Genomic DNA, 253,523 nt, shown 5'->3' with positions numbered 1-253,523 from the left:
CCGCGTGCGAAAACGGGAAATCGACGAAATCGGCAAAAAAACTACTTTTTTCACGAAGACTCATAAACTCGAAAATTTCAGTGATGACCTATAAATGTAAGGGTACCAACATTTTTGTAATTGAAATACGCAACTAACATGGCCACCCTAACGGCCAAACAAAAAAAAAACCGGTCTAATTATTTTGGCCAAGGAACCTCCAGACAAATTTTGAGCCACATCGAAGCACTTTTTTTTCCTTGAACTTTCAAATGGAACTGCTGTATAATAATAAACTTTCAAACTGTAAAAACAACGACAATAAAAAATACAGACGAAGACACATAAAATGATTTTGAAGTCCGATTTTTCTTAGGATCTATTGTGACCATGAAAAATTAATTGAAAAAGGATAGAAAACTTGCAAAAATATTTAAAAAGCAAGATTTTTTTAATTTTTTGAAACTGTTTTAATTTAAATTGAAATAATGTATTTATAAATAAAAACGTACACAATATTTTAGAAGTATTATATATATAAAAAGAACCAGTAATATTTTAAAGAATGGAAAAATTCTCAAAATCATTAGGACAGTCAGGAATAGGTTTTTAATAATAAAATAAAACCTTAGGAATTTTTTGGAAGTCGAGCTTTTTTTTGGAAGAACTACTCATATTTGTAAGAATGGAAAAACTCATAAAAACATTACGGCAGTCAAAATAGGTTGGTTAAAAATAAAAACTTGATAAATTTCAACTTATTTTTGAAACAACTCCCCATGTTTGAAAAAATTAAAATCTCTTTCAAATAATAGCTTGGTAGTTATTCTGTTCAATAAAAAAAAATTGTCTGTAAGAAAAATGTTTTTTTCAAGAATTTGTGAGAAGTTTATGCTTCTAATTATTTGTATTTTTTTTTCAAATTCGTCTTTTGTTCTTTTGTCCATTCGACGTTTTGTCCAATCGACCTTTTGTTCATTCGATCTTATGTCTTTCGACCTTTTGTCGCATACCTCATTTCAACTGGGCCAAATAACATGATCTGATTATTTTAAAAATAATTTTCGTGATTAAAAAAAAATCGGAAAATATTTTTTTTTTCAAGGAGTTGAAAAACAAACAAATTTCATTTTTAAACATTGAAAATCTGATGATCTCCTAGATATCATTGATTGAAAATTATGGATTAGTTGGATAGAATTCTGGGCATTTTTTGATAAGGTCCTGTAGAGCAATTCCAGCTCAAATCAGGAATTTTTGTGGTACTTTTTTACCCAACCCCCTCCGATTTCAATGAAACTTTGTAGACACGTTATCCTAGGCCTATATAAGCCATTTTTGAATGTATGGAGCCAATAGTACACGAAAATAACATTTGAGAAGGGCGTAAGGTATTTAAAAAAAATGTATTTTGCAATTTAAAAATTACTGTATCTCGAAGCCGTTGCATCGTATCAAAAGTGGTCGAAGACAAACTTGTTGGAAATTGGACGGGCCTTCTGAAAAAAAAAAATACACTGAAACAAAAATACGAGCCACTTCTATGAGATTTTTCAGTTTTTAAGTTTAAAAGTTAAATTTGATGGTGATGTCACGATTTTTATTCGCTCAAAGTTTTTGGGGAAAAAGCCTAAAATGTTACAAAAAGACTCACGAAAAATGCAGGATGGTATGTCTCTCCTAAAAAAATATGAAAATTATTTAATACAACTTTTTTTTTGAAACGTCAAAATTTTTCAGAATCGATAATGGGAATTGATTCCCCAGACAATTTTACATACAAGTCTCCATATTGACCATTGTTCTAAGTCCAATCCTTGGGAAGATACAGCGGTTTTAAAAATAAAAATGTTAAAAAATAGGTTTTTTGGTGGTTTTTGGCAATTCCTATATGACAGACTTGGTTTTTCTGTCTCGTAAATATTTTTACCGGAAAGCTCGTCCAGTTTCCCATAAGTTTGTCGTTTGACTGAGAAAGGCATTGATAATAAGCAAATGCAGTTGGTGCACTCCAACAGCATCCCACTGCGTGATCCCTTTGCAAAGGTCAACCCCTCAGGAGTTCTCCTTTCAAAGGACATCCAGCTATTCAAACCCTAAACCGACCTTGCCAACCATCGCAATCGCATCGACTCATTAGAATTAATTGGCTCCTCTAATCCAACTGATTTAGTTATCTCCGTCGTCGTCGTCGTCGTCCTGACGTGGCTCGGCTTATCCCTTCCATCACCGGTTAAATGAAGACAAAACCGACGATCCCTCATTAAAACCGCACCATCCGGGACATGTGGCGAAGGTGGCCATCTCATTAACCAAGGATTTCTCCTATCTAACCCACGTACCCACCCAGCTACAACGCAGACGCTTCCGGTAGATCCCATAAATTTAAATCGTGGGTTGTGCCAATTCACCCCACCTTCTCCGCGTCGGAGGCTGATGAGTGAGAACATAATTTCATTAAAACGAGTTTGCCTCCCACGCGACTTTTGCACCGTTTTTCAACCCCTCGCCACCACCCCCTCTGGAGGTGCTTTCATCTTCACGTACGGCTACAAACGTTGCTGCTCAGAGTGGTGTGAGAGGGTTATCATTGCACTAAATCATCCTTCTTGCTAGCGTTTTGCTGGTTGCTGGTTCGACTGACATTCAGAAGTCGTCGCCCGTTTGTCATGGATGATGTTTTTCTTTCCCACGACGGTGACGACGACGACGACGACGAAGGATGACACGTGGTGGTTTCGAAGGAAACCACCAGCCATAAAATGGTACCAGTTTCTGCAAGAGTTTCCGAGCAGTGGGATTTCTACGGAACGGCACGTGACATAAATTATGACTATTGATGGGGGGGGGGGGGTGAGGATGGCGTTATTTGTAGGAACTTTAAATAAATGAAATGAATGAAAAGTGCTTTACAAGATTGTTTGATTAAACTAATAAGAATTCGAATTTAAACAAGTCAGTTAACAATTCAAGAAAAAAATTCACTTCGGATAATCAAAACTTCGAATAATCGAACCGCGAAAAAAAAAATTTGCAGTTTCGTCGTAAAATTCTTTACTTTTCCTGTGACGAAACAGCCTACTTTTCTCTACCAAAAATAGCAGAATCGAAAAGTAACCCTTTACAAAATAAATGCTGAAAAGTTCTACTTTTCAACACTGAAATGGATGCTGAAACGTTGAACTTTTCAGCACTTGCAATAATTTTCAACATTTTTTGATTTATACGAATTATAGACTAAATAATGGACATTTGACCTATAATTCTGTTTAAAAGGCGTTTTCCGGAATTGCAAAAAAAGTTGTATGGAACTCGTTGCTTAACTTGATTTTTTCAACACTCGTCGTATTTATCCAACTCGGTGAACCTCGTTGGATCCACGACTAGTGCTGAATAAATTCTCCTTTAGCAACTTGTTGCATAAACTTTTATTTTTTTTTCTTTTTATTTTTTATGATTGTTGAGCTTTAGTATGACCTGATGACCTCATAACTACTCTAAGGTGATTTAGAATGTTTAAATCCAAGATGGTGGCCAAAATGGCGGTGATGAAATATTGGAGAAATGCATTTTTAAATTGAATACGCAACCAACCATTCAAATTTGACTAAAATGGGGTAACAGATCTTGAATTTAATGTTTAAAGTAAAATAATAAAAAATACGAAAAAACAATTTTTTTGCTCGTGATTAGATTACAAACATTCATAATCTTTAAAAATTAATTCTCATCCAAAAATTCCCACATTTTCTAATGTCAATATCTAAGCAACTTATAGTCCAATTTTCAATGTTAAAAAACGAATAATTCGTGAAATTTTATGATCTTAAAAAAATATTATGAAGATTTTGGAATTAAAACTAACAATTTAAAAGGGCCAAACATTCAATATTACAACCATTTAAAATTATAGTCCCGATTCCAAAATTCTCAAAAAAATATTTTGTTTCGTCATGGTCACTGTTTGTAAAAATCGAAAAACTGCAAATATTTCTCTAAAATTTATCTTTTGGTGACTATATCATGAAAACGGGACACTTGATCGAAAAAATGTAAAGTACTCGATTGCAAATTCAATTCTACATCAAAAATGGGGTCAATTAAATTTTTTGACGAAATTGCAAAATGGCTTATTTGGTCATGAGGAAGGCCCCAAAAACTTTGAGGAAAATAAAAAAATACAACATAAAAATGGTCGAAATTGACCGATTTCGCAGAGAATTGCTAATAAAAAAACAAAAGTTTATAAGACAAAAAATCAAATGAATCAAATGAATTACGTAATGATTCAGTCCAGGAAGTGTTTCATTTAAACCACAAAAGTTATATCTGATTGATAAAAAAAATTAAAAAAAAATAATCGAATAATTATTTAAAAGTTAAATGAACAAAGTATTTGAAGAAGGCATTAAAGTTACACAGAAGAAAAATCAAAAACAATGTTTTAAGTCATACTATTTTTGTACGACTTTTTTAACAAACGTTACATTTATTCAAACAAACAATTATTTTCTAAAAATCTTTTACAAGAATAATAATAACTGTGCAAATGAATAAAATAAGACATATACATATATCTTTGAAAATTAAATATATTGATTTGATATTCTATCAAAAAAATCATATAAAATGCAATAATTCTTCAAATTTTTGGTAATGTTTTTTGAAAGAACTACCAATATAAAAAAATAAACGCATAAAAATTAGATTAAAAGAATAAGTCTTATTTTAACTATTTATCAAAAAGTATTTAGAGAACTGTTCAATGCTTTGTTTTGAAAAAATGTAAAAAGTAGAAAAAAAATACCAGAAAAAATAATAATTTATTTAAAAGAATATGAAGAAAACATATTCTCAATCAACATAATGAAGAACCCAATTAAAATGAAATATATCTTGCAAAAAAAACCTCTTAAAAATTTAATTCAATTCAGTTCAAACAAAAACAAATATTTAAAAAAATGTTTGAGGTTAAACTCTATCTAGGGTACGTTATCCATTAGTAGACCCCTTTCTTATAGTGGACCTCCTGAAGGGTTTTTGATGAAAAATTCAATAAAATCACAATTTCAAGCGTGTTGTTGTCTACAAATATTTTATTTGACATGATCAGCATCATTTAAAACAATGTTTGCTGACATTTACGTTTCCTTTCAGCCAAAATAAGTGTTTTGAGTGCGACATCTGAAATTAGCAATGGCCACTAGCATTTTCACAACAAAACTGCATTTATATTTTATGATTGAATTAATTATCCAATCATTTTTTGACTGATTATTCAACTTCAGCAAGTCGAAATAATGTAATTTTAAGGAACTTTACTAAAATAAAGCGAAGAACTGCTAATTTTCGAGCAAAAATTAGGAGGTACAATATAGGACAACGAAAATCCAAACTTTTCCAAAAGTGGACCCCTGTTAATTTAACTTACAAAAATAAAGAAAACTGTGTAAAAGTTTCAAAAAAAAAGTTTCTCTAAAAAATACAATAAAATACAATAAAAAAAAAGTTTCTCTAAAAAATACAATAAATGCTTGTTGTAATCAACCTTAACGCATATTTTTTTCAATTATGAGTATAAATATAGCTGTTTTCATGTAAAAAGTACCAAATATGCTGAAGCCGAAAGAATTTATAATAAATCAAAACTATAGTTAATGGTACATAACTGAAGTATCATAGTTGCAGTTTGAAATGATATTTTATAATAATAAATCAATAACAAAACATTATTTTTAAATAAACATGCGTGTTTTTATCAGCAACTGTAAACAAATCTATTGTTTAGTTTCGGTCATCCATTTATGTAATTAATATGGAAAAAATTGCATCAAAATTACCTTTTTTAATTATTTTCATGTTTACAGTGGATTTTGAAACGTTTTCTCTGATCTTTTTGGGAAATAAATGTGTTTAAATGTCTGTTAGGTTTTTTTGTGGTTTAAAGCCAAATTTGTTAACAAAACATATTTGTTTATGATGAAAAGTGAGCAAAATCCATCTTTTATTCATTATATCTATCATTAGAACTACACCATGCATCAAAACATCAAATATCGGTTAAATTTGGTATAAAAATAACAGTTTGCCTATAGTGGACCCGGGTCCACAATCGGATTATGGACCCGGGTCCACTATAGGAAAAGGGGGTCCATAACAGGCAAAAAAACTTTTTTTTTCAAATGGCTATTTTTCTGTTAAAAAACAAATAACTGATGAAAAAAATACTCAAAATTGTTCTAAAGACTTCAGATTTCATTATTTTGTACAAAGGGTTATGAAAAAGTGCTTAAAATATTGAAAATTTGTGAAAAATGTGCTTCGGCTCTACTAGGGGGTCCACTAATGGTTAAAATACTCTAATTTAAATATTGTACATTCTACTTTTTGTTAATTATACCATTTATCGTTGAACGTTTTGTTGTTAAATTTTTTTTAATAAGATTATTAAATTCAATGTTTTCTATATCCAGTCTAAAATAATTGCAATAACAAGTTAAATTTCGAATAGTCCTGATTCGATTATCCAAAGATTCGATAACCAAAATTTGACTATCCGAAGGCTTGTAAGAGAATTGAATAAAGTTACGATCATGTTTTCTCTTTTTTTGCTATTATTTAACTTCAAATTCAATTTCATTTTTGAATGGTGGATAGTCCGATAAATAGCCAAATGCAATCTTAATACACATTTCATCATCGCCATTTTGGCCGCCATATTGGATATAAAAAAACACTTCAGTTATATTTCACAAAGGTCATTATTTAATTATTGAGAACTGCTCTACAAAATCGGTCTTTTTTAATTTTAATTTTTGTATTTTTTCAATCTGGCTGAAATTTTTTTGGTGCTTTCAGTATTCCCAAAAAAGCCATTCTGCATCATTAGTTTGTCCATAAAAGAATACCGATAACCGAAGTCTCAGAGAATTATTCTTTTATAATATCGAATTAAGCTTAAACAACAATGTTGTTTAAGTAATTGAACAATACCCATTCCTACTCATCTTCTTAAAAAAACACCTCGTTTTCCACGCAAAACTCCTCCACTCCTCTTCGCGCCCAAAACTTTCCACTAATTATTCCCGCTCCCATTCATCATCATGTCCTACGAGGGCGACGTTTCGCGACCAGCCAACCAAACCAGTCAGCCAGGTGCCGATGTCACTCACTTACTCTCCTCGTTTTGTCTTTTGCCCAAAAGCTAGCTCGCTCGCTGCCTACCTCAACGAACCTGGCCTGGCGACACCTCCATTACAATTTACATGTTGAACACCTTCCCACCACCACCCGGAGGCCAATGACGTCACATTTGCCCTCCAACTCCTCTCTCTCTCTCTCTCCCTTCAAAAAAACGCGGAACCTTTTGCAGATAATCCCGAAACCCCCCAAAAAAAGACCCTGCCTTTTCAAGGTTTTCCTTCCGGTCAAAATTTACAGCAGAATGTCTCGTCCTGGCCTCTCTTTCTCACACGCAGCTTCCCTCTCTCACTCTCTGTCACTGATGTCATCTCACAGCAGAGTGAGAACAACAACAACAACAAAAGAAGTCACGCACGCACGGACAGTTCTACAACATGTAACAGAACGTACACACTCACACACAACATCTTCCACACCGACGAAGCTTCAAATGAATAATAATGAAGTCATCCTCACGCTCTCTCACGCAAACATGTTTTCTCTCTCTCTCACGATGACGAAGCTCTCGTCGGAAAAGCTCCCCAGCAGCTGCTGCCAAGTTCCGGTCCGGTTCTTGGAGCGGACTGGTCCAAGCACGTGGGTGTCCTTGCCGCCATTGGCGGCGCGGCGACGACGACGACGACGTCATCGGCGGTCTCTCCCGCTCACAAAAGCTTCTCACACTCTCTAAAAGCTCTTTCGCCGAACTTTGCCGAAGCTCGCTCCCCCGAAGAGAACAATCGGCAGACTTCGTGTGGAAGCTTTCTCTCTCTCTCTTTCAGTTTCGCTCTCATTCTCCCACTTTCCGAACCACTTTCCCGAAAGCTCGCTTGCCTTGTTTTCCGTTCGGAGCTTTCTCGGCGCTGCTTACGTCAAACCTTCGCCCAAGTGCGTGCGTGGGTGGCTGGCTGCCGCGTTTTAGGCGCACCCATCATCATCATAAACAGCAGCAGCATCCGCCGTCCCTCCCTCGAATGATTTTCATCCCACTTTTTCTGGGAAATGTGGAAAACAACGCGGAGCCTCCAAAGAAGAGCCCAAATTTTCCTACCAAACACACACACACATACAAGCTCACAGAAAGAAGGGGAGGCTCACGCACTTGAATGAGGAGTTTTCTGAATGGTGGAACTGCTGCTTTTTGGCATTCTTTTTCGCAGGGTGGTATTATTCGAGCAGTTTGGTCTGGGAGGTCGAGTGGTTCTCCACCAGCTATGTTAGTTATGTTCTCGCGTCGTTCTGGGTTTTCCAGGAGGTTGGGCCATGGACCACCACCACCACCACTCGAGGAAGCTTTTGCGGGACGATTTTCCCTTCGCATTCTTCCCTGCTACAGGTACATGCACGTTTGCGGAAGCGGAAACGATTATGGTTACATAAAGTCATGGTTGTTGTGAAATCCGGAAGGTTATGAGGGAAGTATGGGAAACCAACCGGAACGGTTTTTAATGTTAAGAAATCTGAAGTTTCATCAGAATATCATCAGACAGTACGTTTTTTGTTATCGATAAATTACACGACTCGACATTTTTAAGTTGATGTCAGTAAACGCTGCAGCTCGATCGCCCCAGCAGCTGGACACCGAGTTGCGGCTGAGGACAAAAGCAAAGGCCAGCAGAGCCAACCAAGACCCCTACACAATCCCCCTTCCCTTCCCACGCCTTGTCTTTAACATCAATCCCTGCCCTACTAACCCCGAGTAGGCCACGGGTAATCGGCTCCCCTTCCACTAACATTTACACACAAGATCCTCTGTAATTATTAAGTCAACTGTAATTACAAAAGCCGACTCGGTCCTAACCAGGTCCCAGTACCGAAAAGGACCTAATAAATCGCTGCAGCTCCATCAAGGTATGATAGAGTTGGGCTCACTGAACACGCTATAATGGAGCTCCAATCACAAGAATGGATTTTTAGTGAATTCCCAGTCAATAAATAAAATTGTAAATTTTGGGTATTGATGTAATGGAATCATTTTAGCAACCATGGGTAAACCCACGTTAATCTTATGATAGGATTTATGCATTTTAATGATTTCGTTGAAAGCAAGATATTTTCCATGACATCCCGTGAAAGTTAAAAAAAATCTTAAATCTTTACCAACAAAACTAAACAAATATTTTATCCCACTTCCTTCTTATTGAAATTAATGTAAAAAAGCATGACAACAAGTTAACATAATTGTTGAAATTTTTTCCTATAAAAACTAAAAAAAAACAGTAAAAAACCGTGGTAAATAGTAGAAAAATTAGCAATTAGGATCTTCGAAAGTTTCATATCAGCTTTTTTCGGAAACTTAATCATATTTATATTCCCTAGGGACCATCAATAAATAAAGTGACAACATTTTTGGAAATCTCAAACCCCCCTCCCTCCCCCTCTCATCGTGGACAATTTCCATACAAATAAAATAAAATCTTTTTGTATGGAGCGTGGACAATCACCAACCCCTCCCCTCCCTTAGTTGTTTATGTGGTTTATGGATGGTCTCCTACCATAAAATGTTTATTTCTATGTTAATGTGATGGTAGAATTACAAAAGAAATTAGATCATTTAAACATGGTTGATTCATGATTTATTTGTTTTTATTATAAACAGTTAGACCTTTTAAGTATAATTTAGACATTTTACGAAATTCGATAATTTGATTAAATGGTCTCTTTTGACCTTTCATAAAAAAAATGTGAAAAATAAAAATAATTTGAAGTTTAAAAAATTAAGTCTAACATTTCAAAACGTCGTTTGAAAACTTAAAATGCGGTTCAGAAGTTCTCGGGATCGAAGAGTGGCGTTAAAAAGTTTAACGCATGAATCAATGAAGTTTAACTGAAATCATTCTGAAATAAGATTTTTTGGGTATAAAATGTGAGTTTTTCGTCACGCTTCGTGGTAATAATAACTTTTTTCACTAAATCTGAAATAACACAAAAATGTTAACGATGATCTAAACATTTTTGGGTACCAAAATTCTCGTAATTAAATAAGGCTTGTAATTTCAATTACCAGACCTCGGCCAGAGCCCTTGACAAATATTTGCATCGGCCTAATGCATTTTGGTACCACCAAAATGTTAAGGTTATCAGAGTTTCAGGGGAAAAAATTTGTTGTCATTGAAGAAAATAAGCGATTTTGGGCCTTTTCAAAAATTAAAGGATGATTTGAAAGTTTTGAAAATATTTGGTTTCACGATACCCGAGCAGATGGAAATAACTTGAGAATACAATTTTTTGATATTTGAAAATACTATGCAAATAACTTTTTATGTTATTAATAACAAGATTTGTTATTCGTCGTTATGATTTTTTTTGTTATTGAATTGTTATTGTAATAACAGACTTATAACATTTTTAATTATTCTTCGAAAAAATCTTTGTTATTGTTTTTTGTTATTTTAACAACTAATCCGATCATCTCAATAATAGTTTCAGGTATTCTTCCATAACAAAAAATGTTATTCCAATGTTGTTTTGGCTTTCAACCAATATCAGACCGATAACATATTTTGTTAAGATAACATAAACTGTTATCAAGATCTTATGCAAAAATTGATTTTTCAAGAAAATTCCATAACACTTTCTGTTATTTTAACAGTATTTGTTAATGAAATGGCATGAATTTTGCTATTACCGTCTGCCCGGGTGGTTTCACTTCAAAATCAAAAGAATAGCTGCTGAGTCATCGTCATTCGACGACTTACTTACTTTTCTTTAAAAAAAATCAAATGTGGTTAAGCTAGATCCTGACTTCTGCAGGCAAATAAGTCACTTGAAAATGGTAAGCGTTATCGTAATTTCTGTAAAGTTATTTTCGATTTCAAATTTTATTTAACATTTAAAAATGTAGTCATAAATATTCGACCCCTTTCCAGGGTTTCCCAGATCATTACTACTGTTTAAAGGTTGACAACTCTGCCATTTGAATATTGACTATATTGTGCCACAGCTCAAATGATGTCAGTTTTGTATTAAAATACGAATGTATTCATTTATATTTAACTATGCACATTTTGAATGTGAAAAGTCGAATTAAAAAACGTTACTTAATCCACCTTAAGGTGGTTGATGTCTTCCTCACATTCATGTTGTCTTTTGGGTTGTAGTTACAAATTAAGTTTTTATTTATTTTTTATATTTTTTTCACTAACATATAAAAAGGGCGTAATATTGAATTTTTGGTCTTTTTAAAATGTTAGCCTTGATTTAAAAATTTTGAAAAGATTTTTTTCGAAAAGATCGGAAAATTTTACGAATGTTTTATATTTTAACATTGTCAATCGGACCATTAGTTGCTGAGATATCGACATTAGAAACTGGTGGGTTGTTTGGGTGAGACTTAGAAAACATCAATGAGCAATTCTCTACGAAATCGGTCTATTTTCTTCAATTTTAATTTTTGTATTTTTTAATCCGACTGAAACTTTTTTGGTGCCTTCGGTATGCCCAAATAAGCCATTTTGCATCATTAGTTTGTCCATATAATTTTCCATACAAATTTGGCAGCTGTCCATACAAAAATGATGTATGAAAATTCAAAAATCTATATCTTTTGAAGAAATTTTTTGATCGATTTGGTGTCTTCCGCAAAGTTATAGGTATGGATATGGACTACACTGGAAAAAAATGATACACAGTGAAAAAAATTTGGTGATTTTTTTATTTAACTTTTTATCACTGAAACTTGATTTGCAAAAAACATTATTTTTATTTTTTTTTTTATATGTCTTAGAGGACATAAAATGCCAACTTTTCAGAAATTTCCAGATTGTGCAAAAAATCATTGACCGAGTTATGAATTTTTTAATCAATACTGATTTTTTCAAAAAATCGAAATTTTGGTCGCAAACATTTTTCAACTTCATTTTTTGATGTAAAATCAAATTTGCAATCAAAAAGTACTTTAGTGAAATTTTGATAGAGTGCACCGTTTTCAACTTAAATCCATATTTAGGTGACTTTTTTGAAAATAGTCGCAGTTTTTCATTTTTTTTAAAATAGTGCACATGTTTGCACACTTTTGGAAAAAAATATTTTTAAAAAGCTGAGAAAATTCTCTATATTATGCTTCTTCGGACTTTGTTGATACGACCTTTAGTTGCTGAGATATTGCAATGCAATGGTTTAAAAACAGGAAAATTGATGTTTTCTAAGTCTCATCCAAACAGCCCACCAATTTTTAATGTCGATATCTCAGCAACTAATGGTCCGATTTTAAATGTTAAAATTTGAAACATTTGTGAAATTTTCCGATCTTTTCGAAAACAATATTTTCAAAATTTTCAAATCAAGACTAATATTTCAAATGGGCCAAACATTCAATATTACGTCCTTTTAAAATGTTAGTCTTGGTTTATAATTTTTGAAAATATTGTTTTCGAAACGTTCGGAAAATTTCACAATGTTTCATATATTAACATTGGATATCGGACCATTAGTTGCTGAGATATCGACATTAAAAATGGTGGGCTGTTTGGGTGAGACTTAGAAAACATCAATTTTCCAGTTTTTAAACCTTTGCATGGAAATATCTCAGCAACTAAAGATCGTATAAGCAAAATCCGAAGAAGCAAAATATAGAGAATTTTCTCAGCTTTTCAAAGATATTTTTTTCAGAAATGTACAAACATGTGCACTAATTTAAAAAATGAAAAACTGCGACTATTTTCAAAAAAGCCACCTAAATATGTATTTAACTTGAAAACGGTGCACTTTATCAAAATTTCACTTCAGTACTTTTTGATTGCAAATTTGATTTTACATCGAAAAATGAAGTTGAAAAATGTTTGCGACCAAAATTTCGAATTTTTGAAAAAATCTGTATTGATTCAAAAAATCATAACTCGGTCAAAGATTTTTTGCCCATTCTGGAAATTTCTGAAAAGTTTGCATTTGATGTCCTCTAAAACAAAAACAACATGTCCAACATTGATGTCCTCTAAAACAAAAACAAAAAAAAATAGTGTTTTTTGCAAATCAAGTTTTAGTGACCAAAATTTTTTTTACCGTGTATCAGTGTAGTCCATATCCATACCTACAACTTTGCCGAAGACACCAAATCGATCAAAAAATTCCTTCAAAAGATACAGATTTTTGAATTTTCACATATCATTTTTGTATGGACAGCTGCCAAATTTGTATGGAAAATTATGTGGACAAACTAATGATGCAAAACGGCTTCTTTGGGCATACCGAAGGCACCAAAATAGTTTCAGCCGGATTAAAAAATACAAAAAATTAAATTAAAGAAAAAATACCGATTCCGTAGAGAACTGCTCAACTTGAAATTGCTATATCTCGGCAATGATGCATCCCAATATCTTCAAATTTGTTTTGTTAGTAGGTGAAAATATATATTGTAATGCCCTGAAAAAAGAATTAACAAAAAAGTTGAAGTGTGTGCTCATACTAGCCCTTGACTTTATTGCCGATTTACATGTATGCAACCCCTTAACCCAAAAATATCAGAAATTTGCTGACCTTCCACAAAAATATAATTCTTCAAATTTTATCACATTTTTATCTTTTCTAAAATTTTGTTGTTGTTTTATTATAGAGGCTTTACACTCTACGTGCATTCGCCTCTATTTTCTAAAATTTTAATAAAATGATACAACTGTGAAATTGCTTGAAATTGATTTGAATTAAAAATTTCAGTATTTTTCTCTAGGTCACAATAATCTTTGCATAATCTGGGAAAACAGTCGATTGTGAACAGCGTTAATTTTTCATGTTTTATCAAAAGAAGCTTTAAAATTTAAATGAGAAATGAAATCTAATCAAATGGAAATATTTTGAAATGCATTTCTATGGGTTGATAATTATATTTAGCATGTTTTGGATCGTTTTGAAATTTCGCGAAAAATGTAATTTTCGTCATTACTTTGATATTATGAAAACCAATGATTGCAAAACATCTGGACTGGCATTTTGAAACACTTTTTCCACCCAGATATTGATTTATTTTATTTTTATTATTTCCACTCCCCCTCGACTTTGGTCAAAGTCGAGGGATATAAACTTCAAGAAATATTTGCAACGGCCTTATTAATTGTCTCTTTAGAAGAGGTAACGAGAATTCAATTTTGCCTTATTTTTATTGCTGTTGCGGCTTGTTATAGACTAAGGCCGTTGCAAATATTTTTTAAAGTTTATTTCGCCCCCCCCCCCTTAAAATTAATTCGAAAAATTAGGAGGCAAAAAAATATTTTTTCAAAAAACATCAAAATTTTAAAGGAAATAGAAGTCTAACCAACTGAAAACAATTAGAAATGCATTTTCCTGCATTAAAAATCATATTTAGCATGTCTGGGATCGATCCAAAATATTTCCAATATTTGTGGAATTCCAATGTACAGCACCGCAAAAAGTGGATATTTTGAAAACTAATGATTGCAAAACAACTGGGCAGATGAAAAATGCACTTTAAACCACTTTTTTTCACTCGAATGTTGAGACCATGGCTTGTCATATTTTTTTTAACTGTCATTATGCGATGTCTCGGTTATATTCCATGGCTGATTTTGGAATCCTGCAGCTCTTCCTAGTCCAGCGAAAAAACTTCGCTTATTCTAGCGAACAGGAATGTGGTTATGAGTAGATTTGAGTGGATGATAACTACATAGCTCTTTTTTTATTTTATTTATTTTTATTAGGAAAAATATTTTAAAAAAAATAATATTTTTGACCAGAAAAGCGCTTGCACCAAGTTTCACAAAACTTTTGGCGCCTTCTTTAATTTTCTTAAAGGAATTTGCAATTTTTCTCGAAAGAAATCAAAAAATTAAAACAGCTTCTGGATGGTTTGACATTTTTGGAATAAGAAAACAACAACTTCCTTCGTTGGTGTGCAATCTTAATATTGCTATTTGAATTGTGACTCAAATATCCAAGAAAATCCAATTGGACAAAGTAAACCTCAACACAAACTTTCCATACAAGACCAATGCCCTGATAGTCAACCTTCTTTCCATGAAATTCCATTCCATCATCAACTGGAGCATTCCGATTTTGCTAGATGACATTTCATTCATCCGATTAGGAAATTCCTTCCAAATGAGCAATCACACCACAAACCATTTCGATGTACTTTCCCCTTGATCAACCTCAGAACTTGATCTATTTCACAATCCAAAGAGAGAGAGAGGGGTTACTAGAGAGAGAATGAAAAAGAAGGGGGATTTTCCCTTTCCTCTTCGTCACCTTAACCGGAATTTCCCACGCACAACGCACACACACACTCACACAAACAAAGAAAACTGGAGAAACACTTGTAAATCAACAAAAGCGCAACAGAGCGCAAAGAAAACGGCTGACCACCCAATAAATCCTTTCCAATTCCAGGCAGCTTCAGAGCTTCGTTTCGTTTCGTTCATGCTCCCGTTTTGTGGGAGCTTTGCAACTGCACACAAGAAAACTGTGTGATTCGCCAACAATAACAGCACACCTTATCATTTCCCCCTTCAATACCAACCATTCTACCGTCGAGCCCCACCATCGACAGTCCACCTGATTCGCCGCAAGCTCGTCTCAGAAAGCTTGCTTCTTTACACGGAAAGCTTTATATGTTTCTTGTTTTGCTTTTCTTACAAAAAAAAGGTTTAAGATTTGCTTTTGGAAAAACGCTTTTTTTCAGAAATCTTAAAAAAAATCATGCACAGCGGGGTATCGTCCCAGAAAAAAATCTTATTACTAATTTGAATGTTTTGATGCGCTCTGTCGATTGAATTTCGGCCCGAAACCCGGAACTCAAAGCCTGATTTTTTAGTGCTCTTGTTCTGAAATACTTGGGTGATGCCTGTATCAGCTCTTAAAAATGTGTGTCCATCATTGGAAAACCACTCGTAAAACCCACAATTTATATATTTCAGATTTGTTGCCGTGGGGTCGGAGACGAACATTTTATTTTTCGATTCACAATTTTCGATCATTAAATGTGGTCAAAGCCATTTTTAGAGGTATTTTTTGGACAATTTTACAGATAACACTATCAAATTAAAAGAATTCAGTTTCAAACAAAAAACCATTCGAAAACATGCGCCATAAACTGCTTGGGCCCAAAATTTGAAGCATTTCCAAAATGTATTTCCAGAGATATAGCCAAATTAGTGTTTTTCGTCTTATTTTTACCCTATTTTTCCCATTAAGGTTAAGCCGTTGATCATTTTCGAAGATAATTGATCATCACTCTAAAATATTCTGTACAAAATTCAATTTAACGAATTTCTGCACCAAAATGAATCAGCATGTGCCGGTTGTTGCCTTCTTGAAGCCACTGAAGGAATTTTTGATCTAAATTAAATGTGTCTCAAATTTTATATAATTTTGTGGAACAATCATTGACGTCCTAGTTGACAATCATTGATTAATGACGATTTCCATAACTTCGCAAGGAATGGGATAATCGTTACCAAAAAGAATCAGTATGTGTAGAGCACTATTCTAAAACTCTTGTAGAAGGAATTTTGTCAAAATATTCAAAGCGACGCGAAATTTATAAAATTGAACGAAAAATCATGGCAATGATGGAAGTCTTCACGTTAAATTTTTGGTTTTATACAGAATCATAAACTGAACATCAAATTCGAAGTCCCGGCTCGTTCTGGATCGAAAGATCGACAAGTCGTCAAGTCGAAGCATAAACGCCAGCATATTTACGCTTGCGCGTTTTATAATACAGTTTTTTCATGGCTTTTCATAATAAGTAGATCGACAAAGTGCAATATCGATACATATTCTTTTAGTTAATCATAGACCAACATCAAAGACTGAGAAATAGCGAATTATTATGTTTAAAATTATGGTTATCAATTATTGACTCTCAAAAATTATTTTTTGGCACAATTTCGAACCAAAAAAACATAAAAATCACTGAAACCGATCAAAATTATTAGAAGGTATGATATTTTTCCCTTTAAATATTTTTATCTTTTTTTCTTACTTAGCGTTTAATGGATAGAAAGAAGATTGAGGAAAAAATTATTGACAATTTTTTGTTCAACAAAAAAGTATAATAATTTACAAAAGGTGCAAAAAAAGTGGAAATTCAATGTAAAAACTAATTTGTCGTTTCACTTATTCAAACAAAATGATTTCAGATTTGAAAAGATGTTAGTATGATATAAATAAATTTAGTAAGCTAAAATTAAAGTACTAAAAACTTACACCAAATCTGCAATATCCGTATCAAACGACGCAACGTTTCGCAAAATTTTCACATAATTAGGGATTTAAAAAAAAAACAAAAAAAATAATTACACCATAACATAATTAATTTGAAGATTTTGTCTATCCCGATCTACAAATTTAAAAAAAAAATGGAGCGAAAAAAACTGACTAAAATATAAATATATTCGTTCTTTTGTTTTGTTAGTTACGTTGTTTCAGGAAGTTTCAATAAAATGAAGCCTGGTCAATATTTCAACAAATTTTACATGTTGAGACCACAGATGATTGAAAGACCAGTAAAGTGTCTCCATGAGCTGAAAGGGGCAAAAACTTTAAGTAAAATTTGTACAAGTCTAATAATAAAATAATAAAATTTTCCCAAATTCTTTATTTTTGCTGAGAAATACTAAAACTTTAATAAATTGTATAAATTGCAAACACTTGAATTCTTGACCTTATTAAATTTAGGTGGTAATTGAAAAGTTTTTCGCAGAATAAGGGGAAATTCTCGTATATTTGGCAGGTCAAGCACTCGCTCCAAACTTCATCCAACTCGCCGACTTTCACAATTTAAACAACTTTTTTTTAAACTGTTGATTCAAATTTCTGAGGCAAACTATCACTTGCGCCATCTACATTCGAGTTGTCGAAGTAGCATCGCGCGATTACGCACGATTTCTCAAAATGTCTTATGCAATAAATTATTAAAACATTTTGCATTAGTATGGTGCTAGAAACAGTTCTTTGGCGTTAAGTTCGTCTTTATGATTCTATGTAATTTATCATGGATACTAAAATTGCTGAAAATTTTATGGAAGTGGTTTTTTTAAAATAAATTCATACGACCATTTCAAAAAATGCCTATTAGAAGATTTTGACACAAGCAATCTCGCTTGCGCAGGCTTTCGTCAAGAAGAAATAAAAGAAAACCTGCTTCACTTTTTGAAACCCCATGTCATGTCCGTTCGTCCGTGGTATCACTTCAGATAACTGCTAGTTGATTTCAGAGCATAAAATTAAATTTATTCAAAAAACATAGCATCATCAAAATAAAGTTGGTGAGAATCAGAATACGGCTCCTTCGAAAACTGTGGTGCACTGCAGTCTACATTCAGGCTTATTTTTGCAAGTGGCAATAGACTATGAGATGGCGTTAGTGTATCACCCGCCATGGTTTTACTCAAGATTTTCAGAATATTTTGTTCTAGCTGCTACGTCAATAATCTCTCAAAGTAAAAAACAATCAATCAATCATGAAATTGCAGTTTTTCTCATACATTTTTTTTTAGTTTTTACAAATGTTGGCTTTTTCAATAAAAATTTCTTGAAATTGACTTAACGAGTAGATTGTGAGTAATTTTTGAGAGGTTACACAGATTTTTTTTAATTGATTTGATTTATTTTGAGAAATTCAAGTTTTTTCTGGGTCCTGTTTAATTTGCACGCTATTTGATTATTTGGGTAGATGGTTCCCCCGTGGAAGTTAAAAAAACCTTTTTTGATTGCTGTTCTGATTTTGAATATAATGTTGAAGATTATTGATTTCTATTAAGTTTTGGGGAACTGATATGAAAACTTTGAAAAATATTTTTAACTTGGCAAAATGTTGCAGAAAACACGCACACACACACTTTTTGTAAATTAGGAAAAGTTTTTTTTTTGTGAAGATTTTTTTAAGTTCATTGGAAAATAATATAAATATTTGACTCATCTGGCCGGAAAGATTTTAACTGCCTTGTAAAACTTGATTCGTCGTGCTAGTTCTACGGCTTGAAGTTCTTCATCGAATAAAATGATAGATTGAAATAAATCCTAATTTTTTTCTATTTTTTCCGTGCAAAGCCGACGCCAACACTTACGTCACAGTGCTTTTCCTCCTCCTCCCACCCTTCCCCACCTTCCCAGCAAAGAACACAATGGAAAGTCACCGGGCACCTGAGCTTTTGCGCCGACGACGACGACGACGACGTTTTGCCGACGTCCCCCGCGCTTGTGGAAAATTTTCCACGACCTCCGACCACCTCCACTCTCTCTCTGTTCCAAGTCCAAACTCAGCGGAGGAAGGTTTGGGAGGCCAACTGTTTCGTGACGTCGCCGCCACCGTCGGAGATTGTACATTCCACGACGACGACGACGGCAGAGGTCCTGAATGAAAAAGGTCGGCGCGTGCGCCCTAGCGACTCGCCCCGAGAGTAAAAGCTCCGCGGCGTGGGACGCGCTTTCGGCAGGACAACACCGAAGTGCTGTTGCGTTGTTACCCGAGAGCTTCGGCCCGGAACCAGCAGGCACACGATTCATTCGCGTTTCATCCCTTCGACGAGACAGTACCGGAACGAACGTGTTACGCTAAGGCCAGAGCGCTGAGACGGCCAAGGAAGACAGACAGACGCGAGACGCGCGACGTTGGTCTGTCCCCGTGAGTGAGTGTGTGTCCCCCGGCGTGTGTGTCCGCCGCCCGTCATGGCCCAAGCGGGTCCAGCTTGCCCGCGTGAAGACGGTACCAACTTCGGTGGCAACAACACTCTTTCGAAAAAGGTCGCTAGAGGCTAGCAAGTGAGTGTGCGAAAGTGTAACGGAGAAGAAGAAAAAGTTACGACGGAACCTAGCGCAAAACACTTCCGGGAACAACCCCCCCGTTCGCGAGGATACACAGCGCACACCTGTCGAACGTGTCACCCGTCAAGTTGTCGCAAGTTCTGGAGTTCTAAGGTCTTCTGGCTGAGCTGTCCCCCCACCAAACGTGAACGCGCGCGTGAGTGTGAGTGAGTGAAGAACGGAATCAACAAAGGCAAAACCACTACCACCAGTCGGGTCGACGGGTGCAGCAGTGTTCAGTGTGGTGTTCAGCGGAACCGGAGATAGTGAAGAACGCGTGAAGAAGTGAGTGCGAAGCGAGCGGAAGAGGTTCTATTTTTATACACTAACAAGTCCGGGCTTGTGCAAGAGGAAGAAACGCAAACACACTCACACACAGCGTTACGCCGTAACGCCAGGAAGGAAAAGAGCAAGAGTTGTGTTGTGTGAGGCCCCCCTCCCGGTTGAAGAAGCTCCGGTGCGAGAAAAGAGTGTGTGGTTCGGTGAAGAAGAATCAATATCTAGGCGCTTGCGGGAGTTGGTCGTGTTGTTGTCGTGGACAAAGAAGTCCAACCGCGCGGTTCAGGTGGTCGCACCAACACACAATCAGGATAACAACGCTGGCAATCGATATCGGAAGTGTGCGCCGTGCAGAGGGAGAGAGGATTCACTGCGAGGTTGCGCCTAAAAATAGACTGCCGCGAGGCGACCTCTGGTGCGAGAAAACGGGAGGCGCGCTCAGCCCCCTTTGAACCTGTTGATTAACTTATTACGCGAGTTTGTGCGTGCAAGTGCGTGTGTTTTCGTGTGAAAGGCGCAAGGTCACCCCACCCGGTTGACCAACTCTCTATTGTACATAGACCCCCAAACCCCCCCAAGCGCAATGTTCCGCGAGGTTCTGCCCATTCTGGCGTACATGAGCGTCCTGTCCAGCACGTACTCGCTGCACATGGCACGGGACGCGTACCTCAAGGCACCGCCCCCACCCCCGCCCGCCTCCGCCCAGCAGCTCCTCGAAGAGCTGGACGACATGTCCGAGCTGCTGGCGGCGGAGAACGCCATCCCGGCGGCACCCCCCGGCCCAAACAACAACCCCCACCAGCAGCTGCTCCAGCAGCAGCAACAGCTGGCCGTCGGTGCAGCGATGCAACAGGCTCACCTCGGAATCGCCACGTCCTCCGGGGCCGCCTCCGGTGGGCCCCACGGCGTCGTCATCAACCACCTCACCAGTAACGAACTGCCCGAGCTGAGTCCGCCGCCGGTACGTCACCCCGTAGGTCCCCTCATCCAGCCGCGCGGTCTCCAGGAGCTGTTTGGCGTGCAGAGCAACTACGTCGGCCACAACAACCCGCACAACCTGCAGCAGCAGCAGCAGCGACCCCAGCAGCAGAACCGGAACGCCGCCGAACTGGTCGGCGACGATGACGACGAGGACGGCGCGGATCAACCGCTGGAGCAGCGAACTCCCGCCAACAACAAGCGATCGTCCTCGTCGTCGGCGAGCTCGTCCGGATCGTCCGGGGACAGCAGTGGGCAGAACGGTGGAGGAGGTGCGGGAGGAAGTGCTGGTGGCATGCCGTCGATTCCGCACGGCATGGCCAGCCAGCTGATGCTGCGCAGTGCCCGCGGACAGCGGCAGTACGACGTGCCGCAGATCGGTGAGTAAAACCGTAGTTGTGGGAGGACACATGCGCGACCGATTCTCAAGGTCCTGAGCGGGGAAGAATTTTTGCTGGCGCTTTACCTGGAATCCTGGAGCACGACCGTGAACGTTCATTACGGTGCTAATTGATGGATGTGATAAGTCAAGTTGGAATACAGATACTTTTCCATATAAACTGCTTCAATCAGTCACAGTTCATTGAATCAAGTTAAACAATAACAAAACTCTAACAAGATTTTGTCGCTAATACCAAGAAGACAAATATGCGTCCAGATTACCACTCAAAAATCTCAAGATTTTGAGCAAACCCTATTTTAAAATATTGCTATTTACGAAATTGCGAAATGTTTGAGGGCTGACACTTTAATCGTGTCCTAAAATATCATATTTTTGTAAAAACAATGACAATTTGCTTAAAAAAAAGCTGTACAAAGCGGTGAAATGCAGTCGATGTACAAATGTGTCGACAAAAAGTCAGAGGTTGGTGTGAGCACACACTTAATTTTATTTTAAATCTGTTTTGTTTTCGGGAAGTCTGCTAGATAAACATCACAAAAATCAGTGTTTTGTTGATAATGTCTATATATTGAGAAAGTGTCATGTTTTGAAAGCTTCAGCAAGTTTAAAATTTGAGACAATCACAAATGTTGTAAAAGTTTTGGGTAAACATTGTTTAAATGTATCGATTTATCGAAATCATTCCTAATTTGGTAAGTTTTTTCTCAGAATTCAATAAGTTTTTAATGATTGATAAAAAATTTACTGATTAAATTGAAAATTTCAAAAATTTACCAAAAATTTGCACAAATGGATAAGATTTTGATTTCTTTGTAATTTTTTTTGCAAGTTTTGGAATAAGTATTTATTTTCAAACATAAAGGAAGTTGAATTATTGCGTTACGAAAAACTCACCCTGTTCTGTTTTGTGTGGTTCATATTTCCTTCATTGTAGTTACATTATTTACAAAATTACCGTAATATTTTTTAAATAACTGCATTTTAAATTTAAAATCAGTTTGTATAATTCTTGTACAGCACAATTTAACTATGAAAATAAAAGAATCAAAAATGTACATAAATTACTTAATTTATTGAATTTGCATCAAGTTTTATCATTCCTGTATTAGAAAGTAAATTAAAAAACTGTGTTATGCGGAAAATAAGCTCCCATAGAATTGTTTCCATCCAAATATTTCTCGAAATTTTACGTTTATGTAATTCCTTTGTAAAGTTATCGGGCTTGTCTGCATTCTTGAGTTATATTTTTCACTTATTTGTTAATGATTTTTGCGTTTTAAGATTTTTTTGATCAGTGAATTGAGCTTTTCTTCGTAATAAAGAACTCTTAAACCTTTTTTAATTGTTTTCTAAGTCTTAATTAATGGTCAATGCCAAGTTTGATAATGCCAAAATAAGCTTAATTTTTTGTTTTCAGAGGTAGTAATTCTTTATGTTTTCGTAAATCAATTTTTCATAGAATATTTTTAGTAATTATTGATATTTATTTGAATTTTTTTTTTTCAAGTATATTTTTCCAAACAGTTTTTTTAAGAACTGGTCATACAGAATGGACATGTGAATATTTTAAAATCTGTATTTTGAGAAGTGTTTTTCTTATCAGGAATCAAAATAAATATGATGGAATTCATTTTTTTCTACGCTATTTTTTTGATTTTTTAAGGGATTAAAAAGGAGTGCTTTGCGCAAAAGTTAAAGATTTTGGAAAAATCTAACAAATTATCGCACAAAAAATTGGATTTAACTTTATATGCAAAATCAAAAGTTGCAATAAAAAATCCAAGTAAAAGGCATTTTTAAGTTGAAATTTTCCAAAAATAATCAGTTTTTGCAATTTTGAAAAAAGTGTAGTCATATAAATAAAATAGTATTTTCGAAAAATTTAGAATATTTTCTGGAATTTTCCGTTCCGTTTCCGTTTTCCGGTATTTTCCGGAATTTTGACATACTAGCCTGAAAATTTGAAATTATTTGGTTAAGGTTTAGTTGCTCCAGTTTTGATTATTTTGATCATATTTTAAGTTTCTTAAAGGTTTTCCGGGGAACAACTTTGTAGAACATCGCACAGTGCTAGGAGTTGATCCTGACAAGATACATGATGTTTTTTGGAGTTTACTTTTTTCGGCAAAATTTCAAAATATGTTCAAAAAAATTACCTGCGCTTTGCGATCTTCTACAAAGTTGTTTCCCAAATCAAAAACTATAAAAAAAAACTCTTACATGATACAATGTTATCGGGTTGAGGAAAACTTTGTAAAACAAGAGTTAAAAAGTGAAAAATGAATCAATTGTATTTATTGAAATTCCATTCTAACTTCAGATCCAAACTGGAGCATCTTAACCTTAACCAAATAAGCTCAAATTTTCAGGCTAGCTTTTTGGGTCATAGAAATTGAACACTTTTGTCTTTTTCATATATCCGTGAACCACGCTCATGCTGAGGGTTGTTGAAGTTTTTAAAAAAAATATGAAGATTTAGTTTTTCTCAGAGTTGGTACTCAATTTGCCCTCATTTTCAACTAACGATATATCAGAAACTGTTGGTTCGAAAATCAATGTTAAACATTGAAACTTAAGTCAAATCTTCTTCTCTTTTCGAATAAAAATAATTTTGTTATTTTTGAACCTAATGTTAATTTAAATGGGCTGAAAATGCTTATTTCGGATATCGCAAAATCTTACGATATTATATGAACTACTCAAATGTTGGAACAACACTTTTGCATAACAAAATTGATTTTTGACGGATTTTAAATATTAAAGGATTAGGGTAACGTTGGATTCAAGGGATTTATATCTTCTTTGAAATTTATGATTAATGACAAATTTTGTCATGTTTTACCTTTGTCATTTCCTCATGATTCATCTTTTTTTTTTTTTTTTTGCTATTTTATATTCTTATCCTAAAAATGTTAAGTTGAATTTTAATGTTGTTTTTTTTTTGTCTTTGGGATTGCTCAAAGTTACAATATCCATTTAAACATTTTTGTAAACTTTGTAAACTCACATTCTCAAATCCAAGAAATGGATTGTTAAATGTAAAAATCGTAAATTCCTTAAAATCCAATAAATTCTTGAGTGAACATAAATTTCAACAAAGAAAGCAATTTACAATATAAATGAAAAACTTATAAAATATAATTCTTCTGCTGTCAAAGATTTTTTAAGCTACAATTTCATGTTAACCCTCTACAACCCAACCCCGCCTTTAGACGGGCTTCGATTTGAAAAATCGCCAAAAATTAATTTTTCAACCAATTTTTAATCTTTAAAATGCATTGTAAAGAAGAACTCTTAGAATTTCAGAAAATTTATGGGTTGGAAGTTTTACTTGTTTTATGTGACTTTGCCAATGTTTTTAAAAATGTCTTTTTTTTAGGGGTCAACTTTGGCTGTGTTTTTTACTAACATGTCCTATGTTTTAAGTAAAAAGAAGTATGCAGTAATTTTTCTAGTGTCCTAAGCGATGCTTCTACGCATTTTTTTACAATTTAAATGATAATGGTGCCATTCTATACCAGAAAATGTGAAAAACAAGCAAAAAATTGGAAAAGTGACTGTAAAAACATGAAAAAAAATAGATAGGCAAAATGTAATGATAGGAGGTGGAAGAATAGGCCAAATACTACCAAAAACAAACATAAACTAAACAAGATAAATGCAAATTAAAATACTAAAAATAAAACAAGAAAAACATAAAACAAGAGAAGTAAAGTTTTTCGTAGAACAAAAGTTGCTCAAAATGACCTCCTGAACACGAGAAAAATAAAAATTTTCGAAAAAAAAAATTGGGCATTAGAGGGTTTACTGGTACGGAAAATGAACATAAGAATAAGTAAAATAAGAATTTTGCTAATGAATTCGTCCCTGAAAACATTTCCTGCTTAATTGTTTTGTCGTAATTTCCCAATCCTTCAACACATCAACCATGATTGGCCCTCATGAATTCCAAATCTCAAACGAGCTCGCATTCCTCCAAACTCCACAAATGCCTTTCAATATTAATCAACATTCTCGTGCTCTCTGCAAAATACCACGCCATCAATCCCTGCGTTTTTTACCCCCCAAATGTAGACCTCATCCTTAACAACAGGCCGTCGGCATTTTGACCGCCGGGAGGCGAAACCGAAAGTAAAAGGCCAACGGAATCCTCCCGGTGTGTGTATGTGTGGGTTAATTTTTCATCTGTTTTCCGTCCGAAACAGCACAGAGCAGGTCCTCCTCCTTCCGGGAAGGTCAGCATCGGCAGTCTGTTTTATTTCTCATCAGGAAACAATTCCACACGGGGCACGGCGCTTTTCGCCTAATTGGGGTGTGCGGGGCTCATAAACATCTTCATCATCGGCCAGTTTGATTGCCCGGTTGATTAGTCGAGAGAAAGAAGGAGCATTGTTTTATGGTTTCTGGGAGAAGAATCTTCGAACACAACAGGTTGCTGCTGCCGCCGGACATGAGTCGGTGCAAAAATAATAATAAAAAAAAGGTTCTAAGGATGCAGATGTGCCTTGGCGAGGACATTTTCGCTGGCGTTTGCGCATGCTTGAGCTTCGTCAAGGCTGAATTCTTGCTGGCTGGCTGTGGCTGAACGGAAGGAACAGCAGTTCCGGCGGCATGGCGGGGAACGATGATGCCATTTTCATGATGTTTAATGATTTTTTTTATTAATATACTTATGATTTACCAAAACACTTGCCAAACTAATTTCGAATCTTTCAGAACTTACAGAAGTTATGCCTTCCAAATCCTTCAAGTTTTTTTTTAAACATTTAAGTCTTCCATATGTTTCAAAACTCCTCCTTTAAGATAAAAATTTATTTATGATCTCATAATTTCAAATGGGTCTTCTACTTTCAAGTCAACTTCCAAGTCTTCCCAATCTTCCAAGTCTTCTTAATTTTCCAAATCTGATAAGTCTTCGAATTCCTCCAAGTCTTCTATATCTTCAAAGTCTTCCGAATTTTCCAAGTTTTCCAAATCTTCCAAGTCTTCAACATCTTCAAAGTCTTCCAATCCTTCCATATCTTTCAAGTCTTCCAAGTCTTCCAAATCTTTCAAGTTTTCCAAATCTTTCAAGTTTTCCAAATCTTTCAAGTCTTCCAAATTTTCCAAGTCTTCCAAATTTTCCAAGTCTTCCAAGTCTTCCAAATTTTCCAAGTTTTCCAAATCTTTCAAGTCTTCCAAGTGTTCTAAATCTTCCAAGTCTTCCAAATCTTTCAAGTTTTCCAAATCATTCAAATTTTCCAAATCTTTCAAGTTTTCCAAATCTTCCAAGTCTTCCAAATCTTCCAAATATTTCAAATCTTTCAAGTCTTCCAAATCTTTCAAGTCTTCCAAATCTTCCAAGTCTTCGAATTCTTCCAAAACTTCCAAGTCTTTTTAATCTTCCAAGTCTTCTAAACCTTCCAAGTCTTCCAATTCTTCCAAGCCTTCAAATTCTTACAAGTCTTTCTCATGTTCCAAATCTTTCAAATCTTCCTCCAAAACCTAAACTCTAATCACTTTCTTCACATTATACATTACGCCATATTACACACTTAACACTAAATACTCACTTTCACCAACAGAACACATTTCAGCTAGTGATAGATTTCAGTGAAGCTTTAAATTTTACGTCCTGAATAGAGATGAAAATCCCATTTCCTTTGCAGTCTTCCTATTGTCACACGTTTTCCAAGCTATTTCTTCACAATCTTCAAAGTCATTTTTTCTTTGTTCAAGTGATCCATGTTAGAAAAATTCTACATTCTATTCTCACCAAACACTGCTTACACTTAACAATAATATTTTTTAAATTCACTTTCACTCACAAAACTCATCTCAACCGTGCAAATCTTTCAGTGAAGCCTCAAATCTGACGTCCCGATTAGAGATGAAAATCCCAAATTTTGTTAACCTTCCACGAACCACCTTCCCCCAGGATCATCACAATTGATGACCTTACTGGAAGCCAACTTCCCGAATCCCAGTTTTCCCACACATCCAATTAGGGCCGATAATCTTTTCGCGCTGTGCTTGCCAATAAGTTCTGCCCAGGCTTAGCAATCTTTTCCCCGCTCCGCGCTTGACAGCAAATAAATTGGCAGGTTCAGATAAGCTGTTCCGTTTCCGCCCGGCAGAAAACCGCACCGCCGGAATCTACACCGTCCAATAAACGTCACGGGCGTAATCCACGTGGGGCACGAAGAAGCTTTACAGCGAAGTTTCCGGACAATTTTGCTTGCTCGGTGAACTTTTAACCTTTTGGCTGGGTACTGTAGCGAGGGTGGCGTTGAAAACGCCGAAATGTATGCAATTTGCTTCTATGACCATTGAAAAAGAAGTGTTGCCTAACTTTAGGCTATTTCATTAAGGCAACGCCATCTATTGAGGAAAAATCCTCCTAAATGTAGACAATTCAACGCCACCTTCCGGCACGGTAGCCAATCTCCAGCAAACTCAGAAAATATGAATAGAACAACTTTCCCCCCGACTAGAAATTGCCAAGGAAAAGTACTTTCCGCAAAAGTTGACCCGGTCGTGACGACGCCGCCTTGTTGACACACTCGTCACTCGCAGCGTCGCCACCTGTGGCCACCTGTTTGTTGCACCGGCGGTGGTGCAATCCGGACGTGACGATATTAAACCACTTTTGCTGCAAGAGGAACAACACTGCGTGACATAAATTGCGGAACTCGCAAGCTTTACTTGTGCGATCACTAAAGTGATTTGCAAAATTGATTGCTTTTGCAACGTGCTGCGTACTTTCAGGCGTATTGGAGCGTGTTTTTTTTTTGTGGGAATGCGCCTGAAGGTAGGTTTCTAAAGTTTGTAAAATTATAAAAATTGAACCGCTTTTTGCGTGGTTTGGACACCAATTCCAGGAAACGAGCCCCGGAGGGCAATGTGTCGTGTCATGCCGTAAATTTCCGTTTGCCAGGTGCGTTCCCGAGGGGAATTCTGCAGGTGTGGCAGATGGCTGCCCGTCAATGGTGTGTGTGTGTGTGTGTGACAGGGAGCTGTTAGAGTGGTTCCGAGCAGGTGGAATGATCTGGCGGGTCGTTAAAATTGCAATCGATTAGAGTGTGATGTAAGGAAAGCATGTGAGCAATTTTTGCTCTACTTTTCCGACAGGGGGAAGTACTCGTTGAGTGATGTAATGAGGAGTAATTTTCTGGATAAATATTTATAAGTCTCTGTGGGAATAACATTCTTTCCATCAACAGATTAGGGTGGTTCGAACTAACGAAAATTGCAGAAAAACAACACAAGTTAAGCAATAAATTTTAAAAATTGTTCAAGAACCACCCTGGTCAGTGGAAATATTTCGTATCCACTTTACTCGATCCAACTTTTCTATGTGCGTGAGTGTTCCATGTGTGTGTGAGCCACACATGTAGGTGTAGTTGCTCTGCCAATTGTTAATGGATTCTCGGAAGCAAAAGCCAGCAGGTAGTCACACCTGAATTGTTTTGCCTGCCGTCTGTCAGAGTGGTAAGTTGAGAAAATTGAGTTGGCAGAACCAGGTGACTGGTCCTGAGCTGAAACAAATGCTCGCTCTATTGCGCACTATTTGCTTCAGACGATTAGTTTTGAGGGGACTGAAATGATGCAGCATTTAAACAGTCAGGAGATTTTCCATTCAAGTTTTTTGAATCTTCCAAGTCTTCTAAATCTTTCAAGTCTTCTAAATCTTCCAAGTTTTCTGAATATTTCAAGTTTTCTGAATCTTTCAAGTTTTCTGAATTTTTCAAGTCTTCTAAATCATCCAAGCCTTCTAAATCTTCCAAGTTTTCTGAATCTTCCAAGTCTTCTAAATCTTTCAAGTTTTCTGAGTCTTTCAAGTCTTCTGAATCTTCCAAGCCTTCTAAATCTTCCAAGTCTGGAGTTTTTTTTTAAAAAGGACCAATAAACCAAATTTTCAATTTTTGCTTTTTGGGTGTTTTTTAATACCCCTGACTCAAGGCGGTTCTAAAAACACCCAAAAAGCAAAAACTGGAAAATTGGTTTATTGGACCTTTTCAAAAAAAAACTCCAGAAGTCTTCTAAATCTTCCAAGTTTTCTGAATCTTCCAAGTCTTCTAAATCTTCCAAGTTTTCTGAATCTTTCAAGTTTTCTGAATCTGTCAAGTTTTCTGAATCTTCCAAGTCTTCTAAATCTTCCAAGTCTTCGAAATCTCCCAAGTCTTCTAAATCTTTCAAGTTTTCTGAATCTTTCAAGTCTTCTGAATCTTCCAAGTCTTCTGAACCTTCCAAGTCTTCTGTATCTTCCAAGTCTTATAAATCTTCCAAGTTTTCTGATTCTTTCAAGTTTTCTGAATCTTCCAAGTTTTCTGAATCTTCCAAGTTTTCTGAATCTTTCAAGTTTTCTGAATCTTTCAAGTTTTCTGAATCTTCCAAGTCTTCTAAATCTCCCAAGTCTTCTAAATCTTTCAAGCCTTCTAAATCTTTCAAGTTTTCTGAATCTTCCAAGTCTTCTAAATCTTCAAAGTTTTCTGAATCTTTCAAGTTTTCTGAATATTCCAAGTCTTCTGAATCTTTCAAGTCTTCTGAATCTTCCAAGTCTCTAAACTTTCCAAGTCTTCTGAATCTTCCATGTATTCTAAATCTTCCAAGTCTTCTAAGTCTTCCAAGTTTTCGGAATTTTTCAAGTCTTCTAAGTCTTCCAAGCCTTCCAAATCTTCTAAATCTTCCAAGTTTTCGAAATCTTCAAAATTTTCTTTATCTTTCAAGTCCTAAAATTTCCCAAGTCTTCTAAATTTTTCAAGTCTTCTTAATCTTCCAAGTCTTCTAAACCATCCATGTCTTTTAAATCTTCCAAGACTTTAAATTCCAAAATCTATCAGTATCAGTATCAGTATCACTGTCACTGTCACTATCACTATCACTATCACTATCACTATCACTATCACTATCACTATCACTATCACTATCACTATCACTATCACTATCACTATCACTATCACTATCACTATCACTATCACTATCACTATCACTATCACTATCACTATCACTATCACTATCACTATCACTATCACTATCACTATCACTATCACTATCACTATCACTATCACTATCACTATCACTATCACTATCACTATCACTATCACTATCACTATCACTATCACTATCACTATCACTATCACTATCACTATCACTATCACTATCACTATCACTATATCACACACTCAAATTTGTATGCACAATTTCACTTGAAAATAGGCATCAACTGTGGAAAACTTCCTGTTATGCCTTTAATTTGACGTCTGGTATAAAGATGAAAACTCTAATTTTACAACTTTAAAAGAATAAGCAATAGGTAATTTCAATAATGAAGTCCGTTTCTGAAATCAAATTTTCGCCGACCAGAAAAAAAACACTTTTGTTTAAATTTACGCTTGGGAGATTCATCAAGTAAGATTTACAAGGTACGACGATTATTTTATTGACTTTGAAATGACTTCAATGGATATTGTGTATCATTTTGAGGAAGTATCGATGGGTTGTTAAGTAACAGTAGCTAAACATTAGAGTCCGTTTTTACAGCAAATGTTCTTCCGATCAGCAAATGTCTTCCTACATAACATTGCTGCTTGAAATTGGCTTGAAAGATCAAGCAAGTTATAGGTATCTATGAGATAAAACTTTGTTTTTCCCTAGTTCCAAGAATGACTTCCGTCTTTGAACATCTCTTAGGCTGCCAAAACCCGCCCCGAGTGAACGCTCTCGTAACTGCTCTGCCCAAGCTCGTCTCCATCATTAGCTCTTCACTACTCAAACCCACTTTGATCCACCCACGCACCCGAAGAGTTGGCAGCGCTCCTCCGCCATTAGGCTGCTGGCCAGCCAAATTTATGACCCCGGGACGCCATCATTCATTACAGAGGGGCCCCCTCGGTTTTGGCACACGAACGGGCCTAGACTTTCGCTCGATCCCCCACGCGTGGCAGCCAACTTCCGGAAGTCGACGACTCCCACTGGACTGCAAGTGAAACTCCGATTAATCGCAGGCTTCTGGGAAGATGGCGCCGCGAGAGCAAAAGCTAGAACGTCGTCCCCGATCGATCAATAATAATTCAACCTTCTCCCGTGCGCGCACGGAGCCAACAGCCGATTAACTTTTTCTTCAGCGTGTCTACCTGTACTCCGACGCTCAAGTGTTTGTGTGTGACTAACGAGAAACGACCTGAGCAGCAACAACTTTTCCATCAAATTCAGTTGGAAAGTTTATCGCTCAACGGTGATGCGCACCAGAGGAGAGGGAAAAAAATTACGGACAAAACATCATCATCATCCATCTTTTGCGACGTCGTCTTGGGCAGCAGCAGAACTCGTGTTCAGGAAGCATGTCAAGAGAGAGAGGAGGACACCTTGACAAGATAGCGCTTGCCGGGATACCAATCAACGGGGTGAAACTTGTGCCCGGGAAGTTTGCAAGAGTCCTTGAGCGCGCTCCACGTGCCACATCCAATTGTGACAGTTGGCTGGCGCGAGGTCACACGCTAGGTCAAGCAAGCAGTTTTGAAGCTTCAAAGCTGCTTGACTTTACAACGCCTGAATGCATGCATTCAGGCGTTATCTGTTGAACAAGTGACAGATTGACAGTTGACAGAATACTTACTCAGATTGGCTCCAACTAACTTCACTAATTCTATAAGTACTTACCTGAAAATGTTCGAGCTTGCACTAAATTGAGCAAAGGGTGCCTTGACTTTGAAGTCCGTAATTGAAGTGAGCTTACAAGAAACTTTTCGGAATTCCTCGACCTTGAAGTCCTTACTTGAAATCAATATTCTCCAGAGCGAATAACTCATCTTCTTACTTACTATCCCTATCAGACGTAAGGTCAGCCGGATTACAAAGTTCGAACGACCAACCTGGGATTACCAGAGTCTGGCGAAAGTTAAACTTCAAGGTCAACACTTGGAACAATGTACCAAGAAAGCACACACCCCTCCTAACAAGCGCTTCCAATGTTACAAATTGCAATCAGCCTGGACAAACACCAGCCACTTGCTGCTGCTGCTGACGTCAATCAGCTGCGGCGGTGGAAATCACCGCCGCCGCACACACACAACATTTGTCGCGCTCACTTAATTATACATCGATAATGTAGCACGGCGTACATTCCATCATCCTCCGGCCGCTTCCACCACCCCCCATTAGCAATCAAATTAATTAAATTGCCATTCTGAACAGCGTCGAATTCCACCAGAGCAGTGTTGCCGTGGAATTCACACAACTCCACGTGCCGGAGTAATGAATAAGTTGAATTCCGGCCACGTGCCGAGCGCGCGGTTTCGTCCCGAAAAATTGACGAGGCAGTGTTGCCAGCCGTGGTGGAATTAGTACGTTGGTGCGGTTGTGTTAGTCTAAAACATTGTTGTGGGGGAAGATTGAGCAGTAGTAAGTTTCTAATTAAAAAGCAGACTTCTGGGAAGAGTCGTTCGGGGTGGTGCGAAATTGATTAAGGACTTTGAAGATGGGATCAATTTGAAAACTTTTGAATTGAATTAAAATGCGTGTTTGACAGAAAAAAAAATAATGGTAATATTCATCAGGAAATGGTGACAGATTTTGTGAATTATTAATATTACTCTAAAAAATGATTAATTTTCACCAGATTTTGAGAACAATTCATCAGGTTCACATTTTTACACATTTTTTTATGTAATATTACTCAAAAAATATGTAATATTCATGCAACCAAATTTTAAACTATCCAAAATTCCACTTTTTTCTGTGTTTGATAAATATTGAAATCAAGCGTTACAAACTCATAAAAAACATTCCATAATATTTTGGTCTGACAATTGCAGCCTGACGGTTTTAAAAATTTAATGTCAAAAGGATTTTTATGTACAATTGAACGCCCGATTTCATTGCGTTCAGCATTCCAAAACGTTTTTCGTAAAAATAATTACAAAAATATTTTCAAAAAATCTGGCATTTTTTGTTATTTGACTGTATTTTTTTGGCAAATTTCATTTTATTTGAAATTAAATGTACTTTCCGAATCTGCAATAAGTCAGTTTTTAATTTGGAACATTTTTTTTTACATTTCAAAACTTCTTGTTTTTAGCAAGATTATTTTTTAGAGCATAGCAATATTCTGCAAAATTGTAGAGTAGACAATTACAAAAAAAGTTGATTAATTAGTTCATTAAGTTACTTTTTTGTATCTCTTTTTTTCATTGTCCGTGTCTGTCGCGAGTGATTTTGAACAACCATAATCAACGACGACCAACCTTTCAAAACATTTTTTCGTAAAATTGTTAAAACTCGTGATAGTTACAAGCAAACCACTTATGTTTGCATATCAAAATTTATGTTATTGTCTGTAAAACCCTGCAAAGAAAGCAAAAACACGAAATTTCAAGATAAAATTTTTTGTTACATATGAAAATATGACCCTTCTGGGTTATTGCAGATTCTAAAAGTACATTAAATTTCACATAAAAGGTCTTTTTCTAAAATATAAAGTTTATCGAAAAAGTGTAGAGTTTTTAAAAATATTTTTTTTGTGTTTATCGATGTAAAATACGTTTTTTCGGAATTCTGAGTCAAATCGGACTTCCAAAATATCCAAACCAAGCCATCAATATTTCATGCTGAAAATTATTAAAAACACGAATTTTTCAATATTTTTCATGAATCTTTCATTCATTTGGTTTTAAGGATATCCTAACATCAATCTACAAAACTTCTTTTTTGAAGACAAAATAAATGTTTTTTTCACACATTTATTCTAGAATAATTTTGCTTGTAACAAGTATCTATATTACAATCTATATTACTTGTAACAAGTATCTAAACATGTTTTCATGAATTTAAGAACTTCTGCGAAGATTTTTTTTTAATTTCTTAGAAAATGAGCACAAAAAAAACATTTTGATTGATAGCAAAAATTAAAAAGCAAGAGGAAAAATGTTTTTTTTTTTTGAGTCCATCAGATACTACTGTTGTTTTAATTTCTGCTACGATCATTATTAAATACCACAATCTGAGGTTGCATTGTATTTCAAACTATATTCGACCAGAAAGACTTGTAAGTTTTTATTTTAAATTCCTTTGAAAAAATCCCAAAAAATGTTTGATTCTCTGAATTCATAAACTTTCTAATAAATTTGGTTCTAAGTTTTTGGTTACGTTAAATTAACAAAAAGTTCAAAATTTGTTCAAATTCATATTTTTATTTTTATTTATTGATGTCACCACATTTTTGTTGTAACATAATTCAACAAATTTAAACAATTTCTAACAAACTTATTCTACTGCAAAATCAAAGGATATTTTTAAATTTTGCTTCAGTTACACTTAAAAGCTGTAACCTAATAGAGCAATTCTCTACGAAATCGGTCTTTTTTCTTCAATTTTAATTTTTGTATTTTTTAATCCGGCTGAAACTTTTTTGGTGCCTTCGGTATGCCCAAAGAAGCCATTTTGCATCATTAGTTTGTCCATATAATTTTCCATACAAATTCGGCAGCTGTCCATACAAAAATGATGTATGAAAATTCAAAAATCTGTATCTTTTGAAGGAATTTTTTGATCGATTTGGTGTCTTCGGCAAAGTTGTAGGTATGGATACGGACTACACTGGAAAAAATACACGGTAAAAAATTTGGTGATTTTTTATTTAACTTTATCACTAAAACTTGATTTACAAAAACACTATTTTTAATTTTTTTATTTTTGATATGTTTTAGAAGACATAAAATGCCAACTTTTCAGAAATTTCAGGTTGTGCAAAAATCACTGACCGAGTTATGAATTTTTTAATCAATACTGATTTTTCAAAAATCGAAATTTTGGTCGTAAAATTTTTCAACTTCATTTTCGATGTAAAATCAAATTTGCAATCAAAAGTACTTTACTAAAATTTTGATAAAGTGCACCGTTTTCAAGTTATAGCCATATTTAAGTGACTTTTTGAAAATAGTCGCAGTTTTCATTTTTAAATTAGTGCACATGTTTGCCCAGTTTTGAAAAAATTTTTGAAAAGCTGAGAAAATTCTCTATATTTTGCTTATTTGGACTTTGTTGATACGACCTTTAGTTGCTGAGATATTGCAATGCAAAGGTTTAAAAACAGGAAAATTGATGTTTTCTAAGTTTCACCCAAACAACCAACCATTTTCTATCGTCAATATCTCAGCAACTAATGGTCCGATTTTCAATGTTAATATATGAAACAATTGTGAAATTTTCCGATCTTTTCGAAAAAAATATTTTTGGAATTTTCAAATCAAGACAAACATTTTAAAAGGGCGTAATATTGAATGTTTGGCCTTTGTGAAATGTTAGTCTTGATTTGAAAATTCCAAAAATATTTTTTTCGAAGAGATCGGAAAATTTCACAAATGTTTCATATATTAACATTGAAAATCGGACCATTAGTTGCTGAGATATTGACGATAGAAAATGGTGGGTTGTTTGGGTGAAACTTAGAAAACATCAATTTTCCTGTTTTTAAACCTTTGCATTGCAATATCTCAGCAACTAAAGGTCGTATCAACAAAGTCCAAATAAGCAAAATATAGAGAATTTTCTCAGCTTTTCAAAAATATTTTTTCAAAACTGGGCAAACATGTGCACTAATTTAAAAATGAAAACTGCGACTATTTTCAAAAAGTCACCTAAATATGGCTATAACTTGAAAACGGTGCACTTTATCAAAATTTCAGTAAAGTACTTTTGATTGCAAATTTGATTTTACATCGAAAATGAAGTTGAAAATTTTACGACCAAAATTTCGATTTTTGAAAAATCAGTATTGATTAAAAATTCATAACTCGGTCAGTGATTTTTTGCACAACCTGGAAATTTCTGAAAAGTTGGCATTTTATGCCTTCTAAAACATATCAAAAAATAAAAAAAATTAAAAATAGTGTTTTTTTGTAAATCAAGTTTTAGTGATAAAAAGTTAAATAAAAAAAACACCAAATTTTTTTTACCGTGTATTATTTTTTTCCAGTGTAGTCCGTATCCATACCTACAACTTTGCCGAAGACACCAAATCGATCAAAAAATTCCTTCAAAAGATACAGATTTTTGAATTTTCATACATCATTTTTGTATGGACAGCTGCAGAATTTGTATGGAAAATTATATGGACAAACTAATGATGCAAAATGGCTTCTTTGGGCATACCGAAGGCACCAAAAAAGTTTCAGTCGGATTAAAAAATACAAAAAAAAATCGAATGACCGAAATCCTAGAGAACTGCTCAATAACTAAATTTTACTGTTTCAATTGTAAAATTGTCCAGAGATTCCCACAAAGCAGTCAGTTTCTAATTCCAACTTATTTTCATTTAAAAATCATGACACTTTGAAAACATAAATAAAATGATTTTTATCAATGTTTTATAATTGTAAATAAATTTCTTTTCAAACATTTCAGAAATTTATGAAATCCTCATTATGATGTTATTATAGTAATTATCTACATATTAAGCTCAATTCCATTTATATGTTTCAATTATAAAAAATTTCAATATATTGTTGCAACCTTGGCAATAAATGTCATCGTGGTTTACGGGACATCAAATGTCATCAAAATAAATTTCAGGAAAAAAAGTCGGAGAAAAACATGAGAAGTCATTTTTTCATGAAGAAAATTGCTAAAAATGTCCTCCTAAACATGCCAAATTAAAAAAAAAAATGAGCAAAATCGGTCATCATTTACTCGAAGGTGAAGTTTGTATGGGAAAAATTGAAAAAAAATGTATGGAAAACTCAACTTTCTTACGGTTTAGTCTGCACGGTTCGCTACTTCAATCTAAATATTCCAAAAGTGAGATTCTTATTGAAAACTTAATGCTCTTTGTACAACATACCAAAGCTGTAAAACCTGATCCTGAAAAGTTATTAACGATTTTAAAAAGTCATTTTTGTATGGAAAAAAAATCACTAACTTCAGGCTCGGATATCAATGGATTAATCTAATACAACTTTACTCAAAATTTGCAAAGATGCTTAAAATAACCAAAAAAAAACATATTTCGCTTGTGGAGCAGGGAGTCATTTTTTCTGGGCACTCTAGTGGATAATTATCCATTAAAAAAAAACATGCGTTCTCGGAATTTTAGAATGGCCCTTTTATAGGAAACATCAATTACAATTTACAGGAATAAAAACATGAATGATCCGTGAATAATCTACAATTAGTAATTTACCTAGTTTTCAGAATTGCTTAGTACTGTTTAAAAATATATTCTCACAAAAAAATGAGCTTATTGTGAAAATCGACGAAAAATTCCATTTTTTTAACCATCCTATTTTGGATAGGAGCACCCTAATCGCAAAAAAGGGGTCTAATTATTTGTGAAGAAAAATTCCCACTCCAAATTTCAGCCAAATCAGAGCACTTTTGATTTGTGGACTTCCTGTTTGACGTGAAATGGCTCATACAACAACAAAAAAAAACATAATCAACATCATTTAATTTTATTTAAAAAAAATCTGTGGTCAAAAAGTTGTTTGTTTGTCTCAACGACAAAATCTGATAGATTTGGTTTTGAAAATTCACATATTTGCGTTATGAAAACCAAATCTTCCAGGCATGAAAAACACTTTGGCTTAAGAAAAGTTATGACAAATTTTTTTTTTTTGTTATTTATTGACAATTTATTCAAATCATTTAATTTTTATTAAAGTATTATTGTAATGTCGAAAAATAATATAAATAATATATTTTTTTTTTTCTTTTTTCTTCAACGAACCATAGATCGAATCAACAATTAAGTTCACTCATTTTGTTTTTTTTTTAAGTTTTTAAACAATTTTTTCGATTTTGAAGATCTTTTATCAAAGATTAGATTTTTTAGATGGAATTTTTCTGAAAATGTTTAAACTAAATTTGAAAGTCATTAAATATTGTAAGGTAATTAGGAAATATCTCTTTATAGTAATCAACTAATTTTGATAAAAATTTGAATTTTATTTTAAGCACATTGACATTGACTGACTTGAGCAAGAAATTAGATTAACATTCTTGCAAATAGTTAGTTCTTCATCGATTCCAAGCACACTCATTCCTCAACATCCTCAGACTCGAAAGCTACCAGCAATGATTTTAATTAAATATCATCACTTTGTTCTCCACGCTTGGAACGTGACCGGTTGCAAAACCATCTCCGGGACTTGGAACGCCAGAAGAGCAGTGTGTTGTGAGATGTTAACATATCGTTCTTCTTCTTTTTTATTGGGTTTATTTAGCCTCATCAGGCACTCCCACGCGTGGGCGAAAAAAGTCCTTCTTTTCGCTGGAAAGCGTTTGCCTTCATTGCCTCTGGGTACTTTTAGATGTGCTACAGTGAGCCTTCGATTATGTTTTTCGTAATTTGTGTTATCTCAAAAAATAAATAAGAAATTGTTGTTCGACGTGAGACTACTCTTTCGGTTTTACATTTTGCATTTGCTACTTTACAAACAAATCTTATTCCGAAGCCCACTGTAGTCCCAAATGTGTCAGAAAACGATAAAAGGATCCTCATTTCTGCAGTGGCCACCACCCCCTGTGTGGGAGTATGGGCAGCGTTTTCCCATGTCGGAGCTAATTTTCGGCTAATATAATTAATATATGAATGAAGATTAATGTCCCCACGACACACGACATTACACCAGCAATTTGAAACTACTACATCATGGTTTGGAAACCAAAAATAGGGAAAGACAGCCGAGGGCTCGTCAGCCGGGGACTGAAAGTGATTGAGCGATGGCCTTCCTCGTTTGGGGCTCCTGGTTTGGACTTTTACGGGTTGATGATTTGATTTAGGTGGTGAAAGTTTCTCCTTTTTGGTAATGGTCGTGAAACACGTCCGGGGAGAGTCCTGGGAAACACATGACATTCAAAAGATAATTACGTCATCCAAGTTGACCGTACGTGATGGGAATGTTGGTGTGATCAGGTTGAAAGCTTAGTGCGAACTATGAAACTTTTTTTTTTATTTTATTAAATTTAATTTTGCTATACTTTTTTACACAATGTAGAATGTCACCGAACTTTTCCTCCACTTTCTATTCAAAACAACCGCACAATGTTGCCCTGATCGATTCCATTTCAAAACAACTCATAACCCTTTTACAAACACCCCCCAAAAGAGAGATTTTCCTAGTGTAAAACCATTTATCCCAAAATCCATTCCCCAACCAATTTCGTCTCAGTTTGTGTGCCAGTCAGTCGTCGTCGTCGTCGCCGTCGTTGGCAAAATTAGATCAACCTGGGCAACACTACCCCCCACCGCGTCTCCCCACCAAATTTTCCACCTTCCTCAATTTGTCCCGATTTGCCCCCGGAAAAAAAGCGCGCGCAAACAATCCGGGAAAAGCGAGCTAAACCGCACCCACAGATCGCGCCGGCAGATTTATCCCCCACTTTGGGCTGCTGTTGCTCCGAAAGTTCTCTACCATCTCCCTCCCTCGTTCTTCGATTGGGGATTGGAAAGTCGCTTAGATAACGCACACACACTCGCAAAACTATGGGAAGAGCTTTTTGTGGCGATTTGGGATGAAGCGAAGCGACGAATCCCACAGGAGTCTGGAGAAAATTTGCTCGGAGATGGTCGGGCGAAAGTGGGGACTTTGAGTTTTTCAAGTTCTGGAAGCAATCATATTTAAGGGGAAAGATCTGGGTGAAGATTTGCGAGGAAGCTTATTGAAAAGTTTTATTTATATTGCTAGCGCGTTTTAGATTTTTTGAATTCTTGAACTTATTGAATAGAAATTTTCAGATTTTGTTTTTACATTTTTAAAACAAAAAAAAGTAGATTTGTGTATATTTTATGTAGGGTTAGTGAAATTTCACGATTTCGCGGACAGCGTGAAATCCGCGAAATTAGTTTTTTTCCGCGAAATCCCGTGAAATTTTATGTTTGTGTGAAACTGTAACGATTTATCTCAAAATATTTTATTATACTTAAATAGGAATAAACATAATTTTAAGAACTACTGTAGAATTGAGCGAGCGAATACCCTTGTTCAATTACTAATACAGGGTTAGTGAATTTCGATGAATTTATAAAAAATTTCAAATCATTTTCAATATTTCATCCATAAAGACTATTTCTGTAAATTTTATAAGTTTTCAATTGAAAAGCTTAATATGAACCATTTGAAGAATTGTTTAGATTTTTCAGTTTTTTAGAAACAAACAAAATATAGTAATATTTTTTCGCTTTAGTAAAATTTTACTACAATTTTATTTAAAATGTAAAATTTCATAAAAAAAATTTGAAGAAATAAGCTTTGTTTTATCCAAAATTATAGGAAGAGCATTTTTTATTTTTGAAAGCATTTCAGATTTTTTTTCGAAGCCCTGTTTAATTTTAACGATATTTGATTATTTTGGTGGATAATTCCCGTGAAAGTTCAATATGCCACCTGTTATTTGTTTTCTGTTCTCATTTACAAATTATATTTTTTTGCCTATTGATGTTAAATTTAGTTTTTGAACAGAGAGATGAAATCCTTAAAAATTATTTTGAATGGGCTGAATGTCGCAGAAAATTCAAACTATTTTACTCATTTTGGCTGGACAAGATTGTTGAATCTTGCTGTGATATGAAATTCAATAAACTGTAAACTGATAAAACAGAAGCAAATCAGCGAAAACGTTTTTGCTTTATTAGTCGAATATTAAAAAAGTAGTTCATTAAATGACATTTTGTTTGAAAATATAAATAAAGCTCATTTATTGACCAGGTGGAAATATTTTTGAAAATTACTAATTTGTTTTGTGTCAGGTTCAAATTTAGTGAAGATTTATTTAGTTTATTGAATGAAGTATAAATAGTAATTTCTGTGATTAAAACAAAAGATTTTCAGAGTTATTTTAGCATTTTTCACGTTCCGCGAAATTTGCGTGAAATTTAGTGCTCTAAAATTGAGGTCCCCGTGAAATTAGCTATTTTCGAGCGTGAAAAATCACTAAGCCTAATTTTATGCATCGAATTTCCATTTGTTTTTTCACTTACATTAAAAAATCTTAAATTTAAATTTACTATCACTAAAATGTTTTACCTAAATAATATCCTAAAGACATTATCAGCTCTGGATTCAATTGAATATATATTTGATTCTTTTATAATTTTTTACAGTAAGTATAATGCTAATTTTTACATTTGCATCACCATCTATTGCTATGTCTATTTTTATGTTTTTTTATATGTTTGCCAACTTTCCAGAAATTTCAAGACCGAGCAAAACATCTTTGACTGAGTTATGAATTTTTGAATCAATAATGATTTTTTCAAAAAAAAATAGAATTATTGGTCGCAAAAATTATTCAACTTCATTTTTCGATGTTAAATCGTATTAGCAATCAAAAAGTTCTTCAGTGAAAGTTAACAAGTTATAGCCATTTTTAGAGAAGGTTTTATTTGAAATAAGTCGCAGTTATTCATTTTGCTGTGCTGAGAAAATTCTCTTTATTTTGCTTTTTGACCCTTAGTTGCTGAGATATTGCTTTGCAAAGATTTAAAAACAAGAAGTTCACCCATACAACCTACTATTTTCTAATGTCGATATCTCAGCAACTAATGGTCCGATTTACAATATAAAAATATGAAACATTCATGAGATTTTCATAAAAAAATCTTTTTTTTTAATTAAGACTAATATTTCAAAAGGGCGTAGTATTGAATTTTTGCGTTCAATATTTCGATTTTTTATAAATTAGTTTTTATTTAAAAAATTACAACTCGGTTAAAGATTTTTCGCTCATTCTGGAAATTTCTAAAAAGTTGACATTTGATGTCCCCTAAAACATACAAAAACAATGAAAATAGTGTTTTTTGCAAATCAAGATTTAGTGACAACAAGTGAAATTAAAAAAAACTTTTTTTACCCTATATTATTTTCAGTGCAGTTCTTATCCATGCCTACAACTTTGCCGAAGACACCAAATCGATCAATTTTGAATTTTCTATATAATTTTTGTATGGACAGTAGGGTGCCCAGAATACGGGACTTTTTTTTCAAAACCTCGCTCCACAAGCTGAATATTGTTCCATGACCTATTTTAGGACTCTGGGCCAAATATGAGCAAAATCGGTCATCATTTACCCATTGATACTCAGAGGTGAAGTTTGTATGGGAAAATTCGAAAAAATGTATGAAAAACCCAAGTTTTTTGCAAATCGAGTTTAAGTGACAAAAAGTTAAATAAAAAATCACCAAATTTTTTTACCGTGTATCATGCTTTTTGAGTGTAGTCCTTATCCATACCTACAACTTTGCTCAAGACAACAAATCGATCAAAAAATCCTTCAAAAGATACAGATTTTTAAATTTTCATGCATCATTTTTGTATGGACAGCTGCCAAATTTGCATGGAAATTATAGAAGACACCACAAAAGTTTGAGCCGGATCAAAAAATACAAAAAAAAATTAAAAAAATAAATCAATTCCGAAGAGAATTGCTCAATTATAATTTTGCCACAAATCGAAACCTGTCAGAAAATTCAAGGATTTTTGCCTTCCTCACCTCAATGAGGAAAGGCAATAAAATCACTCGAAAAATGAACTTCTTTATTCGACCTCCTAGACCCACCTTCACGTATACCTATCGACTCAGAATCAAATTCTGAACAAATGTCTGTGCGTGTGTCTGGATGTGAGTCCGTGCACCCAAAAATATGCACTCGATTATCTCCGGACTGGCTGAACCAATTTAGACTGTTTTGGTCTCATTCGATCCGTATTGGCGTCCCACAAGACCCTAGTTAATAATAATAATGATGTTTAGAAAAGTACTTCAAAAGTTATTCTAAAAAAGACGGTTTTAGCTAAACTTTGAAAGATTTTAAAAAGGGTGGTTTTTGTAAGAAACCCCGTCATGCGATATATTGTTAGAAAGGTATTTGAAAGATCAACGCGTCCAAAAGATTGAAGATTTGACAACCCCATCAAGAGTTATGAGCACTTAAGTGCTATTTATACACTTTTTTGAGGCCGGATCTCAAATAGTTTGATGAAAAAGTTGTCCGGATCTAACATGCGACCCATCATTGGATAGGTAATCAAAAGACCTTTCCAACGAGCCCAAAAGATTAAAGATCTGACAACCTTATCAAAAGTTATAAGTACTTTAATGTTTCCTTTACACCTTTTTGAGGCCTAATCCCAGATATTTTGATAAAAAATAACTGTTATTTATACGCTGTGTAGTGTATTCACTTTATGAATGTAAGGAAGGCACCAACCACCTAAAGGTGGATTAAGTAACGTTTTTTCTCATAAAATTTAGCTGAATTTAGCTGAGTCTTGACGAAACGCTCCAATCGACAGAATTGAAGTTTAGTTACTTCTCTGCAATTAAATAAAATTGTAAATTTGAGTACAAAGGCTTTGGATTCATGTTAAGCAACCATGTGCATCCCATCAATTTGGTATTTCCAGAGATTAACGTGGGTGAGTTGTGTTATTTTGGCCTAGGAACTCCCAAGCCAAACTTAGAGCAAAATCAGAACCTTTTTGATTAGAATCCTGCTGTTTTGACGTGTGAAGAATGAACTAAATTTTCTTATTTAGTTCGAAAAAAAAAACAAATTGTCTATAATAATTAAAATTTCTAAATGACATTCTCAACGATTATGTAAAAAATTGCGCACCTCCTAATAGTTTGCCTGAAAGCATCAAATGAATCATTCAATGCACTTCCATAACTGACCCCTCCTCTGGCCTGGCCGAGCAGACCAATTTACCATTCCATGGCGGTGACTTCTGTGCAGATGAGCATCCTATAAAGTGCTCTACCAAAACACTCACAACGCCATCAAATTTCCCATTCATGGAATACATATCCATACGAAATTCAGTTTCCCGTTGATGGGCTCTCCTCTGATGGAAAGCTCGCCATCGCAGCCACCATTTTCGCCGGAATCCATAAACGCGCGTCTTAATTGAATAAAGATTATTCCGATTCCCCCGAAAAGAGAGAGAGAGAGAGAGAGACAGAGACTTGCAATCGCCACTGGAAATATTCATTTCGAGAATTTTGGATTTTAAATGGCAAAAAAAAAGGTGAAGTCGTCGACGGGTCACATTCCCACACATACACACACTTACAGAGAGCACTCGAAAATTTGCTACCTTCAGCTTTAGCAGCTGGTGGGGTGGGGGTGGCACTTTTCCACCCACACAAACACAGACACACACACAGTCACACAGCTTCTGGCAGAGAACGAGTCTGTGCTGAAATCTGTGTTCGAAGAGCTTTGCTTTTGGCGTTTGCTCGAGGAAAATAAAGCGCGAGAGAGAAGGAGAGATTGCATGTGAGTTCGTTTACGCACATCAAAGAGCCTCAAGGAGGAGGAAGAGGGGGTGGGAATGGTCCTATCCACCCCCCCCTGAGTCACCCACTTTGTGTGGGGGTGGTGGCTGGGCAAACTGCATACAGAGCTCTAGTACTGGCAAGCGTTCTTTTTTTCGATTCGGCTGCTGTTGCTGGGCAAAATCTGAGCATGGAGCTTGGTGACTAGTCGTCGCCAGAATCGTCGTCGTCGGTAGCATCGATCGACGAGACGCCAACGTCAGCTTCACGATATTGCTGCTGCTGCTGGGTTGCTTGGATGGCCAAACAGTACCTAGAAGTGGTAGGAGCTGGGTAAAAGGTACTTGGAACAATCTACGTGAGGAGTTGAATGATTTGAAAAAAGAAACATAAAAATTAACAGAATTAAATTACGATCAACCGTCTCTCAGTAGTACAGTCCAGACTCGATTATCCGAAGGCTTTGGGAAAATTTCACTTCGGGTAATCAAAACTTCGGATAATCGAATCACGAAAAAAAAATTTTTTGTGTCTTATATTTGATTGTTGAGCTTTAGAATAACCCCTAAGAAACTCTATAGATATTTAGAATTTTTAAATCCAAAATGGCGGTATTGAAAAGTTGGATTTTTTCATGTTATAGGCAGTCAAGCATAAAAATTTGACTAAAATGGGGTCACAGAACTTGAAATTGATGTTTAAAGTAAGAAAATAAAAAAAAAAACAATTTTGTTCGTGCTTCGATTATCCGAAGCCCCATACAACTTTTCGTATTATCAAATTCCGGATAATCGAAACTTCGGATAATCGAGGCTTCGGTTAATCGAGTCTGGGCTGTGGATGGGTCATTCCAGGTCAACTGTGTACACTTTTGAACTCTATCTTCACTGATTTGGACCAAACATTGAGGGAACGTTCATCTATCGATAGTTAACAGAAATCCCAAGTATTTGAGTAAAAGAGTAAAAGTACTGGTTGCATTTTATAGAAAATTGTCCAAGGTATTCGATAAAAATATAAGTTTAACCCTTAAATGCCCCTTTATATTATTTTTTTACGTTTTAAGCATTAAAATTAAATTATATTTTTATATTATTTTTTTTATCACCACCATGTTTCCCGGGCAATTTCACCTAAAAATCAATGTAAACTTCAAACTAATATTAATTACACAGCGTAACAAAATATTTTTTTTATTTTTTGGCAGCACGAAAAAAAATGCTCCTCTAGGGATCGGCTTCCCGAACAAAATGCAACCTGGCGCATATTTTTATTGTTATCCTAACTCGAGATATTCAATGCAGAAGTTTTGCATATGAATCACCCCCCGTCGGAAAATATTTTTTATTTTGTTTTCTCTGTAACTTTTGATCAATTAGGTCTTTTTGGACGCTTCCGGTGTCATTCGACGGTAAATTGTTAGAAAAACTCAAGATTTGATCCCATTGGCCGGTTCCCGTAACCGGTTCCGGAGGAAATCTGGAATATTGGCCAAAACTGTGCAAAAACTTCAAAATTTTGAAGTTTTTTGCTCTTAATGCGAAGTGAACGCACTATAGCATGAAACAATCCATACAAACTAAAAAAATGTTGGTCCCAGCATGTTTGAAGGTGTTTAATTGAAAAGGTGGCCATTGAGAACCGGTTCCGGTGAATCCGGATCCGGAAACTCCGGAAAAAATTAAGCAATATTTTCACAATTCCAATGTGTCAGACAGATATAAATAAAAGTGTTGTTGAAGCATTCTTTGCTACTTCATATTCATATTACCACAAAAACATGGCCAAGTGGCCAACGGGAACCTGCTCTGAATGTTCCGGATCAGGAAACCTGTGGAAATTATATATTTTTATTAATGTTATGAAGCAGTTTTTATTAAGACATTTTCAATGTATCTGGAAAAAATCTGAATTGATTCAAAATCAAAATCAGAAATGTGGCCAAGTGGCCAACGGTAACCTGTTCTGAATGTTCCGGATCATGGAACCAGTGGACACTTGACATTTTTTTAATTTTAAAGGCAGTTTTTTATTAAGAAATTTTCAAGGTTTCTGGAAAAAATATGAATTAATCCGAAATCAGAATCAGAAATGTAGCCAAGTGGCCAACGGGAACCCGTTCTGAATATTCCGGATCAGGGAACCAGTGGTCACTTGAAATGTGTATTAATTTAAAATAGCATAATTTAATTAGGAAATTTTCTAGTTTTCTAGAAAAATCAGAATTAATTAAAATCAGAATCAGAAATATGCCCAGGTAACCAACAGGAACCCGTTTTAAATGTTCTGGATTAGGGAACCAGTGAACATTTGAAGTTTTTATCAAGTTTTCAAAAAACATATTTAGATTAATGAAATTTAAAAATTCCTGTAAAAATTAGGAACATATTCGATATCAGAATTAGAAATATTGCCAAGTGGCCTACGGGAACTCGTTCTGAATGTTTCGGATCATGTTACCAGAGGAAATTTGAATTTTTAATTAATTTTAAAAATGCATATTTTAATTAATGAAATTTTTAAATCCCTGTAAAATCTGAATTTATTTAGAATAAGAAATAAAAATGTTGCCAAGTGGCCGACTGTTCCGGATCAGCGAGCCAGTGGTCACTTGGCATATTTTAATTTAGAAATTTTCTAGATTTCTAGAAAAATCTGAATTTATTTGAAATCAGAATTGAAAATGTTGTCAAGTGGCCAACGAGAATCTGTTCTGACTGATCCGGATCAGGGAACCAGAAATCACATAAAAAGTTTATTAATTAAATAAAAAACATTTTTTAATTAAGAATATTTCTAGATTTCTAGAAAAATCTAAATTTATTTTAAATCATACTTAAAAATTTTGCCAAGTGGCCAACGTGAACCTGTTCTGACTGGTCACAATTTTTATTAATTTAAAAATATATATTTATTTTACTGATTTGTTTTAAAGTTTTGGAAAAAAAAACACAGTTTATTTAAAATCAGATTTAGTAATATTGCCAAGTGGCCAACGGAAACCCATTCTGAATGTTCCGGTTCAGGGAACCAGTGGTTACTTGAAATGTTTATTAATTAAAAAAGCATATTTTAATAAGGAAATTTTCTAGTTTTCTAGAAAAATCTGAATTTATTCAAAATCAGAGTCAGAAATGTGGCCAGGTGACCAACAGGAACCCGCTTTAAATAATCCGGATTAGAGAACCAGTGAGCATTTGAAATTTTTATCATGTTTTCAAAAACATATTTTGATTAATGAAATTTTAAAATTCCTGTAAAAATTTGAATATATTTAAAATTAGAAATCAAAATGATGCCAAGTGGCCAACTGTTCCGGATCAGGGAACCAGTGTTCACTTGACTTTTTGTTTTGTTTATTTTATAAAGCATATTTCAATTATGAAATTTTCTAGATTTCTTGGAAAATCTAAATTTATTTGAAATCAGAATTGAAAATGTTGTCAAGTGACCAACGAGAGGTTCTGACTAGTCACAATTTTTATTATTTAAAAAATATATTTATTTTACTGATTTTTTTTTTAAATTTTGGAAAAAAATCACAATTTATTTGAAAACAGAATTAGAAATGTTTCCAAGTGGCCAATGGAAACCCATTTTGAATGTTCCGGATCAGGGAACCAGTAGTCACTTGAAATGTTTATTGATTTAAAAAAAAGCATAATTTAATTAGGAAATTTTCTAGTTTTCTAGAAATAGCAGAATTAATTCAAAATTAGAATCAGAAATGTGGCCAGGACTAACCCGTAAACCCGTATTAAATGTTCTGGATTAGGGAACCAGTGAACATTTGAAATTTTTATCATGTTTTCAAAAACATATTTTGATAAATGAAATTTTAAAATTCCTGTAATAATTCAGAATTTACTTGAAATCAGAATTAGATGTTGCCAAGTGGCCAACGGGAATCCGTTCTGACTGTTCCGGATCAAGAAACCAGTGGACATGCAGGGTTGTTACGGGAAAGTCGAAAGAAAATCCGCGCCAAATCCGCGCTGACCGAAACCTCAATCCGCGCGAAATTCACGCCATATAAAAAAAATCGCGACAAACATTCAAGAAACATTATTTCCAAACAAAAAACTAATACAGAAAGTATTTGATAAAAAAATAAAACTCGTTTTATGTTTGAAGGAATGATAGCAAAAAATCCTTTTAAAAAATACCTATAGAGACGTCAAGAAAAGTGTCACCAAAAATTTTTTTTTGCGAATCAGACGGACACTACAATAATTTTGACGAATATAAACGAAATAGAAAATTATAAACCAATATAAACAAAATTTAAAAACCTAATAAATGAAATTTAACTTTAAAAATATAAGCTCAAAAACCAAAATCTAAAATTTGAATATGATTGAATTTTAGATTTCGAAATTCTAAAAATTCAAAATCTATGAATTTTAATACAGATTGTTTTCCATATTCCACACATAATTTCGAATAATTCCGAAACAAATTTCATTTCCAATTTTTGAAATATTTTCTTCCAAAAATTTAAGAATTTAAGAATTTAAGAATTAAGAATTTAAGAATTTAAGAATTTAAGAATTTAAGAATTTAAGAATTTAAGAATTTAAGAATTTAAGAATTTAAGAATTTAAGAATTTAAGAATTTAAGAATTTAAGAATTTAAGAATTTAAGAATTTAAGAATTTAAGAATTTAAGAATTTAAGAATTTAAGAATTTAAGAATTTAAGAATTTAAGAATTTAAGAATTTAAGAATTTAAGAATTTAAGAATTTAAGAATTTAAGAATTTAAGAATTTAAGAATTTAAGAATTTAAGAATTTAAGAATTTAAGAATTTAAGAATTTAAGAATTTAAGAATTTAAGAATTTAAGAATTTAAGAATTTAAGAATTTAAGAATTTAAGAATTTAAGAATTTAAGAATTTAAGAATTTAAGAATTTAAGAATTTAAGAATTTAAGAATTTAAGAATTTAAGAATTTAAGAATTTAAGAATTTAAGAATTTAAGAATTTAAGAATTTAAGAATTTAAGAATTTAAGAATTTAAGAATTTAAGAATTTAAGAATTTAAGAATTTAAGAATTTAAGAATTTAAGAATTTAAGAATTTAAGAATTTAAGAATTTAAGAATTTAAGAATTTAAGAATTTAAGAATTTAAGAATTTAAGAATTTAAGAATTTAAGAATTTAAGAATTTAAGAATTTAAGAATTTAAGAATTTAAGAATTTAAGAATTTAAGAATTTAAGAATTTAAGAATTTAAGAATTTAAGAATTTAAGAATTTAAGAATTTAAGAATTTAAGAATTTAAGAATTTAAGAATTTAAGAATTTAAGAATTTAAGAATTTAAGAATTTAAGAATTTAAGAATTTAAGAATTTAAGAATTTAAGAATTTAAGAATTTAAGAATTTAAGAATTTAAGAATTTAAGAATTTAAGAATTTAAGAATTTAAGAATTTAAGAATTTAAGAATTTAAGAATTTAAGAATTTAAGAATTTAAGAATTTAAGAATTTAAGAATTTAAGAATTTAAGAATTTAAGAATTTAAGAATTTAAGAATTTAAGAATTTAAGAATTTAAGAATTTAAGAATTTAAGAATTTAAGAATTTAAGAATTTAAGAATTTAAGAATTTAAGAATTTAAGAATTTAAGAATTTAAGAATTTAAGAATTTAAGAATTTAAGAATTTAAGAATTTAAGAATTTAAGAATTTAAGAATTTAAGAATTTAAGAATTTAAGAATTTAAGAATTTAAGAATTTAAGAATTTAAGAATTTAAGAATTTAAGAATTTAAGAATTTAAGATTTTTTTTGCGAATTTTGAGATTTTTGTTTTTTTTTTGTTTGCAAAATTGTTTTAAATTTTATATTTTTAAGTTTTCAAATATTGTTTTTTTAATTTAGTTTTTTTTTTAATTTGAATTTTTCTATAAATTTTGAATTTTTGATTTTTAAGTTTTTTGGAGATTTTTAAAATTCTGAATTTAGAAATTTTGGATTATTTTAATTACGATTTTGGAAATAATCTGAATTTTAATAATATGAATGAAATAATCTGAATTTTAAAAAATTGTTTAGAAAAACTATTAAAATATAAAAAAAAGTTTCGAATTGATGAAATTTGAATTTTGAATAATGGAGCATTAATTTTTGAATGTTCTGGTCTTTTTATTTTTCGCCAAAAATGTTTAAATTTTGAAAAAAACATTACTCAAAACTCAAAAGAAATTACATATTCAGAGGCGGACATATTAAGAAATGAGTTATGTGTAGTAATAATTTTATTTGAGAAATTCTCAACCATACATTTAAAAAATAATCTCTACATAATCTTCATCTTAATTTTTCGACGGTTCGTATTAAGAAAATACAAACATTTTCAGAAAAAAAATCTATTAATGAGAAATTTTCATTGCAATCAATGGAAAAAAAAACAAATTCGCGTAATTCTTGAAAATATTTTTCTTAAAAACTTGAAAGTAATTCTTTATATTAAATTAATAAACATTGTGACCAGTCAGAACAGGATCTCGTTGGCTACTTGGCAACATTTTTAATTCTAATTTCGAAGATGTTCTGAATTTAAACAGGAATTTTAAAATTTCATTAATCAAAATATGTTTTTTGAAAACTTGATAGTAATTTCAGATGTTCACTGGGTCCCTAATCCAGAAGATTTAAAACGGGTTCCTGTTGGTCACCTGGCCACATTTCTGATTTCAAATAAATTGTGATTTTTTTCCAAAAATTAATAAAAAAATCAGTAATTTTTTTTAAATTAATAAAAATTGTGACCAGTCAGAACAGGTTCTCGATGGCCACTCGACAACATTTATATTTCTAATTTTAAATAAATTCAGATTTTCCAGCAATTTAAAAAAAAAATAAATATGCTTTATTAAAATTAATTAAAAAAATCAAATGTTCTGGGACTGGTTCCCTAATCCAGAACATTTAATACGGGTTTTTGTTAGTCACTTGGGCACATTTCTGATTCTAATTTTGAATTAATTCTGCTATTTCTAGAAAACTAGAAAAATTTCCTAATTAAATTATGCTTTTTTTTAAATCAATAAACATTTCAAGTGACTACTGGTTCCCTGATCCGGAACAGTCAAAATGGGTTTCCATTGGCCAATTGGAAACATTTCTAATTCTTTTTCAAATAAATTGTGATTTTTTCCAAAAAAATTAAAAAAATCAGTAAAATAAATATATTTTTTTTTAAATAATAAAAATTGTGACTAGTCAGAATAGGTTCTCGTTGGCCACTTGACAACATTTTCAATTCTGATTTCAAATAAATTTAGATTTTCCAAGAAATCTAGAAAATTTCATAACAAAAAAAATGTCAAGTGATCACTGGTTCCCTGATCCGGAACAGTTGGCCACTTGGCAACATTTTTATGTCTAAGTTTAAATATATTCTAAATTTTTCAGGAATTTAAAAATTTCATTAATTAAAATATGCATTTTTAAAGTTAATAAAAAAAATTCAAGTGTCCTCTGGTTCCCTGATTCAAATTATTCAGAACGGATTCCGTCGGCCACTTGCCTAATTCTGATTTCAAATATGTTCTGAATTTTTAAAGGAATTTTAAAATTTTAAGATTTTAAGTGGAATTTTTAAATGTCATCTATTAAAATATGCTTTATTAATATTAATAAAAAATTCAAGTGTCTTCTTGTTCCCTGGTCTGGATCAGTCTGAACGGGTTCCAGTTGACCACTTAGCAACATATTTAATTCTGATTTTAAATAAATTCTGAATTTTTACAGGAATTTTTAAATTTCATTAATCAAAATATGTTTTTGAAAACTTGATAAAAATTTCAAATATTCACTTGTTCCCTAATCCAGATCAATTAAAACGGGTTCCTGTTTGTCACCTGGCCACATTTCTGATTCTGATTTGAATTAATTCTGATTTTTCTAGAAAACTAAAAAATTTCCTAATAAATATATGCTATTTTCTAAATTAATAAACATTTCAAGTGACCACTGGTTCCCTGATCCGGAACATTCAGAACGGGTTCCCGTTGGCCATTTGGAAACATTTCTAATTCTGATTTCAAATAAACCACTATGTTTATTAAATTAATAAAAATTGTAACCAGTTACTTGGCCACTTGGCAACATTTTTAATGCTGATTTCAAATAAATTTAGATTTTTCTAGAAATCTCAAAAATTTCTTAATGAAAATATGCTTAATAAAATAAACAAAAAAAGTCAAGTTTTTAAAATTAATTAAAAATTTAAGTTTCCTCTGGTAACATGATCCGAAACATTCAGAACGAGTTCCCGTAGGCCACTTGGCAATATTTCTCATTCTGATATCGAATATGTTCCTAATTTTTACAGGAATTTTTAAATTTCATTAATCTAAATATGTTTTTTGAAAACTTGATAAAAACTTCAAATGTTCACTGGTTCCCTAATCCAGAACATTTAAAACGGGTTCCTGTTGGTTACCTGGGCATATTTCTGATTCTGATTTTAATTAATTCTGATTTTTCAAGAAAACTAGAAAATTTCCTAATTAAATTATGCTATTTTAAATTAATACACATTTCAAGTGACCACTGGTTCCCTGATCCGGAATATTCAGAACGGGTTCCCGTTGGCCACTTGGCCACATTTCTGATTCTGATTTCGGATTAATTCATATTTTTTCCAGAAACCTTGAAAATTTCTTAATAAAAACTGCCTTTAAAATTAAAAAAAATGTCAAGTGTCCACTGGTTCCATGATCCGGAACATTCAGAACAGGTTATCGTTGACCACTTGGCCACATTTCTGATTTTGATTTTGAATCAATTCAGATTTTTTCCAGATACATTGAAAATGTCTTAATAAAAACTGCTTCATAACATTAATAAAAAATATATAATTTCCACAGGTTTCCTGATCCGGAACATTCAGAGCAGGTTCCCGTTGGCCACTTGGCCATGTTTTTGTGGTAATATGAATATGAAGTAGCAAAGAATGCTTCAACAACACTTTTATTTATATCTGTCTGACACATTGGAATTGTGAAAATATTGCTTAATTTTTTCCGGAGTTTCCGGATCCGGATTCACCGGAACCGGTTCTCAATGGCCACCTTTTCAATTAAACACCTTCAAACATGCTGGGACCAACATTTTTTTAGTTTGTATGGATTGTTTCATGCTATAGTGCGTTCACTTCGCATTAAGAGCAAAAAACTTCAAAATTTTGAAGTTTTTGCACAGTTTTGCCAATATTCCAGATTTCCTCCGGAACCGGTTACGGGAACCGGCCAATGGGATCAAATCTTGAGTTTTTCTAACAATTTACCGTCGAATGACACCGGAAGCGTCCAAAAGACCTAATTGATCAAAAGTTACAGAGAAAACAAAATAAAAAATATTTTCCGACGGGGGGTGATTCATATGCAAAACTTCTGCATTGAATATCTCGAGTTAGGATAACAATAAAAATATGCGCCAGGTTGCATTTTGTTCGGGAAGCCGATCCCTAGAGGAGCATTTTTTTTCGTGCTGCCAAAAAATAAAAAAATATTTTGTTACGCTGTGTTATTGGCGAGATACAGCGATTTTACTGAAAAAAGTTTGATTTTGCGCAGCACTCGGAAGTGGTGTACTTTTCAACAAAAAGGGATGAATCCCGCATATGACAGAGTACTGCACAAAATCAAACTTTTTTTCAGTAAAATCGCTGTATCTCGCCAATAGTTCATTTTAGTTTGAGGTTTACTTGATTTTTATGTTAAATTGTCCGGGGAACACGAAAGTGACAAAATAACAAAAAAAATATAAGGAATTGGTCAAAAGTGAATTTTAGTACTTAAAACGGGGAATTTAAGGGTTAAAACTATATTTTTATCGGATTCCTTGAAAAATTTTCTATGGGTAATTCTCTACCAACTCACACGAAATCGGGAAAAGTTGCCCCGACCCCTCTTCGATTTGCGTGAAACTTTGTCCTAAGGGGTAACTTTTGTCCCTGATCACGAATCCGAGGTCTGTTTTTGATATCTCGTGACGGAGGGGCGGTACGACCCCTTCCATTTTTGAACATGCGAAAAAAGAGGTGTTTTTCAATAATTTGCAGCCTGAAACGGTGATGAGATAGAAAATTGGTGTCAAAGGGACTTTTATGTAAAATTAGACGCCCGATTTGATGGCGTACTCAGAATTGCGAAAAAACGTATTTTTCATCGAAAAAAAATCTAATTTTTTTTTTAAATTCTCCTATTTTCCGTTACTCGACTGTAAAAATTTTTGGAACATGTCATTTTATGGGAAATTTAATGTACTTTTCGAATCTACATTGACCCAGAAGGGTCATTTTTCATTAGCACAAAAATTTTCATTTTAAAATTTCCTGTTTTTCTAACTTTGCAGGGTTATTTTTTAGAGTGTAACAATGTTCTACAAAGTTGTAGAGCAGACAATTACAAAAATTTTGATATATAGACATAAGGGGTTTGCTTATTAACATCACGAGTTATCGCGATTTTACGAAAAAAACGTTACTTAATCCACCCTTAGGTGGTTGGCGCCTTCCTCACATTTAAAGGGTGCTATCCAAAATGCAAAAAGTGCTTAAATAACGCTTAATTGCATATAACTTTTGATAGGGTTGTCAGATCTTCAATGTTTTGGACGCGTTGGAAAATTCTTTTGAATACCTATCCAACGATAGGTCGCATGAAAGATCCGGACAGCATTTTCATCAAAATATCTGAGATCCGGCCTAAAAAAAGTGCGTAAATATCACTTTAATGCTTATAACTTTTGATAGGGTTGTCAGATCTTCAATGTTTTGGACGCTTTGGAAAGGTCTTTTGAATAACTATCCAACGATAGGTCGCATGAGAGATCCGGACAACGTTTTCATGAACATATCTGAGATCCGGCCTCCAAAAAGCGTACAAATAACACTTAAGTGCTTATAACTTTTGATAGATTTGTCAGATCTTCAATGTCTTGGACGCGCTGGAAAGGTCTTTTAAATACCTTTCTGAAAATGTATAGCATGACGGGTTTTCTTACAAAAACCACCCTTTTTACAATCTTCCGGACTTTTGTTAAAATCGTTTTTAAGCATAACTTTTGAAGTACTTAACTAAACTGCATGATTTTTAATAGCGACTTATGGGACCCCAAGACGGATCGAATGACGCCAAAACGGACAAAATCGGTTCAGCCAATGTCGAGATAATCGAGTGACAATTTTTGATCAACATCCCACCACACACACAGACATTTGCTCAGAATTTGATTCTGAGTCGATACACAGAAAAAAAAATCATGGTAATATTACATCTGGGAAGGGGTACATCTTTTATGTAAGAAAAAAGGTGTAATTTTACCTCTGGAAATGTGTAATTTTACCACTTTTCTGGTGTAATGTCACTTTTTCAGTCTAAATTGAGGTAAAATTACATCTTAAAAGAGGTAATATTCAACCTTCAAAAATTACAGCTTCCAAATTTACATTATTTTTTTCTGTGTAGGTTAGGGTGTTTCATCCAAAACCAAAAGTTCTCAGAATCAGGCAAACCGAGGTTCCTTTATTAGAGGATACCCATAGGGACTCTCATGCCAAATATCAGCCCATTTGGTTGAGAATTGGCCTGTCCCCAGCGGGTTAAAGTTTACATTGAAATTACTATGGGATTTTTGTTTTCATTCAATCGTTCCTACAGGTCTGGGGACAACATGGATTCACTCGGAATAAAGACTGGTGTGTAGGGGATGGTCAATGAACACATTCCAGAAGGAATTAGGCTTGTCCATTCTGTCCCCAAGGTGCGCATTGGATCGACGTCCGGTGTCTCCAGAATCAACGATTCATCCTTCAAAAGCATCGCATTTCCTTAGTATGCTATGACGGCTAGGTGGAAACCACGACGCCCCATATGAGACGGTGAACACGTGGAGAGGCATCGATTGCATTATTAACACAAAATCATCATTTTACGTTATTTAGAATAGTTGAAATTCTTCCAGGAACAACAATAATTATAATTTTAGTATTTTAAAGAATGTTTCTGAGCCAAAACTCGAGTAGATGCTCTGCCACGTGTTCACCGTCTGACATGGGGCGTCGTAATTTTCAGCTAGCCGTCATAGCATACTAAGGACAATGCGTACATTTGAAGGGTGAATCGTTGATTCTGGAGACACCGGACGTCGATCCAATGCGCACCTTGGGGACAGAATGGACAAGCCTAATTCCTTCTGGAATGTGTTCATTGGACCATCCCCTACACACCTGTCTTTATTCCGAGTGAATCCATGTTGTCCCCAGACCTGTAGGAACGATTGAATGAAAAGCACAAAATCCCATAGTAATTTCCATGTAAACTTTAAACCGCTGGGGACAGGCCAATTCTCAACCAAATGGGCTGATATTTGGCATGAGAGTCCCTATGGGTATCTTCTACTAGGGGAACCTCGGTTTGCCTGATTCTGAGAACTTTTGGTTTTGGATGAAACACCCTAGTGTAGGTATACATGAAGGTCTAGGAGGTCTAATTGAGAAGTTCATTTTTCGAGTGATTTTATAGCCTTTCCTCAGTTTCGTGAGGAAGGCAAAAAGTCTTAGGACAAAGTTTCACGCAAATCGAAGAGGGGTTGGGGCAACTGCTGTATGAGTTGGCATATAAAATGCCACCAGTTGCAAAGATATGATTGAAAGGAAAAAAAGTTTTTTAGAAAATCGTCAAAAAAGAGGGATGGTCCAATCAGCACCAAACTTGGGATTTCTGTTAACTGTCGATAGATGAAAGTTCCCTCCAAGTTTTTCTTAGAGTTCATCATATTATTAAAAAAAAAATGAAGGTTGAGGAGTTAGGGTCAGTGGAGTCATCCCTTTTTGAAGATTTGAATTTATTATAAAAAAAGTTTTTTTTATCCTCAGTCAATTCAGAATACATATAAAAAACAAATGAATTTTTAATCCAAAGAAAATGTAACATTTGCTGCCATTAAAAGTTTGAACAAGCAATCTAAATTTTCACAGTACCCAGTTCAATTCACCTTTCCCGTTCAATATCCAAAAACCCACACCGGGTAATTGTACAAAATTCCCTCATTCATTTGTTCATCCATTCAGCCGTTCCCACATTTCACACCAGCGAATCTCAAAAGTGGATGCCACGACGACGACGACGTGTGAGCACGAATCCGACACAGAGTCCCCAATTAGGAGCCAAAGTCGGTCGTCCAACACCATCGCTCTATCCTCCTCCACCAGAGAAGTTATCATTCCGATCCGCATTCCATCGCGGAACCGAAACCCACCGCCACCAATGTTGGCATTCATGCGGCCATTTGCCACAAAACCGCGGCGCATTGCTCGAACTACACACTTCTAGTCACGACTCGTTGGTGGTGTGCCATATTGTCACATGCAATACAATTGAAAAGTTTCAAATGCCAAACGTTATACCTGAAAACACATTCTGGAGTCATGAGTACTACATGAGCCAGATGTAGTAAATTTGGATGAATATTTATGCCAGAAATGTATTTTTTAACACCAACAATTAAATATTTGATTACATTTGAAGTTCTGGCAACCCTGCTAATAGATATCGCCACTTAATTGAAATCGTATTTTTTTTATAAATTTGGCTGAAAATGACTTCCAGAACTCTTAAGAAGGAACCGTAAGGAAATCTGGCAACCCTGTTAATTAGGGTGCTAAACTTCGACAAGACAAAAAGCTACAACCTGCCACGATAGTACAACGGCAACCACCGACCAAGACCAACTTTGGCCGGTCAGGGCACATCTAGCCATCACATATTCATGAGTTCCAAGAGGAAGTGTAGTAACATGCGCGGAGGGATGCTGCGCCGAGAGATCTACGATGGGGTTTGTTAGCATAGTTGAGCCTCGCTGGAATGTCAGCTACGAGCTATGATGTTCACACGACGCCCCCGCCGCAATGTTGCGTTGCTGCTGCTGGTGCCACCTACCAGGAGAGTGAAAGGATAAAGTTGGTAAAGTGGAGGCGGCACCGTGGCATCATTTGGTATTTCGCTGCACCAGCCGGGTTCGTTTAGAGAAGGTTTTCGGAAAAGTGCACGGGGTCGGAAAATGCATTTTAGCCCGGGCACTTCCGGTGACGGACGAAAAATGTGGTTTTAGGGGAATGCATATCGTAATTTTGTCTAAATGATTCATTTTTTGCTTTCCTCACCTTACTGAGGAAAGGTTATAAAGTCACTCGAAAAATTAACTTATTTATTTGAACTCGTAGGCCCACCTTCACGTATACATATCGACTCAGAATCGTGTTCTGAGCAAATGTCTGTGTGGATGTGTGTAGGTGGGTGGACAAAAAAAATGTCACTAGATTATCTCCGGACTGGATGAACGGATTTCGACCGTATTAGTCTAATTTGATCTGTCTTGGGGTCTCATAGGTCTCTATTTAAAATCAGCAAGTTTAGTTAAGTACTTCAAAAGTTATGCTTAAAAATCGATTTTGGCGTATGTCCGGAAGATTGTTAAAAGGTGGTTTTGTAAGAAAACTTCACACACCTTCATTTTCAGAAAGGTATTAAAAGACCTTTCCAAAATTGCTCAAAAATATGTATGGATATGTTTTAGGTGACCTAAGATTCCATCTTTGAAGTTAAAACACAAACTGAATAATTCTATTTAACCAAACTGTTAAAAAACAGTGTTTTGCCTTCCTCACGTTACTGAGGAAAGGCTATAAAATCACTCGAAAATTGAACTACTCAATTAGACCTCCTAGACCCACCTTCATGTATATCTATCGACTCAGAATCAAATTCTGAGCAAATGTCTGTGTGTGTGGTGGGATGTTGATCAAGAAATTGTCACTCGATTATCTCGACATTGGCTGAACCGATTTTGTCCGTTTTGGCGTCATTCGATCCGTCTTGGGGTCCCATAAATCGCTATTAAAAATTATGCAGTTTAGTTAAGTACTTCAAAAGTTATGCTAAAAATACGATTTTACCAAAAGTCCGGAAGATTGTAAAAAGGGTGGTTTTTGTAAGAAAACCCGTCATGCTATACATTTTCAGAAAGGTATTTAAAAGACCTTTCCAACGCGTCCAAGACATTCAAGATCTGACAAATCTATCAAAAGTTATAAGCACTTAAGTGTTATTTATACGCTTTTTGGAGGCCGGATCTCAGATATGTTGATAAAAACGAATCTCTCATGCGACCTATCATTGGGAAGGTATCCAAAAGAGCTTTCCAATGCGTCCAAAACCTTGAAGATCTGACAACCCTATCAAAAGTTATAAGCACTTAAGTGATATTAACGCCCTTTTTCGAGGCCGGATCTCAGATATTTTGATGAAAATGCTGATCCGGACCATGCGACCTATCGTAGGATAGGTATTCAAAAGACCTTTCCAAAGCGTCCAAAACTTTGAAGATCTGACAAACCTTTCAAAAGTTATATTAATAATTTCGAGAAAATTAGAATCCTGCGCTCCAATTAATCGCCGCAGAAAGGTATCGTCGCATAGATGAGCGAGTAGGCTAAGAAAAAATCAAATTAAAGTCGTCTGTCAATTTGAGAAAACCGTGATAATGCGCTCTGTTCGTATTTTTTCTGTATTTTAGAGGAATTCCTAAATTAAACATTTTTTTTGAAGATTTTTTTGTAGAGATGGCGACGGCGGCCGTGACATCGTCCGGAAAGGCCGGAACGATGACGTTGTCAATTAGAGTGTGGGTGAAGCCGAAAGTGAAGCAGCTGTTTAAGCGACAGTGTTGTCGCTGCGTAAATGCGACGGCTACTCCGGGACCTTCTGTGGGCATCGGTTACCGTGTTATGTCGTTTCCAAGTCCTGTTTGGACTCAAGCTGTTGGGACCCGTATCGGGTCGATGGCAGGAAGGTGAGTTGCATAAGTATTTTGTTTTTTGAAGTTCTTTAAAAATCATTTTTCCAGGTCCACCCTCACATTCCAGAGCTGCAGAACCTTGAGATCAACTTGCACAACGCAACAGCCAGCGAGGCACTCTCCATAGTCACGACCACCGTACTGGCGTCCTAATCCACCAGGGACGTTAACTTGGTAGTTGGTTCCGGCCCGGGAGGTGGCCAAAATCTACGACAAGCTTACTTTTACAAAAAAAAAAAATACAAATTGAATGTGATGTAAACTGTGAAGAGAACTAAATTTAAACGAAATAGAAGAAAAAACAAATTAGAACTCGAGTTTATTATTTAATGAGCCGCGTGCGTGGTTCATCTCGAGCAGATATTCGAGCATCTCGCTCATAAATTTGTAATGGCCTTGACAATGATTTTTTTAAGAGGTTTGGCTCGCATTTTTTATTTTTCAAAATTCTCATTAGCTGCCTGGCTGAAGATTACGAAGAACTCGACTACCTACACCAAAGAGCTTAACAGAAAGCTTGAATTAATGTTGATTTAACGGTGTGCAATTGCCTTCTTCACGCAGAAATTCTAACTGACTTAATTCTGGAAATAGGCACCATGTCAAACCACCATATTTGAATCAATAGTATATCAATAAAAGAAAGAAGTTCAATTTAAAATAAAATTTATATTTTCCGTCAAAATCACTTGCTGTCTGAAATAAACCCGCTCGAAACGCAAAATGATACATTTGAGTTAAAAAATTTGAGGTGATCTGACAGCCACATAACGCGAAAATCAACAAGATTGCTACGATCAATTGAAAAAAAATTTGCGCTCGTATCTTTGAGACCCCTACACGAAAATCACCAAAACTGATATTTTCTCAATACGCGCAATAAGCACTTAAGTGATATTAACGCACTTTTTGCATTTTGGATAGCACCCTTTAAATGTGAGGAAGGCGCCAACCACCAAAGGGTGGATTAAGTAACGTTTTTTATTTAAAATTGAATTCACAAACGATTTTTTTAATCATTTTTTTTTGATAATACGTACTTAGCCAGTGATGTTTGTTTTCATTAAAAGTGACGCTTTTACCCTAAGAAGTCATGGCTTACTAAGAAATGTTTTTTTTCGAAGAGTTCGAAAAAGTTCGAAATATTTTGTTTCATCAACATACAAAATTAAATTGAAATTGTATTTTCTGGATTGTCCAGTTTTTAGTTTTCATGTCCCCGAAGGAATGTTGGAAAGGGTCAACCTTTGGCTTAGTTAAAAATTGAGGTTTAGTGTTTCAAAAATCAAACTTTCCACGATTTTTTTCTGTTCTGGAAAGTTGTTGAGCTTGAAAATCCAAGCAATTATGTCACAATCTACGCTTTCTACGACTGAGTTTATCACTAACATCAGAGCTAATACTAATGAAATCAGTTTTTTAACGTGGCAATTCAGAGTTAGTTCTGGTGATGTTCTAAGCACTTTTAAAGCACATCAAACATTTTTTTTCGAAAAATTATTTCTGAATTTACTGGTCAAAATTTAGAGCCGTTTCAAAAATAAAAAAGGTGCAATTTTAACACTCAAATATCTAGAAAAAGCGCAAGCCAATTTTCATGCCATTTTAATGCATAACTCAAGCTATTTAGATTTGAAAATTTCCATTTTTTTCAGGAAAAAGTATATAACGCTGAACCTGAATCTAAAAAGTGTCAAACTTTTTAATTATGGTCAAATTTTGGAATTACGTTACATACCTCAAATAACAAATTATACCTGTACTGGTTGCGCTTTTGCTCGATTATGTAAGACTAGATTAAAACTGGCCTTGTAATGTTAGACTTGAATTCAATAATTTGAAAATAATGAAAATCTCACTAATTTTTAGGTTATGTCATTATTATGCTTAATATAATAAAAAAGAACAAGTAATGATATAAAAATATTTGCTACGGCCTTATTCAGAATTCGATGTTTTGTTCAAACTTGTAAAGTAATAAAATTAAAAATAGAAGCATTTGTGGGGCTATAAATTATATTGCTACAATGAAAAATAATTTTAAAAATATCTAGAGTGGGGAGCAGTTAATGTGACTTTCCTCTTTTCTATGCAATCAAAACAATTTGAGAAATATTGATTATAATTATATTGATGGTATTGGCTCTTCTCATCAAGGATTTCATTTGTATTTTTTTTCAGTACAATACAGAAGACAAACTAAAATAAAATAGATTTTTTGTGATTACGTTGTTTGTTATTGTTTTTTTTTTTGTTTTTTGTTTTATCTCTAATTTTCTAAACAATGATTTGAAGTTCTGTTATTGAAAACGTTTGATTTACAATGCTTACATCTTAAATTTTATTTTTAAAAAAGTTAAACACTCGATTCATAATTTATTTTGCTTTCGGAATTAATTAAAAGTTTTAATTCTAACCACCATGCATCCAACTAAGCATTTTTCTACTAAGACCGGAAATGGATTTCAATAGTATTTTTGATTTGGCTCAAATTTTGTGGGGCCTTCCTATGACCAAAAAAGCTATTTTGCGTCATTGGTTCACCCATACAAGTCTCCATACAATTTTGGCAGCTGTCCATACAAAAATTGTATTTTTTTTCAAAAAAATCTCTGGTTGTCAATATCCAAGGGACCGTCGAGGAAGAGAATCATCAGTTTACAGAACGATGCAAAAGGAAGAATCGATTGATTTTTTTTTCTTGTTACCCAGCTATGGGAGAGAATCATGGCAACGTCCAGCAAACCAGTCATGCTTTTGAACGGGTTCTCCGTTCGTTCAAGTTCACAAAGCAACACGAAAAATAACAGCTCTGAGAACGAACGCTCGTCTCTAAGAAACGTTCGTTCAGTAGGCCTTTTTGAAACGAACCGAGAACCTAGTTCAGAACTTCAACATTTTCCTTTGATAAGACCTCAGTAAACTAGCTAAACTTCATTGACTTTTAATCGTCCGTTCACATGTCAGTCCTGCTAGCTTAGTGGTAACAATTTTGGTTTAGTAATCAGAGGTAGTGAGTTCCTGAACTTGAAAAGCATGTTTTTTTTAAATCACAGTGGCAATAAGATTTCGTATCCATTTTAGTTGGGGGTCCTTTTGCATTTGAACCGTTTCATTTAGTCTCCCTAGCCTCCCAGCTGGAGTTTCCCTTGGTTTGTATAAAAAAATTAATTTCAATCGTCGTCAAAAAGTTGCTACCCAACCACGCAAAAAAAAATATTTCAAATACTTGAGATTCGAACTCACTTCCTTTGAATACTGTACTTGCATGTTACCACCGAGCTTACTTTTACTCAAAAGTGACAGCTGTTTGAATATTTACGTACTATTTTTGTATGGACAGCAGCCAAAATTGTATGGAGACTTGTATGGGTGAACCTATGACACAAAATAGCTTCTATGGTCATAGGAAGGCCCCACGTAGTTTGAGCCAAATCAAAAATACAAAAATAAAATTGGTCTAAATCGGCCGATTTCGTAGAGAGTTGCTCAACTTTCAAAAATCCAATAAATCATATGCACTCTGCGACCGCGTCTCTGGTGCAACTAGGCTTGCGTACAGGTCGCAGGCTTGCGGACATTAAGACCCTCTCCACCCACCGTTCTGGTTCCCAGTTAACAATAACACCTCCACGCGTGTTGGCTGGTGACACGCAGAAAGGAGCAAAGTTCATGCACGTGCACCGCGCATCACACGTTGCAGAATTGGATTTAGGTGAACAAAAAAAACAAGAAAAGAAAAAGTGCAGCTCAGGTGTAGAACATCATTTTCCAGTAAATCCAATATGTCTACCGTGGAGCAGAAGAAGGATCTCTGACACGTTTGCGCGTGTGTGTGTGTGTGGGTTGGGTGGGTGGCCACGTGGAAAACTTCTTCTCTTGGTTGGCGGATAGAGCACAACTTTTTAAAAGCTTTCGAATGATGAAATATTGATGACAGCGAACGGACTTATGCGGTGCCCGGGCCCGGTTACGGTGATGGGGTTTTTATAGGTCTCCTTGGGTGTAAGGAAAATGGGAGAAGGATTGGATCTTGGATTTAATATATTTCAGTATTTTGTTCGCTGAGCTGGGCTCTTTAGGAGGGGTGGCCATTTGTGGTCGAAGATTTGTTGGAAGACCACCAATTTTTCATAAGGTCTAGACGGTGTAGATTGTGCTCAATCAATCGATTTATTGGAGAGGAATTTTGAGTTGATTGAAGATTTAACAGGCTTCATTCATCCAAAATAAGGTAGAATTCCAGTTTATCTTTGACTAACTTTTTCAATTTTGTACGTGTTGTGTACTTATATAACCAAGCATAGAATAACGAATTTTCGTTTCTTATCTGTTTGCACTCGTCTTGCCAAGTTACCTTACATTTCCTCTATAAACATAATTTTCTACCACTCATCCAAAGCGCTGGTCATCTTTCCACTTAGCACACTATCTTGTCCCTTAACGTTATTCCTTACAACCTTCCACGAACAGCCTACAAAAACAAACCTTAACCTTTTTTTCTTGATCCTTTCGTTTTTCCCCTCCCTGGGTAATAAAACAACACTAAAGATTTGCCCACATTCCTCGCGGGCCTCTTTTTCTCAAGCAAAAGAAAGGGTTAGCAAAGACAATCGAAATAAAATCACGTACCTTCACGCCGGGGCCAGGTCATGCCAAGAATTTCCCAACCAAACCCGAAGAAAGGCAGCACCGGCGGCGTCTCAGTGTGGGAAAATTCCAAATCCAAACCCCACCAACCCTTCAAAATCTCTGCCTCTGAAACCCTCCCCCCCCCCTGGGGGAGGTAGGTAGACAGCAATCCTCTCCTCATGCATAAAACAGGGGCCAACATGTTCCGCCGAGGCTAAAATAAACTTCAACTCGGTTGGTTGGTTGGTCGACGGGCTGGCTATTTTTGTACCTGTTTTTTTTTTTTTTTCGAGGAACTCAAAGTGCCACGTCGCGCCCTTCTCGGGAAGAAGGGGGTTGAAGGATCTCACTAAATTAAATATGAGCTGTAAAAGCTGGGTTTGGCTGGGTATTTGTGACCATCCCACCCCACCGCTTTATTTACGCGGGAGGGGTTGTTTGTTATGGTGAATGGAAAAGGATGCCGTGCACGATTAGCTCACCGTTGGAGGCAGGATTTTAAGGGGAAGGAAACCTTTGGCGGGAAGAGTTCGGATACAAGTGACAAGCGGAGGCATGATGAATGAGCGAAAATGAAACTTATTTATCTGTTGTGAAATACAAATCTTGAAATAAATTTGGTTTTAAATAATTGGTCTTACACAGCAAAAATCCGATGGTAAAATCAAAAGCATGCACATTCACCTTCGTCAAAATAAACACTTAATATTACACACTGCATGTACATTTTTTGCAAAAAAAAAAATAAAAAATTGCAACCGACGGGATTCAAACCCAGCACCAATAGTAAGGACTGGCGCCTTAGCCCACTTGGCCATCAGACCGATGAAACGCTGTAAGGATAAACGCAATTGCAGAAAATAATGCAATATTTATTTTACACCCACGCCTTTTACACGCAGCTGGATTACTACTTTTTTAGCTGTGTAGATGCCTTGAGGACCACAGGAAATCACCACTTTTTCTGATTTTTGATGGAGCTGTATAAACTATCGAAATATGCTAGAATGCCAAAGATGATGCTCCCCAGGCGATTTTACCTAAAAATCATCATTTTTCTAGATGGTCAAATTGAAATCTTTTTAGATAACGAGAGCAATTTTTGTTTTCAATTTTTCATGTAAAACATGTTTGAAATATAAAAATACACTTTTTCATAAAGTGCATAATTTTAAGTTAAAATTGTTTTAAACCGTAATTATGATAAAAAATGAAAAAAATTAAAAATTTAAATAACTTTCCAGTGTATTCCAACGAAAATGTATTTAAATGCATTTTTTTCAAAACATTAGTTATTAAAAAAATAAGTTACAAAATAATGTTTTAGGAACTCCAGCTCAATTTTTTTCTAGTTCAATTGCATCCGATCCGACTGTTTTTTTTTTAATCTGATTGTGGGAATTGACAAGTGGGACAATTTTACATGAAAGTCTCCATATTGATCATTTTCTTAAGTTCAACCCTTGGGAAGCTACAGCGGTTTTAAAAATACAAATGTTGGAAAATAGGGGTAGTTTGTGCGGTACCGTACATCATCGAAATTTCACATGACACACAACTTTAAAATATGTTTCATATTGCATGAAAAGGCATTTTAAAAAGTGCTCAGTTAAGGGTTACATACATGTAGAAAATCACAAAATTTCATATTACAGAAAATTTATTAAATCAATGATGATTTTGTTTGTTTGAGTTAGAGACGATTTAAGCTCAGAGTTTTGCCATACGCAAAGCAAACTGTCTAACTTTCTGAGCGTTTTCTCAGAACACCAAGTTAATTTACGGGTGCCAGGATATCTCGAGATGGGATCGACCAAATTGGCTGAAATTTTGGGTGAAGACTCCCAAGACATATTCCGTGTGCATGACGAAGCCCGATTTTGAAATTTTGAATTTTCAAAAGTACAAAAATCAAAAACTGGTGATTTTTAATATAAAAACCGAAAAATATTTTTATCTTTTTTAAAATATTTTCGTCCTTCGTCATATACACGAGACCAGTTTAACGAGTCTTCACCAAAATTTTGAGCCGATTTGGTCAAAGCAATGTTGAGATATCGTGGCACCCGTTTTTTGAAACTGCTAACTTCAAATAGCTATATCTCGGCAAAGCTACAACCAAATGTCTTCAAATTTGTTTTGTTAATAGATAAAAAGTAATATTTTAATGCCCTGAAAATAAATTTCAAATAAAGTTTAAGTGTGTGCTCAAACCCACCTCTGACATTTTTGCCGATTTACATGTATGTAAATCTTAAATACTTAAATGCATTTCTGTTTCCATTGAAAGTTGAAGTTTTTTTTAATGTTTGTCTCATGAAATTTTGAGCGGGTGATAAAAACATAGAAAAACATTTGCTACAGCCCAAAATTTAATGACAAAAACTCGATTTTAAAAAACTTGACTCAATTTGATAATTTTAATTTTTTATTTTGAATATGTTCTAGTAGAACTTTTGAGCTATTAGACATGATGAATGTTTTGTTTTTGGCAAAGTTATGATTTCCTAAAATAAAATGTTTTTTTAATGAATTGAAAATGCTCACACAATAATCCAAACATCATTTTTACTTCTGTAAAATTTTATTAAATAGTAGTTTTTGCTTTTAGCCGTTTTAGGTCCAATCATTCAACAAAGTCTTTTTTAAATGTGGCTTCCTTGCTTATCTTTATAAAATAATATATTCGAAAAGCTAAGAAAATTCTCTACATTTGCTTAGAGGAATGCCTTCCAAGGAATTAAAATGACCAATTATGAATTTTTAAAAGTTCTACTCAATTGTCCCTCCATTAACAATCAATGACAACTTGAAAACCATAGATCACATTATCAATGTTTAATAATAAAACTTGTTTAAAATTTTCTTAACATTTTAAAAAAAATATTCTAATTTTGAAAATTAGGACTCACATTTCAAAAAAGCTTCAATCATTCTTTTTCGACTTGAGAAAAATTCACATTTTCTTTCGTAAAGATCGAATAATTTCAGAAATATTTTCAAAATCAGTCTGTTCTTCTTTTTGGCGCAAAAGTTGTGGGTTTTGGCTCTCAAAAAAAGTAATTAAATATGGATTTTGGGAAATAGTTTTTTTTGTATACAAAATTTGAGGCCAGCAGAAAGAAAATGAGTAATTTTTTTTTACAATCCTCATCAATACCTAAACTTTGCCAAAGACACCAAATTAGTTGAAAAATTCTCTTTATTTTTTAATGATTTTTTTTGCTTTTTTTTTTGTTCAAACAGTACATTCTCAAAATAATAAAGTAATATGAAAAGATAGTTAAGCCAAATTTTAACAGATTTAATTATAACAAAAATAGCTTTTAATGTGGAACCAGCGCAGCACAAAATTCCCTCACGAACAGGATAAAAGTAAATAAACTTAAAAAATAGATAGATGAGATCTTGAGAGGTTCATCTAGCGGCCAGAATTCACAATTCTTCAAATATTTTAGATATTTGAGCAGCTATAAGAAAAAAAAAATTAAGTCGCCGCATGACGAATTTCGATTAAAATTGTCAAATCTTTGCGAATTTCGTTTAAAACCTTATTCAAAAAAATGTTTTATTTTTAAATGTTTCTGAAGCATCAAAATCGATTAATTTTTCACAATGTTATAAGTGTTTACATTTTGAGATTTTGAAAAGTTATGGTTTGTTTTTAATTTGGTGATTGAATTTTAAAAGAAACAACTATTTTTAATATTGAAGTACTGTTAGTATCAACTTGCATGCTTTTTTTTTTTTGATATACAAAAAAATATTTTTAGAAATTTTCGTTCTCTCTGTACATTATGTAAACAAATATGTTTTAAATCTTGCAGATATTAGTATTCTTCCCTATGTACCGAATTTAATTCAGAGGTGGAGCGAGCCGCTCAAAGAGCCGGTTCACTGAATAGAGTGAATGAACCGTGGCTCACAAAAAAAGAGCCGCGGTTCTTTTTCAAACTTCGGTCTTTTGAAAGAATCGGCTCAAGATGGCATGATTTTTGTTATTTATTGAATTTCAAAAAAAAATGTATTAAATTTGTTTTTGAGAATTGAAAATGTATTTTTAAGTATTCCAATGCATTCAAAAATTAATCTCAAAAGTAAATGATTTTTAAACAACATGAAAAAAATATGCACTTCACAACTAATTGTACACAGCAAAAAATTGTGTGAAATTGAAAGGTGCACTTTTGGAAGGTTGAATATTTCCTCTTTTATGATGTAATTTAACCTCATTTAAGACTGAAAAAGTGACATTACACCAGAAAAGTGGTAAAATTTCACATTTTCAGATGTAATATTACCATGATTTTTTTCTGTGTACATTAAAGTATCACTGGAATACAAATTTAAGCATTTCAAATTGCATAATTTGTAAAATATTACCAAAAATCTACTGAACTGCCGCTCAAAGCATGTCCGTCCCATATGTAATTTCGTCAATTTTGAGGTAATGATTTACATATGGGACGGACTCGGCAGTGAATAGTTTAGAGATCTTGGAAAAAAATCCTTCTGTCCGATTAAACTTTAGCGTGTAAAGACTTTATCTATTGAATCAGAATGTAGAAAAGAGTTCACAGAATATTTTCTCCAAATAAAATATCAGCATTAGTTCAATTATTGCAGAAATAAACGCAATTTTCAAAACAATAACAATTTTTCAACATCCTAGATTTAAGTTCGGAAGCTGTTCAATTACTCGAATGTTTAGGTTCGAGTAGAAATCTTGACTTAGAGACGCCAAGCGAGCCGCCACACGGAGAAAAATGAGTTCTCAAAATCGTGAACAAGCGTTCATGAAAATGAGAACCGCTTGTTCACGATTTTGGAAACTCATTTTTCTCCGTGCAAGACCTATGGTTTTCAAGGGCATATTCTCGTTTTCAGTTTCTTTTTTAAAATCAAATAATTTGTAAAAGTCTAATGTGAAATTAATTATAAATTCACACGATTCTAAAAAAAACCTTTTCATCCAAATTTTGAAAAAGAGCGAAAGATCCTTCAAAAGAGAGGCTCTTTTTAATGAGCGAACGAAAATGAGTCGCTCCTAAAACAGAGCAGTTTTGGCCACCTCTAGAATTTATACATTTTTTTTTGTCCAAGAGACATGAAATTCATATATTTCTTAGTATATGTAAATCTACAAGTATGTTATGTGATTTTTTATTTGGTTTCGTTACCAAAATCTAGTTAATTATAATGCTTACTAATACATCTAACAAAAACCCACTCGAACAAGCCATTGCCGCCCGGCATGTCAAAGACCTGTCCAGCTCCACACCTGGCCAAAAGCCTTCCCATTTGCCTTCCCATCTGCCAAAACTGAGCCAAACCGCTTCGCACCGGTTTTTTTTTTCCTGCGCAAACAAGAACAAGTCCAAACAACAAGAACGAACCACCGTCAACAAAAGCGGATACATCGCAAACAATTCTCGCCTGTACGGCGGAGGAACTTTGTACAACAATTCGATGCGATTGTGCTAGCTTGTCACATACTTTTTGGTAAGAAAATGCAAACATTGTATGAAGAGTGGCAAAATTTCCTTTGAGTTTTTTTCGGGAGTGAAATCCTCGTTTGAGTCAAACCCAACATGAACCAAGATAGCACAACGGCACCAAAGCTACCACCTCGCAGCACACAGAGTTGAGCCGCGGTGTGAAAGCCTGTGTCGGTAGAGATAATAAAACTTATTGCCGGTCGTCGGCGAAGGATTGTTTGCGGCCGCCGGAACCACCGTCACGTCCTCGGCGGTGGCCGGTTCGGTGGCCGCCCAGGTCCCCGGAAAATATTCCTACACATGGCGCGCGGCCCAGGTGAAATCGGAGCCCACCGAGGCTAAAAATAGCTTTTATGTTTGTGTATTTTTGCACGACCGGTATTTTCCTCTCTCTCTTTCATTCCTTCCAACCTTCTTTTCTCTCCGTCCCGCCGCCGGAAAATGGCTTGTTTTTCTCTTTATTTTTGGACGAAAGCGACATTTCACCGGTCGTCCTTTTTGGCCTCCCCCCAGAGGGAGGAAGGGAGGGAGTGTGATTTTCCCACCTTACCCCACATCACCCTCCCTCCCCCACCCTTTTTTAGGGTTGGAAAGTTCTGACATTGCGATAGTGTTGGTGTGGCGTTGGAGATAGTTTTGCTTCGGCGGCCTGCCGGTCGTTTGTCCTTTCTGATGCAAATACAAACGTAAATAAATAACTAACTTTTGGCAAGCTTTTGCGTCGCAGGATTTGTTTTGGGACGGTGGGTTTGATTTTTTTTCCTTGCTCCTTGGTAAGGGAGTTCTTTCTTGGAAGTTGTCGAGGGACGAAGATATCCTTGCCGATCCTTGCGGGATTTATCATCGGACGGTGGGGCGGGTGATCCTTAACGAGGAGAAAGGAATTGATTTGGGGAAATGCTACCGAGGGGAGGGAGCGGAGATTTGTTGTGGTTCGTTTTGAGGGAAAAACGTAGCCGTGGAGGGTTATTTTAAATTTTGCTGAATCATGACAGGTTCTTTGCTACAAACTGGAGAAAAGAGGTTTATGGAAGGTTTCAGAACTCTAGAAATACAAATAATTGGATCAAATTTGCAAATCGTCGTGCTCGTGATATCTTGCTACACGTTGATTTTGGCCAAAATTGACTTTTTGACCTTCACAGATTCTCAAAATTTGATTCCAATCCTGAAATATTCAATAAAACTGGAAAAAAACTACATGCTTTTTTGTCACTTTCTATCTTGACACATCCTGGAAATTGCTGCATTTGCGACAACTAGTCATAGGGAATTTAGTCAGAAGTAGTTTGACATACGTACTTGCCCGACTACTTTAAACATTTTAAATTATAACTCGCGACTCTGGCAACCAACATCAAAAATATCTTCGGGAAAAAGCACACAACGGAAAGCCAAACAAAATGTGTGTTCTATTGTTTACATTGCGTGGACTAATTTTTGTTATTCATTACAATCGCGTCGTAATGAGGGATCGGCCCGTATTACTATACTTAAGTATTCGCTTATGAGACTTTTTTTTTGTTTTCTTTTACAGAACTTTGGTATTTAAGAGCGAGTTTTTCACCAGTGTGTAACAGGCCGTATCGAGGTGCTTCGATTAGGATGAAACTTTCAGCGTTTCTTTGTCTAAACATGAGATGAACTCATGCCAAATATGAGCCCTCTACGACCAAGGGAAGTGGGGTAAAACGGGCATTGAAGTTTGAGGTCCAAAAAACATGAAAAATCATAACATTGTTCCCATTTGCGTAAAACTAGATCTTTTGAAGAACTTCAAAATGTGCCATAGACATCCAGGATTGGTTTGACTTTTCTCATAGCTTTTGAAAATTACTGTTAACAATTGTTTTTTAAACCCCAATATCTTTTGCAACAGTCTCCAACACCCATACTCTTATAGGTCAAAAGATAAGTAATTTCATGGACTATAAGCCTACGGAATTAACTGTTTGGCCAATCGCAGTTTTTTTCACCCTGTAGCCCAAGAAGACGGCTCTTTTTGGGCTCAATGTTTACATATTCGGAATCCTCGGGAAATTCCACGAAAGTTTGAAGTTAAAAAGTTGTTAATTTGATTGAAAAAATTGTCATTTAGAATGAATTAAAATAATTTTTAACATTTTGTCAGCTTAGAGGTAAAACAGATATTCGCCTACTTGACACAGCACAGAGTAAACCAAATCTAACGTTTTTTTCAAAAAAAATTATTTAAATATTTTCAAATCAAATTTACGACTCGAATATAAACGCTGAAAGTTTCAAAACGAGCATAATCCGCAAAAATTCCTCTTAACAACAATTTAGTAATAAAGTTCAGCAAAAAGACTAATTTCGATGCAGTAAATTTGCAAGTAACTGCACCCAGCATGAAACCTTTCTCCTACCGAAAACTCCTCCTCAACCACAGAGATAAACGAACCCATGGCCATGCCCGCGTCGCGCCCGCAAAACCCAACCCCCGGGAAGTCCTTCCTGTGTGTGTGTGCACTAAAAACCAATAAACGAAGCGACTAAAATACATAATTTATCACAGCCAGCTGTGACAGGGCGCAGTCACCTGAAATTTGGACCGGTAGAAGCAAGCGGGGCTATGCACGAGTGCTAAAATACCAAAAAATCGAAGCACGTCACAACAGGGCCAGCCCATTCACAGACTTTCGCCGGGGCGCGGAGTGTCCTCCGTGTGGTGTGGGCCAAAAATAGAGCCGGCGCGATAAAATTCCGGCCTTCGCCGGCGAACAACAACAACAACAACGTTAACCCTCGGATGATCCGGTCTAAAGAGGGGACAAGGTCGCGCCGATTGTTGCGATTGTGGGGCGCCTGAAGGTAGGCAAAGCCTACCTTTAGGCTTCTAAAATGATTTGCGCGCTGAAAACAATCGAGGGTTAACGCAAATGAACCTGGGGCCGCTGGGAGTTGACACTCCGGTTCCGGAGGGGGGCTCTACTGGAAGCCCATTATCGGGCTGGTCTCATTCTTGGCCATGGCCGCATTGTCCTCATTGTTCCGCGAGTGTGTCGTCTGGTGAACCTTTGGCACCTGCTGGGTGCACGCGCCTTGGACCGTATTAACTCTGATGAGGGATTCTGCTGGGCGGGGACGATATTTGGGGATTCGGGAATGTTTGGTCACCCATTATTGGTTTCGATGGGTGAGGTTCGCACAGCTGGAGAGTGCATTAAACAGGTAATTTACTGCGACGGAAAATTGCGTTTTTACTTCAAATTAATGCTGTGGTCTTTAGATGCTACTTGTAGAAAGCTCTTGCATATAACATTTTAGGCTTTACAGGAAATGTTGAAATTTTGCTGTCTGTTTGAAAATTAATCTTACTATATTCTAACTTCTAATTAAACATACTACTGCTTAACATCTTCATCATGGTTTTGATTTTGAAATCCCAACATGACCATAAAGGAATTCATGCTCAATTTTTTTTTAAAATAATTTAATTTTCAATTTTTGTGATAATCGGTTAGATTTATCAAAAGCATGTTCTACGATGATCAAAACAGAAGCATCTTAAGACGACTTTGAAAATTCTATAAATTTCAAATAAGTCTCTATATGTCTTGACAGTGTTGCCAGTTCTTCAAACTTTATGAATTATCGGAAAGATAGACCAAATACCTTCCAACATGGAAGCATTTTTTTCAACAAAAAGACCAACATCTGGGATGTGGCTTTTCGGATTTTGAATAATAACACGTAAGTTTCGTTACCGTTCGACAGTGTTGCCATAGTTTCAATGTTTCGAACTTGTTGAGATGTTTATCAAATACCTATTAAACAATGCACAGTGGTCCGAAACCGAAATCTAGCGTGACAAAATTGATAGCGGCCACACGTTAAGATTTAGAGCTTTGGTGTCTTGGGGACAAATGATCAGGGTCAATAGGGACATCTTTTGGTATGGTGGACATTAGGGTGGTCCAAATTTTAGGGTGGTTCAGAATTTTTATTTTGGCGGGATGACGAGATAGCGCTTTGGTTTCCTGAGAAAAGTTGTAGAAAACACCATTCTGAGCAACTTTGCTTAAGAGCACAAAGCTCTATCTTCAAACGGGAAGTTTCTAGAGCCATTTTTGTAATTTAGGTTGAAGTGTTTATGAAAAAATGAGTTGTTTGAATTTATCAACTCAGGCCTATGTCGTAGCGAGTTGGTGTCTTCTAGACATTTGTAGAGCTTATCAAAACACACATTTATGTCCAAGAGAGCAAAAATCGGACCTTTAAAACGAAAGTTATAGTCAAAATACGACGAAAAAGACGCCATTTTGAAATGTACATAACTCGAAAAGGTAGTGGAGTTTGACCTCGCTCTTAGAAGCATCTGAAAGTACACATTTTAGAGTACATTTGCTGAAAATATCTCGGGGGGTCTTTTTTGTTAAACTTATTTAATCTCAATTTGAAAATGAGCAGTTTTTTCGTTCTTTGCCCATAACTTTTGATAGAATTGACCAAAATTCATTTTTCATGAATAAAAATGTTCATTTTGACAAGCTGATTTTTTTGGTAATTTTTGTTACAAAAATGTAAAAAATGATAAAATGATCAAAACATAAACATTTTTATTTTGTTTCTCTGGAAAAGTAGTTAGCAACATTTTTCAGAATGAAAATTTGAGAGTCACTATTGGGAGTTGAAGTTTGCTTGAGAATATAAGAAAAAAAATGTATAAAGAAAGGTAAAATTTTCGATTTTTTGTTTTTTTTTTGTTGTTGTGATTGTTGTGTAAAATTTTGTCAAGGGTGAGGTTTCACGCTCTACAATTTTGTCGTAGAGTGCAAAGCAATCCTAGTTAACCCTAAAAATTAAAATTAATAAAACGTTTAATTCAAAAAGATTTGTTTTTCACCAACTTAAAAGATCTATTGTGACTCATTAACCTTTACCGATTCGAATCAAAATGGGCACATATGCTTAATTTTGCCTAAGGAATCGAGCCAGAGGGTGTGCCTAAAAAATATTTTTTGTTGTCAGCCTCTCGAGTTACGACCACTTAAGTAATATTTATGTACTTTTTTGAAGCCTGATCTCAACTAAATGTATGCAAACGATGTCCGGATCCATCACCCGATCCATCGTTGATTAGATAATTGAAAGGCCTTTCCAACGAGTTCACAACATTGAAGATCTGGCAACCCTGTCTCGAGTTACGAAATCATCTGAATTCTACAAACTTTTGAAAAGATTCATATCCTCCCTGTAAGATTTTTGTCTGCCAGATTTTCCCAGATTTTTTTATTGGTTTGAACTGGCAACCCTGGTTGCTTATCAAAAGTTTATCAGGACCTCTAAAATTTGCCAAAAAAGTGTTTTTTTTCGCTATTGAATTGTTTGAAGTTTCGATAACCAGTTCAAAAATTGTGTACAAAAATGTGTTTTCACATACATTCGGATCCCGATCCATCGTTGGTTAGGTAATCAAAAGACTTTTCCAACGACTCCACAACATTGAAGATCTGGCAACCCTGTCTCGAGTTACGACCACTTAAGTAATATTTATGTACTTTTTTAAAGCCTGATCTCAACTAAATGTATGCAAACGATGTCCGGATCCATCACCCGATCCATCGTTGGTTAGGTAATTGAAAGGCCTTTCCAACGAGTTCACAACATTGAAGATCTGGCAACCCTGTCTCGATTTATGACCACTTAAGTAATATTTATGTACTTTTTTGAAGCCGGATCTCAATTAAATGTATGCAAACGATGTCCGGATCCATCATCCGACCCATCGTTGGTTAGGTAATCGAGATACCTTTCCAACGAGTCCACAACTTTAAAGATCTGCCATCCCTATCTCGAGTTATGACCACTTAAGTGATATTTATATACATCTTTGAAGCCGGATCTCGATTAAATGTATACAAACGATGTCCGGATCCATCATCCGACCCATCGTTGGTTAGGTAACGAAAACCCTTACCAACGAGTCCACAACATTGATAATCTGGCAACCCTGTCTCGAGTTATGACCACTTAAGTTATATCTGTGTACTTATTTTTCTGGATCTAAAAAAATAGCTGAAATATGTGTCCAAACCACTCATATTACCCATTGTTGGTAAAAAGTGAGGAAGGCATCATTCACATAGGTGGATTAAGTTATTTTTCATTAAAATGTTACTACCTAGAAAAAATCGGTAGGGTTCCATAAAACATAATGTAAATTTACACCTTATTTTTTACTTGCAACATAGTCTTTAAAAATGGAAAAATGGATTCAACGAGTTTACCTATATGTCAACATTAGGTGCTTGACTTAAACACTACACATGCTAAAAAAAATTTAAGTTTGATTAACTGAAACCTTTTCCGACATTTGAAAGTGGATTCATTACATACAATTTGGATTGGTCCACATTTTTATAATTGCGATCTTCATGAAAAAATCCTGACAAATTGATAAGTGAAAGTCTCATCCATCAAAAACCTTGGAAGGATCCATTTTCCCACATTTTTGGTTTTAAATAATATAAAAATAAGAATTTTATTAACAATTTGGGCAAAAATGACTCTCTCCCGGCATCTTCAGTGGATTTTCCCACAATCAAAAGATTTTTATGTAGTTTTTTACAAGGAGATTATAATTTTTTAAAAATATTTTCGAACTGATTTCAACATATTTTGAAATTTTCTGAAATTATTGTGCGATGTTACACATTAAACCATAATTTCCTAAGAATATAAATTGCTGCTTATAGATTAAATTAAAATTTAATTCAGCAAAACAAGTTTTAAAAATAGACAATAAATGATAAACTACCAATTACTGACAAATTGTGTCCTGAATAAAATTAAACCATCCAATTGTCCGACGAAATTGTCAATGAATATTTCACGAACTTCAACGAGCCTCTCCTCTAAATAAAAATTCGGCAATTCGTCGAAGACGAAAAAGAAAACCAAAAAAGAGAAAAAAATAATCATCATGTAAATCCACGCTTAAATTCAGGTAAAACCGATCCACATTTTCCTTTCTCCCCCTCACCCCATTCAATCCATTTCACCGGAAATATTCAAATTATGGCCACGTTTCGGTGACACTCGCTGACAACTTCACTCCACTGCTGCTGGTCGGCCTATGACTGTGTGTGAGTGCAGGCGTATTAAATCTGGCTCGAAAAGTGACTAAAAATATCTGCCCGTGACTTTCCCTTCGTTTGCGCCGGCAAAATGAGCACTGGGAATTGCGGTTTATTTTTGGAGGAGGGGTTGATATTTTTAACGCAAATTGTGTGTTAAAAAAGTTGGCACTTTAATTGAAGTTCGATGTTGTGGCATCAATTTCCCAAGTGTCATGGTTGATTTTTTAATAAATTGACTATTTTTAATTTTTGTGTTCAAACTTAAATTCAAAACTACATCTGTTCCAATCGATTTCCAATCGATTACATCCCAATCCCAACAAAAAAAAAGATTTTCCAAAGCTCTGTCGCCAGGAACGGGAATACACACAAAACCATTCTGCCGTCTGCCGGCTGGTGACTGTGTGAGAAAGGTGACACAAACAGACAGACAAACAACGGTTGTGTGGTGTAACTTTCTGTTACAACAACTGGAAAGGCCACGTGGCTTTTGTTGGTGGCGACCTGCCACGGCCAGATGGAGCCACGCTGCACACGGACTGACACACTGAGAGACTTACTTTGGAGCGTGTGTTGGGCTGGGTTAGGTTCAATCACCCGCCTGTAGGGCTTGTAAGCCGGAATAAGGGCTTGTTAGCATTTTTGGTTTTACTTTTCTTAAAATTGTCAAATAATTCAAACCTAGTTTTGAAACTAAAAATATTAAATGCTAATAAGCCCTAACAAAATGTTCAATCCAAGGGCTTGTTAGCACTTAATGCGGAAATGTGACGAAATTGGCAGCAAATCAGCGCCAAATGTGTCAAAAAAGACAACCACCACACAACGAGAAACTCGGTAATCCTGGTCAGAAATTAACAAGATTAAGTGTTATTATTCGTCTGCTTTTCTGTATTGTTCCGAACCTGAACTCGCGCAAGCTTCGTCTTAATGAGTAAAGAAGGAAGTCGCAACTATTTTCGGGACGCGCTTATGTCACAGACATCCCCAAAACATGACCTTCTGGAAGTGAGCAGCAGTTGTGACACGTAGGGATTAGTCCAGATTTGTGGCCCCCTCTATTGATTGCAACGGTGGTGGCGGATTATTGGCCCACCAGACGTGGGTGGGACGTGGGTTGTAGCGTGCGTTTGCAGCGGTAAATATGTCAATTTGAAATTGATTTGTGCGGGGGGGAAATTAGTGGCTACGGTCTGGGAAAGGTCGTGGGTTGCGAAATTGATTGCTGGTAGACTTACGAGGCCATTTGAATTTTTAACTAGAATTTCTAATGATCGAAACAAATAATAATATTAAAAATCTTAACCCAACTAATTATAAATTTATTTCTATCTCTATTTCAGGTAAGTTCATGGCATCCGAAAATCAACAGATTAAAAACCGCACTTGTAAGTCAACCTAATCAACGTATCAACATAAACAAAAAGGATAAAAAATCATACTTCCACATCTTTGAATGGTCTAATTTGCAAAGTACTTGCTCAGGCATTCAGTTTGATGCAATTGAAATATTCTGACGATATTTTTCTTACATCAAACCATTTTGTAAACTTTACTTTTATTAAAAACTCATAAAACATTGTTGTATTTTGGACACCATTCTCGAATGAAGAAATAAAAAAATTAAGATTGGAACATGTCACAAAACAGTTTTCGCTTTTTTCTAGTTTTTCAATCGACAGCAGGAAAACTATTTTAGCACGATTTATGTTTCTTAACATGTTTATCTGATACCCAGTTTCAAAGCAAAGTTGCTGTATAATTATTCTTGAATAAACTTCAGGTTCATATCATTTGAAACATGAGCAACTCTCTACGAAATCGGCGGATTTCGACCATTTTTATTTTTTGTATTTTTTGATTTTACTTAAACTTTGTGGGGGCCTTCCCTATGACCAAATAAGCTATTTTGCGTCATTGGTTCACCCATACAAGTCTCCATGCAATTTTGGTTGCTGTCCATACAAAAATGGTATGTAAATATTCAAACAACTGTAACTTTTGAGTGAATTTTCTGATCAATTTGGTGTCTTCGTCAAAGTTGTAGGTATTGTTGAGGACTTTTGAGAAAATATAGGTACACGGAAAAAAATTGCAGATTTTTTATCAACTTTTTTTTTTACCAAAAACTCAGTTTCCCAAAATACGTATTTTTCGATTTTCAAGATTTTTTGATATATTTTAGGGGACAAAAATCCGCAACTTTTGAGCCATAGAGAAACAACGTCAAAAAATTTGCCACCGCGTTATTAGTTTTTGAAAAAATAATGTTTTTTGGAAAAATAGAAATTTCATGCTAAGATTTTAGCGAAATATTTGCAGTTTTTCGATTTTCAAAAATAGTGACCATTTCTAGAATTTTTTTTTTAAAACTTCATAAAATTTGCTATAAAATTGTCTTAGAGACATTGAAGATTGGACCTATGGTTGCTGAGATACAGGCGCTTTAAGAAAAGAAACACGAAAATTGAAGTTTTCTAAGTCTCACCAAAACAACTCACCATTTTCTTATGTCGATATCTCAGCAACAAATTGTCAGATTTTCAATGTTAAAACATGAAACATTCGATAAATTTTCCGATCTTTTCGAAAAAAAATATTTTGAAAATTTTTAAATCAAAACTAACATTTTAAAAGGGGCAAACATTGAATATTACGCCCATTTAAAATGCTAGTCTTGATTTAAAAAATTTCAAAATATTTTTTTTGAAAGGTTGGAAAATTTCACGATTTTTTTATGTCTTAACATTGATAATCGGACCATTATTTGCTGAGATATGGTCATTAGAAAATGGTGGGTTGTTTTGGTGAGATTAAGAAAACTTCAATTTTCGTGTTTCTATTTCTTAATGCGGCTCAATCTCAGCAATCCGAGGTCCAATCTTCAATTTCTCTTAGACAATTTTATAGCAAATTTTCTGAACTTTTAAAAAAATATACTTAGGAACTATTTTTAAAAATTGAAAAACTGCAAATCTTTCGCTAAAATCAAACTTTTGGTGGCTATATCTTGAAAACGGAGCTCTTTTTCAAAAAAAAATCTGTGAAGTACTTTTCGAAATTCAATTCTGCATTAAAAAATAATGTCAAACTTGTTTTTGCATGAAACTTCGATTTTTTTCCAGAAATCACTAATTTTTCAAAAATTTATAACTCGGTGGCAGATTTTTTGACCATGTTTCCCTATGGCTCAAAAGTTGCGGATTTTTGTCCCCTAAAACATATAAAAAAAACTTGAAAATCAAAAAATATGTATTTTGGGAAATTGAGTTTTAGTGAAAAAAGTTGATTAAAAAACCTGCAATTTTTTTCCGTGTACCAATTTTTTTTCTCAAAAGTCCTCAACAATACCTACAACTATGCCCAAGACACCAAAACATAACTATATTTTTCAAAGATTTGACTTTCAATATCATTAGAAAATGTGAAAGTTTTTCACTTATTGTTTCATATTTTATTTTTATGGCATTCAAACCAGAGAGCCCAAACATAATTTTAAAATTTTTTAAGTATCCCATTGTTAAATTTAAAAAAAGGAAATTAAATATTTCAATTGAAAAAAAGTTGATGAAAATTTATTATCAATGTTCAATCACCTAATTGCACAATTTTATCAAAAGACGCTATCGAATAATCAAGGGAGTTTATTTTGATTTTAAAGTAAAAACAAAATTATTTAAAAAAAAATTAATGTAGGATGCATAGTTTATTAATTTATCATTTAGTTTTGACAAGCAATTCAGCAATGTAGTTAGAGTTTCAAGTTTTTACTTCAATAATGTACAAAATTTGGATTTCAATAATGCACAAAATTTGGATTCTCATCGTATATCATGTAAAAGGGTTCAAAAACTACGTTCATTTGAACATATTTATCACATCCCAATCCAATTTAATGTAATCCAAAAGACATTTAATTCATTTTCAAATTTCGTTAATTCATAAATTGTTATAAGGCCATCGAAAATTTAATTAAATGTTTTTGACATATCTCCCCTTGAAATAAAGGGGCAAAATAATATTATCGCATTTAAATTAAATTTTCTTTGGAACAAAAACATGCAGAATCGATTGTTAACTATTCAGAATACATTGTATAATGCTTGTTATTTGTTTGATCATACATAGATTGTTCAATCTATTTTTAAATTTGTAATTTTGAGATCGTAAAAGGTTAAATTTTGGATAGTAGCATAACTGTACTGGTGCATAAAGGAGCATTTTGCGGTACTAAAAATTAAAGAAAAATCGGAAAAATCAGGCTTGACATTATGTTTGAGTTATGTTTTATTTTAGATTTATAGAAATTTTGTGATAAAGGGACTTTTATGTCAAATAAAATTCCAGATTTGATCAAAGTAAAGAAAAAAACACACACACATTTTTCATTAAAAAAAAGTGTTCTAAAATTGCTGCCTTTTTTCTGTTACTGAACTGTCAAAAATCAGAAAAAAATGTCATTTTATGGGAAATTGTATGCTCTTTTCAAATCTGCAAACCTCCCAGAGTGGCATTTTTCATTAAAAACAAAAAAAATCATTTTAAAATTACGTGTTTTTTGTAACTTTGCTGGGTTATTTTTAAAGAGTGTACCAATGTTCTTCAAAATTTTAGAACAGACAAAATAAATGATGTAGATGAGTTTGCATGTATTTTGTATTCGAGTTATCAGAATTTAACGAAAAAGTTTTAAAAAAAGAGTTGTTAAATGTAAATTACCACATTTGAATGAAAAAAGTTTTTGATAATGCATTATACACCTATCCGATAGTTTTGCAATTGTAAGTTTCCAAAAAATTCAAAATATTTTCAGATAGTTTTCAGTTGCTTGGACTCTTATTTTTAATGATTTTTTTAGATTTTTTGAAGAATTTTTGTTTTGCCCCCTGATTTTCAGATCAATTTTAAAGAAGGGTGGGGGCGACATAAATTTAAAAAAATATATTTGCGACGCTTATATGTCTGGTATAAAACTTTGTAGAACATCACAACACTCTAAAAATAATAATCCTGAAAAGTTACCATGTACAGGTAAATAAAAAAATGTTCTAAATAGAGTTGGGCAAAACCGCTCTTTTTTAGGAGCCGCTCATTTTCGCTTACTCATTAACAAGATCCTTTGAACGGCTCTTTCACTCTTTTCCATAACTTAAAAACAAGTTTCAAGCATAGTGTGGTTTTTTTGTTTTTCATTTGATTGTAATAAATTATTTGAAAAAGTTAAAACGAAAACATTTGCTCATAAACTATAAATATTGGCAGTCCTTATGTTAAGATTTAAATTCGAACCTTACCCATCGATTGCTTGGATTAAGAGAGCATTGAAATTTAACGAACTTTTCCGAAATTCTGATTTAATCGATAAAAATAAATGGCATGCCATGGTTTATTCGAGTTTGATGATTTTTTTTCGTGATCTCATGGGTTTTTTTTTATGGTAAAATTTTTCAAGTTGGGCATTTTAATTTGCTCATATTTGTATTCAAGCAATATTAAAACGATCTTAACGATGAGTTGAGCAATGATTTTTTTAAATTTCTTTAGAAAATCATTCAGCATTGGAGTAATTTCAAAGAGCAGTAAAAAAATGGAGATATGGGTTAAAATACTTTTAAGTTGTTTTCAAATATTGACAAAATGCTATTTAGAGTCTTTCATTGTCAATTGATAAAAAGGTTGCAACAGACTCCTTCAACGAAATGTGTCGATTTAGCTCTGAAAAAAGAGAAAAAAACCCCTCTTTAACTTGCCGTTATTTTCTAAAAGTTCTGCAAGCCTCTAAAAAATATGATTGATACTATGATTTTTTGTAAATTTAAAGAATTAGATTTTTAAACACAAAAACGAAACAATTTAAAAAATATTTGCATCTTGGGACGGTTCTTTTAAAAATACCGTTGTTTCAAAAAGAACCGCGGCTCTTTTTTGTGAACCATGGATCGTTCACTCTTTTCAGAGAACCGGCTCTTTGAGCAGTTTGCTTTTTTTGCCCACCTTTAGTTCTAAATGACTAATGGGTAATTGCAAACTCAAAAAGTACAATTTATTCATCATAAAATAACATGTCATAGTTTTTTGACAGTTGAGATACAGAAAGTGACAATAATGTTTTTCTGCATTTCTACACCCCAGTTGACGGGGTGAATAGGGACTACAGGCTAAATAAGGACGGCCCTTTTTAGAGCACTTAAAAGCCTGAAATTTGGAAAACGTAACACTAATGTTGTTGTTCTGTGTCTATTCTAACTGAAACTAAACAAAAATATCTAAATATTGTGCTGTTACAAGTCTAAAACAGCTGTCCCAATTCGCCCCATGAGTTCCGTTTTGACCTAGATGACGATACGCTATCAAATTGGGCGTTTCATCTTGCATTAAAATTCTTTTGATTCAAAATTTCTATTTTTCTCGGTTTTAGGCCACAAATCACTGCCGTCCACCGTCACGAGTTATTGAAAAATGAACCTCGATCCATGATCAGGGACCAAAATAACCCCTTAGTGTTACGGTTTTATGCTAATCGTGCCTTTAAAAGAACCTCTCAACCTGTGCCAAATTATTAAATTTAAATTCGATTTATAAAAAAGATGTAAGTCAATCAGAAAATTTTCTGCCAGAGCATCGATATCGATCGATGACCGAGCCACGTAGCCCAGTGGTAACGCTTCCGCCTCGTAGATCGGGGTTCAAATCCCGGCTCGGACCAACACAACTGGTGATCTTTTCCCTTCTGGAATCGATTGCTTAGTAAAGCGACCTTATCACGACACCTTAGGGAGGAGACCTATGGAATGTTAACATTAACCTTAACATGTTAACATTAAGTTGAGAATGAAACTGCCACTGAATCCGCTTTGTAAATGCCGGCCCCGATATTCTTCAAGGGTGTTCCCCTCAGGAACTGGGAAAGATTTACTTTTTACTTTTAAGAGCATCGATACAAAAAAATTCATCCCAACAGAATGTTGTAAAATTTTACGATGTCTCCCAGCAGACGTCACGGCAATTCACAACCAAAGTGTTTTCCTCCGTTACAGCCATCTGGCTAGAGAAAAAAAAGAAGCAAATAAAGCTCAACTGGAAAAAGGCGGAAAAGCAGATCAATTTTACTGCTATCGATTTTCGCAGAAAATTTTCCCTGCTATCACACTTTGGAGAAAAAAACAGACACACCACACCAAGATTTACTGACGCCCCAAAAGTGAGCAGCAGCTCGCGCCAATGACAAATGAGAAATTTAATTTTTCTCCACCAAAATGGGTGAAAGTTTTCCCCACTGCTGCGAGCAGCACAGTTTTCATTTTGCCGCTGCCCGTCCTCTTCTCAAACAGACAAATTGAAAACTTTACGTCTGGCATTTTAAGTTTCTGTGTCTGGCAGACTCTTCCGAACCGGGAAGTTCGGTTTTGTCCGGGGAAGGAAATTGTTCGCTCGACGCGGCGGGGTGACAAACCGATCTGGAAGTGGAAGCTTCTTTGGTTTCACAGACGGGGAGTGCACAATTATCTCGACGGAGAGATGCACTTGCAGTGTTTTGAGTTTTTGAGTTTGAGCTGGAAAGTTTTTGAGCTGATGAGTCAATCGCTGGGATGTCTACGAAAGTTTTCGAAGTAGATAGTGAGGCAGTTCAAACTAAGATTTATGAGGAGTATTTTTTTGAATTCAGAAATAAAATGCCAGAATTCCATTCACAATTTCCCCGCCCAGCTGGCCTAATGGAGCGCAACCCGCGCAAAGTTATAATGACAAACGAAAAAAAAGTAATAATAAACTAGCAAAAAAATAAGATGATTTCCCAAGTAGTCTCTTGGATAATCATCGTCCTCATCATCATGCATAGCGCGTCCTCCTCTAGTGGGCTAGAGAAAAGTGAGTTTTTGCTTGAATGAAAGTGAAAGAAAGGAAGAAAAAAAGCCAAGAATGGAAAACGTCAATGCCTGGTTCGTTCTGCGGCGCGCTCATTGACGTCATGCCGTCGACGCTGCTACAAAAGTGAGCTCGAACAACAATACAATGGAGTTGAACATACAAACACATATTCTCATTTGAGTCAGAGTTCATTTGGTTTCTGATTGTTGGCTTCTTGTTTGAATAAGGAAGGCACTTGCCACCGAGAATTGCGCGATGCTGGATATTCTGGATTGAGAGTAGAACTAAATTTGTTAAATTTTCTTTCCAGAACACTTTTACAATCTAAAGTCGACTCTTCCATGAATGCACCTAACCTCAACTCCCTTTTTCTCGCACCACGTGCAGGATTAATGACTCAATAGGTGTAAGTAACCGTAACGAAGCTCGTGTTCCAATTACCTTCCTACCTCCCTTCAACCCTTTCCCCCACCCTTTAATTTCCATTTTTCCTCCCAACCAACGCAACGTCTGTATCGGACCGGAAGTGATCAGCCTCGTTTTCTCACCAAGAGAGGGCCTTCTCTGTCTTTGTTTGGCCGATGGTGCGGAAAATTGTTTCCCACCTGGCCACGGGTCGTCGTCGTCGACCACTTTATTGGAGCGATCTTTTCGAATTGTCAAGAAGGGGTGGGTGGCCAAGTGACGAACCGGAAAATTCGCTTTACGACGCTATTCTTGCTCGCTTGCTGGTCGGTTCTCTAAGGGACTTACCATGGATCTGGAACATTGCAGGGAAGAACCTGTGAAATGGGAACGCAACAATGAATATCGGGAGAAACGAAACTGCGATCAGTGGACTTCAAATTTTAATATAATATAAACATTTTTTTAGATAATTTTTTCAGCAATTTATTAAAGTCGTTGAAAATATTTTACAAAAACGGTCCCAAAAATCAAAGGGCAAAAAAAAGTTTTTTTTGTTCAAAAAACTTCAAAATCATAACGATGTTTTGAGTACAATCAGCTAAAAACTTTTAGAGTGCGTTTAAATATATTTTCAATTTTTGAGAAAAACTTTTGTACAGAAATGCAATAATATTTTTTCGCGTTGAAAAAAAATCGTCTATACCTAGATATTTTTTAATTCAAGTGATAATACCATGGCTTGTGATTTCAATGTTTGTCCTTTTTTTTCTGCCAAATTTGAGAGACATAATCTTCAAAAGATATTTGCAACGGCCTTATTATTAATTAAATATGTAGCAAACTCATTACTAATTGGAAAAGCTTATACAATTTCATTGGAAAAAAGTATAAGAAATACTAAAGCTAAAGTAAAATTCTAGACTCACACTAGAAAAGAACGTATAAGAACTTTGACAGCGGAAACATTTTCGCAATTTTCGCACCTCAAGTAACCTTTTCACCAAACTTGAGGTGCAAAACAACAGATGACATTGATCCGAAAAATCTGGGGCAAAAAATATATTTTTTCAAAAATCTTCAAAATTTTAATGAAAATAGAAGTCAAATCAACTTAAAACAATCTAAAACGCATTTTTCTACATTTACAATCATATTTAGCATGTTTGGGCTGGATTAAATGTATTTTGATTTTTTATTAAATTTCAATGTACAGCACCGCAAAAACTTTTTTTTGAAAAAAATAAATAAATTTTTCTTCAATACTTAGATATTTTGGAAACTAATGATTGCAAAACAACTGGACAGGTGTATAATACATTTTAAAACACTTTGTTCATTCAAATGTTGAAACCATGGGTCGTAAATTAAATGTTGAAACATTTATTTTTTTTTTTTGCTCCACCCCTCGAATTTGGTCAGAGTCGAAGGACATAAACTTCAAAAAATATTTGCAACGGCCTTATCAAAATTCAAAAGGCTTGGCCCTAGATGGGCTCTGATTTCAAAATTCGCAAAAAAAAAAACAAATTTTCAACCAATTTTTGACGAAGTATGACTTGTTTTATGTGACTTTGTCATTTTTTTCTGGGGTCAACTTTGGCTGTGTTTCTTTCTAACATTTCCTCTAAATTTTGTGAAAATAAGTGTGTAGTATTTTTTTAAAGTGCCAGACCATAGCTCTAAGCATTTTTTTACAATTTAAATGATAATGCTATAGTTCTGTAGTAGAAAATGTGAAAAACAAGCAATGACAGGAGGTGGTAGTATCAGCCAAATACTATTAGAAACAGACATGAACTAAACAACATAAATTCAAATTGAAATACTTAAAATGAAACAAAAAAAAATAAAACAAGAGAAGTAAAGATTTTCGTAGAACAAAAGTTACTTAAAATTACCTACTGAACACGGGAAAATTAAAAATTAAAAAAAAAATCTCGTGATTTTCAATTATATTTTCCCAACTATTTTTTTGGCAAAAGTGGAAAGATGAATAATTGATTATTTAAAAAAAAATTTAATCGAATGTGTGCCAACCGAGCAGTAGTGCTACGGGTTGGAATTATCAGTATATTTTCAGAGTTTTCATTAGTTGTGAGATTTGCAAAAACAAATATTTTGGCAAAAAAAACATTTTGCGATAATAAACATAGAAAAATTTCAAAAATTCAAAAGATTTTTAAATCAACTCAAACATGCTAAAAATGATTCTAAACGCAGGGGAATGCATTTTAAATTGATTTCTGCTGATCCAAGTTAAAATTCCATAAAAATTTTGTAGTTTTTTGAAGAAAAAAAAATCCCCCCCCCCTCGATTTTTGTGGCCAATTTTGTCAAAGTTTAACTAAACATGTTCAATATAAGTTAAGTTAAAATGTCATAAAAAGCAAGAACATGACCAACTAGACCGCTATAATTAGGAAGGTGTTAAATTTTTAAGAAATTAAAACTTATTTGCTTGACTGTTTGGGACCATCCACAAACCATGTGCACTTTTTTTGAAATCTCAACTCAACCAAATTTGAAAAATAAAATTACGTTATTACTATCAATAAAACTACAAAATACATTTATCAGCTGAAGTTTTTTTTTTTTTAATTCCATGTATGTTTTTAACATGAGTCAGTGCGTGGCCGAATGGTTACGCTGTCCGCTTTGTAAGCGGATGATTCTGGGTTCGATTCCCATCTGCTGCAACCTTCCATCGGATGAGGAAGTAAAATGTCGGTCCCGGCCTTGGTTGTTAGGCCGTTAAGTCATTCCAGGTGTAGGAGTCGTTTCCATGCCATAAGTACAAACAACACACCAAACCAAGCCTACTCCGGTGGAATCGCTGGCGGCGGTTGAACTCGCAATCCAAGGGTCGTCAGTTCAAACACTGGGGTGGAAGGTTCCTTGGAGTAAAAAGAGGTTTGGGTGCTCTCCCCATTCAAGCCTTCGGACTCCTAGGTTCGAGCAGTAACTTGCAATAGAGACCACAAAAGACCCGGGGGTCGTTAATGTGGATGGTTTGATTTTTTTTGATGTTTTTAACATTTTCGTAATTCAAATAATGTAGAACAAAAATGATAATTTTCAATCAGATTTGCTCTAGCTCTAGCTCTAACTCCAGTTTATTTAAATCAACAAAACTGAAAAAGGCAAAAATATCCAATACTATTATGGACCATTGAACAAACATTGAAATCAAGTAAGGCTGGATTAGGCCCCTGCACATATTTTTGTACAAAGTTGATATAAATTTTGTGGTTGCAGCAGATCATAATTTCTGAAATATAATGGTAATAAAACGAAAAGGTATTTAATTTAATGAAATTTTGTCTTCCTTAAAATATTTATTATTATTTTAAGAGGGGGACCCAAACTTTGCAAAATGGTGTGGTGTGGTGTGTGGTCCAATCCAATACCCGCTAACCGGTAGCGATATTATGGGAAAGTATAATTTGTATCAGACTTTGTATATGCCGAATGCTGATACAACTTATCTCAGTCCCGGGTATTAGGTGGTGATAGCCCTCGCGCTGCTTCCAACGACCCGTTTCAGAATGACAGAGCTCCTTGCGGTCCAATTCCGAGGTCGCTGGGCATTGTTCGGCCCCGCCTAAACATAGAAGCAAGCATCTGAAGGAAACTCGATCTATATTTAGACTTCTAATCCCCTCAGGCAAATCAGGGATCAGCGCGTATTTAATATGGGAAGATAGCAACACTACGGATCAATTCACTGCTAAAGTGTAAACCTTCTGATAGCCGACTGCTTAGCTCCCAGACCACCAATCCAGAGGTGTGAGTTCGAATCCCACCTGATTCATTTTCGTTTTTGTTCATATTCAAAGTTCAAATTCATGATTCCAAGTTTCAAAGGTACCGACCGGGATTTGATCCCTGAACCTTCTGCTTGTGAGGCAGAAGCCGGAACCATTAAGCCACGGAGCCGGGGGACCCAAACTTTGCAAAATGGCGTTATTTTTATTTTTATTTATTTTTTTTTTTTTGAATAAAATTCTACAATGATGACAAATCGTTTCAAATAGGGTTTTCAACTATTATTCCACCAATTTCAATAAAGTTCGATGAAATTTTAGTATGCCTGAATAAGACGTAGCCAATCAGATTCATAATCCAAATGTCATGCGTTTGAATCCCGAGCTGTATGGTTTCTAAGTGCAACACAAGTTTGAGGCCCAGCCCACAAGAAAATGGTGCGTTATAACTTTTTGAAATGTTTGGAATACCTGTCTTTGCAATTATAACAGTTTCCTACTTAAGTCAAATTTGAACGTAGTAAAAATGCTCTTTTCCAAAAAATGTTTGATGATTTTTTTACGAAATTACTGATTCAAATCACATTTAAACTTTCAATGTGAAGCAAGTTATAGTCTCAACATTTGAATTCATTTTACACTAATTCAGTTGTTTTGCAATCATAAGTTTTAAAAAATTTAAGATTTCGACGTCGTCGTGCTATCTTGTCGCATCCGCCATTTTGACGTTCCGAGAAAAACGCGTTTTAATGATTGACCGTGAATATTCAAAAACGAGAGCACGCAATGTAAACAATAACAAACACGTTTTGTTTGGCTCACCATTCTGTGCATTGTCCCAAAGTTTGGTTGAAGTTGGTTGCTGGAGTCTCGAGTTATAATTACAAATGTTTACGGTAGTCTAGCTTGTACGTGCGACAAACGAATCCTGACTTTTCTGGCCTGAAATCCCTTTGGCTTTTTGTCGCACTTACATCAATTTTCAGATAGCACGACAAGATTGAAACTACTTTCATATGTAAAGTGACAAAAATGCACGGAGTTTTTTCGGTTTTTGTTGAATATCTCAGGATTGAAATCGAATTTTGGGGATCTGTGAAGGTCAAAAGGTGAGGCATTGTGAGCTGCACAAAATGGCGTTCTTAACTCAATTTGGCCCAAAATGCACGTACGACAAGTTAGCACGATGGCGACGATTTGACAAATACAAACATTTTAGCGTACATGGCAAATTTTCAAAAATTTAAAAGATTTTTTAAATAAAACCAAACATACTTAAAAATGGTATTTTAAATTGACTTCAGTAGATTGCACTTAAATTTCCATTGAAATTTTAAAGTTTTTGGAAAACAAAATTGTTTTTCCCCCTGGTTTTCGGTTTGATTTTGAAGGGGGGTGACAAAAGCTTTCAAACATATAAGCATAGAATGATTAATCTGCTTTTTTTAAAATATTCAAACTGCAATTAATAACAAATCAAAAAAAAAAGTTGAAAACCACTGCACGCCTGCTTCCAGCCTCTAAACTGGCCACTGGCAGCTCCTTCCACACACCATTGTCTTTGAGTGCCCCGGGATCGTCCCGGCCATCCCCGCACAACACACCCCACCAGCAGCGGGACGGGTAATTCGCTCCCATTTTTATGGCTGTGCCATTCCATTCAACGCCAACGTTCTTGCTCGGGCGCGCGGCCGTCCCTCTTGGTCGTCCGGATGTTCCCGGGGATCACCCGGGGACGACTTTTTTTCTCTCTTCTGGCTCGTGCACGCTAGGACACGTGTAGGCTATTAATTGAATTGTTAACGCTGCTCTCGTGTGAATGTGTGCTATCAATAAATTTTCATTTACCGAAGGTCATGCGTCACGTCAAGTTCGGTTTGACGTCCGAGGGCAGCAGCAGCAGCAGCAGCAGAAGAGAGACCGGGACCGTGGGCAGGTCAACATCACGTGTGTGTGTGTGTGTGTGTGAGCATTTGATATTATTTTCCAAAGTGCTTGGGGAGTTTACCTCTGAGCTTCAGAGCAGGAAAAAGAATGCTACAATAGCACACGAACACACACAGCCACACACAGTCATGTGAAAGAACAATGAACGTGTCCGGAAAGGACTTCCGTTTGATTACCTGTAAAATGGGCAGAATAATTGCTTGGACGTTCGATTGCGTACGTGTGAGAAGTAACGTAAGCTTCCTGTATCGTTCCGGTTCATTGGGATACATTGACATTTGGAGCACTGCTGACAATTGCAATAAACTGCTGGAATGGTTTTGTAGTGGAATGTTGGAACATAGTCTGCTTGCACACATTTTATTGAGAAAAACGGAGTTGAGTTGAGTTGAGTTGAGTTGAGTTGAGTTGAGTTGAGTTGAGTTGAGCAACCCTGACTTGGTCTACCCCTTCAATTTAATAAATTACGTGTTTCGTTTGACCCGCGTTCAACAAAAACTATACCCTTTCTCCTTAATCGCGGTTAACCATGGTTGATTTAGAAAAGCTGGAAAGAGAAAATACGTGACAGTCCCATTTAAGTGGGGGAGAGAATTCGATCAAAAATAACCCTGTGGTGGTGTTCGACTAAGCCGCAAAACGTACCATCGGCCGTCATTAATACTATATTTAGAACATTACCTGCCAAAAATAAATCGAAAAGGTTGGCCGTCGAGAGTCGCAGCTTTTCTTTCTTTCGGTGACCCCAACAAATGAGAAGCTAACTTGACGAAAATTTACTTCTTTTGTTTTTATTGTAGAAAATATTTTGAAAATATAAATAGAAGCAATTTTCTATTATTAAATTTTGAAATGAGCAATTCCAGCTCAAATCAGGATTTTTTCTGGTATTTTTGTACCCGACCCTCTCCGATTTCAATGAAACTTTGTAGACATGTTATCCTAGGCCTATATAAGTCATTTTTGTGTATATGGAGCAAATAGTACTCGAGAATAACATTTGAGAAGGGCGTAAGGTATCTAAAAATTGTATTATTTTGCAATTTAAAAATTACTGTATCTCGAAGCCGTTGCATCGTATCAAAAAGTGGTCAAAGACAAACTTGTAGGAAATTGTACGGGCTTTCTGGTAAAAATACACTAGAACAAAAATACACGACACTTTAAAGTCATTTTTCAATTTTTAAGTTTAAAAGTTAAATTTGAAGGTGATGTCACGATTTTTTTTCGTTCAAAATTTTTAAGGAAATACCCTAAAATGTTACCAAAAGACTGACGAAAAATGCAGGATGGTATGTCTCTCCTAAAAAAAACAAAAATCATTTACTAAAACTGTTTTTTTGAAAAGTGGTCTAAACGTCAAAATTTTTAAAAACCGGTAGTGGGAATCGATTCCCCAGATAATTTTACATAAAAGTATCCGTATTGACCATTGTCCTATGTCCAATCCTTGGAAAGATACAGCGGTTTTAAAAATAAAAATGTTGAAAAAACGGGATTTTTGGTGGTTTTTGGCATTTTCTATATGACAGACTTAGTTTTTCAGTCTCGTAAATATTTTTACCGGAAAGCTCGTCCAATTTCCCATAAGTTTGCCTTTGACAGCTTTTTGATTTATATCGTTTTTATATTTACGTAATCAAATCAACCAGGATGGTTTCTACCACACTGAAAAAAGTATTCTATTTTCAGTTACAAGCAATGTAATTAAGCTTATATCTGTAAGCCCTTACATCCAATTGAAATGCTGTCAAAGGCAAACTTATGGGAAATTGGACGAGCTTTCCGTTAAAAATATTTACGAGACTGAAAAACCAAGTCTGTCATATAGAAATTGTCAAAAACCACCAAAAATCCCGTTTTTTCAACATTTTTATTTTTAAAACCGCTGTATCTTCCCAAGGATTGGACATAGGACAATAATCAATACGGAGACTTTTATGTAAAATTGTCTGGAGAATCGATTCCCACTACCGGTTTTTAAAAATTTTGACGTTTAGACCACTTTTCAAAAAAAAAACAGTTTTAGTAAATGATTTTTGTATTTTTTTAGGAGAGACATACCATCCTGCATTTTTCGTCAGTCTTTTGGTAACATCTTAGGGTATTTCCTCAAAAATTTTGAACGAAAAAAAATCGTGACATCACCTTCAAATTTAAGTTTTAGACTTAAAAATCAAAAAATCTCATAGATATGGCGTGTATTTTTGTTTCAGTGTATTTTTTTCAGAAAGCCCGTCCAATTTCCTACAAGTTTGTCTTTGACCACTTTTTGATACGACGCAACGGCTTCGAGATACAGTAATTTTTAAATTACAGAATACAAAAATATGTAAATATCTTACGCCCTTCTCAAATGTTATTCTCGAGTACTATTTGCTCCATATGCACAAAAATGGCTTATAAAGGCCTAGGATAACATGTCTACAAAGTTTCATTTAAATCGGAGAGGGTCGGGTACAAAAGTATCAGAAAAAATCCTGATTTGAGCTGGAATTGCTCAAATATAGCATTGGAAAAAATAAATAAATCTTGAAAATTTAATTTGACTAATTAAATTTTGTAAAGCAAAAATCATTAAAAATATCGAAAAAAAAGTTCATGGAAATCGGATCAATGAAAATTATTTAAAAAATTAAAGAACCCTGCACGACAAAAGACCCAACTTAAATTTCAAGGCTCTTCCCAGCATCGATCCCGACACGAATTTTTTGCCACTTGCGCCGCACATTAAAACTATTTCGCAAATATTAATTGCCACAGCAAAGTTTTCCACCTGCGTTCTGGCGACGATGGTGGTTTTTCGAAGTGGAAAAATGAAACATGCCACCCCTTCCCCCTCCACCTTGCTGTTGCTTACAGTTTTGCTCATTAAAACTTTGCTTGTTTCACAGTTTGATGGTTTCCTGCCGCGTGAAACCCGCCTGCTCGCGAATGCGAGCTTTTCCCGTTCGTGATACAAATGAGCTTTTTTTTTTTTTGTGCTTGCTTTTGTTGTTGCCGCCTCTCCTGAGTTACTTTTCCCGAATCGATTCTGCTGTGTAAAGTGGTTTGGCTAGCCTTCGAGGTGCAACACCTGGCTGGGCTGGGCCGGGGGAAAGCCATTTTCCAATTAAAAATTCTGACACGTGGTTTAACCATTATAATTACAGTGGGAAAAGAGAAATGGAAATTATTCGAGGAAACTTAACAGTTTCTGAAGAATCCTTTTAATGTTATTTTCCGAGTCATATCAATTAAATTGCATGGATTTTCAAGTACAGATAAGCAAACCCTGGGCTGAGAAAATATGTTTGATAACAAACCTGAAAGATTCAAATGCTGCGGAATTTTCTAATTATCGCTTCAAAAATTTAAAATTGAGGAAAAACTAATTTCTAACCCATTCCGGTAAAATCTTCAAATTTTTAAATCTTCAAATCTTCACATCTTCAAATCTTCAAATCTTCAAATCTTCAAATCTTCAAATCTTTAAATTAATAAATCTTCAATCTTCAAACCATCAAACCTTCAAATCTTCAAATCTTCAAATCTTCAAATCAACTTCAAATCTTCAAATCTTCAACTCTTCAAATCTTCAAATCTTCAAATCTTCAAATCTTCAAATCTTCAAATCTTCAATTCTTCAATTCTTCAATTCTTCAATTCTTCAAATCTTCAAATCTTCAAATCTTCAAATCTTCAAATCTTCAAATCTTCAAATCTTCAAATCTTCAAATCTTCAAATCTTCAAATCTTCAAATCTTCAAATCTTGAAATCTTGAAATCTTGAAATCTTGAAATCTTGAAATCTTGAAATCTTGAAATCTTGAAATCTTGAAATCTTGAAATCTTGAAATCTTGAAATCTTGAAATCTTGAAATCTTGAAATCTTGAAATCTTCAAATCTTCAAATCTTCAAATCTTCAATTCTTCAAATCTTCAAAACTTCAAATCTTCAAATCTTCAAATCTTCAAATCTTCAAATCTTCAAATCTTCAAATCTTCAAATCTTCAAATCTTTAAATCTTCAAATCTTCAAATCTTCAAATCTTCAAATCTTCAAATCTTCAAATCTTCAAATCTTCAAATCTTCAAATCTTCAAATCTTCAAATCTTCAAATCTTCAAATCTTCAAATCTTCAAATCTTGAAATCTTGAAATCTTGAAATCTTCAAATCTTCAAATCTTCAAATCTTCAAATCTTCAAATCTTCAAATCTTGAAATCTTGAAATCTTGAAATCTTGAAATCTTGAAATCTTGAAATCTTGAAATCTTGAAATCTTGAAATCTTGAAATCTTGAAATCTTGAAATCTTGAAATCTTGAAATCTTGAAATCTTGAAATCTTGAAATCTGGAAATCTTGAAATCTTGAAATCTTGAAATCTTGAAATCTTGAAATCTTGAAATCTTCAAATCTTCAAATCTTAGAATCTTCATATCTTTATATCTTCAAATCTTCAAATCTTCAAATCTTCAAATCTTCAAATCTTGAAATCTTGAAATCTTGAAATCTTCAAATCTTCAAATCTTCAAATCTTCAAATCTTCAAATCTTCAAATCTTCAAATCTTCAAATCTTCAAATCTTCAAATCTTCAAATCTTCAAATCTTCAATTCTTCAAATATTCAAATCTTCAAATCTTCAAATCTTCAAATCTTCAAATCTTCAAATCTTTAAATCTTCAAATCTTCAAATCTTCAAATTTTCAAATCTTCAAATCTTCAAATCTTTAAATCTTCAAATCTTCAAATCTTCAAATCTTCAAATCTTCAAATCTTTAAATCTTTAAATCTTCAAATCTTCAAATCTTCAAATCTTCAAATCTTTAAATTAATAAATCTTCAATCTTCAAACCATCAAACCTTCAAATCTTCAAATCTTCAAATCTTCAAATCAACTTCAAACCTTCAAATCTTCAACTCTTCAAATCTTCAAATCTTCAAATCTTCAAATCTTCAAATCTTCAAATCTTCAATTCTTCAATTCTTCAATTCTTCAATTCTTCAAATCTTCAAATCTTCAAATCTTCAAATCTTCAAATCTTCAAATCTTCAAATCTTCAAATCTTCAAATCTTCAAATCTTCAAATCTTCAAATCTTCAAATCTTCAAATCTTCAAATCTTGAAATCTTGAAATCTTGAAATCTTGAAATCTTGAAATCTTGAAATCTTGAAATCTTGAAATCTTGAAATCTTGAAATCTTGAAATCTTGAAATCTTGAAATCTTGAAATCTTGAAATCTTGAAATCTTGAAATCTTGAAATCTTGAAATCTTCAAATCTTCAAATCTTAGAATCTTCATATCTTTATATCTTCAAATCTTCAAATCTTCAAATCTTCAAATCTTCAAATCTTCAAATCTTGAAATCTTGAAATCTTGAAATCTTCAAATCTTCAAATCTTCAAATCTTCAAATCTTCAAATCTTCAAATCTTCAAATCTTCAAATCTTCAAATCTTCAAATCTTCAAATCTTCAAATCTTCAAATCTTCAAATCTTCAATTCTTCAAATATTCAAATCTTCAAATCTTCAAATCTTCAAATCTTCAAATCTTCAAATCTTTAAATCTTCAAATCTTCAAATCTTCAAATTTTCAAATCTTCAAATCTTCAAATCTTTAAATCTTCAAATCTTCAAATCTTCAAATCTTCAAATCTTCAAATCTGCAAATCTTCAAATCATCAAATCTTCAAATCTATTCAATTCTATAAAATCTATAAATCTTCAAATTTATTATTGATTATTGTCTAGATTTACAAGTAAAACACTGATCACGAAACTTGTAAAACTGTTCAGCAATTGCATCACATCCAAAATCTCGCGAACCAGATTGCGTAAGCTGCTTTCCCACTCCACCCTCCCACGACTGCCAAGAGAGGAAAGTGCTCTGCCAAGCACTTTCCACACAAATCAAACGCAATGATGATTCGAGCGCTTTTCAAGCACCATTTGAAACGGGGTCTCAAGCTCGCGCTTTGCCAACCACTCAAAACCCACTCTCAAGTGCATCCCTCGTTCACCCACACACTTTCAAACTGACTAGCGATCGAATCGCGCGCGACACACCCAAACCGCAAATGTCGCCACCAATGATGCAATTATTTCCCGAAAACCACCCCCCTAGAATTCAAGCCACCCCCAAAATCGCAGTTATAAATAGATTTTCGTACCTAACCTTTGGTCCACGTGGACCCACGGACAGCTCACACATACAAACGCAGCTTCCCTTTTCTTTTTTCTGGAGGAAGGTGCTCGTAAAACACGAAAGGTGAGCACAGAAAACATAAAAAAGGAGCTCACCCCTTCTTTGCTTTCGAACCCGAAAACTGGTGACAACGCAGAAGTAGAGGGGAAACGGGGAGGTCCGAAAATAACAACCATGTTGTGAAAATAGTTTTGTGGGAAAATTATTGCACATTTGGATTTGAGGTAAAGAAGGGTCAGAATAAACAGAAAAAATTGGAATGTAAGGAAAATTAAGCAAATTTTATTGAAAAAATTAGGATATAATAAAGCATTATATAGAGAAACAGCAATTCCCCACGAAAACAGCATGATTCGAAAAAAAAGTTCTCCGATCGGGCTCAAAATTTTTCTGGGGAATCCTTGGCCGAAATAATTAGACCCTTTTTTTTGTTTGGCCATTAGGGTGACCTAAGCCGTGTTAGGGTGGTTCGAAAAATGGCAATTTTCGTAAATTTTCGCAAAAACCACTGTTTTCAAAAAATCATATCCCCGCGCCATTTCATCTGATTTTAGCTGTCCTAGACGCAAAAGAAAGGTGATTAGTTTGGCTATTTGGGAAAAATAGTAAGAAGTTTCAAAAATCTAGCTTAATATTTGAAAAGGTTGAATGAAAACATAAAATGCTGTTTTGAAGGTCTCGGGACGAAAAAGCCTATGTCTGAAAATATTTTTATCGGATGCCTCGGAAAATTTCACATAACATATCAAAAAATGGTGAAGTTATTTTTTTCGATACTCTGAGATACGATTTTTTGAAAATAAAAACTAGGGTTTTAGACGCGCCACGCGCAAAAATGGAAAAATGACGAAACGAGAAAAAAACGATTTTTTTTCACTAAAACTGCGATAACTTTAAAATGTCAGCGATGACCTATACACCTACCAAAACTTTCGTAATTTAAAGATGCAACCTTTAGTACCATAACATCCCCCGATCGGAGAACTTTTTTTTCGAATCAACTATTTTCGTGGGGAATTGCTGGAAAGAACTAAAAAAACTGATAAAATATAAAATTGTTTTGATTTTTCAATTGTATATAGACCGTTACAAATAAATCAGGGACATGAAATTTTTTTACAATAAAAACTCATCAACCTAAAGCAAATTAAATTCATTTGCCTGCTTTGATGAGCACATGTAAAATGGTTAAGCTTGATTGAAAATATTTTAAATATCTCATTTTAGTTTTCAAAAGGTCCTCAGCATCAGCTGTAAACAAACGTCGTTTTTCGATCGGTTCTAGATCATTTTAAGAGTTATCAAATTCAAATATACTTAGTAGAGTGTAACAAAAATGACTTTTTGGCGGGCATGCAAGGGTTTGTTCCGGTGGGCATACTAAGCCCAAATCCAAAATATGAGCTTGATTGGACGTAACAGGAGCTGGCGCTCCGCCCTTCAATGTTAAATGGGATTTAACCCGTAAAAAAAGATTTTTTCAAAAATGTCACTTTTTGAGGCATTTTGGCCACCAATGCGTTTATCAAAAACATCACTGGCGTGTAGGCCAGATCCTTGCGCATCTTTTGGTATATATAACATTGACATTTGGAGCACCCTGGAGCTCGGTACAGGCCTTCAAAGTTTGTCATTTTTTCGAAAAATCGGCCGCGGCTGTTTGTCGACTGTTTGTTTTGCAAAATAAAATATTTTTTTTGCAAAATGCTTCATTCAAACTAAAATTTTTCATGAGTTTGATGATTTAAAAAAAAAACAAAATTTACTTTTTTTACTGTTTTCTTTGGATATTTTTTGCAATTTCGTTGCATAAATCGCAATAAAAAGCAACACGCTAAGATTTTTCAACACCAGTAGTTAAAAAATCAAACATATAATCAGTTCAATACTCTACCGTCAAAATGAACAAAACATTACCAAATATTTATTGAATGACAAAAATCAGATGCTATTAAATTTGGGTTGAAAAATCTGCTGAATTTTAGCAAATTCAGTGGGCAAATTAAGCTTGAAGATTTCGCATAAAGAAAATATTCCATTTGAAATTCTTAGCCAAAGTTTCAGTTTATAAAAAGTGCCTTTTCACATTAACTTTAAACTGATTTAAAATTCAATTTAAAAGGCATACATGTTTTTGAGGCTCCAAAAAAAGTCCAAAAGTCTTCTTTGAAATTACACGAAACAAAAATAGGTAAACAATATTATTAAAATCATCCTCAATCAGAAACAAGAGGATGAAAAAAACTACTTTTAACTCTTTCAAACAAGGGATAAACAGAAAAAGTCGTTAAAAATTAAAAATTTTTGAAATGTCTAAAATTTCAGTGCTTACAAATAGGATTTTTCTGGAGTTTTTTAAAGGTCAAAAAACTGAAAATTTGGTTTATTGGACCTTTAAAAAAACTCCAGATTTCAATTCAAAAGTTATTATAATAAGAATATTTAATTTTTCAAGCAACGACATCATGATCAGTAAAAGTCAAACTACTTGATACTAAGAAAGCAAAGAAAGAAAACTTTCGAGTAATTTAAGGATTTTTTTCTCATTTTACTAAAGGCTTCTTGAAATGAGGACAGTTTTCAAGTAATTTTTTTCTCAGAAGTGTGTTAACTTTCCTCTTTTTATTTGTACTTTGCAAATTGATCAAATTGATCAAAAAAGAAAAAAAACACTTAACCAATATTTTCATCTTTCAGTTTTTGATTTTCTTCCATGACTTGATGTGTTGTTCAACATGAAAGCTACTGTGCCCAATAATCACCCAAATTGAAAAATTTGACAAATGCTCCTCTAAATTGACAACCTTCCAATAATTGGACCTGTACAACACGGAATAATTTGTTGCATTTTATTTCATAATAATTTTCTAGATTTTTTAAACATATTATTAAACACTTCAAGGATGTTACAATCATTTTCACAAACAATGATTGATGAAAGTGTAAAAAATAAATAAAAGTCAATAAAAAATAAAACCTCAATATAACAATGTATTTGAAAATTTACATTTCACTTGCAATCATAAAATAAACTCACGTAATCACTTTTCTTCTGAAATCAAAATTGGAACGCATTTATTAAACTAATCAAAAATAAAATAAACTATTTAACTAAGATACAATTTTTAACCAAAGTCAATAGCAATGTATGTTAATACAGTCCAGACTCGATTATCCAAAGGCCTTGAAAAAATTTCACTTCGAATAATCGAATCAAGAATTTTTTTCCCTGTCTTATTTTTGATTGTTGAGTCTAAGTATGACCTTTAAACTACGCTAACGTGATTTACATTTTTTTAATCCAAGATGGCGGCCAATCTTGCAAAGACGAAATATTGAAAAAAAAAATGCATTTTATTATTTAATTAGCAATCAACTATTCCAATTTGATTAAAAGAGGTCGCAGAACTCGAATTTGATGTTAAAAACAAGAAAAAGAAAAAAACGAAAAAAAAATTGTTCGTGATTCGATTATCCGAAGTCCCATACAGACCTTCGGATTATCGAGCTTCGGATAATGGAGTCTGGACTTTAGGTGCCCTTTTTTGCAACTTGAACTACTATTTTCAAACTTTTTACGTCTTTTTCCGCTCAGTGGACATAAAATTCTAAATTAAAGAGATAAAAAATCTCTATTTAATAGGAAATGAAAAAAAAAATAAGCAAATTGCATTTCAAATATTTGACAAACAATTTTACAAATTGCAGGTGAAAATTCAAATTTCGCGCAAATTTAGTTCATTTTTATTTGAGAAAAATTTGAAGGGAAAGGAGAGACAAACCATGAATTAAAATTTGCATTGGCCAAATTTTAGTTTCAAAAGTATTAAAGGAAGCGAAATAAAAATTTAAAATCTTATATTAGGGTACATCAAGCAAAAAATGTCAATCTTTTGTCCACTTTTCCCCCGTCCAAAAGTGCCTCCCACTGTGCCCCAAAACTTGGACGGAGGTGCAAGTGGACCAAAATTTATGGCCCGAACACTGGGTGACACATAACTACATTACGCTCCCTTAAAATAAGCGGGGAGAGGGTGGCGTGTGGGGTGTTTAGTTCGGCCCCCTCCAATGGGAAAATTATGTGTGAAAGGGTGGGAAAATTGTGGTGCCTCACACTCGCACACACATTCTTGCTAGGGAACGCAGTATAGTCGTCGCACATAAATATTTTTCAGACCAAGTGTCACCCACACCCCGCCACGCTGGAGGAATCGAAGCGAAAGCTTTCGGGGTTGCATTTTGCTTCTTGTTCCTCCTGCTGGCTGATGTGAGTGTGAGTGTGCTGTGCAAGTGGGAAAAGGAAAGCTGCAAAGCTGTTTCACTTCCTGTGGGGGGTGCTTTTCAATTTGTCGTTTGAATTTATTACAAATTTCCAGTTGCACTTGGGAATGGTCATTCTCGGTAGCTTTGCTTGCTGAGAACGTGATTGAATTTGAACTCAATTTACTTCTTGTCTGTTTTGATTTCATTTGTGTTTCTAAACATATTCAAAGATTACATCAAATAAATATAATAAAACAATCTGCTGCTGGTTAGTCACATTTCGAAACCACCTCAAATCTCAAAATGTATAACCCAAAAGACCTCGTCAAACTGTCACTCTGCCAGAACAAACCTCATTTTTCTCCAGAAACATAATCAACCACCAGATCATCCCAGTCAGATGTGAATAAACACAGCTGAATGTAAATTTTACGTAATAAAGTTGCAAATTTGTGCCATGCTTCACCTGGATCACTTTGCTCAGCCATTATCCCAATCCTACGTAATTTTGCAGTCCAATCTGTGTGGGTGAAACTGGAAACGAGCAGTGTAGCCAAATTTATTTGTATCACTCTTTAATAAAAGAAAAAAGAGAAAAAAAGCAAAAAAGACAAAAAAGACAAAAAAAACAAAAAAAGACAAAAAAGACAAAAAAGATAAAAAAGACAAAAAAGACAAAAAAGACAAAAAAGACAAAAAAGACAAAAAAGACAAAAAAGATAAAAAGACAAAAAGACAAAAAGACAAAAAGACAAAAAGACAAAAAGACAAAAAGACAAAAAGACAAAAAGACAAAAAGACAAAAAGACAAAAAGACAAAAAGACAAAAAGACAAAAAGACAAAAAGACAAAAAGACAAAAAGACAAAAAGACAAAAAGACAAAAAGACAAAAAGACAAAAAGACAAAAAGACAAAAAGACAAAAAGACAAAAAGACAAAAAGACAAAAAGACAAAAAGACAAAAAGACAAAAAAGACAAAAAAGACAAAAAAGACAAAAAAAGACAAAAAAAGACAAAAAAAGACAAAAAAAGACAAAAAAAGACAAAAAAAGACAAAAAAAGACAAAAAAAGACAAAAAAGACAGAATAATGTATTTTCTCAACGTTCCAAGTTTAATTTCTCATCACTGATTCCTAGCATCAACCACAGAAAAAAAAACCAGTCATCCCGACTAAAAACCGCACAAACCGAGTTGAAACACGGATTCGGAATGTACTATCAATTCCAAAAGTCACCTGCTATTGGGCGGGTGGGAGAACAGAGAGAGAGAGTGCGCATCTGTCTGGATGCAAATTTGCATAAATTGCTCCGCTCCTGATGGTGAATGCAAATTGGATGACCTGCTGCTGGCTTTGTGGTGTAGGCACCTGGCATCACTGGCAGGTTGCAATTTACCATTGGAAATTTCCGAATGAAAAAGAAACCGAACCAGGGGATGCATTCTGGGACATTTTCACGTTGGAAGAAGGTAGCTTCTCTAATGACGATAAGACGTGATGGTTTTGCAATTAGAGATGAACTTGGTTTTGGTTAGGTTGGGTCAATTTTTGGGAGATAAATTCGTTGGTTTGAGTTTCTAGTTACAATAGAGAATTTCTAGAATTTATATCGTTCATTTGTTTGTTCTGTTTGTTCTGTTTGTTCTGTTTGTTCTGTTTGTTCTGTTTGTTCTGTTTGTTCTGTTTGTTCTGTTTGTTCTGTTTGTTCTGTTTGTTCTGTTTGTTCTGTTTGTTCTGTTTGTTCTGTTTGTTCTGTTTGTTCTGTTTGTTCTGTTTGTTCTGTTTGTTCTGTTTGTTCTGTTTGTTCTGTTTGTTCTGTTTGTTCTGTTTGTTCTGTTTGTTCTGTTTGTTCTGTTTGTTCTGTTTGTTCTGTTTGTTCTGTTTGTTCTGTTTGTTCTGTTTGTTCTGTTTGTTATGTTTGTTCTGTTTGTTCTGTTTGTTCTGTTTGTTCTGTTTGTTCTGTTTGTTCTGTTTGTTCTGTTTGTTCTGTTTGTTCTGTTTGTTCTGTTTGTTCTGTTTGTTCTGTTTGTTCTGTTTGTTCTGTTTGTTCTGTTTGTTCTGTTTGTTCTGTTTGTTCTGTTTGTTCTGATTGTTCTGTTTGTTCTGTTTGTTCTGTTTGTTCTGTTTGTTCTGTTTGTTCTGTTTGTTCTGTTTGTTCTGTTTGTTCTGTTTGTTCTGTTTGTTCTGTTTGTTCTGTTTGTTCTGTTTGTTCTGTTTGTTCTGTTTGTTCTGTTTGTTCTGTTTGTTCTGTTTGTTCTGTTTGTTCTGTTTGTTCTGTTTGTTCTGTTTGTTCTGTTTGTTCTGTTTGTTCTGTTTGTTCTGTTTGTTCTGTTTGTTCTGTTTGTTCTGTTTGTTCTGTTTGTTCTGTTTGTTCTGTTTGTTCTGTTTGTTCTGTTTGTTCTGTTTGTTCTGTTTGTTCTGTTTGTTCTGTTTGTTCTGTTTGTTCTGTTTGTTCTGTTTGTTCTGTTTGTTCTGTTTGTTCTGTTTGTTATGTTTGTTCTGTTTGTTCTGTTTGTTCTGTTTGTTCTGTTTGTTCTGTTTGTTCTGTTTGTTCTGTTTGTTCTGTTTGTTCTGTTTGTTCTGTTTGTTCTGTTTGTTCTGTTTGTTCTGTTTGTTCTGTTTGTTCTGTTTGTTCTGTTTGTTATGTTTGTTCTGTTTGTTCTGTTTGTTCTGTTTGTTCTGTTTGTTCTGTTTGTTCTGTTTGTTCTGTTTGTTCTGTTTGTTCTGTTTGTTCTGTTTGTTCTGTTTGTTCTGTTTGTTCTGTTTGTTCTGTTTGTTCTGTTTGTTCTGTTTGTTCTGTTTGTTCTGTTTGTTCTGTTTGTTCTGTTTGTTCTGTTTGTTCTGTTTGTTCTGTTTGTTCTGTTTGTTCTGTTTGTTCTGTTTGTTCTGTTTGTTCTGTTTGTTCTGTTTGTTCTGTTTGTTCTGTTTGTTCTGTTTGTTCTGTTTGTTCTGTTTGTTATGTTTGTTCTGTTTGTTCTGTTTGTTCTGTTTGTTCTGTTTGTTCTGTTTGTTCTGTTTGTTCTGTTTGTTCTGTTTGTTCTGTTTGTTCTGTTTGTTCTGTTTGTTCTGTTTGTTCTGTTTGTTCTGTTTGTTCTGTTTGTTCTGTTTGTTCTGTTTGTTCTGTTTGTTCTGTTTGTTCTGTTTGTTCTGTTTGTTCTGTTTGTTCTGTTTGTTCTGTTTGTTCTGTTTGTTCTGTTTGTTCTGTTTGTTATGTTTGTTCTGTTTGTTCTGTTTGTTCTGTTTGTTCTGTTTGTTCTGTTTGTTCTGTTTGTTCTGTTTGTTCTGTTTGTTCTGTTTGTTCTGTTTGTTCTGTTTGTTCTGTTTGTTCTGTTTGTTCTGTTTGTTCTGTTTGTTCTGTTTGTTCTGATTGTTCTGTTTGTTCTGTTTGATTCTTTGGATTATTTTGATTCTTTTGATTCTTTTGATTCTTTTGATTCTTTTGATTCTTTTGATTCTTTTGATTCTTTTGATTCTTTTGATTCTTTTGATTCTTTTGATTCTTTTGATTCATTTAATTTGTTTTCTGTTTTTTTTTTTCTTAAAAATGTCTTTCAACCTTTTTCTTGAAACCGCCAACTCCAAACGATTCAACTTGCCTCATTACACACATTCAAAACGACATTACACATTTCCACCCCGCTCAAAAAACTTACAGCTCCAAAAAGGGCGTCCATAATCTACCGATATTTGTGCCATTTTCCCAGGGTTCGTTTCCCACAATTTCCACACTTTCCGCGGGTGAAAATCGAAGCCAAAGTGACGAAGGGTCAGGTTGAAAAACATGCTGTTTTCGGTTACACACATTGTCGTTGGAACCTTCTTTTTTCCCCTCTGTCGTCACCGACGACGTCATACACACAAAATTCACATTACACGAAAACGCATCTCTCTCGGTGGCGGCGGTGGAAAACGTTCCCCAAAGAGCAACTTCAGAAGGCAAACCCTCTCCTTGTATGTGTGACTCTGCTGTGATTTCTGGCAGAACTTTTGGAACTCTCAGTGGAGGGGGGGGGGGGAGAAATCCCAACCGATAAGGCGCCACACGGTCCAGACAAATTGGGTGGCTGTATCATTCGATTTGTTTTTCTTTCCTCCCATTCACCCCCAACTCGCTCACCCACACTGAAAAGTGACGCACACACACACACGCTTGCACGAAAACGGTTTCATTCTCTATCTCTGGTTCTAGCAGCCCTCCTGACCCTTCCTCCGATAGTGGCTCAAACTATCGCACCCCCACCCCCAATAGTGTCTTCTTTTTGAGTTACACACTGCCTGGGCTGGAGGGGTTTGCGTCTCCTTCTATCGGCCTCTCTCTCTCTCTTGTGATGTTTGTGGTGGGGTGGGTTAGATCCGTGGGAAATGCGAGCCGGGAAATCCGGCGTCTTCTTTGCGTGGATTTTGTCTCCTTCTGACTCTTGTGGGAAATCTCATTCACTTCGAAGAGCGCTCGGTTTTCGAATGATTGTCTTAAATTTAGAACATAATAACCAAATTCAAATCAATAGAAAGCCTACGTTATAAGTAGGGTTAGTGAAATTTCACGATTTCGCGGACAGCGTGAAATACGCGAAATTTGTCTTTTTCCGCGAAATCCCGTAAAATTTTATGTTTGCGTGAAAATGTAACGATTTTTCCAAAATATTGGAATTAAAAATAATCGTAAGAACTATTGTTGACTCAAGCGAGTGAATAACTTTGTTCAATTAAAGAATATTTTTTATCTTCGAACCTTTAAAAAAATGATTTTTTTTTCTGAGTCCTATTAAAATAATTTTAACGATATTTGATTATTTATTAGGGTGGATGATTCACTTAAAAGTTAAAAAAAGCACCTTATTCATTTTCTGTTCTTATTTTGAATAAATATTTCTTTTTCGTTCGTTATTTTTGCCTATTGGTTTTAAATTAAGTTTTTGAAAAAGGAGATGAAAACCTTAAAAACTATTTTGAATGGACTAATTGTCGCGGAAAATTAAAACTATTTGACTTATTTTGGCTGGACAAGATTGTTGAATCTTGCTTTTATATGAAATTCAAAAAAAAATTGAATTGATGATTAATTGATAAAACAGAAGCAAATCAGCGAAAACATTTTGGCTTTCTAAGTCGAATATTCAAAAAAAAGCAGTTCAACAAATGATAATTTGCATGCTTACATTTTGTTTCAAAATATAAATAGAGCCCATCCATTAACCGGATGGTAACTTTTTTGAAAATAAGGAGATTTTTTTGTTGTGTCGAGTTAGAATTTAGTGAGGTTTTTTTTAGTTTATTTGAGAATAATATTTAATGAAGCATGAAAAGTAGTTTCTATGATTTCCAGAGTTACTTTAACATTTTTCACGTTCCGTAAAATTTGCGTGAAATTTGGGGTTTTGAAATTGAGGTCCTCATGAAATTTTCTATTTTCGAGCGTGAAAAATCACTAAGCCTAGTTATAAGTTAACCATTGTTTTTTATTTATATTAAAACTTTAACAATTAATTTACAAACGAATTGATAGGCCCACTTGAAATGAAAGTCGTGATTTTGAAATCTCTTAGTATTATTGCCAAAGAGTTAAGAAGAGATCAAATAGCTGTAAGAAAAACTCATCATTGTAGAGCATTTTCTTAGCTTTTCAAAATTAGTTTTTAGAGATTGATGAGGACGGACAATATTAAAAAAAAATTAAAAAAGACTTTTTTTCGAATATTTTTTATACCATTTTACATTTTATTAAAAGTTGGGGTGATTTAAAAAAAAATCAAGATATTTTTTTGTTTGACCTGTTTTGGGCCGATTATCAAAAACATAAAAAAATAATAAAAAATACTACATTGGATTTCATTAAAAATCGTCAAGATTTTACATATTGGTTATTCACATCTATGAATAAACTAAATTTAAAAATGATAAATATTTAATATTGCATTGCTGTCATTTCAAAAACATAAATTTTGTTTTTTTCAAAATTTAAAATTATAAAATAATATTAATGCAAAATATGACGGTTGCAAATATTTTTCAAAGTGGTATCTCTCCGCCCCCCCCCCCCCCCTACCTTTTTTAAAAATCGGCTCGAAAAATCTGGGGGCAAAACAAGTTTGAGTTCATTCAAACAAAATTTAATATTTTAGTGAATTTTCGATGTAAAGAATAGCAAAATGGATGCTTCTTTTGTTTGAATTTTGGTTTTTATATAATCTTACATCTTTTGATAACTAATTATTACAAATTAACTGTTTAGATGTAGAATGCATTTTCTAATAGGGTAATTCTCTACCAACTCACACGAAATCGGGAAAAGTTGCCCCGACCCCTCTTCGATTTGCGTGAAACTTTGTCCTAAGGGGTAACTTTTGTCCCTGATCACGAATCCGAGGTCCGTTTTTTGATATCTCGTGACGGAGGGCGGTACGACCCTTCCATTTTTGAACATGCGAAAAAGAGGTGTTTTTCAAAATTTGCAGCCTGAAACGGTGATGAGATAGAAATCTGGTGTCAAAGGACTTTTATAAAATTAGACGCCCGATTTGATGGCGTACTCAGAATTCCGAAAAAACGTATTTTCATCGAAAAAACACTAAAAGTTTTAAAATTCTCCCATTTTCCGTTACTCGACTGTAAAAATTTTGGAACATGTCATTTTATGGGAAATTTAATGTACTTTCGAATCTACATTGTCCCAGAAGGTCATTTTTCATTTAGAACAAAATTTTTCATTTTAAAATTTCGTGTTTTTTCTAACTTTGCAGGGTTATTTTTTAGAGTGTAACAATGTTCTACAAAGTTGTAGAGCAGACAATTACAAAAATTTTGATATATAGACATAAGGGGTTTGCTTATAAACATCACGAGTTATCGCGATTTTACGAAAAAAAGTTTTGAAAAAGTTGGTCGTCATCGATCATGGCCGTTCATGGTCACCCGCGACAGACACGGACGACGAAACAAAGAGAAACGCAAAAAGTAACTTTTTCAAAACTTTTTTTCGTAAAATCGCGATAACTCGTGATGTTTATAAGCAAACCCCTTATGTCTATATATCAAAATTTTTGTAATTGTCTGCTCTACAACTTTGTAGAACATTGTTACACTCTAAAAAATAACCCTGCAAAGTTAGAAAAAACACGAAATTTTAAAATGAAAAATTTTGTTCTAAATGAAAAAATGACCCTTCTGGGACAATGTAGATTCGAAAAGTACATTAAATTTCCCATAAAATGACATGTTCCAAAATTTTTACAGTCGAGTAACGGAAAATGGGAGAATTTTTAAAACTTTTTTAGTGTTTTTTTCGATGAAAAATACGTTTTTTCGGAATTCTGAGTACGCCATCAAATCGGGCGTCTAATTTTACATAAAAGTCCCTTTGACACCAGATTTCTATCTCATCACCGTTTCAGGCTGCAAATTTTGAAAAACACCTCTTTTTCGCATGTTCAAAAATGGAAGGGGTCGTACCGCCCTCCGTCACGAGATATCAAAAAACGGACCTCGGATTCGTGATCAGGGACAAAAGTTACCCCTTAGGACAAAGTTTCACGCAAATCGAAGAGGGGTCGGGGCAACTGCTGTGTGAGTTGGCGGAGAATTACCCAATAGCTTTTTCATAGAAATATTAGAATTCTGACTTTTAATTCCAATTCTTCTATTTTATTTTTTTTTTTTTGTTTTGGTGTCTTCAGAAAGGTTGTTCAAACATATTTTTGGGAATTTATTGTCTTCTAGAAAGTTGTTGGCCAAAATTTTATCTCGCAATCTCCTTCTATGCCCAAATTTAGAGAGAGCATCTGAGCAAACCTTCAAAAATCTGTTTTTGAACGCAGCAATTCAGGGTTAAGTTTCAGATAGAAGTGATAGTGTAGATCAAGGTTGTTAATCGATAAAATGGTTTGAAATTTTTGGTATTTCACAAAAAAAGCTTGAATTATGTGAAAAAGCATACACAATTTCGCTTCGTTTGAAACCCATATTGCATGTTTTGGAAATTTTAGTACTTTCAAACAAATACGGTATTTTGTGAAAATTTTGAATTTTCAAAAAAAATCTATCAATGTTAAAAAATAAACACAATTTCGCATTGTTTTGAACATTTTGAAAATGAGAGAATTATCGAAAAAATACGGTAATTTGTAGAAACTTCACTATTTTCAAAAAAAAATCTCTAATAAAGTGAAAAAAGCAAAGTAAATAAAGCATTGAAAGATCGCTTCGTTCGATACATTTATTACATTTTAAGAAAATTTGATTTTTCTCGAAAAATAAGATAATTTGTGAAAACTTTAGTATTTTAAAAAAAGCTCTAATATAGTGAAAAAGCATACAACATTTCGTTTCGTTTGAAAACCATAGTTTAAACTTTGGGAATTTGAGTACTTTCAAACAAATACGGTATGTTGTGAATTTTTTTGAATGTTCAAAAAAAAATTTATTCCAATTACCCGTATTACACATTTTAAAAATTTGAGTTTTTTTTTAAATACGGTAGTTTGTTAATTTTCAGTATTTTCCAAACAAAAATCTCTAATAAAGTGAATAAGCGAATTTTACTTCGTTTGATACTCATATTACAAATTTTGAAAATTTAATTTTTATAAAGAAATACGGTAATTTGTGAAAACTTAAGCATTTTCCAAAAAAAATGTCTTATAAAGTGAAAAAGGATAAGAAATTTCGCTTCGTTTGATATTTTTAATGCATATATTGAAAATTTGAGTATTTTCGAAAAAATACGGTTATTTCTTAAAATTTTAGTATTCTCCAAAAAAATTCTAATAATGTGTAAAAACTATAGAAAATTTTGCTTCGTTTAATATCCATTTAACTTATTTTGAAAATTTGAATTTTATCGAAAAATACGGTAATTCGCGAAAACTTAAGTATTTTCAAAAAAAAAAAAAAATAATGTAGTGAAGAGCATGCAACATTTTGCTTCGTTTGATACCCATATCGCAAATCATGAAAAATATAGTAATTTGTAAATAAGTTTAAGTGCATATTTATACTTTAAAACTTTCAACATTTTCAAAAATATATTCTTAGTGAAAGCATTGAAAATATAATACGATATGGTTGAATTAATCGATTTCAGAAAGATTTAAAAAAATAGTTATCGTCCATTATTGGCGATAAGATTATCTCCGATAGAATTATCTAAATAACGATAACGATAGATAATCGTTATTGTCCCGACGATAAAGATTGAACTCGATAATTTTATCGTTAACAACCTTGGTGTTGACACTTTTAGATTTCTAAAAACAAACATTTTTATTTTTCGACAAGTCAAATTGAACATAAAGTTGCAGTAATGTTAAGGTGACAAAGATGCAAATTCAAAACTTAAATATTTCGAAAAGTCGCAGGTCAAATTTTAAGAATCAGCTTGCGTATCGGTTTTTGTTCATATTTTGGGTTCCTTGGTGAAATTATTATAAGAATCCCACAATTTTCCAAAGGTAGATTTTCAAAATCACCATCCATCAAGCCAACAGTTGTTCCTTCTCATTTGCAACAACTCTTCTGAAAACACCAACACTCCAAAACTTCACCTTTTTTCAGGAAATCCACTTTCCACTTAATATTGCAATCATTTGAAGGAAAGTTTACAAAATTCTAATTTAGCCAATAGCTGAGAAGTGTAAACATAAGTCATATTCATGGTAACCAGTTTTCAGGATCATCGTCATCTGGGGTGAAACGGGACACATGGGGTAAATTGGGACAGCTGTTTGAGCCTTGTATATATTTGGATAATATATTTGGAAATTTCCGATTGGTTCGATTAGATCAGACATAAAAAACAGTGCGTTTAAGTGCTCTAAAAACTGCTGTCTTTATTAAGTTTGTAGTCCGGATTCATCTCAGTTGACGACATGACAAAATATGCTTTCTATTTGCCCCTAACTTTTAAAGACCACGTTTTTAGGATTTTTTTTTTTCACTTTTTATAAGATCATTTGAGTCATTTTTTACGACAAACTCTACTTCGTCAGTTTAATCTTTTTCTTCATAAATATTTAAATATAGTTTTTTGCTTAGTTTTTTTCTGGATAATTATGCAACTTGGAATGCTGTATTTTATCACTTTTGCAACTTTTTCGATTGTAAAAAATGATTTTTCACATTTTTGTATAAACTTAAACCATTAGCTTTAAAGTCACAACAAAATTTGTTAATGCATAATTTGGGTCAAAGCAAAAAACTTCTTATGACGAAAGAAATAGGAAATATCAATTTAAAACACGGTCATATTTGACTGCACAATTTTTTATTTTAAGTTTTGGCAAAGTCATATGAAACAAGTAGAATCATCAACTCATTGAGTCTTAGAAGGTGAATTAAAAAATTACAATGAATTTCAATTCGTTATGTTATTTTACTGAATTTGAAAATAAACATTAAAAAAATCGAAATTGAAATATTTGAGTATTATTTTGAAAAAATAAAAGAAAATGTGTGATACTTTCCGTTGACTTTTATATTTTCAAAATCATAAAGAAAAAGTATGGTTCTTGAAAAAGAAAATAGAAATAATTTCAATATTGAAAAACTGCTCAAAAGTCAATTAAAAAAAGTCGAAAAGGACAACTATTCCATTATCCTTCCAAAATATCTTCTACTTGCTCCCGCCTCTTCAAATAGTGGCGATATGGTTCGAATTCTCGAAAACATTAAAACGACTCAAGAGACCAAGAGGACGGACGGGGATCCTGGGGACCGGCTCAGGCTACAGCGTGATGGCAGCGGCAGCGGCATCGTAAAAGTTATTCATTGATCCAAAATATTTCCTCGCACTCCTACGACGCAGCTAAGATGACATCCCCCGCCTTTTCTAAGACGGGTGGGAAACTCTTTGAGATGTGCGGGGGAAAGAGATAGCGAGAAAGCGGGTTGGAAGTCCTTGGAGGAAAGGGATTGTCGTTTCGCGTGGGTGGCACAGAATCACCCAATAGTGACACAACATTCAACTGAAAGAAGGCTGGAGGGGGAGATCCCTCAATGGGTGGCAATGATTCAACTCTTTTGCAGTTTTCCCACACATAAAAATCCGTTTTATGGGTACGCGCGAATAAATAGTCCTTGCATTGATGGGTGGAGGGGGAGTGGATTTGTGGGACGATGAGCTGACTTGAGAAAATCTTACGAAATAGTGAGTCACGATGTCTAAATTTGGGGGAGGTTTCTTCGGAGGATTATAATCGTTATGAAAGGAAGTCACTGGATTATTTTTAGACTTTATTTTCAAGCATGTGATTTCATCATCCAAGCATGTCTACAATTATTTCAATAAATTACAAAGACTTTCAAGAAATTGATTTCCCTCCAGTCCTTCCCTCGCAAATTTCACCGAACTCGAACCCCACAATTTCAAACTCAACCAGCAAACCAATAACCGGCTATTGTGGCTCCACTTAGCTTAATTCAATAATTATAACCCTCTTCAGCTCATTTTCCCTCCACAACCCCACCAAACGACACCCAGCTCTTCCACGTCATTTGCTAAGCTTTAAATTGCACATCTCGAGCGCTCCTTAAAATCAAGCACCAGCTAGTGGGTAGGAACCTACTTAGTACATAATTTGAAAACGATTTCTGAACGCGCGCGTCGTCGTGAGCTCCAGTTAGTTGGCTTTTCCGGGAAAATTTACCTTCCTCCTCCTGCCTCATGAACTGAAAAGCTGGTGCGCTCTAATTAAAAGTCCGATCGTTTGGGGTGCGAGCAAGCTTTTAATTACCACCGGCGGCTTTTTCCAGGATGTGGTGGTTTTTGCAAGATTGGAGTGAAGCGAAAAGTTTTGGATATTTTGAATAATTGATTGGATTTTTTTTATCATTTTTGCCCTTTGCTATTCATCTTTCAAAAATATGTTTAATGGATGCATATTTCCCAATTTTCTTGATATTTTCCACATTTTTACTATTTTTGAGAAATCACAAAGCTGAATCATCTGTAACCATATTTTTAAATTCTTCTAAGCAATGTTTTATGTTATAGAGAATTAATTAGCAAAAATTACATTAAACATTGAGTGGTTAGAATTTTTTTGATGAGTTCATTTTCAAAAAATGGATAAAAAAAATCAAAAGATGTTTTGCAATACTACAGTTATACCACCATCAAAAATTTGCGTAGTGTCAATAGTTTATAAAAATATGTTTTGTTAAACAATTTTCCCTTAGTTGAAAATTTGTAATAAAAAATAAAAAGTCTATATTTGATTAAAAATACCTAAATAACAATCGATTTTTCAAGCTTCGTCATCTTAGTCAATTTTTCGTCATCAGATTTTTAAAGATTTTTTTAAAGGGCAGTGGGAAGAAAAACTTGAAATAAAATTTGCAATTGCTTAATTACGGAACCGTTGTTTAATTTGACTTTTTCAACAATCTAAAAGAGTAATAATTTTCTCCACGGAAATAACTTTGGAAATTTTTTTCTAGATGCAGTTAAAATGATTTCTTAATGACAAGTTTTAAGTTATTTTAGAACAAAATTTAAATAAGTTTTCTAAATGATATAAAATTTCAAATAAGTTTGAAATCATCGAATTTTTGCATCAAAATCAGTTTAAATGCCACTATAAACTTTTTTTATGAATTAAATACTATTTTCCAAACATTTTTGGTGAAATATTTCATAAAAATTCTACACTGAAAATCTACAAACAAAGATTAATAATAATAATAATAACAGAAACTTAAATACCTTAATACGCCCAATTTTACTTGGAATTCAAAAGGAAACACGGTGGCTTACAAACTAATGAAATATCGATTATCAACCCAATTAATTTATAAAACTATCTTGTAATTATTTCATTGTACTGGAATATTTCTTTATGCCATTATGCTGCATAAATTAAAGTTAATTAATTTACTTTTTGCCATGAAATATTGAATACAAAAATCCTTATAAATAAAATTAAAAAAAAAACATATATCTTTTGTGAAAATATCCCTCGGCTCTGACCGGGGTCGAGGGGGGGGGGGCATTAAAATAAAATAATATTAATATTAAAATAACAAGCCTTGACTAGATTTGACAAAACACAAATTTTAGCGAAATTTAAAAAAAAACATTTGCATAAATAAACATCGAAAATTTTCAAAAATTCTAAACATTTTTAAATCAACCCAAACATGCTAAAATGATTCTAAACGCAGAAGGATGCATTTTAAATTGATTGCAGCAGGTTACAATTAAATTTCCATTCAAATTTTTAAGTTTTTTGACAAAAAACATTTTTCTCCCCTCTGATTTTTCGGGCCAGCTTTGAAACGGAGGGGGGGGGGGGAGACTCAAACTTTAAATAAAATTTGTACCAGCCTAATAATCAAAAAAAATCCTAAATTCCAATTGAAAAGTTTTTTTTATGTTCGTCTAAAATTCAATTCTTTGGTTTGATAATTTAAACACAAAAGATATTGAAAAAAACACTAATAAAAAAATTCAAAAATCGTCATGGTTAACTTTGGAGAAACCATTAATAATATCTTTAAATGCAATATGTAAAAAACGCTCTCAGTTATATCACTGTCACAAAATTTGAATTAACTCAGAAATCATGGAAACAAAATCTTCATCTTGCCCTTGATTTTTTTAAATTTGAACAATTATTAGGGTTAGTTAATTTTCACGATTTCGAGGACAGCGAAAAATCTTAAAATTCGCAAAAACCCTTGTATTTTAAGGATTTTTTGGACCTCAATGCATAAAAAAACAAATTTAACAGATTTTTTTATTCACAAATTTGATTAATTATCATTTGAAAAACGTGATTTTTACTTTATGAACTCTTGTACTAAACTTTCAATTTGGTTTTCAAAGTCTTAATTTCTTATTTAATGTTGCAACAGTTTTTTTTAATGTTTGTGTTCCTTTCACATATTAGGAACACAATCATTAAAAATAAAACTGTTGCAACATTAAATAAGAAATTAAGACTTTGAAAACCAAATTGAAGTCAAAATACAGGCAATGAAAATAAAATACAGGAAATAAGTCTTTAAAATAATTTATAGCACAAATTTGGTCACAAGCCACAGAATATTTTCAGAAATCGAAAAACTTATAAAAAAAACTAAAAACTCATCTTAGAAACAGGTTTAAAACATTGAAAATAATAAGCAACCTTTTTTAGAGCGCCTATAATGCCACTCGTGAAAAAATTCAGGAATATTCCTATTTATTCTTGGTTTTACCGCAACATCAATCACCATGTCATTTTCCAAACTAATCAATGTTTTGTCACTAGTAAAGTTATGTTTTAAATTGATATCGATTAAATTCATTGTCTTATTTTACTTTTTATTTTTTTTTATCCAACTATATTTTACAATTGCCAATTATTGTTATTTTTATTAAAATTATCTTTTTTAAATTAGAAATAGTCTTCAAGCGTAATATTTACCAATTAATAATAAAAATTCAATTATTTTAAAATTTTGATTTCTTTTAAAACATAAAAATAATGTTTATGGAGATGAAATTTCTAATGTTATTTTTCATTTATTTATTTTTACCTCAAACTTTTTTAAAACTCTAATAATGCATGAAATATTCTAGGTGATGCCAGAATACAAAACCCTGTATATAGAAAAATGAAAATATATCGATGTCAATGTCAGTTTCTCGGTCAAACTTCAAATTAAAAAAAAATCATTTTAAAAAGAATTTTCCATATTTCTTCTATTTCATCGAGTCGATTATTGCATTTCATGAGTTTATGATACACAGTTGTTATACAAATGTGACAAGTTAGAAAATTATTGGAAAGGGACCAAAAAAATTATAATTTAAGCAGTATGCTATGAATAAAATTTGTAGATTTTTTCCTGAACCTTTACAAAAAAATACCAAAGTTGATCAAGATATCGGATCAGATCTTATGCATACTAACCATTTATAAGAACATCACAAAATACAGAATTTAGAAAAAAATATGGTAAGAAGTTACTCAAATTTATTTCCATATCACGTTAAAGTAACGTCATGATTCGAATTCCCGGACGCTTCGAAACCCGGACACTTCAACTTGTTTTATCAATTATTTTGATACAAGTTCGCATTATGAATGTCAAAACTGTGTTATTTGATGAATTCTAACATCAACTTCCATTTAAAGTTTGTTTGAACGTTGTAATTAATGCCAAAACAATAAAATAAAATAAAAGTATAAGTTTACCAAAAATGCGAAACATTTCAACGGAAATATTTCAAAGGCTTCCGAAGCAACGGGAAGGCATAGCAGAATTTCATGTTTTTGATTTTCTTAAATTCTAGCCATTAGCACAACAAGTCATTTTATTTTTTAAATTCTGATGAAAAATTGTTGGAAAAGACATATTTTGCATGCATTCTCTTAAAACTGACTGTTTATACTAAATTTTGATGATATTTCTTCATTTCCAACTTATTACATGATTTTTTGCCAGCTATAACAAAAATAATATGGTACTAAGTGTCCGAATTTCGAATCATGACGTTATACGTTTATGAAAAATTCTGCAAAAAAAAATCACCATTTTGCAACTAGTAGTTAAATCATTTTTTATTGTGTTTTAATATTTCATCCAACTTTTAACTTTATTTAATGCTTGGCATTTTTTACACTCTTTGTTTCATTTCTTTGAAATTTTGGTTACTAAACTATATCAATCTAAAACAAACAAAATTGAACTTCCCTAATCTTTCCGCTCACTCTTCACTTGCAACCATGTTACGACCAATTAATTACTTCGAGCCGGGGGGACGGAGGCACAGCGGCGGCCTAGTTTCTTTCATTTTTTTTATGACATCCAGCAACACCCAGGTCCCAATTCCGGTGAAAAGCGCGCGACTTGCACACACCCGCAATTTTTATGACCCCGAGCGGGCGGCCATCACTTTTCCAGTGAATTTGCGCGGTTGTTTGCCCGTTGTGTGGTCATCGGGGGCCAACAAGTGCCATAAAAATTGAAGTCCTATGGGGAAGCAGGGAAGGATATCCTCCTCACACAGGTCGAGGCATTTCTCCGGAGAGTCGTATTTCCGAGGAAGTGACCTTTGGAGCGATGCTTAGCAAGAAGAAAAAAAAACAATGAAAGGGGTTTAGCCTCGCTGGTGGCGCGACCTTAACGGATCTCCCGGGAAAAGCCTAATGACTAAAGTTTTGGAAGGAAAAAAAAAGTTTGACGTTCCGGGCGCGAATACAATCATTTTTCAAGATTGGCTGGCCGAGATATGCAACCCGCACAACAATTTATAAACTCGTTTTTTGTTTCGCGTATATTTTGTTGTAATTTGATGTGAAATTCGTGCTCTAAAGTGATTTGCTGCGGAAACTTGGGAAAGCTTTTTAGTCGGAATCAAAGTCCACAAATTTTAGTGTGAAACTTTTCTCAGTGTTTGTTTTTCCTTCGCCCTCCTTTGCAACAACAACAAAAGAATTCACTTTTCTCGCTTGACATAAATTCTCATAATTCAACTTTAATTGCAATATTCTCCGAGGGACTTTCACGCTCACACACACACACACTTCCCTACCCATTAATTGCCGTTTCATATCCTTGGGGCCAGCGCGAGCCACCACGTGGTGGTGAAGAGTTTTTCTCCCCCACCTCAAGTTGCGATGACCAACCCGCGAACAGCACTTTGGGACCTCAACCAGCAGAGAGAGCAAAAAAAGCAGCCTGGGAACCATTAATATCAGTTAACGGTGACATCTTACTCCTCGTTTTGTTACCCACGATGTTGGCGGTTGTGGTGGTGGCTGTTGGGGTTTTCTTTGTTTTTGTCACTTTCTTTTTTTCTTCTTCTTCTTTTTTTAAGGGCAAAAGTCTTAATGGAGTCACCGGGGAATGGAGCTCAGCGGTTTTGTCGCAGAAGGTTTTTCAACAGGTTTACGAAATCAAAGCATGATTTAAATTGTTGAAATTTTATTCCCTGTTCATAAAATATTAAAATCGTGTTGGACTTCCCAAAAAAATACAACATTTGAAAAAAAAAGCGCTTACGCATTTTGACACTTAGAACTATTTGACTACCACGTTTTACTAAAACCCGCAGTGTTGAGAAGTACCTGAGGAGACCAAGCGGGAGCTGTGTTCTATCCCAAAACTGTTTTGGGCTGCACAATTCTTTCTACTCCAGAGAATGAAACAATACAAAATCTTACCCGCCTTTTTTCGTGTTGCTCCAAAGCTTAGATTTATACAAGTTAGGCAGAGTTAGGCAGATCAAATATTTTTGAAAGTTTATGTCTCCTCCCTCTCTCAAAAGGCAAATTATTGTTATTATTTTTATTTTTTATTTTTTTTTTTTTTTTCAAAAAACTTCAGGATTTTATTTTTATTTGAAAATTTGCAATGCATTTTCTTGGCATATTCCTAAAACTTTTTTCATTAAAATGTGGAGTCCATGGCTTGTAATTTCAATTATTATATTTTTATCTTTTATTTGTAACGGCTTTATAGATAGGAATAATTCAATCCATGTGAGCTGCCGATTACTTTTTCAACACGTTCTACCTAACAAAGAAAACCTTATAGAACAATATCATATTTATTTCCCGAATTGTTATTTAACAAGTTGTGAAATGATGATTTTTTTCAGCACCTGTCGTCTATTTTTGGAAATCCAACGAGGTTCTGAAGAGACGACGACGAGGACGAGTGCTGAATAAATTCAGTTTTGTAACGATTTGCATACAACATTTTTTGCAATTCAGCAAAAAAAAACACATTGGAATTTTAGTTTTGAGGGAAACGTTTGTTTCAAAAATTCATACGGTGTCGAAAAATATCAACAAAAATTTAATAAACAAAAACTTTTCAACACAAGTGCTGAAAAATTCAGCTTTTCTAAACTAGTACTGGAAAGTTTAACTTTTCGGCACTCAAATGAGTGCTTAATGAACTTTTGAGCACTGATATTTTGTTGGGCATAAGTAGGTCATTTTGTCATTATAATATGACAGAAGAAGTGAATGTTTTCAAAACGGAATCGTGATAAGTATTTTTGCAATGTGTAGAAAAACGTTATTGATAGGTAAAACGATATGAATATTTTGCTGAACTATGTTTTTTCCTCTTGCGATACAACTTTATAATGCATTATTGGGCTTTTTTATTTTGTTGTTTTGTAGTTTTTTGTTGTTATTGAAAAACGATGCGATAACTTCAAATTTTGAAAGTATTTTTCAAAAAAAAATGCTGTATGAGTTCAAATTAATGTCAAACTACACATAAAAAAAACCAACAATTCAAGGTTATAATATTCTTCAACGTAAATGAGTGTGTATTCCAAAGCATTTACTTTTTTTCAGAGTTCCCAAATGAACCGGTTAGGCTAGGTTCACCAATAAAATTGGTTCGGCTTAAACCTCCCTTTGTGGTTCAATCCTGGTTCTGTGAACCATGAACCATGGCTTAAGCCAGGCTAACCAGGCTAATGAAAACCATGACTATGCATAGGTGTTAAGGTGCAACAATGCTACCGTGTAACTAATTGATGATGTAACAAAGTTACAGTTTATTGAATGATACGGTGCAAAAATGTTACGGTGTAACAATGTTACGGTGTAACAATGTTACGGTGTAACCATATTACGGTGTAACAAATGTTACGGCAATGGTTACACTGCATCATTCGTTACACCGTATTATGGTTACACCGTAACTTTGTTACACCGTAATTTTGTTACACCGTAACTTTGTTACACCGTAATATTCATTACACCGTAAAATTCATTACACCACAACATTCATTACACCGTAACATTCATTACACCGTAACATTCATTACACCGTAACATCCATTACACCGTGACATCCATTGCAGTGTTACGGCGTAACACGGTTACGGTGTAACTCGGTTACGGTGTAACAATGATACGGTGTAACAATGTTACGGTGTAACAATGTTACGGTGTAACAAATATTACGGAGTAATAGATTTAGGTTTGCACAGTGTCACGGTCTAACAGAGCTCACCGTTTAGCCTAACATTCTTTGATCAGGTTCAAGCCTGGTTCAAGCCAATGCATTGGCAATGGTTCATTTTGGCTAGCTTGCCTGGTTTGAACCAAATGAACCATGGCTCACGGCGCTCGGTGAGCCTGAGCCGACGATGCTTGCCGACGTGTGGTGTGAACCTGAGCCAGAAAAATGAACCTAGCCGAGCCGATGGCTCAGGCTCGTGGGAACACTGCTTTTTTTTGTTGTTGATTATCTGCTTTTTTTCAATTATAATCGAATGTTTGATGCTTTGTATAAACGGTTATTTCGAAACTTTAGATCAAAAATGACCAAATTACAGTTCATTTTAAACCCATTCAATTGATGTCGAATTAGTTGTTTATTCAACAAGTTGCCACAAGAAGATTTCTTCAGCACGAGTTGTACATTTAACCAACGAGGTTTTCCGAGTTGGATAAATACGACGAGTGCTGAAAAATTTAAGTTTTGCAACGAGTTGCTTAAAACATTTTTTGCAATTTCGAAAAAAAGCTTTTTAATGAAATTTTATGTCAAACATTCAAGTGTTTAGTAAATTAATCGTTCAAAACAAAAAAAAAATATTGAAAAATGTTACTTTTCGATACTAGTGTTGAAAACGTATTCACTTTCCATTCTGTTATTTTTGGTAGGGAAAAGTAGGCCGTTTTGTTTCTCCAGAAGGACAGGAAAAGTTGACAGTTTCACAGTGGAATTGCAAAAAATATTTTCTTTTATTATATAATTATTTAGTATATAATCTATTTTAAAAACTTCGTTTCTTTTAAACAAGTTATAAGAGCAATAAATAAAAGTTTTGATGATGAAACATAGAAAAATTGTATGGTATAATATTATCTCCTTTGCGAAGTAAATTAAGCAAATTCTTTAATAGATTCAAATCCTACCGAACAATATTTAGGTGATTTTTTTACAGAAAACAAAAGATTTAAAATAAAACATAAAAATGCGCATTTATGTAAACCCATTCGCACCTTCTACATATTATTACAAATCTTGGTAATATAATATCGGTCAATGTTGACTAAATTTATGACAGATCAATATTTCTCTAAAAATGAGTACATTAAATTTGTTTGAATCGAGGTAAATTTACATCGCAAAGATGACATCGTTGTTTTTAATCTTCGAAAATTAATATTTTTATGGTTTTGCCTTCCTCGCCTTACTGAGGAAAGGCTATAAAATCACTCGAAAAACGAATTTCTTAATTTGACCTCTTACCCCACCTTCATGTATACCTATCGACTCAGAATCACATTCTGAGCAAATGTCTGTGTGTGGTGGGATGTTGATCAAAAAAGTTTGCACTGGACTATCTCGGCACTGGCTGAACCGATTTGGACCGTATTGATCTCATTCGATCCGTCTTGGGGTCCTATAAGTCACTATTGAAAATTATAAAGTTTAGTAAAGTACTTCAAAAGTTATGCTAAAAAAAAACCGTTCTAACAAAAGTCCGGAAGATTGTAAAATGGGTGGTTTTTGTAAGAAACCCTGTCATGCATTTTTATAAAGGTACACAAAAGACCTTTCCAACGAGTTCAAAAGATTGAAGATCTGACAACCCTTTCAAAAGTTATAAGCACATAAGTGCCCTGAATTATGAAGATCTGAATACCCAATCTGATGGTATGAATAATGAATCAAGTTGATAGAACACTGAAAGGTCCGTCCTTTTGTATCTATTTTGGATAGCATTATCCTCTGAATGTGAGGAAGGCACCAACCACCTAAGGGTGGATTAAGTAACGTTTTTAGAATCAATTTACATAATTATCTAAACAGAAAAAAAAATTATGGTAATATTCATCAGGAAATGGTGACATATTTTGTGTCCAAAAAAATGATTAATTTTACCCTAGAAAATGATGAATTTTCATCAGTTTTTGATGAATATTCATCAGGTTCACATTTTTACACATTTTTTATGTAATATTACTCAAAAGAAGAGGTAATATTCAACCTATCAAATTTTCAACATTCCAAAATTCAACTTTTTTTTCTGTGTACGTATTTGTTGCAATAATATTGATAAAACTTATGAAACCTTTATGATGAAATCTAATTCTAATTTTTCGCACAAAATTGTTCAACAAACTATCACAAATATCAATGTCGAATGTACAAAAATTTCTAATTCAATATATTTCTAAACAAAAAAATCTAAAATCTTATAGTTTAATTTCAACACATGTCTCATTATACGAGATAGCAAATAGCTTCAGTCCAGTTCAGACGATAAGCCGATTAGCCGAAGTTTCGATTATCCGATGATTTTTATTGAACTTCGGATATTCGAATCAACACCAAAAAATTTTTTTTTTCCTTTTTTCTTTTGTAACTTTCAAGCTCAAATTCGAGTTTTGCCATCCAATTTTAGTAATTTTTTTATGATTTATTGACTATCAAGTAAAAAAAGCATTTTTTCTTGGATATTCAAATTCCAAATCACTTTAGCGTAGTTTAGGGGGCCCTAAAAAAATAACGGAGGTATTAAAAATAAAAATAAAACAGACCAAAGGCTTAACATGTGAATAAATGTTTTGCAATAATAAGTTTTCAAAAAATGCAAAATTTTACAAAAACAAAAATTTTAGCGAAAAAAAAATTTGCGGTTCTGCCCACAGAAAATATTTAAAATTCAAAAGATTTTTGGATAAACCAAAACATGCTATAAATGATTTTCAACGAAGGGGAATGCATTTTGAATTGAAATAATGTCGAATTTTTAAACGCATGTTTTATTGAAAATAACCAACTCAAGTGATTTGTTTAAGAAATTGATTCAATACGTATCAATTCATTTAAAGAAACACTCAGATTAAATCCGTTTTAAGCCATATCTGGAGTTTTTTTCTGAATAAAGGTCCAAACAAACTTTTTTTTCTTTCTTGGTGTTTTGAAACCGCCTTGATTAAGGGTTGATACTTCAGTGTAACAACCTTGCAATATTTTCTTTTGTAATTAATAGTGCGTCCATCCCGGGAATTCCCGGGACAAAAATCCCGGGATTTTTCCTAAACCGGGAATTCCCGAATCCCGGGATTTTCTATAATTTGTCCCGGGAATTCCCGAAATTGAAAAAAAAAATCATATTTTGGTCTGGAAATTCAGATTTGGTTGTGAAAATAGTAGAACAATAAAATGAATTAAAATTTGTATTCAGCAAATCTCAGCATTAAATTGGCATTTAAGGAAAAAATATTATAATTTGAATTACCAGGTCCGCAAAATGCCTAGTGCTTTACATTTTTCTCTATTATTTTATTTTTTTGAAAAACTGGATATATTTACGTATATTTTCGATTTTAAATAAAAAAAAATAAATCTCATATCAAATTATTTATAATCAAACACCGGCATCTAGGGCAAATAAGTACAAATGTAACGAATAAATACAGCTATTAAAGCAAAAAATATTTGCATGACGTTTTGGACTACTTCGGTTGAAACAGTAACAGAACAAAACAATTTGTACTTCCAAATGTATTGCTCTAAAATCTCCTGTACCTATTTAGACTGTAATTCTGATTTTCCTCGGTTGGCGGTAGTAACTTGAAGATAATTTGTAAAATATGTTTTATATAAAACAATGAATTCAAAACTTATCTAAAATTTTACATTGACTGGTATCATTTTATTTATTGTCGTTGTTTGTTTTCTAGCTGTTTTAGTCATGTCATATAAAATATATATAAAAGAAAAAAAATATGAAAGAATTCCAAAGTTTTTTTTGAATAGGTCCTATAAACATATGGAAAACAAAAGCTTATTGGACATTTTCAAAAAAAAAAAAAAACTCAAGAATTATGTAATTTGATTCGCATATAAAAAAAAGATTAATCATACTGGAATTAAAAATAGTAGTTGATATAAAATTCTAAACACCACAAAGACAAAAAAAATTCTTTTAGGCTATTTTAAAACTGTCGTCTTTGTTTAGATTGAAGTGAGGATTATAACCATTTGATATTATTAAACTAATTCAATGATTTTAAGCTTGAAAACATATCAAATAAAATGAAACATAGATTTTATTACTGATTCAAAAATTTCCCGGGATCCCGGGAATTCCCGGGATTCCAAAAATATTTTTCCCGTTTCCCGGGAAATTCAAAACCCGGGAAAATTGGACGCCCTAGTAATTAAGCTTTAGTTTTTGTTTAAAAAATACAATTCCACTTAAATATCTTTCTTTAAACTTAAATTGTACATTTATGTGACATAAAATATATAAATTTGATGATACTTATAATGGATGGAATGACCAAGAAGGTTAAAGCTACCAGAAAAAGACGAATTATATATTATATTTTTAAATTTAACATTCGTGTTTCAGTAGTGAGTTTAATTTAAATTTGTTCATAACATGTTTCTGAAATAACTTTTATGTTAGAGCTCTATTTCTTTCTTTCTTTAATTTCCTTAAATCATCCGTCAATCAAGCCTTCCTCTTTGTTTTCCTTTAATAGTAACACAGGCCAAATCCCAAATCTCTTTTCTCTACAAACACTATTCACACAATGCCAGCCAGCGAGCGAGAGAGGGGCCATATAACTAAATGGATCCGGCTATTAGAACCAGCTTAAACTTTTTCCACATGGAAAAATCGCCCCTCACTTCCCTTTCTTCATCACTCCCAAAGGCAGTTGAAAAGCTAGGCAAAATTGAGTGAAACAATAGAACAAATGCTTCGGCTCCGGATATTCATAATTTTATTCATATTTCTCCCCTGCCCAACTCTCCTTCCCCCAAATTTTCCACCCCCTTTCAATTTTCAATGATGTGATTGACTGGAGAGTGGGGCGAGAAGGGGGGGGCGAGTTTTCCACAGCCCAGATGAGCCATGACGGCATGGAAAGTCGTCCTCGTTGTCGTCGTGGGAAAAAATGGCTCCAAATGCGTCGTGTCGCTGTTGATTGTTATGTAAATTGATTCCCGCTGAAAATGGCGCAATATTTAGACTGGGATGGCTTTTCGTTTGTTCTTTTTCATTTTGTTAGATATGAAAAAGTGTTGTAATCGTTTTTTATTGAAGTTTGCATGAAACTCATGCAACATTGCATGCAACTTTAACATGCAAAAAATAATTTGAAGCAAGTTTTACAACTACCAAGTCTAGCTTTAGGGGTATTAATCATGAGGATTTCCCTTTCTCAACTCTGTTTGCCTCATTGGAGTTGGGTGAGAAAAAAAGTGATTACACTTCACGGAGAAAAAAGAGTTCCCAAAATCGTGAACAGCCGTTCATGAAATTGGGAACCACGAACAAAGTGTTCAAATGCCATGGTACGATTTTCAAAAACGTACCATGGAATTTGAACACTTTGTTCGTGGTTCCCAATTTCATGAACGGCTGTTCACGATTTTGGGAACTCTTTTTTCTCCGTGTTTGTTTCATTTTAGCGCGCCACAAAATGAAGCCATCGATACACTGACTGTTTCTGGTTGGCTGGCTGGCAACACTGCCACCGTCAGAGAGAAAAAAAACAACGAATTTAATTTGATGTGATTTGGTTTCGACAAATTGAAACTCATTTCAGGCAACGGCTTCGAAATTGTATGCAAATTGATTCATCGCGGGAGTGGTGATTGGGAAAAACTGTTTGGGATTTTTGTAGCAAATCCGTTGCGGACTTGTCTAATGAATGTTTTTTTCTTCCCACTTCTTCCACAGAATGTCCACCCGCGATGGACGGGATGGAGCGATTTGCGTGTCCCACGCCGGACAGACAGGGCCGGTATCGGTGTATAGACGACCACGTGCTCTGCGACGGGTTCATCGACTGCCCCGAGGGCGAGGACGAGGACCGGCAGGCGTGCATGTTCTACAAAACGGTAAGTTTGAGTCATGACCCTATCTTTATAGCTTGAAACAGAGGAATGCAATGTTTTGAAATTTTGAGCAATTCTTGTAAAAAAGAAAAAAAAGTTTGAAAACAGTTTGGAAAAGTCGATTTTTCAGTACTCAAATTCCATCCAAACACTCCCCTCACTCAATTTTCCTGAGCACTATTTGAGCAACAATTCATGTCCAATAAACTCGCTTCTGATGGGGCAAACCGTATCAGATTGAGCTTCACTCATAATTTCGTCCTATCGACCTCCTCTCCTTGTCCCTACCAACTCGTTGTAGGAAGCACAAAGAAAGTCCGTTCGGTAAGTTCCGTACTAATCGTCGTCACCATTTCGTGCTCTGTTCCGTCTTATCGGACAGCAATAAAACAACGCTGACTTGGGGGGGGGGGGAGCTTCAAACACTCCCTCCTCATAATAATAAGAAGAAAGCGTCATGAAGCATGAAACATGAGAGATGAAAGTGAGTGAGTGAAAGGCGACAGGCGAAATAACCACAATCAAACAGCACCCACCAACCCACACACAATAATAGCGATAATAATATTTTTAATCCGATTATGACACCCTCTCGAGGAGGAGGTTCCTCCAGAAAGCGCTCTTAGTTATCGCGACAACGTAATCTTTCTTTTGGTGAAAGGTGGCGCAGAAGCATGATGTTGTTTTGCGAGGTGGAACATGACTCAGGACAAGATGGTGCTTGCTCACTTGGGGTGAACAGGATTTAGGGGAATGTTTTTTAAAGGGATGTAGATATGAATGCTTTTAATTAAGGTATTTCAATTCCTTGTTCAGAATGTCAATTTCAGTGACATAATCTGATAATTTGATTCATGGTTTGAATTAAAAATTTTAAAATTGTTTTTAAATTGCATTAGGCCGTTGCAAATATTTTTCAAAGTTTATTTCGCCACCCCCTTCAAAATCAGTCCGAAAAATCAGGGGGGAAAAAGTTTATTTTCAAAAACTTCAAAATTTTAAAGGATTTAGAAATCAAACAAACTGAAAAAAATGAAACGTCTTTCCCTGCGTTTAAAAATATATTCAGCATGTCTGCGATCTATTTTTATTTTTTGTGGAATTTCAATGTACAGCATCACAAAAAGTTTTTTTTTCGGCGGAAATAAAAATCTCTTTAATACTTGGATATTTTGCGAACTAATGATTGCAAAACAACTGGGCAGGTGTAAAATGCATTTTAAAACAGTTTTTTCATTCAAATGTTAATACCATGGCTTGTAATTTAATTTTTTATATTTTATATTTTTTGCTCCCGCTCCTTCGACTTTGGCCAGAGTCGAGGGACAAAACTTCAAAAAATATTTGTTAGGCCTTAAATGTTTTACCAAATCCTTGCCCTCTTGTAATTTCATATTTTCCAGACACTTTTTGATTAGTTGCCCTCTGTTTCATGTTTGCTTAAAAAACCAAAAAAAAACATTTGAAAATAGTTCAGAGCAAAACACTTGCCAAATACTTTGTTGATACACACTGAAAAAAAATAAAAGTGCCAAATTCCTAAATTCTAGGAATTTTGGCTCTTTTCCTTATTAAGTAATCCAAAAAAACTCGATTACTTAATAAGGAAAAGAGGCAAAATTCCTAGAATAAAGGAATTTGGTACTATTTTTTTATTTCAGTGCATAGAAATATCGAATGTTGGTCAAAAACGCGGTAAAGGTTGTAAACAAAAATTTTACCTAAACATTAGTCATGACACTCAGCATACCTATAAAATCTATTTGTAAGGCGAACATTTTGAAAATTTAATTTCAAAACTTTACATAAATCTCACCAAAAATTTACCTTTTATATGGTTTTCTTATGAAATCAACAAATTGTACACTTATTATCCAAAAATGGCAAAATGTAGAGAAAATTATTAACTGTATTTTGCCCAGTGGTGCGTTTTCATCATTCAGTTCAAAATGTAGAAATTTTAGGATGCAAAAGAAATATTTTTCAAATAAAATGCAATTGAAATTGTTGATTTTTCATTATTCTATTGTTTTTTTAAATAAGCAAATCGATACTTCTGTGCTCTCTTGTACTATGCTTGCTGGGATTCCTATCTTGTTAGGATAAGAGAGCACAAATGCATCGAAATATAAAAGCAACTAAAGCAACAATAAACTGGTAACTGTTGTTTGAGAAATAATAATAATATTAAATATATTTTGATTGGCAAATTGGAAAAGGTTGGATAAATCCTGAAACTTTACTTAAGTTGATTGAGAAGTTGACTAACAAACTTTGAAAAACGAAAAAAAAAATATTTTTCAAATCAAGCTTGAATTAGATATGTTTCAAAAGTTTTCAAAAACTAACTATGATTGTTTCCGAAAAATGTGTTCATTTACATAATTTATCTAGGTTATTTAATTATTTATTTATTTTTTGGACAAAATCTCATAAGGGACCAACCACAAACCACGTGGACACTTTTTTGGAAATCTAAACCCCCCCCCCCCTCGTGGACAATTGACTATGCAAAAAAAAACTTTTTTGTATGGAGCGTGGACAATCGCCATACACCCCCTTCCCCTAAAGTGTCCACGTGGTTTATGGATGGTCCCTAAACACAATTTTCAGTATTTGATTTTTGGGTGTTTTAAAACAACCTTGAGATTCCTAACTCCATCCAAAACATCCAAAAAGCAAAACATAAAAATATTGTTTGTATAACCTTTAAAAAACCCTAGAGTTTTTCTTTCAATATAAATTAAAGTAAAATGTTTACACGAAATGGATTGATTATTCGCAGGTCATAATTTGGGGCCAATCATAAACCACTTGAAAACTTTCTTGGAAATGAATCACATAATTTCTTCATTTTTCAACCTGTGTAAAAAGTAGTCCGGTATTTTTATAAATTAAAATTAAATATAATTGAAATATTAAGAACTCATTAAAGCCTTAAAAAAAACAAATTTTGAGACAACAAATTGGTATAAGGTCATTCTCCGCCAACTCACAGCAGTTGTCCCGACCCCTCTTCGATTTGGGTGAAACTTTGTCTTAAGGGTAACTTTTGTCCCCAATCCCGAATCTGAGGTTCGATTTTTTTATATCTCGTGACGGAGGGGCGGTACGACCCCTTCCATTTTTGAACATGCGAAAAAAGAGATGTTTTTCAACAATTTGCAGCCTGAACGGTGATGAGATGGACATTTTGTGTCAAAGAGTCTTTTTTGTAAAATTTGTGCGCCCGATTTGATGGCGTACTCAGAATTCCGAAAAAACGTATTTTTCATCGAAAAAAACACAATAAAAGTTTTAAAACTCTGCCATTTTCCGTTACTCGACTGTAAATGTTTTTTGGAACATGTCATTTTGAGGAAAATTTATCGTACTTTTCGATTCTACATTGACCCAGAAGGGTAATTTTTTTCATTTAGAACAAAAATTTTCATTTTAAAATTTCGTGTTTTTTCTAACTTTGCAGGATTATTTTCAAATCAAAAAATCAAACCATCCACATTAACGACCCCGGGTCTTTTGTGGTCTCTATTGCAAGTTTCTGCTCGAACCTAGGAGTCCGAAGGCTTGAATGGGGAGGGCACCCAAACCTCTTTTACTCCAAGGAACCTTCCACCCCAGTGTTTGAACTGACGACCTTCGGATTGCGAGTCCAACCGCCGCCAGCGATTCCACCGGAGTAGGCTTGGTTTGGTGTGTTGTTTGTACTTATGGCATGGAGACGACTCCTAGGGTAGGGTAGTCATCAATGAGACACTTTTGGTTTTCAACATTCAACGATTTTTCTATTTTTTTCATCAGCATGTTTTAATGAGCTTTTAGTTGCATTATCTTTCTTTTAGTTTGTTCTAACATTGACCAAAATATGAGATCGATCCGACATCTACAGCCAGAGTTATTCAACTGTCTCATTGTAGACGCACTTGGCAGGAACAATGAGACAGCTGGGGAACAATGAGACACTCTACGAAAATCAACATTTTTCTAGCAAAACATCATGTTTTTGTATTGTTCCATTGCAGGTGACTTGCCTTGAACATTTTAGAGCAATTTTGCCAACATGAAACTTTTAATAAAAAAAGTTACACTAAAAAGTATTTAAATTTTGTAAAATCCATATATTAATACCAAATAACTTTGTATTTTTGGTTAAATGAAGTTTAAACTCTATAAATATGCCAAAAGTCACTTTTAATTCATGTTTTGAAAGATTTCCATCGATTTTGAAAAGTTTATTGAAGAAAAATCAAAGTGTCTCATTGTTACCCATGGGCTGAAATGAGTGGGGAACAATGAGACAGCCCTGGATTCTGGGTATATTCAAAATTTTGGCCAAATCTAATGAAAGGACATTGTAGCCCAACTTAATCCCTATGGAACGTCGAAAGAAATTTGAAGAAATATTAGTTTTGGTGTAAATGGCAGCCTACGAGCGAAAAAGTATTTTTTGTCCATAATTTACTTTTACACCCCAGAATCAAACATTTATGAATTACTTTTCAAGGGAGCGTCCATAACCAAAGCCACTAATATGGCAGACGTGTATCCAGTAGACAACCCTTTCCCCCAAATATGAGCCTGATTGGTTGAAACTACGATTTGTGAGAGCCATTTTATCATTGTTCCCCGTGTCTCATTGATGACTACTCTACCCTACATCTGGAATGACTTAACGGCCTAACAACCAAGGCCGGGACCGACATTTTACTTCCTCATCCGATGGAAGGTTGCAGCAGATGGGAATCGAACCCAGAATCGAACCGATTATTTTGTAGAGTTTAAAAAAAAATATAGAAACATAAGGGGTTTGCTTGAAACCATCACGAGTTATCGCCATATTACGAAAAAAAAGTTTTGAAAATTTTTCGAAAAGAACATTAAACATGATCCAAAAAAATTTACAGTTAACTAACGGAAAATGGGAGAGTTTTTAAAACTTTTTCAGTGTTTTTTTTTTCGATGAAAAATAAGTTTGATCCAAAAAAATTTACAGTTAACTAACGGAAAATGGTAGAGTTTTTAAAACTTTTTCAGTGTTTTTTTTTTCGATGAAAAATAAGTTTTTTCGGAATTCTGAGTAGCGTACACTTTGACACCAAATTTTAATCTCATCACCGATTCAGGCTGCAAATGATTGAAAAACACCTCTTTTTTCGCATGGTCAAAAATGGGAGGGGTCGTACCGCCCCTCCGTCACGAGATATCAAAAAACGTACCTCGGATTTGTGATCGGGGACAAAAGTTATTCCTTAGGACAAAGTTTCACGCAAATCGAAGAGGGGTCGGAGCAACTTTTCCCGATTTCGTGTGAGTTGGTAGAGAATTACAGTCGACTCTCTGGATGTCGATCTTCTCGATATCAATTATGCTCCATCTATCGATGAATTCTTCAGTCCCTTCAAACTGCATACTTTGATTGGCTTTATTCCTCGATATTTTCTCTTGCTTGAAGGATCTCTTTCTCGACAGCCCCTTGGATTCTGTTTGCTTTAAAAATCTCTTCCGGTTGTCAATATTGTCACTATCTCATGGCTTGCACAGACATTTTTCTTTGAGAAACGAAGCTTTGAAGGGTGCTTGACATTAGTTTGTTTTTGTTTGCTGGACGTTGCCATGATTCTCACCCATAGCTGGGTATCAAGAAAAACATATTTTCAATCGAGTCTTCATTTTGCATCGTTCTGTAAACTGATGATTCTCTTCCTCGACGGTCCCTTGGATATTGACAACCAGAGAGTCGACTGTACTTATTATTGAAAATTATGTTCAAAATACGCAATATGTGATAAAAACTTTTATTTTTTCGATATTTTGGCAGTAGCATAACCGTTAGCATGCCTCAAGCGAATTGTGATATTGTCTTTTCTTTATGTTTAAGTTTTAGCCCGCTCCCTTGACCTAGACCATAGCTGAGGGATTGATACAACTTGTAATGACATTATCAAGAATCTAACATATATTCTCATAAATTCGGTATACTAAATCTGTTTAGTATTATTATTTTTTTATGATGTCGTATTGCCTTTTTAATCAAGAAAATATTTTTTTTTCTCAAAACTAGGTATTTTAGAAAAACATTTAAACAAATTTGAATTATAACGTCATGATTCGAATTCCCGGACGCTTCGAAACCCGGACACTTCAACTTGTTTTATCAATTATTTGGATATAAGTTCGCATTGCGAATGTCAAAACTGTGTTATTTGATGAATTCTAACATCAACTTTCATTTAAAGTTTGTTTGAACACTTTAGTTAATGCCAAAACAATGAAATAAAATAAAATAATAAGTTTACCAAAAATGCGAAATATTTCAACGGAAATATTTCATAGGCGTCCGAAGCACCGGGAAGGCAAAGCAGAAATTTATGTTTTTGATTTTCTTAAATTCTAGCCATTTTTATATAAACTATCGATTGTTTTGATGTTAACAGCTTATTTGAGACCTAAAGAATGCCATTCACTAACATTTCAGTCCAAATTTGTGCGATTCATAAGAAAAATCGAGTGTCCGGAATTCGAAGCAAAAGTGTCCGGATTTCGAATCAGCTTTTATCAGTGTCCGGGATTCGAAGCACAACAAGTCATTTTAATTTTCAAATTCTGATGAAAAATTGTTAGAAAAGACATATTTTGCATGCATTCTCTTAAAACTGACTGTTTATACTAAATCCTGATGATATTTCTACATTTCCAACTTATTACCTGATTTTTTGCCAGCTATAACAAAAATAATATGGTACTAAGTGTCCGGATTTCGAATCATGACGTTAGGTATCAGCTAATTTTGGTTCCTGGACGCGAATTCGAGATCCATTTTTAGATAATTCGTGACGGAGGGGAGGTACGAGGTAGAAATTTGGTGTCAAAGGTTTTTTTTTTGTTAGCTTGTATTTCATCAAAAAACGTAAAAAAATAATGTCCAATGTTGAGAATCAAGTCATTTGAAGAAAGGGGGCGAGGGGCACTGAGAGGTCAAGAGAGAGGTCATTTTATCATTTATAACATAATGGTTGATTTCAAATTTTTGTGTTTTGTAACTTTTTTGGATTGGTTTTTAAAGTGTACTAAAGTTGTACAAAGCTTGCACGTATTCTTCACGAGTTAGTAGAATTATAGGAAAATGCTTTTTGAAAAAGTGATGGTTTTGACCGTTTTTGGTTTTAACCACTTTTTTATGGTTGAAATCACTTTTTCAGAAAGTTCACAATTTTGCATCAAATGATCCTTTGAACTGCAAGAATGTGAGGATTTTTTTGTAACAAAATATTGAATTAATGAACAGCAGATTGAAAAAAATAAAGATAGATATAAGCTCGACTAATTTTAACCGAAATCCATCTCCCTGCACTAATCTCCCACTGTGTGTGACATCCCTGGTTTTGCACCTATCACAAAGCAGCACTAGGTTTAATATTTCCAGGACAACGCACTCTCGTGTCACCTATCCACTGGCGCTACCTTCATCACACCCACAAACCCTTCAGCTTCACCTACACAGCAAAAGCTTGCTTAATGGTTCTCATAATTTGAAGCCAAGTCTTGGGCTGAGACTTGCAGCTCGTTTCGCAGAAAGAAAATGAAAAGACACCCACCCAAAGACACACACACAAAGTCACACACACACAGAAATAATGATGGTCCTGTTGATTAACAAGGGAACGGAGGGAGGGGGGGGAGGTTTTTCCAAGAAAAATAATACAAATGAGAAAAAGAGGTCAACCAACCAAGAAACGATCACTTTGTCCTTTTTCATATCTGATGTTGGAAACAAGTGTTGATTGGTCTTTTAATGCTTTTGAATTATTGCTGTTTTAGCTATCTTGAATTTGTTTTGATAATACTTACTGAATTGTGTTAAATATAAATCACGATTCCTCAACTCCACTTTCAACACATTCTATTTGCTAAGTTGAATCAACCTGTTGCAACCAGCCAAGAAAAAAAGCACCACCAAACACGACTGACGTAAACTTTTACGAGGTGTGACGAGAGAGCTTTAAAGTTTTCGGACACTTTGTTACTTCGCTAAACCCCCTCGTAACCTGCAGCAACTTTTCGGTTCGGCAAATGACGTCCAACCACGCCATAGCAGCACCGTTTTCCCAGAGCTCGCCAAGTTGGACAGCATAAAAATGACTGTTTGACATGCGAAAGTTTGCCGCACTTTTCGAGCTTTTTGCTTATGATGATGAAAAAGTTGCACGTTCGAAGCAAAAAAAAAGAGTTGAAATTGAATCTCTTTTACAGGGAAAACTCACAAAGTTCTAAGCTAAATTTTCAATAAAGTGACCCCCTGCCAGGCAGGGCCTGCCCGTGTGTGTTAATATTGATTTTGAATCCCAAGAGTCGAGCAAACATTCCACAGCTTTCAATTTCAAAGAGCAACATTCCGCTGGAAATCCTTTCCCTCCCCCGCTCGGAGATTGAAATGTGGACGACCAGCAGAGAGCAGCCAGATTCAATTAAAACATTTTAATATCCATCCCATCCGGTGCCGCTGCTGGGTGGTCCCGGCTGGGGAGTTTGAACTTTGCACAGTTAGAAAAAACATTCGTTGCTGAAAGTTCACTGCAAATTAATCGGCAAAAAATAATTGAATTTCTTTTTAAAGAAAAATTAAAAGAAAACTCTAAACTTTATTCACTGGTTTTAAGATAAATTCTTATTTTTTGAAAAATCATTTGAAGGAAACGTGAGTAATACCTAAATCATAAAAATAGGTCAAGACAGAAAATTAAAAAAAAATGAACATCAAAAGTTATCAATCAATTACACATTTAAATTTTTTCACTTTTTTTGAGCGTTGAGTTCAGCTGGTGAGTGTCTTTCCAATGGATGATATCAAAAATGAATGAGCATGCTTTCGGTTGATTGGGCCCTAGACAATCAGAATTAAATTATGCAAAGCTGATTTTTTTAATGCCTTGAAAATTGTATTGAATTGAATGTGTAAACTTTTTAGATACAGTCGACTCTCTGGCAGTCGATCTTCCCGATTTCAATATTGCTCAATCTACCGATGAAATTTTCAGTCTCTTAAAACTGCATACTACGATTCTCTTCAATCCTCGATATTTTCTCTTGTTTGAAGGATCTCTTCCTCGACGGTCCCTTGAATTAATTTTGCTTTTGAAATCTCTTCCGGTTGCCAATAATTTCACTTTCTCATGGTTTGCATGGAAATTTTTCTTTGGAATTTGAAGCATTGAAGGGTGTTTGACATTTGTTTGTTTTTGTTTAGGGACGTTGCCATCGTTTTCTTCCATAGCTTGGTCTTCATTTTGCATCGTTCTGTAAACTGATGATTCTCTTCCTTGACGGTCCCTTGGATATTGACAACCAGAGAGTCGACTGTAATATAATTGGCAAGGAAACAAAAAATTACAAAAAAATACAAACTTATCCATTGAAATATTGAGATTTATAATTTGACATGCCAAAAATTAAAATAAATTTGTAAAACAGAGCAATTCTCTACGAAATCGGTCTTTTTTCTTCAATTTTAATTTTTGTATTTTTTAATTCGACTGAAACTTTTTTGGTGCCTTCGGTATGCCCAAAGAAGCCATTTTGCATCATTAGTTTGTCCATATAATTTGCCATACAAATTTGGCAGCTGTCCATACAAAAATGATGTCTGAAAATTAAAAAATCTGTATCTTTTGAAGGAATTTTTTGATCGATTTGGTATCTTCGGCAAAGTTGTAGGTATGGAAACGGACTACACTGGAAAAAAATGATAAACGGTAAAAAAAATTTGGTGATTTTTTTATTTAACTTTTTATCACTAAAACTTGATTTGCAAAAAAAAACACTATTTTTAATTCTTTTTATTTTTTGATATGTTTTAGAGCACATCAAATGCCAACTTTTCTGAAAATTCCAGGTTGTGCAAAAAATCATTGACCGAGTTATGAAATTTTTAAAAAATACTGATTTTTCCAAAAAATCGAAATTTTGGTCGCAAAAATTTTTCAACTTCATTTTTCGATGCAAAATCAAATTTGCAATCAAAAAGTACTTTACTGAAATTTTGATAAAGTGCTCTGTTTTCAAGTTAAATCCATAAATATTTAGGTGACTTTTTTGAAAATAGTCAAAGTTTTTCATTTTTTTTAATTAATGCACATGTTTGCAAACTTTTGAAAAAAAATTTTTTTTGAAAAGCTGAGAAAATTCTCTATATTTTGCTTCTTCGGACTTTGTTGATACGACCTTTAGTTGCTGAGATATTTCAATACAAAGGTTTAAAAACAGGAAAATTGATGTTTTCTAAGTCTCACCCAAAGAGCCCACCTTTTTTCAATGTCGATATCTCAGTAACTAATGGTCCGATTTTCAATGTTAAAATGTGAAATATTTGTGAAATTTTCCGATCTTTTCGAAAACAATACTTTCAAAATTTTCAAATCAAGACTAACATTTCAAAAGGGCCATACATTCAATATTACGGCCTTTTAAAATGTTAGTCTTGATTTTAAAACTTTGAAAATATTGTTTTCGAAAAGATCGGAAAATTTCACAAATGTTTCATATCTTGAAATTGAAAATCGGACCACTAGTTGCTGAGATATCGACATTGAAAAATGATGGGCTGTTTGGGTGAGACTTAGAAAACATCAATTTTCCTGTTTTTAAACCTTTGCATTGAAATATCTCAGCAACTAAAGGTCGTATCAACAAAGTCCAAAGAAGCAAAATATAGAGAATTTTCTCAGCTTTTCAAAAATATTTTTTTCAAAAGTGTTCACTAATTTTAAAAAATGAAAAACTTCGACTATTTTCAAAAAGGTTATCTAAATATGGATTTAACTTGAAAACAGTGCACTTTATCAAAATTTCACTAAACTACTTTTTGATTGCAAATTTGATTTTACATCGAAAATGCGAAATGCGAATGCAAATTTGATTTTACATCGAAAAATGAAGTTGAAAAATTTTTGCGACCAAAATTTCGATTTTTTGAAAAAAATCAGTATTGATAAAAAAATTCATAACTCGGTCAATGATTTTTTGCACAACCTGGAATTTTCAGAAAAGTTGGTATTTGATGTCCTCTAAAACATATCAAAAAATAAAAAAAAATTAAAAAAAGTGTTTTTTTGCAAATCAAGTTTTAGTGATAAAAAGTTAAATAAAAAAATCACCAAATTTTTTTTACCGTGTATCATTTTTTTACAGTGTAGTCCGTATCCATACCTACAACTTTGCCGAAGACACCAAATCGATCAAAAAATTCCTTCAAAAGATACAGATTTTTTAATTTTCATACATCATTTTTGTATGGACAGCAGTCAAATTTGTATGGAAAATTATATGGACAAACTAATGATGCAAAATGGCTTCTTTGGGCATACCGAAAGCACCAAAAAAGTTTCAGTCGGATTAAAAAATACAAAAAAAACGAATGACCGAAATCCTAGAGAACTGCTCAACATCTGATTTTTTAACATTTTTCGTTAAATTTTCCGATCTTTCCGAACACAATATTTTCAAAAAAAATTAAAAACTGCACAATTTTTTATGTGAACATTTATGCTTGTCTCTGATTGCGAATATTAAAAACCAATCGATCAAGCTGGAACCATAGAAGGAGTCAGTAATTTATGCAACAAGCTCATAAAATGTTAATTGGAAACTAAAACCCCGGCTCTAATCATCCGAGTCTCAATTTCCCCTCTCTCTCTCTCTATCCCTCTATTTGCAGACGAAGGCACATCTGGACGTGCTAGCCGATGCCCTGTTGAGATGGGCACGAGGACGTTAAGTCAGCAGCAGCAGCAATAGCATGAGAGCAGCACAGGAAGAACAAGTGAGAGGAGTGAGAGCATGAACAAAGTCAACTCAAAGTAACAACAACTAAAGGAAACTCTGACACGCGAAAGGAGAGAGAGTGCAAAAAAAGGTGGGAAGTCAAAATGGAGAGAAGAAAAAACTGTAAATAGACAAAACAAAACACAACACACGAGACAAACACTCCCACATACACATACATACACACAGAGAAACAGATAAAAATATATATATTTATTAAGGACACACAAACACACACACACACACTCTACCGATTGGCAGTAGTAGACACAGGATCAAGCGAAAAACGATAAGCTGCCAGCCGCGCGTCTGACAGTTGAACGATAGGTGCGCGGCCCCGGCGAGGTTATACCAAAGAAAACATAAAACTGAACAAAGGCAAAACTGAACACATACACTGTAAGGGTACATAGATGTGTGTATAAGAGACAAACAAAACAAACAAACAATGAGCACACCTAAACCAAAAGTAAATGTAATTTTTCCCGTTTGGTTTCCCCGTTTCAAATCAGTCACAAGAATACCTACTCCAGATAGAGCAAATCGCGCGCGCGTGAGACGAAATACGAAACGATCAAAACGATAACCTGTCCGCACCTCCTCCTTCTCCCTGACGTTTGTTTTGATTTCCTTACTCACACTGAGACAGTTTGTTCCGATTGTTTTCTCGTTTTGCGTCACGATAAGAACGATAAGTGCATCACAACAGCAACAACAACTACAGCAGTAAACAGAGGAGCGGTGGAGAGACACTTGTATAGAAATTAAAATTAACATCCAAGATCGTTACAGTTAATGGAATTAAGTCAAAGACAAAAACAAAAATCTTGCAGAAAACTATTCTCATGGACAAGGCAGCTATATTGTATAGATAAGTCACAATTTTAACAAGTAAAAAAGTAAAAGAGAATCCAACCTTAGTCAACTAAAAGGATAAAGAAGAACAAACACACATACACACTCGTAGGAGGTAAGAACACTCACACCATCACACAAGAACACACAAACACATTGTTATATCTCTATCTTCAAGAACAAACGCTCGTGTATTTAGGAGATACCAGAACAAGAGCAAAGCTATCGTGTAACAACATTCCAAGTATACACACTTTACGAGTAAACAAAAACAAAACACTGAAACAAGTGTGCGCACCTTAACAAAACAAAAAAAAACAGCTGCACGCGGTAGCGAGAGGTTTGTCACTTGCCAAAACCAAAACAAACAAACAAAAATCGAAAAGGGCCTCTCGCACACCAACAACACTCACACAAAGAACAACAACAAAGGTAAACAAAGAAAACAAAAAAAAGTCCGCGAAGATCTTATTTTAGTCAAAGTTTTAGTTACTAATTCAAGCGTTCTGTTCCAAACGAGGAGAGACACAGGTCGTCTTCTACTGTAAATAGCAGCAAACAAACAAACAAAAAAGTAACAATTACATAAGCAAAAGCGCGCAAAGCGCGCACGCACGCACGCTCCAAACGTCAAATGTGACAGCGCGGGCGTGCGTGCGCGCCCAGTCACACGTCAAACATTCCTTGTGTAAAAACAAAACAACTAACTTTAAGGCGTTAGGGAAAGCTCGCGCGCGCACACTTGTTGTGGGCGCGTGACAGATAAACGATAAGAAGCGAAATCTCTATGTTTTCACGTGATCCTGACCCCTGGTTCGGTTTGAGTTTTTTAATTATTTTTTCACACCGTCACGTTTGACAGATCGGCGTGAGTGCCTGTTTTTGCGGGGAACTCTTAAAGAGATCCCCGTTTAAAAAGGGTGGAAAAATGTAAACAAATCGTGATAAATGATTCCCTGCCTGGCGCTGCTCGCTTCTAGGGAAGCTGGCAACACTGCTGGTTTGGGAGGAGCGCGCTGGCAACCGTTGTTGAGAGCTAGGTTAAAACGGAAGCGCAAAACTTTCAAAACTTTGACTGAGCAAAAAAAAACATAAAAAAAGTGGTTAATGTTACTAGAGTGAAACAAAGTAAACAAACGAAATAGGTGTTGAATATTGTAATTTGACGGAACGTCAACAGAACAAAGAAAATGGGACAAAACGCGTGTGTGCGAAAAAATTAGGAGAAGATTATTTTAAATTGTTTTATTTTGATGTTTCCGAGCGAGAAACGTAGCAGGAAAGCAAGTGTAAATGGCTGTACAGCTGTACCAGAGGAGATGGCAAAAATACAAACCAAAAAACGTAATGTAAACAATCAACTGTAAAAAGAAATTTTAAGAACAAACACACAAACACTGAGAGAAAAACACAAACATTGGTTGTGGATAAGAAGCGTTCAGTCACCTTACGTTCCATCTTTCAATTTACGAACGACTAAAACAAAACAAAACAAAAAAACACTCACACACACACACGTACACTCGTAACTCAAAGGAATGCACACAAACAATTAAGAAAAAAGTCAAGAAAATATTTAAATTCAAAATAACAAAAAGCAAACACGAAAAAGTATAAATGTCTATTTGCACAATATACCTTTACTGAGAAACAAAACAACCAAAAACAAAACACGGAGAACAAATTTTAAAACCAAAGTAAAAACAGCAAGAAGAAATAAGGATTAAAAAAACTCATAACAAACACCTCAGAAAACAATCTCTCCTTAATGTCAGTGTTAATTTAGGGCAGAATAAGAACAACTATCTCAACGATTCGAAGAGCAAAACAAACTAAACTATTGTTTACATCCAGAGCGGTGACAGCGCGAGCTGTCAAACCTCCAGGGGAAAAATACAAGCAAACAAGCGCCGTGCGAGATTTATTTGAATACCCACCTTTAGGTTAATTTTTATCGTCTTTTTAAAGTTAACAAAAGCAAAACAAGCAAACAAAAAAGTGCAAGCAAAGCTGTCAATATGGCCAGTTGATCAGAAAAAAAAACTATTAGCAAGTTAGCGAAACAGATGAGATGTCAAAAGAATGGTTTAATTTTTCATGTGACATGCCGCAATTCACTACCTAAACAATACAAACTGTCATGACTGTTTTGTTACGTCATATTTTCACTATTTTCTTTTGTTTTGATTTCATCCTTGGCGATTCAAGAATAACTATTCAACAGGGCAAAAAACATACAAAATGTTCAGTTTTTGGCATCCTCAGCAAACGTCTATTCAGTATTTGTTTACGTCATTTCGGAATATGTCACTGTTGTCTTTTTTGTTTTGTTTTGATTTCTTCACTGCGATTCAAGAGGAAATTTTGAAAAGAGCGTAACCTTGGATGCAAACAAACAGTTCTTCACACTAACTCTAGTGAATGTTCACATTGAGTGTGAGTCGGGTGATTTTGTTTACATCCGAGGTTAAGTTTTATTTGTAGGATCTATTGCCTTCCGCAAACAGTGACATAACCTCACTTCTCGGTACCCTTAGCAAACATCAAACCAGTACAAATTTGGTGTTGACTCTTTTTCGGAAGAGATTTTTCGTTTGCTGAGAGTTCTGAAAGTGAGGTTATGTTAAGTTAAGTTAAGTGACAATTGTTTTTCCAGAAAGATATAATCTCCGATGTAAACAAACAGTTCATTCGGCTAACTAATTCTATTGTATGATTATACTGAGTATGAGTGGGATGAGCTCCTTTTTTCGAGTTTACGACCTTTTTGCAAAGTGCAGAACAGCAGAAATTCTTCAAAAGGCTTTAACGTCAAATTAAAATCAAAGTTTAATCAGTTTCTACACAGAAACTTTCCTTCCGATTGCAATCAAAAACTTCACTCCATCTATTTTTAAAACATTTATCGCCAGCAAAGTGGCTTCCCTTTCTTTAAAAAAGTGGGGGGTGTGGAAAATTGAGCATCAGGTAAAGCCCACAAACTATCATCAAACTGTTGCTTGTTCATTTCACCGCCCTCTTCCACCTCCCTTAAATTCCACCAGAACTCAGGTGTAATTCCCAAGCTTTATTTTCACTTTGCATGAAACGAGAATTAAATGTTTATTTTTAGAACCCACGCCGAGATTCGAGAGGGCCTCTCGACGAAGGGCTTGCTGGAACACGGGCGCCCCGTAATTCGATAAGATCGGCGAACCTCTTCTCCGCCACTCGAATCGCCCAAGTGGGCACCGTGGCGCGGGGTGACTTTGACTACTTCCCCGATTTTCCTTTAATTGGTTCGAATCGAGTCAGAGCATGTCAAAATTCCGAGAAAAAAAAACGCTTCAATCGAATCCGCCACCAGATGTCACTGCGACACTGTCACCCTTCGGGCGTTTCACCCACACCAAGTATACATTTGGGCGTTTCAACGGTCGAAAGTTGCCACCACTTTTGAAGCAACTTGCAGGCCCTCGGCGCAAAAGGAGAAACTTTTTTCGCTCCCCCATTACTGCCGAGTCGCGAACTTCAACAGGCTCAACCTCCCCCCCGCTCAAACCGTTTTCCCACAACTTCACCGAGGCGAGGAAAAACATACAAACGAAGAAAAGAATAACAAACCCAGCACCGAAATGGGGTCAGTTGTGACGTCAAAGCGTCAGATTCAACGGATAGAAGAAAAAAACTCGCTTCTGTTTTGCTGCCTCACTCTCGAGCTTTGTGGAAAATGGGGAAACTTGAAACTTGAAGATTGCGCGCGTTCCTTCAAATTTGGCCTTCGTCGGCGGGAGGAACTCTTGATACTCGCTGGTGACATGACTCCAGATTTGATTGTTTGATTTTATTTGTGCCTTGAGGCACTCAAAGGGTGAAAGTTTGAGTTGAAAACTCGAAAATTAGGCCTTCAAAATGAGAGAAATCGATCACAAGTTGCTTAAAATGATTTTTTCGACTTTTATCGTTTTTATCGTTCTATATCGTTTTTATCGTTTTACATCGTTTTCATGCCTTTTGTCAGCTATTCATCAAAAAAGTGATTTTGACCAACAAAAACTCAATAAAAAGCTGCAATTTTCAGTTAATTCACCTAGCAGTGTGCCGCCAGCCAACATATATGTAATGGACTTTAAATTTCTTTAAAAAGGGGTTCGTGGCCAGACTCGAACCCGGCACCGATCGTGACACACTGGAAACAAAAAATCAACACAGCTAACAAACGAACTACAACGCCATTTTCATAGCACGAGAGCCCATTTGAGGAAGAGGAAATCTTTTTCAATCCAGTGGAAAAGAGGAAAGAGAGTAAAATATTTAAAAAATAAAAATCCCAAAAAGTATATTAAAGAAAAACAAAGAAAAGACTGACTTAGTGCGACCGAAAAAAACCCTAATAATTACCAAAAAAAAAATAAAAGTAGTTAGCGAGAGAATAAAAATTAACCTATCGACCATGGGTATTTGAATGAGTTTCCCGGTGTGTGTGCTTCTGTTTTCTTCTAGTGCATGCAACAAGGAAACAGACCGACAGCAAATCACACAAAAAGCAAAAACGTCCCACATACTTCACTTAGCAATAAATTTCAAACTTATCAGCAACAATTTAAGATACCTTAAATTTACAGTCGGAAAAGAGAGGAAAAAAAACTAGGCGGGACGAGCTGGCTCTGCACAACGAGAAAGTCGAAACTAACGTAACTTTAACGATCTTCATATCGAGTGTATTCGTTGTGTTTTTAAGTATTTCTGTTTTTCGATTGGAAACGGTGCAACAACAGAGAAAAACTGAAAGTTTATCTAACATAAAAGTATTATTTAATAAGCGAGCAAAAACCCCTCACCTGTAAAAAAAAAGGTAAAATGATCATAAGAGCAACACTTCGAAAAGCAAATCAAGAAAAAAAAAATCATAGAAAAGCTGCTAAGCGAAAAAGGAAAGAACGAAAGAACTAAACAAATGGGCTCCCGTACTGTGAAGAGGTAAAATCAAAGTGGAAAAGTCAAAAAGGGAAAGTGAATCAAACAACAAGTGACGAACTCAGCACTATTCAAGCGTCCAGATGAAAAGTTAAAATAAATAAACAAAAAAAAATGCACCGACTCCAACTAGGGAAAAGGTAAAACCATGTCGAAGACAACGTGTAACATAAGACTAGGAAAGGGACTCGCGAAGTGGCCTGGAGTCGGTGACGTCACCAAACAGACACACACACACACACACAAACTTGAAAAAAAAACAAAACTTGTTAATATCGCCGTCGAATGGAAATATTTGTTATTTAAAAAGTGAAACACACAAAAAGCAACAACACACACACAAAAGAAGTATTTAAACAAACAAACACTGAATGTCAGCGTGCGCGTGTGTGCGTGTGCAAAACGCAGCTAAAGAAGAAGGCACTAAAAAGAAGAAAACCCAGAAGAAGGAGAAGAGACCTTGCAGCTAACCAAAAAAAAAGAAGAAGAGAAGAACACAAAAAAAGCTGGAAATATATAAAATAATTTAGATATAATAAATATATTAATAAAATAAGAACATTACATATATGTTTTGATTTCGAGCGACCACGGCGAAAAAATCCCTCTCACTCGATGTTGTTTTCTCTGTCACTCTCTCTCTCTGAGTCTCTCTTTTTTCTCGGTCTGTCTCTCACACACACACAACCACTCAATCAACACGCGCACCTCCCATTGCTCACTCACCGCACAGTCACTCACACTCATGCGAAACGATTTGCACGCCACCTTCATTTGTTTGGACGAGCACACGCAGCAAATGTCAGCCAATAGAAAATTCAACTGGTCGGTCAAATAGCTTTGCGAACAAAAAAAAAACACGAAAAATAAAACTTTAAAAAGATTACACAAATAAGCGATAGAGCAAATGCAGGTGGGTTCAAATCTTGCACTGATTGAAAAATTACAAAAATTAACGCACGAAAACTTGGCGCAAAAAAAAGTAAAACAGAAACTATCAAACGAAACTATCGAGAGTGAGCAAATGTTAGGATATCGCGGTGTGATTTTTGGATGTGTGCGTGTGGAGAATGGTGATGTTCCGGTAGGTGGATTAATCTTGGTGGGCAGAGCTGAACACGATCAGTTGCAGAAGCGTCAGCATGAAGGCTACTGATAGTCGACCAGGTAAGTTGAACTGGGAATATTTGGTAAATTATAATCTGATAAGCGTTTGGTAAAATTGTTTAGGATCCCCTACACCCAACCCCCGCCTTTAGACGGACTTCGATTTAAAAAATCGCCAAAAATCCATTTTTCAACCATTTTTTAATCTTTTAAAAGCATTGGAAAGAAGAATGTTTAAAATTTTAGAAAATTTATGAGTTGGAAGGTTTACTTGTTTATGTGACTTTGCCAATGATTTTAAAAATGTTATTTTTAAGAGGTCAACTTTGGCTGTGTTTTTTACCAACATTTCCTATGTTTTAAGTAAAAAGAAGTATGCAGTAATTTTTGTAGTGTCCCAGACTATGTCTCCACGCATTTTTTTTTACAACTTAAATGATAATGGTGCCATTTTATAGCAAAAAATGTGTAAAACAAGCAAAAAAATGAAAAAGTAGCTGTAAAAACATGAAAAAATTAGATAGGCAAATTGCAATGATAGGAGGTGGTAGAATAGGCCAAATTCTACCAAAAACAAACATAAACAAGATGAATGCAAATCAAATTACTAAAAATGAAACAAGAAAGACATAAAACATGAGAAATAAAGTTTTTCCTAGAACAAAAGTTGCTCCAAATGACCTCCTGAAAATGGGAAAGATAAAAAAAATCGAAAAAATATTTTTGGCAGTAGAGGGTTAAACTATTACATCTCGTGTGTAATATTCATTTCATAAAATAAACAGGGGAGGAAGAAAGCTCGGACATAGAGGAAATATACCCTTTCTAATCAAACACCTGTCATCGTCATATGAAGAGTTTGATACTCGATTAATGCTCCAAAAATACTATTTTGGCTATAAACTTACTAGCAACAGCACCGCCTCAAGTAAGCACACACATGATGAGAAAAGGTCTCGCAAATTGGAAATTATGATCAAAAGTGCATTCAATTTGATCTCTTTGGCCAGTAAATGGCATCAAAAAGATCAAATTTAATGCACTTTTGATCATAATTTCTAATTTTCGAGACCATTTTACATCATTTTGTTGGCACACACATCCACACGCAAGATGAAAGATTAACTACTTAACGAAAGTCGCCATCAATATCTTTTCACTTGCGCTTACGATTTCAAAGCGCTTAAGATATAAAATTGCTTCCAACTACCGGCAACATGTGCTTTTGCACATCAGTTAGTCACTCACTTGAAAAATAATCCCGAAACATGTAAATAATTAGCAAGGGCCATAAAAAAAACAAACGCATCAAGTCTTTTGACGCTTGAGTTTTGACGACCAATCGAAGGCTGAAGAAAACCAAGCGAGAAGCAAAGGCAAATAAAGAACAAAGGGTGGCCACCAATACCACCAGCAGCGCCTGTTGGAGTGAGCCAGTGATGCCAGGAAACTTTCTCTATAAACGCTACTTTTCGTGAGTGTTCGGTTAAAATTTCATCCATTTTGGCGGCACTAAGCAGGCCCAAAAGAGCGCTGGAAGAAAAAATAAAACTAAGCTGAAAATAGGAAAATGGGCGTGGCCCAATGCACTCGACTGATTAGAATGCATTTGGGAAATATGTTTTTTAAATGCTTGTAAAAGGAATAGCATAACTTTTAGTAAAAGTGAAAATAAACAGAAATGTAAACAAAAAGGGGCTCTACTCGTTGCTGTACTTGGTTTTAGTAAATTTCAAGGAACACTCCAGATTATTGAGCATCATTCAAAAACGACCGCTTATTAGGCTTAAAATGGGTGTATTTCCCCTACCATACCAATCGCGACGTTAGACCTTAGGACATGCCTCCGACCAAGATGCCACACCAGGTCAACCGCAGCCCAGAATCTGCGACGGAAAAAAACCAACGAAGACGACTAACACACACACAATATGTCGACTTTGTCGAGTGTGGTGCAGGAACGTGCCCGCCGAGCCCAGCCCCGAAGGTAAAGATCTCCTTGTGCGCCACACCGACCGTTTTTAGGCAGCCAGTGTCAGTGCCAAAGACCAGAGGGAAGAAGGCGTTCGCGCGCGCCACCGAATGACGTCAACAGGTTTAATTGAATCAATTAACTTGACCCTGGTGGCTGTGTGAAGGGGAAAAAAGGCACGGTGCCAGCTGAGTTTTGGTGTGCTGAGTAAAATTGGTGGAAATTCGGGCTCCATAGACTCCTTTGTAATTTTTTTGTTTGAAAAAGAGATTCAACTTTGAAAAATATGTTTCTTATTTAAAGCATAAAAATTTGTATAATTTTGTCAGGTCTTCAGGTCTATTTAAAATTTAAATTTTAAAATTGCGCTTATAATTGCAAGAATTGAACTAATGCTAATATTTTTTTTGGAAAAAAAAACATTCTGTGAACTGTTTTGTACATTCTAATTTAATCGATTTTTGTATGGACAATTGTCCATGAAGGGGGGGGGGGGGGGGGTAATAGATTCCCAAAAAAGTGTCCACGTGGTTTATGGATGGTCCCTAACAAAAATCATGCAATCTTGAGCCGGTTCTTTCAAAAGACCAAAGCTTAAAAAAAGAACCGCGGATCTTTTTTTTTGTGAGCCACGGTTCTTCCGCTCTTTTCAGTGAACTGGCTCTTTGAGCGGCTCGCTTTTTTTGCCCACCTCTACTAAAAAGAGTGAACGAACCATGCCTCACAAAAAAAGCCACGGTTCTTTTTAAAATTACAGTTTTTTTAAAGTTCCGTTCCAGGGTGTGAATATTTTATAAAATGTTTTTTTTATGTTTTAAAAATCAATTCTTTAAATTTTCAACAAATTATAATATCAAACATTTTTTTTAGAGGATTGAAGAACTTCAATAAAATAATGACAAGTTAAAGAACAGCTATTCTTTTTTTTTCAAACCCATGAGATCATGAAAAACAATCATCCATCCCGAATAAACTATGGCATTTATCGACTTTTGTCGACCATTATTTATAGTTTTTAAGCAATTGTTTTGGTTTTAGCTTTTTTCAAATAATTTATTACAATCCAATGAAAAAACAATCACACCATGCTTGAAACTAGCATTTTCATCAAAATTATGAAAAAGAGCGAAAGAGCCGTTCAAAGAGCCGCTCTTTTTAATCAGTAAGCGAAAATGAGCGGCACATAAAAAAGAGCGGTTTTGCCAACATCTACTTTTGCGTGAACCGGCTCTACGAGCAGTTCGCTCTTTTATTGCCCATCTCTGGACCCCTTTCCTGTAGTGGACCCTCTGAAGGGTTTTTGATGAAAAATTCAATAAAATCACAATTTCAAGCGTGTTGTTGCCTACAAATCTTTTGTTTGGCATGTTCAGCATCATTTAAATTAATGATGACTGATATTGAATTGTCCTTTTTACCTAAATAAGTGTTTTGAGTTCGACATCAGAAATCAGCCATGGCCACTAGCATTTTCACAACAAAACTGCATTTATTTTTTATGATTGAATTAACTATTAAATCATTTTTTGACTGATTATTTAACTTCAGCAAGTCTAAATAATGTAATTTTAAGGAACATTACTAAAATAAAGCGAAAAACTGCACATTGTCGAACAAAAATTAGGGGGGTCCAATATAGGACAACGAAAATCCAAACTTCTCCAAAAATGAACCCCTGTTTATTAAACCTTCAAAAATAAAGAAAACTGTGTATTTAAGCAAAAAAATCATTAAAACATTCGATAAATGCTTGTTGTTATCAACCTAAACGCATATTTCTTTCCAATTATGAGTATAAATATTGCTGTTTCATGTTAAAATTACCAAAAATGCTGAAGCCGTAAAAAATATAATTAATCAAAACTATAATCAATTTTACTTAACTGAAGCATCATACTTGTAGTTTGAAATTATATTTTATAAAAATAAATCAAGAACGAAACTTTTTTTTAAATAAACATGCGTGATTTAATTAGCAACTGTAAACAAATCTATTGTTTATTTTCGATCAACCATTTATGTAATTAATATGAAAGAATGTGCATCAAAATTACTTTTTATTTATTATTTTTATGTTTACAGTGATTTGTGAAACGTTTTCTCTGATCTTTTTTGGAAATAAATATTTTTAAATGTCTGTTAGGTTTTTTGTTGTTTAAAGCCAAATCTGTTAACAAAACATATTTGTTTATGATGAAAAGTGAGCAAAATCCATCTTTTATTTTATTTTTTTTTTCTTTTATTTTTTTTTTCGTACACCATGCATCAAAACATCAAATATCGGTTAAATTTGGTTTAAAAATAACAGTTTGCCTATAATGGACCCGGGTCCACAATCGGATTATGGACCCGGGTCCACTATAGGAAAAGGGGGTCCAAAACAGGCAAAAAAAAACTTTTTTTTTCAAATGGCTATTTTTCTGCTCAAAAACAAATAAACTGATGAAACAAATAGTCAAAATTGTTCAAAAGACTTCAGTTATCATTGTTTTGTACAAAGGGTTATGAAAAAGGGCTTAAAATGTTGAAAATTTGTGAAAAACGTGCATCGGCTCTACTAGGGGGTCCACTAATGGTTAATATACCTTAGATTACACACATTCAAAAAAAATAAAAATAAAAAAAGATTTAGTTTATTTTTAAAGGGGTTTACATTGAAAATAAGAATGTATTTTTTTTTTTACTTCCACAGAGTATGTTTGAAGTTTTTTGCTCAAATTAAAAGATTTTTTTCAATGTTAAAGCATAAAAACCGTTCAAAAAAAAATATTTTTTTTAAAACATGAGCAATTTTCTACCAAATCGTTTTTTTTTTTAATTTAAATTTTTGTATTTTTTATCCGGCTGAAACTATTTTGGAGCCTTCGGTATGCCCAAAGAAGCCATTTTGCATCATTAGTTTGTCCATATAATTATCCATACAAATTTGGCAGCGGGCCATACAAAAATGATGTATGAAAATTCAAAATACAGATTTTTGAAGGAATTTTTTGATCGATTTGGTGTCTTCGGCAAAGTTGTAGGTATGGATATGGACTACACTGGAAAAGAATGATACACGGTAGAAAAAAATTGGTGATTTTTTATTTAACTTTTTGTCACTAAAACTTGATTTGCAAAAAAACACTATTTTTAATTTTTTTTTAATATGTTTTATAGGACATCAAATGCCAACTTTTCAGAAATTTCCAGGTTTTGTAAAAAATCTTTGAGCGAGTTATGAATTTTTGAATCAATACTGATTTTTTCAAAAAATCGAAAAATTGGTCGCAAAAATTTTTCAACTACATTTTTCGATGTAAAATCAAATTTGCAATCAAAAAGTACTTAAGTGGAATTTTGATAAAGTGCTCCGTTTTCAAGTTAAATCCATTTTTAGGTGACTTTTTTGAAAATAGTCGCAGTTTTTCATTTTTTTTAAATTAGTGGACATCGACATTAGAAAATGGTGTGTTGTTTGGGTGGGGCTTAGAAAACATCAATTTTCCTGTTTTTAAACCTTTACATGGCAATATCTCAGCAACTAACTTTGCCGAAGACACCAAATTAGAGCGTCCAATTTCCCGTCCCGGGAAAAAAAATTTCCAGGAATTCCCGGGATTTCCCGAGAAAAAAACCTTTCCCGTTTCCTGGGAAATTTGTAAATTTCCCGGGAATTCCCGAAATTCAAGTGGAAGTATACATTTTCTTCAATTTTTGGAGCTATTTTTTTAAATGCTCTGAAAAAATAATAAATGAACAAACTCAACATGATTTTGTTCATTTAAATGTATTATTTGGTTTATGTATAAGTAATCAGATTATCAGAAATTATGATATCAGAATTATTTCTGATAATATAAATTTTTGAAGCAGCTGGGAATAGATCTTGCTTAATGAGTATTAAATTATTACAACTATGTAAGCTTTTAAAAGATTGATGTTATTTCATCAACACAATATTAACTCCTCACCTCCAAATTAAAATTAAGATTGTTTTACGATTTTGTTTACCATGATCACATGAGATGAAAATCGAATCTGTGCAAAAAGAATTAATTTAATTGGTTGAATATCTAGTACTTAAGAAATTACAATTTGAAGTAAAATAATAATGGAGCACTGGTGCAACTACGGGTGTTAGAGGGTTAAATGTGAAAAATGGAAGATTTTTTGTGAAATGATGTTAATTTATCGTATAATTTATATCATGTTGCATAATAATACAAAAAATCATTGAAAAATTACTTTCTATTGTTTGTTCTCAAAAAATGCAAACATATATTCAAAGCTTGCTTCATTTATTTGAAAACAATGGGTTGTTTAGAGTAAAACTAACACTTAAAAGCTTTATCATTTGTTCAAGAGCTGAAACCAGTATTTGTCACGAAAAACATAATTTCTGCATGTTTTTTTTTACATTTCAATAAACTGGTCACAGAGGCAAGTTTAATATTTCTCATCAAAAAATACCAAAATACATTTTCTTTAGTTGAATGATTTTTTACATGCAGTCAAGCTGTTAATTGATCTTCACACTTATTTAAACCATTAATTAACCATGATGTCCTATACATTTTTTTGCTTAATATTAATTAAAACCAAGATCATAACAATTTCAATAAATTTAAATTTTCCCGGGAATTCCCGGGATTTCCCGAGAAATTGGCTGAAAATTTCCCTTTTCCCGGGAAATTTGTAACCCCGGGAAATTGGACGCTCTACACCAAATCGATCAAAAAATTCCTTCAAAAGATACAGATTTTTGAATTTTCATACATCACTTTTGTATGGTCAGCTGCCAAATTTGTATGGAAAATTATATGGACAAACTAATGAAGCAAAATGACTTCTTTGGGCATACCAAAGGCACCAAAAAAGTTTTAGTCGGATTACAAAATACAAAAATAAACGAATGACCGAAATATGAGATCTCAGAATAATCAGAGATCAGAAAAATACTTCAAAAAGAAAAAAATAAAACAATAGAAGTTTAGTAATTGGAAAAATGCGTTCTTCAATTTCATGCTCTTATCCACACTGTACAATATAACTGACAAAAAATATTGCAAAATCTTTTGTTATTAATTGCAAAATTACATTTTCCAAAAAATATTATTACATCATTTTGGATCCCGTCCCGTTACACCCATGACAAATTAAGCAAACGACTTCGCTGCAAGGTTCATATGTTTTACAAACTGCCACGGAATTGCGCCGCGGCTAACCCAACCTTCCCCAAACCTTTCCACTCTCCCCCATCATCTTCCGGACCACAAACAGCGATAAGGATGTAAAAATAAACCTCGCCGAGGGAAAATAAACGGATTATGGTTTGTACCCCGAACCTACCCCTTCAAACACACACACACACACTCACATGTGTTTTCATGTGTGTGTGGGGGGGAGTTGAAAGCGCCGGGGTTTTTTGATTAATTTTTAAACATGATTTTCCAACCCCGACGCCACCGCCTCCTTGGACGACGGCGAAGAAGAATGGTGATCGTATGGCATGCAAACCGTCGTCGACGACGACGGCGGTGTTGTTTTCTAATTTATGGGATGATACCGTCGTAAGAAAAATGATAGTACATACCACGGAGGTTATTTTTAAATTTTCTTGTCCAATTACACACTGTTGCGCAATAATTTTTATTTTGTGAAGTAACGAATTGGAATTTGATTGAAGTCGTTTACTAATTTCATCATGATTATTTTTGATATAAAAATAAATCCACGAACTTTTGAACAATTTTCATCTAAATTAAAAAAAAAAAAAGTTCGAAAAAAGAAAATCAATCGTAAACCTTTTTTCCCTTCAACAAAACCACAATAAACACGAAATCAAGTGAGCAAACCCCAAAAAAACAGGCAGAGTGTCCTCTCAGGGCAATGTATCACAGAATAAATTATAATTCCCGAATATCTCGTGTAAATAATCTAAATTGTTCCATGACAGCCGCGGACAAATAGTCGACACGGATAACCGATCGAAGGGGTTTGTCCTTTGCACTGTAATTCAAGTGTATCATTAGGGTGTAATATGGTTGTATGGAAAAAAAAATAAAGTTATTCAAATTTAGTGAGCACAGCACTTTTTCAGTTCTTTTTGGGATCCTAAACAACTCCCAAAAGTTTGGGGCCGATTGGTTTAGTCCTCACTTTGCGCAAAGCGATTCAATTTTCCATATAAATTTGTATGGAGGAAACCACTTTTTTGGATTTTGATATTTATCAAATCCACGTTTCATGCTATAGCAAAACCGGACTCATATTCGAATGCTCTGGAATGTGCTCTACAACTTTCCCCAAGAGAGTATGGTGCTAGCTTGCCCCTAAACAAAGATACAGCGTGTTCAAAACTCGTCTAAAACGTGTTTTTTGCTCGAAAATCACGTTTTAGACGAGTTTTGAGGACGCTATGTCTTCTTTCAGGAGCAAGTTAGCACCATACTCTCTTCGGCAAAGTTGTAGAGCACATTCCAGAGCATTCGAATATGAGTCCGGTTTTGATATATCATGAAACGTGGATTTGATAAAAATCAAAATCCAAAAAAATGGGTTTCTCCATACAAATTTATATGGAAAATTGAATTGCTTTGCGCAAAAAGAGGACTAAACCAATCGGTCCCAAACTTTGGGGAGTTGTTTAGGACCCCAAAAGGAACTCAAAAAGTGCTGTGCTGGAAAATCGATTTTGATATTACACCCTAGTGTATCATGTGTTTATGTAGAATAAGAATTCCAGAAAAACAAAAATTGTTTAATTTTACATCCTAAAGTATGTAAATTCACATGTTATTAGATGTAACTACACTTTTTTTTAACAATTTCACTAACAAATTGTTCTGATTCCAAACCAAAAAAAAAATTAAGGGTTTCTGACGACTGAGCATTTCGTTAAATTTCGCTTGCTTTTTTGCCAACTCCCATGTGCGGGGGTGGGACGAAACTGGTGGTCCATCAGGCAAAAGCGCAAAGCTCCCAAAACCACCCCTACCCACACCCCCTCCCCTTTCACTATGTGTCCGGCCTCCATCCGCTGATAAACAGCTACGACATGAAAAGTTCTGTTTTTTGCTTGCTACTGACCTCCCCCCCCCCCTGAAAGCATAGCACGCGAACAAAGACTAACCATGAGCCACCCCTCCCCCCCTGACCATGGCTGATGGCTTGGTGAAAGGCAGCAGAAGCTGAAAATAGACACGATTATCTTTTCGAGTTGATATCGCGTGAGTTTGGCCCATTTGATCATGGTACTGGTGTGGCAGGAGAAAGGGGTGGGGGGAGGGGGTTCTTGTTGGAGGTGGATTTGAAGAGTTATTAAACGCCCCCCGTCTGAGGCTGGTGTGCGGTGGCTGCCGAAATGGAGCCCGAGAAATGGTGTTAAGTCACTTAGTTGGGATGCAGTGGTTTTCTTGTTATTATTCATGAAATTTAAAACAAAAAAATATCATGATTTCACAAAGAAGTTCAATTTATTAAATTAAGAGATAATCTCTTATGTAAACTAAAAACCAAATAAATGTTATAGTTGAAATTACAAACCAGAATTTTACAATTTAATAATAAAACCATTGGAAAATGCATTATACACGCGTACAGTTAATATGCAAACATTAGTTTTCAAAACATGTTAGATCGACAAAATGATTGTAGTTTAATTTTCATTAAAAATTTGAACTTTTTCGAAAATAACATTTTCAAAAATTTAATTCTATAGATATAATTTTCAAAATTTTTAAATAAATGTATCAAAAAATACTTTTCCCAAAATCTTGAAATTATTTATCCTAAAGGAAGGATACGTATTTTATTTCCAATCTGCTATCTAAAAATATCCGAAATTGTTTTTAAATCAAAATTGTTTTAAATGCCCCATTTGATCACAAATGCATTAAAACATTACAACAGTTTTGCTGTAGTTATCTATCATTTAAAATTTATCAACAAATAGATGACATATTTTTTCCTGAAGTTGCACGTATATTTAAGATAATAATTGAAGATATTCTTAATTTTGAAACCATTAAAGTTATTAACAAAAACAAAAACAAAAACAAAAACAAAAACAAAAACAAAAACAAAAACAAAAACAAAAACAAAAACAAAAACAAAAACAAAAACAAAAACAAAAACAAAAACAAAAACAAAAACAAAAACAAAAACAAAAACAAAAACAAAAACAAAAACAAAAACAAAAACAAAAACAAAAACAAAAACAAAAACAAAAACAAAAACAAAAACAAAAACAAAAACAAAAACAAAAACAAAAAAAAAAAACAAAACAAAAACAAAAACAAAAACAAAAACAAAAACAAAAACAAAAACAAAAACAAAAACAAAAACAAAAACAAAAACAAAAACAAAAACAAAAACAAAAACAAAAACAAAAACAAAAACAAAAACAAAAACAAAAACAAAAACAAAAACAAAACAAAACAAAAACAAAAACAAAAACAAAACAAAAACAAAAACAAAAACAAAAACAAAAACAAAAACAAAAACAAAAACAAAAACAAAAACAAAAACAAAAACAAAAACAAAAACAAAAACAAAAACAAAAACAAAAACAAAAACAAAAACAAAAACAAAAACAAAAACAAAAACAAAAACAAAAACAAAAACAAAAACAAAAACAAAAACAAAAACAAAAACAAAAACAAAAACAAAAACAAAAACAAAAACAAAAACAAAAACAAAAACAAAAACAAAAACAAAAACAAAAACAAAAACAAAAACAAAAACAAAAACAAAAACAAAAACAAAAACAAAAACAAAAACAAAAACAAAAACAAAAACAAAAACAAAAACAAAAACAAAAACAAAAACAAAAACAAAAACAAAAACAAAAACAAAAACAAAAACAAAAACAAAAACAAAAACAAAAACAAAAACAAAAACAAAAACAAAACCCGGGCAGAACGTCGTATCATGGGACGAACAAAAAAATAACTTGAGTTGTTTTTGTGAACATGGCATGATTTTTGTTTGTTCCAAAAACTAAAAAAATTGCCGCCGAATTTCATGATACTTTTTATGTTCCTAGACAGTGGATCATCAAATGTTTTATTTTCATTTCTATTTGATATTTTGGACTTAGCAGAATTTCGAAAATTAATTTATTTGGGACTTTGAAAAAATTCGACCCGTCTATCATAAGATGATATTTTGATGTTTGATCAAGTTTTCGCTGGACTTAGAAAAATTTCGAAAGCCAAATTATTTTGGGACTTAGAAAAAATTCGACCTCTCCATCAAGAGATGATATTTTCTAGTTTTATCTTGTTTTCGCTGGACTTAGCTGAATTTCGAATGCCCAATTATTTTGGGACTTAGAAAAAAAACCGACCTGTCAATTATGAGATGATACAATTATGTTTCATCATGTTTTCGTTGGACTTAGCAAAATTTTCACTCCTCCACAAAATGCCATTTTTGCTAATGGAAATTTTTATTGAGTTTTTTTGCACTTTAATTTACTTTTAATACACTAGTTAAACTAATCACATTAAACAGTATTTTACCGCACATAAAATTTCATCGAAAAGTGCAAAAATGAGCCCACGCGCTCGCTCTCTCTCTTCTCTCTTTCGTTCACTGCTCGCACGCAACGCGCGAGACATGTCGTGACAGGAATCGGCAATCGGCAGACAGACAGCTTTTGCGTTCGTGGCGGGCTGGTTTGTTTACGTTTTCGCGCAGTAGTTTTCCACGGATAAATTGTAGTCCGCGAATCGCCGCGGGTTGTGAGTACGTTCTGTGGCCGAGGGAGTGTGTGTTCGTTCGGTCCGTGGCCTTCGGGAGCCGCGATATATTGTGGTTAAGTGATTGCTTCTGTTTTGGTGGCTGGGGGTGAAGAAAAGTTCCGCTCAGTGTTGGCGGATGCAAGGAATGTTCAGGCCAAGCAGCTGCCCCCAGAAGAGGAATCCTCTTGCCCTTAATGTCACTTGGCCTCCTTCCTCCTTCTCCTCCTGCAGGTGCTGTCTTGACACGGACCAACGCCGGAACGATTTCGGTGGATTTGACAGGACACGGGAGTTCTCGGTGAAGGAAAACACCGCTGGTTAAGTTTGTTTTGGTTTTGGTGTCGCGTGATTGGAATCCTGATTTGTGGGGGAACATTGTTTTCGCGAATTCGCGATTGTGTGCGTGTGTGTTTGTTTACGTTTGAGGTATTCTTGGTGAACGGGTGATTACAACTGGATGAAACTTTCTTGGTGTTTCCGGAGGGGGTGAGCGAGAGAAAAACTGACAAATCCGCGTTGGTGCTGGCTGCGGCCTGCGATTGTTCATGTGACTGTGCTTTGGGGTTTGTTTACGTTTTTAATTGATTATTGTGAGTGTGTGGCAGGGGCAGGGACGTGACAATGTGACATTGCTTCTATCCCTTAAGGGGTGTCCGTGACAGAAGGAAGAACCTTTCTCAGGTTATTTCGGAGGAGGTAATCTATTGGGCGACTCGCGGGCAGTTTCCCGGTGAAGGTGGAGAGTGGAGTCCATCTGAATCGATGGTACATGCTGCTTCTAAATACTTAGTAGGAAGAAGTATTTCAACGATTTTTTGACTCAGATAAGTATTATTTGCTTTCCTTTTCTATTTTTTTTTATAATATCATGTTGGATTATTTGATAAAAAAAACCCTGGACATTCTGTTTGAGAATTGATACTTTGTGTTTTGTTTTCTTCAACAGGACCACAACCTGGACATGTTTCAGGACATTCAGCATCTGGCATTTTGTTTAATTAGACAAATTAGCTGCGATGCAATCATGCTTTGGTTGGATGGATTGGAAGAGGATTAACCAGGTATGTACGAAAAATATTATTTTAAGGTGAACCTATCACTGTTCGAACATCATTTTGTAAATTTTGCGAATATATTTTATTCAAATCAAATCAATGTAGTCATAAATTTTATATTAATTGAATTTTCACCAAGATATATTGATCACAGATGGCTTCGAAAATATTTTTCTGGGAAGTCACTAGAATATTTTGTGCGAATTATTGTTTAAATATTTTTTAAAGACGTTCTCGTGAAGAGATTTTTTTTTATTTAACGTTGTTGCCGTATTATATTGGTATAGTAGTTGTCCTAAACTGAGATGAGGAGTACCTTTAAAAACTTAATTCAAAGAAAGATTTTGGTTTTGAGCGAATAATTCAACTGAAGAAAGAACATCATCTTTCTTCAGTAATTGATTTGCTTTTATTATTTCAGTGTTTTAAAGAATTTGGGCATGAATCGTTTTTAAGTTTATAAATTGATTTTTTTAGAAGTAGATTATGTTAAAGTCAATGTAACTTTTTCCAACAAAAAGTTGTTTATATTACATTGAAAAACTGACGATCTATGTAACTTGCAATATCAAATAAAGTGAAATTTTATTTAAATATTTAATGAACCTCTTTAATTATTATTTACATTTAAAAATATTGTTGACTTTCAGTACATCATTTTAATAACAGATTGATTGAAAGTTATTAACAAAAACCTTCAAAAAATAGATATAACTGGTGTCCCATAAAAAATACACATTGTTACTGAGTTTTGTGGCATTAATATAAAATGAATATTAATGGCAAAACTCAATACATAAATCGATTCAATTTAAATATCAATGTTGATAATTAATTCAATTTATACACAATGTTTTTCACAGTACGCTTTCACTGTGCGTGCACGCTCTCTCTTTTCGCTTTTCTCCCACTTGCTGCTTACACTCGCACACACGGCGAAATGTCAAAACAGGAATCAAAACAAACCGGTGCTGTGGTTTTTTGTTTCGTAAATCGGGAAAAAGTGCATTTTTGGTGCATTATGTGTCGATAGTCGTATGTATTTGTGTTTGTTTATGTGTAGTGAGTGAGGGAAAAGTGGAGGTTGTCGTTTTACCGTGGAAAAGAACGATTTGTAGCAAGAATCTTGTGTATTTTTGCGTCACCATTTTGGTGCACTAGAACAGCGATTCTCAACCTTCTTCTAGGCTGGTACCCCCTACCATGTAAATCAAGTAGCCCCGGTACCCCCGTTGAGAATCGCTGCACTAGAAGAAGGAAAACTAAGTAGATTCACCACCGCCAGAGTTGGCCACCGATGGAAACTGAGGCTTCAATTCGGTGCGGAGTGAACCCGGCAGGCTGTGCTGTTTTTGTTTATGTGTTTTATATCAGTAATTGCGTGTGTATTAGTTTGTTTATGTGGGGGATGTGGTTTGCAAAAGAATTTGGAGGAGGTTTTTTCGCGATCGGCTTTTGCACCTGTCACAGAAGAAGTCAGAAGAGGAATCCTCGTTGCCGGTATGGCCACCATCATTCAGCTTTACGGAAGCTCTACAATCTCCAGATTCTTCCTGTGGCAGACGGTGCTAGTTTTGCCTGTTGACAGATGCATCTCGCGGAAGAGGAGCTTTGCAGTCGCAAGGTATTATTTATTTATCACAGCCCCCAATGTTTTTGTTCTGCTGCAGCTTGACCCCTCCGTGAAAAGCCCGGTTCAATTTTTTTTTATTTTCAGCCTCTGAAGGAGGAGGAGGCAAAACGGTGCAATCTAATAAGCAGCTGCGTTTTGTAACTGTCTCCAGCGGGGCGGGTCCTACCTATTTAGCAGCACCATCTTCCACCGGAAGATTTTGGGGCCTCCATCGTTCCGATAGCCATCATTTGCATTTAACAAATCCGGTCATTTCGACAACGGAATTCTCGTTTTTATTCAGATAAGTATTGTTTGCTCACATTGTGTAGTAGTTACATTTAATAATTATTGTAAAGGCGGAGTAATCTTTACAAAAATGATTTGGGTTTTCATTTGGGAATTGATACTTTTTGTTCTTTTCTCTTTCATAGGACAGAAATTTCTGGACAACCATCATCACATCATTGTATTCATCATAGGGAATTGATTGGATGGATTTAGAGATCATTTAAAAGGTATGTTAAAAAAATATTGTTATGTGAACATATCACTTTTTATCAATTGGATATTCAATACATGTCAATTCCCGTTTTTTTTTAAAGATAATGGGTCTTAATTGAAAACATTCATGGTGTTAATTTTTGAGATATTACCCTTAAAACTACTTTTGAGAAAAACTTCTTGCAAATTGCAATTCTCGCTTACTTTTTAAAAATGTCCTATGTAAATAGGAAACTCATGGCGCTTTGGTGGTTTTGAAAAAGTAATCTAGGATTATTTATTGGCAAAAATAAAATGGAATCTAAAAATATGCAATCCAGCATTTCAATACGACGATTACACCAGTTGTATGATTCACGTTTTTTTCATTCGTATTCAGTCATATTTTCGTTTTGCAAAATCATCTTCAATCAAAGTCATCTGGTTTATGGTACCCATGCTTATTAATGTTAACCCCAAATCAAACAAAACAATCAATTTATGTAAATAAGTTAGACTCTAGTACATTTATATATTTTCAGAAAAAACACCAATATATCACTTGTTTTCAAAGTTCTTTTATGTTTTCAGATGACAGTTTTGACATAAAAAAACTTCTTGTGACTATTTTTTTGTAAACAGTGCATTGGGCTTACACACTTACAAAAATCATGATTTTCTGAGTTCAATATCCCACTTTTCATACTATTTTTGTGTTCAGGTACTACAACCACAAAAATGGTTAATCGTATGAAAAGTGGGATATTGAACTCAGAAAATCATGATTTTTTAAGTGTACTCAGTTCAGATAGCGCGATGCACTTTTACTTAAAAATAAGTCCTTTTAAGTTTTCGGTCGAAAAAAACCATCTGAAAATAAAATGTATCATGGGAAGTTGCGAAATATGGATTTGTAAGATTTCTTCACAAATCACGACTTTTCATGATACATTAATGGTTTCTGGTTGATATTTTTACGAACAGTTTTTTTCAGGCAAAAACCTGAACCTGTCTTGATTTTTTTATGTTTCTGGATGATATTTTTTCGCACCAATTTTTTCAGGAAAAAGCAGAATTTGCCATGATTATTTCATGTTCCTGGATGATATTTTTCGGTATGATATTTTTAAGTTCAAAATGTCAACTTGGTTTGATATTTTTTTGATGTTTCGTAGAGTAACTCATGTTACATTTTATGTTTCTACATCTCTTAAGTCAAGCGTTCTGGAAACATGTCATCTTCATGTTTTTGGCAACATGACAAGTTTACCGTAAGATGTAATTTTCTGATCGGGAAACAAAAACAAAAACAAAAACAAAAACAAAAACAAAAACAAAAACAAAAACAAAAACAAAAACAAAAACAAAAACAAAAACAAAAACAAAAACAAAAACAAAAACAAAAACAAAAACAAAAACAAAAACAAAAACAAAAACAAAAACAAAAACAAAAATAAAAACAAAAACAAAAACAAAAACAAAAACAAAAACAAAAACAAAAACAAAAACAAAAACAAAAACAAAAACAAAAACAAAAACAAAAACAAAAACAAAACAAAAACAAAAACAAAAACAAAAACAAAAACAAAAACAAAAACAAAAACAAAAACAAAAACAAAAACAAAAACAAAAACAAAAACAAAAACAAAAACAAAAACAAAAACAAAAACAAAAACAAAAACAAAAACAAAAACAAAAACAAAAACAAAAACAAAAACAAAAACAAAAACAAAAACAAAAACAAAAACAAAAACAAAAACAAAAACAAAAACAAAAACAAAAACAAAAACAAAAACAAAAACAAAAACAAAAACAAAAACAAAAACAAAACAAAAACAAAAACAAAAACAAAAACAAAAACAAAAACAAAAACAAAAACAAAAACAAAAACAAAAACAAAAACAAAAACAAAAACAAAAACAAAAACAAAAACAAAAACAAAAACAAAAACAAAAACAAAAACAAAAACAAAAACAAAAACAAAAACAAAAACAAAAACAAAAACAAAAACAAAAACAAAAACAAAAACAAAAACAAAAACAAAAACAAAACAAAAACAAAAACAAAAACAAAAACAAAAACAAAAACAAAAACAAAAACAAAAACAAAAAACAAAAACAAAAACAAAAACAAAAACAAAAACAAAAACAAAAACAAAAACAAAAACAAAAACAAAAACAAAAACAAAAACAAAAACAAAAACAAAAACAAAAACAAAAACAAAAACAAAAACAAAAACAAAAACAAAAACAAAAACAAAAACAAAAACAAAAACAAAAACAAAAACAAAAACAAAAACAAAAACAAAAACAAAAACAAAACAAAAACAAAAACAAAAACAAAAACAAAAACAAAAACAAAAACAAAAACAAAACAAAAACAAAAACAAAAACAAAAACAAAAACAAAAACAAAAACAAAACAAAAACAAAAACAAAAACAAAAACAAAAACAAAAACAAAAACAAAAACAAAAACAAAAACAAAAACAAAAACAAAAACAAAAACAAAAACAAAAACAAAAACAAAAACAAAAACAAAAACAAAAACAAAAACAAAAACAAAAACAAAAACAAAAACAAAAAAGAACTTCTGACTTCTGACTTCTGACCCATTTGAGTGCTGAAAAGTAGAACTTTTCAGCATTTATTTTGAAAAGTGTTGCTATTCGATTCTGTTATTTTTGGTACAGAAAAGTAGGCTATTTCGTCGTTCAAGAATGACAGAAAAAGTAAGTAGTTTCACGACGGAATTGCAAAAAAAATGATTTTTGGCTATTTTTAATGCCGGGTTTTGTTGTAGAGAGTTAATAAAAAAACTTGACGGTTTTTAAGGATGAAATCACTATTTTTCTAATTTAATCTAATCTAATCTTAGAATGAAATCATTATTTTTAATCAAATAACTTCTTTTATCAAGTGCAAAACTAGTATGACAAGAAGGTTTTTCAGTACCTTTTCAAAAACAAAATAAAATAAATTTTGGTTATTTTCCAACTTGTTATAAAACATTGCCTACAAGGTCTATGTGAAAGAGAAACATAGAAAAACAATACAGCATGTATCACCATCTTTTATATTGCTAAATAGAAGCTTTAAAATAACATTTTTAAAATGTCCTTAAAAAAGGTAACCCAAAATTAAACCTATGTTGCTCAACCGACGAACCAACAGACGAAGGAATCAAGCTTGAACGCCTTTGCAGCGCTCGACACTCACTTGTGGAACTCTTGGCCTGGCCAGACTGGTCCTGGTCGGGTGGTTGGTTGCTGACTGGGTGCCGTATGACAGGCGTTCGGAAAAAAGGCAGCAGTACGTCAGCTTTCCTTTCTACTCCCTGTTTGGCACGCACCAGGACTGTGCACGATTCACTTGGTGGCATCGAGGAAGAACTGCTCGTAAAACGATACATTTGGGAAGCATCGCCTCGTTTGCTGACAATTATTTGAATCGTTTATTTGGAGGTTATTTTTAAAACCATGAAACAATGCAAAACTATTTTGGTGTCCAGAAAAAAAACGTCTCCTCTGGAGCCACCGAAATGTTAGATAAATGTAATTATTAAGTTAGCCTCTCCACTCTGATCAGATTCGACACAATCCCATTATTAGCAGTAAATTAGTATCGACGTGGCTTGATTGAAAGACAATGAAATAAAATAGAATTTTCCGTCTGGACTAGCATTTTCCCTACTCTCTCTCCCCCTCTCACTTTCCCTCTTAGTCACGAAAATTCCGAACGCCAACGGCTGGAGGCCATTTTCCCCGGTACGCTCGATCAGACAGATTTATCTGACCAATACTTTCGACGATTCATCATAATCGATTCCCTTTTCCGTTGTGGGTATGCGGTATGTGTGCCTGTCCGTTCTGTACGTGTGCACAAATCTGGTGCATGTCGAGTGGATCCGCTTGTTGCGGGGTGAAAGGGGACACAGATTGGATTAAACGAATCTGATGGTGATGACACTGGTGAAATGTTAATCACAATATTTTTATTAAAACTATTTACTTGTTTGGAACACTGAATCAAAGTGTAATCCTTATCAAAAGACAGTTATTCAGAAAATAATTTTAGAATTTTTTTTTCACTGTGCCAAAAACCAGTACATGAAACTACACCGAAATTGGACTGACTGATAGACCAACCGAATGACTAACTGACTGACTGACATGGTGTGCTGACTTGTCCGCCGGATATGGCTTGGACATCGGATCCTGGGAGGCAATAAACATGATTAACCATCTCGGACGAGAATTGCTGCTACTCTTTTCGGTGGTACTAAAGGATATGAGGGAGGGAGGGAGGGCGTAAATTTAAGGTTGATTTCAGATGTTGCTTCAGGGTGACATATAAAAAGATAAATACGACAAGTTTGTGTTTAAGGTTTCAAATCGATATTTTTGACTTGGAACAGAACTTTTTGAATGTTTGAAAAATATAACAAATAAGGATTCAATCTGTAAACACAGATTTTTGTTTAACTTTTCCTTGAGGCCTTTGAGAGCATTTATTCAAAACCTGAAGTCTGGGATTTTCAAAGTTCTCGATTATTTGATACTAAAAATTTCCAATTTTTAAGTACCGTAAAACGGGGTGACTTTGATAGCCGGGGTGACTTTGATAGGTTTGTGATTTTTCCGCAGAATGAAGAGTACAATTAAATTACGCAAGGAATGATTTAGAAACATACTGACCGTGGTAGAGAAGTGTTCAAAGTACCTCAAGAAGAACTTTTCATAAAATTTTGACAAGTTTAAAAAGTTAGTTAACTATAGTTTAGAAAATGTTGATGAAAGTCATTATTTTAAACTTCTCAAAGTGTCATGATTTTCTCAATGAACATGATTTTTGATCGAAAAACAGAATGAATTTTCGGATTCTTTGGACAATTTTCCACTAGGAGAAGGTCAAAAAAGTTTGTAAATAATAAATAATATGTGTTTTTGAAACACAATTTAAAAAAAAATCTCCAAATGTATAGGCAATTTCAGTTGAACAAATTTCATGTAAAATGTGAAAACTTGAGATTCGTGCTTCGAATTCAGTATAAAATGTAATAAAAAACGATTATTTTATAAACAAAACTAGTTTAAACAAATTTCAGGCAAAATGCCTACTTTTTAACAATTTTACCTAAAATTTATATGTAGTTTGCTAAAAAGCTTATACCCTTAGTTAACTAAATATAAACATTGATTTTTTTCTTAAAAACTATATCAGCTACTTTAGTGATGGTACATTTAGCATAAAAATAAAGTTTGAACATCTTAAATATGATTTTAACAAGAAAAACTATGACTATCAAAGTCACCCCGGAATTAAGAGCGAGTCCACGAACAGGGCATACCCCTTTGTATGGGACGTCGTTTGGACCTCACCAATCTGCCTGAAATTTTCAGGGGTTGTTTGTACATATAAAACTAGCATCTGGCCAAAATATGAGCACTCTAGGTCAACGGGAAGTGGGGCAAATCGGGACACAAAGTTTGAAGGTTCAAAAACGTCAAAAATCGTAAAAAGGCTGTAACTTGGGCAAAATTCAATTTAATTTAAAAATTCAAAATGCATCTGAAAGGGCTTAAAAAATGCAACAAAATGCAGGATAGAGCACCCCGATTGGTTAAATCTAAAGGGAGTTATTGACATTTTAGTGAAAAAATAGCACAATTTTCAAACTCAAATAAAAAAGTGTTCCATCCAGATATCAACTCGGTTCGACCTGCAGCTTGTAGGGGACATCTGGGACTACCATCTGAGACTGAGAACGCTTTGGGTAAGGCAGTTTAACATATTAAATAGACACTTTTACTTTTAGTGAATTTTTTGGTTGTAAATTTTTGCTCGGGGGACCCCTTAGATCCCATTTTCTGATGATAATTTTATCATATTCGTGTTCCTGAGACAATTTCACAATAGAAACATGCATAAAAATGTTTGTTTTCATCCATTTTAACCCTTTAAAAAATGAAAGTTAAAAAAAATCTTCGATTCACATTTATCGAAATTCAAGTTCGTTTCCAAGGATACTAGATGACACCAGAAAAAAGCAGCATCTCAATTTTTTTAACTTTCATTTTTAAAGGGTTAAAATGGATGAAAACAAACATTTTATTATGCATGTTTGTGAAATTGTCTCAGGAACACGAATATGATAAAATTATCATCAGAAAATGGGATCTAAGGTCCCCGAGCAAAAATTTACAACCAAAAATTCACTAAAAGTAAAAGTGTCTATTTAATATGTTAAACTGCCTTACCCAAAGCGTTCTCAGTCTCAGATGGTAGTCCCAGATGTCCCCTACAAGCTGCAGGTCGAACCGAGTTGATATCTGGATGGAACACTTTTTATTTGAGTTTGAAAATTGTGCTATTTTCACTAAAATGTCAATAACTCCTTTAGATTTAACCAATCGGGTGCTATCCTGCATTTTGTTGCATTTTAAGCCCTTTCAGATGCATTTTGAATTTTAAATTAAATTGAATTTTGCCCAAGTTACAGCTTTTTGATTTTGACCTTCAAACTTGTATTCCCCGATTATTTTGGCCAGATGCTAGTTTTATGTGTACAAACAACCCCTGAAAATTTCAGGCAGATTGGTGAGGTCGATGCGAGATGGGTATGCTTTGCTCGTGGACTCGCTCTTAAACAAAGAATTTTTAACGTAACTATTTTTCTAAACATTATTGAAAAAACTTTTTTCCGAAATAGTTCTTGGACTTTGTGTGGCCTACCCCAGTACATGTTTTAAAAATAAGAATCTTGAGAAAAACCTTACCTGTTGGAAAATATTCTAAAAACAAGTTGAAATCCTATCAAAGTCACCCCGGTTTACGGTACCATAAATAAGGTTGACATTGTTTCAATTCAATTCATTTTACATATTAAACTAAATAACAAGTTTTCTTCTTGGTCATAGAGATTCGGAGTTCCTTGCCACTGTTTATTTGTTTCATATTCCGCCTCAGGTAGTAACAAACAATTCAAAAATGCTTGGTAAATTTGAAAAACACTTTGTCAAACAGACAATATAGTTTATAACAATGTTTTATTTGAATGAAATCCCTGGTTAGATTGTAATACGTCGTGATAGCCATCGTGACCTCCGACACTTATTTGACAAACATGTAGGGAATTCGACGGAATTCCTGAAAAAATACACTGAAATAAAAATACTCGCCGATTCCATGAGATTTTTTTGATTTTTAAGTTAAAAAATTAAATTTAAAGGTAATGTCACGATTTATTTCGATCAAATTTTTTGAGGAAACAGCCTAAGATGTTACAAAAAGACTGACGAAAAAGGCAGGATGGTATGTCTCTTCTAAAAAAAAAATACAAAAATCATTTACTAAAACAGATTTTTTCTTTTTGAAAAGTGATCTAAGCATCAAAATTTTTCAAAACTGATAGTGGGAATCGATTTGCCAGACAATTTTACATAAAATATTGACCATTGTCCAGTCCTTGTCAAGATACAGCGGTTTAAAAAATTAAAATGTAAAAAAAAGGTTTTTTGGTGGTTTTTTGTAATTTCTATATGACAGACATGATTTTTCAGTCTCGTAAATATTTTTACCGGAAAGCTCGTCCAATTTAAATTTTCCTTTGATAGCTTTTGAAAAAAAATTGCAACCAATATCTCGATTTTTTTTTTTTTTTTTTGAAAAAAAAGTAATGATTCAAACATTCATAACTCGATCATTTTTTGCCCAACTGGAAAATTTCTTAAAATTTGTTACTTGATATCCCCTTAAAAATATCAAAAAGTAAAAAAATAAAATTAGTGTTTTTTGCAAATCAGGTTTTAGTAACAAAATAATAAATAAAAAAAACACCAAATTCGTGAAATTTTCCGATCTTTTCGAACAAAAAATATTTTGAATTTTTTGTAAGTCAATACTAGCATTTCAAACGTGCCTAATATTCAATGTTTGTTTCATTTAAAATGTTAGTCTTGATTTAAAAAATTTTAATGTATTTTTTCTTGAAAAAATCGGAAAATTTCACGAATGTTTCATGTATTAACATTGAAAATCGGACCATTAGTTGCTGAGATATCGTCATTAGAAAATGGTGGGTTATATTTGTAAGATTAAGAAAACTTCAATTTTCGTGTTTCTTTTTCTTAAAGCGGCTCTATCTCAGCAACCCGAGGTCCAATCTTCAATGTGTCTTAGACAATTTTATAGCAAATTTTCTGAACTTCTCAAAAAAAATATTTTTAGAAATGGTCACTAATGGTCACTATTTTTTTAAATTGAAAAACTGCAAATATTTCGCTAAAATCAAACTTTCGGTGGCTATATCTTGAAAACGGAGCCCTTTATCAAAAAATCTGTAAAGTACTTTTCGATTGCAAATTCAATTTAGCATTAAAAAATAATGTCAAACTTGTTTTTGCATGAAACTTCGATTTTTTCCAAAAATCACTGTTTTTTTCAAAAATTCATAACTCGGCGGCAGATTTTTTGACCATGTTTCTCTATGGCTCAAAATTTGCGGATTTTTTTCCCTTAAAACATATCAAAAAATCTCGAAAATCAAAAAATAAGTATTTTGGAAAATTGAGTTTTAGTGAAAAAAAAAGTTGATAAAAAAATCTGCATTTTTTCCGTGTACCTACTTTTTTTCTCAAAAGTCCTCAACAATACCTACAACTTTGCCGAAGACACCAAATTGATCAGAAAATTCACTCAAAAGTTAGGGCTGTTTGAATATTTACGTACCATTTTTGTATGGACAGCCGCCAAAATTGTATGGAGACTTGTATGGGTGAACCAATGACGCAAAATAGCTTATTTGGTCATAGGGAAGGCCCCCACAAAGTTTAAGTCAAATAAAAAAATACAAATAATAAAAATGGTCGAAATCGGCCGATTTCATAGAGAGTTGCTCTTTAAAAAATTGGATTTCTTTGACTTTAGAACTATATTTTTGAACAGAGTTTCTAACTCTGTTTTTTTTTTTTCTCTAAACATGTTTTTTGAAAAAAATCTATAGTTTTTGGTATTCTTTAGGTCAGTTCATAGAATTCATTACGAAAATGAAATGAGTTTTTAAATGCTTAAGAGCAAGAGCAGTTATTCGTAAATTATTTGTTGTTTTTTTTTCAAAACACATATTTTAAAGGAATTTTTGCATTTATTTCAACATTATTTGAAAAAAAATTGGCTTTTCATTTAAATTTTGGCTTTTTTTTAAACAAGTGTACAAGGTTTTGGCATTTTTTAAATATGTCCAATTCTATAAAAACAAACAGGTATTTCGTAAAAAAAACATTTTTTTTTGCATTCTAACGAACATGAGCAGTCATTAATAAAAAAATTGTAATTTTATTTTCAAAATTATAATTTCTATGAGTTTTTGCGTTCTATTCAAAAAGACCATTCCTTTGCATACACACAGGGTTTAAAAAATAATAATTTCCATTATCTTAGCATTCTCCCAAGCTGAAAATTTGAATTCCAGATTTTATTTAAAGGAAAATTTGCATATATTTCTGTGATGTTGTTTACATAAATCCAGCTTCTTGGAATCAAAGTTAAAGATTTTTCTGAAAAAAATGTGTTGTCTTTTCCGTTTTTACATTTACAGTTTCTTTATTAATGATTGCTAGTTTTTATTACATGGGAAAATTACATGGGTTTTTTATAAATGAAATTCTTGTATTTTTGCTTTTTTGCGAAAAGAAAAGTTTCTTGATTTATTTTGATGTGAATGGAACATTCAATGAGAATATTTTTTGAAGGATTTTGCATCATATTGAACTTGACAAGTTTTAGAAAAAAATGGTTGTTTTTTTTTCTTTAAAAAGTTTTAAAGTTATTCTGCCTTCTTTTAAAGTATTCAGTTCAAATTTAAGGCAAAAAACGGCTTTGTTACCAGTTACAAAAACAAAATATCGGCGACACAACTTTCGAAGAAATGTGACGTTGAAGTCGTTTAAAACATGTTTCCATAGCTTAAAAGAAACATCACACATGCAAATTTAATAGCTTGTTGAACTGAAGTTGAACTGTAATTGCTCAAACATAAAATTTAAGAAATTTTGAGCAAATCATGAAATGAGATCTAAACATTAGAGAGATGAAACGAAATCAATTTAAGTTGCCTATTAGAAAAAAAATGATTCCTCACAGTTTTCCAACCTCAACACCGAGTTCATCTTTGCCAGACTGTCTCCAGTGACTTTTTTTATTTGTTTTATGTCCCAACTAGCCTCCGGTGTTTCCAATTTCTTCGCAACAAATTTTCCATCACCAGTGGGGACTGGTAAACTGAACCGACATGATTGTATTAGAAAATATATACTTTCCACCCACAAAACGTGGGAGGTTTAATATATTTGGAGAAACAATAACCTCAAACCTCGAGCCAAGTCTTCCAGGCCCAGAGCTAATCGAATCGATGGCTGGCGGTGATTGGTTTCAAGTATACCATTGCGAAACTTGCCCGATGAGCCAGATGAGCTTGCTTCTCGGCAAAGCCCCGGTTAAGAGAAACAACTTAGCCTAAAACTAAACTCCCATTAACGACTCAACACTTTTGACCTTGCCAAGCCAGCCAAGAACCCACTCTACCGTAAAGTGTGAGATAAAATTTCATCCCTAAGTAGCGAAATCACTTTATAAACTTTTATCAAGGCTTCTGTGTGTGTGTGTGTGTGCACTCTGTGTTGGTTCTGGTTCAATTTTCGCTCACTGATTGCTTTTTCCTGACCTCCGCCAACCGCCACCAGAAACGCCCGTTATTTATGCTAATGTGAGCAACAGCAACTCTCCCACAATCACCCACCCACAGGCGACGTCCCCCCTTTTCGTTAAGGTTGTTTTTCATGCCGGCGTGCTTTTTTTGCCAACAATTGGCCCCCGTTATCTCAACAGATGAACGAGATGAGCACAGCAGCAACAGCAAAAAAATCGAAACAAAAATCACGCAGCCATCCTATCTTCTGGTTTTGTAAATTTGATTTTCGGAAAGGACACTTTGGGAAATAATGGTAATAAAAATGGAAACAATAGGTAATCATTTACTGTATTAAATTTTCAAGGATTATTTTTAAAAAAAATTTCAACATCAAGAGGGCAAATTCATAAATTAAACCAAAATTGAACAGAAATAATCACTCGCTTTATGTTGTTTGTGAAATTGCACTAATTTAAAAAAATAAAAAGATATAACAGTAGTTTCTAACGGCAATTTTATTTGAGATGTGAAACTTTATTGCATTCTGGGGGAGCAAACCAGAAAGTCATAGAAATTGAAAATAGCAAATATATATTTAAAAAAGACAAATACATTTTGTTTTAATAGAGTAGAATTCTTGCCATTATTTTACAAATTATGGATTTTAACTACAGTATGGCCCATAAAAAAATGCGACATTGTTATTAGGTCTAAATCGGGACTATTTTTACTATTTATGATGTATGTAGCATGTGTACATGTTGAGAAGGTTCAAAACAAACAATAAATGCATTTAAAACTATTCCCTTAGCATACAATAAGTTATAGCTCATTGAAAATTATAAATTTGCCAATTTGCTCTACGCCCAGGCCATATAAAGAAAAACATACTTTTTTTCATGTTGGTCGATCTGGATAGCCTATTATGGTATTTTTATGGACTAAAAAGTATACAGCCTTCAAGGTTACTGATTTTGAGAGTTGTAAGAGTTATTTCCACCGAATTTTACGCATTCTATTTACCAGTTTTAGTAAAATAGTGAACTTTTAAAAAATATCCCGATTCTGAAAATGCATCATTTTTTGGGATTTTTTGGAGCCTGCAATGTTTCAACGCAAAAAATAAATGCTACTAATGATTGTAATTGATACTAACAGATGCTCTGATGTGACTTTTAACAATATAAAGCCGCTGGGTACGCTTTTGAGCCATCGACAACGGTTTTAAGTTATTGATTTATTTCGACAGAATCACACAAAATAATAACCAAAATGGCATTTTTCACACAAATTACCAATTTTAACAAAATTAAAAAAACTTCTTGATTGGGCGTATTTTAGAAGGACTTCTAATGATGCTTTCGGCACATAGTTGGATATTTTAAACTGTTTCGTTTTTGAAATAAAAATTATTTAATTAGGGTAAATATTGTTCCAAAAATAGATTCATAATTGTAGACCGCCTGTACACAGTTTTGGTGAACTGCAAAAAACTATCATGACGATATCTTCAAAACATACTAAACTAACACCATAATACATAAAAAAATCTGATTGTTAAATAAATTTAAGAATGGCACCACTTTTTCTGTGAAAAAATGCACATGTCGCATTTTTTTTATGGGCCATACTGTAGACTGACAACAATGATGTGATCTATCGCAATTCCGGTGAAGTCCACGGCATGACTACTGTGACATTTCTTCTTTTTCTTATTCTTCTTAGGATATTGTGATACTAAAAAAAACTTAAAACTTCACTAAAAAACACCTTTTTTAAATACAACTTATAGAACAACGTAGAAAAAAATTATGTAGAATCTAAAAATTACTGAAAATTGTTCTGATCATGGTTTTGGCGACTTTTTATGGATAAAATAATCGTAATGATCAATTAACAGCCTGACTGCATGTAGAAAATCAAACAATTACAAGAAAAAAAATGTTTCTTGTATTATAAGCTTTAACCGTACAATAAATCCAAAAAAATATGTCAGGTATTTTTTTATTTGAAGTATTCTTTATCAAAGTGTTTAATCAGTTAGTAACATGAATTCATACTCCACAACCATGATTTTTTTTCAAACTTTTCATGACCAATAAGTTTTCTAGAATAAGTCATGCTGGTTTCAGCTCTTGAGCAAGCTTTGTAATTTTTCTTTAAAAATCTTATTTCCTGTGTTTGTTTAACTTCAAACAACACTATGTTTTTAAATATTTGGAGCAAGTTTTAAGATATCTTTACATTTTTGGTTTTTTTCTCAAACAATACAAAGTAGTTTCTCAATAATTTTACTTCGAAAAACAAATCTTGATATAAATATTTCTGATAACTGGTTAATTCTATATGAACTAAACAAAAAAAATTGAACCAAATCATGTTGAGTATCTTCACTTAATGTTTTTTTTTAGAACATTTTCAAAGAAACGGTTAAGAAAATACATACTTTCGGTTGAATCCGGGAATATTTTTTTCTAGAAATCCCGGGATTTTTTTCCCGAGACGGGAAATTGGACGCTCTACTCAAAACTAATGTTAAAAACTAAAATTTAATGAGTTCTTCGGATTTTTGGGACGATATCTAAAAAAACATCAGTAATAAACAAAATCCCTTTTTTAAACCATTTTTGATTACTGAAATATATTCATATTTAAAAGTACTCAAAAATATTTTATAAAATACCAGATTTGTAAAAAAAAATATCATTTTTCGATTTTGGTATCAAACACCACAAAATTTTCATAAAATACCGCTTTTTTATAATACTTATATTTTAAAAATTTGCAAAATGTTGAACATATTAAACTGTACTATAATTTTAAATTCGCAGATTATTTCAGAATTGGCAATAGTATGATACCGGTATGATACGACGTAAATCACAACTCTCATCGTAAAATACTAAGATTTTTAGAAAAAAAAAAACTGTATTTAAAAAAATGCTTACATTTTCTCAAAACACTGTATTTTTATGAAAATTATAATAAAACAACAAAAAAAACTTAATAAAGATTGCCTATGTAACACAATTCAGCATCTTTGTATCACAATGTCAAAAACTCAAATTTTCGCAAAGTGGTGTAGTTTTGTGAGAATATGAGTATTAAAAGTTAAAAAGTTTGTACATATTTTGATAATCATAATGAAAGTTATTATAATTTGATATATTTTTTAAACATTGTAATTGATTTGGCCCTTTTTATGTTTTTTTTAAGCTAAAATTTTCACATTCGCCATTATCAACTACAAAAATATGAGCATTTCCAAAAAACAGTACCATGAGAATTTTTTGCAACACTTAAAAAATTAAATGAATATCTATACAAAATATCGCATTGTTTGATATCGCAAATAATGAAAAAATGAGAAATTTGAAAAAAAATACAATGTGAAAAAATTGAGAGTTTTAGTTTTTGGTAAAAAAAATTGGAATTAAAAAAATGTATTTGGTAAAATTTTAGTTGCTATTACACTCTAACAATAAAAAATAAAAATCGGAATATATTTTAAGAATTTTTTTTTAATATTTTAATATTACTTATACTTATAAACATGATACAGTATAAAAAATGTGTTTAAGTAAATGCTTTCAATTTCTGAGATTTATGTTAAAATAATATTTTTGAGAAGTTAAATCAAATGGATTAATGGCGGCTATTTCCGATAAAATAATTGTAATTCGATAACGATTACAAAACATCTAGCATCATCTTACAGGCGATAATGATAATCTTATCGTTAACGTCGACCGATAAAATTATTGACGAAACATTGTAATAATTCTTTATGTTTTTTGAAAAGGTTCAATGAACCACAATTAATATATTTAAAAAAAAATGGAGTCTGTGACAATTAATAAATGCTCTTTTTGTAAGGACTTGAACACGAAATTTTGCGATTATGAAGATTGTGAAGAGTTCTACCGCTCGATCGTCTCAAGGTATAAAACATACGGATTTCATGATCAGAGATCAAAATTTTTCCTTAGGCCCCATAATTAATATATTTCAGGAAAAATCAAGAACAACAAAACTTTTATAAATACTCAATAATTTAAATTCAAATTCATTAATTATCTTTCATATTCAAATTTTAGTTTAAAAATACTGTCTCTATTCCATAGTGCTGACATCACTTGAGGAGTTTGTTCAAAGCCTTCTATTTTGCACTCTCCCCTCCCAAAAATCGCAATTTAGACGTACACAATTTTATTACGTGCCCCTTCAACCAGTTTGCTAGCGTGCTTCGCACCCCAAAATAAACAAAATGCACATTAGCCTTAAAAATGTTTAGTCTGAACAGCACCACTAGAGAGCGCTTTTGTTTATCCCCAAATTGGGATAAGCAGCCCAAAGTAGGTGGTGGCAAGAAACAAACACTTCGTTCTTTTTATGTGTGTATTTTGAGGGAAAAGCGTATTCAAATCTGTTGTTTCGAGTTAATTTGGATATATAAACATTGTCATTTTCAATGCTTGACTCAAAACTGTTTTTTCGGATTTTTGAGGATCGTAAATTTGAAATTATGCAATAGCTGTTAGAAATAAGCAAAATGTTATTTTAAAAATAAAAACAATAACAAGCCCCAACTAAACCACCCCACGCTCTCTATTTTGACTGCAAGAAAGTGAATCGGAAACCGTCACAAAAATAGCTCCCCGCACGAAAGGACTCCGGCGACGACGATTCCAATTTCCGATTCGTGCACTATTCATCACTGGTAATCACAGGTCCTGCGAGCGCGCCAACAGGTCAGGTCATGGCTCTACGGCGGAGTAGATTCCCTAGCCCTAGTCCACGTACCTGGTTGGTGGGCGCGCAACGAAGACGGATGACGTGAAGATTAGGAACGGGGTGAGCTTACCCCCTTCCTTCAAATAGTTAAAAATAGGTCAAACAATTTAATCCACATAATAGATGTTTCGGTTGGTGGAAGGGCATTTAGGGGGTTGGCGCCGTTTTCGTGGAATGGGCCAATTGGACACGGAAGTTTTCTGGTGAACTTTGAGGAAATATTATAAAACGGATACATTTATTATTATTTGTTGTAATGGAGCAATTCTCTACGAAATATTTTTTTTATTATAATTTTAGTATTTTTTAATCCAGCTGATATTTTTTTGGTGCCTTCAGTTTGCCCAAAGAAGCCATTTTGCATCATCAGTTTGTCCATATAATTTTCCATACAAATTTGACAGTTGTCCATACAAAAATGATGCATGAAAATTTCAAAAACTGAATCTTTTGAAGGAATTTTTTGATCGATTTAGTGTCTTTGGCAAAGTTGTAGGTATGGATAAGGACTACACTGATAAAAAAGTGATACACGGAAAAAATATGGTAAATTTTAATTTCACTTTTTGTTACTAAAACATGATTTGCGAAAAAAAACACTATTTGGGTAATTCTCTACCAACTCACACGAAATCGGGAAAAATTGCCCCGACCCCTTTTCGATTTGCGTGAAACTTTGTCCTAAGAGGTAACTTTTGTCCCTGATCACGAATCCGAGGTCCGTTTTTTGATATCTCGTGACGGAGGGACGGTACGACCCCTTCCATTTTTGAACATGCGAAAAAAGAAGTGTTTTTCAATAATTTGCAGCCTGAAACGGTGATGAGATAGAAATTTGGTGTCAAAAGGACTTTTATGTAAAATTAGACACCCGATTTGATGGCGTACTCAGAATTCCGAAAAAACGTATTTTTCATCGAAAAAAACACTAAAAAGTTTTGAAAATTCTCCCATTTTCCGTTACTCGACTGTAAAAAATTTTGGAACATGTCATTTTATGGGAAATTTAATGTACTTTTCGAATCTAAATTGACCCTGAAGGGTCATTTTTTCATTTAGAACAAAAATTTTCAATTTAAAATTTCGTGTTTTTTCTAACTTTGCAGGGTTATTTTTTAGAGTGTAACAATGTCCAACAAAGTTGTAGAGCAGACAATAACAAAAATTTAATACATAGACATAAGGGGTTTGCTTATAAACATCACGAGTTATCGCGATTTTACGAAAAAAAAGTTTTGAAAGAGTTTAAAATTTTTTGTAATTGTCTGTTCTACAACTTTGTAGAACATTGTTACACTCAAAAAAATAACCCTGCAAAGTTAGAAAAAACACGAAATTTTAAAATGAAAAATTTTGTTCTAAATGAAAAAATGACCCTTCTGGGTCAATTTAGATTCGAAAAGTACATAAAATTTCCCATAAAATGACATGTTCCAAAATTTTTGACAGTCAAGTAACGGAAAATGGGAGAATTTTTAAAACTTTTGTAGTGTTTTTTACGATGAAAAATACGTTTTTCAGGAACTCTGAGTACGCCATCAAATCGGGTGTCTAATTTTACATAAAAGTCCTTTTGACACCAAATTTCTATCTCATCACCGTTTCAGGCTGAAAATTATTGAAAACACTTCTTTTTTCGCATGTTCAAAAATGGAAGGGGTCGTACCGTCCCTCCGTCACGAGATATCAAAAAACGGACCTCGGACTCGTGATCAGGGACAAAAGTTACCCCTTAGGACAAAGTTTCACGCAAATCGAAGAGGGGTCGGGGCAACTGCTGTGTGAGTTGGAGGAGGATTACCCATTTTTTTTTTCTGGTATTTAAAGACATCAAATACAATTTTTTCAAAAAAAATCCAGAATGTGCAAACAATCTTTGACCAAGTTATGTTTTTTTGAATCAACACTATATTTTATTTTCAAAAACTTCATTTTTCGATGTAAAATCAAATTTGCAATCAAAAAGTACATTAGTGAAATTTTGATACAGTGCACCGTTTTCAAGTTAAAGCCATTTTTAAGTATTTTTTTCATTATTTCAAATTTGTGCACATGTTTGCCCAAAAAAATATTTTTGAAAAGCTGAGAATATTCTCTATATTATGCTTTTTTGAACTTTGTTGATACGACCTTTAGTTGTAGATATATTGCCATGCAAAAGTTTAAAAAGGAGGAAAACTGATGTTTTCTAAGTCTCACCCAATCAACTCACCATTTTCTAATGTCGAAATCTCAGTAACTAATGGTCCTATTTTCAATGTTTAATTATGAAACATTTTTAAAAAAATTCGATCTTTTCTGAAACAATATTCTATTATTTTTTTTTTAATGGATCAAAATCTGGCATTACAAATTTTCAACTATGACTTTTTAATGAAGATTTAAGGAACCACTTACAAAAGATTCCCTTGTGGACCATCATTCAGTGAGGTACTGCTGGATTTTAGCTCCTGAAAAGTGCTTAAAAAGTGCAAAAATGCCTCAGGGCAAGAAAAAGAGGCGGTCCTCACCAGCAGGATCGGCAGATTTGAAGAAGCTAAAGAATGCCGAAGCGCTACCTGCAAATCCAGGCAGTTTGAGCAAGGACGCTCAAAAATTGTCTGGAAACCAGTTCGCTACCCTCCCTGTGGACGTGAGCGAGAAGGAAGAATTTGAACGACGGGAAAAGTTGCCACCCATTTTTGTGAAAACATCATCATCGGATTCGGTGCGAAAGTGGCTGACCGGGTTTATCAAATCTGGTGCTTTACGAGCTTCCATTCGCTTGTGTGCTGATGGACTCAAAATTCTGCTACCTACCAGAAAGGATTACAACTACGTTCGGGATTTCCTGAACAACACAAAGATTGAATACTACAGCCATGACGATCCATGTAAACGCCCCATGAAACAGGTCCTCCGAGGCCTGTACGACATGGATGTGAGTGTGCTGAAAGAAGAGCTCAAAACTCTTAAGCTGAACGTGATCGAAGTCTTCAAGATGACGAGACACAACAAGGACATCAAGTATCGTGATCAACTGTACCTGGTTCATCTCGAGAAAGGATCGACAACGCCGTCTGAGCTGAAGGCAGTTCGGGCAATTTTCAACATCATCGTGACTTGGGAACGTTATCGTCCAGTGCACCGTGACGTGACACAATGTTCGAACTGCTTGCAGTTTGGACATGGTGGAAGGAACTGTTTCATCAAGAGTCGTTGTGCAACCTGCGGAGGTGAGCACAAAACTCAAGCTTGCGAAACAATCAACGAGAACATCGAAGCGAAATGCTTCAATTGCGGCGGCGACCATTCTACCAAGAATCGAAACTGCCCAAAACGTGCTGAGTTTGTGAAAATTCGGCAGCAAGCGACGACGAGGCATCAACCAAATCGTCGCAAAACACCACCAACTTTCACGGACGTGGATTTTCCTGCTTTGGCGTCACCTGGAGCGGGATCTGTTCGAGTGGTTCCAAATCTGCAGCCATTGCCGTTGAATCAGCGGCAAAAAGTTGTAGAGAATACAACACCTCCTGGCTTCAGCCAGCAACCGAGGGAAAACCAACCAGCATCAACGGATGAAGGCAGTAGTGACCTGTTTTCACCACAAGAACTTCTGAACATTTTCATCGAGATGACAACAACTCTGCGTGGTTGCAAAACTCGTGCGGAACAAGTAAGAACGCTTGGAGGATTTATCTTAAATTACAGTTCGTAGTTTACTCGTTCTAATGATTTTGAATATTTCAATGAATTTGCTTTTTTAGTTTTAAGTTAGGATTAGTTGTTAAAGTGATTTTTTTTTCTTTTTTACCCAAATGTATTCGATTCAATGCAAAAATGAAAAACAATTTGAAGTAAATAAATGAATGTGAACAGTTAATAAGAAAACGAAACATAAAACAAAGATGAAGAGCATTTAGCCATACCACTTAGAATGTAAATGAAATGTAATTATTATAAGAAAGTTCAATAAAGACATATTTAATTTCAAAAAAAAAAAAACTTACAAAAAACACACACAAGAAAAGTTATTAATGTGTCTCCTTTGAAATAAGTTCCGATCATTGGTTGTTTCAGAATTGAATTTAAAGATAATTAATAGATTCGCAAGAGAGAAATTCACCAAAATTGAGCATTTTTTGGATTTTTTTTTATTTGGATGAAAATTTGTGTTTACTTTTTCCATGCCCAAAGAAGTATTATTTTATAAGGCTATTTAAATATAAAAAAACTGTTTTTTAAGAATGGATTTTCTGATCAATTTGATGTCTTCGACAAAGTTTTAGGTACCGTCAGTGGGGGTGACTATGGGTCAAAAAACGATACACCTCTCGTATTTTCTTAATAACAAAAACAATTTAAATAACATTGAAAATCTTTCAACGTAGATTTGTTCTTAGATAGTTTACTAACATTTTCCCTAAATACGGTGGATTTTGATGAACACTACCTTAAATGCCAATTGTTTGAAAATTGACCCAATCTCACTCCTTAGAGGGGGTGTCATTGGGTCAAATGAAACTAAAATGATGCTCAAATACAACGATATGGTAAAAACAAGTCATGCAACAGTGTTCCTTGTTCGAGGGAATCGTATTAACACGCTACAATGTTTGAAGTGGAGATTTTCAAACATTTGGGTAGTTTTCGAGCAATTCTTACAAAAATATTAGAAAAATGATTTTTCGAGAGGTCATTTTTGGCCAAAAACGTACCCCAACTTTAGACATCTGCCAAAATAACAGGATTTGTTCTAGGAACGAGATTTTTTCAGCGAAATCATCTTAAGATGTCCCCTACACAACCCTTTCAAAAGAATTCATTTTCATTGAGAAGAACCTGTGATATGGTAAAATCCGTAAAAATCACTTTGACCCAATCTCACCTTCTAGACCCAATGTCACCCCCAATGACGGTATTGCTTTTTATACTTTTAGCACAAAAAATGGATTGCACAGAATAATTATTTTTGAAAAATCTCATTTTTGGATACACGGAAAAAATCAATTCTCAAAATTGCGAATTGAGTTCATGATTCACGTTTATAGTACAATACATACATTTGCAATTAGATGGTTGAATATTACATCTTGCATGATGTAATTTTATTTCAATATAGACTGAAAATTTGTCATTACACCAGAAAAGAAGCAAAATTAAACATTTTCAGAAGCATTAGCACACATTTTTCTGACATAAAAGATGTACCCCTTTTCATATGTAATATTACCATAATTTTTTACTGATTTTTTCTGTGTATGGAATAGATGACGAAAAAAAACCTTCTTTTGAACTATCGCACAAGTTAATCAAAATTAATTCAAACAGTGTCGCATTTTTTTTGAAAAATCCTGATTTTTTTAAAAGTGAAAAACGTTTTGAGAGACTATTTTGACTTCATTTTTAGTTGTAAAATCAAATTTGTTATCGAAAAGTACTCGACTTCAATTTTGATATCGTGCACCACATAAATTTTTTTTTTGTTTAAAAACTGACTTTGATTTATTTCGTCACCTTCGTGCTAACTTATCGTACGTGCATTTTGGGCTAAACTGAACGGCTTGTAAAAGTCATGACAAATCCTGACCATTTCTTAATCATGACATTCATAGGTAAAAAAGTACACGATTTTGAAACTCAATTTTGCATTATTGTGAAAAATTATATTTCTCTTCCATTACGGTCACTTTGATATTGACAATCAGAAAGTTGGTCACTCTGTTTCTAGGATGAAACATAACCTAAAATTTAATGCAGTGTTTTAAACTATCATAATTTTATTTAACACAATTTTGTGGAACTGTGCCATAAAGTCAGCAAAAGATCTCGATACTGAAAGTACAGCTGAAGGTATTTTGGATATCTCCAATGTCCATTGATTCTAGAACATATTTATCCCATAAGAAACTACCAAATTTTGCAAATTGAATTGTCAAATAACAAGGATTTTGTCTCTTCAATTTTCCTAACTGTATGCAGACTCCCTTCAACAGTCTCTATAGTTACGAGCTCACGTTCGTTTCTTGCAGTTTTCCTGAAACCCCCTTCCCACAGGTTTATACACTTGGCTCTCTTCAAAGTCAACACGAAATTTCCATGAACTTGTTTCAAAAACTTCCATATGACCGGAACCGGCGCTTTTGATGCCCTGTGGAGATTGTACTTTGTGGTGTGGCTTTCGCATGTGAATGTGTGTGCTAGTACTGTGTTTTGCTTTTGATGAGAATGTTTCCGTTTTGCTCGGAAAACAACATAATGTCACTACCGGCAGCAGCAGCTGATATCACACATTTCATCGCAGTCGTCTCGTCTTATAAAAGGATAAAGTTTGAGTGTGTAGAGCTTTTTCATGTGATTGAATTATGCTTGTCTAACTTCCATAGTCAACCTTCAAGCTAGAATCTGAAACATAATTTGACTGGATTGAGCTTCAAAAGGAAGAATTCGCCTTAAAATAAATTAATATTAGATTAAATTCGAAAAAAATACAAAAATCATCATTTATATGCTTCCAAAGCAAAATTATAAAAGGTCAATTTTGTGAGTTCAGTTGCATAAATTGAAGAAAATTGGCCCGGATGATTCTTACGCTTGGCAGAGAGAAAAAAATGCTTCAATCATGTACGTGATCCTTACCCTTGTTAACCACTAACAAGGTCAAATTCCAACCCGCACCTGACGTTGTCCTCTGACCCCGGAACGGTCTTCCAAAAATATCTAACCTTTTTCATTGAGAATATCATCTTTCACAACCGGTCAGCCAGCTGGTCCAGAAATGATAGAACATTCAACAAACATCACTTTTTGACTTTTTCTTGCAATTTTCGCCAACTAAAGAAAACACACCTTATCTCCGGTCCAGGCGTGCAAAATATGCCCCAGCTCTCAATCATAAATTCAGCGCAGACACGCACACACACACACACACAAACAGTTACAACGAAGTGCTTATGACGTCAATATGACGTCATCTAAATTACAGTGTTTACCCTTGTCAGTTGACTACACACCGGAAAGGAACGGTCACGTTCCGGCAGTTGAAGAAAAGCACCGGCGAAGAAGAGGTTAGGGGTTTGTAGCAGATTGTCTGGTAATCAGTGTTGGAAGAATGTTTAGCAAAAAAGTTGCTTGTTATTTCACATTGGGGTAATTCTCTACCAACTCACACAAAATCGGGAAAAGTTGCCCCGACCCCTCTTCGATTTGCGTGAAACTTTTGTCCCTGATCACGAATCCGAGGTCCGTTTTTTGATATCTCGTGACGGAGGGGCGGTACGACCCCTTCCATTTTTGAACATGCGAAAAAAGAGGTGTTTTTCAATAATTTGCAGCCTGAAACGGTAATGAGATAGAAATTTGGTGTCAAAGGGACTTTTATGTAAAATTAGACGCCCAATTTGATGGCGTACTCAGAATTCCAAAAAAACGTATTTTTCATCGAAAAAAAAACACTAAAAAAGTTTTAAAATTCTCCCATTTTCCGTTACTCGACTGTAAAAAATTTTGGAACATGTCATTTTATGGGAAATTTATTGTACTTCTCGAATCTACATTGACCCAGAAGGGTAATTTTTTTCATTTAGAACAAAATTTTTCATTTTAAATTTTCGTGTTTTATCTAACCTTGCAGGGTTATTTTTTTAGAGGATAACAATGTTCTACAAATTACAAAAAAATGATATTTAGACATAAGGGGTTTGCTAATAATTATCACGAGTTATCGTGATTTTACGAAAAAAAGTTTTGAAAAAGTTACTTTTTGCGTTTCTCTTTGTTTCGTCGTCCGTATCTGTCGCGGGTGACCATTAGGCCGTCCCAAAAAAATGAAAAGTTGTCAAATCTTCGGTGCTTCATACAACAAAAAATTCCCAAAAATGATTTACAACTCGCGCGCGGAGCTTGAATGAAAAAAGTGCATTTTCCTTGTATTTTTCAGAAATGCGCGTAACAATCATAGTTTAATGTCCCCTGAACAATTTTTTGTATAGACATAGTCCATAAAAGCTTGTGTTTGGGCATGGCAGGGCGTTTTAGGGAGAAAAATTTGTATTTTTTAGACAAAAAAATTCAAAAATCACTCCCCAAAACTAGCCAGTGCGGTGCGTGGCAGTGCGTGGCCGAATGGTTACGCTGTCCGCTTTGTAAGCGGATGATTCTGGGTTCGATTCCCATCTGCTGCAACCTTCCATCGGATGAGGAAGTAAAATGTCGGTCCCGGCCTTGGTTGTTAGGCCGTTAAGCCATTCCAGGTGTAGGAGTCGTCTCCACGCTATAAGTACAAACAACACACCAAACCAAACCTACTCCGGTGGAATCGCTGGCGGCGGTTGGACTCGCAATCCAAAGGTCGTCAGTTCAAACACTGGGGTGGAAGGTTCCTTGGAGTAAAAAGAGGTTTGGGTGCTCTCCCCATTCAAGCCTTCGGACTCCTAGGTTTGAGCAGAAACTTGCAATAGAGACCACAAAAGACCCGGGGGTCGTTAATGTGAATGGTTTGATTTTTTTTATTTTTCCCCAAAACTAGCCAAAAATTTTGCAGCCAAAACTAATGCATTCAGCTTATAGGAAATTTTACGGATATCATTTTTCTTTTTTTAACATTTAATGTATGTCAACGCAAAGCCAAGATATTTGCATTTTAGTGAACAAAAAGTGACGAATTTTCAATAGTCTTGGTATATAAGCGTTTTTAGCATAAAACATTGGCTACTATGATTACAAACGAGAAGGCATATATTTTGGATATATTTATTTTGTTCGCTCAAAAACGATATTTCTGGAGTTTTTTTTTTTTTTTTTTTGAAAAGGACCAATAAACCAAATTTTCAGTTTTTGCTTGTTGGGTGTTTTTTAATACCCCTGACTCAAGGCGGTTCTAAAAACACCCAAAAACAAAAACTGGTAATTTGGTTTATTGGTCCTTTTAAAAAAAAACTCCAGATTTCTTAATAAAATTTCATGAAAAAACATTAGATTTTCTCACAATGTGACGTAAACGACATTTTAAGCGAACAAAATAAATATATCCAAAATTATGCCTTCTCGTTTGTAATCATAGTAGCCAATGTTTTATGCTAAAAACGCTTATATACCAAGACTATTGAAAATTCGTCACTTTTTGTTCACTAAAATGCAAATATCTCGGCTTTGCGTGGACTTAAACTGAATGTTAAAAAAAGAAAAATGATATCCGTAAAATTTCCTATAAGCTGAATGCATTAGTTTTGGCTGCAAATTTTTTTGGCTTGTATGGGGAGTGATTTTTGAATTTTTTTTGTTTAAAAATTACAAATTTTTCTCCCTAAACGCCCATGCCCAAACACAAGCTTTTATGGACTATGTCTATACAAAAATTTGTTCAGGGGACATTAAACTATCACTTGAAGCCCAAGGCGACCAAATTTGAATGACTTTAGCATGATTGTTACGCGCATTTCTGAAAAATACTCGGAAAATGCACTTTTTTCATTCAAGCTCCGCGCGAGTTGTAAACCATTTTTGGAATTTTTTGTTGTATGAAAACATTGTTCCTGACATCCTAATCTATCATTCTAGGGGTGAGCACCGAAGATTTGACAAATTTTCATTTTTTTGGGTTGGCCTGGTGACCATGAACGGCCATGATCAATGGCGACCAACTTTTTCAAAACTTTTTTTCGTAAAATCGCGATAACTCGTGATGTTTATAAGCAAACCCCGTATGTCTATATAATAAAATTTTTGTAATTGTCTGCTCTACAACTTTGTACAACATTGTTACACTCTAAAAAACACGAAATTTTAAAATGAAAAAATTTGTTCTAAATTAAAAAAATGGCCCTTCTGGGTCAATGTAGATTCAAAAAGTACATTAAATTTCCCACACGGAAAGAAGGTTTATCGTGAATCTTACTAATTTTCGGTTAAAAACCCTAAAAAAATTGGTTGTTTTTCCAACCACGATTTTTTTTAGCTGGAAATCCTAAAAAAAATTCCTGGATTTGACAGCTGGATCCAGGTCCTAAAAATGATAAATCTAGCTAAATTTTTAGTAAATTTAACTAATTTGCAAGCTGGAAAAATGCTGTCAGTCTCAAAAGCTGTATGTTTTGAGAAGGTCTGTTAGCTATTTTAGCTAGATTTTATGGTATTCTAGGAAGTTTTATAGTTAGCCCAGCGAGTTTTTAGGCTGTTTCAACCAGTTTTTGGAATCATTCTCAAAATTTTCCATTGATGGCTGCGAAGCCAGGTATTTTCACACATCTTTTAACTAGTTTAGCCAACTTTGCCACTATTCTTGGTAGGTGTTTTGGTTGGTATAGCTAATTTTTCCACTATTTCTACAAGTTTTCTTTCAAAAGCCTCCGTTTCTGCCTGCAAAGCACGCATTATTCACCCAGCCTTTTGGCTAATTTAGCTCGTTTCTTTTTGTTCTTGCTTCGTTTTCGGTAGGTCCAGCTAATTTTTCGACTGTTTCAACTGGTAATTTCGAAATCATTTTAAAAATCCCTTGCTGCCTGTAAAGTTGTTTTTATTTTCAAAAGACTTTTGCTGGTGTAGCATGATTTTCCGCTATTCTTGGTACGTTTTTGGTAGTCCAGCAAGTTTTTGGATGTTTCAATAGTTTCCAGGCTTTTAAACTATGTTATAGTTGATCATCCTAATTGTACGGCTTTGTTGCGATATTCTATTGACAAATAAAAAAAAAAAACAGTAATACAAAAATACAAAAATACAAAAATACAAAAATACAAAAATACAAAAATACAAAAATACAAAATACAACAAAATACAAAAATACAAAAATACAAAATACAAAAATACAAAATACAAAAATACAAAAATACAAACAATACAAAAATACAAAAATACAAAAATACAAAAAAATACAAAATACAAAAATAAAAATACAAAAATACAAAATACAAAAATACAAAAATACAAAATACAAAAATACAAAAATACAAAAACAAAGATACAAAATACAAAAATACAAAATACAAAAATACAAAAATACAAAAATACAAAAATACAAAAATACAAAAATACAAAAATACAAAATACAAAAATACAAAAATACAAAAATACAAAAATACAAAATACAAAAATACAAAAATACAAAAATACAAAAACAAAAATACAAAAATACAAAAATACAAAAATACAAAAATACAAAAATACAAAAATACAAAATACAAAAATACAAAAACTTACAAAAGTTATTTTGGTTAAATTATAGTAAATTCATGTTAAATTTAAACTATGTTTTGCATTTAACAAAGTTTAAATATAACATCAAATTACTTTCACTTAAACAAAATAACTTTACTTTATCCAACTTAATTTAACTAAATTTAACTTAATTTAACATACTTTAACATAATTTAACAAAATTTAACTTAACTTGATTTAACTTAACTTAACCTAATTTAACTTATTTTAACTTAATTTAACTTAATTTAACTTAATTTAACTTAATTTAACTTAATTTAACTTAATTTAACTTAATTTAACATAATTTAACTTAATTTAACTTAATTTAACTTAATTAAACTTAACTAAACTTAATTTAACTTGATTCAACTTTATTTAGCTTAATTTAACTTTATTTAACTTTATTTGACTTTATTTAACTTTATTTAACTTAACTTAACTTAATTTATCTAATTTAGCTAAATTTAACTAAATTTAACTTAATTCAACATAATTTAACTTAATTTAACTAAATTTTACTAAATTTAACTTAATTTAACTCAATTTAACTCAATTTAGCTTAATATAACTTAATGAAACTAAATTTTACTTAATTTAATTTAACTTAATAAAACTTATTTTAGCTCAATTAAAGTTAACTTAATTTAATTTAACTTAATTTAACTCAATTTAACTTAATTTAACTTAATTCAACTTAATTTAACTTAATTCAATTGAATTTAACTTAATTTATTTTAGTTTAACCTAATTTAACTTAAATAAACTTTTTTTAACTTAATTAATGTTAACTTAACTTAATTAAACTCAAATTAACTGAATTTTACCATATAACTTTAAATTTAACTAAATTCTACCAAATTACATTAAATTTAACTGAATTCTGCCAAATGTGATAACATTTGAATAAATGTACTTACATTTACCTATATTCATCTACATTTACCTAAATTCAACTACATTTTTCTAAATATAACCATTTTCAACTTAATTAAGCTCAAATTAACTGATTTAATTTAATTTTACTTAATTAAACTTGATTGAAATTAATTTGACATATATTCACTGAATTTAATATAATTTCATCTCAATTTTACTTAATTTAACTTTATTTTACTTAATTTTACATATATTTACTTTATTTTACTTAATTTTACATAATTTACTTAATTATGCTTAATTTTATTAAATTTTGCTTAATTTTACTTTATTTTGCTTAATTCTACTTAATTTTGCTTAATTTTACTTAATTTTGCTAATTTTTTTTAATTTTACTAAATTTAACTTAACACAACTTAATTTAACCAAATTTGGGCAAATTCAACTAAATCACACAAAAATAACTAATTTCAACTGAATGTATCTGAATTTAACTAAATTTTGCTTAATTTAACTATTTTTTTAAATTCATCTTAATTCAACAAAATTTAATTGAACTTATCTAAACTTTACTTTATTTTACTAATTTAAACTAAATTTAATCAATTTTAACGAAATTTTACTAATTTCAACTAAATTTAACTAATTTTAACTAAATTTTATCAATTTAACTGATTTTAACTGAATTCTACATTTTTATTTAAATTTTACCAAATGTAACTTAATTTAAGTAACCTTAAATTGATTAAACTTAATTTCACTTAATTTAACTTAATTTAACTTCATTTCTAACAATATTTAACAATATTTATGGATGTGCTTAAAAGGCATTAGGCACCCTATTTGTTCGGAGCTGTCAAACATTGGCCAATCTATGTCTAGACATTCTGTACCCGCCGCCCCTCCAGGTGGACAGATGTCCATACAAAAAAGTATACTGTGGACAATCGCCAGCCTCCCCTTTCCCCTGCCAAAGTGTTCACGTGGTTTAGGATGCTCCCACTTTATGTTAAGTACATGTTTTTACCTACGCATCATCCAAACAATAACGAGAGGCTCAACTTCTAACCACTTTCTCTCAACACAAAAACTTCTCACCTTATCTACTGAAACTTACCTTCAGGTGCCGATCCGCAGAAAACCTTCCAGGCTTTTGATTTATTCACTCACACAACACATTCTATCACCTTTTGCACTTGCGCTTGCACTCAAACAGCACACATAACCATCAAAAAACTTCGTGAACTGAGCGGCACAAACAGGATCGAACACGATACAAGACGATGCTTTGTTTTGGTCTCGAACTGATGACCTGTCAAAAAATCCATGCTGCCGGTTCCAGCTAATTTTTTGGTAAAATTACGCAAAATTGTGCTGAAACACCATTATTTTTGGTAAAATCTCTCCTGTCATTTTGATTTGGGCTGTCAGTTTTGGAAAGCAAATCAGCAATCAGGGTTAGCTATTTCACCAATCACAGGTTGGTAAATTTAGCTGTAATTTTAGCTGATTCAACCAAAAAAATCACTGTTTCACCAATTTGAAGCCAGCTAATTTGAATTGTTAAATTTTGGATAGAACTCTTTTCCGTGCATAAAATATGAATGACATGTTCCAAAAAAATTTACAAAGTAACGGAAAATGGGAGAATTTTTAAAACTTTTTTAGTGTTTTTTTTTCGATGAAAAATACGTTTTTTCGGAATTCTGATTACGCCATCAAATCGGGCGTCTAATATTACAGAAAAGTCCCTTTGACACCAAATTTCTATCTCATCACCGTTTCAGGCTGCAAATTATTGAAAAACACCTCTTTTTTCGCATTTTCAAAAATGGAAGGGGTCGTACCGCCCCTCCGTCACGAGATATCAAAAAACGGACCTCGGATTCGTGATCAGGGACAAAAGTTACCCCTTAGAACAAAGTTTCACGCAAATCGAAGAGGGGTCGGGGCAACTTTTCCCGATTTCGTTTGAGTTGGTAGAGAATTACCCAAATATATTCAGAATTCTGGTTCAATTAAATTCCAAAGCACATCAAAGAACTCATTTTTTTTTAATGTGTTTTAAACTATCTATAGACTGCTGTCCTTGTTCAGATTGCAGTTTTGAGCTAATTCTATGATTTAAGCTAGAAAAACGTAACAAATATAATTAAAACATAGATTTTATGACCGCTGCAAAAATTTCCCGGGATCCCGGAAATTCCCGGGATTCAAAACATATTTTTCTTGTTTCCCGGGAAATTCAAAACTCGGGAAAATTGGACGCCCTAGTATTCATAGTTCTTGGTAATGAACTTTCGAAAGATTTCAACAAAAAAAAAACAAATTGAATTTTGAATTTGACGGTTTTTAATCAATTTATTTAAAATTTTTAAGCGGAATCTTATTGAAATCGGTAAATTGAAGGGTAAATTGATCGATTTTTATGGAATGTAGAATATTGTTACAATAGAAAAAACCCCTGCAAAGTTTCAAAAACACGTAATATTAAAATGAAAAATTTTATTCCAAATGAGAAAATTACGCTTGGGGCCATCCATAAACCACGTGGGGGGGGGGGGTATGGCGATTGTCCACGATCCATACAAAATTTTTTTTTTGTATAGGCAATTGTCCACGAGGGGAGGGGGGTAACAGATTCCCAAAAAAGTTTCCACGTGGTTTATGGATGGTCCCCTTCTGGAATAAAGCAGATTTAAAATGAACATTAAATTTCCCATAAAATTACATATTGTCTCCGTCGTGCCAAACCAAATACAGTTGAATAACGAAAAATGACATAATTTTTAAAACTATTTTTGTATTTTTTCGATGAAAAAAAAAATTTTGAAACCCTAATAGACATTTGAATTCCAAGCAACAAGCACCTCTTCATCGTGATTTTTATTGGAAAAATGTTGAAAATAAACCCTTTTATTGCCAACCAAAAAAAACCCTCATTTTTCATTCAAACTCCGTAAAATGTTAACTTTTTCCCACCTTTTCTTGCCTGGTCAAACAACAGTGACGCCAACAGACGGAAGTAATGTCACGTACTTTGCGTCCTTCCCGAAAAAAAAGAAGAAAAGCCAAAAGGTTGCCCGGAAATTGTGGCCGTGCTTTCGGAAAGTTGCGCGCTCTCACTCCCAGGCAGCCCAAAAAGGTAACAATCTCAAGAGGGTAAAAGCTTAGACAGGGGGGGGGGAGGTGGAGACAGTTATTAGTATTCCAAAGGTTGGGACGACTTTGGAAAGTCGACCTGGGACTAGGTCGACGTGACTTTGGGGACGCACCGGGATTTAACCCCCCGTTCGGAAAATGCGGAAAGAAAGCGGCCCGGAAATTAAAGGAAAACCTCCCAAAGGAAAGCGCTTTGCTGGTCTTTATTGTGTGTCCGCCCACGCGAGCGAGAAAACTAGGAATTTTTTAGATGCTTACGGAAAAGGAACGGGTCGAAAATAATTTTATTTGGGTGATGTTGAATGTTTCGATACAAAAAAACAAAATTTCAAAACGCGTCATTCAACAAAAATCTCAACTTTTCAGCACTTGTATCAAAAAGTAATTTTTTAAATATTGTTTTGGAGTTTGACATGATGGCAAATAATATTTAATAGTTGAAACAAACGTTTTACTAAATAAAACGAATTCCAAGGGTTTTATTTTCGAAATTGCATAAAAGCGTGTTAAACTCTTGGTAAAACTATTTGCATTCGTAGAAACTAAATCAGTTGTGTCAAGCCTCATGATAATATTGAAACATAATTAAAATGAAATCCATTATTTTAATGTGAGTTAGTTTCCCAGAAACTATACCACAGCAAAATTAACCATAATTAAACTTTCGCATCGCTTTGGACGCACCCGAGCTAGTAAATTACCACCCACAAACAATGCAAAATGCAGGAATTGTTTTCCACAGAAGTAGAGAAAAAAAAACAAGAGGTACTCCACCCACCCTCCCATAACCTCAACCGTGAACAAGTTGTCATTAGTTTACCACCCACTTTCACACAATTGTAAGCGCACTTTTCACTGCAAAACGAACGTCGAAATCGTGGTGTGGTGCAATTGCAGTAACGGTGGGTTTGCGGCACCCTCAAACTGTAGAGATTTGCATTTCCGCTCTGATTACTGCGGGGATTCGAGAGCTGCAACTGTGTAACGACCAGTGAGTGGGAGTACCGTCCAAAAAAAGGACAAAAGTTTGTTAAATAATAGTTTTTCTTCAAGTAAATGATGATAATTTTATTTTCTGCAAAAGCAAATTTATAATTTTTGCATCAATTTTTAAATTTTCAACAGTTCCACATAAAAATCGACAGCAAACAGTGTTCTAGAGAACGCGTCACAGTGCTACGTGGCAAACTTTGCGGGTGCTGATGCAGATTTGCCTCCGCAGAAAATGAGGCTGGCTGGAAAACGACCCACTGAAGGTGGGCAGCCGCGTGGGAGGACTTCTGCTTTTCCACCTCGTTGCATTTCGTGGCATGATACGCCGAGATGTTCCACCGGAACTCACAAAGTGGCAAATTGCACTCTTGCCACAATCTGATTTTGGGGTTGGTGGCACTTTTTTGTGCAGTTGTAAGTAAAACGATTTGTTAACATGCTTTTATAAGGGGGGATCGTCATGATCGTGCTATCTTGTCACATGTGCATTTTGGGATTTTTTGGTCAACCAAAAAATCCACAAATCTTGATATCAAGCCTACCCAGTTATAAATATGGTAATATTAAGTCTTAGATTGTTTTATTAAAAACTTTACTTAATCCACCCAAAGACGGATGGTGCCTTCCCCACACTTAAAGGGTAATGCTATCCAAAATATACACAAAAGGGCGGACCTTTCAATGTTCTATCAATTTGACTTATTATTCATACCATATTGCGTAGTCAGATCTTCATAATTCAGGGCACTTATGTGCTTTCTCTTTCAGATCTCCAATCTTTTGAACTTGTTGGAAAGGTCTTTTGATAACACATCTAACGACAACGGACAACGTTTTCATCGAAAAAATCAAGATCCGGCCTCCGAAAAGTGCATAAAAAACACTTAACTTTTGATAGATCTTCAATCTTTTGAACTTGTTGGAAAGGTTTTTTAAATACCTTTCTAAAAATATATATCATGGTGGGTTTTCTTACAAAAACCACCATTTTTACAATCTCCCAGACTTTTGTTAAAATCGTATTTTTAGCATATTTTTGAAGTACTTAACTAAACTTTATAATTTTCAATAGTGACTCATGGGACTCCAAGACTGATCGAATGAGACCAAAACAGACAAAATCGGTTGAGCCAGTGCCGAGATAACCCAGTGCAAATTTTTTGATCAACATCCCACCACACATAAAGACATTTGCTCAGAATTTGATTCTGAGGCGATAGGTATACGTGAAAGTGGGTCTAGGACGTCAAATTAAGAAGTTTTATTTTCGAGTGATTTTACAGCCTTTCCTCAGTATGGTGAGGAAGGCAAAATGTGTAATGATCAAGGTTGACAATCGATAGAATTATCGTCGATAATATTATCGTTTAACGATAACGGTAATGGTTATCGTTATCGTTGGGACGATAACGATAATATCTCGTTATCGTTATTCCGATAATTCTACGGCGATTATTTGATTGACGATTATGGACGATAACTAATATTTAATACATTTCTAAAATAGACCTACACGAACCAAATTATTTTGAATTTTCTTGCTTCCTCTGAGTATTTTTTTTTTTATAATATGGTTAGTTTCAAAATATAAAAAAAATAACGAAAAACGAAACTATTGGCACTACGCCCCCCCCCCCCGGGCCATGGCCTTCCTCTAACGTGGGATTTCTGCTCCAGCGCCTCTGACGAGACAGGAGAAACCGGGACCGACGTTTTACTTCACCATCCGATAGAAGCTCAGTGGATAAGGCGGGAATCGAACCCGCGTCTCATAGCATCATCGGGATCGGCAGCCGAAGCCGCTACCCCTGCGCCACGAGACCCACCAAATAACAAAATACCGTATTTTTTTAAAGCACTTTAATTTTTATAATTTGCAATATGGATATCAATCGAATCGAAATTTTGCATGCATTTTCACTGTTTTGGAGTTTTTAGAATGAAATACTCAAATTTTCAGAAATTACCGTATTTTCTCGAAAATACTAAAAAAATATAATTCGCAATATGAACATCAAACGATACCAAATTTTGCATGTATAGTAACTGTTTAAGATTTTCTTTTAAAATAACACTAAAGTTTTCACAAAATACCGTAGTTTCTCGAAAAAAGTAAAAAAAAAATGCAATATGGGTATCAAACGATTCGAAATTTTGCACATATTTTAACAGTTTTAGAATATTCTGAATGAAATACTCAAGTTTTCACAAAATAAGTTATTTACTCGAAAAAACTCCATTTTTTTATTACAGTCCAGACTCGATTATCCGAAGGCCTCGGAAAAATTTCACTTCGGATAATCGAACCACGAATAATTTTTTTTTCGTTGTTTAAACTACGTTAAAGTGAATTGAAACTTCAAAATTCAAGTTGGTGGCCAATATGGCGGTGTTGAAATATTGAAAAATGCATTTTATTATTTAATAGGCAATTCAAATTTGACTAAAATGGGGTTGCAGAACTCGAATTTGATGTTTAAAACAAGAAAAAGAAAAAAAAAGTTGTTCGTGATTCGTTATCCTCCGAAGTCCCATACAAACTTTCGGATAATCGAACTTCGGATAATCGAAACTTAAGATAATCGAGGCTTCGGATAATCGAGCCAGGACTGTATTCGCAATATGGGTATCAAAAAATTCTAAATTTTTCATGTATTTGAACAGTTTAAGAGTTTTTTAAATGCAATACAAAAACCGTATTTTCTCTAAAATAAATACTATTTTTTTATAATTCGCAATATGGGTACCAAACGATTAGAAATTTTGCATGTTAAAAGTTAAGTGTTTTCGGTATTTTGTGAAAATTTTAGTTTTTAGTTCAAAAAACTCTAAAACATTTATAAATATTGCAAAATTTTGAATCGTTTGATACCCATATTGCGAATTATAAAATTTTTAATATTCTCGAGAAAATACGGTATTTTGTGAAAATTTAAGTATTTCATAAAAATAAAACCTACAACAATTAGAATACATGCTAAATTTTGAATAATTTGATACCCATATTGCGAAACATAAAAAATGAGGATTTTCGAGAAAATACGGTATTTTGCGAAAATTTAAGTAATTCATTCAAAAAACTCTATAACAGTCAAAACACATGCAAAATTTTGAATAGTTTGATAACCATATTGCAACTCATAAAAATGTGAGTACTTTAAAAAAACAGAATTTTGTGATTAATACTTTGTATTTTAGTATTTATACTTTGAAACTCTCCATATTTCAAAAAATATTAATTAAAATGAATTTTATGACGTCAAAAGTTGGATCAATAGTTTAAAGATATCATCATTAAAAATTTAAGAATAAATGGATAATAAGGCTGGTTCAAATATTTTTATAACTTGAAGCCACGGAAGCGATCAGAAAATCCCTACTCAAAGAAAAGATTTTCGAATTTGTATGGACAATTAAAGTAACTTCTCCTAATAAACAAATAAAAACAAAATCTTCTATGACTTCAGCTATATCATATTGTATTGGAAAATTTAGCAAGCTTGATTTAAAAAAAGTCACAAAATATAGCTTATAATTGGAAAATTGAAAAAAATGCAATTTGAATGTAACATCTCTCTACTGTCCAAATTTATATTTCGAAAATATTTATATTTTCCGTGTTCAGAAGGTAATTTTGAGCATGTTTTGCTCTACAAAAAACTTACGTTCTCTTGTTTAATGTAATTCTTGTTTATTTGTAGTGTTTTAAATTCTATTTTCTTGTTTGGTTTTCGGTAGTATTTGGCCTATTCTAAAACCTCCTATCATTACATTTTGCCTATCAATTTTTCCATGTTTTTACAGTCACATTTTCAGTTTTTAACTTGTTTTCAACTATTCTGCTATAGAATGGCACCATTTAAGTTGTAAAAAAACGCACAGAGGCATAGTCTGAGACACTACAACAATTACTGTATACTTATTTTTACCTAAAATATAAGAAATGTTAGTAAAAAACACAGCAAAAGTTGACCCCTGAAAAATGAAATTTTAAAAACCCTTGGCAAAATCTCATAAAACAAGCAAAATTCCCAATAAAAAATCTAAAATATGAAGATTTATTACTTCTCTTATAAGTAAATTTATATGATTTAAAAACGATAATTCTATCGTTATTGTCCCGACGAAAACGATAACCTTATCGTTATTGTCGAATGATAAAATTATCGTTTAACTTAGCATCAATTTCGATGTATTGTATTTTAGAATTAACGCTGTTCTATTTTTTCGATTTATTTTTAATTTTTTGTCATTCGACCTAAGATTAATTCACATTGCTGAAGTTCACTTAGTTGAGACATTAGGGCAATGATGGTAGTCATCAGTTCTACAAAATAGATTGTTTGAATTTGAAACATCCCAGAATTGGCAGCCCACCCCTCAGCAACAACGATGTCCAAAATTCGACCCCGAAACAGCTTCATTTTTAGCCCTCCCCAGGCGTTTTCGCTAGCTTCTCCGAAAAGGCCACTGCTAATTCCGTGTCAGATGTTGTTTCGAATTTCTCTCACGCGTCACATTTCATCCTAGCCTAGAAGACACATACTCACATGCAGACACACACCCACTAGCTAGACACAAAAAGCATTCAAAAATTTACACCCACACCGAGTCCACGTGGCAGCAGCAGCTTCAAAGGAGCAGGAGCAGTTCTTTCGAGGACGAACATTTGAGTGAAGTACTCCCACGGACGACGGTGGAATTCCATGCCAAAAGACGAACCCATATTGGGATTGGGATTGGGATTGGGATTGATTGGGATTGGGATTGGGATTGGGATTGGGATTGGGATTGGGATTGGATTGGTTGGGATTGGGATTGGGATTGGGATTGGGATTGGGATTGGGATTGGGATTGGGATCAGACTGACTGGGACTGGGATGGGATTGGGACTGGGATTGGGATGGGATCTGGGACTGGGACTGGGATCGACTGGGATTGGACTGGGATTGGGATTGGGACTGGGATTGGGACTGGGATGGGATCGGACTGGGACTGGGACTGGGATTGGGATCGGGACTGGGACTGACTGGGACTGGGATCGGGACTGGATTGGGATCGACTGACTGGGACTGGGATCGGGATGGGATCAGATGGGATCAGGACTGGGATCAGACTGGGATTGGGATGGGACTGGGATCTGGGACTGGGATGACTGGGATCAGACTGGGATTGGGACTGGGATCGGATTGGGATTGGATTGATTGGATTGGGATTGGGATTGGGATTGGGATTGGATTGGATTGACTTGGGATTGGATTGGGATTAGGATTGGGATTGGGATTGGGATTGGATTGGGATTGGGATTGGGATTGGGATTGGGATTGGGATTGGGATTGGGATTGGGATTGGGACTGGGATTGGGATTGGGATTGGGATTGGGATTGGGATTGGGATTGGGATTGGGATTGGGATTGGGTAAAATTCGGAAAAAAATGTAATTTTGGCTGGAAACTTCTCCAAGCTTGAATGGAGATCCGCCACGTTGAACAATAAGAGCGCTGCAAATGGGACAGGTAGACAACAAGCTGGCCATTTCTAATCTGGACGACGGAACGACTTGCTCTCCGGAATACGACTCGGGCTGTCACTGCAATTCGAACTGCTCGTTTGAAGAAGACGAAGGTATGCATACGTTCAGGCGTAGAAAAAAAAAAAACTTCAGCAAAATGGGAAAATGCAACATTCTCCTTAGTCTGTTTTATGCAGAGAGAAGAGTCAGATAATGGCATTGTCAGCTTTCAAATTACCCAACAGGGGATTACCATTATTTGCATGTTAAACGAATGGGAGGATTTCGTTTTGTCGTTGAAAGTAAATTGATTTGCTAGGAATTTTCAAATAAATTTATGCAGATATTATTACTACCAAATTATTTGCTCTAAAAATAAACCATTCCTCCCTTCTCCCCAACTCCAAACATCCTATCAAAACACAACAAAAAACAACTGGTATTGTTTTCCTATCCAATTCCTCCTCAACCCCCCCTCTTACGCCAATGTATCGCCCATTTGGCATTGACACTATCAATAAAATTAATAACACTGGTCATTTGTCGTGCATGACGTATAGTCAGAGCCCCCTCACTCCATCCTTCCATTTTTTTTGTCCTATCATCATCGTCATCGAAAAACCAACAAATGCCCCCTTAATTACTTGACTCTTTGTTTATTCCTTTTGTGGCTAAGGGACATTGGAGTGGTCGATGGATTCTATGCTACGTTCAAAGCAGCACCTAATCGAGAGAAAAGAATTTCGGTTTATTTTGAAAAAGTGATGAATGAAGTATAAATAAATTGAAACGAACGATCTCAATTTGACTAAACATTTTTGCGGATCTATCAATTCCATTTCAGGTTTTTTTTTGGCACCGCCCTCTTTGTTGACGATTTTCTAAAAAACTTTTTTTCTTTTAATCATAACTTTGCAACTATTTGAGCAAAAGACATTCTACAGGTTGCATTTTATAGCAAATTGTCCACGAAATTCGATAAAAAATAAAATCTGTTCTATTTGAACGTTTAAAATATTAAAATTCAGTTTTGTCCAATTGCTTATATTTTTATTTTTTTTATTTCATCACCATCGTATTTCCCGGACCATTTTACATAAAAATCATTGTGAACCTCAAACTAATATGAACTTTTGGCGAGATCCAGCGATTTTACTGAAAAAAGTTTGGTTTTGCACAGCACTTGGAAGTACATGGTGTACTTTTCAACAAAAAGGGATGCCTCCCGCTTAGTTCGGTTTTCATATGTGAGAAACTTATTTCGGATTTGAATTCATAGGACAGAAAGCTGCGCAAAATCAAAAATCAGTAAAATCGCTGTATCTCGCCAATAGTTCACTTTAGTTTGAGGTTTACATTGATTTATATGTAAAATTGTCCGGGAAACACGATGGTGACAAAATAAAAAAAAAATAAAAATATAAGGAATTGGTCAAAACTGAATTTTAATGCTAAAAACGTTAAAATATAATATTAGGGGGTATTTAAAGGTTAAAATTTTAACCTTTTTTAATTTTTTTTTGTTCATATATTAAAGAAAATAAGGTTACATTTTAATTCTTGCTTCAAAACTGGTTTTGCTGACAATCAAATTTTATTCAACCAATAATTTTAATAGATTTTTTAAAAAGTTATTAAACAAAGTTAACCGATGGTCAATTGGCGTAATGAATTCAAATAATGAGTAATGAATACCAATGGCCAATGAGGCGTAATTTTGTAAATATGCACATTTTAGGTTAAAATTTGTAACAAACAAAGTGACTATCAAAGTCACCTCAACTTTTAAAATACTAAATTTCATCAAAATTATTTTTAAAGCATTTTTTAAAAAATTATTTGTGAAAACGCCCATGGAAAACGTGTGGCCTACCCCAGTAAATACATGTTTACAAAATAAAACTCTTGAGACAAGTCCTACCCTTCGAGAAATTATTTTAAAAACTTTGTTTGAAGTAATTACTTATAAAAATGTTTTAACGATTATTTTAATATTTTTATAGAAATAGAGCACATGTAGACGTTTTGCAAATTTTAAATATTGGGACCACAGATCCGAAAAAAATATATAATACTATAGGAAAAAATATGTTTTTAAAACATCATTGATTAATTATGAAGTCTTTAAAAAAAATTATACGTTTTGTAATTAGAGACCACAGAAAATCTGAAAAAGAGGTAAAACCTTACGTTTTTCGATATTTTGTATATACTTTCAGTCTATTTTTAAATGAGCCTTAATAGATAATAATGGATATTTTCAGATTTTCTATTTTCAATTATCACATTTAAGTTTTCTTGCGATTTTCAGTAATCAGTTTCTAAAAAAATGTGTTGAGTTGACCCAATCTTCCCGTCTACATCACTCTACCATCGAATTAATTATGTCGTTCAGTATATTTTCCCCTAACGCTGCTCCAACTTTATCACAAAACCACCAATTTTTTCCCTCATTTCTTCTCCCCCACAGATTCTGCACATCCACCGTGAAAGTGTCCACCGGGAAAAATGCTCACACACACACAACATCAAAGGTGCTCACTCACCTGTTGGATAGACTACCAACACTCACCTACATAAAGAGTAAGGGAGGGGTAGTGAAAAAGCAGGGTGGTCCAATTCTGCCCCATCATCGCTCCAACGCGCCCCGTAATCAAAAGCGATGACTTTGCTTTTAGTCAGGGGGGGGGGGATGAGGCCGGTTCGGAAAAAAGTGACCAGCAGCAGGAACTTCATCTTGGAGCCAGCGCGCCATTAGCAGAAATTCGATGCCCACTCCCACGACCTTCTGTGACATCGGAGAGAGAGCGCGGTCATCCCCAGCGTGGGAGGGGGAAAGGCGCTTCGGAATGGACATACTTTTGATCATCAACTCTCTGATTCATCAATTGGTAGGCGAAAATAATGACGAAGCGGGTAAGTAGAACTTTTGGGTCTTTTATTTTTGGACTGTGGGGGGCGTATTTTTCGTGCAAGTTCAAAGGATTTTTTTTCTGCACCCATGTCCTGTTTGGCTGCAAATTGATGAGCATAAAATGTCAGCAGTGAGACCACACTGAACATTCGTGGAATTTGGTGAGGGGTGATTGACACGATTTTATGATAGAGCTTTTACCTGTTGGTCGCTTTAAAGTGATAAGATCTGCAATTTGTATATGTGTGATGTCTGCCAGAATAGAGTGAAGAAAAAGTTAATGTTTTCAGCGGCGGTGTTATAAATTCTGTAACATTTTGTACAGCAGGGAATCATGTCCTGAAATGCCCATAAAAACTACCCATTTTGTTACATCCAAAAAAAAAAAAAGTGAACTAACTACCACAACCCAAGCAACACACTTTGTCAAATAAACGTATTTCCCAACTGGTTGTAAAACCTTGGTAAAACCGATTTGCCTCGTTACCGCAACTTGTTCTACACCTGCTGTGCATTGGAAAAAACGCACTTTTTTCTTTTGTACGACTTGTCAGAAAAAGATGCAAGTTATCAGAGTAAGTTGAACAAATGTTCAACTACACAACACTGCACAGTGGTCCAGGTCGCAAAATTAAGTGGAAAATGGATATTCCGAAATATGGTTAAGTTTTGAAGCTTTGGTGTCTTCAGAAGAGTAGTTGCAAATAGAAAGGGGCAACTTTTGGTTTGGTTGTTAATTAGGGTGGTTCACGATGAGGGTGATTTTGAAAATCTATCTTTACAGGAATATTTTTGAGATTTTTTTGTCTTCTAGAAAGTTGTTTGGCTTGCCATTTTAAGCAACTTTGTCAAAGACACCAAAATGTTATCTCACAATCTATACCTTCTATGACCAAATTTATAGAAAGCATCTGAGCAAACCTTCAAAAATCAGTTTTTTGACGTGGCAATTCAGGGTTAAGTTTTAGAGAAGCACTTTTAGATCTCCAAAAGCAAACATTTTTATTTGTTGACATGTCAATTTGAACTTAAGGGTCAAAAGTTTTAAGCCATTTTAAGGTAAAAAAGATGCCAATTTATAACTTAAATATCTCGAAAAGGCGCAAGCCAAATTTAAAACACCAGGTTGCATTTGAAAGAGGAGAACACTACAAACGCTGAAAAAATCTCAGAGGTGTTTCTCTTTAAACGCGAAATATCTTCATTTGAAATCATTGTTATCCGAGCATTCGTTGGTGAAGGTTGTCTGAATCAACATGACTCGTCGCGTCCCGGCGCAAAACGCCGGCAATATTGCCCTACCTGCGGCTCAAGCAGGCAAAAAAGTGGGAATTTCCAAAAGGAAGGTTGAGGCCTCAACTGATGGCCAAAAACCGGGGATTTCCAAAAGGAAGGTGCTTTTGGAAGTGACATCGAACAGCAAAAAGACGAAAAAGAGCGACGGTACTGTACCGATGGATGAGGAGGAGGAGAACTCTTCGTCGCACGAGGAGCAGCTATTGAAGAACAACAAGTTTGCTGGACTGCCTGACGAGGACCAGGTAGCGGAAGCAAAGGAGAATGAAGTGAAACAGCGAAAGGAGAAACTGCCTCCTTTTTATGTGCGGCAATCAGCAGCAACGATCGACTTTCGAGCGGGGCTGGTTGAACTCATCAAGTCTGGGAAAGTCCTAGGCAACATTCGTCTGTGTCAGGACGGATTTAAGGTGCTGGTGCAATCCAGGCAGCACTATCAACTGGTCAAGGATTACTTGACCGAAAACGAGGCGGAGTACTTTACCCATGATGTCGTCATGGATAAGCCGTACAAAATCGTCGTCAGAGGTCTGTACGACATGCCAGTGGAGGAATTAGCTGCCGAGCTAAAAGTTTTGAAACTGGATGTGTTGGCCGTGCACAAAATGAGCCGACGCAACAAAGACATCAAGTACCGTGACCAGCTCTACCTGCTGCATTTGGCTAAGGGATCGACGACGCTTCCTGAGCTGAAGGCAATTCGAGCGGTTTTCAACATTATCGTGTCGTGGAGCGATACCGACCAGTGCATCGTGACGTCACACAATGCTTCAACTGCCTGGGTTTCGGGCACGGAGGTAAGAACTGCCACCTGAAGCGTCGTTGCGCCAAATGTGGTACCGATGCGCACATCACATCCCAGTGCATCCAAGATTCGCTGGTGAAGTGCCTCAACTGCAACGGTGAGCACTCGTCAACCGACCGAAAGTGCCCCAAGAGAGCTGAGTTCGTGAAAATTCGGCAGCAAGCATCGACGAAGAATCAGCCTCAGCGTCGTAGAACTCCTCCAGCCCTGGTGGAGCAAAATTTTCCACCTCTTCAACCGCGACGCCAGGTCCCGAACTTGGCACCGTTGCCGTTGGATCCCAGGAAGAGAGCTGAGATGAATCATCCACGGCCGGGTTCCAGCCAGGAGCCGAGACCGCCACCACCGGGCTTCAGCCAGGAGCCAAGACCAACCCAAGAACCAGCAGTTGAGGAAAATGGTAATGATCTTTACACCTCAACCGAACTCCTCAATATTTTCAAACAGATGTCCGCTGCACTGCGTGGATGCAAAACCAAGACCCAGCAGATTGAAGTGCTGACCTCGTTCGTCATCCAGTATGGATCGTAGGTCCCTCAAGCTGCTGAATTGGAACGCTTGCTCCATTAGGAGGAAGAATTTAGAGCTGGTGGATTTTCTTCGCGAGAAGGAGATCGACGTAGCTGCCATCACGGAAACTCATCTGAAGCCCGGTGAAAAAGTTTATCTGCAAAACTACAAGATCGCGACGCAGCTCGATAGGACCACCTCTGGAGGAGGAGGTGTGCTTGTCGCTGTTCATCGTGATCTCAAGCCACGCCGGCTGCCACACTTCAAGCTGGACATCATCGAGGCCGTTGGGGTGGAAATTCCCACTTCGGTTGGCCCAGTACTCTTCATTGCTGCATACTGCCCACGTCAGGTGAATTCCAGAGATGGTTCAGCAGCAAAACTGAAGAGCGATATCCAGAAGCTGACACGGCGGAGCGCAAAGTACATCATCGCTGGTGACCTCAACGCGAAGCATGAAGTTTGGGGCAACAGCAGGAGGAATCGGAACGGAGTGATTCTGCACAACGATCTGCAAAACGGATACTACAACGTTGTGAGTCCGGATCGTCCAACGAGGGTGGCTCGGTCTGGGAATCACTCAATCATCGACTTCTTCATTACCAATATGGCTGAGAACGTGGCTCATCCTGAGGTGTTTGAAGAGTTGAGTTCTGATCACTATCCGGTGGTTGTGGAGGTTGGAGCTTCCGTTACTCCGCAGCGGCAACCAACCCGGAAAGATTACCACAACGTTGACTGGCAGCAGTTTCAGCAAGTGGTCGACAGCAACATCGACTATGATCAACACCCGGAAACTTCTGCCGATATTGATCGTTCGCTGGAGGTGATCCAGCAGGCTATCAACCAAGCAGAGGCTGCCAACGTTCGGGAGGTTCCTGTTAATTTTAAGGTAACTGATATTGACGTAGATACTAAACACTTGATTAGACTTAGGAATGTTTATAGGAGACAATATCAACGGACTGGGGACTATGACAAAAGATTTCAGTGAACAATTTGAACAAAATCATACAAGACCGACTTGACAATATCAGAAATCAAGAATTTTCAAAACATGTAAGCCAGCTTGGGAATTATTCAAAACCATTTTGGAAACTTTCAAAAGTTCTTAAAAACAAACCAAAGCCTATTCCTCCTCTTATTGTTGAGGATTCTCCTTTGATTACATCCGAGGAAAAGGCAAATGCACTTGGGCTTCATTTTGTTAGTTCACATAATCTTGGCGCTTCCATGACCAGCCGTAAAGAAACATCAGTTGCCAATAGTATTTCAACAATCAATGACTCTACCTTTGAATTTCCTGCAGATTCCCATGTTTCTGGTGAGGAAGTCAAAGTTGCAGTTAAACAAATGAAAAATATGAAAGCTCCAGGCTTTGATAACATTTTAATCTAGTGTTGAAAAAACAGAGTGATCAGTTCTTTCAACATCTAGCCAATATTTTCAATAAATGTTTGCAACTTGGTTACTTCCCCACCAATTGGAAGCTGGGCAAAGTCATACCAATTTTGAAGCCTCAAAAGATCCAACATCGCCAACAAGTTATCGTCCCATTAGTCTTTTGAGTAGTCTGTCCAAACTCTTTGAGAAGGTCATCTATTCAAGGCTTTTGGATTTTACCAACGATAATAATATAATTTTGAATGAGCAGTTTGGCTTCCGAAAGGGACATAATACTGCTCATCAGCTTACGAGAGTAACTAAAATCATCAAGCAGAACAAGCTTGAGTCTAAATCAACTGCTATGGCTTTGTTGGATGTTGAGAAGGCTTTTGACAATGTTTGGCATGATGGTTTGATACATAAACTGTATTTATACGGTTTTCCAATGTATCTTATCAAAATTATCCAGCACTATCTTTCGGAGAGATCGTTCAAGGTTTTTCTGAATGGGATTGCTTCTGGATTATTCAACATTGATGCTGGGGTTCCCAAGGAAGTATTCTTGGCCCACTTCTGTACAATATTTTTACATCTGATTTGCCTACTCTTCCTGGTAATGGTGTGTTGTCACTTTTTGCTGATGACACTGCCGTTATTTATAAGGGTAAAATAACCAGATATTTAGTTGGCCGTCTTCAGAAGGGTCTTGACGTTCTTTCCGAATACTTTGGCGACTGGAAAATTCGCATAAATGCAGCCAAAACTCAAACCATCATTTTTCCACTTTCCAAATCGGCCAGATTTGTCCCAAAGGATGATGTTTTGATTAAAATGAATGATGTTTCGATACCCTGGTCAAAGGAAGTTGTCTATTTAGGTCTCATACTTGACTCGAAACTATTGTTTCGGCAGCATGTAGATAAAATATTGAACAAGTGCAGCATTCTCATCAGGTGTTTGTATCCTTTAATTAACAGAAAATCAAAGCTATCTTTGAAAAATAAGCTAGCAGTTTACAAACAAATAATTTACCCCGTTATTGAGTATGCAGTACCTGTTTGGGAGTGTTGCGCTAGAACTCATAAATTGAAGCTCCAGCGTGTCCAAAACAAGGTACTCAAAATGGTTTTGAATGTTCCTGGCTGGACAAGATCAAGTGAGGTTCATGAATTAGCAGAAGTAAAAATGTTGGATCAGAAGATTCAAGAAAAATGTTTGAAATTCAGGGAAAAATGTGCTATATCTGAATACCCCTTGATTCAAGGATTGGTTTAGTTTATGGTAAGATTAAGTTAGTTTTAGGTTAGGTTATGTTTTCTTAACATTTTTTTTCCTCATTGTACCTAGTGTTACAAAAATGATAAATCATATACTTTTAAAGTTATAAAAATGAACAGTGTTTAAATCACGAAAAGCAAACTAAAGCTGAAGAGCCACAGCTGACCACTTATTATGTAAACCAAATGTAATTATTATAAGAAAGATTCAATAAAGTATATTTAATTCAAAAAAAAAAAAAAAATTCATTTGAAAAAGTCTAATTTTCACGGGAAAACCATATGGGACCACCCTAACGAAATTCGAATTTGGTCATAATTTGGTCATAAATGATAATTTTACATGGAAACCAAAAAAATGACCAAAAATTGATTTTTCGATAGTTAGGCTTCATTATGAGGGCAGATTCAGATTCAGCGGCCAAAATTACATGGAAAAAAATACTGTAAAGATAGATTTTCAAAATCACCCTAATCGTGAACCATCTTAATTAACAACCAAACCAAAAGTTGCCCCTTTCTATTTGCAACAACTCTTCTGAAGACACCAAAGGGCTTTTGTTAATTTGATTTGGTAAACCGCGGTGGATTTTCTTGAAATAATTCGAACTGTCAAAAATCCACCAAAGCATCTACCACATTGATCGCACAAAAATCTGTGGTAGAAAAGTATCCACCGGTAGATGCTTTGAAGGATTTTTGACAGTTTGAATTATTTCAAGAAAATCCACCGCGGTTAACCAAATCAAATTAACAAAAGCCCTCAAAGCTTCAAAACTTAACCATATTTCGGAATATCCATTTTCCACTTAATTTTGCGATCTGGACCACTGTGCAGTGTTTCTATTTGCAACAACTCTTCTGAAGACACCAAAGCTTCAAAACTTAACCATTTTACGGAATATCCATTATCCACTTAATTTTGCGATCCCTGTAGGTATGGATACCCAAGTAACATTTTTTTTCCAGGAGTTCTACAAGAGCTCTTCAAGATAGCTACAGCACGGTGCTCAAAATACCGTTATTATGAAAAAAAATATGCACTCCGAGATTTTGGGGTCTATCGATTCCTTACACCATAGCGCATCTCTGTGCAAAAAATAAAAACATTCGCTGATGTAGTTTTCGAGATACAGCCCTTTTAAAATGTTACATCCAATTTTTAATAAGAAAACCAAAACAATCAATACAATTTCAGCACATTAAAGAATATGCATTTCAAGATAAAGGTGTTTTTTGCTTCATATGACTGTCAAGTATCTCTGGGCCAACTTTCAGAAGGTTTGCTGATGTAGTTCTCGAGATACAGCCATTTTAAAATGTTATTTCCTATTTTTTACAAAGAAAATCCATGAAATCAATTTAATTTCATGCAGATTCATCAAGAATATGCATGCACGCGCCTTCAATAAACCACGTGGGCAATTTAGGGAAGTGTTTTGACGATTTCCAAAGATTTTGTGTGTCATCAGAAGCAAATGGCATAATTATCTCGAAATGCATATTCTTTAAAATGCTGAAATTGAATTGATTTCATGGATTTTCTTTGAAAAAATCGGAAATAAAATTTTAAAATGGCTGTATCTCGAGAACTACATCAGCAAACCTTCTGAAACTTGGCCCAGAGGTACTTGACAGTCATATGAAGCAAAAAACATCATTATCTCGAAATGCATATTCTTTGAAATGCTGAAATTAAATTGATTTCATGGATTTTCTTTGAAAAAATCGGAAATAACATTTTAAAAGGGCTGTATCTCGAGAACTACATCAGCAAACTTTCTGAAACTTGGCCCAGAGATACTTGACAGTCATATGAAGCAAAAAACACCTTTATCTCGAAATGCATATTCTTTAAAGTGCTGAAATTGTATTGATTGTTTTGGTTTTCTTATTAAAAATCGGATGTAACATCTTAAAAGGGCTGTATCTCGAAAACTACATCAGCGAATGTTTTTATTTTTTGCACAGAGATGCGCTATGGTGTAAGGAATCGATAGACCCCAAAATCTTGGAGTGCATATTTTTTTCATAATAACGGTATTTTGAGCACCGTGTACAGCATAGCAGTTTGGACCGCGGTAGGATAAAATTTTCTTCAAAACTTCTTCAGGAGTTTGGAAGAGTACTTGAAGAGAATTTTATCCTACCGCGGTCCAAACTGCTATGCTGTAGCTATCTTGAAGAGCTCTTGTAGAACTCCTGGAAAAAAATGTTACTTGGGTAAGGACTACACTGAAAAAATACAAAAAAAGCATGATAAAATTCTTTAAAAGGTTCAATTTACTTTTAAATGTTATTTATTTTTGGAATTTAAATTAAACATGTTCATTTGAATCTGTAATTTTCTACCAACTCACACGAAATCGGGAAAAGTTGCCCTGACCCTCTTCGATTTGCGTGAAACTTTGTCCTAAGGGTAACTTTGTCCCTGATCACGAATCCGAGGTCCGTTTTTTGATATCTCGTGACGGAGGGGCGGTACGACCCTTCCGTTTTTAAACATGCGAAAAAAGAGGTATTTTTCAATAATTTGCAGCCTGAAACGGTGATGAGATAGAAATTTGGTGTCAAAGAGACTTTTATGTAAAATTAAACGCCCGATTTGATGGCGTACTCAGAATTCCGAAAAAACGTATTTTTCATCGAAAAAACACTAAAAAAGTTTTAAAAATTCTCCCATTTTCCGTTACTCGACTGTAAAATTTTTTGGAACATGTCATTTTATTGGAAATTTAATGTACTTTTCGAATCTACATTGACTCAGAAGGGTCATTTTTTCATTCTGAACAAAATTTTTCATTTTAATATTTAGTGTTTTTTCTAACTTTGCAGGGTTATTTTTTAGAGTGTATCAATGTTCTACAAAGTTGTAGAGCAGACAATAACGCGATTTTACGAAAAAAAGTTTTGAAAAAGTAACTTTTTGCGTTTCTCTTTGTTTCGTCGTCCGTGTCTGTCGCGTTTGACCAAGAACGGCCATGATCGATGACGACCAACTTTTTCAAAACTTTTTTTCGTAAAATTGCGATAACTCGTGATCTTTATAAGCAAACCCCTTATGTCTATATATCAAAATTTTTGTAATTGTCTGCTCTACAACTTTGTAGAACATTATTACACTCTAAAAAATAACCCTGCAAAGTTAGAAAAAACACGTAATTTTAAAATGAAAATTTTTGTTCTAATGAAAATGACCCTTCTGGGTCAATGTAGATTCGAAAAGAACATTAAATTTCCCATAAAATGACATGTTCCAAATTTTTTACAGTCGAGTAACGGAAAATGGGAGAATTTTTAAAACTGTTTTAGTGTTTTTTTCGATGAAAAATACGTTTTTTCGGAATTCTGAGTACGCCATCAAATCGGGCGTCTATTTTACATAAAAGTCCCTTTGACACCAAATTTCTATCTCATCACCGTTTCAGGCTGCAAATTATTGAAAAATACCTCTTTTTTCGCATGTTCAAAAATTGAAGGGGTCGTACCACCCCTCCGTCACGAGATATCAAAAAACGGACCTCGGATTCGTGATCAGTGACAAAAGTTACCCCTCAGGACAAAGTTTCACGCAAATCGAAGAGGGGTCGGGGCAACTGCTGTGTGAGTTGGCGGAGAATTACCCATCTCTTTTTTTATTGCCAGAAATATAAAAAATTGTCGAAATCTTTCAAAGTCCCAGAAAAATTCTAATCTAAAGTTTTGAAAAAAATGGTTATGTCGATCACGACCGTTCATGGTCACCCGTGACAGACACGAACGACGAAACAAAGAGATACGCAAAAAGTAACTTTTTCAAAACTTTTTTTTCGTAAAATCACGATATTGTAATTGTCTGCTCCACAACTTTGTAACTTACAGTTACACTTTTTAAAGAAAACCCTGCAAAGTTAGAAAAAAAATACGAAGTATAAAAATGAATTTTTTTGTTCTTCATGGAAAAGGACCCTTCTAGGTTAATGTAGATTCGAAAAGTTCATTAAATTTCCCATAAAAAATCCATTTTTTACAGTTAAGTAACGGAAATGGCACACAGTAAAAAAATCTTGGTAAAATTTAATCTAAAAAGAAGTACATCTTTTATGTCAGAAAAAAGCTTTAATTTTACCTATAATAATGTGTAAATTTACATCTGGCAGACACTAGGAAAATATATATGTAATCCCAAAAAAATATCACACCGGCGATAGTTATATCTAGCTTACTAAGTCCGCTTACAATCAAAGCCAATTTAGCTCTATGTGTTCCGTGCATTGTATATTAAATTGGCTTTGATAGTCCAGTACTCACAGCGACGAGTTGGCCGTGCGGGTTGGGGCGCGGACTTAGTAAGCTAGATATAACTATCGCCGGTGTGATATTTTTTTGGGATTACATATATATTTTCCTAGCGTCTGCCAGATGTAAATTTACACATTATTATAGATAAAATTAAAGCTTTTTCTGACATAACAGATGTAATTTTACCATGATTTTTTTTACTGGGCAGAGTTTTTTTAATGAGTTTTCTCGATGAAAAAAACTTTTTTCGGAATTCTGATTACGCCAACAAATCGGGCGTTCAATTTTACATAAAAGTCACTTTGACACCAAATTTCCATCTCATCACCATTTCAGGCTGCAAATTATTGGAAAACAAGACTTTTTTTGCATGTTCAAAAATTAAAGGGGTTGTACCGCCCCTCCGTCACGAGATATCAAAAAACGGACCTCACGCAAATCGGAAAGGGGTCGGGGCAACTTTTTCGTTTTTTTTTCTGGGATACTTTCTGGTAACACTTGATGATACGTTTCGTTCGATTCATTCGTTTGTTTTTCGTATAAATAACCAGAAGCAATATTTCACCGTGTGACGAAACGCTCTAGGAAACGCACCTGGGTAGCGATTCCCATTCAATAAATATTATTACTGGTGGTTTGAATTATTAACCACGTGGAAAAAGGTCAATCGAACCATGAATCAATGACAGCACAAACATGCACGCACCCGCTCCCACGTGGCGATGTGGCTCTACCGGGTTCGATTCGTTTACCCCTTCGGTAATGAATGCTGGTTTGATGGAAATTTGCCATTCTGTGAACCATAATTGTTATGATTGGAAATTTGAAAATAAAAAATCTTTGCACTTCCTACCTTAGTTGTTCCGTTTTCTAGGCTGAAAAAAATAAATTCAGACAAATTCCAACACAATTTACACCCTCCTCCCTCCCTCAGCATACCAAGGCCAATTTTACCCCCACGCAGCGTTCATTCATGCCCAGTGAGCTGGAAGTTGGAAAACAATCAGATCGACGCGCTGGGCGCCGAATTTATTGATCTAGCGTGGAATGTATATTTATTTTTGACGTGCCTACACATGTCAAAACGGATAAAACCAACCCCGAAAAAATATTATTATACATTCCCCGGTTGAACGCAAAACCAGCTGGAAGGAGGGTGGAGGAGTGCACCATTGCGTGTCGATTAATAATTGACAGCAAATATTTAATTTTGACACTTGGCCTTTGCGCGTGAGCAAACTCACTCACGACTATTGGCATACATTTAACGGCATGCTTGATAGCCCTCCCGCTGAGGGTGGCGGTGTCAGTTGAACAAGTGGGGTAATTTTACTCCCAAAAGTTGGATTTACCAAAAAAAAATCAGCCAAATGTTAAATACACGGAGCAAGAAAATTCTTTTTTAATCTTGTTTTGTAATCAATCTTTTTTTTTTTTTGGTTTATCGTCAAAAACACACATCTCAACCTCTTAACGGGCTTCGCTTTCAAATGTCGCCAAAAAATTATTCAAGAAAATGTTATTTTTGTTTTGTTTCGGTTTGAAAGCTAATGATTGAAGTTTATACAAAAAATGTCAAAAATCGAAAACATCTGGAAAACCCCAAGTAGGCAAAGGGTAATGATTGGAAGTCATTTTGAGCAACTTTTGTTCTACGAAAAACTTTACTTCTGTTGTTTTATATTTTCCGTGTTTCACTTTTAATAGTTCAATTTGCTTTTATCTTGTTTAGTTAATGTTTGTTTGTGATAGTATTTGGCTAACTCTAACACCTCCTTTCATCACCTTTTGTCTATCTAGTTTTTTTCATGTACAGTCACTTTTTCAATTGTTTTGCTTGTTTTTATACATTTTCTACTAGAGAACGATACCATTTCATTTAAATTGTAAAAAATGCAAAGAGGCATAGATTGGTACACTACAAAAATTACAAAAAATATAGAGGTAATGTTAGTAAGAAACACATCCAAAGTTGACCCCAGAAAAAAAGACATTTTTAAAAACATTAAACAAGTCACACTTTAAACCTAAAAATTTTATTAAATTTTAAGAGCTCTACTTTCAGTTTCACATCTTTATTTGGAAAAAGGGGTTTTGATGTTCCTTTGTAAAAGTTGAAGATTCTGAACAGGACTTAAAAAAATTGTCATATTTTTAAATAAGTTTTTAATGTTTTCAAATATTCGTTGTTATATAATAACTAAAAGTATTATAAGCCGTTGCAAATATTTTTCAAATTTTATGTCCCCCCCAAACATATTTTTCCAAAAAACTTCAAAATTTCCATAAAAATAGAAGTCTAATCAACTGAGAACAATCTAAAATGAATTTTTCAGCATTGATAATCAAATTTAGCATGTTAAGCTTGTTTGAAAATGTTTTGAATTTTTATGAAATTCCAATTTTATTTTTCGCATTTTTTTTTGTCAAAACTTAGATATTTTAAAAAATAATGATGGCAAAACAATTGAACAGGTGTATAAAAAACACTTTTTTCCATTAAAATCTTGATACTGTGACCTGCAATTTAAATTTTGCAACTTTTGTATTTTTTTGCACTCCCCTCGACTTTGGTCAGAGTCAAGGGATATAAACTTCCAAAAATATTTGCAGCGGCCTAACCTATAACTAAATAATCTTGATCATATACATCATCCATGCCAAAAAACACTTAAACGGTCATACAATTAGTTCTTGAGACATGAATTATTGATTATTTTTTTTTTTCAATTTCAATGTTCCTGTATTGCTTTTTATATAAATTTGCTAAATATCAATGAATTAATGAATTTTTTTATTTTTTCGATGTATTTTTTTTTATCTGTGATCCCAAGTAACATTTTTTTCCAGGAGTTCTACATGAGCTCTTCAAGATAGCTACAGCATAGCAGCTAGGACCGCGGTAGGATAAAACTCTCTTCAGGTACTCTTCCAAACTCCTGAAGAAGTTTTGAAGAGAATTTTATCCTACCGCGGTCCAAACTGCTATGCTGTAGCTATCTTGAAGAGCTCTTGTAGAACTCCTGGAAAAAAATGTTACTTGGGATGCCGAATATAATTTTATTCAAAAGCCACTTTGAATCGTTATAAGTAGTTGGCAAACGATGTTTTGCTTTTCCGGAAACAAAATTGACAGAAAATATTTAAAAGAAATGAAACATTTGACCTAAAATTCATATAAATTTGAGGTTAAGATGAAAAAAGTTATGATTCTACAGAAAATTCCTTGAATTTAAAATTAAAATTAAATCTTCTTCCAAATCAATTTTGAAGCTTCGGTAAAAAAACAACATTACTGAAAAATTTCATTTTCATTGAGAAAATCTTATCACTTAGAGCATTAAAATTATCATATTTTACAACTTTTTCCTTATGACAGTAAACTCAAAGTTAATTTACTACTACAAAAATAAGTTCATCAACATATTAAAACAAATTCGGTTAGAAAATACTCACTTCTCCCGGCTTTTAAAGTGTAAAATCTGCCGAATGTCACCTCTGCTGACGGTATATCATAACCAAAATAACAACACTGAAAAGTTCTTTTTTTTCGGCAATTGAATCGTAAAGTGATGCTTGAGTGAGGAAACAACCGTTTCAATACAAAAATATTAAACTTCAATAGCTCAGCAACCAGCAGTAAGACAAAAAAAAAAACAAAAAAATAGGTAATTTTCGTTACCCGTTAATATTTTTGGGGTGCTTTTTCTTCATCCAAAAAAAAACATTTTTCTTTAAAAAAATGTTTAGAATGCCTTTTTTTTAAACCCCTTGTTCGCCCACTTGCAAAAAATAAATATTAAAAATAAATACCTGTTTAAAAAAAAGATTTTCGGTACTCGGTATAAAATTTACTACTCGTGCTTAAAAAAACATCATTCTGCAACGAGTTGCATAAACTACTGATGTTTTAATCTTTCATTATTTCCTTGTTCAATTTAGCTAAACAGGATCAGTTTCCAGTTGAAAATTAACTTAACCAAACGACAAAAGATAACAAATCAAACCATAAATTCCATTGACATTTTTTCTCATATAAACGGTTGTAGTGCGTAGGTGGTGATCGAGGCTATGCTAAAAATAGACTTCTACAGCTAATGACACAATGATTGTTCATCGAGGGAGATTGAAGCATGAAATAACTGGTTCTTCTGTTCTTCTGATCAAGCTAAAATCAACTAATTTCCATACAACAATCATCTTCTAATCAAGCTTTCACATACCTGCAAAGTTTACCAAAAACACACCGCTCAATCCAATTTGGTTGATTCGCGCGAGACGCAAGACCTTCCCTTCGCTGAGAGTTTTTGTCCGCAACACCTTTGCGTGCGAAATTTCATCCCGGTCAGCATCTCTCGTCACATCTTCATCCACAAACAACCCCAAGGTTCGGCCGGCGTGACATTTCAATCTAATCATCCCAAGAAACATCCCAAGATCCAGCGGGTTCCGTCCTTTACCCTTTGTGAATGAAGCCCGCTCTGGTGGTACCGTCAATTTCCGTGATGAAATTACAGTGGTTGGCAGAATGTTCAAGGTTCAAGAGAGAGAAAAATCTAAACTTGAAGTTCCCTAACTTCCGACCTTCACTGTACCAAAAGGACCATCGTCCAGCAGCGTCGTCAGGCCGAAGGCAGAAAACCCCTGATGATGCCACCAATTTCAGGTAGATAAACATGGAGATAATGTTGCGTTGATGTTTATCGTTTCATTGACCATCGCCCATCGTCTGGACCCCCGTTGGACGTCGTCGCCGGACGAGGGTTTGTTTGAACTTTGATCACATCATCAAAGCTTGTGTCCGGGTGAGTTGGTGTGTTTGTCCGAAAACACACATTGCTGGGTGTCCTTCTGCCTGCGGATGACGGTCAGAGCACGGCAAGATCCCGGAGCGCGTTGTTCGTCACTTTTGAAATTTATAAAGTTAGAGTTAGAGTTTTTGAAATTATTAATTTGGTAAATTTATACCTAATAATGTTTCTATTTATGCTAACAGCAGAAACAAATTTCTCAGTACTCCAGCGATATTAATAAACCCCAAATCTCAGCTATCATGTTCCACGCTGCACAAAAAAAAAACGAAGAGCAAAACAACCATAAAAATTAAGCTTAATCCGTGCCATCGTCAGATTTCGGCTCCCATGTGACACGACACCATCACCAGCGTGGATTACCATGTGTGAGACAGACACACACATGACACACGACACCGGCGGACGACGATGACGTTAATGAAGATTTCCTCCGCCTGCCCAAGCTTTTCGGCAAAAGCTCCTCGGCTTAGCATACTACACTGCATGACACGAGTCGTAATGATGAGCTTGTCGTCGCAGTTTTGGGAACGCACCTTGGGAACGGCATCACTATAGGATGTCGTTTTGTGAAAAAAGTTCTTTTTTTGGGTTTGGACATGTTGAAAGAATTACTATAATAATTTAAATTGCTAAAATTAGCACATCAAAATAACGTTATATATGAATACATAGTTTTAAAAAAAACACTAAATTTTACAAAATTTTCATGATTCGCGATTCTAGAGTATTTTTTTAAAAAAAAAGGTCCAATAAGTTTTTTTATTGCTTTTTGTGTGTTTTTATTAAACAGCTTAGAGTTAAAGGTATTCAAAAACACCCCAAAAGCAAAAAAAAATAAGTTTGGACTTTTTAAAAATAAAAACCCGTTCGGTTTCCCCGGAAACCACATCATCATTTTTAACGGTAATCACACATATCACAGAAATAAGGCCACCACAACCGTCACCGCGTCAGTCAATCCAACGGTGGCGATGTGGTTAGGGAAACCCGTCAAGTTGTTCGAGCAATCCACGAAATCAAATGACGTTGCAAATTAAACCCACATTTGCACCGGTGGAAAATCAGTGGGTGGGGACTTGAAAAATTTGGAGGATGTCAGAACAAATTGAGAATTTAATAAATTTCAAATTTTGAAATTGTTGAATTTGTTGGTTAAATCAAAATTATAATTTTCCTTTTGAAGTAAAATTATTTTACAGCTAAATTTTACAAATAAATACAGTCATCCCACATATTCGGAACGGTTTCCAGATCGGCCAATGTTCAAAAAATCATAGCACATCGATAATTGAACTTAATGATTCGCTTTTACCTTCATTTGAAAGCTTTTCTTGCGATCTTTCGAATGCTGTATCGAACATCTGTAAATTTTAATTTTATATGAAGTTTTTGAAAAATTATTTTGACCCTTGAAATCTACAAATTCGGAACACTTTTTTCTTACGAATGTAAACAAACTTTGGATCTCTCCAGGAGTACATATTTATTACCAAAAAATGACTTCACACACTGAAACCAATAAAACTCAAGCTTAGTGATGTTTTATACATGTTTTGATAACTTTTTTGTGAAAATATCAGTTAAATTCAGGTGTACCACAATTGTGGGAGGCACAATAACATCCCACAATTATGAAACAGGCCATTTGGAGGCAGTTTATTGCTGCTCTGTACAAAATAGTCTTGGAATGAAGTTTTTTGTTCAAAAAGAACTACTTTTACTAGTGAAATAGCAAGATAATGTCCAAATGAAGGTTCTAAAAATAGTAAGGTCGACAGAAAAGCTACTTTTGGCATGCTATTGACAAATTATCATAAAAGTGTTCCGAATTTGTGGGTGTTCCGAATATGTGGGATGACTGTATGTTTCACATTTCTACCTCTTTAATCATCACTATGTTACAGTATTGAACGTGTGTCGAATACACCTTGAATTAATCTAGTACAGTTAAAAAATATGTAATTTTGGAAAGTACAAAAATTTGATGGTTTAATGAATTTGCTCTTTTATAATGCAATATTATCTCAATTCAGAGTAAATTTAAACATAATTAGTTGTTAAATTACACATTATTTCTGACATAAAAGATGTACTCATTCCCAGATGTAATATTAACGTGATTTGTTTTACTGTGTCTATCTTTCACGACACGACAACCATATTTCCAACAAAAGAAAAATTGCTTAGGAAGAGCAACACAAATGATTGTAAATGTTTTATCATGCCGTTTTCGGACTCGGAAATCCTGGCACCCGGAAGTTCATTCCACATTTAGCTGCAAGAACCGGATTCTGTTTGCTCGTTGCTAAAAAAAAACGTGTTTCAGAAAAGGTAAAAATTGAATGTTTCAACTTCCCCTCGTTTATGGTGTTATTTTAAGGTTGATTATTTTTAAGACTTGTTATAGAGCAATTCCAGCCCAAAACAGTATTTTTAGGTACTTTTTTCTCGACCCTCCCCGATTTCAATGAAACTTTGTAGACATGTCATCCTAGGCATATATAAGCCTTTTTTGTCGATAATGACATTTGAGAAGGGCGTACGTGTTTTCAATATTTTTGTATTTCGTAATTTAAATATTGCTGTATCTCGAAGCCGTTGCATGGGATCAAAAAGTGGTCAAAGACAAACTTAAAGGAAATTTGACGGGCTTTCCGAAAAAAATACACTGAAAGAAAAAAACACTCCACTTTAGTGAGATTTTTTGATTTTAAAGTTTAAAAGTCAAATTTGAAGGTGAGCCAACGATTTTTTTTCGTTCAATTTTTTTGTGAAAATAGCCTAAGATGTTACAAAAAGACTCACGAAAAATGCAGGATGGAGCAACTCACCTAAAAAAATACAAAAATCATTTACTGAAACTGTTTTTTTGAAAAGTGCTCTAAACGTCAAAATTTTCAAAATTCGAGTACGGGAATCGATTTTCCAGACAATTTTACATAAAAGTCTCCATATTGATCATTGTCCTTAGTCCAATCCTTGTGAAGTTACAGCGGTTTTAAAAATAAAAATGTTGAAAACATAGGTTTTGATGGTTTTTTGCAATTTCTATATGACAGACTTGATTTTTCAGTCTCGAAAATATTTTTACCGGAAAGTTCGTCCAATTTCCCATAAGTTTGTCTTTGACCACATTTCAATTGGATGTATGGGCTTACAGATATAAGCTAATTTACTATCCAGGTCACTATACTACAATGAAAAAAATATTATGTTTTCAGTTATGAGCAATGTTATTAGCTTATATCTGTAAGCTCATACATCCAATTGAAATGTGGTCAAAGACAAACTTATGGGAAATTGGACGAGCTTTCCGGTAAAAATATTTTCGAGACTGAAAAATCAAGTATGTCATATAGAAATTGCCAAAAGCCATAAAAAAACTATTTTTTCAACATTTTTATTTTTAAAACTGCTGTAACTTCACAAGGATTGGACTAAGGACAATGGTCAATATGGAGACTTTTATGTAAAATTGTCTGGAAAATCGATTCCCGTACTCGGATTTTGAAAATTTTGACGTTTAGAGCACTTTTCAAAAAACAGTTTCAGTAAATGATTTTTGTATTTTTTTAGGTGAGTAAATATTCAAACAGCTGTAACTTTTGAGTGATTTTTCTGATCAATTTGGTGTCTTCGGCAAAATTGTAGGTATTGTTGACTCAATTTCCCAAAATACGTATTTTTTGATTTTCGAGATTTTTTGATATGTTTTAGGGGACAAAAATCCGCAACTTTTGAGCCAAAGCCAAACATTGAATATTACGCCCATTTAAAATGTTAGTCTTGATTATAAAATTTCGGCATATTTTTTTCGATACGATCGGAAAATTTCACGAATGTTTCATGTATTAACATTGAAAATCGGACCATTATTTGCTGAGATACCGACATTAAAAAATGGTGGGTTGTTTTGATGAGACTTAGAAAACTTCAATTTTCGTGTTTCTTTTTCTTAAAGTGGCTCTATCTCAGCAACCCGAGGTCCAATCTTCAATGTCTCTTAGACAAATTTGTAGCATTTTTTTTGAACTTTTCAAAAAAAATATTCATAGAAATGGTCACTCATGGTCAATATTTATAAAAATCGAAAAACTGCAAATATTTCACTAAAATGAAACTTTCGGTGGCTATATCTTGAAAACGGAGCCCATTATCACAAAATCTTTAAAGTACTTTCGGATTGCAAATTCAATTTTGCCTAAAAAAATAATGTCAAATTTGTTTTTGTATAAAACTTCGATTTTTTCCAAAATCACTATTTTTCAAAAATTCATAACTCGGCGGCAGATTTTTTGACCATGTTTTTCTATAGCTAAAATGTTGCGGATTTTTGTCCCCTAAAATTTATCAAAAAATCTCGAAAATCAATTTTGGGAAATTGAGTTTTAGTGAAAAAAAATTTGATGAAAAAATCTGCAAAAAAAAATTTCGTGTACCTATTTTTTTCTCAAAAGTCCTCAACAATACCTACAACTTTGCCGAAGACACCAAATTGATCAGAAAATTCACTCAAAAGTTACCGCTGTTTGAATATTTACGTACCGTTTTTGTATGGACAGCTGCCAAAATTGTATGGAGACTTGTATGGGTGAACCAATGACACAAAATAGCTTCTTTGCTCATAGGGAAGACCCCCACAAAGTTTGAGCCAAATCAAAAAATTCATATAAAATCCATTTCCGGTTTTGGTAGAATCCGAATCTGGCAACTAATTCCGTGTTAACAGTGATGTTTTGGAGCTACGCCCTTTTGGAATGTTATTTGCGCTGTAATTTAATTAGCTTGCAAGTATTGAGCACCTATAATTCCTCGACATCACCTCAAAATGGGACAGGCTCTTACACATACATACACCCAAAATTCAGAATCGAGATAATCGTTCTCTCAAAATTTATTGAGGGCTCAGTGCCAAAATCGATAGAATAATGGTACCAACTAACACCATCATAACAAATGAGTTCATTCGTTAGTTGAATCAATAAATCTCCAACAAGTGTCATACATCGACTTCTGACTTCTCCTTGATCACCAAGCTGTGGTGGCCGAGGCAGCTAAGTCATTGGATTGGTTTGTCAAAGGTCTCTGGTTCGATTCCCGTTGTCGACACTTTTGGTTTTTTGTTTGACGGGTGAACTTTTTTTGCAAATGAACCTCGAGAGAATAGTTCTATCGCCCATCCCGAGCTGTGTTCTCTGCGTCCGTAAATGGTACCACTATTCTCTCGACTCGAGACCATCATTCTCTCGGGCTAGCGCTGCCAGTTTTGGGTGTATGTAAAAATTCCACTTTCAATACATAATTTTGCTTCAAAATTGCACCGTGAAACTTATTGTCTCTGAAAATTTCAAAGTTAAACTGTCAAAGTTAAAAGCATAATTGTTGACAGCAAAGTCCCTTTTGGGGATCCCAAAGTGTTGTAAGTGGATGCTTAGTAATTACATTTTCCCTCCAAACACCATCCAGCGCAAACACACCCAACATAATGAGTTGACTGTTCCAACACAATAACGTTGTTCAAAGTATCTCTTGCCACAGTTCAGACCTCATCAAAAAATACGTCAAAACACTCGCTCCGTGCCGTGGAAGGTCTGGTGGAAAAGGGTGGTGGAGGCTTAATGATGTTTGCAATCGAGCAACTAATTTACTCTGGCAACATAATAACTTGGAACAACAGTGCACTTGCTCCTCTGAATGGTTTACTCCCGCGGGTGAGTGAATTTGATGGTGGTTTGAGCATCTTCTTTTTAAGGCGATACATTTTGTGGAAAGTTGAAAACACATTTGTTTTGAGTTTTGAAGTAAATTTTACTTTAATTAGCTGGAATTTTGAGTTTAGTTTGGCTAAGGTCCCCATTTCTCAACTTTTTACCAGAAATTTTTCCCTGTTCATTTACCACTCATCAAGCTGGTGTTTAAAATTTCATCCCACTCTATGAAAAAAGCATACTTTATGCTCTGACCATGTTAAGCTTAAATGCACCTCGGGGAACTCCCTCAGCCAGTTTGTGCGGCGCCGAATACATTACACAGCTTGTAGGATGTTCCATGGTAATTTCAAATTCCGAACCACTTACCGGAGCATTACTGAAGCGTCAAATTTTGGATACTTTTTTGTTCGTTGAAAAAGAAACAAAATATTTTCAATTTTCAGTTTTATTGAAATTGTTGAAAAACTCTCAATTTTTAAAAGTCAAAAACACTCATTTAGGACCTTTTCAAATGTTACGAAAAAAAGGGCACTCAAAAAAGTGAACTTCCCACGATTTATCGTCACCACTTGAAACAATCATCTACTGTGTACAGCACCCTTGGTGAAATTTTCAGCTTGTCAGCAGATGACGTAACGACAACAGCTGCGTCACGGCTATGCGGCGGAAGAGTGCACCATTCGTACCGTCAGCCCACGTGTGGGAATGGCCACATCATCAGCATGTAAATCCTGGGTAGGTCGGGTGTGCATCACGGGTAGGGTGGTTATGGCTTTTTGTTTATTAATTAATTTGATTTTTTTTTTGACTTGAAAAATACCAATTTTGAGATTTTTATATAATTTTTTACAATCTTTTTTTTTAGTTGTGCCCTCCACCCTCATCGAATGCACTTTGGGACAATTTTTTTCCCCGCACGTGCGTGGGTTGAATGGTCCCGACTCCAGGCCACCCGGAATGGTTTACGAGGATCAACGGCAAAAGCTTCCCGGTCCAGCCACAACACCGCCGACAGAGCTGAGGCGAGATTTACTGTGCGGGCCTGCGTCCATCGGGGGATTCCTGGTTCCGGATTCCCCAGCAGAAGGGGTTGGCAATTTGATTACATTTCCTGTGTGGACCAGGTCTCGGATGTCGGTGGAGCAATTTTTGTAAGCTTTGGAATAGACTGGCTGATTAATATTGAAGATTTAAAACTTTTTTTTACAAAAAAAAACCTTGATCAGATCTGAATATATTTTTTTTATCTATTTGAAATATTTTCAAAAAAAAATCACCCAAGCTATAATATCATAAAACCCAACTGTTGACCGTTGGACGTTGGTAGCAAGGGTACAAAGTGGATTCCCAGCTCTGTGTTTCTTTGTTGAGGCAATTCAAAAATCCATTTCATCCGTGTCGTGCCATCGGCGAAACTTGCCCGCCTCTCTACACGCTAGTGTTTGAAGTTATCAATCAACGGTGACAGGTCACTCGGAAAATTTTAGTTGGAGATGACGAAAGAGTGAAACTTTTTCCTGAAACTGAAGTTCAAGGTTAAAGAGAGCTGACTTCAGTAATATTTGATTTTTGAAACCATTTCGTTTTGAACCGGGACTGTGAAGTAGGTCTTACTCTCTTAAATCGCTGAAAAAAAGCTCATTTTTCACAGTAATGCCACCCAGACCATCCATAAAATCCATCACTCTAAACTGTTTTCATTGCGCCAAAATACCCCTCCAAACTCCTCTCACTTATAGTCACAGTCAGTGGTTGGCATGTCTCATGATGTGATCATCCGGCCGCTTAGCGCTCGTCAAATCTCCACTTGCCTACAGGGCGGCAGACTCGCGCCGTGGGTGGCTAAAAGGATGTGAGTCTGCTGTCTCCTTTGCCAAGCAAGTTCCACACCACATAAAATGGTTCTTTTACACCCGCAAATCCAGCCACGTTCTTCACGTTCGACTCCTGCCCGCTGTGTTGTGTGTCCCAATCAGAAAAGCTTTCACGCTGGGACACAAAACGGTGTGACATTTAACCCCACTCCCCTCCCTGGCCTGGAGCTGATCCTGGCTAGACCGGGGGAAAAAGTCAAGGGGTTGAAAGCTGACAGGGATTTACGCGAAAGTGCGTATGAATACTTGCTGGAGATTGAGAAGAGCTCAAGTTGCTAGTCGTGTCCCATGATTGGATCGTTATTTGGTATGATAAACTAGAGGTGGCGGTTTGAGAATGGTTCAAACTTAAAAATACAAAACATACAAAAATACAGAAATACAAAAATACAAAAATACAAAAATACAAAAATACAAAAATACAAAAATACAAAAATACAAAAATACAAAAATACAAAAATACAAAAATACAAAAATACAAAAATACAAAAATACAAAAATACAAAAATACAAAAATACAAAAATACAAAAATACAAAAATACAAAATACAAAATACAAAAATACAAAAATACAAAATACAAAAATACAAAAATACAAAAATACAAAAATACAAAAATACAAAAATACAAAAATACAAAAAAAGACAAAATACAAAAATACAAAATACAAAAATACAAAATACAAAATACAAAAATACAAAAATACAAAATACAAAAATACAAAAATACAAAAATACAAAATACAAAAATACAAAATACAAAATACAAAAATACAAAAATACAAAAATACAAAAATACAAAAATACAAAATACAAAAATACAAAATACAAAAATACAAAAATACAAAATACAAAAATACAAAAATACAAAATACAAAATACAAAAATACAAAAATACAAAATACAAAATACAAAAATACAAAAATACAAAAATACAAAAATACAAAAATACAAAATACAAAAATACAAAAATACAAAAATACAAAAATACAAAAATACAAAAATACAAAAATACAAAAATACAAAAATACAAAAATACAAAAATACAAAATACAAAAATACAAAAATACAATAATACAAAAATACAAAAATACAAAAATACAAAAATACAAAAATACAAAAATACAAAAAAAAACAAAAATACCAAAAATAATACGAAAATTCAAAAATAAAAAAAAAATGCACTCTAAAACATTCTCAGATGAAGATATGTGTTAAACTTTCCTTCGGGAGGTCATGACGGCGAAGATTTGCATCATCTTCCCTCACTTTTCCTCCCAACGAATAAAAAGGAAAGGCCATTTTCGCCACCCCAACCCCAACCGGGCGAAACGACAACGCGTGACGTAAATTTTTAATGTTTTGGCCTTTTTGCATGTGAGCAATTCTCTACCAAAACCGGAAATGGATTTTATTTGTATTTTTTGATTTGGCTCAAACTATGCTATTTTGTGTCATTGGTTCACCCATACAAGTCTCCATACAATTTTGGCAGCTGTCCATACAAAAATGGTATGTAAATATTCAAACAGCTGTAACTTTTGAGTGAATTTTCTGATCAATTTGGTGTCTTCGGCAAAGTTGTAGGTATTGTTGAGGACTTTTGAGAAAAATAGGTACACGGAAAAAAATTTGGAGATTTTTTATCAACTTTTTACTAAAACTCAATTTCCCAAAATACGTATTTTTGATTTTCGAGATTTTGATATGTTTTAGGGACAAAATCCGCAACTTTTGAGCCATAGAGAAACATGGTCAAAAAATCTGACGCCGAGTTATGAATTTTTGAAAAAATAGTGATTTTTGGAAGAAATCGAAGTTTTATGCAAAAACAAGTTTGACATTACTTTTTAATGCAAAATCGAATTTGCAATCGAAAAGTACTTTACAGATTTTTTGATAAAGGGCTCCGTTTTCAAGATATAGCCACCGAAAGTTTGATTTTAGCGAAATATTTGCAGTTTTTCAATTTTTAAAAATAGTGACCATGAGTGACCATTTCTAAAAATATTTTTTTTAAAGTTCAGAAAATTTGCTATACAATTGTCTAAGAAACATTGAAGATTGGACCTCTGGTTGCTGAAATACAGCGGCTTAAAGAAAAAGAAACACGAAAATTGAAGTTTTCTAAGTCTCACCCAATCAGCCCACCATTTTCTAATGACGTTATCTCAGCAATTAATGGTCCGATTTTCAATGTTAATACATGAAACATTCGTAAAATTTTCCGATCTTTTCGAAAAAAATATTTTGAAAATTTGTAAATCAAGACAAGCATTTTAAATGGGCGTAATATTCAATATTTGGCCCTTTTAAAATGTTAGTCTTGATTTAAAAAATTTCAAAATATTTTTTTCGAAAAGATCGGAAAATTTCACGAATGTTTCATGTATTAACATTGAAAATCGGACCATTAATTGCTGAGATATCGTCATTAGAAAAAGGTGGGTTGTTTTGGTGAGATTTAGAAAACTTCAATTTTCGTGTTTCTTTTTCTTAAAGCGGCTCTATCTCAGCAACCCGAGGTCCAATCTTCAATGTCTCTTAGACAATGTTATAGCAAATTTTCTGAACTTTTCAAAAAAATATTTTTAGAAATGGTCACTCATGGTCACTATTTTTAAGAATCGAAAAATTGCAAACATTTCGCTAAAATCAAACTTTCGGTGGCTTTATCTTGAAAGCGGAGCCCTTTATCAAAAAATCAGTAAAGTACTTTTCGATTGCAAATTTCAATTTTGCATTAAAAATAACGTCAAATTTGTTTTTGCATAAAACTTTGATTTTTTTTTCCAAAAAATCACTATTTTTCAAAAATTCATAACTCGGCGGCAGATTTTTTGACCATGTTTCTCTATGGCTCAAAAGTTGAGGATTTGTCCCCTAAAACATATCAAAAAATCTCGAAAATCAAAAAATACGTATTTTGGGAAATTGAGTTTTAGTGAAAAAAAAGTTGATAAAAAAATCTCCAAATTTTTTTTTCCGTGTATCTATTTTTTCTCAAAAGTCCTGAACAATACCTACAACTTTGCCGATCAGAAAATTCACTCAAAAGTTACAGCTGTTTGAATATTTACATACCATTTTTGTATGGACAGCAGCCAAAATTGTATGGAGACTTGTATGGGTGAACCAATGACGCAAAATATCTTATTTGGTCATAGGGAAGGCCCCCACCAAGTTTGAGTCAAATAAAAAAATACAAAAAATAAAAATGGTCGAAATCGGCCGATTTCGTAGAGAGTTGCTCATGTCAAAGTTGTTGGTCGTTATTCGGGCAACTTCCGCAAAATGTCTTTTTTTCTCTCTTCTTCTTATTCTTCTACGTTCGCCCTCGGCAAAATGGCGGTGCTGATGATGATGATGGTGATGATTATGGTGTCCAAAGTAGGAAGCAATTATCGCTTCGACGACGACACAATGGCACACGGTGATTTACTTTTGTGGGCAGCTGCTCGAGGCACTCGACGAGAAAGCTCATTTGTTTATTTAAATTACTTATGAATTGCTGCTTACTTGCCAAACTTTTCCTGTCAGGATAATTTGCATGCTCGTTAGACGTCACAGGGTGTGGGAAAAAAAGATATCGTTAAATCTCGGTAAATGGCCGTTGTCCATGAATCATACAAAAAAAATTTCTTTTGTATGGAAATTGTCCACCATGGGGGCGGGGGTTGAGATTTCCAAAAAAGTGTTCACGTGGTTTATGGATGGTCCCTTTTGGTTTCTTTGTTATTGAGACAAAAACAACTCCCATGCTGAATATGAGTAGATATGGTGAAGATCGATGTCGGAAGCGTGGTCACTTGGGAAAGAATGACTCAATTACATCATAAAATTATAAAATTTTGGAACACATTTGCATTCCATCACAAAACATTCAGTGGCTTCAAAAAGGATGCAACTGACACATGCCGATTCGTTTTGGTGCAGAAACTCGATAAATTTTATTTTTACACAGACCAGTAATTTAAAGTAAATTTTCTGAGAATTTTTGGACGGCTTCAACATGAACATAATTTCAATAGAACAAACCAGATTTGATTTCATGTTTCCTGTAATTTTCTTCAATCGAGTTGTGCAGCACAATTTCACTAGAAATGCTGGAAACAGCTATTTAATTTCATTCAAATTATGGAGCAGACTCCTCTTTTGGATTCTGTTTCTTCCATTATGTCGGGTCATCAATTGTTATGGTATCCATTGTCCTCAATTTCAATTAAAATGACAATAATTTAACATTCACGTTTAAACCTGAACGGTTTGCTGCTCATTCAACACTTAATCTAAAAATATCACCTAAATTGAAAATCTCACTAATTAACTGAACGTCATTTTTTGCTCTGATCTTTTCAGGTTCTCACATCCAGAGTCCAAAAAAGCCGCCACATAATCAACCGATAAAGAAAACAAAAACAACAAATCCCAGCGCAATTTCGGTATGTTACAGACTGTCACCCAAAACCCTTCAGCCATCGTGACAAAGCATGAACGTGAATCGAGAATGATTGTGCAAGCGTGTGTGTTCGTTCGTTAATTGGACCATTTTAACCCCTTTATCCGCTTCAATTAGAGGACCCAAATTACGGTAAAAAAATACGTTACAATGACTTTAGGTTGAAAGAGGGGGCTTTAAAACGTGCTGGAAAATGTCCGTTTTTTACTTTTCCCTCTAGGCAGGGACTGAGAGTGTGCTGAAAACAACCGCCATAAAGCGAAACATAACCGCAAACCTTTACTGCTGTTTTGCTACGAAGAAGCGATCTTTTTGTTGTTTTTGCTTGGTGAAAAAGGGATCAAACTTTTTTTTTCATTCCTTCGGAAAACTACAAAACAATACATGCCTTAACGCTTGCCCTCTGGTACCAAAAAAAACGAACTGTGAGGTTTACAAAAACTGGTACACTGATTGAACAACACCAGAAAGCACCTGTACACATGGCACGGTGTTTCCGGAACTATAAATTTTCGAAAATAAAATTGCTTTGTTACAAATTTGAAATTTAGACTAAACAATGCAAATCAAACTTAAATTTCAACTTGGGGATTTTTTTAATACAATTTTAGTATTTTGGAACACCCTGCCAATCATCGTCATTCGACGTAAAAAAATCTCCGGAAAAATGTCCTGCGGAAAAACTCAACAGCAAATTTCGGGGAAAAAAACACCTCGAACACATCGGCAGCATCTCCCACGCACTCTGTGTGAACAGGAGAGAAAAAAATCAAATTCATTCCTTTATCCTCTGAAACAAGGATTCTGCAAAAAAAAAGTGTATGCGCCCGTAATAACAGCTGAGCTGCCCTGCTGATGCTGCTGTTGACCCACGGGGCAACTCCGAGCTTTCCGCGGCGGTGTGGCAACAAGTCTCGGACCCGACCTTCAACATGGCTCACCATGTTCTGGCTGGTGATGGGCATTGGGAAAAGCCCGGTGAAATTTCATCAAGACCGGAACACGATGCGTGTAGGTCAGGACGACACGTGTGTAAAACATTGTTGAAGGTATTATTTTTGATTTTTGGGATATGCTTGGTAGTTTCAGCACATTGTTTTAGCTACTGGAATGGATATGTTTCAAAACTGATGCAAATTCAAACATAGTTGCATATATTTTTTACAGATTCAATAAAAACACTTACTTAGCCCTGCTCAAAAATAATCGATAGCCAAATGAGCCCAAATGAATACTAATTATATTCTTATTTGAAAAAAAAGATCATGAATTGAATTATATTATTTAAAAAAATAATTATTCATTTATTTTATCCAACCAAAGCTTAATTTCTAACTTTCTGTTTAGTCGATTCCAACAATTTTGAATGCTCTCACTATAAAAAGCTATGAACATATTGAAAAATGTATACCACAAAACAGCTACACAGAAAAAAAACGATGGTATTATTCATCAGGAAATGGTGACAGATTTTGTGGCAAAAAAATGCGTAATATTACATCAGGAATTGGTAAATTTTCATCAGTTTCTGATGAGTATTCATCAGGTTCACATTTTACACATTTATTGAGTAATATTACTCAAAAAATAGGTAATATTCAACCAACCAAATTTTCTAAATTCCAAAATTCAACATTGTTTGCTGTGTACACTTTTAAACAATGTCCCATTTTTATTTTATTTTATTTTTTCCTTTTTACTTCCAACATTGAATCACAGTCATCCCACATATTAGGAACACCCACAAATTGTCTATAGCATGCCAAATGCATCTTTTCTGTCGATTTAGGTCCTTTATTTGGACACTCTCTTGCTATTTCATTTGTAAAAGTAGTACTTTTGAAACAAAAAAATGCATCTCAAGACTATTTCATTCAAATTACCTGTTCCATAATTGTGGGATGTTATTGTGCCTCCCACAATTGTGAAACATCTGAATTCGAGGGTGACGAGCGAGAATTCCCGGGAAAAAATCCCGGGAAATCGGTCTTTTTGGACCTCTCGATTCCCGGGAAATATGGTCGAGATTCCCGGGAAATTTTATTCTTATTAATTTCGAACCAAAATTAATAATTTAATCAGAAAAACATTTGAAAAATTCGAAATTGTTTAGAACATTGGATGTTGAATGTTCAATTTTCAAGTTTGAATAAACCAATGTTTCTCTAATCTTCTTATTCTAAAAGTGTAAATTTTAACTTTTCAAAAATTCAATATTGAGAGTAACCAAAAAATGTGAACCTCAAAATTAACCTTGAAACAGTTACACACCAGGAATGAAATATTTATTATTTCTAAGAGGGAAAATCTTTTCAAGGTAAGTTTAATTTCCATATCCCCTCTCAAGCATAGCAAAACTCATAATCTTGTTTTTTTTTTTAATTCTAAGTAAGTCAATTTCGCTGTATCGAGGTAATTTCCTTTTTGATATCAATAAGTTATTTTGTGTTTTGCATATTAAAATGTATTTTGGGAAAAAATCAAGAAATTTTGGTAAAGTTAGTGTCCGCTAATTGTGAACATTTACAGTTGACCTTAAAAAGGAAATACTCAATTTAAAGTTTTTGTTTTGCAAATTGCATAAATGGAAATTTACATTTTAAACTGCAATTTCGAGTCCCAAAAAGGCCCAAGAAACGATTCTGTATTTGTAGATTGAGGAAAAAAAATCAAAATGAAGAAATATTTCCTCAAAATAATGTGGTTACTTAAGTTTACGTTGCATTGGATTAGTATGAATTAATTAAAAATCATGAAAAAGAAACGTTTTTTTACCTTTCTTTTTAAGTTATTGACACTATTGGCTAGTTAAAAAAATCCCGGGTCCCGGGAATTCCCGGGAAATGGCAAAACTCAACTCTCGATTCCCGGGAAATTGAAAATCTCGGGAGTCGTCACCCTCTAATCTGAATTTATCAAATATTTTCACAAAAAAAAGTTATCAGACCATTCCTAAAACATAACTGAGCTTGAGTTTCGTTGGTTTCGGTGCGTGAAGTCATTATTTTGTAAAAAAATATGTACCCATGGAGAAAACCGAATTCCGAATTTGTGGATTTCAAGGGTCAAAGTTTTTCTTCAAAAACTTGATATAAAGGTTGAAATTTGCAGTTTTTTGAAAGATCGCAAGAAAAGCTTTCAAATGAAATATCGATTCACAATGATGTTTTTGAACATTGTCCGATAATGAGGGATGATCGTACCAACAAATAACTTCTCCTTAATTTTCATGTGTGGATATTTTTAAAAGAAACTTGAATAACATATCTTGAGCTAGAGTTCCCTTGAATAATCATCAAGTTTGAAAATTACAAAAAGTCAAAAATAGACCTAATTTTTAATTTTAAATAAGCCATCAAAATGTACCGTTTGTGCTTATTGATAATGTTTACCAGGTTCAAATAGCACTATCACTGATAAATGGCACATTTCTAACAAAAGCGCGTGAAACATGAATAATTTTTAAATTATAATTATTTGCTTATATTGGCAATTTGCGGCGAGAAATATTAAGCTAACCTAGGACAGAAAGAGGAGAGACAGAATTGAAGATCGCGACAACAGTTTTTTCAAACCTTTTGTCACATGGTGGATAGATCCAGACAGGGCGCTGGCAGTTATAAGGGGAAAGGGGGGAACTGCCAGCGCCCTGTCTGGATCTATTCACCATGTGACAAAAGGTTTGAAAAAACTGTTGTCGCGATCTTCAATTCTGTCTCTCCTCTTTCTGTCCTAGGTTAGCTTAATATTTCTCGCCGCAAATTGCCAATATAAGCAAATAATTATAATTGACTTCCGGTGATCAAAACAATATTGTAAAGTGAATAATTTTTATTGATAACTTTGAACGTTATGGCTTAAGTTTGCTAAGATTCAACCACTGGAAGATGAACCAATGGGAATAATGTTGGTTCCAGTGAATTTTCAAATACTAATAAAAGTAGTAAATTTTAAACAATCTATAAAATTTTCAAATCAAAACTATATTCCAGCATTTTTTGGACCTCTAGTGAAACATATAAAGCTTGCTGACCATTTGACTGAAATTATTTATTCTTTTATTAATTGATCCTTTCATTTGAAAAAGATCTGATCAAAATTTTCAAACCTTTACTTTTGATCAGTAATATTAACTTTTTTATTTAATTCTGATCTCATTTTTTTTCAAAGATGATATAAATTATGTCATTGCTCACAGAAGCAATTTTGTGTTTTCCACAAAAAAAACAATGAAACAATTTAAAGATGGCCTTTTACCGCATATTTTAAGTAAAAATAAAAATTTAGGTTAAACATTTCTAATTTTATTTTTTAAAGTACTAATTAAAATCTTTGTTTAACATTTAAAATTGACAGATTTTTTCATTTATTTGGTGTTTGCAAGAATCTTTGATTATTCTAAAAAAAGGCAATACTGCTAAATTAGTTAGACCGTCTTTGTTTTAACTTAAGTAAGAATGATTATAGTAAACTCATGAGCAATTTCAGTCCAAAACCGGAATTTTTTAAGTACTTTTTTCTTGACCCTCTTCGATTTTAATAAAACTTTCTAGACATGTTATCCTACGCTCAAATAAGCCATTTTTGTGTATATGGAGCCAGTTTCACTCGATAATGACATTTGAGAAGGATGTATGTAATTTAAATATTGCTGTATCTCGAAGCCGTTGCATCGTATCAAAAAGGGATCAAAGACAAAGTTGTAGGAAATCAAACGGGCTTTCTGAAAAAAATACACTGAACGAAAAAAACACGCCAATTCTGAGAGATTTGTTTTATTTTTAAGTTAAAAAGTAAAATATAATGGTGAGCCCACGGTTTTTTTTAAAGTGGTCAAGGACAAACATATGGGAAAAATCGTGGGCTCACCTTCAAATTTGACTTTTTAACTTAAAAATAAAAAAAATCTCATACAATTGGCGTGTTTTTTCTTCCAGTGTATTTTTTTCAGAAAGCCCGTCTAATTTCCAACTATTTTGTCTTTAATCACTTTTTCATACTATACAACGGCTTCGAGATACAGCAATATTTAAATTACGAAATACAAAAATATTTAAAACACTTACGCCCTTCTCAAATGTGACTATCGAGTGAAACTGGCTCCATATAGACAAAAATGGCTTATATAAGCGTAGGATAACATGTCTACAAAATTTCGTTGAAATCGGAAAGGGTCGGGTACAAGCGATTCCCTATTTAACATGGAATTGCTCTCATTTTTTTAATCAATTAAAAATAAACTTAATAAAAATAAATAGATTTGATTTTCTTCAAAACTAATTTCAGAAATAGTTTAGTAGACACAACTAATGATAATCAGTTATGATAAAAAGCCGGACTCAAATTAAATTGCAATTAGTTCAAAACATTCGAAAACACTAAAAATCGACAATTAAAAAAAATAAGTAAAAAATTAAAAGCCTTAAGAAAAAAAAATAAAATTTGTGTATTTTTTTTCCAAAGGCTTTAAAAAAATATTTAAGATATTTGGTAAAATCATCGGAAATATTATTGACATGATTAAAATTACATTTTTATTGTGATTATTAGAAAATTGGTTTTAAATACTGTTTGATTTGGATTAATGTTTTGATTTTTTTTACTAACATTTGTTATGAACGAAGTGTGACTTTAAAGAGAGTAAACAACTCTGGAGTTTGTTTTTTTTTTTTTTTTGAAAAGGTTCAATGAACCAAATTTTCAGTTTTTGCTTTTTGGGTGTTTTTTAATACCCCTGACTCAAGGCGGTTTCAAAAACACCCAAAAAAAGCAAAAAGTGGAAATTTGGTTTATTGGACCTTTTAAAAAAAACTCCAGAACTATAAATTTATGAAACAAAAAAAAAAAAACAAATAATTAAACCGAATTATTATAAATGGATCATCATCATGTGATTTTTTATAGGAGTGAGTAAGGAAGCCTTAAATATACTTTCAAAGTTTAATCAACTTTTAATAGCAAGTTTCAGTTATCTTCCTAAATCTATTTTTATCAGCAGAAAGAAAACCTTCCGTTAACCGAAGCCCCCACCACCGGGGGTGGTCAATCACTGCTCTCACCACACCAAAATACCACCCACAATTTTCTTCCAAGAATGAAAAACAACCCCGTTCCGGCCAAATCGTGGAAAACTGCCCCCCACGAGAAAGGCGCAACTTCATTAGACTGCTCAACACGCGCGCTCAAACGCGCTCCACCCATTCAACGGAGGGGAAAAGTTTCCATCCAAGTGCTTTTCCCACGAATGGAAAACTCCCGCGAAGCCTTTCGATGGACGAAGTCGGGTGGTGCGTGCGGGGGGAGGCTTCTGAAAAATTATTTTTTAATCATGTGCTGATTTAAACGAATTTCTGTTAAATTAAATTCGTCTGCCGAAATTAAATTCTTCTCCCACGGTGATGGAAATCCACGTGGGTGAAATGAGGACGGCTAATTAAAAATTAAACTCAATTCCGGTTAATGAGACCACCAAACCGAACCGCACCCCCTAGGGGTTAAACTTTGAGTGATTTCGTCGGAAAGCCCCATTTTGAGTGTGTCAGTTGCTATCTGTAACTGTGCGGTGATTACACTGCAAACACAAACTAGTCGTTTCGTGGTTGAAAGTTGGCAAACTTTGAGTGTCAACAACTATCACCGTACGAAATTACATGCAAATTTTGCGCTCCCCTGAGTGCTCCAAATGGGGAGGGGGAACTTGCCATCATTTGATCTGCGAGCCAAATTCCCCACTGGAGCAGTTTTGCTTTACGTGCTGTCACAAGTGACAGCTCAAACAGTAACAATTTTGGGAGTTGTATTTTTGAAAGGGTCTAGGAGCTATGAATTTTATTAAATAAAAACCATTTTACCATAACCATAACACAATTTTCAACATAAAAACTAAATTTAAAATTTGAAAAAAATTAGTAGATTAAATTTCAATAAAAATTTAAACCCCTTTTAGAAACACCAGTCAAACTTTTCCAATTTTCCAATGCACGTCACGCCGGAACCAGGTGAGTTCATGTGTGAAATTTCCAGTGGTTCGTATTTCCGTCGTCGTCGCCACCACCTCCGTCGAGGATGTCTTGTCCTGGAAGTTGTACTGTTCAAGGTATAAAAAAGAGCAAACCATTTTCCCCCGCCCCCCTTTTTTCTTTTTCGAGAAATGTGAGCTAACCATCAGGTCAGGTGTGAGATGAAACGTGCAAGAAAACTGTGATGTATGCAAAATTGGCAGCGTATGTAATGGGGTGTGAGTGTGTGGGTATGTTTGGGTGAGAGAAAGAAAGAGAGAGTTTGTATGATGTGTGAAAATTGTGGTGAAAAGCAAGTTATCTGTGTGGTAATGTTTGAAGTTTAACACACTGTAGAAGATGGAAAGTTTACACTTGGAAATAAAGATAGCTTCACTCTCTCAATAGTTTGGATTATAAAAAAAACCCTTTTAAAGCAACATAAATTTTTGAAATTTTCGTCATTTTATGAGAAATTTCCCAATAAAATATCAACCCATAAATGCCTCCCAAAATAATTATTTCAGTTTTTGATTTTTTCATGTGGTTTTGTTCCATTTTCTTTTTTTAATTCCCCCGACAGTTTTACACAAGAATCACTCAAAACCTCAGGGTAATCCAAGCCATTGCCGAAAGAGAATCCTTCATAGGTTTTCTTTGGGTTTCCAGTGCAAAACTGGTGGCACCTTGTGGTAATGCATCGAACTGCTAACCCCTGAAAGTAGGCCTTGTGTACGGACATTGGAACACGAGCATGGTTTTGTGTGGGAAAGCATTTTTTATCTTCATAGGGCTATTTCTCAGCAATGGTTTGGATAACTATGAGTTTATTGTTGATCTTCATGTAAAATTGTGCAGGGAACACGATAGTGATAAAATAAAAAAAAATGTAGGTAAAATCATTCAAAATCAAATTTTAAGGCTAGAAGTATGAAATATGAATACTGAAAAGCGTCTAAGGTTTTATATTTTATTTTATCGAATTTTTTGAACAATTTCGTGTTAAATGGCGAATATTTCTTATAAAATGCAACCGGAAGACAGTCCTTTTTTCAAACAGTTGCAAAGTTACGAATAATAGAAAGTTAAATTATTTTAGAAAATCATCGACAAAAATGCTGTAAATGGTCCAAATGACACAAAATTTGGGATTTAAAAAGGGTCTTAATCTCTGTGACGACCTTTATAAATTCATTGGGACAATTGGCACTGTCATATGAAACAAACTCTATGCCACAATTTTTCGAAAAATTACAAAATGATTTAAATTTAAAGAACTTTCAAATGTTCGAAGATAAAATAAGGGTTGGTATCAGTAAGTGGTTTTTAATTTGTTTTGAATTAAAATTGAAACAACTTTAAAAAATATTTTAAAAAAAACTTTTTCAGCGATGATTTTCATTTGTCATTTTTAAACTATTTAAGTTCAGCAGAGAATTGTTTAAAAAGTACTAATTTATTTAATATTTCATTTTTTTTAAACAAGAACACATAAAAATTGAGTATTTGAGACAAGATTATGTGATCGAAGTAATTTTGCTTTGTTCCAAATGGTCACAATTACATGGAGAAAAATCAGTTCCTAAAATCGTGATCAAGCGTTCATGAAATTCTAAACAACTAACAAAGTTTTAAGATTACATGGTACGCTTTTGATAAACGTTTTTGGTAAGCGTACCATAAAATTTGAACACTTTGTTTTTGGTACGGAATTTCGAGAACGCTTGTTCACAATTTAAGGAACTGATTTTTCTCCGTGTAATTGTGACCATTCAGAACCAATCTCAAATATACTTGGACTAAAATTACATAGATCACATAATCTTGTCTCAAATACTCAGTTTTATAAGTTTAATTTAAACTGATAATTAATTTTAAAAACAGTTGTCAATTTAAAAATGATTCTACAGAAACGATGCTAGGGTATTTTAACCATTAGTGGACCCCCTAGTAGAGCCGAAGCACATTTTTCACAAATTTTCAATATTTTAAGCACTTTTTCATAGCCCTTTGTACAAAACAATGAAAACTAAAGTCTTTCGAACAATTTTGACTATTTGTTTCATCAATTATTTGTTTTTGAGCAGAAAAATAGCCAATTGAAAAAAAGTTTTTTTTGCCTGTTGAGGACCCCATTTTCCTATAGTAGACCCATAATCCATAATCCGATTGTGGACCCGGGTCCACTATAGGAAAACTGTTATTTTTATACCAAATTTAACCGATATTTGATGTTTTGATGCATGGTGTAGGTCTAATGATAGATATAATGAATAAAAGATGGATTTTGCTTACTTTTCATCATAAACAAATATTTTTTGTTATCAAATTTGGCTTTAAACAACAAAAAACGAAACATTTAAACACATTTATTTCCGAAAAATATCAGAGAAAACGTCTCAAAAACCACCTTAAACATAAAAATAATTTAAAAAAAGTAATCTTGATGCAAATTTTTCCATATTAATTACATAAATGGTTGACCGATACTAAACAATAGAATTGTTTACAGTTGCTGATAAAACCACGCATGTTTATTGGAAAAAAAAATGTTTTGTTATTGATTTATTATTATAAAATATCATTTCAAAGCGTAATTATGGTGCTTCAGTTAAGTACAATTAACTATACTTTCGATTAATTATAAATTCTTACGGCTTCAGCATTATTGGTACTTTCAACATGAAAACAACTATATTTATACTCATAATTGAAAAAAAATATGCGTTTAGGTTGATAACAACAAGCATTTATTGTATGTTTTAGAGAAACTTTTGCTTGAATACACAGTTTTCATCATTTTTGAAGGTTTAATTAACAGGGGTCCACTTTTGGAAAAGTTTGGATTTTCGTTGTCCTATATTGGACCCCCATAATTTTTGCTAGAAAATTGCATTTCTTCGCTTTATTTTAGTAAATATCCTTAAACTTACATTACTTCGACTTGCTGAAGTTAAATAATCAGTCAAAAAATGATTGGATAGCTAATTCAATCATAAAATATAAATGCAGTTTTGTTGTGAAAATGCTAGTGGCCATGGCTGATTTCAGATGTCGAACTCAAAGCACTTATTTTGGTGAAAAGGACAATTCAATGTCAGTCAACATTGTTCTAAATGATGCTGAACATGCCAAATAAAAGATTTGTAGACAACAACACGCTTGAAAATGTGATTTTATTGAATTTTCCATTAAAAACACTTCAGAGGGTCCACTATAGGAAAGGGGTCCACTAATGGATAACGTACCCTATTAAAAACATTAAAAATTAAATCAATTAACCATTTCTGATTATTGATATACGTCAGTTTACAAAAAAATGTTGCGCTTTTTCAAAAATATCCTTGTTAGAAAATTTCTTAATCATCCTAAAATGCAAAATTTTGCATTTTTTTTAAATTACTAAAGTTTTCTAAAGTATTATTTTTCATGCAAAACTTGCATCCAAGTTGCTAAATGCTAAAGTAAATCAGCTTTATTCTGCAATTTCTACGAAAAAAAAAATCTTGGCAAATTTTATTTTGTTTGGCATTTCAGATGATTATTAGTTTGAACAAGATAATTGAAGATATAGGCCTAAACACATTCATGAAAAAATTGTGATCATTTCTATTTGATCACATACTTTGGTTACAGATTGATCTTAAATACTAAGTCCTATCGGACATATATCTTATTTAACAAAGTAATTTAATAATAATCATTCGTATTTTTTTAATCGAAACAAAAAATAGAGAATCATCTTTATCAAATAGAGAATCATCTCTAGTCAAATCAAAACTTTTTTATAGATTCAATCAAGTTTTACCAGAGTGTTGAGCCTGCTGAAAATGTTGTTGGTTTATATTATTTGAAAATAATGTTTACAATTTCTTCGACAAAGTAAATGTTGAAATTTCATCTACTAATTTTTCATTAAGTTTCATTTACAGCTCAAAAAAAATCAAATTCTTGACATGCTTTCTGTATTAATTACCGGCTGTGAAGGTTGCGATAGCTTTAGAAAGTTTTAATCTTGGTTAAAATTAGTATAAATTAAGTTAAAACTTGTTATAATGATAAAGCTACCCTTCAATGATTCAATAAAGGTTATACGATTTAAGTTGTTTTCAAAATGTAAATTAATTATTCCATTATTGTTACTACGATGTATAAGTAGGATTTTATTTGATTTAATTGACTTTAAAGTCATTACACCTCATTCATTCTATACATACAAAAATGTTCGTAGATTTGGTACTCATAATTACACAAACAAAATTGACAAAATAACAATCTTCTCTATAAACCAAATTTACACGACATTTTTCACGGTTTATTTCAAATATATTTCGACTTCATTCAGTGTTTTCTTATGGAATTAACATGAGCTTATAATCAATGTTTTAAAAAAACCTTCTCAGCTACAATTGTCAGATACCAAATTAGAGAAAACAGTACCGAATAGCTTAAATAGAAAATAAAGAAATGTGTTCGAACCGAGCAGTAAGAAAAAATCAGAGAGAAAAAAAAATCTTCAAGTGTTTTTCATATTCTGCTCGCTTAGCGATCTTTTATAGCAAACTACTTGATTCGTGTCTACAATACTTTCACAACAATTTGAGTTTGATTTAACAGAGCTGCAGTAAACAAATCAAGTTTTTTTCTTTGAACATAACAAATGTTAAGTATATCATATAAACAACATGAATTTTAGATTAATTGGGTATCATTGCATGCAAAACTGATTTGTTTTTCGTTCAGCGTGCAACTAGCAGATATCTTCATCCCCTTAAACCCACTGCACCACTAGTCTCCCAACAAAACTATGCCGAAGGAACACGCCATCAGCAAATGTGGACCATTTCGAACATTTGGGGAAAATATGAGTATAAAATATTCTCTTCATGCTACAAAATGTTTGATAATACGGTAACTTGCACAGCACTTCGCTTAAGATTACAATGTGCAATTACTAATTGGTAGATGGTAAGGAAACAATAATAACAAAACAAAAAGAAACCAAAAAAAAAGATTTTCAATGTTTATCGTAGAGCAAATATATAAATACTAAAATATTAAGCGCTTCGAGCACACTTAAAATTGTAGAAAATTTTGTACTAACTGGAAAAGAAACCAAAACCCGCAGCATTTGAAAAAGTTTGTACGAGTGTGTAGTGATAGTTTTTTTGGCTGCTCACCGGAGCGAAATTTGTGATTCTTGAGACACGTCGAGAGTCGGTGGAATGATTGGGGTTAAAAAGTTGGCGGATAACATTTAACGACAACAACAAAAAAGGAGGAACTATTTTTGTAGCAGAAAGTTTACACCGTAAGATAGTGGAAGCACAATAGCTGGTAAGATAATTGTGGGAAGAGGAAAGCACGCACTTTCAGAAACTTATCTTAATAAATATAAATAGAAAATAAGTCAAACAAGCATAGTAGCACACACGAGCTCAATCGAAACGGTCCAATTTTTGTGGAAGGAATCAATTTTCATCTTCAGTGGAGGCATGAACCCGGACGGGGGATGGGTAAGTGAAGGTTGTAAATTTTCCACGTGTCCTCGGGCAAACCCCCCTCCAGCGTTAAGGTGGCAAATGATGACACCGTAAAAGTGCCACAGAAGAATAACCACTCCCCGGTGTAATGTGATAATTTTTCAATAAGTAAAATCATTCGTCGTCGTCGCACATAAACAATCACACATAAACAATCACACATACACTACACACACCAACACATTGAGGGATGGTTTTGCGTGGGAGGACACATCATCTTTTTTTCCTGGACCCAACACCACCACCACCAAGCAGCCACACTAACCAGACCCGTAAGAGACGCAGTGACGACGACACCACGACGACGATGGGGAAGATATATTTATGCGAAAATGGGCCACGACCACATTTGCCAACCACTATCAAGGATACACGGAATATATTGTTTGAACAAATTTATAAAATTATGTTTTTTTTTTGTTGAAAACAATAACTTATGTTGATAAATAATTCCATAAAATAATTAAGACAAGAAAACAAATATTATTTAAACAAAATTTACTTTTAAAAAATTGTAGAATCAATTACCAAAAATTGATTAAAAATTAAAACGCATTTGTTCAGTTCTGTTAAATAAACATGGGACATTTATGCATTTGTAGAAAATTTGGCAATACAAAACTAAAAAGTCATTTTTTTAATTTCTTCAACTTGATTAAAAAAAAGAACAGTTGTTATTAAAATATCCATCAAACTGTTTTTTTTTTTCAATATCATTTTTGCTGAAAATTAACAGAATTATTGAACCAATCTATATTTTTTTTAAATTTTATTTAATTCAGCAAAAACAATCTAAAATTTCGTGCAACCCATATACACGCAGCGAATGACATATGTGAAAATTTTAAATTTATGCCTAAACCTCAAGGATTTTTTTTGAATTGCTTATGAAAAAACTGGAAATAAATTGATTTTAAAATTATGAAAGTTCATTTGAAGAATTTAGTAAAACTTCGCATAAACAAAACTTCAGACAATCGATGTGACTGAAATAAGATTTTTGAGCGGTAATGTCATGCAATTTCCTGAAATCCGTTTATTCTAATGAGGATCCAAAAAATCCAAATGAATAAATATTATGAAAAAAAATTGACCATGTTACAGGTATTGAGCTTTGAAAAAAAATATTAAAATCTCAATTTTTATAAAATTTTTATTTTTTTTGAAATTGTTAAAATCTTTTCTTTTGCATCAATTCAATTCAATTTTCGAAAGAACAGTAAACAGTAACAGTAAAAAAAAGTTAAATAATGGAAGGTTGAAAATTACCTATATTCATGTAATTTTACCTAAATTAATGTGTAAAATAAAATTCACTAGAACACAATGTAAAATTAACCAGTTCCTGATGTAAAATTACATATTCTTTAAAATAATGTATAATTTTACATCAGGAACTGGTAAATTTAGCATCGTGTTCTATTGAATTTCAATTTTTACACATTAATTAAGGTAAAATTACATGAATATGGGTCATTCCAGGTCGACTGGGTACACTTTTGGACTCGACCTTCACCGATTTGGACCAAATCTGTAGGGAACGTTCATCTATTGATAGTTAATAGAAATCCCAATTTTGGTGCTGATTGGACCATCCCTCTATTTTTAGCACCGCCCTCTTTTTGAGCTTTTTTTTCTTTTGATCATAACTTTGCAACTATTAAAGCGAAAGACAGTTTACAGATTGCATTTTTTTGTAAATTGTCCAAGAAATTAAATAAAAATAATATTTTAATCCAGAAATGCCCACTAATATTATATTTGAACCTTTTTAAGTTATAAAATTCAGTTTTGACAAATTCCTTATATTTTATTTTATCACCGTCGTGTTCCTTTACATAATTTACATAATAATCAATGTAAACCTCAAACTTAAATGAACTTTTGGCAAGATACAACAATCTTACTGAAAAACTTATTTCGGATTTGAATTCATAGGACAGAGTGCTGCGCAAAATCAAACTTTTTTCTGTAAAATCGCTGTAACTCGCCAAAAGTTCATTTTAGTTTGAGGTTTACATTGATTTTTATGTAAAATTGTCTGAAGAACTCGATGGTGATAAAATAACAAAAAAAAAATATTCTTCCAAACCCAAACTCCTGAAGAAGTTTTGAAGAGAATATTATCCTACCGCGGTCCAAACTGCTATGCTTTAGCTATCTTGAAGAGCTCTTGTAGAACTCCTGGAAAAAAATGTTTTTGGGAACCTACCCCATTATGTTAGACCCTCAGTGGAATGTGTTGGCTCGCAATGGTGGGGGCCATCCCACAGACTAACACACTCAAACAATAACACATCAACACACAGAGCACACACTCACACACCATCCCGTTTCCTGTCATCGATAATTTATTGGAAACTTATCTGGAGCCACACAAAAAAAAAGCACCGGGGAGCAACCGCTAGTAGTAAGTGGTCGTCGAGCAGCAGCAGCTGAAATGGTTGATGCATCTCTTCTCCTCTGTGGCACTCCTACGCAGCAGCAACAGCAACAACAACAACACGTGGGTGGTGGGAGGTTGTTTGAACGGAAAGAAACCGGCAACGTCAATATTTATGCGTGCTCATCTCTCGAGCTGGACGCGCAGGGACTAATGGTCACGTTTTCTTTTTTTTGGGAGTCTTGAGCAGGTGGTGAGACCTGTGAGTGAGTGAGAAGTGAGCTGGGAGGATGGACGGCAGAAAATATGCGAAAACATGATTTCGAGGTGTGTTTTGATAAATCATTTTAAGAATAATTTATAAATTATTAATTTATATCAATCAAAGAAAGTATCTTGTTTGATCCGGCTGACCACGTATTTTGGGATCAAAATCCCAATTACTCCAGGAATATTCTAATAATCAGACACATAAATATTTTTCTAGTGTTACTTTTAAATTTATGTAATCTCAGAAACAATTGAACAGCAAAGTTAACTAAATGGGAACACTGCATCATTATGTTTTTTCCGATTCACTATTTTTGGAAAGGCCAAATTCAAAACAAAACAACCAGTGATTTAAAAACATTTTAAAAAATACTATGAATCTGTACCATAACTATTTTACAATTTCCTTAAGTTTTAAGATTCCATTTTGCCATATAAAATCTTCAACATAATAAATCGCTATTTCCAATAAGTGAAAAATCAGCTTTATTTGAAATTTTAGTAATATTATGACTTGGTTTGATACCAAATAAAAAAACCAAATAATTTTTTCAATATGTTTTTAAAAAAAAACGAAACGAAACTATTGGCACTACGCCCCCCGGGGCATGGCCTTCCTCTAACGTGGGATTTCTGCTCCAGCGCCTCTGACGAGACAGGAGAAACCGGGACCGACGTTTTACTTCACCATCCGATAGAAGCTCAGTGGATAAGGCGGGAATCGAACCCGCGTCTCATAGCATCATCGGGATCGGCAGCCGAAGCCGCTACCCCTGCGCCACGAGACCCAGTTTTTCAAAAATTAACAAATACCAACATTTGAACCTCATTCGATAAGTTAAAGTTAAAATAATATTCCAATACTACTGAATGGCGTAGGCGACATTTTTCAACATTTAACTAATTCCATTATTTCAATAGCGGAGGTATTAGACTGTGACAAACAAACAAACCCTATTTGTGTTTGACAGTTTGCCAAACTCGCATAGAAAGTTCAAAACAAATGCAGGCAAACAAACAAAGCAGGCAAACTGCCTAACTGTCAAAAAGGCGAGTTGGTTTGTTTGTTTGTTTCTTTGTCATAGTCTAATTCCTCCTTAAGGATCTATTTGCTCTTTTGAGCTGATAAAAATATGTTGATTCGAATTGGAGTTATATTTTTCGGCTAGTTCAGCTGAGTAGAAGCAAATATTTACTATCACTTATACGACCATTTTAATAATTCTCTTCTGCGATTTACAAAAAAATGTGAAACTGTGTTTTGAGGTTTTAAATTGAAAAAAAAAATCTCACTTGATTTAATTTGGTTGAAATAAAAATTATGGATTTTGAAATAGTTGTAGTCGAAAAAAATGCATTCGATTGCAATTAAGTTTTTTTTTTCAGCACAAGTCCTACATTTATCCAACGAGGTTTGCCAAGCTAGATAAATATGACAAATGCTGAAAAAATCAAGCCCGAAAAAAACCTTTTGAATTGGGTTTTCAGGAAAATGTTAGTTTCCTCCCTTGAATTTTATGCCATCAAGAAACGTTAGTGCTTCTCTACGGTTTCGCAAATCGACTCTTCTTCGTATTTTTTGATTTGGATGAATCTTAGTCCTGTGTCAAAAGAAATCATTTTGCATCATCATTTTCCTCCTACAAGTCTCCTAAAATGTTGTGAGCTAATGATCAGCTATGGTATGTAAATAAATAAAATTCTGGAAAAATATGTACATGGATGTTTGACATAGAATTCCATTCAAAATGCTTTTTTCGGAATTGCAAAAAATGTTTTAAGCAGCTCGTTATTTATCCAACTCGGTAAACCTCGTGCTGTAAAAAATGTATTGTTGCATAAACTACTATTTCTGTATTGTTATTTTCGGTGAAAAAAAAATTGTCATAAATTTTTTTTTATTTCAACTATAAATATTTTTTTTAACAAAAAATGTTCCTCAACCCAACCGTGTCCCTTGGAGAACGTGTGATGTACGACGCCGGCTCGGCACTTCTGAGTGGGTCGGCGGCGAGCAACAGGAAAAAATAAATCCACCACCAACGACGAATCGAAGGTCGAAATCCATAAATCCCGTCGACGAGGCAGCACCTGACGTCCTGGCTATGGAAATGAGCTTTTGATGGGTTCGGATAACCGCCGTGCAACGATCGGGTCGTTAAAAATTATTGCGGAAAAATTTATAACGCCACCCCCACACCACCCACCACGCTTTCGAGAACAAGAAAAATTGCATATTAATCGACAAACTTTTTTTTCGGGAAGTGATTTCCAATTTAAAATTTACGGGGGCTCACATGATTCTTAACTCGTAAATCGAGTGCGCGCAAATTTGCAATTCAAATCGACAAGGAGCGCGCTTTTGTGACTTTTTGAGAACGACGTCAAATCTGACATTTTCGGAGCAAAGTTGGGCGATTTCGACTTTGATTGCGAATTGTTCTGAGGATCACGTTGGGGTTGTAAAATGAAACGAGCTGGAAAATTCTTAACTCGTAGGAAGTTGTTTGATGTACTTGAAAATGATTACATTTTGCAATTTCAAGTTTTCGAAGGTTATTTAGCTTTAAAAAGCTTTACATATTTTGTATTTCAATTGAGAATCTTAGAACAACAAACACTTTCTTGAAATATTCCAACAGTAAGTAATGTCCAACAATAAATTCCAACTTGGCCCGTGTCCACCGTCACTCGGACCGTCACTTTATGCTGCCAAAGCCATCATTAAACGAGTCTCAATTTAGCTTGGGCCAAAGTGTGTGTGTCTGCCCCCATTTCCCGACCATAAACTTCATATTTCTTTGTTGTCTCATGACTCTCCCTGTTTGGCAGCTAGTGCTGTCATCTGTTCAGGAAAACGGGCAAAACTTTCCGCGCACAGGTACACAACTTTTCCAATTCACAGCGTTACTTTTGCATGTCTGTGACTTTTTTCCTTTTTTTTTTTTGCTCCGAATCTTCCAGGGCTCATCCGAGAGAGAGAGAGAACTTTTCCGCTGACTTTCTGTTCCGGGAAACCCCCCGGAACGTCTTGCGATTTCCCCCCCTTTATCATAAAGTTATTGCTCATAAATGATTCATGGTCTGTTTATGCACACAACTTAAGTTCTTTCTGAGAGAAAGAGAGAACGAACACACATGAGGAATTTTCCGGGTTTTCCGGGGGAAAAAACTGGTCCAGAAGAGCAAGTGTCGATTCCACTTGTAGTCGGATTGCTACTTTGAAGCCCCTGGAAGATCCAGCTGCCCACGCACCGAAACTCGGTTGCAAACTTGGTTCTTGAAGGGAGCTTACGGTTAAGGGAACTGTAGAGTAGATTTAGGTTGAATCCGTTGGAAATTTAACTTCTAAAAAACTTCTGGTGGCCAAAGTCCAAGAATGACAAGGTAATTTCTGAGTCGTCATAGCCAGGTGAAAAAATAAAAAAATATGCAAAAATAAAAATATAAAAACAAAAGAATATTTGCTAAAAAATTTTGAGAAATATTCAAGCTTTTATCCCAGACAATTTTTCAACCTCATAGTATTGAATTTTAAGAGATCACGAAAATAGTTTTAACCCTCTACTGTCCATATTTTTTCGAGAATATTTTGGATATCTTCACAGTAATTTTGTTCATATTTATTCTATGGAAATCTTTTCTTTTCTTGTTTAATGTTTTTTCCTTCTATTATTTTTAGTATTTTATATTTTTTTTTTATCATGTTAGGTTTTGGTTGTTTTTGATAGAATTTAAATATTCTAAAAATTGTCATAATTATTTTTGGCCTTATCAGTTTTCTCAAACAGCAATTTTCATTTTTTTGCTTTTTTAACAATTTATACTAGTGCATACTTTGTTTGACTTAACATACATGTAGACGGAAAAAAAGACAATTCTCGAAATCGTGAATGGTGTTCATGAATTGGAAAACAACGACGACTAATGCTGTCTCATGAAAAATGTTATTTTTTTCAAAACATTGACAAAGTCTCACTAAACCTGCTACTATGAAAATAAAAGAGTTTGACTTGTCAGTGCTTTTGAAATATTAAACATTGGTTGAAACATATTTGCGATTTTTCATTCGAAGCCTCCAGAGGTATACTTCGGTTGTAGAAAAATAACCTTAGAGCAAACATTTAGAAATGAAATTAATATAATCTGATAGTAAATGTACAAGTAAGTGTAAAAGTTTTTAGATAAACAAATGGTAACAAAATGAGTTCAATAACATGAAATATGTAAATCTATCAATTTCGAAAAGGCGAATATTTTTCAAGCCTTATTTTCAAAATTCGATGCAAAATCATAAAAATTATGCTGTGCGAATGTAAAAATATCAAAGAAATTACATAAAAATGAATTCAAATTAAAAAGTTTTTTCAATGAATAATATTCAAAAAAAAATCTAAAAACATTAAGGAAAGTTTTTGTAGACAATTAATTGCAAAAAAAAACTCCTAAGCATGGGATTTTAAAAAATACATTTAAGTGTCAAGCTTAATATTTGAATTATTTTCAATTTAAAATAAACATAAAGATAACAAATCTGAAAACTATTCAGTGAAAAGTTGTCTGATAAAGCAGTTCCAAAATTTTACAACAATCAAAAATATTTTTGAAAATCTAGGGAAATCTAGAACAGGTTTAGTTTTCTTTTTATTTAATCTCAACCTAAACAATCTTGGATTCAATCATTATTGCAAGAAAAATATTGAAAAAAAACTCTTAGATAAATCTGGGATACCTATTTCAAATCCAGACAGTTTAAACGGTCTTTACACGCCAGATTACTAATGCCGCCAATTTGTTTCTTTTAATTGGCTAAAATTTAGTGCTCATTTAGTGCTATTTAGAGCTCAATGCCTCAGATTAAGTGCGCTAGAAAAAAAAACTTAACGGAGAACCTATTGAATTGATATTGACAGAAATTGATTGAAAAATTTCATAAATGGGATGATATTACTTTCAATTGTAAGTATTGGACTGAAAATGATTTTTTCTAAAATTTTAACTTGATTGAACACGAACAAAAAAAGGTGCAGGTGGTTATGTTACACATGACCAGTATGACAAAGAACTTTGCAAGATGGTTGTTGAAATTTTCGATTACATTGTCTGGTCCAAATTTCCCAAGATTCACTAGATTCATAATTACCATAAAAATTGATACCCATTTTGCCCCTACTCTTATGGTTCGGCAAATGCCCCCCATCGGAACATCACCGTGGCCTCCGGCCACTTCGGTTTGTGGCCACTGCTGCTGAAATGTCATATTTCATATCCAGTATCAAAAATCATAAAGTTTGATACCCATATTGCCCCTACTTTTATGGTTCGGCAAATGTCCCCCGCCCTCGGAACATCCCCAGCCTCCGGCCACTCCTGATTGTGGCCACTACTGCCGAAATGTCAAATTTCATATCCAGTATCAAAACCATAAAGTTTGATACCCATATTGCCTCTACTCTTATGGTTCGGCAAATGTCCCCCATCGGAACATCCTCGGGCCTCCGGCCACTCCGGATTGTGGCCACTACTGCCGAAATGTCAAATTTCATATCCAGTATCAAAAACCATAAAGTTTGATACCCATATTGCCCCTACTCTTATGGTTCGGCATATGTCCTCCCATCGGAACATCCGCGGGGCCTCCGGCCGCTCCGGATTGTGGCCACTACTGCCGAAATGTCAAATTTCATGTCTAATATCAAAAACCATAAAGTTTGATACCCATATTGTCCCAACTCTTACGGTCCGGCAAATGTCCCCCCATCGGAACATCCCCGGGGCCTCCGGCCACTCCGGATTGTGGCCACTACTGCCGAAATGTCAAATTTCATGTCCAGTATCAAAAACCATAATGTTTGATACCCATATTACCCCAACTCTAATAGTCCGCCAAATGTCCCCCCATCGGAACATCCCCGGGGCCTCCGGCCACTCCGGATTGTGACCACTACTGCCGAAATGTCAAATTTCACATTCAGTATCAAAAACCATATAGTTTGATACTCATATTGCCCCAACTCTTACGGTCTGGAAAATGTCCCCCAATCGGAACATCCGCGGCCTCCGGCCACTCCGGATTGTGGGCACTACTGCCGAAATGTCAAATTTCATATCCAGTATCAAAACCATAATGTTTGATACCCATATTGCCCCTACTCTGATGGTTCGGCAAATGTCCCCCATCGGAACATCCCCGGGCCTCCGGCCACTCCGGTTTATGGCCACTACTGCCGAAATGGCAAATTACATATTCAGTATCAAAACCATAAAGTTTGATACCCATATTGCCCCTACTCTTATGGTTCGGCATATGTCCTCCCATCAGAACATCCTCGGCCTCCGGCCACTCCGGATTGTGGCCACTACTGCCGAAATGTCAAATTTCATGTCCAGTATCAAAACCATAAGGTTTGATACCCATATTACCCCAACTCTTATAGTCCGGCAAATGTCCCCCCATCGGAACATCCGCGGGGCCTCCGGCCACTCCGGATTGTGGCCACTACTGCCGAAATGTCAAATTTCATGTCCAATATCAAAAACCATAAAGTTTGACACCCATATTGCTCCTACTCTTATGGTTCGGCAAATGTCCCCCCATCGGAACATCCCCGGGGCCTCCGGCCACTCCGGATTGTGGCCACTACTGCCGAAATGTCAAATTTCATGTCCAGTATCAAAAACCATAAAGTTTGATACCCATATTGCCCCAACTCTTACGGTCCGGAAAATGTCCCCCCCATCGGAACATCCCCGGGGCCTCCGGCACTCCGGATTGTGGCCACTACTGCCGAAATGTCAAATTTCATGTCCAGTATTAAAAACCATAATGTTTGATACCCATATTGCCCCTACTCTGATGGTTCGGCAAATGTCCCCCCATCGGAACATCCCCGGGGCCTCCGGCCACTCCGGTTTATGGCCACTACTGCCGAAATGGCAAATTACATATTCAGTATCACAAAAACCATAAAGTTTGATACCCATATTGCCCCTACTCTTATGGTTCGGCATATGTCCTCCCATCAGAACATCCTCGGCCTCCGGCCACTCCGGATTGTGGCCACTACTGCCGAAATGTCAAATTTCATGTCCAGTATCAAAACCATAAGGTTTGATACCCATATTACCCCAACTCTTATAGTCCGCCAAATGTCCCCCATCGGAACATCCCCGGCCTCCGGCCACTCCGGATTGTGACCACTACTGCCGAAATGTCAAATTTCACATTCAGTATCAAAACCATATAGTTTGATACCCATATTGCCCCAACTCTTACGGTCTGGAAAATGTCCCCAATCGGAACATCCGCGGGCCTCCGGCCACTCCGGATTGTGGGCACTACTGCCGAAATGTCAAATTTCATATCCAGTATCAAAACCATAATGTTTGATACCCATATTGCCCCTACTCTGATGGTTCGGCAAATGTCCCCCATCGGAACATCCCCGGCCTCCGGCCACTCCGGTTTATGGCCACTACTGCCGAAATGGCAAATTACATATTCAGTATCAAAACCATAAAGTTTGATACCCATATTGCCCCTACTCTTATGGTTCGGCATATGTCCTCCCATCAGAACATCCTCGGCCTCCGGCCACTCCGGATTGTGGCCACTACTGCCGAAATGTCAAATTTCATGTCCAGTATCAAAACCATAAGGTTTGATACCCATATTACCCCAACTCTTATAGTCCGGCAAATGTCCCCCATCGGAACATCCGCGGCCTCCGGCCACTCCAGATTGTGACCACTACTGCCGAAATGTCAAATTTCATATCCAGTATCAAAACCATAAAGTTTGACACCCATATTGCCCCAACTCTTACGGTCCGGAAAATGTCCCCCCATCGGAACATCCGAGGGGCCTCCGGCCACTCCGGATTGTGGCCACTACTGCCGAAATATCAAATTTCATATCCAGTATCAAATACCATAATGTTTGATACCCATATTGCCCCTACTCTGATGGTTCGGCAAATGTCCCCCATCGGAACATCCCCGGCCTCCGGCCACTCCGGTTTATGGCCACTACTGCCGAAATGGCAAATTTCATGTCCAGTATCAAAACCATAAAGTTTGATACCCATATTGCCCCAACTCTTACGGTCCGACAAATGTCCCCCATCGGAACATCCGCGGGGCTTCCGGCCACTCCGGATTGTGGCCACTACTGCCGAAATGTCAAATTTCATGTCCAGTAGCAAAACCATAAAGTTTGATACCCATATTGCCCCAACTCTTACGGTCTGGAAAATGTCCCCCATTGGAACATCCTGGCCTCCGGCCACTCCAGTCCAGGTGGTGGCCAGTTCCAATGATCGACTCCCGCGACTACCATGTCTTAGCTGGTCCTTGCCTCCAAGCCATCTGCTCCCAGACCTCCAGGCCGTCTGCTACCGGGCCACCAGGCCATCTGCTTCTGATGTGTTCTCGTCGACGTCCAGCAATAGAATGACTTTTCAGGACCGACCGAGCCGAGTTTTGTTGGCTCGTCGACGATCCGAAAATTATGTATGTGTGAGCATTTAAACAACCAACGCGAGGTCCGCTTCGGATGAAACCTCGGTAGGCACTGAATTTGTCTGAGGCTAAGTGCTAACTTAAATAGTATCGCACGGCATGTTGCAACCATGGTGCTACATTCTCGCGTGACAGTTCCACGGAAGGAGGAGGCAAGGCAAAATTTGCTAAGTGCTAGATACTTGAATCTGATTAATGTGTTCGGGAAAGGTTGCGCTTGACCAATCAGCGTTCGCTATTCTTTAGTAGTTTTATGTTAACTTTTAAGTACTTAAATAAATAAGTACTGTAATAAACATGTTTTAAGATCATTAAGTAAGTCTTCCTTTCGTTTGGTGGGTAAAACGTTCAAATTGGTCGAGAGGGAAAAAAGATACAATCGTTTGAAATCTTGCACTTTTTTCGAAAATTTGCTTCTACGCGTTACATTTCGCTTCGCGAAAAATCTGGATTGCTACCCTTGTATAGAGCCCTAAGACAAAGTTCTTTGTCAAAAATCAGCTGCGTTTAGTCTAAGGCACTAAATCATTTGTGAAAATATGTTGAATCGAGATAACATTTTAAGACACTTCATTAAATACAACCCAATACTAATAACTGATAATGTTATTAGACCAGAATTAAAAATTTCCAATAGGTTCTCGTTTGAGTTTTTGTTCAGAGCACTAAATCTTAAGTATTGCGCACTAAATAGCACTAAATGAGTATTAAATTTAAGCCTGAAAAATGGCGACATAACTTTTCTGACTTTTGAACTTTGTATGTTAATCTGTATGGAAACTATTTGAGCACTAAATCTGACAAATAGGGCACTAAATAGCACTAAATGAGCACTAAATTTGAGCATTAAAAAGGTTCAAAATGGCGACAAACAGCACTAAATGAGCATTTTATTTAATTAGAATGCACAATGAATACAATCTACTTTTTTATTTAGAAGTTAGAACTGAGCTTAAAAATTATGTAATTTAAAAAATCTTTAAAAATTTATCCAACAAAAAAAAGCAATAAGTTAACAATCAACAAAAAAATAAAGAAATATCAAGTTCACGTTGAGGATGAGAGTAAAGAAAATTTGCACTTGCACTATTGTTTCGACATTAATACTACCAATTCGTTCAAATTAACTGCAATTCGATTCGATTTGAGAGGTTTGATAAGTTCTCTCCAGCGTTGGAAGTGTCTCAAAACATTCTTCTTCATTAGCAAGCCTTTCTTACCGACGATAGAAAGACGTAGCTTAACACGATAGCGATGGTCTCGTCTGAACTCTCAAAAGACAATCAATGAGTGTGCGATATTTTCATGAATCTGTCTGCTACTTGTCTTAACGCCACTAGATTGTTTAGAAAAATTGATGTTCAATTGAAAAGGACAGCACATTTAGCAGCGTCTGACATTTTGTGGGGCGAAAGTATTAGTGAGATTGATTTCAATAATTGGTGATTGATTGATTATTTCAATATTCCTATAATTTGTCGCAGTGGTTAAAAGACTGCTAAATAAATTTGATTGATATTCCACCAAAATGTTCAAAAATAATTCCTTGGGCATTCATTTTACCGATAATTCGTAACTCGGGAAAGAGTAGCGAGAAGCTCGCTATGTTTTCGAAATTATCTCCAAGTGAGCGAAAGAAGAGAGAAATGAGGCTTTCTAGTCTGAAATTTGCCAATACATTCGAAGTATGTTTACATTACAGCTGGACGATTGTTTGCATCAGGTTTCCTATCTCTTTCTAGCAAAAGTTTTTTTTGTCAGGCGACTTCTAGCTGTTTTTTTGACTGACTGCCCGATATGTCAGCTAACATACTTCGCAGGGCTGTGACAGTTCAAGCTCGATCATTGTTTGCACCAGGACACTGTGACGAGAAGTTCGTCATTTTTGGGTTAAATTATATTTTTTTCACTGGGCCTAGAAAGCCTTATAGGATCGTGAGTTTTGAAAATAAGTTGACAACATTTTGACTGTAAAAGTGCATAGAATTGTTCAATCGCTCAACCTACCCAAACTCACAGTCCCCCCCCCCCCCCCCCATCCCCTTTCAAAACCTATCAAACTCGTCACAAACACTCACACACCTTTCTTTATTCACTTTTCACCTTTACCTGCCTACCAAACCGGTATGATTTTTCCCCAGGAAATCGAAATCCAACCATTGTTTGCGGGGAAAAAATATTCTCGTGGCACAGAAGAAGCACGAGGAAGCAAAAAAACTTCTCATCCAGACAGGTCTCATTCAAACGATAAATCAACCTCGTTTGACTTTTGTGTGACTTTTCCCCCCTTCCTCCTCGGTAAGAGATGGCTTTGGCACATGTATGAAAAGATCGCCTGAAATTGGGAGCAGGAAAAGTTCACGTTCGCGTAAAAGGCAAATGTTTCCGGCGTGCGGTGATGCCCGATTCAGTTTGACAGTTGTGGGAAATTGTGATGATGATGATTTGGGGAGGCATGCAGATGGGCGTCAAATTGAAGGTCGCCTTTTTTG

At 34.3% G+C, this 253,523-nt stretch overlaps 2 protein-coding genes across 3 annotated transcripts; both read left to right on the top strand.

The window, feature by feature from the left end:
* Positions 1-19,610: 19,610 nt before the first annotated feature.
* Positions 19,611-145,259, top strand: LOC6046619 (protein doublesex). Its single transcript, XM_038252696.1, has 3 exons — positions 19,611-21,554; positions 127,047-127,207; positions 138,915-145,259. Exons 1-3 carry the CDS (start codon positions 20,780-20,782, stop codon positions 138,972-138,974), a joined length of 996 nt encoding a protein of 331 aa, XP_038108624.1. The 5' UTR covers positions 19,611-20,779; the 3' UTR covers positions 138,975-145,259.
* LOC119766810 lies at positions 60,318-60,971 on the top strand. Of its 2 annotated transcripts, XM_038252697.1 has the most exons (3): positions 60,318-60,396; positions 60,453-60,696; positions 60,751-60,971. In XM_038252697.1, the coding sequence occupies exons 2-3, from the start codon at positions 60,467-60,469 to the stop codon at positions 60,827-60,829; spliced, it is 309 nt and encodes a 102-aa protein (XP_038108625.1). In that variant the 5' UTR covers positions 60,318-60,396; positions 60,453-60,466; the 3' UTR covers positions 60,830-60,971. The 2 variants fall into 2 exon arrangements, with proteins under 2 accessions (XP_038108625.1, XP_038108626.1); XM_038252698.1 differs by having other exon boundaries at positions 60,332-60,696.
* Positions 145,260-253,523: the final 108,264 nt, after the last annotated feature.

Source organism: Culex quinquefasciatus, chromosome 2 (genome assembly GCF_015732765.1).
Source record: "Culex quinquefasciatus strain JHB chromosome 2, VPISU_Cqui_1.0_pri_paternal, whole genome shotgun sequence".
Lineage (NCBI taxonomy): Eukaryota > Metazoa > Arthropoda > Insecta > Diptera > Culicidae > Culex > Culex quinquefasciatus.
This window is presented reverse-complemented; position numbering and strand designations above follow the sequence as displayed.

Bases quoted from the DNA above. Each gene is read 5' to 3' on its own strand.
- LOC6046619 (XM_038252696.1), top strand. From the start codon at position 20,780: ATGTTCCGCGAGGTTCTGCCCATTCTGGCGTACATGAGCGTCCTGTCC. The intron at 21,555-127,046 runs GTGAGTAAAACC...CTTCTTCCACAG, and splicing joins GTACGACGTGCCGCAGATCG to AATGTCCACCCGCGATGGAC. The intron at 127,208-138,914 runs GTAAGTTTGAGT...CTCTATTTGCAG, and splicing joins CGTGCATGTTCTACAAAACG to ACGAAGGCACATCTGGACGT.
- LOC119766810 (XM_038252697.1), top strand. From the start codon at position 60,467: ATGGCGACGGCGGCCGTGACATCGTCCGGAAAGGCCGGAACGATGACG. The intron at 60,697-60,750 runs GTGAGTTGCATA...TCATTTTTCCAG, and splicing joins ATCGGGTCGATGGCAGGAAG to GTCCACCCTCACATTCCAGA.